Source organism: Schistocerca serialis, chromosome 10, assembly GCF_023864345.2.
Source record: "Schistocerca serialis cubense isolate TAMUIC-IGC-003099 chromosome 10, iqSchSeri2.2, whole genome shotgun sequence".
Classification (NCBI taxonomy): domain Eukaryota; kingdom Metazoa; phylum Arthropoda; class Insecta; order Orthoptera; family Acrididae; genus Schistocerca; species Schistocerca serialis.
In genome coordinates, this window is record NC_064647.1 from 2,281,998 (window position 1) to 2,570,355 (window position 288,358).

Sequence of the window (288,358 nt, forward strand, 5' to 3'; positions counted from 1 at the left end):
CCTTGTAATGACGATGGAACACTCAAATAGCGTCGAGATTCAATACATCGGCCTCCAGCCGACTTGTCTCCATGGGTCTATTGCTGCCTCGGGCACCTTATGGTCGTTCTCCTGTGAGTTTAGATTATCGAATCCGACGCAAAAAAGATAGTTAATTGTAACGTTCAGGGCCTCCTAATGCCGATGGAACACTCAAATTGCGTCGAGATTCAATACATCGGCCTCCAGCCGACTTGTCTCCATGGGTCTATTGCTGCCTCGGGCACTTTATGGTCGTTCTCTTGTAAGTCTAGATTTAGAATCCGACGCAAAAATGATAGTTAATTGTAACGTTCAGCGCCTTGTAATGACGATGGAACACTCAAATTGCGTCGAGATTCAATACATCGTCCTCCAGCCGACTTGTCTCCAAGGGTCTGTTACTGCCCCGGGCAGCTTATGGTCGTTCTCCTGTGAGTCTAGATTTTCGAATCCGACGCAAAAATGATAGTTAATTGTATCGTTCAGGGCCATGTAATGACTATGGAACACTCAAATTGCGTCGAGATTCAATACATCGGCCTCCCGCCGACTTGTCTCCAAGGGTGATGCTGCCTCGGGCACCTTAAGGTCGTTCTCCTGTGAGTCTAGATTTTCGAATCCGACGAAAAACTGATAGTTAATTGTAACATTCAGGGCCTCCTAATGACGAAGGAACACTCAAATTGCGTCGCGATCCAATACATCGTCCTCCAGCCGACTTGCCTCCAAGGATCTAATGCTGCCTCGGGCACTTTATGGTCGTTCTCTTGTAAGTCTAAATTTTCGAATCCGACGCAAAAATTATAGTTAATTGTAACGTTCAGGGCCGCCTAATGACGTTGGAACTCACAAGTTGCGTCGAGATTCAATACATCGGCCTCCAGCCGACTTGTCTCCATGGGTCTATTGCTGCCTCGGGCACCTTATGGTCGTTCTCCTGTGAGTTTAGATTATCGAATCCGACGCAAAAATGATAGTTAATTGTAACGTTCTGCGCCTCCTAATGCCGATGGAACACTCAAATTGCGTCGAGATTCAATACATCGTCCTCCAGCCGACTTGTCTCCAAGGATCTAATGCTGCCTCGGGCACTTTATGGTCGTTCTCTTGTAAGTCTAAATTTTCGAATCCGACGCAAAAATGATAGTTAATTGTAACGTTCAGGGCCGCCTAATGACGTTGGAACTCTCAAATTGCGTCGAGATTCAATACATCGTCCTCCAGCCGACTTGTCTCCAAGGGTCTATTGCTGCCTCGGGCACCTTATGGCCGTTCTCCTGTGAGTCTAGATTTTCGAACCCGACGCAAAAATGATAGTTAATTTTAACGTTCAGGGCCTCCTAACGCCGATGGAACACTCAAATTGCGTCGAGATTCAATACATCGGCCTCCAGCCGACTTGTCTCTAAGGGTCTATTGCTGCCTCGGGCACCTTATGGTCGTTCTCCTGTGAGTCTAGATTTTCGAATCCGACGCAAAAATGATAGTTAATTGTAACGTTCAGGGCCTTGTAATGACGATGGAACACTCAAATTGCGTCGAGATTCAATACATCGGCCTCCAGCCGACTTGTCTCCATGGGTCTATTGCTGCCTCGGGCACCTTATGGTCGTTCTCCTGTGAGTTTAGATTATCGAATCGGACGCAAAAATGATAGTTAATTGTAACGTTCAGGGCCTCCTACTGCCGATGGAACACTCAAATTGCGTCGAGATTCAATCCATCGGCCTCCAGCCGACTTGTCTCCAAGGGTATATTGCTGCCTCGGGCACCTTATGGTCGTTCTCCTGTGAGTCTAGATGTTCGAATCCGACTCAAAAATGATAGTTAATTGTAACGTTCAGGGCCTTGTAATGACGATGGAACACTCAAATTGCGTCGAGATTCAATACATCGGCCTCCAGCCGACTTGTCTCCATGGGTCTATTGCTGCCTCGGGCACCTTATGGGTGTTCTCCTGTGAGTTTAGATTATCGAATCCGACGCAAAAATGATAGTTAATTGTAACGTTCAGGGCCTCCTAATGCCGATGGAACACTCAAATTGCGTCGAGATTCAATACATCGGCCACCAGCCGACTTGTCTCCAAGGGTCTATTGCTGCCTCGGGCACCTTATGGTCGTTCTCCTGTGAGTCTAGATTTTCGAATCTGACGCAAAAATGATAGTTAATTGTAACGTTCAGGGCCTTGTAATGACGATGGAACACTCAAATTGCGTCGAGATTCAATACATCGGCCTCCAGCCGACTTGTCTCCATGGGTCAATTGCTGCCTCGGGCACCTTATGGTCGTTCTCCTGTGAGTTTAGATTATCGAATCCGACGCCAAAAAGATAGTTAATTGTAACGTTCAGGGCCTCCTAATGCCGATGGAACACTCAAATTGCGTCGAGATTCAATACATCGGCCTCCAGCCGACTTGTCTCCAAGGGTATATTGCTGCCTCGGGCACCTTATGGTCGTTCCCCTGTGAGTCTAGATTTTCGAATCCGACGCAAAAATGATAGTTAATTGTAACGTTCAGGGCCTTGTAATGACGATGGAACACTCAAATTGCGTCGAGATTCAATACATCGGCCTCCAGCCGACTTGTCTCCATGGGTCTATTGCTGCCTCGGGCACCTTATGGGTGTTCTCCTGAGAGTTTAGATTATCGAATCCGACGCAAAAATGATAGTTAATTGTAACGTTCAGGGCCTCCTAATGCCGATGGAACACTCAAATTGCGTCGAGATTCAATACATCGGCCACCAGCCGACTTGTCTCCAAGGGTCTATTGCTGCCTCGGGCACCTTATGGTCGTTCTCCTGTGAGTCTAGATTTTCGAATCCGACGCAAAAATGATAGTTAATTGTAACGTTCAGGGCCATGTAATGACGATGGAACACTCAAATTGCGTCGAGATTCAATACATCGGCCTCCCGCCGACTTGTCTCCAAGGGTGATGCTGCCTCGGTCACCTTATGGTCGTTCTCCTGTGAGTCTAGATTTTCGAATCCGACGAAAAACTGATAGTTAATTGTAAATTTCAGGGCCTCCTAATGACGAAGGAACACTCAAATTGCGTCGAGATTCAATACATCGGCCTCCAGCCGACTTGTCTCCAATGGTAAATTGCTGCCTCGGGCACCTTATGGTCGTTCTCCTGTGAGTCTAGATTTTCGAATCCGACGCAAAAATGATAGTTAATTGTAACGTTCAGGGCCTTGTAATGACGATGGAACACTCAAATAGCGTCGAGATTCAATACATCGGCCTCCAGCCGACTTGTCTCCATGGGTCTATTGCTGCCTCGGGCACCTTATGGTCGTTCTCCTGTGAGTTTAGATTATCGAATCCGACGCAAAAAAGATAGTTAATTGTAACGTTCAGGGCCTCCTAATGCCGATGGAACACTCAAATTGCGTCGAGATTCAATACATCGGCCTCCAGCCGACTTGTCTCCATGGGTCTATTGCTGCCTCGGGCACTTTATGGTCGTTCTCTTGTAAGTCTAGATTTAGAATCCGACGCAAAAATGATAGTTAATTGTAACGTTCAGCGCCTTGTAATGACGATGGAACACTCAAATTGCGTCGAGATTCAATACATTGTCCTCCAGCCGACTTGTCTCCAAGGGTCTGTTACTGCCCCGGGCAGCTTATGGTCGTTCTCCTGTGAGTCTAGATTTTCGAATCCGACGCAAAAATGATAGTTAATTGTATCGTTCAGGGCCATGTAATGACTATGGAACACTCAAATTGCGTCGAGATTCAATACATCGGCCTCCCGCCGACTTGTCTCCAAGGGTGATGCTGCCTCGGGCACCTTAAGGTCGTTCTCCTGTGAGTCTAGATTTTCGAATCCGACGAAAAACTGATAGTTAATTGTAACATTCAGGGCCTCCTAATGACGAAGGAACACTCAAATTGCGTCGCGATCCAATACATCGTCCTCCAGCCGACTTGCCTCCAAGGATCTAATGCTGCCTCGGGCACTTTATGGTCGTTCTCTTGTAAGTCTAAATTTTCGAATCCGACGCAAAAATTATAGTTAATTGTAACGTTCAGGGCCGCCTAATGACGTTGGAACTCACAAGTTGCGTCGAGATTCAATACATCGGCCTCCAGCCGACTTGTCTCCATGGGTCTATTGCTGCCTCGGGCACCTTATGGTCGTTCTCCTGTGAGTTTAGATTATCGAATCCGACGCAAAAATGATAGTTAATTGTAACGTTCTGCGCCTCCTAATGCCGATGGAACACTCAAATTGCGTCGAGATTCAATACATCGTCCTCCAGCCGACTTGTCTCCAAGGATCTAATGCTGCCTCGGGCACTTTATGGTCGTTCTCTTGTAAGTCTAAATTTTCGAATCCGACGCAAAAATGATAGTTAATTGTAACGTTCAGGGCCGCCTAATGACGTTGGAACTCTCAAATTGCGTCGAGATTCAATACATCGTCCTCCAGCCGACTTGTCTCCAAGGGTCTATTGCTGCCTCGGGCACCTTATGGCCGTTCTCCTGTGAGTCTAGATTTTCGAACCCGACGCAAAAATGATAGTTAATTTTAACGTTCAGGGCCTCCTAACGCCGATGGAACACTCAAATTGCGTCGAGATTCAATACATCGGCCTCCAGCCGACTTGTCTCTAAGGGTCTATTGCTGCCTCGGGCACCTTATGGTCGTTCTCCTGTGAGTCTAGATTTTCGAATCCGACGCAAAAATGATAGTTAATTGTAACGTTCAGGGCCTTGTAATGACGATGGAACACTCAAATTGCGTCGAGATTCAATACATCGGCCTCCAGCCGACTTGTCTCCATGGGTCTATTGCTGCCTCGGGCACCTTATGGTCGTTCTCCTGTGAGTTTAGATTATCGAATCGGACGCAAAAATGATAGTTAATTGTAACGTTCAGGGCCTCCTACTGCCGATGGAACACTCAAATTGCGTCGAGATTCAATCCATCGGCCTCCAGCCGACTTGTCTCCAAGGGTATATTGCTGCCTCGGGCACCTTATGGTCGTTCTCCTGTGAGTCTAGATGTTCGAATCCGACTCAAAAATGATAGTTAATTGTAACGTTCAGGGCCTTGTAATGACGATGGAACACTCAAATTGCGTCGAGATTCAATACATCGGCCTCCAGCCGACTTGTCTCCATGGGTCTATTGCTGCCTCGGGCACCTTATGGGTGTTCTCCTGTGAGTTTAGATTATCGAATCCGACGCAAAAATGATAGTTAATTGTAACGTTCAGGGCCTCCTAATGCCGATGGAACACTCAAATTGCGTCGAGATTCAATACATCGGCCACCAGCCGACTTGTCTCCAAGGGTCTATTGCTGCCTCGGGCACCTTATGGTCGTTCTCCTGTGAGTCTAGATTTTCGAATCTGACGCAAAAATGATAGTTAATTGTAACGTTCAGGGCCTTGTAATGACGATGGAACACTCAAATTGCGTCGAGATTCAATACATCGGCCTCCAGCCGACTTGTCTCCATGGGTCAATTGCTGCCTCGGGCACCTTATGGTCGTTCTCCTGTGAGTTTAGATTATCGAATCCGACGCCAAAAAGATAGTTAATTGTAACGTTCAGGGCCTCCTAATGCCGATGGAACACTCAAATTGCGTCGAGATTCAATACATCGGCCTCCAGCCGACTTGTCTCCAAGGGTATATTGCTGCCTCGGGCACCTTATGGTCGTTCCCCTGTGAGTCTAGATTTTCGAATCCGACGCAAAAATGATAGTTAATTGTAACGTTCAGGGCCTTGTAATGACGATGGAACACTCAAATTGCGTCGAGATTCAATACATCGGCCTCCAGCCGACTTGTCTCCATGGGTCTATTGCTGCCTCGGGCACCTTATGGGTGTTCTCCTGAGAGTTTAGATTATCGAATCCGACGCAAAAATGATAGTTAATTGTAACGTTCAGGGCCTCCTAATGCCGATGGAACACTCAAATTGCGTCGAGATTCAATACATCGGCCACCAGCCGACTTGTCTCCAAGGGTCTATTGCTGCCTCGGGCACCTTATGGTCGTTCTCCTGTGAGTCTAGATTTTCGAATCCGACGCAAAAATGATAGTTAATTGTAACGTTCAGGGCCATGTAATGACGATGGAACACTCAAATTGCGTCGAGATTCAATACATCGGCCTCCCGCCGACTTGTCTCCAAGGGTGATGCTGCCTCGGTCACCTTATGGTCGTTCTCCTGTGAGTCTAGATTTTCGAATCCGACGAAAAACTGATAGTTAATTGTAAATTTCAGGGCCTCCTAATGACGAAGGAACACTCAAATTGCGTCGAGATTCAATACATCGGCCTCCAGCCGACTTGTCTCCAATGGTAAATTGCTGCCTCGGGCACCTTATGGTCGTTCTCCTGTGAGTCTAGATTTTCGAATCCGACGCAAAAATGATAGTTAATTGTAACGTTCAGGGCCTTGTAATGACGATGGAACACTCAAATAGCGTCGAGATTCAATACATCGGCCTCCAGCCGACTTGTCTCCATGGGTCTATTGCTGCCTCGGGCACCTTATGGTCGTTCTCCTGTGAGTTTAGATTATCGAATCCGACGCAAAAAAGATAGTTAATTGTAACGTTCAGGGCCTCCTAATGCCGATGGAACACTCAAATTGCGTCGAGATTCAATACATCGGCCTCCAGCCGACTTGTCTCCATGGGTCTATTGCTGCCTCGGGCACTTTATGGTCGTTCTCTTGTAAGTCTAGATTTAGAATCCGACGCAAAAATGATAGTTAATTGTAACGTTCAGCGCCTTGTAATGACGATGGAACACTCAAATTGCGTCGAGATTCAATACATCGTCCTCCAGCCGACTTGTCTCCAAGGGTCTGTTACTGCCCCGGGCAGCTTATGGTCGTTCTCCTGTGAGTCTAGATTTTCGAATCCGACGCAAAAATGATAGTTAATTGTATCGTTCAGGGCCATGTAATGACTATGGAACACTCAAATTGCGTCGAGATTCAATACATCGGCCTCCCGCCGACTTGTCTCCAAGGGTGATGCTGCCTCGGGCACCTTAAGGTCGTTCTCCTGTGAGTCTAGATTTTCGAATCCGACGAAAAACTGATAGTTAATTGTAACATTCAGGGCCTCCTAATGACGAAGGAACACTCAAATTGCGTCGCGATCCAATACATCGTCCTCCAGCCGACTTGCCTCCAAGGATCTAATGCTGCCTCGGGCACTTTATGGTCGTTCTCTTGTAAGTCTAAATTTTCGAATCCGACGCAAAAATTATAGTTAATTGTAACGTTCAGGGCCGCCTAATGACGTTGGAACTCACAAGTTGCGTCGAGATTCAATACATCGGCCTCCAGCCGACTTGTCTCCATGGGTCTATTGCTGCCTCGGGCACCTTATGGTCGTTCTCCTGTGAGTTTAGATTATCGAATCCGACGCAAAAATGATAGTTAATTGTAACGTTCTGCGCCTCCTAATGCCGATGGAACACTCAAATTGCGTCGAGATTCAATACATCGTCCTCCAGCCGACTTGTCTCCAAGGATCTAATGCTGCCTCGGGCACTTTATGGTCGTTCTCTTGTAAGTCTAAATTTTCGAATCCGACGCAAAAATGATAGTTAATTGTAACGTTCAGGGCCGCCTAATGACGTTGGAACTCTCAAATTGCGTCGAGATTCAATACATCGTCCTCCAGCCGACTTGTCTCCAAGGGTCTATTGCTGCCTCGGGCACCTTATGGCCGTTCTCCTGTGAGTCTAGATTTTCGAACCCGACGCAAAAATGATAGTTAATTTTAACGTTCAGGGCCTCCTAACGCCGATGGAACACTCAAATTGCGTCGAGATTCAATACATCGGCCTCCAGCCGACTTGTCTCTAAGGGTCTATTGCTGCCTCGGGCACCTTATGGTCGTTCTCCTGTGAGTCTAGATTTTCGAATCCGACGCAAAAATGATAGTTAATTGTAACGTTCAGGGCCTTGTAATGACGATGGAACACTCAAATTGCGTCGAGATTCAATACATCGGCCTCCAGCCGACTTGTCTCCATGGGTCTATTGCTGCCTCGGGCACCTTATGGTCGTTCTCCTGTGAGTTTAGATTATCGAATCGGACGCAAAAATGATAGTTAATTGTAACGTTCAGGGCCTCCTACTGCCGATGGAACACTCAAATTGCGTCGAGATTCAATCCATCGGCCTCCAGCCGACTTGTCTCCAAGGGTATATTGCTGCCTCGGGCACCTTATGGTCGTTCTCCTGTGAGTCTAGATGTTCGAATCCGACTCAAAAATGATAGTTAATTGTAACGTTCAGGGCCTTGTAATGACGATGGAACACTCAAATTGCGTCGAGATTCAATACATCGGCCTCCAGCCGACTTGTCTCCATGGGTCTATTGCTGCCTCGGGCACCTTATGGGTGTTCTCCTGTGAGTTTAGATTATCGAATCCGACGCAAAAATGATAGTTAATTGTAACGTTCAGGGCCTCCTAATGCCGATGGAACACTCAAATTGCGTCGAGATTCAATACATCGGCCACCAGCCGACTTGTCTCCAAGGGTCTATTGCTGCCTCGGGCACCTTATGGTCGTTCTCCTGTGAGTCTAGATTTTCGAATCTGACGCAAAAATGATAGTTAATTGTAACGTTCAGGGCCTTGTAATGACGATGGAACACTCAAATTGCGTCGAGATTCAATACATCGGCCTCCAGCCGACTTGTCTCCATGGGTCAATTGCTGCCTCGGGCACCTTATGGTCGTTCTCCTGTGAGTTTAGATTATCGAATCCGACGCCAAAAAGATAGTTAATTGTAACGTTCAGGGCCTCCTAATGCCGATGGAACACTCAAATTGCGTCGAGATTCAATACATCGGCCTCCAGCCGACTTGTCTCCAAGGGTATATTGCTGCCTCGGGCACCTTATGGTCGTTCCCCTGTGAGTCTAGATTTTCGAATCCGACGCAAAAATGATAGTTAATTGTAACGTTCAGGGCCTTGTAATGACGATGGAACACTCAAATTGCGTCGAGATTCAATACATCGGCCTCCAGCCGACTTGTCTCCATGGGTCTATTGCTGCCTCGGGCACCTTATGGGTGTTCTCCTGAGAGTTTAGATTATCGAATCCGACGCAAAAATGATAGTTAATTGTAACGTTCAGGGCCTCCTAATGCCGATGGAACACTCAAATTGCGTCGAGATTCAATACATCGGCCACCAGCCGACTTGTCTCCAAGGGTCTATTGCTGCCTCGGGCACCTTATGGTCGTTCTCCTGTGAGTCTAGATTTTCGAATCCGACGCAAAAATGATAGTTAATTGTAACGTTCAGGGCCATGTAATGACGATGGAACACTCAAATTGCGTCGAGATTCAATACATCGGCCTCCCGCCGACTTGTCTCCAAGGGTGATGCTGCCTCGGTCACCTTATGGTCGTTCTCCTGTGAGTCTAGATTTTCGAATCCGACGAAAAACTGATAGTTAATTGTAAATTTCAGGGCCTCCTAATGACGAAGGAACACTCAAATTGCGTCGAGATTCAATACATCGGCCTCCAGCCGACTTGTCTCCAATGGTAAATTGCTGCCTCGGGCACCTTATGGTCGTTCTCCTGTGAGTCTAGATTTTCGAATCCGACGCAAAAATGATAGTTAATTGTAACGTTCAGGGCCTTGTAATGACGATGGAACACTCAAATAGCGTCGAGATTCAATACATCGGCCTCCAGCCGACTTGTCTCCATGGGTCTATTGCTGCCTCGGGCACCTTATGGTCGTTCTCCTGTGAGTTTAGATTATCGAATCCGACGCAAAAAAGATAGTTAATTGTAACGTTCAGGGCCTCCTAATGCCGATGGAACACTCAAATTGCGTCGAGATTCAATCCATCGGCCTCCAGCCGACTTGTCTCCATGGGTCTATTGCTGCCTCGGGCACTTTATGGTCGTTCTCTTGTAAGTCTAGATTTAGAATCCGACGCAAAAATGATAGTTAATTGTAACGTTCAGCGCCTTGTAATGACGATGGAACACTCAAATTGCGTCGAGATTCAATACATCGTCCTCCAGCCGACTTGTCTCCAAGGGTCTGTTACTGCCCCGGGCAGCTTATGGTCGTTCTCCTGTGAGTCTAGATTTTCGAATCCGACGCAAAAATGATAGTTAATTGTATCGTTCAGGGCCATGTAATGACTATGGAACACTCAAATTGCGTCGAGATTCAATACATCGGCCTCCCGCCGACTTGTCTCCAAGGGTGATGCTGCCTCGGGCACCTTAAGGTCGTTCTCCTGTGAGTCTAGATTTTCGAATCCGACGAAAAACTGATAGTTAATTGTAACATTCAGGGCCTCCTAATGACGAAGGAACACTCAAATTGCGTCGCGATCCAATACATCGTCCTCCAGCCGACTTGCCTCCAAGGATCTAATGCTGCCTCGGGCACTTTATGGTCGTTCTCTTGTAAGTCTAAATTTTCGAATCCGACGCAAAAATTATAGTTAATTGTAACGTTCAGGGCCGCCTAATGACGTTGGAACTCACAAGTTGCGTCGAGATTCAATACATCGGCCTCCAGCCGACTTGTCTCCATGGGTCTATTGCTGCCTCGGGCACCTTATGGTCGTTCTCCTGTGAGTTTAGATTATCGAATCCGACGCAAAAATGATAGTTAATTGTAACGTTCTGCGCCTCCTAATGCCGATGGAACACTCAAATTGCGTCGAGATTCAATACATCGTCCTCCAGCCGACTTGTCTCCAAGGATCTAATGCTGCCTCGGGCACTTTATGGTCGTTCTCTTGTAAGTCTAAATTTTCGAATCCGACGCAAAAATGATAGTTAATTGTAACGTTCAGGGCCGCCTAATGACGTTGGAACTCTCAAATTGCGTCGAGATTCAATACATCGTCCTCCAGCCGACTTGTCTCCAAGGGTCTATTGCTGCCTCGGGCACCTTATGGCCGTTCTCCTGTGAGTCTAGATTTTCGAACCCGACGCAAAAATGATAGTTAATTTTAACGTTCAGGGCCTCCTAACGCCGATGGAACACTCAAATTGCGTCGAGATTCAATACATCGGCCTCCAGCCGACTTGTCTCTAAGGGTCTATTGCTGCCTCGGGCACCTTATGGTCGTTCTCCTGTGAGTCTAGATTTTCGAATCCGACGCAAAAATGATAGTTAATTGTAACGTTCAGGGCCTTGTAATGACGATGGAACACTCAAATTGCGTCGAGATTCAATACATCGGCCTCCAGCCGACTTGTCTCCATGGGTCTATTGCTGCCTCGGGCACCTTATGGTCGTTCTCCTGTGAGTTTAGATTATCGAATCGGACGCAAAAATGATAGTTAATTGTAACGTTCAGGGCCTCCTACTGCCGATGGAACACTCAAATTGCGTCGAGATTCAATCCATCGGCCTCCAGCCGACTTGTCTCCAAGGGTATATTGCTGCCTCGGGCACCTTATGGTCGTTCTCCTGTGAGTCTAGATGTTCGAATCCGACTCAAAAATGATAGTTAATTGTAACGTTCAGGGCCTTGTAATGACGATGGAACACTCAAATTGCGTCGAGATTCAATACATCGGCCTCCAGCCGACTTGTCTCCATGGGTCTATTGCTGCCTCGGGCACCTTATGGGTGTTCTCCTGTGAGTTTAGATTATCGAATCCGACGCAAAAATGATAGTTAATTGTAACGTTCAGGGCCTCCTAATGCCGATGGAACACTCAAATTGCGTCGAGATTCAATACATCGGCCACCAGCCGACTTGTCTCCAAGGGTCTATTGCTGCCTCGGGCACCTTATGGTCGTTCTCCTGTGAGTCTAGATTTTCGAATCTGACGCAAAAATGATAGTTAATTGTAACGTTCAGGGCCTTGTAATGACGATGGAACACTCAAATTGCGTCGAGATTCAATACATCGGCCTCCAGCCGACTTGTCTCCATGGGTCAATTGCTGCCTCGGGCACCTTATGGTCGTTCTCCTGTGAGTTTAGATTATCGAATCCGACGCCAAAAAGATAGTTAATTGTAACGTTCAGGGCCTCCTAATGCCGATGGAACACTCAAATTGCGTCGAGATTCAATACATCGGCCTCCAGCCGACTTGTCTCCAAGGGTATATTGCTGCCTCGGGCACCTTATGGTCGTTCCCCTGTGAGTCTAGATTTTCGAATCCGACGCAAAAATGATAGTTAATTGTAACGTTCAGGGCCTTGTAATGACGATGGAACACTCAAATTGCGTCGAGATTCAATACATCGGCCTCCAGCCGACTTGTCTCCATGGGTCTATTGCTGCCTCGGGCACCTTATGGGTGTTCTCCTGAGAGTTTAGATTATCGAATCCGACGCAAAAATGATAGTTAATTGTAACGTTCAGGGCCTCCTAATGCCGATGGAACACTCAAATTGCGTCGAGATTCAATACATCGGCCACCAGCCGACTTGTCTCCAAGGGTCTATTGCTGCCTCGGGCACCTTATGGTCGTTCTCCTGTGAGTCTAGATTTTCGAATCCGACGCAAAAATGATAGTTAATTGTAACGTTCAGGGCCATGTAATGACGATGGAACACTCAAATTGCGTCGAGATTCAATACATCGGCCTCCCGCCGACTTGTCTCCAAGGGTGATGCTGCCTCGGTCACCTTATGGTCGTTCTCCTGTGAGTCTAGATTTTCGAATCCGACGAAAAACTGATAGTTAATTGTAAATTTCAGGGCCTCCTAATGACGAAGGAACACTCAAATTGCGTCGAGATTCAATACATCGGCCTCCAGCCGACTTGTCTCCAATGGTAAATTGCTGCCTCGGGCACCTTATGGTCGTTCTCCTGTGAGTCTAGATTTTCGAATCCGACGCAAAAATGATAGTTAATTGTAACGTTCAGGGCCTTGTAATGACGATGGAACACTCAAATAGCGTCGAGATTCAATACATCGGCCTCCAGCCGACTTGTCTCCATGGGTCTATTGCTGCCTCGGGCACCTTATGGTCGTTCTCCTGTGAGTTTAGATTATCGAATCCGACGCAAAAAAGATAGTTAATTGTAACGTTCAGGGCCTCCTAATGCCGATGGAACACTCAAATTGCGTCGAGATTCAATACATCGGCCTCCAGCCGACTTGTCTCCATGGGTCTATTGCTGCCTCGGGCACTTTATGGTCGTTCTCTTGTAAGTCTAGATTTAGAATCCGACGCAAAAATGATAGTTAATTGTAACGTTCAGCGCCTTGTAATGACGATGGAACACTCAAATTGCGTCGAGATTCAATACATCGTCCTCCAGCCGACTTGTCTCCAAGGGTCTGTTACTGCCCCGGGCAGCTTATGGTCGTTCTCCTGTGAGTCTAGATTTTCGAATCCGACGCAAAAATGATAGTTAATTGTATCGTTCAGGGCCATGTAATGACTATGGAACACTCAAATTGCGTCGAGATTCAATACATCGGCCTCCCGCCGACTTGTCTCCAAGGGTGATGCTGCCTCGGGCACCTTAAGGTCGTTCTCCTGTGAGTCTAGATTTTCGAATCCGACGAAAAACTGATAGTTAATTGTAACATTCAGGGCCTCCTAATGACGAAGGAACACTCAAATTGCGTCGCGATCCAATACATCGTCCTCCAGCCGACTTGCCTCCAAGGATCTAATGCTGCCTCGGGCACTTTATGGTCGTTCTCTTGTAAGTCTAAATTTTCGAATCCGACGCAAAAATTATAGTTAATTGTAACGTTCAGGGCCGCCTAATGACGTTGGAACTCACAAGTTGCGTCGAGATTCAATACATCGGCCTCCAGCCGACTTGTCTCCATGGGTCTATTGCTGCCTCGGGCACCTTATGGTCGTTATCCTGTGAGTTTAGATTATCGAATCCGACGCAAAAATGATAGTTAATTGTAACGTTCTGCGCCTCCTAATGCCGATGGAACACTCAAATTGCGTCGAGATTCAATACATCGTCCTCCAGCCGACTTGTCTCCAAGGATCTAATGCTGCCTCGGGCACTTTATGGTCGTTCTCTTGTAAGTCTAAATTTTCGAATCCGACGCAAAAATGATAGTTAATTGTAACGTTCAGGGCCGCCTAATGACGTTGGAACTCTCAAATTGCGTCGAGATTCAATACATCGTCCTCCAGCCGACTTGTCTCCAAGGGTCTATTGCTGCCTCGGGCACCTTATGGCCGTTCTCCTGTGAGTCTAGATTTTCGAACCCGACGCAAAAATGATAGTTAATTTTAACGTTCAGGGCCTCCTAACGCCGATGGAACACTCAAATTGCGTCGAGATTCAATACATCGGCCTCCAGCCGACTTGTCTCTAAGGGTCTATTGCTGCCTCGGGCACCTTATGGTCGTTCTCCTGTGAGTCTAGATTTTCGAATCCGACGCAAAAATGATAGTTAATTGTAACGTTCAGGGCCTTGTAATGACGATGGAACACTCAAATTGCGTCGAGATTCAATACATCGGCCTCCAGCCGACTTGTCTCCATGGGTCTATTGCTGCCTCGGGCACCTTATGGTCGTTCTCCTGTGAGTTTAGATTATCGAATCGGACGCAAAAATGATAGTTAATTGTAACGTTCAGGGCCTCCTACTGCCGATGGAACACTCAAATTGCGTCGAGATTCAATCCATCGGCCTCCAGCCGACTTGTCTCCAAGGGTATATTGCTGCCTCGGGCACCTTATGGTCGTTCTCCTGTGAGTCTAGATGTTCGAATCCGACTCAAAAATGATAGTTAATTGTAACGTTCAGGGCCTTGTAATGACGATGGAACACTCAAATTGCGTCGAGATTCAATACATCGGCCTCCAGCCGACTTGTCTCCATGGGTCTATTGCTGCCTCGGGCACCTTATGGGTGTTCTCCTGTGAGTTTAGATTATCGAATCCGACGCAAAAATGATAGTTAATTGTAACGTTCAGGGCCTCCTAATGCCGATGGAACACTCAAATTGCGTCGAGATTCAATACATCGGCCACCAGCCGACTTGTCTCCAAGGGTCTATTGCTGCCTCGGGCACCTTATGGTCGTTCTCCTGTGAGTCTAGATTTTCGAATCTGACGCAAAAATGATAGTTAATTGTAACGTTCAGGGCCTTGTAATGACGATGGAACACTCAAATTGCGTCGAGATTCAATACATCGGCCTCCAGCCGACTTGTCTCCATGGGTCAATTGCTGCCTCGGGCACCTTATGGTCGTTCTCCTGTGAGTTTAGATTATCGAATCCGACGCCAAAAAGATAGTTAATTGTAACGTTCAGGGCCTCCTAATGCCGATGGAACACTCAAATTGCGTCGAGATTCAATACATCGGCCTCCAGCCGACTTGTCTCCAAGGGTATATTGCTGCCTCGGGCACCTTATGGTCGTTCCCCTGTGAGTCTAGATTTTCGAATCCGACGCAAAAATGATAGTTAATTGTAACGTTCAGGGCCTTGTAATGACGATGGAACACTCAAATTGCGTCGAGATTCAATACATCGGCCTCCAGCCGACTTGTCTCCATGGGTCTATTGCTGCCTCGGGCACCTTATGGGTGTTCTCCTGAGAGTTTAGATTATCGAATCCGACGCAAAAATGATAGTTAATTGTAACGTTCAGGGCCTCCTAATGCCGATGGAACACTCAAATTGCGTCGAGATTCAATACATCGGCCACCAGCCGACTTGTCTCCAAGGGTCTATTGCTGCCTCGGGCACCTTATGGTCGTTCTCCTGTGAGTCTAGATTTTCGAATCCGACGCAAAAATGATAGTTAATTGTAACGTTCAGGGCCATGTAATGACGATGGAACACTCAAATTGCGTCGAGATTCAATACATCGGCCTCCCGCCGACTTGTCTCCAAGGGTGATGCTGCCTCGGTCACCTTATGGTCGTTCTCCTGTGAGTCTAGATTTTCGAATCCGACGAAAAACTGATAGTTAATTGTAAATTTCAGGGCCTCCTAATGACGAAGGAACACTCAAATTGCGTCGAGATTCAATACATCGGCCTCCAGCCGACTTGTCTCCAATGGTAAATTGCTGCCTCGGGCACCTTATGGTCGTTCTCCTGTGAGTCTAGATTTTCGAATCCGACGCAAAAATGATAGTTAATTGTAACGTTCAGGGCCTTGTAATGACGATGGAACACTCAAATAGCGTCGAGATTCAATACATCGGCCTCCAGCCGACTTGTCTCCATGGGTCTATTGCTGCCTCGGGCACCTTATGGTCGTTCTCCTGTGAGTTTAGATTATCGAATCCGACGCAAAAAAGATAGTTAATTGTAACGTTCAGGGCCTCCTAATGCCGATGGAACACTCAAATTGCGTCGAGATTCAATACATCGGCCTCCAGCCGACTTGTCTCCATGGGTCTATTGCTGCCTCGGGCACTTTATGGTCGTTCTCTTGTAAGTCTAGATTTAGAATCCGACGCAAAAATGATAGTTAATTGTAACGTTCAGCGCCTTGTAATGACGATGGAACACTCAAATTGCGTCGAGATTCAATACATCGTCCTCCAGCCGACTTGTCTCCAAGGGTCTGTTACTGCCCCGGGCAGCTTATGGTCGTTCTCCTGTGAGTCTAGATTTTCGAATCCGACGCAAAAATGATAGTTAATTGTATCGTTCAGGGCCATGTAATGACTATGGAACACTCAAATTGCGTCGAGATTCAATACATCGGCCTCCCGCCGACTTGTCTCCAAGGGTGATGCTGCCTCGGGCACCTTAAGGTCGTTCTCCTGTGAGTCTAGATTTTCGAATCCGACGAAAAACTGATAGTTAATTGTAACATTCAGGGCCTCCTAATGACGAAGGAACACTCAAATTGCGTCGCGATCCAATACATCGTCCTCCAGCCGACTTGCCTCCAAGGATCTAATGCTGCCTCGGGCACTTTATGGTCGTTCTCTTGTAAGTCTAAATTTTCGAATCCGACGCAAAAATTATAGTTAATTGTAACGTTCAGGGCCGCCTAATGACGTTGGAACTCACAAGTTGCGTCGAGATTCAATACATCGGCCTCCAGCCGACTTGTCTCCATGGGTCTATTGCTGCCTCGGGCACCTTATGGTCGTTCTCCTGTGAGTTTAGATTATCGAATCCGACGCAAAAATGATAGTTAATTGTAACGTTCTGCGCCTCCTAATGCCGATGGAACACTCAAATTGCGTCGAGATTCAATACATCGTCCTCCAGCCGACTTGTCTCCAAGGATCTAATGCTGCCTCGGGCACTTTATGGTCGTTCTCTTGTAAGTCTAAATTTTCGAATCCGACGCAAAAATGATAGTTAATTGTAACGTTCAGGGCCGCCTAATGACGTTGGAACTCTCAAATTGCGTCGAGATTCAATACATCGTCCTCCAGCCGACTTGTCTCCAAGGGTCTATTGCTGCCTCGGGCACCTTATGGCCGTTCTCCTGTGAGTCTAGATTTTCGAACCCGACGCAAAAATGATAGTTAATTTTAACGTTCAGGGCCTCCTAACGCCGATGGAACACTCAAATTGCGTCGAGATTCAATACATCGGCCTCCAGCCGACTTGTCTCTAAGGGTCTATTGCTGCCTCGGGCACCTTATGGTCGTTCTCCTGTGAGTCTAGATTTTCGAATCCGACGCAAAAATGATAGTTAATTGTAACGTTCAGGGCCTTGTAATGACGATGGAACACTCAAATTGCGTCGAGATTCAATACATCGGCCTCCAGCCGACTTGTCTCCATGGGTCTATTGCTGCCTCGGGCACCTTATGGTCGTTCTCCTGTGAGTTTAGATTATCGAATCGGACGCAAAAATGATAGTTAATTGTAACGTTCAGGGCCTCCTACTGCCGATGGAACACTCAAATTGCGTCGAGATTCAATCCATCGGCCTCCAGCCGACTTGTCTCCAAGGGTATATTGCTGCCTCGGGCACCTTATGGTCGTTCTCCTGTGAGTCTAGATGTTCGAATCCGACTCAAAAATGATAGTTAATTGTAACGTTCAGGGCCTTGTAATGACGATGGAACACTCAAATTGCGTCGAGATTCAATACATCGGCCTCCAGCCGACTTGTCTCCATGGGTCTATTGCTGCCTCGGGCACCTTATGGGTGTTCTCCTGTGAGTTTAGATTATCGAATCCGACGCAAAAATGATAGTTAATTGTAACGTTCAGGGCCTCCTAATGCCGATGGAACACTCAAATTGCGTCGAGATTCAATACATCGGCCACCAGCCGACTTGTCTCCAAGGGTCTATTGCTGCCTCGGGCACCTTATGGTCGTTCTCCTGTGAGTCTAGATTTTCGAATCTGACGCAAAAATGATAGTTAATTGTAACGTTCAGGGCCTTGTAATGACGATGGAACACTCAAATTGCGTCGAGATTCAATACATCGGCCTCCAGCCGACTTGTCTCCATGGGTCAATTGCTGCCTCGGGCACCTTATGGTCGTTCTCCTGTGAGTTTAGATTATCGAATCCGACGCCAAAAAGATAGTTAATTGTAACGTTCAGGGCCTCCTAATGTCGATGGAACACTCAAATTGCGTCGAGATTCAATACATCGGCCTCCAGCCGACTTGTCTCCAAGGGTATATTGCTGCCTCGGGCACCTTATGGTCGTTCCCCTGTGAGTCTAGATTTTCGAATCCGACGCAAAAATGATAGTTAATTGTAACGTTCAGGGCCTTGTAATGACGATGGAACACTCAAATTGCGTCGAGATTCAATACATCGGCCTCCAGCCGACTTGTCTCCATGGGTCTATTGCTGCCTCGGGCACCTTATGGGTGTTCTCCTGAGAGTTTAGATTATCGAATCCGACGCAAAAATGATAGTTAATTGTAACGTTCAGGGCCTCCTAATGCCGATGGAACACTCAAATTGCGTCGAGATTCAATACATCGGCCACCAGCCGACTTGTCTCCAAGGGTCTATTGCTGCCTCGGGCACCTTATGGTCGTTCTCCTGTGAGTCTAGATTTTCGAATCCGACGCAAAAATGATAGTTAATTGTAACGTTCAGGGCCATGTAATGACGATGGAACACTCAAATTGCGTCGAGATTCAATACATCGGCCTCCCGCCGACTTGTCTCCAAGGGTGATGCTGCCTCGGTCACCTTATGGTCGTTCTCCTGTGAGTCTAGATTTTCGAATCCGACGAAAAACTGATAGTTAATTGTAAATTTCAGGGCCTCCTAATGACGAAGGAACACTCAAATTGCGTCGAGATTCAATACATCGGCCTCCAGCCGACTTGTCTCCAATGGTAAATTGCTGCCTCGGGCACCTTATGGTCGTTCTCCTGTGAGTCTAGATTTTCGAATCCGACGCAAAAATGATAGTTAATTGTAACGTTCAGGGCCTTGTAATGACGATGGAACACTCAAATAGCGTCGAGATTCAATACATCGGCCTCCAGCCGACTTGTCTCCATGGGTCTATTGCTGCCTCGGGCACCTTATGGTCGTTCTCCTGTGAGTTTAGATTATCGAATCCGACGCAAAAAAGATAGTTAATTGTAACGTTCAGGGCCTCCTAATGCCGATGGAACACTCAAATTGCGTCGAGATTCAATACATCGGCCTCCAGCCGACTTGTCTCCATGGGTCTATTGCTGCCTCGGGCACTTTATGGTCGTTCTCTTGTAAGTCTAGATTTAGAATCCGACGCAAAAATGATAGTTAATTGTAACGTTCAGCGCCTTGTAATGACGATGGAACACTCAAATTGCGTCGAGATTCAATACATCGTCCTCCAGCCGACTTGTCTCCAAGGGTCTGTTACTGCCCCGGGCAGCTTATGGTCGTTCTCCTGTGAGTCTAGATTTTCGAATCCGACGCAAAAATGATAGTTAATTGTATCGTTCAGGGCCATGTAATGACTATGGAACACTCAAATTGCGTCGAGATTCAATACATCGGCCTCCCGCCGACTTGTCTCCAAGGGTGATGCTGCCTCGGGCACCTTAAGGTCGTTCTCCTGTGAGTCTAGATTTTCGAATCCGACGAAAAACTGATAGTTAATTGTAACATTCAGGGCCTCCTAATGACGAAGGAACACTCAAATTGCGTCGCGATCCAATACATCGTCCTCCAGCCGACTTGCCTCCAAGGATCTAATGCTGCCTCGGGCACTTTATGGTCGTTCTCTTGTAAGTCTAAATTTTCGAATCCGACGCAAAAATTATAGTTAATTGTAACGTTCAGGGCCGCCTAATGACGTTGGAACTCACAAGTTGCGTCGAGATTCAATACATCGGCCTCCAGCCGACTTGTCTCCATGGGTCTATTGCTGCCTCGGGCACCTTATGGTCGTTCTCCTGTGAGTTTAGATTATCGAATCCGACGCAAAAATGATAGTTAATTGTAACGTTCTGCGCCTCCTAATGCCGATGGAACACTCAAATTGCGTCGAGATTCAATACATCGTCCTCCAGCCGACTTGTCTCCAAGGATCTAATGCTGCCTCGGGCACTTTATGGTCGTTCTCTTGTAAGTCTAAATTTTCGAATCCGACGCAAAAATGATAGTTAATTGTAACGTTCAGGGCCGCCTAATGACGTTGGAACTCTCAAATTGCGTCGAGATTCAATACATCGTCCTCCAGCCGACTTGTCTCCAAGGGTCTATTGCTGCCTCGGGCACCTTATGGCCGTTCTCCTGTGAGTCTAGATTTTCGAACCCGACGCAAAAATGATAGTTAATTTTAACGTTCAGGGCCTCCTAACGCCGATGGAACACTCAAATTGCGTCGAGATTCAATACATCGGCCTCCAGCCGACTTGTCTCTAAGGGTCTATTGCTGCCTCGGGCACCTTATGGTCGTTCTCCTGTGAGTCTAGATTTTCGAATCCGACGCAAAAATGATAGTTAATTGTAACGTTCAGGGCCTTGTAATGACGATGGAACACTCAAATTGCGTCGAGATTCAATACATCGGCCTCCAGCCGACTTGTCTCCATGGGTCTATTGCTGCCTCGGGCACCTTATGGTCGTTCTCCTGTGAGTTTAGATTATCGAATCGGACGCAAAAATGATAGTTAATTGTAACGTTCAGGGCCTCCTACTGCCGATGGAACACTCAAATTGCGTCGAGATTCAATCCATCGGCCTCCAGCCGACTTGTCTCCAAGGGTATATTGCTGCCTCGGGCACCTTATGGTCGTTCTCCTGTGAGTCTAGATGTTCGAATCCGACTCAAAAATGATAGTTAATTGTAACGTTCAGGGCCTTGTAATGACGATGGAACACTCAAATTGCGTCGAGATTCAATACATCGGCCTCCAGCCGACTTGTCTCCATGGGTCTATTGCTGCCTCGGGCACCTTATGGGTGTTCTCCTGTGAGTTTAGATTATCGAATCCGACGCAAAAATGATAGTTAATTGTAACGTTCAGGGCCTCCTAATGCCGATGGAACACTCAAATTGCGTCGAGATTCAATACATCGGCCACCAGCCGACTTGTCTCCAAGGGTCTATTGCTGCCTCGGGCACCTTATGGTCGTTCTCCTGTGAGTCTAGATTTTCGAATCTGACGCAAAAATGATAGTTAATTGTAACGTTCAGGGCCTTGTAATGACGATGGAACACTCAAATTGCGTCGAGATTCAATACATCGGCCTCCAGCCGACTTGTCTCCATGGGTCAATTGCTGCCTCGGGCACCTTATGGTCGTTCTCCTGTGAGTTTAGATTATCGAATCCGACGCCAAAAAGATAGTTAATTGTAACGTTCAGGGCCTCCTAATGCCGATGGAACACTCAAATTGCGTCGAGATTCAATACATCGGCCTCCAGCCGACTTGTCTCCAAGGGTATATTGCTGCCTCGGGCACCTTATGGTCGTTCCCCTGTGAGTCTAGATTTTCGAATCCGACGCAAAAATGATAGTTAATTGTAACGTTCAGGGCCTTGTAATGACGATGGAACACTCAAATTGCGTCGAGATTCAATACATCGGCCTCCAGCCGACTTGTCTCCATGGGTCTATTGCTGCCTCGGGCACCTTATGGGTGTTCTCCTGAGAGTTTAGATTATCGAATCCGACGCAAAAATGATAGTTAATTGTAACGTTCAGGGCCTCCTAATGCCGATGGAACACTCAAATTGCGTCGAGATTCAATACATCGGCCACCAGCCGACTTGTCTCCAAGGGTCTATTGCTGCCTCGGGCACCTTATGGTCGTTCTCCTGTGAGTCTAGATTTTCGAATCCGACGCAAAAATGATAGTTAATTGTAACGTTCAGGGCCATGTAATGACGATGGAACACTCAAATTGCGTCGAGATTCAATACATCGGCCTCCCGCCGACTTGTCTCCAAGGGTGATGCTGCCTCGGTCACCTTATGGTCGTTCTCCTGTGAGTCTAGATTTTCGAATCCGACGAAAAACTGATAGTTAATTGTAAATTTCAGGGCCTCCTAATGACGAAGGAACACTCAAATTGCGTCGAGATTCAATACATCGGCCTCCAGCCGACTTGTCTCCAATGGTAAATTGCTGCCTCGGGCACCTTATGGTCGTTCTCCTGTGAGTCTAGATTTTCGAATCCGACGCAAAAATGATAGTTAATTGTAACGTTCAGGGCCTTGTAATGACGATGGAACACTCAAATAGCGTCGAGATTCAATACATCGGCCTCCAGCCGACTTGTCTCCATGGGTCTATTGCTGCCTCGGGCACCTTATGGTCGTTCTCCTGTGAGTTTAGATTATCGAATCCGACGCAAAAAAGATAGTTAATTGTAACGTTCAGGGCCTCCTAATGCCGATGGAACACTCAAATTGCGTCGAGATTCAATACATCGGCCTCCAGCCGACTTGTCTCCATGGGTCTATTGCTGCCTCGGGCACTTTATGGTCGTTCTCTTGTAAGTCTAGATTTAGAATCCGACGCAAAAATGATAGTTAATTGTAACGTTCAGCGCCTTGTAATGACGATGGAACACTCAAATTGCGTCGAGATTCAATACATCGTCCTCCAGCCGACTTGTCTCCAAGGGTCTGTTACTGCCCCGGGCAGCTTATGGTCGTTCTCCTGTGAGTCTAGATTTTCGAATCCGACGCAAAAATGATAGTTAATTGTATCGTTCAGGGCCATGTAATGACTATGGAACACTCAAATTGCGTCGAGATTCAATACATCGGCCTCCCGCCGACTTGTCTCCAAGGGTGATGCTGCCTCGGGCACCTTAAGGTCGTTCTCCTGTGAGTCTAGATTTTCGAATCCGACGAAAAACTGATAGTTAATTGTAACATTCAGGGCCTCCTAATGACGAAGGAACACTCAAATTGCGTCGCGATCCAATACATCGTCCTCCAGCCGACTTGCCTCCAAGGATCTAATGCTGCCTCGGGCACTTTATGGTCGTTCTCTTGTAAGTCTAAATTTTCGAATCCGACGCAAAAATTATAGTTAATTGTAACGTTCAGGGCCGCCTAATGACGTTGGAACTCACAAGTTGCGTCGAGATTCAATACATCGGCCTCCAGCCGACTTGTCTCCATGGGTCTATTGCTGCCTCGGGCACCTTATGGTCGTTCTCCTGTGAGTTTAGATTATCGAATCCGACGCAAAAATGATAGTTAATTGTAACGTTCTGCGCCTCCTAATGCCGATGGAACACTCAAATTGCGTCGAGATTCAATACATCGTCCTCCAGCCGACTTGTCTCCAAGGATCTAATGCTGCCTCGGGCACTTTATGGTCGTTCTCTTGTAAGTCTAAATTTTCGAATCCGACGCAAAAATGATAGTTAATTGTAACGTTCAGGGCCGCCTAATGACGTTGGAACTCTCAAATTGCGTCGAGATTCAATACATCGTCCTCCAGCCGACTTGTCTCCAAGGGTCTATTGCTGCCTCGGGCACCTTATGGCCGTTCTCCTGTGAGTCTAGATTTTCGAACCCGACGCAAAAATGATAGTTAATTTTAACGTTCAGGGCCTCCTAACGCCGATGGAACACTCAAATTGCGTCGAGATTCAATACATCGGCCTCCAGCCGACTTGTCTCTAAGGGTCTATTGCTGCCTCGGGCACCTTATGGTCGTTCTCCTGTGAGTCTAGATTTTCGAATCCGACGCAAAAATGATAGTTAATTGTAACGTTCAGGGCCTTGTAATGACGATGGAACACTCAAATTGCGTCGAGATTCAATACATCGGCCTCCAGCCGACTTGTCTCCATGGGTCTATTGCTGCCTCGGGCACCTTATGGTCGTTCTCCTGTGAGTTTAGATTATCGAATCGGACGCAAAAATGATAGTTAATTGTAACGTTCAGGGCCTCCTACTGCCGATGGAACACTCAAATTGCGTCGAGATTCAATCCATCGGCCTCCAGCCGACTTGTCTCCAAGGGTATATTGCTGCCTCGGGCACCTTATGGTCGTTCTCCTGTGAGTCTAGATGTTCGAATCCGACTCAAAAATGATAGTTAATTGTAACGTTCAGGGCCTTGTAATGACGATGGAACACTCAAATTGCGTCGAGATTCAATACATCGGCCTCCAGCCGACTTGTCTCCATGGGTCTATTGCTGCCTCGGGCACCTTATGGGTGTTCTCCTGTGAGTTTAGATTATCGAATCCGACGCAAAAATGATAGTTAATTGTAACGTTCAGGGCCTCCTAATGCCGATGGAACACTCAAATTGCGTCGAGATTCAATACATCGGCCACCAGCCGACTTGTCTCCAAGGGTCTATTGCTGCCTCGGGCACCTTATGGTCGTTCTCCTGTGAGTCTAGATTTTCGAATCTGACGCAAAAATGATAGTTAATTGTAACGTTCAGGGCCTTGTAATGACGATGGAACACTCAAATTGCGTCGAGATTCAATACATCGGCCTCCAGCCGACTTGTCTCCATGGGTCAATTGCTGCCTCGGGCACCTTATGGTCGTTCTCCTGTGAGTTTAGATTATCGAATCCGACGCCAAAAAGATAGTTAATTGTAACGTTCAGGGCCTCCTAATGCCGATGGAACACTCAAATTGCGTCGAGATTCAATACATCGGCCTCCAGCCGACTTGTCTCCAAGGGTATATTGCTGCCTCGGGCACCTTATGGTCGTTCCCCTGTGAGTCTAGATTTTCGAATCCGACGCAAAAATGATAGTTAATTGTAACGTTCAGGGCCTTGTAATGACGATGGAACACTCAAATTGCGTCGAGATTCAATACATCGGCCTCCAGCCGACTTGTCTCCATGGGTCTATTGCTGCCTCGGGCACCTTATGGGTGTTCTCCTGAGAGTTTAGATTATCGAATCCGACGCAAAAATGATAGTTAATTGTAACGTTCAGGGCCTCCTAATGCCGATGGAACACTCAAATTGCGTCGAGATTCAATACATCGGCCACCAGCCGACTTGTCTCCAAGGGTCTATTGCTGCCTCGGGCACCTTATGGTCGTTCTCCTGTGAGTCTAGATTTTCGAATCCGACGCAAAAATGATAGTTAATTGTAACGTTCAGGGCCATGTAATGACGATGGAACACTCAAATTGCGTCGAGATTCAATACATCGGCCTCCCGCCGACTTGTCTCCAAGGGTGATGCTGCCTCGGTCACCTTATGGTCGTTCTCCTGTGAGTCTAGATTTTCGAATCCGACGAAAAACTGATAGTTAATTGTAAATTTCAGGGCCTCCTAATGACGAAGGAACACTCAAATTGCGTCGAGATTCAATACATCGGCCTCCAGCCGACTTGTCTCCAATGGTAAATTGCTGCCTCGGGCACCTTATGGTCGTTCTCCTGTGAGTCTAGATTTTCGAATCCGACGCAAAAATGATAGTTAATTCTAACGTTCAGGGCCTTGTAATGACGATGGAACACTCAAATAGCGTCGAGATTCAATACATCGGCCTCCAGCCGACTTGTCTCCATGGGTCTATTGCTGCCTCGGGCACCTTATGGTCGTTCTCCTGTGAGTTTAGATTATCGAATCCGACGCAAAAAAGATAGTTAATTGTAACGTTCAGGGCCTCCTAATGCCGATGGAACACTCAAATTGCGTCGAGATTCAATACATCGGCCTCCAGCCGACTTGTCTCCATGGGTCTATTGCTGCCTCGGGCACTTTATGGTCGTTCTCTTGTAAGTCTAGATTTAGAATCCGACGCAAAAATGATAGTTAATTGTAACGTTCAGCGCCTTGTAATGACGATGGAACACTCAAATTGCGTCGAGATTCAATACATCGTCCTCCAGCCGACTTGTCTCCAAGGGTCTGTTACTGCCCCGGGCAGCTTATGGTCGTTCTCCTGTGAGTCTAGATTTTCGAATCCGACGCAAAAATGATAGTTAATTGTATCGTTCAGGGCCATGTAATGACTATGGAACACTCAAATTGCGTCGAGATTCAATACATCGGCCTCCCGCCGACTTGTCTCCAAGGGTGATGCTGCCTCGGGCACCTTAAGGTCGTTCTCCTGTGAGTCTAGATTTTCGAATCCGACGAAAAACTGATAGTTAATTGTAACATTCAGGGCCTCCTAATGACGAAGGAACACTCAAATTGCGTCGCGATCCAATACATCGTCCTCCAGCCGACTTGCCTCCAAGGATCTAATGCTGCCTCGGGCACTTTATGGTCGTTCTCTTGTAAGTCTAAATTTTCGAATCCGACGCAAAAATTATAGTTAATTGTAACGTTCAGGGCCGCCTAATGACGTTGGAACTCACAAGTTGCGTCGAGATTCAATACATCGGCCTCCAGCCGACTTGTCTCCATGGGTCTATTGCTGCCTCGGGCACCTTATGGTCGTTCTCCTGTGAGTTTAGATTATCGAATCCGACGCAAAAATGATAGTTAATTGTAACGTTCTGCGCCTCCTAATGCCGATGGAACACTCAAATTGCGTCGAGATTCAATACATCGTCCTCCAGCCGACTTGTCTCCAAGGATCTAATGCTGCCTCGGGCACTTTATGGTCGTTCTCTTGTAAGTCTAAATTTTCGAATCCGACGCAAAAATGATAGTTAATTGTAACGTTCAGGGCCGCCTAATGACGTTGGAACTCTCAAATTGCGTCGAGATTCAATACATCGTCCTCCAGCCGACTTGTCTCCAAGGGTCTATTGCTGCCTCGGGCACCTTATGGCCGTTCTCCTGTGAGTCTAGATTTTCGAACCCGACGCAAAAATGATAGTTAATTTTAACGTTCAGGGCCTCCTAACGCCGATGGAACACTCAAATTGCGTCGAGATTCAATACATCGGCCTCCAGCCGACTTGTCTCTAAGGGTCTATTGCTGCCTCGGGCACCTTATGGTCGTTCTCCTGTGAGTCTAGATTTTCGAATCCGACGCAAAAATGATAGTTAATTGTAACGTTCAGGGCCTTGTAATGACGATGGAACACTCAAATTGCGTCGAGATTCAATACATCGGCCTCCAGCCGACTTGTCTCCATGGGTCTATTGCTGCCTCGGGCACCTTATGGTCGTTCTCCTGTGAGTTTAGATTATCGAATCGGACGCAAAAATGATAGTTAATTGTAACGTTCAGGGCCTCCTACTGCCGATGGAACACTCAAATTGCGTCGAGATTCAATCCATCGGCCTCCAGCCGACTTGTCTCCAAGGGTATATTGCTGCCTCGGGCACCTTATGGTCGTTCTCCTGTGAGTCTAGATGTTCGAATCCGACTCAAAAATGATAGTTAATTGTAACGTTCAGGGCCTTGTAATGACGATGGAACACTCAAATTGCGTCGAGATTCAATACATCGGCCTCCAGCCGACTTGTCTCCATGGGTCTATTGCTGCCTCGGGCACCTTATGGGTGTTCTCCTGTGAGTTTAGATTATCGAATCCGACGCAAAAATGATAGTTAATTGTAACGTTCAGGGCCTCCTAATGCCGATGGAACACTCAAATTGCGTCGAGATTCAATACATCGGCCACCAGCCGACTTGTCTCCAAGGGTCTATTGCTGCCTCGGGCACCTTATGGTCGTTCTCCTGTGAGTCTAGATTTTCGAATCTGACGCAAAAATGATAGTTAATTGTAACGTTCAGGGCCTTGTAATGACGATGGAACACTCAAATTGCGTCGAGATTCAATACATCGGCCTCCAGCCGACTTGTCTCCATGGGTCAATTGCTGCCTCGGGCACCTTATGGTCGTTCTCCTGTGAGTTTAGATTATCGAATCCGACGCCAAAAAGATAGTTAATTGTAACGTTCAGGGCCTCCTAATGCCGATGGAACACTCAAATTGCGTCGAGATTCAATACATCGGCCTCCAGCCGACTTGTCTCCAAGGGTATATTGCTGCCTCGGGCACCTTATGGTCGTTCCCCTGTGAGTCTAGATTTTCGAATCCGACGCAAAAATGATAGTTAATTGTAACGTTCAGGGCCTTGTAATGACGATGGAACACTCAAATTGCGTCGAGATTCAATACATCGGCCTCCAGCCGACTTGTCTCCATGGGTCTATTGCTGCCTCGGGCACCTTATGGGTGTTCTCCTGAGAGTTTAGATTATCGAATCCGACGCAAAAATGATAGTTAATTGTAACGTTCAGGGCCTCCTAATGCCGATGGAACACTCAAATTGCGTCGAGATTCAATACATCGGCCACCAGCCGACTTGTCTCCAAGGGTCTATTGCTGCCTCGGGCACCTTATGGTCGTTCTCCCGTGAGTCTAGATTTTCGAATCCGACGCAAAAATGATAGTTAATTGTAACGTTCAGGGCCATGTAATGACGATGGAACACTCAAATTGCGTCGAGATTCAATACATCGGCCTCCCGCCGACTTGTCTCCAAGGGTGATGCTGCCTCGGTCACCTTATGGTCGTTCTCCTGTGAGTCTAGATTTTCGAATCCGACGAAAAACTGATAGTTAATTGTAAATTTCAGGGCCTCCTAATGACGAAGGAACACTCAAATTGCGTCGAGATTCAATACATCGGCCTCCAGCCGACTTGTCTTCAATGGTAAATTGCTGCCTCGGGCACCTTATGGTCGTTCTCCTGTGAGTCTAGATTTTCGAATCCGACGCAAAAATGATAGTTAATTGTAACGTTCAGGGCCTTGTAATGACGATGGAACACTCAAATAGCGTCGAGATTCAATACATCGGCCTCCAGCCGACTTGTCTCCATGGGTCTATTGCTGCCTCGGGCACCTTATGGTCGTTCTCCTGTGAGTTTAGATTATCGAATCCGACGCAAAAAAGATAGTTAATTGTAACGTTCAGGGCCTCCTAATGCCGATGGAACACTCAAATTGCGTCGAGATTCAATACATCGGCCTCCAGCCGACTTGTCTCCATGGGTCTATTGCTGCCTCGGGCACTTTATGGTCGTTCTCTTGTAAGTCTAGATTTAGAATCCGACGCAAAAATGATAGTTAATTGTAACGTTCAGCGCCTTGTAATGACGATGGAACACTCAAATTGCGTCGAGATTCAATACATCGTCCTCCAGCCGACTTGTCTCCAAGGGTCTGTTACTGCCCCGGGCAGCTTATGGTCGTTCTCCTGTGAGTCTAGATTTTCGAATCCGACGCAAAAATGATAGTTAATTGTATCGTTCAGGGCCATGTAATGACTATGGAACACTCAAATTGCGTCGAGATTCAATACATCGGCCTCCCGCCGACTTGTCTCCAAGGGTGATGCTGCCTCGGGCACCTTAAGGTCGTTCTCCTGTGAGTCTAGATTTTCGAATCCGACGAAAAACTGATAGTTAATTGTAACATTCAGGGCCTCCTAATGACGAAGGAACACTCAAATTGCGTCGCGATCCAATACATCGTCCTCCAGCCGACTTGCCTCCAAGGATCTAATGCTGCCTCGGGCACTTTATGGTCGTTCTCTTGTAAGTCTAAATTTTCGAATCCGACGCAAAAATTATAGTTAATTGTAACGTTCAGGGCCGCCTAATGACGTTGGAACTCACAAGTTGCGTCGAGATTCAATACATCGGCCTCCAGCCGACTTGTCTCCATGGGTCTATTGCTGCCTCGGGCACCTTATGGTCGTTCTCCTGTGAGTTTAGATTATCGAATCCGACGCAAAAATGATAGTTAATTGTAACGTTCTGCGCCTCCTAATGCCGATGGAACACTCAAATTGCGTCGAGATTCAATACATCGTCCTCCAGCCGACTTGTCTCCAAGGATCTAATGCTGCCTCGGGCACTTTATGGTCGTTCTCTTGTAAGTCTAGATTTTCGAATCCGACGCAAAAATGATAGTTAATTGTAACGTTCAGGGCCGCCTAATGACGTTGGAACTCTCAAATTGCGTCGAGATTCAATACATCGTCCTCCAGCCGACTTGTCTCCAAGGGTCTATTGCTGCCTCGGGCACCTTATGGCCGTTCTCCTGTGAGTCTAGATTTTCGAACCCGACGCAAAAATGATAGTTAATTTTAACGTTCAGGGCCTCCTAACGCCGATGGAACACTCAAATTGCGTCGAGATTCAATACATCGGCCTCCAGCCGACTTGTCTCTAAGGGTCTATTGCTGCCTCGGGCACCTTATGGTCGTTCTCCTGTGAGTCTAGATTTTCGAATCCGACGCAAAAATGATAGTTAATTGTAACGTTCAGGGCCTTGTAATGACGATGGAACACTCAAATTGCGTCGAGATTCAATACATCGGCCTCCAGCCGACTTGTCTCCATGGGTCTATTGCTGCCTCGGGCACCTTATGGTCGTTCTCCTGTGAGTTTAGATTATCGAATCGGACGCAAAAATGATAGTTAATTGTAACGTTCAGGGCCTCCTACTGCCGATGGAACACTCAAATTGCGTCGAGATTCAATCCATCGGCCTCCAGCCGACTTGTCTCCAAGGGTATATTGCTGCCTCGGGCACCTTATGGTCGTTCTCCTGTGAGTCTAGATGTTCGAATCCGACTCAAAAATGATAGTTAATTGTAACGTTCAGGGCCTTGTAATGACGATGGAACACTCAAATTGCGTCGAGATTCAATACATCGGCCTCCAGCCGACTTGTCTCCATGGGTCTATTGCTGCCTCGGGCACCTTATGGGTGTTCTCCTGTGTGTTTAGATTATCGAATCCGACGCAAAAATGATAGTTAATTGTAACGTTCAGGGCCTCCTAATGCCGATGGAACACTCAAATTGCGTCGAGATTCAATACATCGGCCACCAGCCGACTTGTCTCCAATGGTCTATTGCTGCCTCGGGCACCTTATGGTCGTTCTCCTGTGAGTCTAGATTTTCGAATCTGACGCAAAAATGATAGTTAATTGTAACGTTCAGGGCCTTGTAATGACGATGGAACACTCAAATTGCGTCGAGATTCAATACATCGGCCTCCAGCCGACTTGTCTCCATGGGTCAATTGCTGCCTCGGGCACCTTATGGTCGTTCTCCTGTGAGTTTAGATTATCGAATCCGACGCCAAAAAGATAGTTAATTTTAACGTTCAGGGCCTCCTAACGCCGATGGAACACTCAAATTGCGTCGAGATTCAATACATCGGCCTCCAGCCGACTTGTCTCTAAGGGTCTATTGCTGCCTCGGGCACCTTATGGTCGTTCTCCTGTGAGTCTAGATTTTCGAATCCGACGCAAAAATGATAGTTAATTGTAACGTTCAGGGCCTTGTAATGACGATGGAACACTCAAATTGCGTCGAGATTCAATACATCGGCCTCCAGCCGACTTGTCTCCATGGGTCTATTGCTGCCTCGGGCACCTTATGGTCGTTCTCCTGTGAGTTTAGATTATCGAATCGGACGCAAAAATGATAGTTAATTGTAACGTTCAGGGCCTCCTACTGCCGATGGAACACTCAAATTGCGTCGAGATTCAATCCATCGGCCTCCAGCCGACTTGTCTCCAAGGGTATATTGCTGCCTCGGGCACCTTATGGTCGTTCTCCTGTGAGTCTAGATGTTCGAATCCGACTCAAAAATGATAGTTAATTGTAACGTTCAGGGCCTTGTAATGACGATGGAACACTCAAATTGCGTCGAGATTCAATACATCGGCCTCCAGCCGACTTGTCTCCATGGGTCTATTGCTGCCTCGGGCACCTTATGGGTGTTCTCCTGTGAGTTTAGATTATCGAATCCGACGCAAAAATGATAGTTAATTGTAACGTTCAGGGCCTCCTAATGCCGATGGAACACTCAAATTGCGTCGAGATTCAATACATCGGCCACCAGCCGACTTGTCTCCAAGGGTCTATTGCTGCCTCGGGCACCTTATGGTCGTTCTCCTGTGAGTCTAGATTTTCGAATCTGACGCAAAAATGATAGTTAATTGTAACGTTCAGGGCCTTGTAATGACGATGGAACACTCAAATTGCGTCGAGATTCAATACATCGGCCTCCAGCCGACTTGTCTCCATGGGTCAATTGCTGCCTCGGGCACCTTATGGTCGTTCTCCTGTGAGTTTAGATTATCGAATCCGACGCCAAAAAGATAGTTAATTGTAACGTTCAGGGCCTCCTAATGCCGATGGAACACTCAAATTGCGTCGAGATTCAATACATCGGCCTCCAGCCGACTTGTCTCCAAGGGTATATTGCTGCCTCGGGCACCTTATGGTCGTTCCCCTGTGAGTCTAGATTTTCGAATCCGACGCAAAAATGATAGTTAATTGTAACGTTCAGGGCCTTGTAATGACGATGGAACACTCAAATTGCGTCGAGATTCAATACATCGGCCTCCAGCCGACTTGTCTCCATGGGTCTATTGCTGCCTCGGGCACCTTATGGGTGTTCTCCTGAGAGTTTAGATTATCGAATCCGACGCAAAAATGATAGTTAATTGTAACGTTCAGGGCCTCCTAATGCCGATGGAACACTCAAATTGCGTCGAGATTCAATACATCGGCCACCAGCCGACTTGTCTCCAAGGGTCTATTGCTGCCTCGGGCACCTTATGGTCGTTCTCCCGTGAGTCTAGATTTTCGAATCCGACGCAAAAATGATAGTTAATTGTAACGTTCAGGGCCATGTAATGACGATGGAACACTCAAATTGCGTCGAGATTCAATACATCGGCCTCCCGCCGACTTGTCTCCAAGGGTGATGCTGCCTCGGTCACCTTATGGTCGTTCTCCTGTGAGTCTAGATTTTCGAATCCGACGAAAAACTGATAGTTAATTGTAAATTTCAGGGCCTCCTAATGACGAAGGAACACTCAAATTGCGTCGAGATTCAATACATCGGCCTCCAGCCGACTTGTCTCCAATGGTAAATTGCTGCCTCGGGCACCTTATGGTCGTTCTCCTGTGAGTCTAGATTTTCGAATCCGACGCAAAAATGATAGTTAATTGTAACGTTCAGGGCCTTGTAATGACGATGGAACACTCAAATAGCGTCGAGATTCAATACATCGGCCTCCAGCCGACTTGTCTCCATGGGTCTATTGCTGCCTCGGGCACCTTATGGTCGTTCTCCTGTGAGTTTAGATTATCGAATCCGACGCAAAAAAGATAGTTAATTGTAACGTTCAGGGCCTCCTAATGCCGATGGAACACTCAAATTGCGTCGAGATTCAATACATCGGCCTCCAGCCGACTTGTCTCCATGGGTCTATTGCTGCCTCGGGCACTTTATGGTCGTTCTCTTGTAAGTCTAGATTTAGAATCCGACGCAAAAATGATAGTTAATTGTAACGTTCAGCGCCTTGTAATGACGATGGAACACTCAAATTGCGTCGAGATTCAATACATCGTCCTCCAGCCGACTTGTCTCCAAGGGTCTGTTACTGCCCCGGGCAGCTTATGGTCGTTCTCCTGTGAGTCTAGATTTTCGAATCCGACGCAAAAATGATAGTTAATTGTATCGTTCAGGGCCATGTAATGACTATGGAACACTCAAATTGCGTCGAGATTCAATACATCGGCCTCCCGCCGACTTGTCTCCAAGGGTGATGCTGCCTCGGGCACCTTAAGGTCGTTCTCCTGTGAGTCTAGATTTTCGAATCCGACGAAAAACTGATAGTTAATTGTAACATTCAGGGCCTCCTAATGACGAAGGAACACTCAAATTGCGTCGCGATCCAATACATCGTCCTCCAGCCGACTTGCCTCCAAGGATCTAATGCTGCCTCGGGCACTTTATGGTCGTTCTCTTGTAAGTCTAAATTTTCGAATCCGACGCAAAAATTATAGTTAATTGTAACGTTCAGGGCCGCCTAATGACGTTGGAACTCACAAGTTGCGTCGAGATTCAATACATCGGCCTCCAGCCGACTTGTCTCCATGGGTCTATTGCTGCCTCGGGCACCTTATGGTCGTTCTCCTGTGAGTTTAGATTATCGAATCCGACGCAAAAATGATAGTTAATTGTAACGTTCTGCGCCTCCTAATGCCGATGGAACACTCAAATTGCGTCGAGATTCAATACATCGTCCTCCAGCCGACTTGTCTCCAAGGATCTAATGCTGCCTCGGGCACTTTATGGTCGTTCTCTTGTAAGTCTAGATTTTCGAATCCGACGCAAAAATGATAGTTAATTGTAACGTTCAGGGCCGCCTAATGACGTTGGAACTCTCAAATTGCGTCGAGATTCAATACATCGTCCTCCAGCCGACTTGTCTCCAAGGGTCTATTGCTGCCTCGGGCACCTTATGGCCGTTCTCCTGTGAGTCTAGATTTTCGAACCCGACGCAAAAATGATAGTTAATTTTAACGTTCAGGGCCTCCTAACGCCGATGGAACACTCAAATTGCGTCGAGATTCAATACATCGGCCTCCAGCCGACTTGTCTCTAAGGGTCTATTGCTGCCTCGGGCACCTTATGGTCGTTCTCCTGTGAGTCTAGATTTTCGAATCCGACGCAAAAATGATAGTTAATTGTAACGTTCAGGGCCTTGTAATGACGATGGAACACTCAAATTGCGTCGAGATTCAATACATCGGCCTCCAGCCGACTTGTCTCCATGGGTCTATTGCTGCCTCGGGCACCTTATGGTCGTTCTCCTGTGAGTTTAGATTATCGAATCGGACGCAAAAATGATAGTTAATTGTAACGTTCAGGGCCTCCTACTGCCGATGGAACACTCAAATTGCGTCGAGATTCAATCCATCGGCCTCCAGCCGACTTGTCTCCAAGGGTATATTGCTGCCTCGGGCACCTTATGGTCGTTCTCCTGTGAGTCTAGATGTTCGAATCCGACTCAAAAATGATAGTTAATTGTAACGTTCAGGGCCTTGTAATGACGATGGAACACTCAAATTGCGTCGAGATTCAATACATCGGCCTCCAGCCGACTTGTCTCCATGGGTCTATTGCTGCCTCGGGCACCTTATGGGTGTTCTCCTGTGAGTTTAGATTATCGAATCCGACGCAAAAATGATAGTTAATTGTAACGTTCAGGGCCTCCTAATGCCGATGGAACACTCAAATTGCGTCGAGATTCAATACATCGGCCACCAGCCGACTTGTCTCCAATGGTCTATTGCTGCCTCGGGCACCTTATGGTCGTTCTCCTGTGAGTCTAGATTTTCGAATCTGACGCAAAAATGATAGTTAATTGTAACGTTCAGGGCCTTGTAATGACGATGGAACACTCAAATTGCGTCGAGATTCAATACATCGGCCTCCAGCCGACTTGTCTCCATGGGTCAATTGCTGCCTCGGGCACCTTATGGTCGTTCTCCTGTGAGTTTAGATTATCGAATCCGACGCCAAAAAGATAGTTAATTGTAACGTTCAGGGCCTCCTAATGCCGATGGAACACTCAAATTGCGTCGAGATTCAATACATCGGCCTCCAGCCGACTTGTCTCCAAGGGTATATTGCTGCCTCGGGCACCTTATGGTCGTTCCCCTGTGAGTCTAGATTTTCGAATCCGACGCAAAAATGATAGTTAATTGTAACGTTCAGGGCCTTGTAATGACGATGGAACACTCAAATTGCGTCGAGATTCAATACATCGGCCTCCAGCCGACTTGTCTCCATGGGTCTATTGCTGCCTCGGGCACCTTATGGGTGTTCTCCTGAGAGTTTAGATTATCGAATCCGACGCAAAAATGATAGTTAATTGTAACGTTCAGGGCCTCCTAATGCCGATGGAACACTCAAATTGCGTCGAGATTCAATACATCGGCCACCAGCCGACTTGTCTCCAAGGGTCTATTGCTGCCTCGGGCACCTTATGGTCGTTCTCCTGTGAGTCTAGATTTTCGAATCCGACGCAAAAATGATAGTTAATTGTAACGTTCAGGGCCATGTAATGACGATGGAACACTCAAATTGCGTCGAGATTCAATACATCGGCCTCCCGCCGACTTGTCTCCAAGGGTGATGCTGCCTCGGTCACCTTATGGTCGTTCTCCTGTGAGTCTAGATTTTCGAATCCGACGAAAAACTGATAGTTAATTGTAAATTTCAGGGCCTCCTAATGACGAAGGAACACTCAAATTGCGTCGAGATTCAATACATCGGCCTCCAGCCGACTTGTCTCCAATGGTAAATTGCTGCCTCGGGCACCTTATGGTCGTTCTCCTGTGAGTCTAGATTTTCGAATCCGACGCAAAAATGATAGTTAATTGTAACGTTCAGGGCCTTGTAATGACGATGGAACACTCAAATAGCGTCGAGATTCAATACATCGGCCTCCAGCCGACTTGTCTCCATGGGTCTATTGCTGCCTCGGGCACCTTATGGTCGTTCTCCTGTGAGTTTAGATTATCGAATCCGACGCAAAAAAGATAGTTAATTGTAACGTTCAGGGCCTCCTAATGCCGATGGAACACTCAAATTGCGTCGAGATTCAATACATCGGCCTCCAGCCGACTTGTCTCCATGGGTCTATTGCTGCCTCGGGCACTTTATGGTCGTTCTCTTGTAAGTCTAGATTTAGAATCCGACGCAAAAATGATAGTTAATTGTAACGTTCAGCGCCTTGTAATGACGATGGAACACTCAAATTGCGTCGAGATTCAATACATCGTCCTCCAGCCGACTTGTCTCCAAGGGTCTGTTACTGCCCCGGGCAGCTTATGGTCGTTCTCCTGTGAGTCTAGATTTTCGAATCCGACGCAAAAATGATAGTTAATTGTATCGTTCAGGGCCATGTAATGACTATGGAACACTCAAATTGCGTCGAGATTCAATACATCGGCCTCCCGCCGACTTGTCTCCAAGGGTGATGCTGCCTCGGGCACCTTAAGGTCGTTCTCCTGTGAGTCTAGATTTTCGAATCCGACGAAAAACTGATAGTTAATTGTAACATTCAGGGCCTCCTAATGACGAAGGAACACTCAAATTGCGTCGCGATCCAATACATCGTCCTCCAGCCGACTTGCCTCCAAGGATCTAATGCTGCCTCGGGCACTTTATGGTCGTTCTCTTGTAAGTCTAAATTTTCGAATCCGACGCAAAAATTATAGTTAATTGTAACGTTCAGGGCCGCCTAATGACGTTGGAACTCACAAGTTGCGTCGAGATTCAATACATCGGCCTCCAGCCGACTTGTCTCCATGGGTCTATTGCTGCCTCGGGCACCTTATGGTCGTTCTCCTGTGAGTTTAGATTATCGAATCCGACGCAAAAATGATAGTTAATTGTAACGTTCTGCGCCTCCTAATGCCGATGGAACACTCAAATTGCGTCGAGATTCAATACATCGTCCTCCAGCCGACTTGTCTCCAAGGATCTAATGCTGCCTCGGGCACTTTATGGTCGTTCTCTTGTAAGTCTAAATTTTCGAATCCGACGCAAAAATGATAGTTAATTGTAACGTTCAGGGCCGCCTAATGACGTTGGAACTCTCAAATTGCGTCGAGATTCAATACATCGTCCTCCAGCCGACTTGTCTCCAAGGGTCTATTGCTGCCTCGGGCACCTTATGGCCGTTCTCCTGTGAGTCTAGATTTTCGAACCCGACGCAAAAATGATAGTTAATTTTAACGTTCAGGGCCTCCTAACGCCGATGGAACACTCAAATTGCGTCGAGATTCAATACATCGGCCTCCAGCCGACTTGTCTCTAAGGGTCTATTGCTGCCTCGGGCACCTTATGGTCGTTCTCCTGTGAGTCTAGATTTTCGAATCCGACGCAAAAATGATAGTTAATTGTAACGTTCAGGGCCTTGTAATGACGATGGAACACTCAAATTGCGTCGAGATTCAATACATCGGCCTCCAGCCGACTTGTCTCCATGGGTCTATTGCTGCCTCGGGCACCTTATGGTCGTTCTCCTGTGAGTTTAGATTATCGAATCGGACGCAAAAATGATAGTTAATTGTAACGTTCAGGGCCTCCTACTGCCGATGGAACACTCAAATTGCGTCGAGATTCAATCCATCGGCCTCCAGCCGACTTGTCTCCAAGGGTATATTGCTGCCTCGGGCACCTTATGGTCGTTCTCCTGTGAGTCTAGATGTTCGAATCCGACTCAAAAATGATAGTTAATTGTAACGTTCAGGGCCTTGTAATGACGATGGAACACTCAAATTGCGTCGAGATTCAATACATCGGCCTCCAGCCGACTTGTCTCCATGGGTCTATTGCTGCCTCGGGCACCTTATGGGTGTTCTCCTGTGAGTTTAGATTATCGAATCCGACGCAAAAATGATAGTTAATTGTAACGTTCAGGGCCTCCTAATGCCGATGGAACACTCAAATTGCGTCGAGATTCAATACATCGGCCACCAGCCGACTTGTCTCCAAGGGTCTATTGCTGCCTCGGGCACCTTATGGTCGTTCTCCTGTGAGTCTAGATTTTCGAATCTGACGCAAAAATGATAGTTAATTGTAACGTTCAGGGCCTTGTAATGACGATGGAACACTCAAATTGCGTCGAGATTCAATACATCGGCCTCCAGCCGACTTGTCTCCATGGGTCAATTGCTGCCTCGGGCACCTTATGGTCGTTCTCCTGTGAGTTTAGATTATCGAATCCGACGCCAAAAAGATAGTTAATTGTAACGTTCAGGGCCTCCTAATGCCGATGGAACACTCAAATTGCGTCGAGATTCAATACATCGGCCTCCAGCCGACTTGTCTCCAAGGGTATATTGCTGCCTCGGGCACCTTATGGTCGTTCCCCTGTGAGTCTAGATTTTCGAATCCGACGCAAAAATGATAGTTAATTGTAACGTTCAGGGCCTTGTAATGACGATGGAACACTCAAATTGCGTCGAGATTCAATACATCGGCCTCCAGCCGACTTGTCTCCATGGGTCTATTGCTGCCTCGGGCACCTTATGGGTGTTCTCCTGAGAGTTTAGATTATCGAATCCGACGCAAAAATGATAGTTAATTGTAACGTTCAGGGCCTCCTAATGCCGATGGAACACTCAAATTGCGTCGAGATTCAATACATCGGCCACCAGCCGACTTGTCTCCAAGGGTCTATTGCTGCCTCGGGCACCTTATGGTCGTTCTCCTGTGAGTCTAGATTTTCGAATCCGACGCAAAAATGATAGTTAATTGTAACGTTCAGGGCCATGTAATGACGATGGAACACTCAAATTGCGTCGAGATTCAATACATCGGCCTCCCGCCGACTTGTCTCCAAGGGTGATGCTGCCTCGGTCACCTTATGGTCGTTCTCCTGTGAGTCTAGATTTTCGAATCCGACGAAAAACTGATAGTTAATTGTAAATTTCAGGGCCTCCTAATGACGAAGGAACACTCAAATTGCGTCGAGATTCAATACATCGGCCTCCAGCCGACTTGTCTCCAATGGTAAATTGCTGCCTCGGGCACCTTATGGTCGTTCTCCTGTGAGTCTAGATTTTCGAATCCGACGCAAAAATGATAGTTAATTGTAACGTTCAGGGCCTTGTAATGACGATGGAACACTCAAATAGCGTCGAGATTCAATACATCGGCCTCCAGCCGACTTGTCTCCATGGGTCTATTGCTGCCTCGGGCACCTTATGGTCGTTCTCCTGTGAGTTTAGATTATCGAATCCGACGCAAAAAAGATAGTTAATTGTAACGTTCAGGGCCTCCTAATGCCGATGGAACACTCAAATTGCGTCGAGATTCAATACATCGGCCTCCAGCCGACTTGTCTCCATGGGTCTATTGCTGCCTCGGGCACTTTATGGTCGTTCTCTTGTAAGTCTAGATTTAGAATCCGACGCAAAAATGATAGTTAATTGTAACGTTCAGCGCCTTGTAATGACGATGGAACACTCAAATTAAGTCGAGATTCAATACATCGTCCTCCAGCCGACTTGTCTCCAAGGGTCTGTTACTGCCCCGGGCAGCTTATGGTCGTTCTCCTGTGAGTCTAGATTTTCGAATCCGACGCAAAAATGATAGTTAATTGTATCGTTCAGGGCCATGTAATGACTATGGAACACTCAAATTGCGTCGAGATTCAATACATCGGCCTCCCGCCGACTTGTCTCCAAGGGTGATGCTGCCTCGGGCACCTTAAGGTCGTTCTCCTGTGAGTCTAGATTTTCGAATCCGACGAAAAACTGATAGTTAATTGTAACATTCAGGGCCTCCTAATGACGAAGGAACACTCAAATTGCGTCGCGATCCAATACATCGTCCTCCAGCCGACTTGCCTCCAAGGATCTAATGCTGCCTCGGGCACTTTATGGTCGTTCTCTTGTAAGTCTAAATTTTCGAATCCGACGCAAAAATTATAGTTAATTGTAACGTTCAGGGCCGCCTAATGACGTTGGAACTCACAAGTTGCGTCGAGATTCAATACATCGGCCTCCAGCCGACTTGTCTCCATGGGTCTATTGCTGCCTCGGGCACCTTATGGTCGTTCTCCTGTGAGTTTAGATTATCGAATCCGACGCAAAAATGATAGTTAATTGTAACGTTCTGCGCCTCCTAATGCCGATGGAACACTCAAATTGCGTCGAGATTCAATACATCGTCCTCCAGCCGACTTGTCTCCAAGGATCTAATGCTGCCTCGGGCACTTTATGGTCGTTCTCTTGTAAGTCTAAATTTTCGAATCCGACGCAAAAATGATAGTTAATTGTAACGTTCAGGGCCGCCTAATGACGTTGGAACTCTCAAATTGCGTCGAGATTCAATACATCGTCCTCCAGCCGACTTGTCTCCAAGGGTCTATTGCTGCCTCGGGCACCTTATGGCCGTTCTCCTGTGAGTCTAGATTTTCGAACCCGACGCAAAAATGATAGTTAATTTTAACGTTCAGGGCCTCCTAACGCCGATGGAACACTCAAATTGCGTCGAGATTCAATACATCGGCCTCCAGCCGACTTGTCTCTAAGGGTCTATTGCTGCCTCGGGCACCTTATGGTCGTTCTCCTGTGAGTCTAGATTTTCGAATCCGACGCAAAAATGATAGTTAATTGTAACGTTCAGGGCCTTGTAATGACGATGGAACACTCAAATTGCGTCGAGATTCAATACATCGGCCTCCAGCCGACTTGTCTCCATGGGTCTATTGCTGCCTCGGGCACCTTATGGTCGTTCTCCTGTGAGTTTAGATTATCGAATCGGACGCAAAAATGATAGTTAATTGTAACGTTCAGGGCCTCCTACTGCCGATGGAACACTCAAATTGCGTCGAGATTCAATCCATCGGCCTCCAGCCGACTTGTCTCCAAGGGTATATTGCTGCCTCGGGCACCTTATGGTCGTTCTCCTGTGAGTCTAGATGTTCGAATCCGACTCAAAAATGATAGTTAATTGTAACGTTCAGGGCCTTGTAATGACGATGGAACACTCAAATTGCGTCGAGATTCAATACATCGGCCTCCAGCCGACTTGTCTCCATGGGTCTATTGCTGCCTCGGGCACCTTATGGGTGTTCTCCTGTGAGTTTAGATTATCGAATCCGACGCAAAAATGATAGTTAATTGTAACGTTCAGGGCCTCCTAATGCCGATGGAACACTCAAATTGCGTCGAGATTCAATACATCGGCCACCAGCCGACTTGTCTCCAAGGGTCTATTGCTGCCTCGGGCACCTTATGGTCGTTCTCCTGTGAGTCTAGATTTTCGAATCTGACGCAAAAATGATAGTTAATTGTAACGTTCAGGGCCTTGTAATGACGATGGAACACTCAAATTGCGTCGAGATTCAATACATCGGCCTCCAGCCGACTTGTCTCCATGGGTCAATTGCTGCCTCGGGCACCTTATGGTCGTTCTCCTGTGAGTTTAGATTATCGAATCCGACGCCAAAAAGATAGTTAATTGTAACGTTCAGGGCCTCCTAATGCCGATGGAACACTCAAATTGCGTCGAGATTCAATACATCGGCCTCCAGCCGACTTGTCTCCAAGGGTATATTGCTGCCTCGGGCACCTTATGGTCGTTCCCCTGTGAGTCTAGATTTTCGAATCCGACGCAAAAATGATAGTTAATTGTAACGTTCAGGGCCTTGTAATGACGATGGAACACTCAAATTGCGTCGAGATTCAATACATCGGCCTCCAGCCGACTTGTCTCCATGGGTCTATTGCTGCCTCGGGCACCTTATGGGTGTTCTCCTGAGAGTTTAGATTATCGAATCCGACGCAAAAATGATAGTTAATTGTAACGTTCAGGGCCTCCTAATGCCGATGGAACACTCAAATTGCGTCGAGATTCAATACATCGGCCACCAGCCGACTTGTCTCCAAGGGTCTATTGCTGCCTCGGGCACCTTATGGTCGTTCTCCTGTGAGTCTAGATTTTCGAATCCGACGCAAAAATGATAGTTAATTGTAACGTTCAGGGCCATGTAATGACGATGGAACACTCAAATTGCGTCGAGATTCAATACATCGGCCTCCCGCCGACTTGTCTCCAAGGGTGATGCTGCCTCGGTCACCTTATGGTCGTTCTCCTGTGAGTCTAGATTTTCGAATCCGACGAAAAACTGATAGTTAATTGTAAATTTCAGGGCCTCCTAATGACGAAGGAACACTCAAATTGCGTCGAGATTCAATACATCGGCCTCCAGCCGACTTGTCTCCAATGGTAAATTGCTGCCTCGGGCACCTTATGGTCGTTCTCCTGTGAGTCTAGATTTTCGAATCCGACGCAAAAATGATAGTTAATTGTAACGTTCAGGGCCTTGTAATGACGATGGAACACTCAAATAGCGTCGAGATTCAATACATCGGCCTCCAGCCGACTTGTCTCCATGGGTCTATTGCTGCCTCGGGCACCTTATGGTCGTTCTCCTGTGAGTTTAGATTATCGAATCCGACGCAAAAAAGATAGTTAATTGTAACGTTCAGGGCCTCCTAATGCCGATGGAACACTCAAATTGCGTCGAGATTCAATACATCGGCCTCCAGCCGACTTGTCTCCATGGGTCTATTGCTGCCTCGGGCACTTTATGGTCGTTCTCTTGTAAGTCTAGATTTAGAATCCGACGCAAAAATGATAGTTAATTGTAACGTTCAGCGCCTTGTAATGACGATGGAACACTCAAATTGCGTCGAGATTCAATACATCGTCCTCCAGCCGACTTGTCTCCAAGGGTCTGTTACTGCCCCGGGCAGCTTATGGTCGTTCTCCTGTGAGTCTAGATTTTCGAATCCGACGCAAAAATGATAGTTAATTGTATCGTTCAGGGCCATGTAATGACTATGGAACACTCAAATTGCGTCGAGATTCAATACATCGGCCTCCCGCCGACTTGTCTCCAAGGGTGATGCTGCCTCGGGCACCTTAAGGTCGTTCTCCTGTGAATCTAGATTTTCGAATCCGACGAAAAACTGATAGTTAATTGTAACATTCAGGGCCTCCTAATGACGAAGGAACACTCAAATTGCGTCGCGATCCAATACATCGTCCTCCAGCCGACTTGCCTCCAAGGATCTAATGCTGCCTCGGGCACTTTATGGTCGTTCTCTTGTAAGTCTAAATTTTCGAATCCGACGCAAAAATTATAGTTAATTGTAACGTTCAGGGCCGCCTAATGACGTTGGAACTCACAAGTTGCGTCGAGATTCAATACATCGGCCTCCAGCCGACTTGTCTCCATGGGTCTATTGCTGCCTCGGGCACCTTATGGTCGTTCTCCTGTGAGTTTAGATTATCGAATCCGACGCAAAAATGATAGTTAATTGTAACGTTCTGCGCCTCCTAATGCCGATGGAACACTCAAATTGCGTCGAGATTCAATACATCGTCCTCCAGCCGACTTGTCTCCAAGGATCTAATGCTGCCTCGGGCACTTTATGGTCGTTCTCTTGTAAGTCTAAATTTTCGAATCCGACGCAAAAATGATAGTTAATTGTAACGTTCAGGGCCGCCTAATGACGTTGGAACTCTCAAATTGCGTCGAGATTCAATACATCGTCCTCCAGCCGACTTGTCTCCAAGGGTCTATTGCTGCCTCGGGCACCTTATGGCCGTTCTCCTGTGAGTCTAGATTTTCGAACCCGACGCAAAAATGATAGTTAATTTTAACGTTCAGGGCCTCCTAACGCCGATGGAACACTCAAATTGCGTCGAGATTCAATACATCGGCCTCCAGCCGACTTGTCTCTAAGGGTCTATTGCTGCCTCGGGCACCTTATGGTCGTTCTCCTGTGAGTCTAGATTTTCGAATCCGACGCAAAAATGATAGTTAATTGTAACGTTCAGGGCCTTGTAATGACGATGGAACACTCAAATTGCGTCGAGATTCAATACATCGGCCTCCAGCCGACTTGTCTCCATGGGTCTATTGCTGCCTCGGGCACCTTATGGTCGTTCTCCTGTGAGTTTAGATTATCGAATCGGACGCAAAAATGATAGTTAATTGTAACGTTCAGGGCCTCCTACTGCCGATGGAACACTCAAATTGCGTCGAGATTCAATCCATCGGCCTCCAGCCGACTTGTCTCCAAGGGTATATTGCTGCCTCGGGCACCTTATGGTCGTTCTCCTGTGAGTCTAGATGTTCGAATCCGACTCAAAAATGATAGTTAATTGTAACGTTCAGGGCCTTGTAATGACGATGGAACACTCAAATTGCGTCGAGATTCAATACATCGGCCTCCAGCCGACTTGTCTCCATGGGTCTATTGCTGCCTCGGGCACCTTATGGGTGTTCTCCTGTGAGTTTAGATTATCGAATCCGACGCAAAAATGATAGTTAATTGTAACGTTCAGGGCCTCCTAATGCCGATGGAACACTCAAATTGCGTCGAGATTCAATACATCGGCCACCAGCCGACTTGTCTCCAAGGGTCTATTGCTGCCTCGGGCACCTTATGGTCGTTCTCCTGTGAGTCTAGATTTTCGAATCTGACGCAAAAATGATAGTTAATTGTAACGTTCAGGGCCTTGTAATGACGATGGAACACTCAAATTGCGTCGAGATTCAATACATCGGCCTCCAGCCGACTTGTCTCCATGGGTCAATTGCTGCCTCGGGCACCTTATGGTCGTTCTCCTGTGAGTTTAGATTATCGAATCCGACGCCAAAAAGATAGTTAATTGTAACGTTCAGGGCCTCCTAATGCCGATGGAACACTCAAATTGCGTCGAGATTCAATACATCGGCCTCCAGCCGACTTGTCTCCAAGGGTATATTGCTGCCTCGGGCACCTTATGGTCGTTCCCCTGTGAGTCTAGATTTTCGAATCCGACGCAAAAATGATAGTTAATTGTAACGTTCAGGGCCTTGTAATGACGATGGAACACTCAAATTGCGTCGAGATTCAATACATCGGCCTCCAGCCGACTTGTCTCCATGGGTCTATTGCTGCCTCGGGCACCTTATGGGTGTTCTCCTGAGAGTTTAGATTATCGAATCCGACGCAAAAATGATAGTTAATTGTAACGTTCAGGGCCTCCTAATGCCGATGGAACACTCAAATTGCGTCGAGATTCAATACATCGGCCACCAGCCGACTTGTCTCCAAGGGTCTATTGCTGCCTCGGGCACCTTATGGTCGTTCTCCTGTGAGTCTAGATTTTCGAATCCGACGCAAAAATGATAGTTAATTGTAACGTTCAGGGCCATGTAATGACGATGGAACACTCAAATTGCGTCGAGATTCAATACATCGGCCTCCCGCCGACTTGTCTCCAAGGGTGATGCTGCCTCGGTCACCTTATGGTCGTTCTCCTGTGAGTCTAGATTTTCGAATCCGACGAAAAACTGATAGTTAATTGTAAATTTCAGGGCCTCCTAATGACGAAGGAACACTCAAATTGCGTCGAGATTCAATACATCGGCCTCCAGCCGACTTGTCTCCAAGGGTCTGTTACTGCCCCGGGCAGCTTATGGTCGTTCTCCTGTGAGTCTAGATTTTCGAATCCGACGCAAAAATGATAGTTAATTGTATCGTTCAGGGCCATGTAATGACTATGGAACACTCAAATTGCGTCGAGATTCAATACATCGGCCTCCCGCCGACTTGTCTCCAAGGGTGATGCTGCCTCGGGCACCTTAAGGTCGTTCTCCTGTGAGTCTAGATTTTCGAATCCGACGAAAAACTGATAGTTAATTGTAACATTCAGGGCCTCCTAATGACGAAGGAACACTCAAATTGCGTCGCGATCCAATACATCGTCCTCCAGCCGACTTGCCTCCAAGGATCTAATGCTGCCTCGGGCACTTTATGGTCGTTCTCTTGTAAGTCTAAATTTTCGAATCCGACGCAAAAATTATAGTTAATTGTAACGTTCAGGGCCGCCTAATGACGTTGGAACTCACAAGTTGCGTCGAGATTCAATACATCGGCCTCCAGCCGACTTGTCTCCATGGGTCTATTGCTGCCTCGGGCACCTTATGGTCGTTCTCCTGTGAGTTTAGATTATCGAATCCGACGCAAAAATGATAGTTAATTGTAACGTTCTGCGCCTCCTAATGCCGATGGAACACTCAAATTGCGTCGAGATTCAATACATCGTCCTCCAGCCGACTTGTCTCCAAGGATCTAATGCTGCCTCGGGCACTTTATGGTCGTTCTCTTGTAAGTCTAAATTTTCGAATCCGACGCAAAAATGATAGTTAATTGTAACGTTCAGGGCCGCCTAATGACGTTGGAACTCTCAAATTGCGTCGAGATTCAATACATCGTCCTCCAGCCGACTTGTCTCCAAGGGTCTATTGCTGCCTCGGGCACCTTATGGCCGTTCTCCTGTGAGTCTAGATTTTCGAACCCGACGCAAAAATGATAGTTAATTTTAACGTTCAGGGCCTCCTAACGCCGATGGAACACTCAAATTGCGTCGAGATTCAATACATCGGCCTCCAGCCGACTTGTCTCTAAGGGTCTATTGCTGCCTCGGGCACCTTATGGTCGTTCTCCTGTGAGTCTAGATTTTCGAATCCGACGCAAAAATGATAGTTAATTGTAACGTTCAGGGCCTTGTAATGACGATGGAACACTCAAATTGCGTCGAGATTCAATACATCGGCCTCCAGCCGACTTGTCTCCATGGGTCTATTGCTGCCTCGGGCACCTTATGGTCGTTCTCCTGTGAGTTTAGATTATCGAATCGGACGCAAAAATGATAGTTAATTGTAACGTTCAGGGCCTCCTACTGCCGATGGAACACTCAAATTGCGTCGAGATTCAATCCATCGGCCTCCAGCCGACTTGTCTCCAAGGGTATATTGCTGCCTCGGGCACCTTATGGTCGTTCTCCTGTGAGTCTAGATGTTCGAATCCGACTCAAAAATGATAGTTAATTGTAACGTTCAGGGCCTTGTAATGACGATGGAACACTCAAATTGCGTCGAGATTCAATACATCGGCCTCCAGCCGACTTGTCTCCATGGGTCTATTGCTGCCTCGGGCACCTTATGGGTGTTCTCCTGTGAGTTTAGATTATCGAATCCGACGCAAAAATGATAGTTAATTGTAACGTTCAGGGCCTCCTAATGCCGATGGAACACTCAAATTGCGTCGAGATTCAATACATCGGCCACCAGCCGACTTGTCTCCAAGGGTCTATTGCTGCCTCGGGCACCTTATGGTCGTTCTCCTGTGAGTCTAGATTTTCGAATCTGACGCAAAAATGATAGTTAATTGTAACGTTCAGGGCCTTGTAATGACGATGGAACACTCAAATTGCGTCGAGATTCAATACATCGGCCTCCAGCCGACTTGTCTCCATGGGTCAATTGCTGCCTCGGGCACCTTATGGTCGTTCTCCTGTGAGTTTAGATTATCGAATCCGACGCCAAAAAGATAGTTAATTGTAACGTTCAGGGCCTCCTAATGCCGATGGAACACTCAAATTGCGTCGAGATTCAATACATCGGCCTCCAGCCGACTTGTCTCCAAGGGTATATTGCTGCCTCGGGCACCTTATGGTCGTTCCCCTGTGAGTCTAGATTTTCGAATCCGACGCAAAAATGATAGTTAATTGTAACGTTCAGGGCCTTGTAATGACGATGGAACACTCAAATTGCGTCGAGATTCAATACATCGGCCTCCAGCCGACTTGTCTCCATGGGTCTATTGCTGCCTCGGGCACCTTATGGGTGTTCTCCTGAGAGTTTAGATTATCGAATCCGACGCAAAAATGATAGTTAATTGTAACGTTCAGGGCCTCCTAATGCCGATGGAACACTCAAATTGCGTCGAGATTCAATACATCGGCCACCAGCCGACTTGTCTCCAAGGGTCTAATGCTGCCTCGGGCACCTTATGGTCGTTCTCCTGTGAGTCTAGATTTTCGAATCCGACGCAAAAATGATAGTTAATTGTAACGTTCAGGGCCATGTAATGACGATGGAACACTCAAATTGCGTCGAGATTCAATACATCGGCCTCCCGCCGACTTGTCTCCAAGGGTGATGCTGCCTCGGTCACCTTATGGTCGTTCTCCTGTGAGTCTAGATTTTCGAATCCGACGAAAAACTGATAGTTAATTGTAAATTTCAGGGCCTCCTAAAGACGAAGGAACACTCAAATTGCGTCGAGATTCAATACATCGGCCTCCAGCCGACTTGTCTCCAATGGTAAATTGCTGCCTCGGGCACCTTATGGTCGTTCTCCTGTGAGTCTAGATTTTCGAATCCGACGCAAAAATGATAGTTAATTGTAACGTTCAGGGCCTTGTAATGACGATGGAACACTCAAATAGCGTCGAGATTCAATACATCGGCCTCCAGCCGACTTGTCTCCATGGGTCTATTGCTGCCTCGGGCACCTTATGGTCGTTCTCCTGTGAGTTTAGATTATCGAATCCGACGCAAAAAAGATAGTTAATTGTAACGTTCAGGGCCTCCTAATGCCGATGGAACACTCAAATTGCGTCGAGATTCAATACATCGGCCTCCAGCCGACTTGTCTCCATGGGTCTATTGCTGCCTCGGGCACTTTATGGTCGTTCTCTTGTAAGTCTAGATTTAGAATCCGACGCAAAAATGATAGTTAATTGTAACGTTCAGCGCCTTGTAATGACGATGGAACACTCAAATTGCGTCGAGATTCAATACATCGTCCTCCAGCCGACTTGTCTCCAAGGGTCTGTTACTGCCCCGGGCAGCTTATGGTCGTTCTCCTGTGAGTCTAGATTTTCGAATCCGACGCAAAAATGATAGTTAATTGTATCGTTCAGGGCCATGTAATGACTATGGAACACTCAAATTGCGTCGAGATTCAATACATCGGCCTCCCGCCGACTTGTCTCCAAGGGTGATGCTGCCTCGGGCACCTTAAGGTCGTTCTCCTGTGAGTCTAGATTTTCGAATCCGACGAAAAACTGATAGTTAATTGTAACATTCAGGGCCTCCTAATGACGAAGGAACACTCAAATTGCGTCGCGATCCAATACATCGTCCTCCAGCCGACTTGCCTCCAAGGATCTAATGCTGCCTCGGGCACTTTATGGTCGTTCTCTTGTAAGTCTAAATTTTCGAATCCGACGCAAAAATTATAGTTAATTGTAACGTTCAGGGCCGCCTAATGACGTTGGAACTCACAAGTTGCGTCGAGATTCAATACATCGGCCTCCAGCCGACTTGTCTCCATGGGTCTATTGCTGCCTCGGGCACCTTATGGTCGTTCTCCTGTGAGTTTAGATTATCGAATCCGACGCAAAAATGATAGTTAATTGTAACGTTCTGCGCCTCCTAATGCCGATGGAACACTCAAATTGCGTCGAGATTCAATACATCGTCCTCCAGCCGACTTGTCTCCAAGGATCTAATGCTGCCTCGGGCACTTTATGGTCGTTCTCTTGTAAGTCTAAATTTTCGAATCCGACGCAAAAATGATAGTTAATTGTAACGTTCAGGGCCGCCTAATGACGTTGGAACTCTCAAATTGCGTCGAGATTCAATACATCGTCCTCCAGCCGACTTGTCTCCAAGGGTCTATTGCTGCCTCGGGCACCTTATGGCCGTTCTCCTGTGAGTCTAGATTTTCGAACCCGACGCAAAAATGATAGTTAATTTTAACGTTCAGGGCCTCCTAACGCCGATGGAACACTCAAATTGCGTCGAGATTCAATACATCGGCCTCCAGCCGACTTGTCTCTAAGGGTCTATTGCTGCCTCGGGCACCTTATGGTCGTTCTCCTGTGAGTCTAGATTTTCGAATCCGACGCAAAAATGATAGTTAATTGTAACGTTCAGGGCCTTGTAATGACGATGGAACACTCAAATTGCGTCGAGATTCAATACATCGGCCTCCAGCCGACTTGTCTCCATGGGTCTATTGCTGCCTCGGGCACCTTATGGTCGTTCTCCTGTGAGTTTAGATTATCGAATCGGACGCAAAAATGATAGTTAATTGTAACGTTCAGGGCCTCCTACTGCCGATGGAACACTCAAATTGCGTCGAGATTCAATCCATCGGCCTCCAGCCGACTTGTCTCCAAGGGTATATTGCTGCCTCGGGCACCTTATGGTCGTTCTCCTGTGAGTCTAGATGTTCGAATCCGACTCAAAAATGATAGTTAATTGTAACGTTCAGGGCCTTGTAATGACGATGGAACACTCAAATTGCGTCGAGATTCAATACATCGGCCTCCAGCCGACTTGTCTCCATGGGTCTATTGCTGCCTCGGGCACCTTATGGGTGTTCTCCTGTGAGTTTAGATTATCGAATCCGACGCAAAAATGATAGTTAATTGTAACGTTCAGGGCCTCCTAATGCCGATGGAACACTCAAATTGCGTCGAGATTCAATACATCGGCCACCAGCCGACTTGTCTCCAAGGGTCTATTGCTGCCTCGGGCACCTTATGGTCGTTCTCCTGTGAGTCTAGATTTTCGAATCTGACGCAAAAATGATAGTTAATTGTAACGTTCAGGGCCTTGTAATGACGATGGAACACTCAAATTGCGTCGAGATTCAATACATCGGCCTCCAGCCGACTTGTCTCCATGGGTCAATTGCTGCCTCGGGCACCTTATGGTCGTTCTCCTGTGAGTTTAGATTATCGAATCCGACGCCAAAAAGATAGTTAATTGTAACGTTCAGGGCCTCCTAATGCCGATGGAACACTCAAATTGCGTCGAGATTCAATACATCGGCCTCCAGCCGACTTGTCTCCAAGGGTATATTGCTGCCTCGGGCACCTTATGGTCGTTCCCCTGTGAGTCTAGATTTTCGAATCCGACGCAAAAATGATAGTTAATTGTAACGATCAGGGCCTTGTAATGACGATGGAACACTCAAATTGCGTCGAGATTCAATACATCGGCCTCCAGCCGACTTGTCTCCATGGGTCTATTGCTGCCTCGGGCACCTTATGGGTGTTCTCCTGAGAGTTTAGATTATCGAATCCGACGCAAAAATGATAGTTAATTGTAACGTTCAGGGCCTCCTAATGCCGATGGAACACTCAAATTGCGTCGAGATTCAATACATCGGCCACCAGCCGACTTGTCTCCAAGGGTCTATTGCTGCCTCGGGCACCTTATGGTCGTTCTCCTGTGAGTCTAGATTTTCGAATCCGACGCAAAAATGATAGTTAATTGTAACGTTCAGGGCCATGTAATGACGATGGAACACTCAAATTGCGTCGAGATTCAATACATCGGCCTCCCGCCGACTTGTCTCCAAGGGTGATGCTGCCTCGGTCACCTTATGGTCGTTCTCCTGTGAGTCTAGATTTTCGAATCCGACGAAAAACTGATAGTTAATTGTAAATTTCAGGGCCTCCTAATGACGAAGGAACACTCAAATTGCGTCGAGATTCAATACATCGGCCTCCAGCCGACTTGTCTCCAATGGTAAATTGCTGCCTCGGGCACCTTATGGTCGTTCTCCTGTGAGTCTAGATTTTCGAATCCGACGCAAAAATGATAGTTAATTGTAACGTTCAGGGCCTTGTAATGACGATGGAACACTCAAATAGCGTCGAGATTCAATACATCGGCCTCCAGCCGACTTGTCTCCATGGGTCTATTGCTGCCTCGGGCACCTTATGGTCGTTCTCCTGTGAGTTTAGATTATCGAATCCGACGCAAAAAAGATAGTTAATTGTAACGTTCAGGGCCTCCTAATGCCGATGGAACACTCAAATTGCGTCGAGATTCAATACATCGGCCTCCAGCCGACTTGTCTCCATGGGTCTATTGCTGCCTCGGGCACTTTATGGTCGTTCTCTTGTAAGTCTAGATTTAGAATCCGACGCAAAAATGATAGTTAATTGTAACGTTCAGCGCCTTGTAATGACGATGGAACACTCAAATTGCGTCGAGATTCAATACATCGTCCTCCAGCCGACTTGTCTCCAAGGGTCTGTTACTGCCCCGGGCAGCTTATGGTCGTTCTCCTGTGAGTCTAGATTTTCGAATCCGACGCAAAAATGATAGTTAATTGTATCGTTCAGGGCCATGTAATGACTATGGAACACTCAAATTGCGTCGAGATTCAATACATCGGCCTCCCGCCGACTTGTCTCCAAGGGTGATGCTGCCTCGGGCACCTTAAGGTCGTTCTCCTGTGAGTCTAGATTTTCGAATCCGACGAAAAACTGATAGTTAATTGTAACATTCAGGGCCTCCTAATGACGAAGGAACACTCAAATTGCGTCGCGATCCAATACATCGTCCTCCAGCCGACTTGCCTCCAAGGATCTAATGCTGCCTCGGGCACTTTATGGTCGTTCTCTTGTAAGTCTAAATTTTCGAATCCGACGCAAAAATTATAGTTAATTGTAACGTTCAGGGCCGCCTAATGACGTTGGAACTCACAAGTTGCGTCGAGATTCAATACATCGGCCTCCAGCCGACTTGTCTCCATGGGTCTATTGCTGCCTCGGGCACCTTATGGTCGTTCTCCTGTGAGTTTAGATTATCGAATCCGACGCAAAAATGATAGTTAATTGTAACGTTCTGCGCCTCCTAATGCCGATGGAACACTCAAATTGCGTCGAGATTCAATACATCGTCCTCCAGCCGACTTGTCTCCAAGGATCTAATGCTGCCTCGGGCACTTTATGGTCGTTCTCTTGTAAGTCTAAATTTTCGAATCCGACGCAAAAATGATAGTTAATTGTAACGTTCAGGGCCGCCTAATGACGTTGGAACTCTCAAATTGCGTCGAGATTCAATACATCGTCCTCCAGCCGACTTGTCTCCAAGGGTCTATTGCTGCCTCGGGCACCTTATGGCCGTTCTCCTGTGAGTCTAGATTTTCGAACCCGACGCAAAAATGATAGTTAATTTTAACGTTCAGGGCCTCCTAACGCCGATGGAACACTCAAATTGCGTCGAGATTCAATACATCGGCCTCCAGCCGACTTGTCTCTAAGGGTCTATTGCTGCCTCGGGCACCTTATGGTCGTTCTCCTGTGAGTCTAGATTTTCGAATCCGACGCAAAAATGATAGTTAATTGTAACGTTCAGGGCCTTGTAATGACGATGGAACACTCAAATTGCGTCGAGATTCAATACATCGGCCTCCAGCCGACTTGTCTCCATGGGTCTATTGCTGCCTCGGGCACCTTATGGTCGTTCTGCTGTGAGTTTAGATTATCGAATCGGACGCAAAAATGATAGTTAATTGTAACGTTCAGGGCCTCCTACTGCCGATGGAACACTCAAATTGCGTCGAGATTCAATCCATCGGCCTCCAGCCGACTTGTCTCCAAGGGTATATTGCTGCCTCGGGCACCTTATGGTCGTTCTCCTGTGAGTCTAGATGTTCGAATCCGACTCAAAAATGATAGTTAATTGTAACGTTCAGGGCCTTGTAATGACGATGGAACACTCAAATTGCGTCGAGATTCAATACATCGGCCTCCAGCCGACTTGTCTCCATGGGTCTATTGCTGCCTCGGGCACCTTATGGGTGTTCTCCTGTGAGTTTAGATTATCGAATCCGACGCAAAAATGATAGTTAATTGTAACGTTCAGGGCCTCCTAATGCCGATGGAACACTCAAATTGCGTCGAGATTCAATACATCGGCCACCAGCCGACTTGTCTCCAAGGGTCTATTGCTGCCTCGGGCACCTTATGGTCGTTCTCCTGTGAGTCTAGATTTTCGAATCTGACGCAAAAATGATAGTTAATTGTAACGTTCAGGGCCTTGTAATGACGATGGAACACTCAAATTGCGTCGAGATTCAATACATCGGCCTCCAGCCGACTTGTCTCCATGGGTCAATTGCTGCCTCGGGCACCTTATGGTCGTTCTCCTGTGAGTTTAGATTATCGAATCCGACGCCAAAAAGATAGTTAATTGTAACGTTCAGGGCCTCCTAATGCCGATGGAACACTCAAATTGCGTCGAGATTCAATACATCGGCCTCCAGCCGACTTGTCTCCAAGGGTATATTGCTGCCTCGGGCACCTTATGGTCGTTCCCCTGTGAGTCTAGATTTTCGAATCCGACGCAAAAATGATAGTTAATTGTAACGTTCAGGGCCTTGTAATGACGATGGAACACTCAAATTGCGTCGAGATTTAATACATCGGCCTCCAGCCGACTTGTCTCCATGGGTCTATTGCTGCCTCGGGCACCTTATGGGTGTTCTCCTGAGAGTTTAGATTATCGAATCCGACGCAAAAATGATAGTTAATTGTAACGTTCAGGGCCTCCTAATGCCGATGGAACACTCAAATTGCGTCGAGATTCAATACATCGGCCACCAGCCGACTTGTCTCCAAGGGTCTATTGCTGCCTCGGGCACCTTATGGTCGTTCTCCTGTGAGTCTAGATTTTCGAATCCGACGCAAAAATGATAGTTAATTGTAACGTTCAGGGCCATGTAATGACGATGGAACACTCAAATTGCGTCGAGATTCAATACATCGGCCTCCCGCCGACTTGTCTCCAAGGGTGATGCTGCCTCGGTCACCTTATGGTCGTTCTCCTGTGAGTCTAGATTTTCGAATCCGACGAAAAACTGATAGTTAATTGTAAATTTCAGGGCCTCCTAATGACGAAGGAACACTCAAATTGCGTCGAGATTCAATACATCGGCCTCCAGCCGACTTGTCTCCAATGGTAAATTGCTGCCTCGGGCACCTTATGGTCGTTCTCCTGTGAGTCTAGATTTTCGAATCCGACGCAAAAATGATAGTTAATTGTAACGTTCAGGGCCTTGTAATGACGATGGAACACTCAAATAGCGTCGAGATTCAATACATCGGCCTCCAGCCGACTTGTCTCCATGGGTCTATTGCTGCCTCGGGCACCTTATGGTCGTTCTCCTGTGAGTTTAGATTATCGAATCCGACGCAAAAAAGATAGTTAATTGTAACGTTCAGGGCCTCCTAATGCCGATGGAACACTCAAATTGCGTCGAGATTCAATACATCGGCCTCCAGCCGACTTGTCTCCATGGGTCTATTGCTGCCTCGGGCACTTTATGGTCGTTCTCTTGTAAGTCTAGATTTAGAATCCGACGCAAAAATGATAGTTAATTGTAACGTTCAGCGCCTTGTAATGACGATGGAACACTCAAATTGCGTCGAGATTCAATACATCGTCCTCCAGCCGACTTGTCTCCAAGGGTCTGTTACTGCCCCGGGCAGCTTATGGTCGTTCTCCTGTGAGTCTAGATTTTCGAATCCGACGCAAAAATGATAGTTAATTGTATCGTTCAGGGCCATGTAATGACTATGGAACACTCAAATTGCGTCGAGATTCAATACATCGGCCTCCCGCCGACTTGTCTCCAAGGGTGATGCTGCCTCGGGCACCTTAAGGTCGTTCTCCTGTGAGTCTAGATTTTCGAATCCGACGAAAAACTGATAGTTAATTGTAACATTCAGGGCCTCCTAATGACGAAGGAACACTCAAATTGCGTCGCGATCCAATACATCGTCCTCCAGCCGACTTGCCTCCAAGGATCTAATGCTGCCTCGGGCACTTTATGGTCGTTCTCTTGTAAGTCTAAATTTTCGAATCCGACGCAAAAATTATAGTTAATTGTAACGTTCAGGGCCGCCTAATGACGTTGGAACTCACAAGTTGCGTCGAGATTCAATACATCGGCCTCCAGCCGACTTGTCTCCATGGGTCTATTGCTGCCTCGGGCACCTTATGGTCGTTCTCCTGTGAGTTTAGATTATCGAATCCGACGCAAAAATGATAGTTAATTGTAACGTTCTGCGCCTCCTAATGCCGATGGAACACTCAAATTGCGTCGAGATTCAATACATCGTCCTCCAGCCGACTTGTCTCCAAGGATCTAATGCTGCCTCGGGCACTTTATGGTCGTTCTCTTGTAAGTCTAAATTTTCGAATCCGACGCAAAAATGATAGTTAATTGTAACGTTCAGGGCCGCCTAATGACGTTGGAACTCTCAAATTGCGTCGAGATTCAATACATCGTCCTCCAGCCGACTTGTCTCCAAGGGTCTATTGCTGCCTCGGGCACCTTATGGCCGTTCTCCTGTGAGTCTAGATTTTCGAACCCGACGCAAAAATGATAGTTAATTTTAACGTTCAGGGCCTCCTAACGCCGATGGAACACTCAAATTGCGTCGAGATTCAATACATCGGCCTCCAGCCGACTTGTCTCTAAGGGTCTATTGCTGCCTCGGGCACCTTATGGTCGTTCTCCTGTGAGTCTAGATTTTCGAATCCGACGCAAAAATGATAGTTAATTGTAACGTTCAGGGCCTTGTAATGACGATGGAACACTCAAATTGCGTCGAGATTCAATACATCGGCCTCCAGCCGACTTGTCTCCATGGGTCTATTGCTGCCTCGGGCACCTTATGGTCGTTCTGCTGTGAGTTTAGATTATCGAATCGGACGCAAAAATGATAGTTAATTGTAACGTTCAGGGCCTCCTACTGCCGATGGAACACTCAAATTGCGTCGAGATTCAATCCATCGGCCTCCAGCCGACTTGTCTCCAAGGGTATATTGCTGCCTCGGGCACCTTATGGTCGTTCTCCTGTGAGTCTAGATGTTCGAATCCGACTCAAAAATGATAGTTAATTGTAACGTTCAGGGCCTTGTAATGACGATGGAACACTCAAATTGCGTCGAGATTCAATACATCGGCCTCCAGCCGACTTGTCTCCATGGGTCTATTGCTGCCTCGGGCACCTTATGGGTGTTCTCCTGTGAGTTTAGATTATCGAATCCGACGCAAAAATGATAGTTAATTGTAACGTTCAGGGCCTCCTAATGCCGATGGAACACTCAAATTGCGTCGAGATTCAATACATCGGCCACCAGCCGACTTGTCTCCAAGGGTCTATTGCTGCCTCGGGCACCTTATGGTCGTTCTCCTGTGAGTCTAGATTTTCGAATCTGACGCAAAAATGATAGTTAATTGTAACGTTCAGGGCCTTGTAATGACGATGGAACACTCAAATTGCGTCGAGATTCAATACATCGGCCTCCAGCCGACTTGTCTCCATGGGTCAATTGCTGCCTCGGGCACCTTATGGTCGTTCTCCTGTGAGTTTAGATTATCGAATCCGACGCCAAAAAGATAGTTAATTGTAACGTTCAGGGCCTCCTAATGCCGATGGAACACTCAAATTGCGTCGAGATTCAATACATCGGCCTCCAGCCGACTTGTCTCCAAGGGTATATTGCTGCCTCGGGCACCTTATGGTCGTTCCCCTGTGAGTCTAGATTTTCGAATCCGACGCAAAAATGATAGTTAATTGTAACGTTCAGGGCCTTGTAATGACGATGGAACACTCAAATTGCGTCGAGATTCAATACATCGGCCTCCAGCCGACTTGTCTCCATGGGTCTATTGCTGCCTCGGGCACCTTATGGGTGTTCTCCTGAGAGTTTAGATTATCGAATCCGACGCAAAAATGATAGTTAATTGTAACGTTCAGGGCCTCCTAATGCCGATGGAACACTCAAATTGCGTCGAGATTCAATACATCGGCCACCAGCCGACTTGTCTCCAAGGGTCTATTGCTGCCTCGGGCACCTTATGGTCGTTCTCCTGTGAGTCTAGATTTTCGAATCCGACGCAAAAATGATAGTTAATTGTAACGTTCAGGGCCATGTAATGACGATGGAACACTCAAATTGCGTCGAGATTCAATACATCGGCCTCCCGCCGACTTGTCTCCAAGGGTGATGCTGCCTCGGTCACCTTATGGTCGTTCTCCTGTGAGTCTAGATTTTCGAATCCGACGAAAAACTGATAGTTAATTGTAAATTTCAGGGCCTCCTAATGACGAAGGAACACTCAAATTGCGTCGAGATTCAATACATCGGCCTCCAGCCGACTTGTCTCCAATGGTAAATTGCTGCCTCGGGCACCTTATGGTCGTTCTCCTGTGAGTCTAGATTTTCGAATCCGACGCAAAAATGATAGTTAATTGTAACGTTCAGGGCCTTGTAATGACGATGGAACACTCAAATAGCGTCGAGATTCAATACATCGGCCTCCAGCCGACTTGTCTCCATGGGTCTATTGCTGCCTCGGGCACCTTATGGTCGTTCTCCTGTGAGTTTAGATTATCGAATCCGACGCAAAAAAGATAGTTAATTGTAACGTTCAGGGCCTCCTAATGCCGATGGAACACTCAAATTGCGTCGAGATTCAATACATCGGCCTCCAGCCGACTTGTCTCCATGGGTCTATTGCTGCCTCGGGCACTTTATGGTCGTTCTCTTGTAAGTCTAGATTCAGAATCCGACGCAAAAATGATAGTTAATTGTAACGTTCAGCGCCTTGTAATGACGATGGAACACTCAAATTGCGTCGAGATTCAATACATCGTCCTCCAGCCGACTTGTCTCCAAGGGTCTGTTACTGCCCCGGGCAGCTTATGGTCGTTCTCCTGTGAGTCTAGATTTTCGAATCCGACGCAAAAATGATAGTTAATTGTATCGTTCAGGGCCATGTAATGACTATGGAACACTCAAATTGCGTCGAGATTCAATACATCGGCCTCCCGCCGACTTGTCTCCAAGGGTGATGCTGCCTCGGGCACCTTAAGGTCGTTCTCCTGTGAGTCTAGATTTTCGAATCCGACGAAAAACTGATAGTTAATTGTAACATTCAGGGCCTCCTAATGACGAAGGAACACTCAAATTGCGTCGCGATCCAATACATCGTCCTCCAGCCGACTTGCCTCCAAGGATCTAATGCTGCCTCGGGCACTTTATGGTCGTTCTCTTGTAAGTCTAAATTTTCGAATCCGACGCAAAAATTATAGTTAATTGTAACGTTCAGGGCCGCCTAATGACGTTGGAACTCACAAGTTGCGTCGAGATTCAATACATCGGCCTCCAGCCGACTTGTCTCCATGGGTCTATTGCTGCCTCGGGCACCTTATGGTCGTTCTCCTGTGAGTTTAGATTATCGAATCCGACGCAAAAATGATAGTTAATTGTAACGTTCTGCGCCTCCTAATGCCGATGGAACACTCAAATTGCGTCGAGATTCAATACATCGTCCTCCAGCCGACTTGTCTCCAAGGATCTAATGCTGCCTCGGGCACTTTATGGTCGTTCTCTTGTAAGTCTAAATTTTCGAATCCGACGCAAAAATGATAGTTAATTGTAACGTTCAGGGCCGCCTAATGACGTTGGAACTCTCAAATTGCGTCGAGATTCAATACATCGTCCTCCAGCCGACTTGTCTCCAAGGGTCTATTGCTGCCTCGGGCACCTTATGGCCGTTCTCCTGTGAGTCTAGATTTTCGAACCCGACGCAAAAATGATAGTTAATTTTAACGTTCAGGGCCTCCTAACGCCGATGGAACACTCAAATTGCGTCGAGATTCAATACATCGGCCTCCAGCCGACTTGTCTCTAAGGGTCTATTGCTGCCTCGGGCACCTTATGGTCGTTCTCCTGTGAGTCTAGATTTTCGAATCCGACGCAAAAATGATAGTTAATTGTAACGTTCAGGGCCTTGTAATGACGATGGAACACTCAAATTGCGTCGAGATTCAATACATCGGCCTCCAGCCGACTTGTCTCCATGGGTCTATTGCTGCCTCGGGCACCTTATGGTCGTTCTCCTGTGAGTTTAGATTATCGAATCGGACGCAAAAATGATAGTTAATTGTAACGTTCAGGGCCTCCTACTGCCGATGGAACACTCAAATTGCGTCGAGATTCAATCCATCGGCCTCCAGCCGACTTGTCTCCAAGGGTATATTGCTGCCTCGGGCACCTTATGGTCGTTCTCCTGTGAGTCTAGATGTTCGAATCCGACTCAAAAATGATAGTTAATTGTAACGTTCAGGGCCTTGTAATGACGATGGAACACTCAAATTGCGTCGAGATTCAATACATCGGCCTCCAGCCGACTTGTCTCCATGGGTCTATTGCTGCCTCGGGCACCTTATGGGTGTTCTCCTGTGAGTTTAGATTATCGAATCCGACGCAAAAATGATAGTTAATTGTAACGTTCAGGGCCTCCTAATGCCGATGGAACACTCAAATTGCGTCGAGATTCAATACATCGGCCACCAGCCGACTTGTCTCCAAGGGTCTATTGCTGCCTCGGGCACCTTATGGTCGTTCTCCTGTGAGTCTAGATTTTCGAATCTGACGCAAAAATGATAGTTAATTGTAACGTTCAGGGCCTTGTAATGACGATGGAACACTCAAATTGCGTCGAGATTCAATACATCGGCCTCCAGCCGACTTGTCTCCATGGGTCAATTGCTGCCTCGGGCACCTTATGGTCGTTCTCCTGTGAGTTTAGATTATCGAATCCGACGCCAAAAAGATAGTTAATTGTAACGTTCAGGGCCTCCTAATGCCGATGGAACACTCAAATTGCGTCGAGATTCAATACATCGGCCTCCAGCCGACTTGTCTCCAAGGGTATATTGCTGCCTCGGGCACCTTATGGTCGTTCCCCTGTGAGTCTAGATTTTCGAATCCGACGCAAAAATGATAGTTAATTGTAACGTTCAGGGCCATGTAATGACGATGGAACACTCAAATTGCGTCGAGATTCAATACATCGGCCTCCCGCCGACTTGTCTCCAAGGGTGATGCTGCCTCGGTCACCTTATGGTCGTTCTCCTGTGAGTCTAGATTTTCGAATCCGACGAAAAACTGATAGTTAATTGTAAATTTCAGGGCCTCCTAATGACGAAGGAACACTCAAATTGCGTCGAGATTCAATACATCGGCCTCCAGCCGACTTGTCTCCAATGGTAAATTGCTGCCTCGGGCACCTTATGGTCGTTCTCCTGTGAGTCTAGATTTTCGAATCCGACGCAAAAATGATAGTTAATTGTAACGTTCAGGGCCTTGTAATGACGATGGAACACTCAAATAGCGTCGAGATTCAATACATCGGCCTCCAGCCGACTTGTCTCCATGGGTCTATTGCTGCCTCGGGCACCTTATGGTCGTTCTCCTGTGAGTTTAGATTATCGAATCCGACGCAAAAAAGATAGTTAATTGTAACGTTCAGGGCCTCCTAATGCCGATGGAACACTCAAATTGCGTCGAGATTCAATACATCGGCCTCCAGCCGACTTGTCTCCATGGGTCTATTGCTGCCTCGGGCACTTTATGGTCGTTCTCTTGTAAGTCTAGATTTAGAATCCGACGCAAAAATGATAGTTAATTGTAACGTTCAGCGCCTTGTAATGACGATGGAACACTCAAATTGCGTCGAGATTCAATACATCGTCCTCCAGCCGACTTGTCTCCAAGGGTCTGTTACTGCCCCGGGCAGCTTATGGTCGTTCTCCTGTGAGTTTAGATTATCGAATCCGACGCAAAAATGATAGTTAATTGTAACGTTCAGGGCCTCCTAATGCCGATGGAACACTCAAATTGCGTCGAGATTCAATACATCGGCCTCCAGCCGACTTGTCTCCAAGGGTATATTGCTGCCTCGGGCACCTTATGGTCGTTCCCCTGTGAGTCTAGATTTTCGAATCCGACGCAAAAATGATAGTTAATTGTAACGTTCAGGGCCTTGTAATGACGATGGAACACTCAAATTGCGTCGAGATTCAATACATCGGCCTCCCGCCGACTTGTCTCCAAGGGTGATGCTGCCTCGGTCACCTTATGGTCGTTCTCCTGTGAGTCTAGATTTTCGAATCCGACGAAAAACTGATAGTTAATTGTAAATTTCAGGGCCTCCTAATGACGAAGGAACACTCAAATTGCGTCGAGATTCAATACATCGGCCTCCAGCCGACTTGTCTCCAATGGTATATTGCTGCCTCGGGCACCTTATGGTCGTTCTCCTGTGAGTCTAGATTTTCGAATCCGACGCAAAATTGATAGTTAATTGTAACGTTCAGGGCCTTGTAATGACGATGGAACACTCAAATTGCGTCGAGATTCAATACATCGGCCTCCAGCCGACTTGTCTCCATGGGTCTATTGCTGCCTCGGGCACCTTATGGTCGTTCTCCTGTGAGTTTAGATTATCGAATCCGACGCAAAAAAGATAGTTAATTGTAACGTTCAGGGCCTCCTAATGCCGATGGAACACTCAAATTGCGTCGAGATTCAATACATCGGCCTCCAGCCGACTTGTCTCCATGGGTCTATTGCTGCCTCGGGCACTTTATGGTCGTTCTCTTGTAAGTCTAGATTTAGAATCCGACGCAAAAATGATAGTTAATTTTAACGTTCAGCGCCTTGTAATGACGATGGAACACTCAAATTGCGTCGAGATTCAATACATCATCCTCCAGCCGACTTGTCTCCAAGGGTCTGTTACTGCCCCGGGCAGCTTATGGTCGTTCTCCTGTGAGTCTAGATTTTCGAATCCGAAGCAAAAATGGTAGTTAATTGTAACGTTCAGGGCCTTGTAATAACGATGGAACACTCAAATTGCGTCGATATTCAATACATCGGCCTCCAGCCGACTTGTCTCCAAGGGGATATCGCTGCCTCGGGCACCACATGGTCCTTCTCCTGTGAGTCTAGATTTTCGAATCCGACGCAAAAATGATAGTGAATTGTAACGTTCAGCGCCTCCTAATGACGATAGAAGACTCAAATTGCGTCGCGATCCAATACATCGTCCTCCAGCCGACTTGTCTCCGAGGGTCTGTTGCTGCCTCGGGCAGCTTATGGTCGTTCTCCTGTGAGTCTAGATTTTCGAATCCGACGCAAAAATGATAGTTAATTGTAACGTTCAGGGCCTCCTAATGCCGATGGAACACTCAAATTGCGTCGAGATTCAATACATCGGCCTCTAGCCGACTTGTTTCCTAGGGTATATTGCTGCCTCGGGCACCTTATGGTCGTTCTCCTGTGAGTCTAGATTTTCGAATCCGACGCAAAAATGATAGTTAATTGTAACGTTCAGAGCCTTGTAATGACGATGGAACACTCAAATTGCGTCGAGATTCAATACATCGGCCTCCAACCGACTTGTCTCCATGGGTCTATTGCTGCCTCGGGCACCTTATGGTCGTTCTCCTGTGAGTCTAGATTATCGAATCCGACGCAAAAATGATAGTTAATTGTATCGTTCAGGGCCTTGTAATGACGATGGAACACTCAAATTGCGTCGAGATTCAATACATCAGCCTCCAGCCGACTTGTCTCCAAGGGTGTATTGCTGCCTCGGGCACCTTATGGTCGTTCTCCTGTGAGTCTAGATTTTCGAATCCGACGCAAAATTGATAGTTAATTGTAACGTTCAGGGCCTTGTAATGACGATGGAACACTCAAATTGCGTCGAGATTCAATACATCGGCCTCCAGCCGACTTGTCTCCAAGGGGATATCGCTGCCTCGGGCACCACATGGTCCTTCTCCTGTGAGTCTAGATTTTCGAATCCGACGCAAAACTGATAGTTAATTGTAACGTTCAGGGCCTTGTAATGACGATGGAACACTCAAATTGCGTCGAGATTCAATACATCGGCCTCCAGCCGACTTGTCTCCAAGGGGATATCGCTGCCTCGGGCACCACATGGTCCTTCTCCTGTGAGTCTAGATTATCGAATCCGACGCAAAAATGATAGTTAATTGTAACGTTCAGGGACTTGTAATGACGATGGAACACTCAAATTGCGTCGAGATTCAATACATCGGCCTCCAGCCGACTTGTCTCCAAGGGGATATCGCTGCCTCGGGCACCACATGGTCCTTTTCCTGTGAGTCTAGATTTTCGAATCCGACGCAAAAATGATAGTGAATTGTAACGTTCAGCGCCTCCTAATGACGATAGAAGACTCAAATTGCGTCGCGATCCAATACATCGTCCTCCAGCCGACTTGTCTCCGAGGGTCTGTGGCTGCCTCGGGCAGCTTATGGTCGTTCTCCTGTGAGTCTAGATTTTCGAATCCGACGCAAAAATGATAGTTAATTGTAACGTTCAGAGCCTCCTAATGCCGATGGAACACTCAAATTGCGTCGAGATTCATTACATCGGCCTCCAGCCGACTTGTTTCCTAGGGTATATTGCTGCCTCGGGCACCTTATGGTCGTTCTCCTGTGAGTCTAGATTTTCGAATCCGACGCAAAAATGATAGTTAATTGCAACGTTCAGGGCCTCCTAATGCCGATGGAACACTCAAATTGCGTCGAGATTCAATACATCGGCCTCCAGCCGACTTGTCTCCAAGGGTGTATTGCTGCCTCGGGCACCTTATGATCGTTCTCCTGTGAGTCTAGATTTTCGAATCCGACGCAAAAATGATAGTTAATTGTAACGTTCAGGGCCTTCTAATGACGATGGAACACTCAAATTGCGTCGAGATTCAATACATCGTCCTCCAGCCGACTTGTCTCCATGGGTCTATTGCTGCCTCGGGCACCTTATGGTCGTTCTCCTGTGAGTTTAGATTATCGAATCCGACGCAAAAATGATAGTTAATTGTAACGTTCAGGGCCTTGTAATGACGATGGAACACTCAAATTGCGTCGAGATTCAATACATCGGCCACCAGCCGACTTGTCTCCAAGGGTGTATTGCTGCCTCGGGCACCTTATGGTCGTTCTCCTGTGAGTCTAGATTTTCGAATCCGACGCAAAAATGATAGTTAATTGTAACGTTCAGGGCCTTGTAATGACGATGGAACACTCAAATTGCGTCGAGATTCAATACATCGGCCTCCAGCCGACTTGTCTCCATGGGTCTATTGCTGCCTCGGGCACCTTATGGTCGTTTTCCTGTGAGTTTAGATTATCGAATCCGACGCAAAAATGATAGTTAATTGTAACGTTCAGGGCCTTGTAATGACGATGGAACACTCAAATTGCGTCGAGATTCAATACATCGGCCTCCAGCCGACTTGTCTCCAAGGGGATATCGCTGCCTCGGGCACCACATGGTCCTTTTCCTGTGAGTCTAGATTTTCGAATCCGACGCAAAAATGATAGTGAATTGTAACGTTCAGCGCCTCCTAATGACGATAGAAGACTCAAATTGCGTCGCGATCCAATACATCGTCCTCCAGCCGACTTGTCTCCGAGGGTCTGTGGCTGCCTCGGGCAGCTTATGGTCGTTCTCCTGTGAGTCTAGATTTTCGAATCCGACGCAAAAATGATAGTTAATTGTAACGTTCAGAGCCTCCTAATGCCGATGGAACACTCAAATTGCGTCGAGATTCATTACATCGGCCTCCAGCCGACTTGTTTCCTAGGGTATATTGCTGCCTCGGGCACCTTATGGTCGTTCTCCTGTGAGTCTAGATTTTCGAATCCGATGCAAAAATGATAGTTAATTGCAACATTCAGGGCCCCCTAATGCCGATGGAACACTCAAATTGCGTCGAGATTCAATACATCGGCCTCCAGCCGACTTGTCTCCAAGGGTGTATTGCTGCCTCGGGCACCTTATGGTCGTTCTCCTGTGAGTCTAGATTTTCGAATCCGACGCAAAAATGATAGTTAATTGTATCGTTCAGGGCCTTGTAATGACGATGGAACACTCAAATTGCGTCGAGATTCAATACATCGGCCACCAGCCGACTTGTCTCCAAGGGTCTATTGCTGCCTCGGGCACCTTATGGTCGTTCTCCTGTGAGTCTCGATTTTCGAATCCGACGCTAAAATGATAGTTAATTGTAACGTTCAGGGCCATGTAATGACGATGGAACACTCAAATTGCGTCGAGATTCAATACATCGGCCTCCCGCCGACTTGTCTCCAAGGGTGATGCTGCCTCGGGCACCTTATGGTCGTTCTCCTGTGAGTCTAGATTTTCGAATCCGACGAAAAACTGATAGTTAATTGTAACATTCAGGGCCTCCTAATGACGAAGGAACACTCAAATTGCGTCGCGATCCAATACATCGTCCTCCAGCCGACCTGTCTCCAAGGATGTAATGCTGCCTCGGGCACTTTATGGTCATTCTCTTGTAAGTCTAGATTTTCGAATCCGACGCAAAAATGTAAGTTAATTGTAACGTTCAGGGCAGCCTAATGACGTTGGAACTCTCAAATTGCGTTGAGATTCAATACATCGTCCTCCAGCCGACTTGTCTCCAACGGTCTATTGCTGCTCGGGCACCTTATGGTCGTTCTCCTGTGAGTCTAGATTTTCGAACCCGACGCAAAAATGAAAGTTAATTGTAACGTTCAGGGCCTTGTAATGACGATGGAACACTCATATTGCGTCGAGATTCAATACATCGGCCTCCAGCCGACTTGTCTCCAAGGGTCTATTGCTGCCTCGGGCACCTTATGGTCGTTCTCTTGTGAGTTTAGATTATCGAATCCGACGCAAAAATGATAGTTAATTATAATGTTCAGGGCCTCCTAATGCCGATGGAACACTCAAATTGTGTCGAGATTCAATACATCGGCCTCCAGCCGACTTGTCTCCATGGGTCTATTGCTGCCTCGGGCACCTTATGGTCGTTCTCCTCTGAGTTTAGATTATCGAATCCGACGCAAAAATGATAGTTAATTGTAACGTTCAGGGCCATGTAATGACGATGGAACACTCAAATTGCGTCGAGATTCAATACATCGGCCTCCCGCCGACTTGTCTCCAAGGGTGATGCTGCCTCGGGCACCTTATGGTCGTTCTCCTGTGAGTCTAGATTTTCGAATCCGACGAAAAACTGATAGTTAATTGTAACATTCAGGGCCTCCTAATAACGAAGGAACACTCAAATTGCGTCGCGATCCAATACATCGTCCTCCAGCCGACCTGTCTCCAAGGATGTAATGCTGCCTCGGGCACTTTATGGTCATTCTCTTGTAAGTCTAGATTTTCGAATCCGACGCAAAAATGTAAGTTAATTGTAACGTTCAGGGCAGCCTAATGACGTTGGAACTCTCAAATTGCGTTGAGATTCAATACATCGGCCTCCAGCCGACTTGTCTCCAAGGGTCTATTGCTGCCTCGGGCACCTGATGGTCATTCTCCTGTGAGTCTAGATTTTCGAATACGACGCAAAAATGATAGTTAATTGTATCGTTCAGGGCCTTGTAATGACGATGGAACACTCAAATTGCGTCGAGATTCAATACATCAGCCTCCAGCCGACTTGTCTCCAAGGGTGTATTGCTGCCTCGGGCACCTTATGGTCGTTCTCCTGTGAGTCTAGATTTTCGAATCCGACGCAAAATTGATAGTTAATTGTAACGTTCAGGGCCTTGTAATGACGATGGAACACTCAAATTGCGTCGAGATTCAATACATCGGCCTCCAGCCGACTTGTCTCCAGGGGGATATCGCTGCCTCGGGCACCACATGGTCCTTCTCCTGTGAGTCTAGATTTTCGAATCCGACGCAAAACTGATAGTTAATTGTAACGTTCAGGGCCTTGTAATGACGATGGAACACTCAAATTGCGTCGAGATTCAATACATCGGCCTCCAGCCGACTTGTCTCCAAGGGGATATCGCTGCCTCGGGCACCACATGGTCCTTCTCCTGTGAGTCTAGATTATCGAATCCGACGCAAAAATGATAGTTAATTGTAACGTTCAGGGACTTGTAATGACGATGGAACACTCAAATTGCGTCGAGATTCAATACATCGGCCTCCAGCCGACTTGTCTCCAAGGGGATATCGCTGCCTCGGGCACCACATGGTCCTTTTCCTGTGAGTCTAGATTTTCGAATCCGACGCAAAAATGATAGTGAATTGTAACGTTCAGCGCCTCCTAATGACGATAGAAGACTCAAATTGCGTCGCGATCCAATACATCGTCCTCCAGCCGACTTGTCTCCGAGGGTCTGTGGCTGCCTCGGGCAGCTTATGGTCGTTCTCCTGTGAGTCTAGATTTTCGAATCCGACGCAAAAATGATAGTTAATTGTAACGTTCAGAGCCTCCTAATGCCGATGGAACACTCAAATTGCGTCGAGATTCATTACATCGGCCTCCAGCCGACTTGTTTCCTAGGGTATATTGCTGCCTCGGGCACCTTATGGTCGTTCTCCTGTGAGTCTAGATTTTCGAATCCGACGCAAAAATGATAGTTAATTGCAACGTTCAGGGCCTCCTAATGCCGATGGAACACTCAAATTGCGTCGAGATTCAATACATCGGCCTCCAGCCGACTTGTCTCCAAGGGTGTATTGCTGCCTCGGGCACCTTATGGTCGTTCTCCTGTGAGTCTAGATTTTCGAATCCGACGCAAAAATGATAGTTAATTGTAACGTTCAGGGCCTTCTAATGACGATGGAACACTCAAATTGCGTCGAGATTCAATACATCGTCCTCCAGCCGACTTGTCTCCATGGGTCTATTGCTGCCTCGGGCACCTTATGGTCGTTCTCCTGTGAGTTTAGATTATCGAATCCGACGCAAAAATGATAGTTAATTGTAACGTTCAGGGCCTTGTAATGACGATGGAACACTCAAATTGCGTCGAGATTCAATACATCGGCCACCAGCCGACTTGTCTCCAAGGGTCTATTGCTGCCTCGGGCACCTTATGGTCGTTCTCCTGTGAGTCTAGATTTTCGAATCCGACGCTAAAATGATAGTTAATTGTAACGTTCAGGGCCATGTAATGACGATGGAACACTCAGATTGCGTCGAGATTCAATACATCGGCCTCCCGCCGACTTGTCTCCAAGGGTGATGCTGCCTCGGGCACCTTATGGTCGTTCTCCTGTGAGTCTAGATTTTCGAATCCGACGAAAAACTGATAGTTAATTGTAACATTCAGGGCCTCCTAATGACGAAGGAACACTCAAATTGCTTCGCGATCCAATACATCGTCCTCCAGCCGACCTGTCTCCAAGGATGTAATGCTGCCTCGGGCACTTTATGGTCATTCTCTTGTAAGTCTAGATTTTCGAATCCGACGCAAAAATGTAAGTTAATTGTAACGTTCAGGGCAGCCTAATGACGTTGGAACTCTCAAATTGCGTTGAGATTCAATACATCGTCCTCCAGCCGACTTGTCTCCAACGGTCTATTGCTGCCTCGGGCACCTTATGGTCGTTCTCCTGTGAGTCTAGATTTTCGAACCCGACGCAAAAATGAAAGTTAATTGTAACGTTCAGGGCCTTGTAATGACGATGGAACACTCAAATTGCGTCGAGATTCAATACATCGGCCTCCAGCCGACTTGTCTCCAAGGGTTTATTGCTGCCTCGGGCACCTTATGGTCGTTCTCTTGTGAGTTTAGATTATCGAATCCGACGCAAAAATGATAGTTAATTATAATGTTCAGGGCCTCCTAATGCCGATGGAACACTCAAATTGTGTCGAGATTCAATACATCGGCCTCCAGCCGACTTGTCTCCATGGGTCTATTGCTGCCTCGGGCACCTTATGGTCGTTCTCCTCTGAGTTTAGATTATCGAATCCGACGCAAAAATGATAGTTAATTGTAACGTTCAGGGCCATGTAATGACGATGGAACACTCAAATTGCGTCGAGATTCAATACATCGGCCTCCCGCCGACTTGTCTCCAAGGGTGATGCTGCCTCGGGCACCTTATGGTCGTTCTCCTGTGAGTCTAGATTTTCGAATCCGACGAAAAACTGATAGTTAATTGTAACATTCAGGGCCTCCTAATAACGAAGGAACACTCAAATTGCGTCGCGATCCAATACATCGTCCTCCAGCCGACCTGTCTCCAAGGATGTAATGCTGCCTCGGGCACTTTATGGTCATTCTCTTGTAAGTCTAGATTTTCGAATCCGACGCAAAAATGTAAGTTAATTGTAACGTTCAGGGCAGCCTAATGACGTTGGAACTCTCAAATTGCGTTGAGATTCAATACATCGTCCTCCAGCCGACTTGTCTCCAACGGTCTATTGCTGCCTCGGGCACCTTATGGTCGTTCTCCTGTGAGTCTAGATTTTCGAACCCGACGCAAAAATGAAAGTTAATTGTAACGTTCAGGGCCTTGTAATGACGATGGAACACTCAAATTGCGTCGAGATTTAATACATCGGCCTCCAGCCGACTTGTCTCCAAGGGTCTATTGCTGCCTCGGGCACCTTATGGTCGTTCTCCTGTGAGTTTAGATTATCGAATCCGACGCAAAAATGATAGTTAATTATAACGTTCAGGGCCTCCTAATGCCGATGGAACACTCAAATTGTGTCGAGATTCAATACATCGGCCTCCAGCCGACTTGTCTCCAAGGGTCTATTGCTGCCTCGGGCACCTGATGGTCATTCTCCTGTGAGTCTAGATTTTCGAATCCGACGCAAAAATGATAGTTAATTTTATCGTTCAGGGCCTTGTAATGACGATGGAACACTCAAATTGCGTCGAGATTCAATACATCAGCCTCCAGCTGACTTGTCTCCAAGGGTGTATTGCTGCCTCGGGCACCTTATGGTCGTTCTCCTGTGAGTCTAGATTTTCGAATCAGACGCAAAATTGATAGTTAATTGTAACGTTCAGGGCCTTGTAATGACGATGGAACACTCAAATTGCGTCGAGATTCAATACATCGGCCTCCAGCCGACTTGTCTCCAAGGGGATATCGCTGCCTCGGGCACCACATGGTCCTTCTCCTGTGAGTCTAGATTATCGAATCCGACGCAAAAATGATAGTTAATTGTAACGTTCAGGGCCTCCTAATGCCGATGGAACACTCAAATTGCGTCGAGATTCAATACATCGGCCTCCAGCCGACTTGTCTCCAAGGGTGTATTGCTGCCTCGGGCACCTTATGGTCGTTCTCCTGTGAGTCTAGATTTTCGAATCCGACGCAAAAATGATAGTTAATTGTAAAGTTCAGGGCCTTCTAATGACGATGGAACACTCAAATTGCGTCGAGATTCAATACATCGGTTTCCAGCCGACTTGTCTCCATGGGTCTATTGCTGCCTCGGGCACCTTGTGGTCGTTCTCCTGTGAGTTTAGATTATCGAATCCGACGCAAAAATGATAGTTAATTGTAACGTTCAGGGCAGCCTAATGACGTTGGAACTCTCAAATTGCGTCGAGATTCAATACATCGGCCACCAGCCGACTTGTCTCCAAGGGTCTATTGCTGCCTCGGGCACCTTATGGTCGTTCTCCTGTGAGTCTAGATTTTCGAATCCGACGCAAAAATGATAGTTAATTGTAACGTTCAGGGCCTCCTAAAGCCGAAGGAACACTCAAATTGCGTCGAGATTCAATACATCGGCCTCCAGCCGACTTGTCTCCAGGGGTGTATTGCTGCCTCGGGCACCTTATGGTCGTTCTCCTGTGAGTCTAGATTTTCGAATCCGACGCAAAAATGATAGTTAATTGTAACGTTCAGGGCCTTGTAATGACGAAGGAACACTCAAATTGCGTCGAGATTCAATACATCGGCCTCCCGCCGACTTGTCTCCAAGGGTGATGCTGCCTCGGGCACCTTATGGTCGTTCTCCTGTGAGTCTAGATTTTCGAATCCGACGAAAAACTGATAGTTAATTGTAACATTCAGGGCCTCCTAATAACGAAGGAACACTCAAATTGCGTCGCGATCCAATACATCGTCCTCCAGCCGACCTGTCTCCAAGGATGTAATGCTGCCTCGGGCACTTTATGGTCATTCTCTTGTAAGTCTAGATTTTCGAATCCGACGCAAAAATGTAAGTTAATTGTAACGTTCAGGGCAGCCTAATGACGTTGGAACTCTCAAATTGCGTTGAGATTCAATACATCAGCCTCCAGCCGACTTGTCTCCAACGGTCTATTGCTGCCTCGGGCACCTTATGGTCGTTCTCCTGTGAGTCTAGATTTTCGAACCCGACGCAAAAATGAAAGTTAATTGTAACGTTCGGGGCCTTGTAATGCCGATGGAACACTCAAATTGCGTCGAGATTCAATACATCGGCCTCCAGCCGACTTGTCTCCAAGGGTCTATTGCTGCCTCGGGCACCTGATGGTCATTCTCCTGTGAGTCTAGATTTTCGAATCCGACGCAAAAATGATAGTTAATTGTATCGTTCAGGGCCTTGTAATGACGATGGAACACTCAAATTGCGTCGAGATTCAATACATCAGCCTCCAGCCGACTTGTCTCCAAGGGTGTATTGCTGCCTCGGGCACCTTATGGTCGTTCTCCTGTGAGTCTAGATTTTCGAATCCGACGCAAAATTGATAGTTAATTGTAACGTTCAGGGCCTTGTAATGACGATGGAACACTCAAATTGCGTCGAGATTTAATACATCGGCCTCCAGCCGACTTGTCTCCATGGGTCTATTGCTGCCTCGGGCACCTTATGGGTGTTCTCCTGAGAGTTTAGATTATCGAATCCGACGCAAAAATGATAGTTAATTGTAACGTTCAGGGCCTCCTAATGCCGATGGAACACTCAAATTGCGTCGAGATTCAATACATCGGCCACCAGCCGACTTGTCTCCAAGGGTCTATTGCTGCCTCGGGCACCTTATGGTCGTTCTCCTGTGAGTCTAGATTTTCGAATCCGACGCAAAAATGATAGTTAATTGTAACGTTCAGGGCCATGTAATGACGATGGAACACTCAAATTGCGTCGAGATTCAATACATCGGCCTCCCGCCGACTTGTCTCCAAGGGTGATGCTGCCTCGGTCACCTTATGGTCGTTCTCCTGTGAGTCTAGATTTTCGAATCCGACGAAAAACTGATAGTTAATTGTAAATTTCAGGGCCTCCTAATGACGAAGGAACACTCAAATTGCGTCGAGATTCAATACATCGGCCTCCAGCCGACTTGTCTCCAATGGTAAATTGCTGCCTCGGGCACCTTATGGTCGTTCTCCTGTGAGTCTAGATTTTCGAATCCGACGCAAAAATGATAGTTAATTGTAACGTTCAGGGCCTTCTAATGACGATGGAACACTCAAATTGCGTCGAGATTCAATACATCGTCCTCCAGCCGACTTGTCTCCATGGGTCTATTGCTGCCTCGGGCACCTTATGGTCGTTCTCCTGTGAGTTTAGATTATCGAATCCGACGCAAAAATGATAGTTAATTGTAACGTTCAGGGCCTTGTAATGACGATGGAACACTCAAATTGCGTCGAGATTCAATACATCGGCAACCAGCCGACTTGTCTCCAAGGGTCTATTGCTGCCTCGGGCACCTTATGGTCGTTCTCCTGTGAGTCTAGATTTTCGAATCCGACGCTAAAATGATAGTTAATTGTAACGTTCAGGGCCATGTAATGACGATGGAACACTCAAATTGCGTCGAGATTCAATACATCGGCCTCCCGCCGACTTGTCTCCAAGGGTGATGCTGCCTCGGGCACCTTATGGTCGTTCTCCTGTGAGTCTAGATTTTCGAATCCGACGAAAAACTGATAGTTAATTGTAACATTCAGGGCCTCCTAATGACGAAGGAACACTCAAATTGCGTCGCGATCCAATACATCGTCCTCCAGCCGACCTGTCTCCAAGGATGTAATGCTGCCTCGGGCACTTTATGGTCATTCTCTTGTAAGTCTAGATTTTCGAATCCGACGCAAAAATGTAAGTTAATTGTAACGTTCAGGGCAGCCTAATGACGTTGGAACTCTCAAATTGCGTTGAGATTCAATACATCGTCCTCCAGCCGACTTGTCTCCAACGGTCTATTGCTGCCTCGGGCACCTTATGGTCGTTCTCCTGTGAGTCTAGATTTTCGAACCCGACGCAAAAATGAAAGTTAATTGTAACGTTCAGGGCCTTGTAATGACGATGGAACACTCAAATTGCGTCGAGATTCAATACATCGGCCTCCAGCCGACTTGTCTCCAAGGGTCTATTGCTGCCTCGGGCACCTTATGGTCGTTCTCTTGTGAGTTTAGATTATCGAATCCGACGCAAAAATGATAGTTAATTATAATGTTCAGGGCCTCCTAATGCCGATGGAACACTCAAATTGTGTCGAGATTCAATACATCGGCCTCCAGCCGACTTGTCTCCATGGGTCTATTGCTGCCTCGGGCACCTTATGGTCGTTCTCCTCTGAGTTTAGATTATCGAATCCGACGCAAAAATGATAGTTAATTGTAACGTTCAGGGCCATGTAATGACGATGGAACACTCAAATTGCGTCGAGATTCAATACATCGGCCTCCCGCCGACTTGTCTCCAAGGGTGATGCTGCCTCGGGCACCTTATGGTCGTTCTCCTGTGAGTCTAGATTTTCGAATCCGACGAAAAACTGATAGTTAATTGTAACATTCAGGGCCTCCTAATAACGAAGGAACACTCAAATTGCGTCGCGATCCAATACATCGTCCTCCAGCCGACCTGTCTCCAAGGATGTAATGCTGCCTCGGGCACTTTATGGTCATTCTCTTGTAAGTCTAGATTTTCGAATCCGACGCAAAAATGTAAGTTAATTGTAACGTTCAGGGCAGCCTAATGACGTTGGAACTCTCAAATTGCGTTGAGATTCAATACATCGTCCTCCAGCCGACTTGTATCCAACGGTCTATTGCTGCCTCGGGCACCTTATGGTCGTTCTCCTGTGAGTCTAGATTTTCGAACCCGACGCAAAAATGAAAGTTAATTGTAACGTTCAGGGCCTTGTAATGACGATGGAACACTCAAATTGCGTCGAGATTCAATACATCGGCCTCCAGCCGACTTGTCTCCAAGGGTCTATTGCTGCCTCGGGCACCTGATGGTCATTCTCCTGTGAGTCTAGATTTTCGAATCCGACGCAAAAATGATAGTTAATTGTATCGTTCAGGGCCTTGTAATGACGATGGAACACTCAAATTGCGTCGAGATTCAATACATCGGCCTCCAGCCGACTTGTCTCCAAGGGGATATCGCTGCCTCGGGCACCACATGGTCCTTCTCCTGTGAGTCTAGTTTTTCGAATCCGTCGCAAAACTGATAGTTAATTGTAACGTTCAGCGCCTCCTAATGACGATAGAAGACTCAAATTGCGTCGCGATCCAATACATCGTCCTCCAGCCGACTTGTCTCCGAGGGTCTGTGGCTGCCTCGGGCAGCTTATGGTCGTTCTCCTGTGAGTCTAGATTTTCGAATCCGACGCAAAAATGATAGTTAATTGTAACGTTCAGAGCCTCCTAATGCCGATGGAACACTCAAATTGCGTCGAGATTCATTACATCGGCCTCCAGCCGACTTGTTTCCTAGGGTATATTGCTGCCTCGGGCACCTTATGGTCGTTCTCCTGTGAGTCTAGATTTTCGAATCCGACGCAAAAATGATAGTTAATTGCAACGTTCAGGGCCTCCTAATGCCGATGGAACACTCAAATTGCGTCGAGATTCAATACATCGGCCTCCAGCCGACTTGTCTCCAAGGGTGTATTGCTGCCTCGGGCACCTTATGGTCGTTCTCCTGTGAGTCTAGATTTTCGAATCCGACGCAAAAATGATAGTTAATTGTAACGTTCAGGGCCTTCTAATGACGATGGAACACTCAAATTGCGTCGAGATTCAATACATCGTCCTCCAGCCGACTTGTCTCCATGGGTCTATTGCTGCCTCGGGCACCTTATGGTCGTTCTCCTGTGAGTTTAGATTATCGAATCCGACGCAAAAATGATAGTTAATTGTAACGTTCAGGGCCTTGTAATGACGATGGAACACTCAAATTGCGTAGAGATTCAATACATCGGCCACCAGCCGACTTGTCTCCAAGGGTCTATTGCTGCCTCGGGCACCTTATGGTCGTTCTCCTGTGAGTCTAGATTTTCGAATCCGACGCTAAAATGATAGTTAATTGTAACGTTCAGGGCCATGTAATGACGATGGAACACTCAAATTGCGTCGAGATTCAATACATCGGCCTCCCGCCGACTTGTCTCCAAGGGTGATGCTGCCTCGGGCACCTTATGGTCGTTCTCCTGTGAGTCTAGATTTTCGAATCCGACGAAAAACTGATAGTTAATTGTAACATTCAGGGCCTCCTAATGACGAAGGAACACTCAAATTGCGTCGCGATCCAATACATCGTCCTCCAGCCGACCTGTCTCCAAGGATGTAATGCTGCCTCGGGCACTTTATGGTCATTCTCTTGTAAGTCTAGATTTTCGAATCCGACGCAAAAATGTAAGTTAATTGTAACGTTCAGGGCAGCCTAATGACGTTGGAACTCTCAAATTGCGTTGAGATTCAATACATCGTCCTCCAGCCGACTTGTCTCCAACGGTCTATTGCTGCCTCGGGCACCTTATGGTCGTTCTCCTGTGAGTCTAGATTTTCGAACCCGACGCAAAAATGAAAGTTAATTGTAACGTTCAGGGCCTTGTAATGACGATGGAACACTCAAATTGCGTCGAGATTCAATACATCGGCCTCCAGCCGACTTGTCTCCAAGGGTCTATTGCTGCCTCGGGCACCTTATGGTCGTTCTCTTGTGAGTTTAGATTATCGAATCCGACGCAAAAATGATAGTTAATTATAATGTTCAGGGCCTCCTAATGCCGATGGAACACTCAAATTGTGTCGAGATTCAATACATCGGCCTCCAGCCGACTTGTCTCCATGGGTCTATTGCTGCCTCGGGCACCTTATGGTCGTTCTCCTCTGAGTTTAGATTATCGAATCCGACGCAAAAATGATAGTTAATTGTAACGTTCAGGGCCATGTAATGACGATGGAACACTCAAATTGCGTCGAGATTCAATACATCGGCCTCCCGCCGACTTGTCTCCAAGGGTGATGCTGCCTCGGGCACCTTATGGTCGTTCTCCTGTGAGTCTAGATTTTCGAATCCGACGAAAAACTGATAGTTAATTGTAACATTCAGGGCCTCCTAATAACGAAGGAACACTCAAATTGCGTCGCGATCCAATACATCGTCCTCCAGCCGACCTGTCTCCAAGGATGTAATGCTGCCTCGGGCACTTTATGGTCATTCTCTTGTAAGTCTAGATTTTCGAATCCGACGCAAAAATGTAAGTTAATTGTAACGTTCAGGGCAGCCTAATGACGTTGGAACTCTCAAATTGCGTTGAGATTCAATACATCGTCCTCCAGCCGACTTGTCTCCAACGGTCTATTGCTGCCTCGGGCACCTTATGGTCGTTCTCCTGTGAGTCTAGATTTTCGAACCCGACGCAAAAATGAAAGTTAATTGTAACGTTCAGGGCCTTGTAATGACGATGGAACACTCAAATTGCGTCGAGATTCAATACATCGGCCTCCAGCCGACTTGTCTCCAAGGGTCTATTGCTGCCTCGGGCACCTTATGGTCGTTCTCCTGTGAGTTTAGATTATCGAATCCGACGCAAAAATGATAGTTAATTATAACGTTCAGGGCCTCCTAATGCCGATGGAATACTCAAATTGTGTCGAGATTCAATACATCGGCCTCCAGCCGACTTGTCTCCAAGGGTCTATTGCTGCCTCGGGCACCTGATGGTCATTCTCCTGTGAGTCTAGATTTTCGAATCCGACGCAAAAATGATAGTTAATTTTATCGTTCAGGGCCTTGTAATGACGATGGAACACTCAAATTGCGTCGAGATTCAATACATCAGCCTCCAGCCGACTTGTCTCCAAGGGTGTATTGCTGCCTCGGGCACCTTATGGTCGTTCTCCTGTGAGTCTAGATTTTCGAATCCGACGCAAAATTGATAGTTAATTGTAACGTTCAGGGCCTTGTAATGACGATGGAACACTCAAATTGCGTCGAGATTCAATACATCGGCCTCCAGCCGACTTGTCTCCAAGGGGATATCGCTGCCTCGGGCACCACATGGTCCTTCTCCTGTGAGTCTAGATTTTCGAATCCGACGCAAAACTGATAGTTAATTGTAACGTTCAGCGCCTCCTAATGACGATAGAAGACTCAAATTGCGTCGCGATCCAATACATCGTCCTCCAGCCGACTTGTCTCCGAGGGTCTGTTGCTGCCTCGGGCAGCTTATGGTCGTTCTCCTGTGAGTCTAGATTTTCGAATCCGACGCAAAAATGATAGTTAATTGTAACGTTCAGGGCCTCCTAATGCCGATGGAACACTCAAAATGCGTCGAGATTCAATACATCGGCCTCCAGCCGACTTGTTTCCTAGGGTATATTGCTGCCTCGGGCACCTTATGGTCGTTCTCCTGTGAGACTAGATTTTCGAATCCGACGCAAAAATGATAGTTAATTGTAACGTTCAGGGCCTTGTAATGACGATGGAACACTCAAATTGCGTCGAGATTCAATACATCGGCCTCCAGCCGACTTGTCTCCATGGGTCTATTGCTGCCTCGGGCACCTTATGGTCGTTCTCCTGTGAGTTTAGATTATCGAATCCGACGCAAAAATGATAGTTAATTGTAACGTTCAGGGCCTCCTAATGCCGATGGAACACTCAAATTGCGTCGAGATTCAATACATCGGCCTCCAGCCGACTTGTCTCCAAGGGTGTATTGCTGCCTCGGGCACCTTATGGTCGTTCTCCTGTGAGTCTAGATTTTCGAATCCGACGCAAAAATGATAGTTAATTGTAAAGTTCAGGGCCTTCTAATGACGATGGAACACTCAAATTGCGTCGAGATTCAATACATCGGTCTCCAGCCGACTTGTCTCCATGGGTCTATTGCTGCCTCGGGCACCTTGTGGTCGTTCTCCTGTGAGTTTAGATAATCGAATCCGACGCAAAAATGATAGTTAATTGTAACGTTCAGGGCAGCCTAATGACGTTGGAACTCTCAAATTGCGTCGAGATTCAATACATCGGCCTCCCGCCGACTTGTCTCCAAGGGTCTATTGCTGCCTCGGGCACCTTATGGTAGCGTTCTCCTGTGAGTTTAGATTATCGAATCCGACGCAAAAATGATAGTTAATTATAACGTTCAGGGCCTCCTAATGCCGATGGAACACTCAAATTGTGTCGAGATTCAATACATCGGCCTCCAGCCGACTTGTCTCCAAGGGTCTATTGCTGCCTCGGGCACCTTATGGTCATTCTCCTGTGAGTCTAGATTTTCGAATCCGACGCAAAAATGATAGTTAATTGTATCGTTCAGGGCCTTGTAATGACGATGGAACACTCAAATTGCGTCGAGATTCAATACATCAGCCTCCAGCCGACTTGTCTCCAAGGGTGTATTGCTGCCTCGGGCACCTTATGGTCGTTCTCCTGTGAGTCTAGATTTTCGAATCCGACGCAAAAATGATAGTTAATTGTAACGTTCAGGGCCTTGTAATGACGATGGAACACTCAAATTGCGTCGAGATTCAATACATCGGCCTCCAGCCGACTTGTCTCCAAGGGTCTGTTGCTGCCTCGGGCACCTTATGGTCGTTCTCCTGTGAGTTTAGATTATCGAATCCGACGCAAAAATGATAGTTAATTGTAACGTTCAGGGCCTTCTAATGACGATGGAACACTCAAATTGCGTCGAGATTCAATACATCGTCCTCCAGCCGACTTGTCTCCAAGGGTCTGTTGCTGCCTCGGGCACCGTATGGTCGTTCTCCTGTGAGTTTAGATTCTCGAATCCGACGCAAAAATGATAGTTAATTTTAACGTTCAGGGCCTCCTAATGCCGATGGAACACTCAAATTGCGTCAAGATTCAATACATCGGCCTCCAGCCGACTTGTCTCCAAGGGTCAATAGCTGCCTCGGGCACCTTATGGCCGTTCTCCTGTGAGTCTAGATTTTCAAATCCGACGCAAAAATGATAGTTAATTGTAACATTCAGGGCCTCCTAATGACGATGGAACACTCAAATTGTGTCGCGATCCAATACATCGTCCTCCAGCCGACTTGTCTCCAAGGATCTAATGCTGCCTCGGGCACTTTATGGTCGTTCTCTTGTAAGTCTAGATTTTCGAATCCGACGCAAAAATGATAGTTAATTGTAACGTTCAGCGCCTTGTAATGACGATAGAACACTCAAATTGCGTCGAGATTCAATACATCGTCCTCCAGCCGACTTGTCTCCAAGGGTCTGTTGCTGCCTCGGGCAGCTTATGGTCGTTCTCCTGTGAGTCTAGATTTTCGAATCCGACGCAAAAATGATAGTTAATTGTAACGTTCAGGGCCTCCTAATGCCGATGGAACACTCAAATTGCGTCGAGATTCAATACATCGGCCTCCAGCCGACTTGTCTCCAAGGGTATATTGCTGCCTCGGGCACCCTATGGTCGTTCTCCTGTGAGTTTAGATTTTCGAATACGACGCAAAAATGATAGTTAATTGTATCGTTCAGGGCCTTGTAATGACGATGGAACACTCAAATTGCGTCGAGATTCAATACATCGGACTCCAGCCGACTTGTCTCCAAGGGGATATCGCTGCTTCGGGCACCACATGGTCCTTCTCCTATGAGTCTAGATTTTCGAATCCGACGCAAAAATGATAGTGAATTGAAACGTTCAGCGCCTCCTAATGACGATAAAAGGCTCAAATTGCGTCGCGATCCAATTCATCGTCCTCCAGCCGACTTGTCTCCAAAGGTCTGTTGCTGCCTCGGGCAGCTTCTGGTCGTTCTCCTGTGAGTCTAGATTTTCGAATCCGACGCAAAAATGATAGTTAATTGTAACGTTCAGGGCCTCCTAATGCTGATGGAACACTCAAATTGCGTCGAGATTCAATACATCGGCCTCCAGCCGACTTGTCTCCAAGGGTATATTGCTGCCTCGGGCACCCTATGGTCGTTCTCCTGTGACTCTAGATTTTCGAATACGACGCAAAAATGATAGTTAATTGTAACGTTCAGGGCCTTGTAATGACGATGGAACACTCAAATTGCGTCGAGATTCAATACATCGGCCTCCAGCCGACTTGTCTCCAAGGGTCTATTGCTGCCTCGGGCACCTTATGGTCGTTCTCCTGTGAGTTTAGATTATCGAATCCGACGCAAAAATGATAGTTAATTATAACGTTCAGGGCCTCCTAATGCCGATGGAACACTCAAATTGTGTCGAGATTCAATACATCGGCCTCCAGCCGACTTGTCTCCAAGGGTCTATTGCTGCCTCGGGCACCTTATGGTCGTTATCCTGTGAGTCTAGATTTTCGAATCCGACGCAAAAAGGATAGTTAATTGTAAAGTTCAGGGCCTTCTAATGACGATGGAACACTCAAATTGCGTCGAGATTCAATACATCGTCCTCCAGCCGACTTGTCTCCAAGGGTCTGTTGCTGCCTCGGGCACCTTATGGTCGTTCTCCTGTGAGTTTAGATTATCGAATCCGACGCAAAAATGATAGTTAATTTTAACGTTCAGGGCCTCCTAACGCCGATGGAACACTCAAATTGCGTCGAGATTCAATACATCGGCCTCCAGCCGACTTGTCTCCAAGGGTCTATTGCTACCTCGGGCACCTTATGGTCGTTCTCCTGTGAGTCTAGATTTTCAAATCCGACGCAAAAATGATAGTTAATTGTAACATTCAGGGCATTCTAATGACGATGGAACACTCAAATTGCGTCGAGATTCACTACATCGTCCTCCAGCCGACTTGTCTCCAAGGGTCTGTTGCTGCCTCGGGCAGCTTATGGTCGTTCTCCTGTGAGTCTAGATTTTCGAATCCGACGCAAAAATGATAGTTAATTGTAACGTTCAGGGCCTCCTAATGCCGATGGAACACTCAAATTGCGTCGAGATTCAATACATCGGCCTCCAGCCGACTTGTCTCCAAGGGTATATTGCTGCCTCGGGCACCCTATGGTCGTTCTCCTGTGAGTTTAGATTTTCGAATACGACGCAAAAATGATAGTTAATTGTATCGTTCAGGGCCTTGTAATGACGATGGAACACTCAAATTGCGTCGAGATTCAATACATCGGACTCCAGCCGACTTGTCTCCAAGGGGATATCGCTGCTTCGGGCACCACATGGTCCTTCTCCTGTGAGTCTAGATTTTCGAATCCGACGCAAAAATGATAGTGAATTGAAACGTTCAGCGCCTTCTAATGACGATAAAAGACTCAAATTGCGTCGCGATCCAATACATCGTCCTCCAGCCGACTTGTCTCCAAAGGTCTGTTGCTGCCTCGGGCTGCTTCTGGTCGTTCTCCTGTGAGTCTAGATTTTCGAATCCGACGCAAAAATGATAGTTAATTGTAACGTTCAGGGCCTCCTAATGCCGATGGAACACTCAAATTGCGTCGAGATTCAATACATCGGCCTCCAGCCGACTTGTCTCCAAGGGTATATTGCTGCCTCGGGCACCCTATGGTCGTTCTCCTGTGAGTCTAGATTTTCGAATACGACGCAAAAATGATAGTTAATTGTAACGTTCAGGGCCTTGTAATGACGATGGAACACTCAAATTGCGTCGAGATTCAATACATCGGCCTCCAGCCGACTTGTCTCCAAGGGTCCTATTGCTGCCTCGGGCACCTTATGGTCGTTCTCCTGTGAGTCTAGATTTTCGAATCCGACGCAAAAAGGATAGTTAATTGTAAAGTTCAGGGCCTTCTAATGACGATGGAACACTCAAATTGCGTCGAGATTCAATACATCGTCCTCCAGCCGACTTGTCTCCAAGGGTCTGTTGCTGCCTCGGGCACCTTATGGTCGTTCTCCTGTGAGTTTAGATTATCGAATCCGACGCAAAAATGATAGTTAATTTTAACGTTCAGGGCCTCCTAACGCCGATGGAACACTCAAATTGCGTCGAGATTCAATACATCGGCCTCCAGCCGACTTGTCTCCAAGGGTCTATTGCTGCCTCGGGCACCTTATGGTCGTTCTCCTGTGAGTCTAGATTTTCAAATCCGACGCAAAAATGATAGTTAATTGTAACATTCAGGGCCTCCTAATGACGATGGAAAACTCAAATTGCGTCGCGATCCAATACATCGTCCTCCAGCCGACTTGTCTCCAAAAATCTAATGCTGCCTCGGGCACTTTATGGTCGCTCTCTTGTAAGTCTAGATTTTCGAATCCGACGCAAAAATGATAGTGAATTGAAACGTTCAGCGCCTCCTAATGACGATAAAAGACTCAAATTGCGTCGCGATCCAATACATCGGCCTCCAGCCGACTTGTCTCCAGGGGTCTATTGCTGCCTCGGGCACCTAATGGTCGTTGTCCTGTGAGTTTAGAATATCGAATCCGAGGCAAAAATGATAGTTAATTGTAACGTTCAGGGCCATGTAATGACGATGGAACACTCAAATTGCGTCGCGATCCAATACATCGTCCTCCAGCCGACTTGTCTCCAAGGATCTAATGCTGCCTCGGGCACTTTATGGTCGTTCTCTTGTAAGTCTAGATTTTCGAATCCGACGCAAAAATGATAGTTAATTGTAACGTTCAGGGCAGCCTAATGACGTTGGAACTCTCAAATTGCCTCGAGATTCAATACATCGTCCTCCAGCCGACTTGTGTCCAAGGGTCTAATGCTGCCTCGGGCACCTTATGGTCGTTCTCCTGTGAGTTTAGATTATCGAATCCGACGCAAAAATTATAGTTAATTGTAACGTTTAGGGCCTCCTAATGACGACGGAACACTCAAATTGCGTCGATATTCAATACATCGGCCTCCAGCCGACTTGTCTCCATGGGGATATCGCTGCCTCGGGCACCACATGGTCCTTCTCCTCTGAGTCTAGATTTTCGAATCCGACGCAAAAATGATAGTGAATCGTAAAGTTCAGCGCCTCCTAATGACGATAGAAGACTCAAATTGCGTCGAGATTCAATAGATCGTCCTCCAGCCGACTTGTCTCCAAGGGTCAAATGCTGCCTCGGGCACCTTATGGTCGTTCTCTTGTAAGTCTAGATTTTCGAATCCGACGCAAAAATGATAGTTAATTGCAACGTTCATGGCCTCCTAATGCCGATGGAACTCTCAAATTGCGTCGAGATTCAATACATCAGCCTCCAGCGGAATTGTATCCAAGGGGATATTGCTGTCTCGAGCACCGTATGAACTTCTCTTGTGAGTAGATTTTCGAATCCGACGCATAAATGATAGTTAATTGTAACGTTCAGGGCCTTCTAATGACGATGGGACACTCAAATTGCGTCGAGATTCAATACATCGTCCTCCAGCCGACTTGTCTCCAAAGATGCCTCGGGCACCTTATGGTCGTTCTCCTGTGAGTCTAGATTTTCGTATCCGACGCAAAAATGATAGTTAATTGCAACGTTCAGGGCCTTATAATGACGATGGAACACTCAAATTGCGTCGAGATTCAATACATCGGCCTCCAGCCGACTTGTCTCCAAGGGGATATCGCTGCCTCGGGCACCACATGGTCCTTCTCCTGTGAGTCTAGATTTTCGAATCCGACGCAAAAATGATAGTGAATCGTAAAGTTCAGCGCCTCCTAATGACGATAGAAGACTCAAATTGCGTCGCGATTCAATACATCGTCCTCTAGCCGACATGTCTCCAAGGGTCTATTGCTGAATCGGGCACCTTATGGTCGTTCTCCTGTGAGTCTAGATTTTCGAATCCGACGCAAAAATGATAGTTAATTGTAACGTTCAGGGCCTTGTAATGACGATGGAACACTCAAATTGCGTCGAGATTCAATACATCGGCCTCCAGCCGACTTGTCTCCAAGGGTCTGTTGCTGCCTCGGGCACCTTATGGTCGTTCTCCTGTGAGTTTAGATTATCGAATCCGACGCTAAAATGATAGTTAATTTTAACGTTCAGGGCCTCCTAACGCCGATGGAACACTCAAATTGCGTCGAGATTCAATACATCGGCCTCCAGCCGACTTGTCTCCAAGGGTCTATTGCTGCCTCGGGCACCTTATGGTCGTTCTCCTGTGAGTCTAGATTTTCAAATCCGACGCAAAAATGATAGTTAATTGTAACATTCAGGGCCTCCTAATGACGATGGAACACTCAAATTGCGTCGCGATCCAATACATCGTCCTCCAGCCGACTTGTCTCCAAAAATCTAATGCTGCCTCGGGCACTTTATGGTCGCTCTCTTGTAAGTCTAGATTTTCGAATCCGACGCAAAAATGATAGTGAATTGAAACGTTCAGCGCCTCCTAATGACGATAAAAGTCTCAAATTGCGTCGCGATCCAATACATCGGCCTCCAGCCGACTTGTCTCCAGGGGTCTATTGCTGCCTCGGGCACCTTATGGTCGTTCTCCTGTGAGTTTAGAATATCGAATCCGAGGCAAAAATGATAGTTAATTGTAACGTTCAGGGCCATGTAATGACGATGGAACACTCAAATTGCGTCGAGATTCAATACATCGGCCTCCCGCCGACTTGTCTCCAAGGGTGATGCTGCCTCGGGCACCTTATGTTCCTGTGAGTCTAGATTTTCGATTCCGACGAAAAACTGATAGTTAATTGTAACATTCAGGGACTCCTAATGACGAAGGAACACTCAAATTGCGTCGCGATCCAATACATCGTCCTCCAGCCGACTTGTCTCCAAGGATCTAATGCTGCCTCGGGCACTTTATGGTCGTTCTCTTGTAAGTCTAGATTTTCGAATCCGACGCAAAAATGATAGTGAATTGAAACGTTCAACGCCTCCTAATGACGATAGAAGACTCAAATTGCGTCGCGATTCAATACATCGTCCTCTAGCCGACTTGTCTCCAAGGGTCTATTGCTGATTCGGGCACCTTATGGTCGTTCTCCTGTGAGTCTAGATTTTCGAATCCGACGCAAAAATGATAGTTAATTGTAACGTTCAGGGCCTTGTAATGACGATGGAACACTCAAATTGCGTCGAGATTCAATACATCGTCCTCCAGCCGACTTGTCTCCAAGGGTCTGTTGCTGCCTCGGGCACCGTATGGTCGTTCTCCTGTGAGTTTAGATTATCGAATCCGACGCAAAAATGATAGGGCCTCCTAATGCCGATGGAACACTCAAATTGCGTCGAGATTCGATACATCGGCCTCCAGCCGACTTGTCTCCAAGGGTCTATTGCTGCCTCGGGCACCTTATGGTCGTTCTCCTGTGAGTCTAGATTTTCGAACCCGACGCAAAAATGATAGTTAATTGTAACGTTCAGGGCCTTGTAATGACGATGGAACACTCAAATTGCGTCGAGATTCAATATATCGGCCTCCAGCCGACTTGTCTCCAAGGGTCTATTGCTGCCTCGGGCACCTAATGGTCGTTCTCCTGTGAGTTTAGATTATCGAATCCGACGCAAAAATGATAGTTAATTGTAACGTTCAGGGCCTTGTAATGACGATGGAACACTCAAATTGCGTCGGGATTCAATACATCGTCCTCCAGCCGATTTGTCTCCAAGGGGTTATTGCTGCCTCGGGCACCAAATGGTTCGTCTGCTGTGAGTCTAGATTTTCGAATCCGACGAAAAACTGATAGTTAATTGTAACATTCAGGGCCTCCTAATGCCGATGGAACACTCAAATTGCGTCGAGATTCAATACATCGGCCTCCAGCCGACTTGTCTCCAAGGGTCTGTTGCTGCCTCGGGCACCTTATGGTCGTTCTCCTGTGAGTCTAGATTTTCGAATCCGACGCAAAAATGATAGTTAATTGTAACGTTCAGGGCCTTCTAATGACGATGGAACACTCAAATTGCGTCGAGATTCAATACATCGTCCTCCAGCCAACTTGTCTCCAAGGGGATATTGCTGTCTCGGGCCCAATTTGATCCTTCTCCTGTGAGTCTAGATTTTCGAATCCGACGCAAAAATGATAGTGAATTGTAACGTTCAGCGCCTCCTAATGACGATAGAAGACTCAAATTGCGTCGGGATTCAATACATCGTCCTCCAGCCGACTTGTCTCCAAGGGGAAATAGCTGTCTCGGGCACAATATAATCTTTCTCCTGTGAGTCTAGATTATCGAATCCGACGCAAAAATGATAGTGAATTGCGCCTCCTAATGACGATGGAACACTCAAATTGCGTTGAGATTCAATACATCGGCCTCCAGCCGACTTGTCACCAAATCTATTGGTGCCTTGGGCACCTTATGGTCGTTCTCTTGTGAGTCTAGATTTTCAAATCCGACGCAAAAATGAATGTTAATTGTATCGTCAGGGCCTCCTAATGCCGATGGAACACTCAAATTGCGTCGAGATTCAATACATCGGCCTCCAGCCGACTTGTCTCCAAGGGTCTAATGCTGCCTCGGGCACTTTATGGTCGTTTTCTTGTAAGTCTAGATTTACGAATCCGACGCCAAAATGATAGTTAATTGTAACGTTCAGGGCCCCCTAATGACGATGGAACTCTCAAATTGCGTCGAGATCCAATACATCGGCCTCCAGCCGACTTGTCTCCAACGGCCTATTGCTGCCTCGGGCACCTTATGTTCGTTCTCCTGTGAGTTTAATTTTCGAATCCGACGAAGAAGTGATAGTTAATTGTAACATTCAGGGCCTCCTAATGACGATGGAACACTCATTTTGCGTCGCGATCCAATACATCGTCCTCCAGCCGACTTGTCTCCAAGGGTCTAATGCTGCCTCGGGCACTTTATGGTCGTTTTCTTGTAAGTCTAGATTTACGAATCCGACGCCTAAATGATAGTTAATTATAACGTTCAGGGCCCCCTAAAGACGGTGGAACTCTCAAATTGCGTCGAGATCCAATACATCGGCCTCCAGCCGACTTGTCTCCAAGGGTCTATTGCTGCCACGGGGACCTTATTGTCGTTCTCCTGTGAGTAGATTTTCGAATCCGACGCGAGACTGATAGTTAATTGTAAGGTTCAGGGCTTTGTAATGACGATGGAACACTCAAATTGCGTCGTGATTCAATACATCGGCCTCCAGCCGACTTGTCTCCAAGGGGATATCGCTGCCTCGGGCACCACATGGTCCTTCTCCTGTGAGACTAGATTTTCGAATCCGACGCAAAAATGATAGTGAATTGTAACGTTCAGCGTCTCCTAATGACGATAGAAGTCTCAAATTGCGTCGGGATTCAATACATCGTCCTCCAGCCGATTTGTCTCCAAGGGGATATTGCTGAATCGGGCACCAAATGGTTCTTCTGCTGTGAATCTAGATTTTCGAATCCGACGAAAAAATGATAGTTAAAAGTAACGTTCAGGGCCTTCTAATGACGATGGAACACTCAAATTGCGTTGAGATTCAATACATCGGCCTCCAGCCGACTTGTCTCCAAGGGTCTGTTGCTGCCTCGGGCACCTTATGGTCGTTCTCCTGTGAGTCTAGATTTTCGAATCCGACGCAAAAATGATAGTGAATTGTAACGTTCAGCGCCTCCTAATGACGATAAAAGGCTCAAATTGCGTCGCGATCCAATACATCGTCCTCCAGCCGACTTGTCTCCAAAGGTCTGTTGCTGCCTCGGGCTGCTTCTGGTCGTTCTCCTGTGAGTCTAGATTTTCGAATCCGACGCAAAAATGATAGTTAATTGTAACGTTCAGGGCCTCCTAATGCCGATGGAACACTCAAATTGCGTCGAGATTCAATACATCGGCCTCCAGCCGACTTGTCTCCAAGGGTATATTGCTGCCTCGGGCACCCTATGGTCGTTCTCCTGTGAGTCTAGATTTTCGAATACGACGCAAAAATGATAGTTAATTGTAACGTTCAGGGCCTTGTAATGACGATGGAACACTCAAATTGCGTCGAGATTCAATACATCGGCCTCCAGCCGACTTGTCTCCAAGGGTCTATTGCTGCCTCGGGCACCTTATGGTCGTTCTCCTGTGAGTTTAGATTATCGAATCCGACGCAAAAATGATAGTTAATTATAACGTTCAGGGCCTCCTAATGCCGATGGAACACTCAAATTGTGTCGAGATTCAATACATCGGCCTCCAGCCGACTTGTCTCCAAGGGTCTATTGCTGCCTCGGGCACCTTATGGTCGTTCTCCTGTGAGTCTAGATTTTCGAATCCGACGCAAAAAGGATAGTTAATTGTAAAGTTCAGGGCCTTCTAATGACGATGGAACACTCAAATTGCGTCGAGATTCAATACATCGTCCTCCAGCCGACTTGTCTCCAAGGGTCTGTTGCTGCGTCGGGCACCTTATGGTCGTTCTCCTGTGAGTTTAGATTATCGAATCCGACGCAAAAATGATAGTTAATTTTAACGTTCAGGGCCTCCTAACGCCGATGGAACACTCAAATTGGGTCGAGATTCAATACATCGGCCTCCAGCCGACTTGTCTCCAAGGGTCTATTGCTGCCTCGGGCACCTTATGGTCGTTCTCCTGTGAGTCTAGATTTTCAAATCCGACGCAAAAATGATAGTTAATTGTAACATTCAGGGCCTCCTAATGACGATGGAACACTCAAATTGCGTCGCGATCCAATACATCGGCCTCCAGCCGACTTGTCTCCAACGGCCTATTGCTGCCTCGGGCACCTTATGTTCGTTCTCCTGTGAGTTTAATTTTCGAATCCGACGAAGAAGTGATAGTTAATTGTAACATTCAGGGCCTCCTAATGACGATGGAACACTCATTTTGCGTCGCGATCCAATACATCGTCCTCCAGCCGACTTGTCTCCAAGGGTCTAATGCTGCCTCGGGCACTTTATGGTCGTTTTCTTGTATGTCTAGATTTACGAATCCGACGCCTAAATGATAGTTAATTATAACGTTCAGGGCCCCCTAAAGACGATGGAACTCTCAAATTGCGTCGAGATCCAATACATCGGCCTCCAGCCGACTTGTCTCCAAGGGTCTATTGCTGCCACGGGGACCTTATTGTCGTTCTCCTGTGAGTAGATTTTCGAATCCGACGCGAAACTGATAGTTAATTGTAAGGTTCAGGGCTTTGTAATGACGATGGAACACTCAAATTGCGTCGTGATTCAATACATCGGCCTCCAGCCGACTTGTCTCCAAGGGGATATCGCTGCCTCGGGCACCACATGGTCCTTCTCCTGTGAGACTAGATTTTCGAATCCGACGCAAAAATGATAGTGAATTGTAACGTTCAGCGTCTCCTAATGACGATAGAAGTCTCAAATTGCGTCGGGATTCAATACATCGTCCTCCAGCCGATTTGTCTCCAAGGGGATATTGCTGAATCGGGCACCAAATGGTTCTTCTGCTGTGAATCTAGATTTTCGAATCCGACGAAAAAATGATAGTTAAAAGTAACGTTCAGGGCCTTCTAATGACGATGGAACACTCAAATTGCGTTGAGATTCAATACATCGGCCTCCAGCCGACTTGTCTCCAAGGGTCTGTTGCTGCCTCGGGCACCTTATGGTCGTTCTCCTGTGAGTCTAGATTTTCGAATCCGACGCAAAAATGATAGTGAATTGTAACGTTCAGCGCCTCCTAATGACGATAGAAGACTCATATTGCGTCGGGATTCAATACATCGTCCTCCAGCCGATTTGTCTCCAAGGGGATATTGCTGCCTCGGGTACCAAATGGTTCGTCTGCTGTGAGTCTAGATTTTCGAATCCGACGAAAAACTGATAGTTAATTGTAACATTCAGGGCCTCCTAATGACGATGGAACACTCAAATTGCGTCGCGATCCAATACATCGTCCGCCAGCCGACTTGTCTCCAAGGGTCTAATGCTGCCTCGGGCACTTTATGGTCGTTTTCTTGTAAGTCTAGATTTACGAATCCGACGCCAAAATGATAGTTAATTGTAACGTTCAGGGCCCCCTAATGACGATGGAACTCTCAAATTGCGTCGAGATTCAATACATCGGCCTCCAGCCGACTTGTCTCCAAGGGTCAAATGCTGTCTCGGGCACAATATGATCTTTCTCCTGTGAGTCTAGATTTTCGAATCCGACGCAAAAATGATAGTGAATTGTAACGTTCAGCGCCTCCTAATGACGATAGAAGACTCAAATTGTGTCGCGATCCAATACATCGTTCTCCAGCCGACTTGTCTCCAAGGGTCTATTGCTGCCTCGGGCACCTTATGGTCGTTCTCCTGTGAGTCTAGATTTTCGAATCCGACGCAAAAAGGATAGTTAATTGTAACGTTCAGGGCCTTCTAATGACGATGGAACACTCAAATTGCGTCGAGATTCAATACATCGTCCTCCAGCCGACTTGTCTCCAAGGGTCTGTTGCTGCCTCGGGCACCGTATGGTCGTTCTCCTGTGAGTTTAGATTATCGAATCCGACGCAAAAATGATAGTTAATTTTAACGTTCAGGGCCTCCTAATGCCGATGGAACACTCAAATTGCGTCGAGATTCAATACATCGGCCTCCAGCCGACTTGTCTCCAAGGGTCAATAGCTGCCTCGGGCACCTTATGGCCGTTCTCCTGTGAGTCTAGATTTTCAAATCCGACGCAAAAATGATAGTTAATTGTAACATTCAGGTCCTCCCAATGACGATGGAACACTCAAATTGCGTCGCGATCCAATACATCGTCCTCCAGCCGACTTGTCTCCAAGGATCTAATGCTGCCTCGGGCTCTTTATGGTCGTTCTCTTGTAAGTCTAGATTTTCGAATCCGACGCAAAAATGATAGTTAATTGTAACGTTCAGCGCCTTGTAATGACGATAGAACACTCAAATTGCGTCGAGATTCAATACATCGTCCTCCAGCCGACTTGTCTCCAAGGGTCTGTTGCTGCCTCGGGCAGCTTATGGTCGTTCTCCTGTGAGTCTAGATTTTCGAATCCGACGCAAAAATGATAGTTAATTGTAACGTCCAGGGCCTCCTAATGCCGATGGAACACTCAAATTGCGTCGAGATTCAATACATCGGCCTCCAGCCGACTTGTCTCCAAGGGTATATTGCTGCCTCGGGCACCATATGGTCGTTCTCCTGTGAGTTTAGATTTTCGAATACGACGCAAAAATGATAGTTAATTGTATCGTTCAGGGCCTTGTAATGACGATGGGACACTCAAATTGCGTCGAGATTCAACACATCGGACTCCAGCCGACTTGTCTCCAAGGGGATATCGCTGCTTCGGGCACCACATGGTCCTTCTCCTGTGAGTCTAGATTTTCGAATCCGACGCAAAAATGATAGTGAATTGAAACGTTCAGCGCCTCCTAATGACGATAAAAGGCTCAAATTGCGTCGCGATCCAATACATCGTCCTCCAGCCGACTTGTCTCCAAAGGTCTGTTGCTGCCTCGGGCTGCTTCTGGTCGTTCTCCTGTGAGTCTAGATTTTCGAATCCGACGCAAAAATGATAGTTACTTAGTCTACATTTTTATACTAAAAAGTTGAAGCCAATGAAAATAAGATAAAGATTTCTGAGTGTGATAGATGCATATTCAGAGGTTTTCTCTGTGCGCGAAGGTCGTGGAAGCAATTCATCTGCATACTACTGAAGTTCATGTAGGAAACACCGCAAAAATGATAGTTAATTGTAACGTTCAGGGCCTTGTAATGACGATGGAACACTCAAATTGCGTCGAGATTCAATACATCGGCCTCCAGCCGACTTGTCTCCAAGGGTCTATTGCTGCCTCGGGCACCTTATGGTCGTTCTCCTGTGAGTTTAGATTATCGAATCCGACGCAAAAATGATAGTTAATTATAACGTTCAGGGCCTCCTAATGCCGATGGAACACTCAAATTGTGTCGAGATTCAATACATCGGCCTCCAGCCGACTTGTCTCCAAGGGTCTATTGCTGCCTCGGGCACCTTATGGTCGTTCTCTTGTGAGTCTAGATTTTCGAATCCGACGCAAAAAGGATAGTTAATTGTAAAGTTCAGGGCCTTCTAATGACGATGGAACACTCAAATTGCGTCGAGATTCAATACATCGTCCTCCAGCCGACTTGTCTCCAAGGGTCTGTTGCTGCCTCGGGCACCTTATGGTCGTTCTCCTGTGAGTTTAGATTATCGAATCCGACGCAAAAATGATAGTTAATTTTAATGTTCAGGGCCTCCTAACGCCGATGGAACACTCAAATTGCGTCGAGATTCAATACATCGGCCTCCAGCCGACTTGTCTCCAAGGGTCTATTGCTGCCTCGGGCACCTTATGGTCGTTCTCCTGTGAGTCTAGATTTTCAAATCCGACGCAAAAATGATAGTTAATTGTAACATTCAGGGCCTCCTAATGACGATGGAACACTCAAATTGCGTCGCGATCCAATACATCGTCCTCCAGCCGACTTGTCTCCAAAAATCTAATGCTGCCTCGGGCACTTTATGGTCGCTCTCTTGTAAGTCTAGATTTTCGAATCCGACGCAAAAATGATAGTGAATTGAAACGTTCAGCGCTTCCTAATGACGATAAAAGACTCAAATTGCGTCGCGATCCAATACATCGGCCTCCAGCCGACTTGTCTCCAGGGGTCTATTGCTGCCTCGGGCACCTTATGGTCGTTCTCCTGTGAGTTTAGAATATCGAATCCGAGGCAAAAATGATAGTTAATTGTAACGTTCAGGGCCATGTAATGCCGATGGAACACTCAAATTGCGTCGAGATTCAATACATCGGCCTCCCGCCGACTTGTCTCCAAGGGTGATGCTGCCTCGGGCACCTTATGTTCGTTCTCCTGTGAGTCTAGATTTTCGAATCCGACGAAAAACTGATAGTTAATTGTAACGTTCAGGGCAGCCTAATGACGTTGGAACTCTCAAATTGCCTCGAGATTCAATACATCGTCCTCCAGCCGACTTGTCTCCAAGGGTCTAATGCTGCCTCGGGCACCTTATGGTCGTTCTCCTGTGAGTTTAGATTATCGAATCCGACGCAAAAATTATAGTTAATTGTAACGTTTAGGGCCTCCTAATGACGACGGAACACTCAAATTGCGTCGAATTCAATACATCGGCCTCCAGCCGACTTATCTCCATGGGTTCTGTTGCTGCCTCGGGCACCATATGATCCTTCTCCTGTGAGTCTACATTTTCGAATCCGACCGCAAAAATGATAGTGAATAGTAACGTTCAGCGCCTCCTGATGACGATAGAACTCTCAAATTGCGTCGAGATTCAATACATCGTCCTCAGCCGACTTGTCTCCAAGGGTCTAATGCTGCCTCGGGCACCTTATGGTCGTTCTCTTGTAAGACTAGATTTTCGAATCCGACGCAAAAATGATAGTTAATTGCAACGTTCATGGCCTCCTAATGCCGATGGAACGCTCAAATTGCGTCTAGATTCAATACATCAGCCTCCAGCGGAATTGTATCCAAGGGGATATTGCTGTCACGAGCACCGTATGAACTTCTCCTGTGAGTAGATTTTCGAATCCGACGCATAAATGATAGTTAATTGTAACGTTCAGGGCCTTCTAATGACGATGGGACACTCAAATTGCGTCGAGATTCAATACATCGTCCTCCAGCCGACTTGTCTCCAAAGGTCCATTGCTGCCTCGGGCACCTTATGGTCGTTCTCCTGTGAGTCTAGATTTTCGTATCCGACGCAAAAATGATAGTTAATTGCAACGTTCAGGGCCTTCTAATGACGATGGAACACTCAAATTGCGTCGAGATTCAATACATCGGCCTCCAGCCGACTTGTCTCCAAGGGGATATCGCTGCCTTGGGCACCACATGGTCCTTCTCCTGTGAGTCTAGATTTTCGAATCCGACGCAAAAATGATAGTGAATCGTAAAGTTCAGCGCCTCCTAATGACGATAGAAGACTCAAATTGCGTCGCGATTCAATACATCGTCCTCTAGCCGACTTGTCTCCAAGGGTCTATTGCTGAATCGGGCACCTTATGGTCGTTCTCCTGTGAGTCTAGATTTTCGAATCCGACGCAAAAATGATCGTTAATTGTAACGTTCAGGGCCTTGTAATGACGATGGAACACTCAAATTGCGTCGAGATTCAATACATCGTCCTCCAGCCGACTTGTCTCCAAGGGTCTGTTGCTGCCTCGGGCACCGTATGGTCGTTCTCCTGTGAGTTTAGATTATCGAATCCGACGCAAAAATGATAGTTAATTTTAACGTTCAGGGCCTCCTAATGCCGATGGAACACTCAAATTGCGTCGAGATTCAATACATCGGCCTCCAGCCGACTTGTCACCAAATCTATTGCTGCCTTGGGCACCTTACGGTCATTCTCCTGTGAGTCTAGATTTTCAAATCCGACGCAAAAATGAATGTTAATTGTATCGTTCAGGGCCTCCTAATGCCGATGGAACACTCAAATTGCGTCCAGATTCAATACGTCGGCCTCCAGCCGACTTGTCTCCAAGGGTCTGTTGCTGCCTCGGGCACCTTATGGTCGTTCTCCTGTGAGTTTAGATTATCGAATCCGACGCAAGAATGATAGTTAATTTTAACGTTCAGGGCCTCCTAATGCCGATGGAACACTCAAATTGCGTCGAGATTCAATACATCGGCCTCCAGCCGACTTGTCTCCAAGGGTCTATTGCTGCCTCGGGCACCTTATGGTCGTTCTCCTGTGAGTCTAGATTTTCGAATCCGACGCAAAAATGATAGTGAATTGTAACGTTCAGCGCCTCCTAATGACGATAGAAGACTCATATTTCGTCGGGATTCAATACATCGTCCTCCAACCGATTTGTCTCCAAGGGGATATTGCTGCCTCGGGTACCAAATGTTTCGTCTGCTGTGAGTCTAGATTTTCGAATCCGACGAAAGACTGATAGTTAATTGTAACATTCAGGGCCTCCTAATGACGATGGAACACTCAAATTGCGTCGCGATCCAATACTTCGTCCTCCAGCCGACTTGTCTCCAAGGGTCTAATGCTGCCTCGGGCACTTTATGGTCGTTTTCTTGTAAGTCTAGATTTACGAATCCGACGCCAAAATGATAGTTAATTGTAACGTTCAGGGCCCCCTAATGACGATGGAACTCTCAAATTGCGTCGAGATCCAATACATCGGCCTCCAGCCGACTTGTCTCCAAGGGTCTATTGCTGCCACGGGGACCTTATTGTCGTTCTCCTGTGTGTCTAGATTTTCGTATCCGACGCAAAAATGATAGTTAATTGTAACGTTCAGGGCCTTCTAATGACGATGGAAGACTCAAATTGCGTCGAGATTCAATACATCGGCCTCCAGCCGACTTGTCTCCAAGGGGATATCGCTGCCTCGGGCACCACATGGTCGTTCTCCTGCGAGTCTAGATTTTCGAATCCGACGCAAAAATGATAGTTAATTGTAACGTTCAGGGCCTTCTAATGACGATGGAACACTCAAATTGCGTCGAGATTCAATACATCGGCCTCCAGCCGACTTGTCTCCAAGGAGATATCGCTGCATCGGGAACCACATGGTCGTTCTCCAGTGAGTCTAGATTTTCGAATCCGACGCAAAAATCATAGTTAATTGTAACGTTCAGGGCCTTCTAATGACGATGGAACACTCAAATTGCGTCGAGATTCAATACATCGTCCTCCAGCCGATTCGTCTCCCAGGGGTATATTGCTGTCTCGAGCACCGTATGAACTTCTCCTGTGAGTAGATTTTCGAATCCGACGCGAAACTGATAGTTAATTGTAGGGTTCAGGGCCTTGTAATGACGATGGAACACTCAAATTGCGTCGAGATCCAATACATCGGCCTCCAGCCGACTTGTCTCCAAGGGTCTAATGCTGTCTCGGGCACAATATGATCTTTCTCCTGTGAGTCTAGATTTTCGAATCCGACGCAAAAATGATAGTGAATTGTAACGTTCAGCGCCTCCTAATGACGATAGAAGGCTCAAATTGCGTCGAGATTCAATTCATCGTCCTCCAGCCGATTTGTCTCCAAGGGGTATATTGCTGTCTCGAGCACCGTATGAACTTCTCCTGTGAGTAGATTTTCGAATCCGACGCGAAACTGATAGTTAATTGTAAGGTTCAGGGCCTTGTAATGACGATGGAACACTCAAATTGCGTCGAGATTCAATACATCGGCCTCCAGCCGACTTGTCTCCATCGGCCTATTGCTGCCTCGGGCACCTTATGTTCGTTCTCCTGTGAGTTTGATTCTCGAATCCGACGAAGAACTGATAGTTAATTGTAACATTCAGGGCCTCCTAATGACGATGGAACACTCATTTTGCGTCGCGATCCAATACATCGTCCTCCAACCGACTTGTCTCCAAGGGTCAATAGCTGCCTCGGGCACCGTATGGTTGTTCCCCTGTGAGTCTAGATTTTCGAATCCGACGCAAAAATCATAGTTAATTGTAACGTTCAGGGCCTTCTAATGATGATGGAACATTCAATTGCGTCGAGATTCGATACATCGTCCTCCAGCCGACTTGTCTCCAAGGGGATATTGCTGTCACGGGCACAATATGATCTTCCTCCTGTGAGTCTAGATTTTCGAATCCGACGCAAAAATGATAGTGAATTGTAACGTTCAGCGCCTCCTAATGACGATAGAAGTCTCAAATTGCGTCGGGATTCAATACATCGTCCTCCAGCCGATTTGTCTCCAAGGGGATATTGGTGCCTCGGGCACCAAATGGTTCTTCTGCTGTGAATCTAGATTTTCGAATCCGACGAAAAAAAGATAGTTAATAGTAACGTTCAGGGCCTTCTAATGACGATGGAACACTCAAATTGCGTTGAGATTCAATACATCGGCCTCCAGCCGACTTGTCTCCAAGGGTCTGTTGCTGCCTCGGGCACCTTATGGTCGTTCTGCTGTGAGTCTAGATTTTCGAATCCGACGCAAAAATGATAGTGAATTGTAACGTTCAGCGCCTCCAAATGACGATAGAAGACTCAAATTGCGTCGAGATTCAATACATCGTCCTCCAGCCGATTCGTCTCCAAGGGGTATATTGCTGTCTCGAGCACCGTATGAACTTCTCCTGTGAGTAGATTTACGAATCCGACGCGAAACTGATAGTTAATTGTAAGGTTCAGGGCCTCCTAATGACGATGGAACACTCATTTTGCGACGCGATCCAATACATCGTCCTCCAGCCGACTTGTCTCCAAGGGTCTAATGCTGCCTCGGGCACTTTATGGTCGTTCTCTTGTAAATCTAGATTTACGAATCCGACGCCAAAATGATAGATAATTGTAACGTTCAGGGCCGCCTAATGACGATGGAACTCTCAAATTGCGTCGAGATTCAATACATCGTCCTCCAGCCGACTTGTCTCCAAGGGTCTATAGCTGCCTCGGGCACCTTATGGTCGTTCTCCTGTAAGTCTAGATTTTCGTATCCGACGCAAAAATGATAGTTAATTGTAACGTTCAGGGCCTTCTAATGACGATGGAACACTCAAATTGCGTCGAGATTCGATACATCGGCCTCCAGCCGACTTGTCTCCAAGGGGATATCGCTGCCTCGGGCACCACATGGTCCTTCTCCTGTGACTCTAGATTTTCGAATCCGACGCTAAAATGATAGTGAATTGCGCCTCCTAATGACGATGGAACACTCAAATTGCGTCGAGATTCAATACATCGGCCTCCAGCCGACTTGTCTCCAAGGGTCTGTTGCTGCCTCGGGCACCTTATGGTCGTTCTCCTGTGAGCTTAGATTATCGAATCCGACGCTAGAATGATAGTTAATTTTAACGTTCAGGGCCTCCTAATGCCGATGGAACACTCAAATTGCGTCGAGATTCAATAAATCGGCCTCCAGCCGACTTGTCTCCAAGGGTCTATTGCTGCCTCGGGCACCTTATGGTCGTTCTCCTGTGAGTCTAGATTTTCGAATCCGACGCAAAAATGATAGTTAATTGTAACGTTCAGGGCCTTCTAATGACGATGGAACACTCAAATTGCGTCGAGATTCAATACATCGGCCTCCAGCCGACTTGTCTCCAAAGGGATATCGCTGCCTCGGGCACCACATGGTCCTTCTCCTGTGAGTCTAGATTTTCGAATCCGCCGCAAAAATGATAGTGAATTGTAACGTTCAGCGCCTCCTAATGACGATAGAAGACTCAAATTGCGTCGCGATCCAATACATCGTCCTCCAGCCGACTTGTCGCCAAGGGTCTATTGCTGCCTCGGGCACCTTATGGTCGTTCTCCTGTGAGTCTAGATTTTCGAATCCGACGCAAAAATGATAGTTAATTGTAACGTTCAGGGCCTTCTAATGACGATGGAACACTCAAATTGCGTCGAGATTCAATACATCGTCCTCCAGCCGACTTGTCTCCAAGGGGATATTGCTGTCTCGGGCACAATATGATCCTTCTCCTGTGAGTCTAGATTTTCGAATCCGACGCAAAAATGATTGTGAATTGTAACGTTCAGCGCCTCCTAATGACGATAGAAGACTCAAATTGCGTCGGGATTCAATACATCGTCCTCCAGCCGATTTGTCTCCAAGGGGATGTTGCTGCCTCGGGCACCAAATGGTTCGTCTGCTGTGAGTCTAGATTTTCGAATCCGACGTAAAACTGATAGTTAATTGTAACGTTCAGGGCCTTCTAATGACGATGGAACTCTCAAATTGCGTCGCGATCCAATACATCGTCCTCCAGCCGACTTGTCTCCAAGGGTCTAATGCTGCCTCGGGCACTTTATGGTCGTTCTCTTGTAAGTCTAGATTTACGAATCCGACGTCAAAATGATAGTTAATTGTAACGTTCAGGGCCGCCTAATGACGATGGACCTCTCAAATTGCGTCGAGATTCAATACATCGTCCTCCAGCCGACTTGTCTCCAAGGGTCTATTGCTGCCTCGGGCACCTTATGGTCGTTCTCCTGTGAGTCTAGATTTTCGTATCCGACGCAAAAATGATAGTTAATTGTAACGTTCAGGGCCTTCTAATGACGATGGAACACTCAAATTGCGTCGAGATTCAATACATTGGCCTCCAGCCGACTTGTCACCAAGGGTCTATTGGTGCCTCGGGCACCTTATGGTCGTTCTCCTGTGAGTCTAGATTTTCGAATCCGACGCAAAAATCATAGTTAATTGTAACGTTCAGGGCCTTCTAATGATGATGGAACATTCAAATTGCGTCGAGATTCAATACATCGTCCTCCAGCCGACTTGTCTCCAAGGGGATATTGCTGTCTCGGGCACAATATGATCTTCCTCCTCTGAGTCTAGATTTTCGAATCCGACGCAAAAATGATAGTGAATTGTAACGTTCAGCGCCTCCTAATGACGATAGAAGTCTCAAATTGCGTCGGGATTCAATACATCGTACTCCAGCCGATTTGTCTCCAAGGGGATATTGCTGCCTCGGGCACCAAATGGTTCTTCTGCTGTGAATCTAGATTTTCGAATCCGACGAAAAAATGATAGTTAATAGTAACGTTCAGGGACTTCTAATGACGATGGAACACTCAAATTGCGTTGAGATTCAATACATCGGCCTCCAGCCGATTTGTCTCCAAGGGGATATTGCTGCCTCGGGCACCAAATGGTTCATCTGCTGTGAGTCTAGATTTTCGAATCCGACGAAAAACTGATAGTTAATTGTAACATTCAGGGCCTCCTAATGACGATGGAACACTCAAATTGCGTCGCGATCCAATACATCGTCCTCCAGCCGACTTGTCTCCAAGGGTCTAATGCTGCCTCGGGCACTTTATGGTCGTTCTCTTGTAAGTCTAGATTTACGAATCCGACGCCAAAATGATAGTTAATTGTAACGTTCAGGGCCGTCTAATGACGATGGAACTCTCAAATTGCGTCGAGATTCAATACATCGTCCTCCAGCCGACTTGTCTCCAAGGGTCTATTGCTGCCTCGGGCACCTTATGGTCGTTCTCCTGTGAGTCTAGATTTTCGTATCCGACGCAAAAATGATAGTTAATTGTAACGTTAAGGGCCTTCTAATGACGATGGAACACTCAAATTGCGTCGATATTCAATACATTGGCCTCCAGCCGACTTGTCACCAAGGGTCTATTGCTGCCTCGGGCACCTTATGGTCGTTCTCCTGTGAGTCTAGATTTTCGAATCCGACGCAAAAATGATAGTTAATTGTTACTTTCAGGGCCTTCTAATGACGATGGAACACTCAAATTGCCTCGAGATTCAATACATCGGCCTCCAGCCGACTTGTCTCCAAGGAGATATCGCTGCCTCGGGCACCACATGGTCCTTCTCCTGTGAGTCTAGATTTTCGAATCCGACGCAAAAATGATAGTGAATTGTAACGTTCAGCGCCTCCTAATGACCTAATGACCACATGGTCCTTCTCCTGTGAGTCTAGATTTTCGAATCCGACGCAAAAATGATAGTTAATTGTAACATTCAGGGCCTCCTAATGACGATGGAACACTCAAATTGCGTCGCGATCCAATACATCGTCCTCCAGCCGACTTGTCTCCAAGGGTCTAATGCTGTCGCGGGCACTTTATGGTCGTTCTCTTGTAAGTCTAGATTTACGAATCCGACGCCAAAATGATAGTTAATTGTAACGTTCAGGGCCGCCTAATGATGATGGAACTCTCAAATTGCGTCGAGATTCAATACATCGTCCTCCAGCCGACTTGTCTCCTAGGGTCTATTGCTGCCTCGAGCACCTTATGGTCGTTCTCCTGTGAGTCTAGATTTTCGTATCCGACGCAAAAATGATAGTTAATTGTGACGTTCAGGGCCTTGTAATGACGATGGAACACTCAAATTGCGTCGAGATTCAATACATCGGCCTCCAGCCGACTTGTCTCCAAGGGGATATCGCTGCCTCGGGCACCACATGGTCCTTCTCCTGTGAGTCTAGATTTTCGAATCCGACGCAACAATGATAGTGAATTATAACGTTCAGCGCCTCCTAATGACGATAGAAGACTCAAATTGCGTCGCGATCCAATACATCGTCCTCCAGCCGACTTGTCTCCAAGGGTCTGTTGCTGCCTCGGGCACCTTATGGTCGTTCTCCTGTGAGTCTAGATTTTCGAATCCGACGGAAAAATGATAGTTAATTGTAACGTTCAGGGCCGCTTAATGACGATGGAACTGTCAAATTGCGTCGAGATTCAATACATCGTCCTCCAGCCGACTTGTCTCCAAGGGTCTATTGCTGCCTCGGGCACCTTATGGTCGTTCTCCTGTGAGTCTAGATTTTCGAATCCGACGCAAAAATGATAGTGAATTGTAACGTTCAGCGCCTCCTAATGACGATAGAAGTCTCAAATTGCGTCGGTATTCAATACGTCGTCCTCCAGCCGATTTGTCTCCAAGGGGATATTGCTGCCTCGGGAACCAAATGGTTCTTCTGCTGTGAATCTAGATTTTCGAATCGGACGAAAAAATGATAATTAATAGTAACGTTCAGGGCCTTCTAATGACGATGGAACACTCAAATTGCGTCGAGATTCAATACATCGGCCTCCAGCCGACTTGTCTCCAAGGGTCTATTGCTGCCTCGGGCACCTTATGGTCGTTCTCCTGTGAGTTTAGATTATCGAATCCGACGCAAGAATGATAGTTAATTTTAACGTTCAGGGCCTCCTAATGCGGATGGAACACTCAAATTGCGTCGAGATTCAATACATCGGCCTCCAGCCGACTTGTCTCCAAGGGGATATCGCTGCCTCGGGCACCACATGGTCCTTCTCCTGTGAGTCTAGATTTTCGAATCCGACGCAAAAATGATAGTGAATTATAACGTTCAGCGCCTCCTAATGACGATAGAAGACTCAAATTGCGTCGCGATCCAATACATCGTCCTCCAGCCGACTTGTCTCCAAGGATCTATTGCTGCCTCGGGCACCTTATGGTCGTTCTCCTGTGAGTCTAGATTTTCGAATCCGACGGAAAAATGATAGTTAATTGTAACGTTCAGGGCCTTCTAATGACGATGGAACACTCAAATTGCGTCGAGATTCAATACATCGTCCTCCAGCCGACTTGTCTCCAAGCGTCTATTGCTGCCTCGGGCACCTTATGGTCGTTCTCCTGTGAGTCTAGATTTTCGAATCCGACGCAAAAATGATAGTTAATTGTAACGTTCAGGGCCTTCCAATGAAGATGGAACACTCAAATTGCGTCGAGATTCAATACATCGTCCTCCAGCCGACTTGTCTCCAAGGGGATATTGCTGTCTCGGGCACAATATGATCCTTCTCCTATGAGTCTAGATTTTCGAATCCGACGCAAAAATGATAGTGAATTGTAACGTTCAGCGCCTCCTAATGACGATAGAAGACTCAAATTGCGTCGGGATTCAATACATCGTCCTCCAGCCGATTTGTCTCCAAGGGGATATTGCAGCCTCTGGCACCAAATGGTTCGTCTGCTGTGAGTCTAGATTTTCGAATCCGACGAAAAACTGATAGTTAATTGTAACGTTCAGGGCCTTCTAATGACGATGGAACACTCAAATTGCGTTGAGATTCAATACATCGTCCTCCAGCAAACTTGTCTCCAAGGGGATATTGCTGTCTCGGGCACAATATGATCCTTCTCCTGTGAGTCTAGATTTTCGAATCCGACGCAAAAATGATAGTGAATTGTAACGTTCAGCGCCTCCTAATGACGATAGAAGACTCAAATTGCGTCGGCATTCAATACATCGGCCTCCAGCCGACTTGTCTCCAAGGGGATATCGCTGCCTCGGGCACCACATGGTCCTTCTCCTGTGAGTCTAGATTTTCGAATCCGACGCAAAAATGATAGTGAATTGTAACGTTCAGCGCCTCCTAATGACCTAATGACCACATGGTCCTTCTCCTGTGAGTCTAGATTTTCGAATCCGACGCAAAAATGATAGTGAATTGTAACGTTCAGCGCCTCCTAATGACGATAGAAGACTCAAATTGCGTCGCGATCCAATACATCGTCCTCCAGCCGACTTGTCTCCAAGGGTCTAATGCTGCCTCGGGCACTTTATGGTCGTTCTCTTGTAAGTCTAGATTTACGAATCCGACGCCATAATGATAGTTAATTGTAACGTTCAGGGCCGCCTAATGACGATGGAACTCTCAAATTGCGTCGAGATTCAATACATCGTCCTCCAGCCGACTTGTCTCCAAGGGTCTATTGCTGCCTCGGGCACCTTATGGTCGTTTTCCTGTGAGTCTAAATTTTCGTATCCGACGCAAAAACGATAGTTAATTGTAACTTTCAGGGCCTTCTAATGACGATGGAACACTCAAATTGCGTCGAGATTCAATACATCGGCCTCCAGCCGACTTGGCTCCAAGGGGATATCGCTGCCTCGGGCACCACATGGTCCTTCTCCTGTGAGTCTAGATTTTCGAATCCGACGCAAAAATGATAGTGAATTGTAACGTTCAGCGCCTCCTAATGACCTAATGACCACATGGTCCTTCTCCTGTGAGTCTAGATTTTCGAATCCGACGCAAAAATGATAGTTAATTGTAACATTCAGGGCCTCCTAATGACGATGGAACACTCAAATTGCGTCGCGATCCAATACATCGTCCTCCAGCCGACTTGTCTCCAAGGGTCTAATGCTGTCGCGGGCACTTTATGGTCGTTCTCTTGTAAGTCTAGTTTTACGAATCCGACGCCAAAATGATACTTAATTGTAACGTTCAGGGCCGCCTAATGATGATGGAACTCTCAAATTGCGTCCAGATTCAATACATCGTCCTCCAGCCGACTTGTCTCCAAGGGTCTATTGCTGCCTCGAGCACCTTATGGTCGTTCTCCTGTGAGTCTAGATTTTCGTATCGGACGCAAAAATGATAGTTAATTGTAACGTTCAGGGCCTTGTAATGACGATGGAACACTCAAATTGCGTCGAGATTCAATACATCGGCCTCCAGCCGACTTGTCTCCAAGGGTCTATTGCTGCCTCGGGCACCTTATGGTCGTTCTCCTGTGAGTTTAGATTATCGAATCCGACGCAAAAATGATAGTTAATTGTAACGTTCAGGGCCTCCTAATGCCGATGGAACACTCAAATTGCGTCGAGATTCAATACATCGGCCTCCAGCCGACTTGTCTCCAACGGTCTGTTGCTGCCTCGGCCACCTTATGGTCATTCTCCTGTGAGTTTAGATTATCGAATCCGACGCAAGAATGATAGTTAATTTTAACGTTCAGGGCCTCCTAATGCCGATGGAACACTCAAATTGCGTCGAGATTCAATACATCGGCCTCCAGCCGACTTGTCTCCAAGGGGATATCGCTGCCTCGGGCACCACATGGTCCTTCTCCTGTGAGTCTAGATTTTCGAATCCGACGCAAAAATGATAGTGAATTATAACGTTCAGCGCCTCCTAATGACGATAGAAGACTCAAATTGCGTCGCGATCCAATACATCGTCCTCCAGCCGACTTGTCTCCAAGGATCTATTGCTGCCTCGGGCACCTTATGGTCGTTCTCCTGTGAGTCTAGATTTTCGAATCCGACGGAAAAATGATAGTTAATTGTAACGTTCAGGGCCTTCTAAAGACGATGGAACACTCAAATTGCGTCGAGATTCAATACATCGTCCTCCAGCCGACTTGTCTCCAAGCGTCTATTGCTGCCTCGGGCACCTTATGGTCGTTCTCCTGTGAGTCTAGATTTTCGAATCCGACGCAAAAATGATAGTTAATTGTAACGTTCAGGGCCTTCCAATGAAGATGGAACACTCAAATTGCGTCGAGATTCAATACATCGTCCTCCAGCCGACTTGTCTCCAAGGGGATATTGCTGTCTCGGGCACAATATGATCCTTCTCCTATGAGTCTAGATTTTCGAATCCGACGCAAAAATGATAGTGAATTGTAACGTTCAGCGCCTCCTAATGACGATAGAAGACTCAAATTGCGTCGGGATTCAATACATCGTCCCCCAGCCGATTTGTCTCCAAGGGGATATTGCAGCCTCGGGCACCAAATGGTTCGTCTGCTGTGAGTCTAGATTTTCGAATCCGACGAAAAACTGATAGTTAATTGTAACGTTCAGGGCCTTCTAATGACGATGGAACACTCAAATTGCGTTGAGATTCAATACATCGTCCTCCAGCCAACTTGTCTCCAAGGGGATATTGCTGTCTCGGGCACAATATGATCCTTCTCCTGTGAGTCTAGATTTTCGAATCCGACGCAAAAATGATAGTGAATTGTAACGTTCAGCGCCTCCTAATGACGATAGAAGCCTCAAATTGCGTCGGCATTCAATACATCGGCCTCCAGCCGACTTGTCTCCAAGGGGATATCGCTGCCTCGGGCACCACATGGTCCTTCTCCTGTGAGTCTAGATTTTCGAATCCGACGCAAAAATGATAGTGAATTGTAACGTTCAGCGCCTCCTAATGACCTAATGACCACATGGTCCTTCTCCTGTGAGTCTAGATTTTCGAATCCGACGCAAAAATGATAGTTAATTGTAACATTCAGGGCCTCCTAATGACGATGGAACACTCAAATTGCGTCGCGGTCCAATACATCGTCCTCCAGCCGACTTGTCTCCAAGGGTCTAATGCTGCCGCGGGCACTTTATGGTCGTTCTCTTGTAAGTCTAGATTTACGAATCCGACGCAAAAGTGATAGTTAATTGTAACGTTCAGGGCCGCCTAATGATGATGGAACTCTCAAATTGCGTCGAGATTCAATACATCGTCCTCCAGCCGACTTGTCTCCAAGGGTCTATTGCTGCCTCGAGCACCTTATGGTCGTTCTCCTGTGAGTCTAGATTTTTCGTATCCGACGCAAAAATGATAGTTAATTGTAACGTTCAGGGCCTCCTAATGCCGATGGAACACTCAAATTGCGTCGAGATTCAATACATCGGCCTCCAGCCGACTTGTCTCCAACGGTCTGTTGCTGCCTCGGGCACCTTATGGTCGTTCTCCTGTGAGTTTAGATTATCGAATCCGACGCAAGAATGATAGTTAATTTTAACGTTCAGGGCCTCCTAATGCCGATGGAACACTCAAATTGCGTCGAGATTCAATACATCGGCCTCCAGCCGACTTGTCTCCAAGGGGATATCGCTGCCTCGGGCACCACATTGTCCTTCTCCTGTGAGTCTAGATTTTCGAATCCGACGCAAAAATGATATAGAATTATAACGTTCAGCGCCTCCTAATGACGATTGAAGACTCAAATTGCGTCGCGATCCAATACATCGTCCTCCAGCCGACTTGTCTCCAAGTGTCTATTGCTGCCTCGGGCACCTTATGGTCGTTCTCCTGTGAGTCTAGATTTTCGTATCCGACGCAAATATGATAGTTAATTGTAACGTTCAGGGCCTTGTAATGACGATGGAACACTCAAATTGCGTCGAGATTCAATTCATCGTCCTCCAGCCAACTTGTCTACAAGGGTCTATTGCTGCATCGGGCACCATATGGTCGTTCTCCTGAGAGTTTAGATTATCGAATCCGACGCAAAAATGATAGTTAATTTTACCGTTCAGGGCCTCCTAATGCCGATGGAACACTCAAATTGCGTCGTGATTCAATACATCGGCCTCCAGCCGACTGGTCTCCAAGGGTCTATTGCTGCCTCGGGCACCTTATGGTCGTTCTCCTGTGAGTCTAGATTTTCGAATCCGACGGAAAATTATAGTTAATTGTAACGTTCAGGGCCTTCTAAAGACGATGGAACACTCAAATTGCATCGAGATTCAATACATCGTCCTCCAGCCGACTTGTCTCCAAGGGGATATTGCTGTCTCGGGCACAATATGATCCTTCTCCTGTGAGTCTAGATTTTCGAATCCGACGCAAAAATGATAGTGAATTGTAACGTTCAGCGCCTCCTAATGACGATAGAAGACTCAAATTGCGTCGGCATTCAATACATCGTCCTCCAGCCGATTTGTCTCCAAGGGGATATTGCTGCCTCGGGCACCAAATGGTTCGTCTGCTGTGAGTCTAGATTTTCAAATCCGACGAAAAACGGATAGTTAATTGTAACATTCAGGGCCTCCTAATGACGATGGAACACTCAAATTGCGTCGCGATCCAATACATCGTCCTCCAGCCGACTTGTCTCCAAGGGTGTATTGCTGCCTCGGGCACCTTATGGTCGTTCTCCTGTGAGTCTAGATTTTCGTATCCGACGCAAAAATTATAGTTAATTGTAAGGTTCAGGGCCTTCTAATGACGATGGAACACTCAAATTCCGTCGAGATCCAATACATCGGCCTCCAGCCAACTTGTCTCCAACGGTCTATTGCTGCCTCGGGCACCTTATGGTCGTTCTCCTGTGAGTTTAGATTTTCGAATCCGACGAAAAACTCATACTTAATTGTAACATTCAGGGCCTCCTAATGACGATGGAACACTCATTTTGCGTCGCGATCCAATACGTCGTCCTCCAACCGACTTGTCTCCAAGGGTCAATAGCTGCCTCGGGCACCGTATGGTTGTTCCCCTGTGAGTTTAGATTATCGAATCCGACGCCAAAATGATAGTTAATTGTAACGTTCAGGGCCTTCTAATGACGATGGAACATTCAAATTGCGTCGAGATTCAATACATCGGCCTCCAGCCGACTTGTCACCAGGGGTGTATTGCTGCCTCGGGCACCTTATGGTCGTTCCCCTGTGAGTCTAGATTTTCTAATCCGACGCAAAAATGATAGTTAATTGTAACGTTCAGGGCCTCCTAATGCCGATGGAACACTCAAATTGCGTCGAGATTCAATACATCGGCCTCCAGCCGACTTGTCTCCAAGGGTCTATTGCTGCCTCGGGCACCTTATGGTCGTTCTCCTGTGAGTCTAGATTTTCGAATCCGACGCAAAAATGATAGTGAATTTTAACGTTCAGCGCCTCCTAATGACGATAGAAGACTTAAAATGCGTCGGGATTCAATACATCGTCCTCCAGCCGATTTGTCTCCAAGGGGATATTGCTGCCTCGGGCACCAAATGGTTCGTCTGCTGTGAGTCTAGATTTTCGAATCCGACGAAAAACTGATAGTTAATTGTAACATTCAGGGCCCCCTAATGACAATGGAACACTCAAATTGCGTCGCGATCCAATATATCGTCCTCCAGCCGACTTGTCGCCAAGGGTCTAATGCTGCCTCGGGCACTTTATGGTCGTTCTCTTGTAAGTCTAGATTTACGAATCCGACGCCAAAATGATAGTTAATTGCAACGTCCAGGGCCGCCTAATGACGATAGAACTCTCACATTGCGTCGAGATTCAATACATCGTCCTCCAGCCGACTTGTCTCCAAAGGTCTATTGCTGCCTCGGGCACCTTATGGTCGCTCTCCTGTGAGACTAGATTTTCGAATCCGACGCAAAAATGATAGTGAATTGTAACGTTCAGCGGTCGGGATTCAATACATCGTCCTCCAGCCGACTTGTCTCCAAGGGTCTATTGCTGCCTCGAGCACCTTATGGTCGTTCTCCTGTGAGTCTAGATTTTCGTATCCGACGCAAAAATGATAGTTAATTGTAACGTTCAGGGCCTTCTAATGACGATGGAACACTCAAATTGCGTCGAGATTCAATACATCGGCCTCCAGCCGACTTGTCACCAGGGGTCTATTGCTGCCTCGGGCACCTTATGGTCGTTCTCCTCTGAGTCTAGATTTTCGAATCCGACGCAAAAATGATAGTTAATTGTAACGTTCAGGGCCTTCTAATGGCGATGGAACACTCAAATTGCGTCGAGATTCAATACATCGGCCTCCAGCCGACTTGTCTCCAAGGGTCTATTGCTGCCTCGGGCTCCTTATGGTCGTTCTCCTGTGAGTTTAGATTATCGAATCCGACGCAAAAATGATAGTTAATTGTAACGTTCAGTGCCTCCTAATGCCGATGGAACACTCAAATTGCGTCGAGATTCAATACATCGGCCTCCAGCCGACTTGTCTCCAAGGGTCTATTGCTGCCTCGGGCACCTTATGGTCGTTCTCAAGTGAGGTTAGATTATCGAATCCGACGCAAGAATGATAGTTAATTTTAACGTTCAGGGCCTCCTAATGCCGATGGAACACTCAAATTGCGTCGAGATTCAATACATCGGCCTCCAGCCGACTTGTCTCCAAGGGGATATCGCTGCCTCGGGGACCACATGGTCCTTCTCCTGTGAGTCTAGATTTTCGAATCCGACGCAAAAATGATAGTGAATTATAACGTTCAGCGCCTCCTAATGACGATGGAACACTCAAATTGCGTCGAGATTCAATACATCGGCCTCCAGCCGACTTGTCACCTGGGTCTATTGCTACCTCGGGCACCTTATGGTTGTTCTCCTGTGAGTCTAGATTTTCGAATCCGACGCAAAAATGATAGTTAATTGTAACGTTCAGCGCCTCCTAATGACGATAGAAGACTCAAATTGCGTCGCGATCCAATACATCGTCCTCCAGCCGACTTGTCGCCAAGGATCTAATGCTGCCTCGGGCACTTTATGGTCGTTCTCTTGTAAGTCTAGATTTACGAATCCGACGCCAAAATGATAGTTAATTGTAACGTCCAGGGCCGCCTAATGACGATGGAACTCTCAAATTGCGTCGAGATTCAATACATCGTCCTCCAGCCGACTTGTCTCCAAGGGTCTATTGCTGCCTCGGGCACCTTATGGTCGTTCTCCTGTGAGTCTAGATTTTCGAATCCGATGCAAAAATGATAGTGAGTTGTAACGTTCAGCGCCTCCTAATGACGATAGAAGACTCGAATTGCGTCGGGATTCAATACATCGTCCTCCAGCCGACTTGTCTCCAAGGGTCTATTGCTGCCTCGAGCACCTTATGGTCGTTCTCCTGTGAGTCTAGATTTTCGAATCCGACGCAAAAATGATAGTTAATTGTAACGTTCAGGGCCTTCTAATGACGATGGAACACTCAAATTGCGTCGAGATTCAATACATCGGCCTCCAGCCGACTTGTCTCCAAGGGTCTATTGCTGCCTCGGGCTCCCTATGGTCGTTCTCCTGTGAGTTTAGATTATCGAATCCGACGCAAAAATGATAGTTAATTGTAACGTTCAGGGCCTCCTAATGCCGATGGAACACTCAAATTGCGTCGAGATTCAATACATCGGCCTCCAGCCGACTTGTCTCCAAGGGTCTGTTGCTGCCTCGGGCACTTTATGGTCGTTCTCCTGTGAGGTTAAATTATCGAATCCGACGCAAAAATGATAGTTAATTTTAACGTTCAGGGCCTCCTAATGCCGATGGAACACTCAAATTGCGTCGAGATTCAATACATCGGCCTCCAGCCGACTTGTCTCCAAGGGGATATCGCTGCCTCGGGCACCACATGGTCCTTCTCCTGTGAATCTAGATTTTCGAATCCGACGCAAAAATGATAGTGAATTATAACGTTCAGCGCCTCCTAATGACGCTAGAAGACTCAAATTGCGTCGCGATCCAATACATCGTCCTCCAGCCGACTTGTCTCCAAGGGTCTATTGCTGCCTCGGGCACCTTATGGTCGTTCTCCTGTGAGTCTAGATTTTCGAATCCGACGCAAAAATGATAGTTAATTGTAACGTTCAGGGCCATCTAATGACGATGGAACACTCAAATTGCGTCGAGATTCAATACATCGTCCTCCAGCCGACTTGTCTCCAAGGGTCTAATGCTGCCTCGGGCACTTTATGGTCGTTCTCTTGTAAGTCTAGATTTACGAATCCGACGCCAAAATGATAGTTAATTGTAACGTTCAGGGCCGCCTAATGATGATGGAACTCTCAAATTGCGTCGAGATTCAATACATCGGCCTCCAGCCGACTTGTCTCCAAGGGTCTATTTGCTGCCTCGGGCACCTTATGTTCGTTCTCCTGTGAGTTTAGATTATCGAATCCGACGCAAAAATGATAGTTAATTGTAACGTTCAGGGCCTCCTAATGCCGATGGAACACTCAAATTGCGTCGAGATTCAATACATCGGCCTCCAGCCGACTTGTCTCCAAGGGTCTGTTGCTGCCTCGGGCACCTTATGGTCGTTCTCCTTTGAGTTTAGATTATCGAATCCGACGCAAGAATGATAGTTAATTTTTACGTTCAGGGCCTCCTAATGCCGATGGAACACTCAAATTGCGTCGAGATTCAATACATCGGCCTCCAGCCGACTTGTCTCCAAGGCGATATCGCTGCCTCGGGCACCACATGGTCCTTCTCCTGTGAGTCTAGATTTACGAATCCGACGCAAAAATGATAGTGAATTATAACGTTCAGCGCCTCCTAATGACGATAGAAGACTCAAATTGCGTCGCGATCCAATACATCGTCCTCCAGCCGACTTGTCTCCAAGGGTCTATTGCTGCCTCGGGCACCTTATGGTCGTTCTCCTGTGAGTCTAGATTTTCGAATCCGACGCAAAAATGATTGTTAATTGTAACGTTCAGGGCCTTCTAATGACGATGGAACACTCAAATTGCGTCGAGATTCAATACATCGGCCTCCAGCCGAATTGTCACCAGGGGTCTATTGCTGCCTCGGGCACCTTATGGTCGTTCTCCTGTGAGTCTAGATTTTCGAATCCGACGCAAAAATGATAGTTAATTGTAACGTTCAGGGCCTTCTAATGACGATGGAACACTCAAATTGCGTCGAGATTCAATACATCGTCCTCCAGCCGACTTGTCTCCAAGTGTCTAATGCTGCCTCGGGCACTTTATGGTCGTTCTCTTGTAAGTCTAGATTTACGAATCCGACGCCAAAATGATAGTTAATTGTAACGTTCAGGGCCGCCTAATGATGATGGAACTCTCAAATTGCGTCGAGATTCAATACATCGGCCTCCAGCCGACTTGTCTCCAAGGGTCTATTGCTGCCTCGGGCACCTTATGTTCGTTCTCCTGTGAGTTTAGATTATCGAATCCGACGCAAAAATGATAGTTAATTGTAACGTTCAGGGCCTCCTAATGCCGATGGAACACTCAAATTGCGTCGAGATTCAATACATCTGCCTCCAGCCGACTTGTCTCCAAGGGTCTGTTGCTGCCTCGGGCACCTAATGGTCCTTCTCCTGTGAGTCTAGATTATCGAATCCGACGCAAGAATGATAGTTAATTTTAACGTTCAGGGCCTCCTAATGCCGATGGAACACTCAAATTGCGTAGAGATTCAATACATCGGCCTCCAGCCGACTTGTCTCCAAGGGGATATCGCTGCCTCGGGCACCACATGGTCCTTCTCCTGTGAGTCTAGATTTTCGAATCCGACGCAAAAATGATAGTGAATTATAACGTTCAGCGCCTCCTAATGACGACAGAAGACTCAAATTGCGTCTTGATCCAATACATCGTCCTCCAGCCGACTTGTCTCCAAGGGTCTATTGCTGCCTCGAGCACCTTATGGTCGTTCTCCTGTGAGTCTAGATTTTCGTATCCGACGCAAAAATTATAGTTAATTGTAACGTTCAGGGCCTTCTAATGACGATGGAACACTCAAATTGCGTCGAGATTCAATACATCGGCCTCCAGCCGACTTGTCACCAGGGGTCTATTGCTGCCTCGGGCACCTTATGGTCGTTCTCCTGTGAGTCTAGATTTCGAATCCGACGCAAAAATGATAGTTAATTGTAACGTTCAGGGCCTCCTAATGCCGATGGAACACTCAAATTGCGTCGAGATTCAATACATCAGCTTCCAGCCGACTTGTCTCCAAGGGTCTGTTGCTGCCTCGGGCACCTTATGGTCGTTCTCCTGTGAGGTTAGATTATCGAATCCGACGCAAGAATGATAGTTAATTTCAACGTTCAGGGCCTCCTAATGCCGATGAAACACTCAAATTGCGTCGAGATTCAATACATCGGCCTCCAGCCGACTTGTCTCCAAGGGGATATCGCTGCCTCGGGCACCTCATGGTCCTTCTCCTGTGAATCTAGATTTTCGAATCCGACGCAATAATGATAGTGAATTATAACGTTCAGCGCCTCCTAATGACGATAGAAGACTCAAATTGCGTCGCGATCCAATACATCGTCCTCCAGCTGACTTGTCGCCAAGGGTCTATTGCTGCCTCGGGCACCTTATGGTCGTTCTCCTGTGAGTCTAGATTTTCGAATCCGACGCAAAAATAATAGTTAATTGTAATGTTCAGGGCCTTCTAATGACGATGGAACACTCAAATGGCGTCGAGATTCAATACGTCGTCCTCCAGCCGACTTGTCTCCAAGGGGATATTGCTGTCTCGGGCACAATATGATCCTTCTCCTGTGAGTCTAGGTTTTCGAAACCGACGCAAAAATGATAGTGAATTGTAACGTTCAGCGCCTCCTAATGACGATAGAAGACTCAAATTGCGTCGGGATTCAATACATCGTCCTCCAGCCGATTTGTCTCCAAGGGGATATTGCTGCCTCAGGCACCAACTGGTTCGTCTGCTGTGAGTCTAGATTTTCGAATCCGACGAAAAACTGATAGTTTATTGTAACATTCAGGGCCTCATAATGACGATGGAACACTCAAATTGCGTCGCGATCCAATACATCGTCCTCCAGCCGACTTGTCTCCAAGGGTCTAATGCTGCCTCGGGCACTTTATGGTCGTTCTCTTGTAAGTCTAGATTCACGAATCCGACGCCAAAATGATAGTTAATTGTAACGTTCAGGGCCGCCTAATGACGATGGAACTCTCAAATTGCGTCGGGATTCAATACATCGTCCTCCAGCCGACTTGTCTCCAAGGGTCTATTGCTGCCTCGGGCACCTTATGGTCGTTTTCCTGTGAGTCTAAATTTTCGTATCCGACGCAAAAATGATAGTTAATGGTAACTTTCAGGGCCTTCTAATGACCATGGAACACTCAAATTGCGTCGAGATTCAATACATCGGCCTCCAGACGACTTGTCTCCAAGGGGATATCGCTGCCTCGGGCACCACATGGTCCTTCTCCTGTGAGTCTAGATTTTCGAATCCGACGCAAAAATGATAGTGAATTGTAACGTTCAGCGCCTCCTAATGACCTAATGACCACATAGTCCTTCTCCTGTGAGTCTAGATTTTCGAATCCGACGCAAAAATGATAGTTTATTGTAACATTCAGGGCCTCATAATGACGATGGAACACTCAAATTGCGTCGCGATCCAATACATCGTCCTCCAGCCGACTTGTCTCCAAGGGTCTAATGCTGCCGCGGGCACTTTATGGTCGTTCTCCTGTGAGTCTAGATTTTCGTATCCGACGCAAAAATGATAGTTAATTGTAACGTTCAGGGCCTTGTAATGACGATGGAACACTCTAATTGCGTCGAGATTCAATACATCGGCCTCCAGCCGACTTGTCTCCAAGGGTCTATTGCTGCCTCGGGCACCTTATGGTCGTTCTCCTGTGAGTTTAGATTATCGAATCCGACGCAAGAATGATAGTTAATTTTAACGTTCAGGGCCTCCTAATGCCGATGGAACACTCAAATTGCGTCGAGATTCAATACATCGGCCTCCAGCCGACTTGTCTCCAATGGGATATCGCTGCCTCGGGCACCACATGGTCCTTCTCCTGTGAGTATAGATTTTCGAATCCGACGCAAAAATGATAGTGAATTATAACGTTCAGCGCCTCCTAATGACGATAGAAGACTCAAATTGCGTCGCGATCCAATACATCGTCCTCCAGCCGACTTGTCTCCAAGGGTCTATTGCTGCCTCGGGCACCAAATGGTTCGTCTGCTGTGAGTCTAGATTTTCAAATCCGACGAAAAACGGATAGTTAATTGTAACATTCAGGGCCTCCTAATGACGATGGAGCACTCAAATTGCGTCGCGATCCAATACATCGTCCTCCAGCCGACTTGTCTCCAAGGGTCTAATGCTGCCTCGGGCACTTTATGGTCGTTCTCTTGTAAATCTAGATTTACGAATCCGACGCCAAAATGATAGTTAATTGTAACATTCAGGGCCGCCTAATGACGATGGAACTCTCAAATTGCGTCGAGATTCAATACATCGTCCTCCAGCCGACTTGTCTCCAAGGGTCTATTGCTGCCTCGGGCACCTTATGGTCGTTCTCCTGTGAGTCTAGATTTTCGTATCCGACGCAAAAATTATAGTTAATTGTAACGTTCAGGGCCTTCTAATGACGATGGAACACTCAAATTGCGTCGAGATTCAATACATCGGCCTCCAGCCGACTTGTCTCCAACGGTCTATTGCTGCCTCGGGCACCTTATGGTCGTTCTCCTGTGAGTTTAGATTTTCGAATCCGACGAAAAACTGATACTTAATTGTAACATTCAGGGCCTCCTAATGACGATGGAACACTCATTTTGCGTCGCGATCCAATACGTCGTCCTCCAACCGACTTGTCTCCAAGGGTCAATAGCTGCCTCGGGCACCGTATGGTTGTTCCCCTGTGAGTTTAGATTATCGAATCCGACGCCAAAATGATAGTTAATTGTAACGTTCAGGGCCTTCTAATGACGATGGAACATTCAAATTGCGTCGAGATTCAATACATCGGCCTCCAGCCGACTTGTCACCAGGGGTGTATTGCTGCCTCGGGCACCTTATGGTCGTTCTCCTGTGAGACTAGATTTTCTAATCCGACGCAAAAATGATAGTTAATTGTAACGTTCAGGGCCTCCTAATGCCGATGGAACACTCAAATTGCGTCGAGATTCAATACATCGGCCTCCAGCCGACTTGTCTCCAAGGGTCTATTGCTGCCTCGGGCACCTTATGGTCGTTCTCCTGTGAGTCTAGATTTTCGAATCCGACGCAAAAATGATAGTGAATTGTAACGTTCAGCGCTTCCTAATGACGATAGAAGACTCAAATTGCGTCGGGATTCAATACATCGTCCTCCAGCCGATTTGTCTCCAAGGGGATATTGCTGCCTCGGGCACCAAATGGTTCGTCTGCTGTGAGTCTAGATTTTCGAATCCGACGAAAAACTGATAGTTAATTGTAACGTTCAGGGCCTCCTAATGACGATGGAACACTCAAATTGCGTCGCGATCCAATATATCGTCCTCCAGCCGACTTGTCTCCAAGGGTCTATTGCTGCCTCGGGCACCTTATGGTCGTTCTCCTGTGAGTCTAGGTTTTCGAATCCGACGCAAAAATAATAGTGAATTATAACGTTCAGCGCCTCCTAATGACGATAGAAGACTCAAATTGCGTCGCGATCCAATACATCGTCCTCCAGCCCACTTGTCTCCAAGGGTCTATTGCTGCCTCGGGCACCATATGTTCGTTCTCCTGTGAGTTTAGATTATCGAATCCGACGCAAAAATGATAGTTAATTGTAACGTTCAGGGCCTCCTAATGCCGATGGAACACTCAAATTGCGTCGAGATTCAATACATCGGCCTCCAGCCGACTTGTCTCCAAGGGTCTGTTGCTGCCTCGGGCACCTTATGGCCGTTCTCCTGTGAGTTTAGATTATCGAATCCGACGCAAGAATGATAGTTAATTTTAACGTTCAGGGCCTCCTAATGCCGATGGAACACTCAAATTGCGTCGAGATTCAATACATCGGCCTCCAGCCGACGTCTCCATGGGGATATCGCTGCCTCGGGCACCACATGGTCCTTCTCCTGTGAGTATAGATTTTCGAATCCGACGCAAAAATGATAGTGAATTATAACGTTCAGCGCCTCCTAATGACGATAGAAGACCCAAATTGCGTCGCGATCCAATACATCGTCCTCCAGCCGACTTATCTCCAAGGGTCTATTGCTGCCTCGGGCACCATATGGTCGTTCTCCTGAGAGTTTAGATTATCGAATCCGACGCAAAAATGATAGTGAATTGTAACGTTCAGCGCCTCCTAATGACGATAGGAGACTCAAATTGCGTCGGCATTCAATACATCGTCCTCCAGCCGATTTGTCTCCAAGGGGATATTGCTGCCTCGGGCTCCTTATGGTCGTTCTCCTGTGAGTTTAGATTATCGAATCCGACGCAAGAATGATAGTTAATTTTTACGTTCAGGGCCTCCTAATGCCGATGGAACATTCAAATTGCGTCGAGATTCAATACATCGGCCTCCAGCCGACTTGTCTCCAAGGGGATATCGCTGCCTCGGGCACCACATGGTCCTTCTCCTGTGAGTCTAGATTTTCGAATCCGACGCAAAAATGATAGTGAATTATAACGTTCAGCGCCTCCTAATGACGATAGAAGACTCAAATTGCGACGCGATCCAATACATCGTCCTCCAGCCGACTTGTCTCCAAGGGTCTATTGCTGCCTCGGGCACCTTATGGTCGTTCTCCTGTGAGTCTAGATTTTCGAATCCGACGCAAAAATGATTGTTAATTGTAACGTTCAGGGCCTTCTAATGACGATGGAACACTCAAATTGCGTCGAGATTCAATACATCGGCCTCCAGCCGACTTGTCACCAGGGGTCTATAGCTGCCTCGGGCACCTTATGGTCGTTCTCCTGTGAGTCTAGATTTTCGAATCCGACGCAAAAATGATAGTTAATTGTAACGTTCAGGGCCTTGTAATGACGATGGAACACTCTAATTGCGTCGAGATTCAATACATCGGCCTCCAGCCGACTTGTCTCCAAGGGTCTATTGCTGCCTCGGGCACCTTATGGTCGTTCTCCTGTGAGTTTAGATTATCGAATCCGACGCAAGAATGATAGTTAATTTTAACGTTCAGGGCCTCCTAATGCCGATGGAACACTCAAATTGCGTCGAGATTCAATACATCGGCCTCCAGCCGACTTGTCTCCAATGGGATATCGCTGCCTCGGGCACCACATGGTCCTTCTCCTGTGAGTATAGATTTTCGAATCCGACGCAAAAATGATAGTGAATTATAACGTTCAGCGCCTCCTAATGACGATAGAAGACTCAAATTGCGTCGCGATCCAATACATCGTCCTCCAGCCGACTTGTCTCCAAGGGTCTATTGCTGCCTCGGGCACCAAATGGTTCGTCTGCTGTGAGTCTAGATTTTCAAATCCGACGAAAAACGGATAGTTAATTGTAACATTCAGGGCCTCCTAATGACGATGGAGCACTCAAATTGCGTCGCGATCCAATACATCGTCCTCCAGCCGACTTGTCTCCAAGGGTCTAATGCTGCCTCGGGCACTTTATGGTCGTTCTCTTGTAAATCTAGATTTACGAATCCGACGCAAAAATTATAGTTAATTGTAACGTTCAGGGCCTTCTAATGACGATGGAACACTCAAATTGCGTCGAGATTCAATACATCGGCCTCCAGCCGACTTGTCTCCAACGGTCTATTGCTGCCTCGGGCACCTTATGGTCGTTCTCCTGTGAGTTTAGATTTTCGAATCCGACGAAAAACTGATACTTAATTGTAACATTCAGGGCCTCCTAATGACGATGGAACACTCATTTTGCGTCGCGATCCAATACGTCGTCCTCCAACCGACTTGTCTCCAAGGGTCAATAGCTGCCTCGGGCACCGTATGGTTGTTCCCCTGTGAGTTTAGATTATCGAATCCGACGCCAAAATGATAGTTAATTGTAACGTTCAGGGCCTTCTAATGACGATGGAACATTCAAATTGCGTCGAGATTCAATACATCGGCCTCCAGCCGACTTGTCACCAGGGGTGTATTGCTGCCTCGGGCACCTTATGGTCGTTCTCCTGTGAGACTAGATTTTCTAATCCGACGCAAAAATGATAGTTAATTGTAACGTTCAGGGCCTCCTAATGCCGATGGAACACTCAAATTGCGTCGAGATTCAATACATCGGCCTCCAGCCGACTTGTCTCCAAGGGTCTATTGCTGCCTCGGGCACCTTATGGTCGTTCTCCTGTGAGTCTAGATTTTCGAATCCGACGCAAAAATGATAGTGAATTGTAACGTTCAGCGCTTCCTAATGACGATAGAAGACTCAAATTGCGTCGGGATTCAATACATCGTCCTCCAGCCGATTTGTCTCCAAGGGGATATTGCTGCCTCGGGCACCAAATGGTTCGTCTGCTGTGAGTCTAGATTTTCGAATCCGACGAAAAACTGATAGTTAATTGTAACGTTCAGGGCCTCCTAATGACGATGGAACACTCAAATTGCGTCGCGATCCAATATATCGTCCTCCAGCCGACTTGTCTCCAAGGGTCTATTGCTGCCTCGGGCACCTTATGGTCGTTCTCCTGTGAGTCTAGGTTTTCGAATCCGACGCAAAAATAATAGTGAATTATAACGTTCAGCGCCTCCTAATGACGATAGAAGACTCAAATTGCGTCGCGATCCAATACATCGTCCTCCAGCCCACTTGTCTCCAAGGGTCTATTGCTGCCTCGGGCACCATATGTTCGTTCTCCTGTGAGTTTAGATTATCGAATCCGACGCAAAAATGATAGTTAATTGTAACGTTCAGGGCCTCCTAATGCCGATGGAACACTCAAATTGCGTCGAGATTCAATACATCGGCCTCCAGCCGACTTGTCTCCAAGGGTCTGTTGCTGCCTCGGGCACCTTATGGCCGTTCTCCTGTGAGTTTAGATTATCGAATCCGACGCAAGAATGATAGTTAATTTTAACGTTCAGGGCCTCCTAATGCCGATGGAACACTCAAATTGCGTCGAGATTCAATACATCGGCCTCCAGCCGACGTCTCCATGGGGATATCGCTGCCTCGGGCACCACATGGTCCTTCTCCTGTGAGTATAGATTTTCGAATCCGACGCAAAAATGATAGTGAATTATAACGTTCAGCGCCTCCTAATGACGATAGAAGACCCAAATTGCGTCGCGATCCAATACATCGTCCTCCAGCCGACTTATCTCCAAGGGTCTATTGCTGCCTCGGGCACCATATGGTCGTTCTCCTGAGAGTTTAGATTATCGAATCCGACGCAAAAATGATAGTGAATTGTAACGTTCAGCGCCTCCTAATGACGATAGGAGACTCAAATTGCGTCGGCATTCAATACATCGTCCTCCAGCCGATTTGTCTCCAAGGGGATATTGCTGCCTCGGGCTCCTTATGGTCGTTCTCCTGTGAGTTTAGATTATCGAATCCGACGCAAGAATGATAGTTAATTTTTACGTTCAGGGCCTCCTAATGCCGATGGAACATTCAAATTGCGTCGAGATTCAATACATCGGCCTCCAGCCGACTTGTCTCCAAGGGGATATCGCTGCCTCGGGCACCACATGGTCCTTCTCCTGTGAGTCTAGATTTTCGAATCCGACGCAAAAATGATAGTGAATTATAACGTTCAGCGCCTCCTAATGACGATAGAAGACTCAAATTGCGACGCGATCCAATACATCGTCCTCCAGCCGACTTGTCTCCAAGGGTCTATTGCTGCCTCGGGCACCTTATGGTCGTTCTCCTGTGAGTCTAGATTTTCGAATCCGACGCAAAAATGATTGTTAATTGTAACGTTCAGGGCCTTCTAATGACGATGGAACACTCAAATTGCGTCGAGATTCAATACATCGGCCTCCAGCCGACTTGTCACCAGGGGTCTATAGCTGCCTCGGGCACCTTATGGTCGTTCTCCTGTGAGTCTAGATTTTCGAATCCGACGCAAAAATGATAGTTAATTGTAACGTTCAGGGCCTTCTAATGACGATGGAACACTCAAATTGCGTCGAGATTCAATACATCGGCCTCCAGCCGACTTGTCTCCAAGGGTCTGTTGCTGCCTCGGGCACCTTATGTTCGTTCTCCTGTGAGTTTAGATTATCGAATCCGACGCAAAAATGATAGTTAACTGTAACGTTCAGGGCCTCCTAATGCCGATGGAACACTCAAATTGCGTCGAGATTCAATACATCGGCCTCCAGCCGACTTGTCTCCAAGGGGATATCGCTGCCTCGGGCACCACATGGTCCTTCTCCTGTGAGTCTAGATTTTAGAATCCGACGCAAAAATGATAGTGAATTATGACGTTAAGCGCCTCCTAATGACGATAGAAGACTCAAATTGCGTCGCGATACAATACATCGTCCTCCAGCCGACTTGTCGCCAAGGGTCTAATGCTGCCTCGGGCACTTTATGGTCGTTCTCTTGTAAGTCTAGATTTACGAATCCGACGCCAAAATGATAGTTAATTGTAACGTCCAGGGCCGCCTAATGACGATGGAACTCTCAAATTGCGTCGAGATTCAATACATCGTCCTCCAGCCGACTTGTCTCCAAAGGGTATTGCTGCCTCGGGCACCTTATGGTCGTTCTCCTGTGAGTCTAGATTTTCGAATCCGACGCAAAAATGATAGTGAATTGTAACGTTCAGCGCCTCCTAATGACGATAGAAGACTCAAATTGCGTCGGGATTCAATACATCGTCCTCCAGCCGACTTGTCTCCGAGGGTCTATTGCTGCCTCGAGCACCTTATGGTCGTTCTCCTGTGAGTCTAGATTTTCGTATCCTACGCAAAAATGATAGTTAATTGTAACGTTCAGGGCCTTCTAATGACGATGGAACACTCAAATTGCGTCGAGATTCAATACATCGGCCTCCAGCCGACTTGTCACCAGGGGTCTATTGCTGCCTCGGGCACCTTATGGTCGTTCTCCTGTGAGTCTAGATTTTCGAATCCGACGCAAAAATGATAGTTAATTGTAACGTTCAGGGCCTTCTAATGACGATGGAACACTCAAATTGCGTCGAGATTCAATACATCGGCCTCCAGCCGACTTGTCTCCAAGGGTCTATTGCTGCCTCGGGCTCCTTATGGTCGTTCTCCTGTGAGTTTAGATTATCGAATCCGACGCAAAAATGATAGTTAATTGTAACGTTCAGGGCCTCCTAATGCCGATGGAACACTCAAATTGCGTCGAGATTCAATACATCGGCCTCCAGCCGACTTGTCTCCAAGGGTCTGTTGCTGCCTCGGGCACCTTATGGTCGTTCTCCTGTGAGGTTAGATTATCGAATCCGACGCAAGAATGATAGTTAATTTTAACGTTCAGGGCCTCCTAATGCCGATGGAACACTCAAATTGCGTCGAGATTCAATACATCGGCCTCCAGCCGACTTGTCTCCAAGGGGATATCGCTGCCTCGGGCACCACATGGTCCTTCTCCTGTGAGTCTAGATTTTCGAATCCGACGCAAAAATGATTGTTAATTGTAACGTTCAGGGCCTTCTAATGACGATGGAACACTCAAATTGCGTCGAGATTCAATACATCGGCCTCTAGCCGACTTGTCACCAGGGGTCTATTGCTGCCTCGGGCACCTTATGGTCGTTCTCCTGTGAGTCTAGATTTTCGAAACCGACGCAAAAATGATAGTTAATTGTAACGTTCAGGGCCTTCTAATGACGATGGAACACTCAAATTGCGTCGAGATTCAATACATCGTCCTCCAGCCGACTTGTCTCCAAGGGTCTAATGCTGCCTCGGGCACTTTATGGTCGTTCTCTTGTAAGTCTAGATTTACGAATCCGACGCCAAAATGATAGTTAATTGTAACGTTCACGGCCGCCTAATGATGATGAAACTCTCAAATTGCGTCGAGATTCAATACATCGGAATCCAGCCGACTTGTCTCCAAGGGTCTATTGCTGCCTCGGGCACCTTATGTTCGTTCTCCTGTGAGTTTAGATTATCGAATCCGACGCAAAAATGATAGTTAATTGTAACGTTCAGGGCCTCCTAATGCCGATGGAACACTCAAATTGCGTCGAGATTCAATACATCGGCCTCCAGCCGACTTGTCTCCAAGGGTCTGTTGCTGCCTCGGGCACCTTATGGTCGTTCTCCTGTGAGGTTAGATTATCGAATCCGACGCAAGAATGATAGTTAATTTTAACGTTCAGGGCCTCCTAATGCCGATGGAACACTCAAATTGCGTAGAGATTCAATACATCGGCCTCCAGCCGACTTGTCTCCAAGGGGATATCGCTGCCTATGGCACCACATGGTCCTTCTCCTGTGAGTCTAGATTATCGAATCCGACGCAAAAATGATAGTTAATTGTAACGTTCAGGGCCTCCTAATGCCGATGGAACACTCAAATTGCGTCGAGATTCAATACATCGGCCTCCAGCCGACTTGTCTCCAAGGGTCTGTTGCTGCCTCGGGCACCTTATGGTCGTTCTCCTGTGAGGTTAGATTATCGAATCCGACGCAAGAATGATAGTTAATTTTAACGTTCAGGGCCTCCTAATGCCGATGGAACACTCAAATTGCGTCGAGATTCAATACATCGGCCTCCAGCCGACTTGTCTCCAAGGGGATATTGCTGCCTCGGGCACCACATGGTCCTTCTCCTGTGAATCTAGATTTTCGAATCCGACGCAAAAATGATAGTGAATTATAACGTTCAGCGCCTCCTAATGACGATAGAAGACTCAAATTGCGTCGCGATCCAATACATCGTCCTCCAGCCGACTTGTCTCCAAGGGTCTATTGCTGCCTCGGGCACCTTATGGTCGTTCTCCTGTGAGTCTAGATTTTCGAATCCGACGCAAAATTGATAGTTAATTGTAACGTTCAGGGCCTTCTAATGACGATGGAACACTCAAATTGCGTCGAGATTTAGTACATCGTCCTCCAGCCGACTTGTCTCCAAGGGTCTAATGCTGCCTCGGGCTCTTTATGGTCGTTCTCTTGTAAGTCTAGATTTACGAATCCGACGCCAAAATGATAGTTAATTGTAACGTTCAGGGCCGCCTAATGATGATGGAACTCTCAAATTGCGTCGAGATTCAATACATCGGCCTCCAGCCGACTTGTCTCCAAGGGTCTATTTGCTGCCTCGGGCACCTTATGTTCGTTCTCCTGTGAGTTTTGATTATCGAATCCGACGCAAAAATGATAGTTAATTGTAACGTTCAGGGCCCCCTAATGCCGATGGAACACTCAAATTGCGTCGAGATTCAATACATCGGCCTCCAGCCGACTTGTCTCCAAGGGTCTGTTGCTTCCTCGGGCACCTTATGGTCGTTCTCCTGTGAGTTTAGATTATCGAATCCGACGCAAGAATGATAGTTAATTTTTACGTTCAGGGCCTACTAATGCCGATGGAACACTCAAATTGCGTCGAGATTCAATACATCGGCCTCCAGCCGACTTGTCTCCAAGGGGATATCGCTGCCTCGGGCACCACATGGTCCTTCTCCTGTGAGTCTAGATTTTCGAATCCGACGCAAAAATGATAGTGAATTATAACGTTCAGCGCCTCCTAATGACGATAGAAGACTCAAATTGCGTCGCGATCCAATACATCGTCCTCCAGCCGACTTGTCTCCAAGGGTCTATTGCTGCCTCGGGCACCTTATGGTTGTTCTCCTGTGAGTCTAGATTTTCGAATCCGACGCAAAAATGATAGTTAATTGTAACGTTCAGGGCCTTCTAATGACGATGGATCACTCAAATTGCGTCAAGATTCAATACATCGTCCTCCAGCCGACTTGTCTCCAAGGATCTAATGCTGCCTCGGGCACTTTATGGTCGTTCTCTTGTAAGTCTAGATTTACGAATCCGACGCCAAAATGATAGTTAATTGTAACGTTCAGGGCCGCCTAATAACGATGGAACTCTCAAATTGCGTCGAGATTCAATACATCCTCCTCCAGCCGACTTGTCTACAAGGGTCTGTTGCTGCCTCGGGCACCGTATGGTCGTTCTCCTGTCAGTTTAGATTATCGAATCCGACGCAAAAATGATAGTTAATTTTAACGTTCAGGGCCTCCTAATGCCGATGGAACACTCAAATTGCGTCGAGATTCAATACATCGGCCTCCAGCCGACTTGTCTCCAAGGGTCTATTGCTGCCTCGGGCACATTATGGTCGTTCTCCTGTGAGTCTAGAATTTCGAATCCGACGCAAAAATGATAGTTAATTGTAACGTTCAGGGCCTTCTAATGACGATGGAACACTCAAATTGCGTCGAGATTCAATACATCGTCCTCCAGCCGACTTGTCTCCAAGGGGATATTGCTGTCTCGGGCACAATATGATCCTTCTCCTGTGAGTCTAGATTTTCGAATCCGACGCAAAAATGATAGTGAATTGTAACGTTCAGCGCCTCCTAATGACGATAGAAGACTCAAATTGCGTCGGCATTCAATACATCGTCCTCCAGCCGATTTGTCTCCAAGGGGATATTGCTGCCTCGGGCACCAAATGGTTCGTCTGCTGTGAGTCTAAATTTTCGAATCCGACGAAAAACTGATAGTTAATTGTAACATTCAGGGCCTCCTACAGACGATGGAACACTCAAATTGCGTCGCCATCCAATACATCGTCCTCCAGCCGACTTGTCTCCAAGGGTCTAATGCTGCCTCGGGCACCTTATGGTCGTTCTCTTGTAAGTCTAGATTTATGAATCCGACGCCAAAATGATAGTTAATTGTAACGTCCAGGGCCGCCTAATGACGATGGAACTCTCAAATTGCGTCGAGATTCAATACATCGTCCTCCAGCCGACTTGTCTCCAAGGGTCCATTGCTGCCTCGGGCATGTTATGGTCGTTCTCCTGTGAGTCTAGATTTTCGTATCCGACGCAAAAATGATAGTTAATTGTAACTTTCAGGGCCTTCTAATGACGATGGAACACTGAAATTGCGTCGAGATCCAATACATCGGCCTCCAGCCGACTTGTCTCCAAGGGTCTATTGCTGCCTCGGGCACCTTATGGTCGTTCTCCTGTGAGTCTAGATTTTCGAATCCGACGCAAAAATCATAGTTAATTGTAACGTTCAGGGCCTTCTAATGACGATGGAACACTCAAATTGCGTCGAGATTCAATACATCGACCTCCAGCCGACTTGTCTCCAAGGTGATATTGCTGTCTCGGGCACAATATGATCAATCTCCTGTGAGTCTAGATTTTCGAATCCGACGCAAAAATGATAGTGAATTGTAACGTTCAGCGCCTCCTAATGACGATAGAAGACTCAAATTGCGTCGAGATTCAATACATCGTCCTCCAGCCGATTTGTCTCCAAGGGTCTCGAGCACCGTATGAACTTCTCCTGTGAGTAGATTTTCGAATCCGACGCGAAACAGATAGTTAATTGTAAGGTTCAGGGCCTTGTAAAGACGATGGAACACTCAAATTGCGTCGAGATTCAATACATCGGCCTCCAGCCGACTTGTCTCCAACGGTCTATTGCTCCCTCGGGCACCTTATGGTCGTTCTCCTGTGAGTTTAGATTTTCGAATCCGACGAAAAACTGATACTTAATTGTAACATTCAGGGCCTCCTAATGACGATGGAACACTCATTTTGCGTCGCGATCCAATAAGTCGTCCTCCAACCGACTTGTCTCCAAGGGTCAATAGCTGCCTCGGGCACCGTATGGTTGTTCCCCTGTGAGTTTAGATTATCGAATCCGACGCCAAAATGATAGTTAATTGTAACTTTCAGGGCCTTCTAATGACGATGGAACACTCAAATTGCGTCGAGATTCAATACATCGTCCTCCAGCCGACTTGTCTCCAAGGGTCCAATGCTGCCTCGGGCACTTTATGGTCGTTCTCTTGTAAGTCTAGATTTACGAATCCGACGCCAAAATGATAGTTAATTGTAACGTTCAGGGCCGCCTAATGATGATGGAACCCTCAAATTGCGTCGAGATTCAATACATCGGCCTCCAGCCGACTTGTCTCCAAGGGTCTATTTGCTGCCTCGGGCACCTTATGTTCGTTCTCCTGTGAGTTTAGATTATCGAATCCGACGCAAAAATGATAGTTAATTGTAACGTTCAGGGCCTCCTAATGCCGATGGAACACTCAAATTGCGTCGAGATTCAATACATCGGCCTCCAGCCGACTTGTCTCCAAGGGTCTGTTGCTGCCTCGGGCACCTTATGGTCGTTCTCCTGTGAGTTTAGATTATCGAATCCGACGCAAAAATGATAGTTAATTGTAACGTTCAGGGCCGCCTAATGATGATGGAACCCTCAAATTGCGTCGAGATTCAATACATCGTCCTCCAGCCGACTTGTCTCCAAGGGTCTATTGCTGCCTCGGGCACCTTATGGTCGTTCTCCTGTGAGTCTAGATTTTCGAATCCGACGCAAAAATGATAGTTAATTGTAACGTTCAGGGCCTTCTAATGACGATGGAACACTCAAATTGCGTCGAGATTCAAAACATCGTCCTCCAGCCGACTTGTCTCCAAGGGTCTAATGCTGCCTCGGGCACTTTATGGTCGTTCTCTTGTAAGTCTAGATTTACGAATCCGACGCCAAAATGATAGTTAATTGTAACGTTCAGGGCCGCCTAATGACGATGGAACTCTCAAATTGCGTCGAGATTCAATACATCGTCCTCCAGCCGACTTGTCTTCAAGGGTCTATTGCTGCCTCGGGCACCTTATGGTCGTTCTCCTGTGAGTCTAGATTTTCGTATCCGACGCAAATATGATAGTTAATTGTAACGTTCAGGGCCTTGTAATGACGACGGAACACTCAAATTGCGTCGAGATTCAATACATCGTCCTCCAGCCGACTTGTCTCCAAGGGTCTAATGCTGCCTCGGGCACTTTATGGTCGTTCTCTTGTAAGTCTAGATTTACGAATCCGACGCCAAAATGATAGTTAATTGTAACGTTCAGGGCCTTCTAATGACGATGGAACACTCAAATTGCGTCGAGATTCAATACATCGTCCTCAAGCCGACTTGTCTCCAAGGGGATATTGCTGTCTCGGGCACAATATGATCCTTCTCCTGTGAGTCTAGATTTTCGAATCCGACGCAAAAATGATAGTGAATTGTAACGTTCAGCGCCTCATAATGACGATAGAAGACTCAAATTGCGTCGGTATTCAATACATCGTCCTCCAGCCGATTTGTCTCCAAGGGGATATTGCTGCCGCGGGCACCAAATGGTTCGTCTACTGTGAGTCTAAATTTTCGAATCCGACGAAAAACTGATAGTTAATTGTAACATTCAGGGCCTCCTAATGACGATGGAACACTCAAATTGCGTCGCGATCCAATACATCGTCCTCCAGCCGACTTGTCTCCAAGGGTCTAATGCTGCCTCGGGCACTTTATGGTCGTTCTCTTGTAAGTCTAGATTTACGAATCCGACGCCAAAATGATAGTTAATTGTAACGTCCAGGGCCGCCTAATGACGATGGAACTCTCAAATTGCGTCGAGATTCAATACATCGTCCTCCAGCCGACTTGTCTCCAAGGGTCCATTGCTGCCTCGGGCATCTTATGGTTGTTCTCCTGTGAGTCTAGATTTTCGTATCCGACGCAAAAATGATAGTTAATTGTAACTTTCAGGGCCTTCTAATGACGATGGAACACTCAAATTGCGTCGAGAACCAATACATCGGCCTCCAGCCGACTTGTCTCCAAGGGTCTATTGCTGCCTCGGGCACCTTATGGTCGTTCTCCTGTGAGTCTAGATTTTCGAATCCGACGCAAAAATCATAGTTAATTGTAACGTTCAGAGCCTTCTAATGACGATGGAACACTCAAATTGCGTCGAGATTCAATACATCGACCTCCAGCCGACTTGTCTCCAAGGTGATATTGCTGTCTCGGGCACAATATGATCTTTCTCCTGTGAGTCTAGATTTTCGAATCCGACGCAAAAATGATAGTGAATTGTAACGTTCAGCGCCTCCTAATGACGATAGAAAACTCAAATTGCGTCGAGATTCAATACATCGTCCTCCAGCCGATTTGTCTCCAAGGGTCTCGAGCACCGTATGAACTTCTCCTGTGAGTAGATTTTCGAATCCGACGCGAAACAGATAGTTAATTGTAAGGTTCAGGGCCTTGTAAAGACGATGGAACACTCAAATTGCGTCGAGATTCAATACATCGGCCTCCAGCCGACTTGTCTCCAACGGTCTATTGCTGCCTCGGGCACCTTATGGTCGTTCTCCTGTGAGTTTAGATTTTCGAATCCGACGAAAAACTGATACTTAATTGTAACATTCAGGGCCTCCTAATGACGATGGAACACTCATTTTGCGTCGCGATCCAATACGTCGTCCTCCAACCGACTTGTCTCCAAGGGTCAATAGCTGCCTCGGGCACCGTATGGTTGTTCCCCTGTGAGTTTAGATTATCGAATCCGACGCCAAAATGATAGTTAATTGTAACGTTCAGGGCCTTCTAATGACGATGGAACACTCAAATTGCGTCGAGATTCAATACATCGTCCTCCAGCCGACTTGTCTCCAAGGGTCTAATGCTGCCTCGGGTACTTTATGGTCGTTCTCTTGTAAGTCTAGATTTACGAATCCGACGCCAAAATGATAGTTAATTGTAACGTTCAGGGCCGCCTAATGATGATGGAACCCTCAAATTGCGTCGAGATTCAATACATCGGCCTCCAGCCGACTTGTCTCCAAGGGTCTATTTGCTGCCTCGGGCACCTTATGTTCGTTCTCCTGTGAGTTTAGATTATCGAATCCGACGCAAAAATGATAGTTAATTGTAACGTTCAGGGCCTCCTAATGCCGATGGAACACTCAAATTGCGTCGAGATTCAATACATCGGCCTCCTGCCGACTTGTCTCCAAGGGTCTGTTGCTGCCTCGGGCACCTTATGGTCGTTCTCCTGTGAGTTTAGATTATCGAATCCGACGCAAGAATGATAGTTAATTTTTACGTTCAGGGCCTCCTAATGCCGATGGAACACTCAAATTGCGTCGAGATTCAATACATCGGCCTCCAGCCGACTTGTCTCCAAGGGGATATCGCTGCCTCGGGCACCACATGGTCCTTCTCCTGTGAGTCTAGATTTTCGTATCCGACGCAAAAATGATAGTGAATTGTAACGTTCAGCGCCTCCTAATGACGATAGAAAACTCAAATTGCGTCGAGATTCAATACATCGTCCTCCAGCCGATTTGTCTCCAAGGGGTATATTGCTGTCTCGAGCACCGTATGAACTTCTCCTGTGAGTAGATTTTCGAATCCGACGCGAAACAGATAGTTAATTGTAAGGTTCAGGGCCTTGTAAAGACGATGGAACACTCAAATTGCGTCGAGATTCAATACATCGGCCTCCAGCCGACTTGTCTCCAACGGTCTATTGCTGCCTCGGGCACCTTATGGTCGTTCTCCTGTGAATTTAGATTTTCGAATCCGAAGAAAAACTGATACTTAATTGTAACATTCAGGGCCTCCTAATGACGATGGAACACTCATTTTGCGTCGCGATCCAATACGTCGTCCTCCAACCGACTTGTCTCCAAGGGTCAATAGCTGCCTCGGGCATCGTATGGTTGTTCCCCTGTGAGTTTAGATTATCGAATCCGACGCCAAAATGATAGTGAATTATAACGTTCAGCGCCTCCTAATGACGATAGAAGACTCAAATTGCGTCGCGATCCAATACATCATCCTCCAGCCGACTTGTCTCCAAGGGTCTATTGCTGCCTCGGGCACCTTTTGGTCGTTCTCATGTGAGTCTAGATTTTCGAATCCGACACAAAAATGATAGTTAATTGTAACGTTCAGGGCCTTCTAATGACGATGGAACACTCTAATTGCGTCGAGATTCAATACATCGTCCTCCAGCCGACTTGTCTCCAAGGGTCAAATGCTGCCTCGGGCACTTTATGGTCGTTCTCTTGTAAGTCTAGATTTACGAATCCGACGCCAAAATGATAGTTAATTGTAACGTTCAGGGCCGCCTAATGACGATGGAACTCTCAAATTGCGTCGAGATTCAATACTTCGTCCTCCAGCCGACTTGTCTGCAAGGGTCTATTGCTGCCTCGGGCACCTTATGGTCGTTCTCCTGTGAGTCTAGATTTTCGAATCCGACGCAAAAATGATAGTGAATTGTAACGTTCAGCGCCTCCTAATGACGATAGAAGACTCAAATTGCGTCGGCATTCAATACATCGTCCTCCAGCCGATTTGTCTCCAAGGGGATATTGCTGCCTCGGGCACCAAATGGTTCGTCTGCTGTGAGTCTAAATTTTCGAATCCGACGAAAAACTGATAGTTAATTGTAACATTCAGGGCCTCCTAATGACGATTGAACACTCAAATTGCGTCGCGATCCAATACATCGTCCTCCAGCCGACTTGTCTCCAAGGGTCTAATGCTGCCTCAGGCACTTTATAGTCGTTCTGTTGTAAGTCTAGATTTACGAATCCGACGCCAAAATGATAGTTAATTGTAACGTCCAGGGCCTCCTAATGACGATGGAACTCTCGAATTGCGTCGAGATTCAATACATCGTCCTCCAGCCGACTTGTCTCCAAGGGTCTATTGCTGCCTCGGGCATCTTATGGTCGTTCTCCTGTGAGTCTAGATTTTTGTATCCGACGCAAAAATGATAGTTAATTGTAACTTTCAGGGCCTTCTAATGACGATGGAACACTCAAATTGCGTCGAGATCCAATACATCGGCCTCCAGCCGACTTGTCTCCAAGGGTCTATTGCTGCCTCGGGCACCTTATGGTCGTTCTCCTGTGAGTCTAGATTTTCGAATCCGACGCAAAAATCATAGTTAATTGTAACGTTCAGGGCCTTCTAATGACGATGGAACACTCAAATTGCGTCGAGATTCAATACATCGTCCTCCAGCCGATTTGTCTCCAAGGGGATATTGCTGTTTCGGGCACAATATGATCTTTCTCCTGTGAGTCTAGATTTTCGAATCTGACGCAAAAATGATAGTGAATTGTAACGTTCAGCGCCTCATAATGACGATAGAAAGCTCAAATTGCGTCGAGATTCAATACATCGTCCTCCAGCCGATTTGTCTCCAAGGGGTATATTGCTGTCTCGAGCGCCATATGAACTTCTCCTGTGAGTAGATTTTCGAATCCGACGCGAAACAGATAGTTAATTGTAACATTCAGGGCCTCCTAATGACGATGGAACACTCATTTTGCGTCGCGATCCAATACGTCGTCCTCCAACCGACTTGTCTCCAAGGGTCAATAGCTGCCTCGGGCACCGTATGATTGTTCCCCTGTGAGTTTAGATTTTCTAATCCGACGCAAAAATGATAGTTAATTGTAACGTTCAGGGCCTCCTAATGCCGATGGAACACTCAAATTGCGTCGAGATTCAATACATCGGCCTCCAGCCGACTTGTCTCCAAGGGTCTATTGCTGCCTCGGGCACCTTATGGTCGTTCTCCTGTGAGTCTAGATTTTCGAATCCGACGCAAAAATGATAGTGAATTGTAACGTTCAGCGCCTCCTAATGACGATAGAAGACTCAAATTGCGTCGGGATTCAATACATCGTCCTCCAGCCGATTTGTCTCCAAGGGGATATTGCTGCCTCGGGCACCAAATGGTTCGTCTGCTGTGAGTCTAGATTTTCGTATCCGACGAAAAACTGATAGTTAATTGTAACATTCAGGGCCTCCTAATGACGATGGAACACTCAAATTGCGTCGCGATCCAATACATCGTCCTCCAGCCGACTTGTCTCCAAGGGTCTAATGCTGCCTCGGGCACTTTATGGTCGTTCTCTTGTAAGTCTAGATTTACGACTCCGATGCCAAAGTGATAGTTCATTGTAACGTTCAGGGCCGCCTAATGATGATGGAACTCTCAAATAGAGTCGAGATTCAATACATCGTCCTCCAGCCGACTTGTCTCCAAGGGTCTATTGCTGCCTCGAGCACCTTATGGTCGTTCTCCTGTGAGTCTAGATTTTCGAATCCGACGCAAAAATGATAGTTAATTGTAACGTTCAGGGCCTTCTAATGACGATGGAACACTCAAATTGCGTCGAGATTCAATACATCGGCCTCCAGCCGTCTTGTCTCCAAGGGTCTATTGCTGCCTCGGGCTCCTTATGGTCGTCTCCTGTGAGTTTAGATTATCGAATCCGACGCAAAAATGATAGTTAATTGTAACGTTCAGGGCCTCCTAATGCCGATGGAACACTCAAATTGCGTCGAGATTCAATACATCGGCCTCCAGCCCACTTGTCTCCAAGGGTCTGTTGCTGCCTCGGGCACCTTATGGTCGTTCTCCTGTGAGTTTAGATTATCGAATCCGACGCAAGAATGATAGTTAATTTTAACGTTCAGGGCCTCCTAATGCCGATGGAACACTCAAATTGCGTCGAGATTCAATACATCGGCCTCCAGCCGACTTGTCTCCAAGGGTCTATTGCTGCCTCGGGCACCTTGTGGTCGTTCTCCTGTGAGTCTAGATTTTCGAATCCGACGCAAAAATGATAGTTAATTGTAACGTTCAGGGCCTTCTAATGACGATGGAACACTCAAATTGCTTCGAGATTCAATACATCGTCCTCCAGCCGACTTGTCTCCAAGGGTCTAATGCTGCCTCGGGCACTTTATGGTCGTTCTCTTGTAAGTCTAGATTTACGAATCCGACGCCAAAATGATAGTTAATTGTAACGTTCAGGGCCGCCTAATGACGATGGAACTCTCAAATTGCGTCGAGATTCAATACATCGTCCTCCAGCCGACTTGTCTCCAAGGGTCTATTGCTGCCTCGGGCACCTTATGGTCGTTCTCCTGTGAGTCTAGACTTTCGTATCCGACGCTAATATGATAGTTAATTGTAACGTTCAGGGCCTTGTAATGCCGATGGAACACTCAAATTGCGTCGAGATTCAATACATCGTCCTCCAGCCGACTTGTCTCCAAGGGTCTAATGCTGCCTCGGGCACTTTATGGTCGTTCTCTTGTAAGTGTAGATTTACGAATCCGACGCCAAAATGATAGTTAATTGTAACGTTCAGGGCCGCCTAATGACGATGGAACACTCAAATTGCGTCGAGATTCAATACATCGTCCTCCAGCCGACTTGTCTACAAGGGTCTGTTGCTGCCTCGGTGCACCGTATGGTCGTTCTCCTGTGAGTTTAGATTATCGAATCCGATGCAAAAATGATAGTTAATTTTAACGTTCAGGGCCTCCTAATGACGATAGAAGACTCAAATTGCGTCGGCATTCAATACATCGTCCTCCAGCCGATTTGTCTCCAAGGGGATATTGCTGCCTCGGGCACCAAATTGTTCGTCTGCTGTGAGTCTATATTTTCGAATCCGACGAAAAACTGATAGTTAATTGTAACGTTCAGGGCCTTCTAATGACGATGGAACACTCAAATTGCGTCGAGATTCAATACATCGTCCTCCAGCCGACTTGTCTCCAAGGGGATATACTGTCTCGGGCACAATATGATCCTTCACCTGTGAGTCTAGATTTTCGAATCCGACGCAAAAATGATAGTGAATTGTAACGTTCAGCGCCTCCTAATGACGATAGAAGACTCAAATTGCGTCGGCATTCAATACATCGTCCTCCAGCCGATTTGTCTCCAAGGGGATATTGCTGCCTCGGGCACCAAATTGTTCGTCTGCTGTGAGTCTAGACTTTCGAATCCGACGAAAAACTGATAGTTAATTGTAACATTCAGGGCCTTCTTATGACGATGGAACACTCATTTTGCGTCGCGATCCAATACGTCGTCCTCCAACCGACTTGTCTCCAAGGGTCTATTGCTGCCTCGGGCACCGTATGGTTGTTCCCCTGTGAGTTTAGATTATCGAATCCGACGCCAAAATGATAGTTAATTGTAACGTTCAGGGCCTTCTAATGACGATGGAACACTCAAATTGCGTCGAGATTCAATACATCGGCCTCCAGCCGACTTGTCACCAGGTGTGTATTGCTGCCTCGGGCACCTTATGGTCGTTCTCCTGTGAGTCTAGATTTTCTAATCCGACCCAAAAATCATAGTTAATTGTAACGTTCAGGGCCTCCTAATGCCGATGGAACACTCAAATTGCGTCGAGATTCAATACATCGGCCTCAAGCCGACTTGTCTCCAAGGGTCTATTGCTGCCTCGGGCACCTTATGGTCGTTCTCCTGTGAGTCTAGATTTTCGAATCCGACGCAAAAATGATAGTGAATTGTAACGTTCAGCGCCTCCTAATGACGATAGAAGAGTCACATTGCGTCGGGATTCAATACATCGTCCTCCAGCCGATTTGTCTCCAAGGGGATATTGCTGCCGCGGGCACCATATGGTTCGTCTGCTGTGAGTCTAGATTTTCGAATCCGACGAAAAACTGATAGTTAATTGTAACATTCAGGGCCTCCTAATGACTATGGAACACTCAAATTGCGTCGCGATCCAATACATCGTCCTCCAGCCGACTTGTCTCCAACGGTCTAATGCTGCCTCGGGCACTTTATGGTCGTTCTCTTGTAAGTCTAGATTTACGAATCCGACGCCAAAATGATAGTTAATTGTAACGTTCAGGTCCGCCTAATGACGATGGAACTCTCAAATTGCGTCGAGATTCAATACATCGTCCTCCAGCCGACTTGTCTCCAAGGGTCTATTGCTGCTCGGGCACCTTATGGTCGTTCTCCTGTGTGTTTAGATTTTCGTATCCGACGCAAAAATGATAGTTAATTGTAACGTTCAGGGCCTTCTAATGACGATGGAACACTCAAATTGCGTCGAGATTCAATACATCGGCCTCCAGCCGACTTGTCTCCAAGGGGATATCGCTGCCTCGGGCACCACATGGTCCTTCTCTTGTGAGTCTAGATTTTCGAATCCGACGCAAAAATGATAGTGAATTGTAACGTTCAGCGCCTCCTAATGACGATAGAAGACTCAAATTGCGTCGCGATCCAATACATCGTCCTCCAGCCGACTTGTCTCCAAGGGTCTATTGCTGCCTCAGGCACCTTATGGTCGTTCTCCTGTGAGTCTAGATTTTCGAATCCGACGCAAAAATTATAGTTAATTGTAACGTTCAGGGCCTTCTAATGACGATGGAACACTCAAATTGCGTCGAGATTCAATACATCGTCCTCCAGCCGACTTGTCTCCAAGGGGATATTGCTGTCTCGGGCACAATATGATCCTTCTCCTGTGAGTCTAGATTTTCGAATCCGACGCAAAAATGATAGTGAATTGTAACGTTCAGCGCCTCCTAATGACGATGGAACACTGAAATTGCGTCGCGATCCAATACATCGTCCTGCAGCCGACTTGTCTCCAAGGGTCTAATGCTGCCTCGGGCACTTTATGGTCGTTCTCTTGTAAGTCTAGATTTACGAATCAGACGCAAAAAAGATACTTAATTGTAACGTTCAGGGCCTTGTAATGTCGATGGAACACTCAAATTGCGTCGAGATTCAATACATCGTCCTCCAGTTGACTTGTCTCCAAGGGTCTGTTGCTGCCTTGGGCACCGTATGGTCGTTCTCCTGTGAGTTTAGATTATCGAATCCGACGCAAAAATGATAGTTAATTTTAACGTTCAGGGCCTCCTAATGCCGATGGAACACTCAAATTGCGTCGAGATTCAATACATCGGCCTCCAGCCGACTTGTCTCCAAGGGTCTATTGCTGCCTCGGGCACCTTATGGTCGTTCTCCTGTGAGTCTAGATTTTCGAATCCGACGCAAAAATGATAGTTAATTGCAACGTTCAGGGCCTTCTAATGACGATGGAACACTCAAATTGCGTCGAGATTCTATACATCGTCCTCCAGCCGACTTGTCTCCAAGGGTCTATTGCTGTCTCGGGCACAATATGATCCTTCTCCTGTGAGTCTAGATTTTCGAATCCGACGCAAAAATGATAGTGAATTGTAAACGTTCAGCGCCTCCTAATGACGATAGAAGACTCAAATTGCGTCGGCATTCAATCCATCGTCCTCCAGCCGATTTGTCTCCAAGGGGATATTGCTGCCTCGGGCACCTAATGGTTCGTCTGCTGTGAGTCAAGATTTTCGAATCCGACGAAAAACTGATAGTTAATTGTAACATTCAGGGCCTCCTAATGACGATGGAACTCTCAAATTGCGTCGAGATTCAATACATCGTCCTCCAGCCGACTTGTCTCCAAGGGGATATTGCTGTCTCGGGCACAATATGATCTTTCTCCTGTGAGTCTAGATTTTCGAATCCGACGCAAAAATGATAGTGAATTGTAACGTTCAGCGCTTCCTAATGACGATAGAAGACTCAAATTGCGTCGAGATTCAATACATCGTCCTCCAGCCGATTTGTCTCCAAGGGGTATATTGCTGTCTCTGCACCCTATGAACTTCTCCTGTGAGTAGATTTTCGAATCCGACGCGAAACTGATCGTTAATTGTAAGGTTCAGGGCATTGTAATGACGATGGAACACTCAAATTGCGTCGAGATTCAATACATCGGCCTCCAGCCGACTTGTCTCCAAGGGTCTATTGCTGCCTCGGGCACCTTGTGGTCGTTCTCCTGTGAGTCTAGATTTTCGAATCCGACGCAAAAATGATAGTTAATTGTAACGTTCAGGGCCTTCTAATGACGATGGAACACTCAAATTGCTTCGAGATTCAATACATCGTCCTCCAGCCGACTTGTCTCCAAGGGGATATTGCTGTCTCGGGCACAATATGATCCTTCTCCTGTGAGTCTAGATTTTCGAATCCGACGCAAAAATGATAGTGAATTGTAACGTTCAGCGCCTCCTAATGACGATAGAAGACTCAATTTGCGTCGGCATTCAATCCATCGTCCTCCAGCCGATTTGTCTCCAAGGGTCTATTGCTGCCTCGGGCACGTTATGGTCGTTCTCCTGTGAGTCTAGATTTACGTATCCGACGCAAATATGATAGTTAATTGTAACGTTCAGGGCCTTGTAATGACGATCGAACACTCAAATTGCGTCGAGATTCAATACATCGTCCTCCAGCCGACTTGTCTACAAGGGTCTGTTGCTGCCTCGGTGCACCGTATGGTCGTTCTCCTGTGAGTTTAGATTATCGAATCCGACGCAAAAATGATAGTTAATTTTAACGTTCAGGGCCTCCTAATGACGATAGAAGACTCAAATTGCGTCGGCATTCAATACATCGTCCTCCAGCCGACTTGTCTCCAAGGGTCTATTGCTGCCTCAGGCACCTTATGGTCGTTCTCCTGTGAGTCTAGATTTTCGAATCCGACGCAAAAATTATAGTTAATTGTAACTTTCAGGGCCTTCTAATGACGATGGAACACTCAAATTGCGTCGAGATTCAATACATCGTCCTCCAGCCGACTTGTCTCCAAGGGGATATTGCTGTCTCGGGCACAATATGATCGTTCTCCTGTGAGTCTAGATTTTCGAATCCGACGCAAAAATGATAGTGAATTGTAAAGTTCAGCGCCTCCTAATGACGATGGAACACTGAAATTGCGTCGCGATCCAATACATCGTCCTGCAGCCGACTTGTCTCCAAGGGTCTAATGCTGCCTCGGGCACTTTATGGTCGTTCTCTTGTAAGTCTAGATTTACGAATCAGACGCAAAAAAGATACTTAATTGTAACGTTCAGGGCCTTGTAATGTCGATGGAACACTCAAATTGCGTCGAGATTCAATACATCGTCCTCCAGTTGACTTGTCTCCAAGGGTCTGTTGCTGCCTTGGGCACCGTATGGTCGTTCTCCTGTGAGTTTAGATTATCGAATCCGACGCAAAAATGATAGTTAATTTTAACGTTCAGGGCCTCCTAATGCCGATGGAACACTCAAATTGCGTCGAGATTCAATACATCGGCCTCCAGCCGACTTGTCTCCAAGGGTCTATTGCTGCCTCGGGCACCTTATGGTCGTTCTCCTGTGAGTCTAGATTTTCGAATCCGACGCAAAAATGATAGTTAATTGCAACGTTCAGGGCCTTCTAATGACGATGGAACACTCAAATTGCGTCGAGATTCAATACATCGTCCTCCAGCCGACTTGTCTCCAAGGGGATATTGCTGTCTCGGGCACAATATGATCCTTCTCCTGTGAGTCTAGATTTTCGAATCCGACGCAAAAATGATAGTGAATTGTAACGTTCAGCGCCTCCTAATGACGATAGAAGACTCAAATTGCGTCGGCATTCAATCCATCGTCCTCCAGCCGATTTGTCTCCAAGGGGATATTGCTGCCTCGGGCACCTAATGGTTCGTCTGCTGTGAGTCAAGATTTTCGAATCCGACGAAAAACTGATAGTTAATTGTAACATTCAGGGCCTCCTAATGACGATGGAACTCTCAAATTGCGTCGAGATTCAATACATCGTCCTCCAGCCGACTTGTCTCCAAGGGGATATTGCTGTCTCGGGCACAATATGATCTTTCTCCTGTGAGTCTAGATTTTCGAATCCGACGCAAAAATGATAGTGAATTGTAACGTTCAGCGCTTCCTAATGACGATAGAAGACTCAAATTGCGTCGAGATTCAATACATCGTCCTCCAGCCGATTTGTCTCCAAGGGGTATATTGCTGTCTCAGCACCCTATGAACTTCTCCTGTGAGTAGATTTTCGAATCCGACGCGAAACTGATCGTTAATTGTAAGGTTCAGGGCATTGTAATGACGATGGAACACTCAAATTGCGTCGAGATTCAATACATCGGCCTCCAGCCGACTTGTCTCCAAGGGTCTATTGCTGCCTCGGGCACCTTGTGGTCGTTCTCCTGTGAGTCTAGATTTTCGAATCCGACGCAAAAATGATAGTTAATTGTAACGTTCAGGGCCTTCTAATGACGATGGAACACTCAAATTGCTTCGAGATTCAATACATCGTCCTCCAGCCGACTTGTCTCCAAGGGGATATTGCTGTCTCGGGCACAATATGATCCTTCTCCTGTGAGTCTAGATTTTCGAATCCGACGCAAAAATGATAGTTAATTTTAACGTTCAGGGCCTCCTAATGACGATAGAAGACTCAAATTGCGTCGGCATTCAATACATCGTCCTCCAGCCGATTTGTCTCCAAGGTCTATTGCTGCCTCGGGCACCTTATGGTCGTTCTCCTGTGTGTCTAGATTTTCGAATCCGACGCAAAAAAGATACTTAATTGTAACGTTCAGGGCCTTGTAATGACGATGGAACACTCAAATTGCGTCGAGATTCAATACATCGTCCTCCAGTTGACTTGTCTCCAAGGGTCTGTTGCTGCCTTGGCACCGTATGGTCGTTCTCCCGTGAGTTTAGATTATCGAATCCGACGCAAAAATGATAGTTAATTTTAACGTTCTGGGCCTCCTAATGCCGATGGAACACTCAAATTGCGTCGAGATTCAATACATCGGCCTCCAGCCGACTTGTCTCCAAGGGTCTAATGCTGCCTCGGGCACTTTATGGTCGTTCTCTTGTAAGTCTAGATTTACGAATCCGACGCCAAAATGATAGTTAATTGTAACGTTCAGGTCCGCCTAATGACGATGGAACTCTCAAATTGCGTCGAGATTCAATACATCGTCCTCCAGCCGACTTGTCTCCAAGGGTCTATTGCTGCTCGGGCACCTTATGGTCGTTCTCCTGTGTGTTTAGATTTTCGTATCCGACGCAAAAATGATAGTTAATTGTAACGTTCAGGGCCTTCTAATGACGATGGAACACTCAAATTGCGTCGAGATTCAATACATCGGCCTCCAGCCGACTTGTCTCCAAGGGGATATCGCTGCCTCGGGCACCACATGGTCCTTCTCTTGTGAGTCTAGATTTTCGAATCCGACGCAAAAATGATAGTGAATTGTAACGTTCAGCGCCTCCTAATGACGATAGAAGACTCAAATTGCGTCGCGATCCAATACATCGTCCTCCAGCCGACTTGTCTCCAAGGGTCTATTGCTGCCTCAGGCACCTTATGGTCGTTCTCCTGTGAGTCTAGATTTTCGAATCCGACGAAAAAATGATAGTTAATTGTAACGTTCAGGGCCTTCTAATGACGATGGAACACTCAAATTGCGTCGAGATTCAATACATCGTCCTCCAGCCGACTTGTCTCCAAGGGGATATTGCTGTCTCGGGCACAATATGATCCTTCTCCTGTGAGTCTAGATTTTCGAATCCGACGCAAAAATGATAGTGAATTGTAACGTTCAGCGCCTCCTAATGACGATGGAACACTGAAATTGCGTCGCGATCCAATACATCGTCGTCCAGCCGACTTGTCTCCAAGGGTCTAATGCTGCCTCGGGCACTTTATGGTCGTTCTCTTGTAAGTCTAGATTTACGAATCCGACGCCAAAATGATAGTTAATTGTAACGTTCAGGGCCGCCTAATGACGATGGAACTCTCAAATTGCGTCGAGATTCAATACATCGTCCTCCAGCCGACTTGTCTCCAAGGGTCTATTGCTGCCTCGGGCACCTTATGGTCGTTCTCCTGTGAGTCTAGATTTTCGTATCCGACGCAAAAATGATAGTTAATTGTAACGTTCAGGGCCTTCTAATGACGATGGAACACTCAATTTGCGTCGAGATTCAATACATCGGCCTCCAGCCGACTTGTCACCAAGGGGATATCGCTGCCTCGGGCACCACATGGTCCTTTTCCTGTGAGTCTAGTTTTTCGAATCCGACGCAAAAATGATAGTGAATTGTAACGTTCAGCGCCTCCTAATGACGATAGAAGACTCAAATTACGTCGCGATCCAATACATCGTCCTCCAGCCGACTTGTCTCCAAGGGTGTATTGCTGCCTCGGGCACCTTATGGTCGTTCTCCTGTGAGTCTAGATTTACGTATCCGACGCAAATATGATAGTTAATTGTAACGTTCAGGGCCTTGTAATGACGATGGAACACTCAAATTGCGTCGAGATTCAATACATCGTCCTCCAGCCGACTTGTCTACAAGGGTCTGTTGCTGCCTCGGTGCACCGTATGGTCGTTCTCCTGTGAGTTTAGATTATCGAATCCGACGCAAAAATGATAGTTAATTTTAACGTTCAGGGCCTCCTAATGACGATAGAAGACTCAAATTGCGTCGGCATTCAATACATCGTCCTCCAGCCGATTTGTCTCCAAGGGGATATTGCTGCCTCGGGCACCAAATGGTTCGTCTGCTGTGAGTCAAGATTTTCGAATCCGACGAAAAACTGATAGTTAATTGTAAAATTCAGGGCCTCCTAATGACGATGGAACACTCAAATTGCGTCGCGATCCAATACATCGTCCTCCAGCCGACTTGTCTCCAAGGGTCTAATGCTGCCTCGGGCACTTTATGGTCGTTCTCTTGTAAGTCTAGATTTACGAATCCGACGCAAAAGTGATAGTTAATTGTAACGTTCAGGGCCGCCTAATGACGATGGAACTCTCAAATTGCGTCGAGATTCAATACATCGTCCTCCAGCCGACTTGTCTCCAAGGGGATATTGCTGTCTCGGGCACAATATGATCTTTCTCCTGTGAGTCTAGATTTTCGAATCCGACGCAAAAATGATAGTGAATTGTAACGTTCAGCGCCTCCTAATGACGATAGAAGACTCAAATTGCGTCGAGATTCAATACATCGTCCTCCAGCCGATTTGCCTCCAAGGGACTATTGCTGCCTCGGGCACCTTATGGTCGATCTCCTGTGAGTCTAGATTTTCGTATCCGACGCAAAAATGATAGTTAATTGTAACGTTCAGGGCCTTCTAATGACGATGGAACACTCAAATTGCGTCGAGATTCAATACATCGGCCTCCAGCCGACTTGTCTCCAAGGGTCTATTGCTGCCTCGGGCACCTTATGGTCGTTCTCCTGTGAGTCTAGATTTTCGTATCCGACGCATAAATGATAGTTAATTGTAACGTTCAGCGCCTTCTAATAACGATGGAACACTCAAATTGCGTCGTGATTCAATACATCGGCCTTCAGCCGACTTGTCACCAGGGGTCTATTGCTGCCTCGGTCACCTTATGGTCGTTCTCCTGTGAGTCTAGATTTTCGAATCCGACGCAAAAATGATAGTTAATAGTAACGTTCAGGGCCTTATATTGATGATGGAACACTCAAATTGCGTCGAGATTCAATACATCGGCCTCCAGCCGACTTGTCTCCAAGGGTCTATTGCTGCCTCTGGCACCTTATGTTCGTTCTCCTGTGAGTTTAGATTATCGAATCCGACGCAAAAATGATAGTTAATTGTAACGTTCAGGGCCTCCTAATGCCGATGGAACACTCAAATTGCGTCGAGATTCAATACATCGGCCTCCAGCCGACTTGCCTCCAAGGGTCTGCTGCTGCCTCGGGCACCTTATGGTCGTTCTCCTGTGAGTTTAGATTATCGAATCCGACGCAAGAATGATAGTTAATTTTAACGTTCAGGGCCTCCTAATGCCGATGGAACACTCAAATTGCGTCGAGATTCAATACATCGGCCTCCAGCCGACTTGTCTCCAAGGGTCTATTGCTGCCTCGGGCACCTTATGGTCGTTCTCCTGTGAGTCTAGATTTTCGAATCCGACGCAAAAATGATAGTGAATTGTAACGTTCAGCGCCTCCTAATGACGATAGAAGACTCAAATTGCGTCGGGATTCAATACATCGTCCTCCAGCCGATTTGTCTCCAAGGGGATATTGCTGCCTCGGGCACCAAATGGTTCGTCTGCTGTGAGTCTAGATTTTCGAATCCGACGAAAAACTGTTAGTTAATTGTAACGTTCAGTGCCTCCTAATGACGATGGAACACTCAAATTGCGTCGCGATCCAATACATCGTCCTCCAGCCGACTTGTCTCCAAGGGTCTAATGCTGCCTCGGGCACTTTATGGTCGTTCTCTTGTAAGTCTAGATTTACGAATCCGACGCAAAAATGATAGTTAATTGTAACGTTCAGGGCCGCCTAATGACGATGGAACTCTCAAATTGCGTCGAGATTCAATACATCGTCCTCCAGCCGACTTGTCTCCAAGGGGATATTGCTGTCTCGGCCACAATATGATCTTTCTCCTGTGAGTCTAGATTTTCGAATCCGACGCAAAAATGATAGTGAATTGTAACGTTCAGCGCCTCCTAATGACGATAGAAGACTCAAATTGCGTCGGGATTCAATACATCGTCCTCCAGCCGATTTGTCTCCAAGGGTCTATTGCTGCCTCGGGCACCTTATGGTCGTTCTCCTGTGAGTCTAGATTTTCGTATCCGACGCAAAAATGATAGTGAATTGTAACGTTCAGGGCCTTCTAATGACGATGGAACACTCATATTGCGTCGAGATTCAATACATCGGCCTCCAGCCGACTTGTCTCCAAGGGTCTATTGCTGCCTCGGGCACCTTATGGTCGGTCTCCTGTGAGTCTAGATTTTCGTATCCGACGCAAAAATGATAGTTAATTGTAACGTTCAGCGCCTTCTAATGACGATGGAACACTCAAATTGCGTCGAGATTCAATACATCGGCCTTCAGCCGACTTGTCACCTGGGGTCTATTGCTGCCTCGGGCACCTTATGGTCGTTCTCCTGTGAGTCTAGATTTTCGAATCCGACGCAAAAATGATAGTTAATTGTAACGTTCAGGGCCTTATATTGATGATGGAACACTCAAATTGCGTCGAGATTCAATACATCGGCCTCCAGCCGACTTGTCTCCAAGGGTCTATTGCTGCCTCGGGCACCTTATGTTCGTTCTCCTGTGAGTTTAGATTATCGAATCCGACGCAAAAATGATAGTTAATTGTAACGTTCAGGGCCTCCTAATGCCGATGGAACACTCAAATTGCGTCGAGATTCAATACATCGGCCTCCAGCCGACTTGTCTCCAAGGGTCTGCTGCTGCCTCGGGCACCTTATGGTCGTTCTCCTGTGAGTTTAGATTATCGAATCCGACGCAAGAATGATAGTTAATTTTAACGTTCAGGGCCTCCTAATGCCGATGGAACACTCAAATTGCGTCGAGATTCAATACATCGGCCTCCAGCCGACTTGTCTCCAAGGGTCTATTGCTGCCTCGGGCACCTTATGGTCGTTCTCCTGTGAGTCTAGATTTTCGAATTTGACGCAAAAATGATAGTGAATTGTAACGTTCAGCGCCTCCTAATGACGATAGAAGACTCAAATTGTGTCGGGATTCAATACATCGTCCTCCAGCCGATTTGTCTCCAAGGGGATATTGCTGCCTCGGGCACCAAATGGTTCGTCTGCTGTGAGTCAAGATTTTCGAATCCGACGAAAAACTGATAGTTAATTGTAACATTCAGGGCCACCTAATGACGATGGAACACTCAAATTGCGTCGCGATCCAATACATCGTCCTCCAGCCGACTTGTCTCCAAGGGTCTAATGCTGCCTCGGGCACTTTATGGTCGTTCTCTTGTAAGTCTAGATTTACGAATCCGACGCAAAAATGATAGTTAATTGTAACGTTCAGGGCCGCCTAATGACGATGGAACTCTCAAATTGCGTCGAGATTCAATACATCGTCCTCCAGCCGACTTGTCTCCAAGGGGATATTGCTGTCTCGGGCACAATATGATCTTTCTCCTGTGAGTCTAGATTTTCGAATCCGACGCAAAAATGATAGTGAATTGTAACGTTCAGCGCCTCCTAATGACGATAGAAGACTCAAATTGCGTCGGGATTCAATACATCGTCCTCCAGCCGATTTGTCTCCAAGGGTCTATTGCTGCCTCGGGCACCTTATGGTCGTTCTCCTGTGAGTCTAGATTTTCGTATCCGACGCAAAAATGATAGTGAATTGTAACGTTCAGGGCATTCTAATGACGATGGAACACTCATATTGCGTCGAGATTCAATACATCGGCCTCCAGCCGACTTGTCTCCAAGGGTCTATTGCTGCCTCGGGCACCTTATGGTCGGTCTCCTGTGAGTCTAGATTTTCGTATCCGACGCAAAAATGATAGTTAATTGTAACGTTCAGCGCCTTCTAATGACGATGGAACACTCAAATTGCGTCGAGATTCAATACATCGGCCTTCAGCCGACTTGTTACCTGGGGTCTATTGCTGCCTCGGGCACCTTATGGTCGTTCTCCTGTGAGTCTAGATTTTCGAATCCGACGCAAAAATGATAGTTAATTGTAACGTTCAGGGCCTTATATTGATGATGGAACACTCAAATTGCGTCGAGATTCAATACATCGGCCTCCAGCCGACTTGTCTCCAAGGGTCTATTGCTGCCTCGGGCACCTTATGGTCGTTCTCCTGTGAGTCTAGATTTTCGTATCCGACGCAAAAATGATAGTGAATTGTAACGTTCAGGGCCTTCTAATGACGATGGAACACTCATATTGCGTCGAGATTCAATACATCGGCCTCCAGCCGACTTGTCTCCAAGGGTCTATTGCTGCCTCGGGCACCTTATGGTCGGTCTCCTGTGAGTCTAGATTTTCGTATCCGACGCAAAAATGATAGTTAATTGTAACGTTCAGCGCCTTCTAATGACGATGGAACACTCAAATTGCGTCGAGATTCAATACATCGGCCTTCAGCCGACTTGTCACCTGGGGTCTATTGCTGCCTCGGGCACCTTATGGTCGTTCTCCTGTGAGTCTAGATTTTCGAATCCGACGCAAAAATGATAGTTAATTGTAACGTTCAGGGCCTTATATTGATGGTGGAACACTCAAATTGCGTCGAGATTCAATACATCGGCCTCCAGCCGTCTTGTCTCCAAGGGTCTATTGCTGCCTCGGGCACCTTATGTTCGTTCTCCTGTGAGTTTAGATTATCGAATCCGACGCAAAAATGATAGTTAATTGTAACGTTCAGGGCCTCCTAATGCCGATGGAACACTCAAATTGCGTCGAGATTCAATACATCGGCCTCCAGCCGACTTGTCTCCAAGGGTCTGCTGCTGCCTCGGGCACCTTATGGTCGTTCTCCTGTGAGTTTAGATTATCGAATCCGACGCAAAAATGATAGTGAATTGTAACGTTCAGCGCCTCCTAATGACGATAGAAGACTCAAATTGCGTCGGGATTCAATACATCGTCCTCCAGCCGATTTGTCTCCAAGGGGATATTGCTGCCTCGGGCACCAAATGGTTCGTCTGCTGTGAGTCTACATTTTTGAATCCGACGAAAAACTGATAGTTAATTGTAACATTCAGGGCCTCCTAATGACGATGGAACACTCAAATTGCGTCGCGATCCAATACATCGTCCTCCAGCCGACTTGTCTCCAAGGGTCTAATGCTGCCTCAGGCACTTTATGGTCGTTCTCTTGTAAGTCTAGATTTACGAATCCGAAGCCAAAATGATAGTTAATTGTAACGTTCAGGGCCGCCTAATGACGATGGAACTCTCAAATTGCGTCGAGATTCAATACATCGTCCTCCAGCCGACTTGTCTCCAAGGGTCTATTGCTGCCTCGGGCACCTTATGGTCGTTCTCCTGTGAGTCTAGATTTACGTATCCGACGCAAATATGATAGTTAATTGTAACGTTCAGGGCCTTGTAATGACGATGGAACACTCAAATTGCGTCGAGATTCAATACATCGTCCTCCAGCCGACTTGTCTACAAGGGTCTGTTGCTGCCTCGGTGCACCGTATGGTCGTTCTCCTGTGAGCTTAGATTATCGAATTCGACGCAAAAATGATAGTTAATTTTAACGTTCAGGGTCTCCTAATGACGATAGAAGACTCAAATTGCGTCGGCATTCAATACATCGTCCTCCAGCCGATTTGTCTCCAAGGGGATATTGCTGCCTCGGGCACCAAATTGTTCGTCTGCTGTGAGTCTAGATTTTCGAATCCGACGAAAAACTGTTAGTTAATTGTAACGTTCAGTGCCTCCTAATGACGATGGAACACTCAAATTGCGTCGCGATCCAATACATCGTCCTCCAGCCGACTTGTCTCCAAGGGTCTAATGCTGCCTCGGGCACTTTATGGTCGTTCTCTTGTAAGTCTAGATTTACGAATCCGACGCAAAAATGATAGTTAATTGTAACGTTCAGGGCCGCCTAATGACGATGGAACTCTCAAATTGCGTCGAGATTCAATACATCGTCCTCCAGCCGACTTGTCTCCAAGGGGATATTGCTGTCTCGGGCACAATATGATCTTTCTCCTGTGAGTCTAGATTTTCGAATCCGACGCAAAAATGATAGTGAATTGTAACGTTCAGCGCCTCCTAATGACGATAGAAGACTCAAATTGCGTCGGGATTCAATACATCGTCCTCCAGCCGATTTGTCTCCAAGGGTCTATTGCTGCGTCGGGCACCTTATGGTCGTTCTCCTGTGAGTCTAGATTTTCGTATCCGACGCAAAAATGATAGTGAATTGTAACGTTCAGGGCCTTCTAATGACGATGGAACACTCATATTGCGTCGAGATTCAATACATCGGCCTCCAGCCGACTTGTCTCCAAGGGTCTATTGCTGCCTCGGGCACCTTATGGTCGGTCTCCTGTGAGTCTAGATTTTCGTATCCGACGCAAAAATGATAGTTAATTGTAACGTTCAGCGCCTTCTAATGACGATGGAACACTCAAATTGCGTCGAGATTCAATACATCGGCCTTCAGCCGACTTGTCACCTGGGGTCTATTGCTGCCTCGGGCACCTTATGGTCGTTCTCCTGTGAGTCTAGATTTTCGAATCCGACGCAAAAATGATAGTTAATTGTAACGTTCAGGGCCTTATATTGATGATGGAACACTCAAATTGCGTCGAGATTCAATACATCGGCCTCCAGCCGACTTGTCTCCAAGGGTCTATTGCTGCCTCGGGCACCTTATGTTCGTTCTCCTGTGAGTTTAGATTATCGAATCCGACGCAAAAATGATAGTTAATTGTAACGTTCAGGGCCTCCTAAAGCCGATGGAACACTCAAATTGCGTCGAGATTCAATACATCGGCCTCCAGCCGACTTGTCTCCAAGGGTCTGCTCCTGCCTCGGGCACCTTATGGTCGTTCTCCTGTGAGTTTAGATTATCGAATCCGACGCAAGAATGATAGTTAATTTTAACGTTCAGGGCCTCCTAATGCCGATGGAACACTCAAATTGCGTCGAGATTCAATACATCGGCCTCCAGCCGACTTGTCTCCAAGGGTCTATTGCTGCCTCGGGCACCTTATGGTCGTTCTCCTGTGAGTCTAGATTTTCGAATTTGACGCAAAAATGATAGTGAATTGTAACGTTCAGCGCCTCCTAATGACGATAGAAGACTCAAATTGTGTCGGGATTCAATACATCGTCCTCCAGCCGATTTGTCTCCAAGGGGATATTGCTGCCTCGGGCACCAAATGGTTCGTCTGCTGTGTCATGATTTTCGAATCCGACGAAAAACTGATAGTTAATTGTAACATTCAGGGCCACCTAATGACGATGGAACACTCAAATTGCGTCGCGATCCAATACATCGTCCTCCAGCCGACTTGTCTCCAAGGGTCTAATGCTGCCTCGGGCACTTTATGGTCGTTCTCTTGTAAGTCTAGATTTACGAATCCGACGCAAAAATGATAGTTAATTGTAACGTTCAGGGTCGCCTAATGACGATGGAACTCTCAAATTGCGTCGAGATTCAATACATCGTCCTCCAGCCGACTTGTCTCCAAGGGGATATTGCTGTCTCGGGCACAATATGATCTTTCTCCTGTGAGTCTAGATTTTCGAATCCGACGCAAAAATGATAGTGAATTGTAACGTTCAGCGCCTCCTAATGACGATAGAAGACTCAAATTGCGTCGGGATTCAATACATCGTCCTCCAGCCGATTTGTCTCCAAGGGTCTATTGCTGCCTCGGGCACCTTATGGTCGTTCTCCTGTGAGTCTAGATTTTCGTATCCGACGCAAAAATGATAGTGAATTGTAACGTTCAGGGCCTTCTAATGACGATGGAACACTCATATTGCGTCGAGATTCAATACATCGGCCTCCAGCCGACTTGCCTCCAAGGGTCTATTGCTGCCTCGGGCACCTTATGGTCGGTCTCCTGTGAGTCTAGATTTTCGTATCCGACGCAAAAATGATAGTTAATTGTAACGTTCAGCGCCTTCTAATGACGATGGAACACTCAAATTGCGTCGAGATTCAATACATCGGCCTTCAGCCGACTAGTCACCTGGGGTCTATTGCTGCCTCGGGCACCTTATGGTCGTTCTCCTGTGAGTCTAGATTTTCGAATCCGACGCAAAAATGATAGTTAATTGTAACGTTCAGGGCCTTATATTGATGATGGAACACTCAAATTGCGTCGAGATTCAATACATCGGCCTCCAGCCGACTTGTCTCCAAGGGTCTATTGCTGCCTCGGGCACCTTATGGTCGTTCTCCTGTGAGTCTAGATTTTCGTATCCGACGCAAAAATGATAGTGAATTGTAACGTTCAGGGCCTTCTAATGACGATGGAACACTCATATTGCGTCGAGATTCAATACATCGGCCTCCAGCCGACTTGTCTCCAAGGGTCTATTGCTGCCTCGGGCACCTTATCGTCGGTCTCCTGTGAGTCTAGATTTTCGTATCCGACGCAAAAATGATAGTTAATTGTAACGTTCAGCGCCTTCTAATGACGATGGAACACTCAAATTGCGTCGAGATTCAATACATCGGCCTTCAGCCGACTTGTCACCTGGGGTCTATTGCTGCCTCGGGCACCTTATGGTCGTTCTCCTGTGAGTCTAGATTTTCGAATCCGACGCAAAAATGATAGTTAATTGTAACGTTCAGGGCCTTATATTGATGATGGAACACTCAAATTGCGTCGAGATTCAATACATCGGCCTCCAGCCGACTTGTCTCCAAGGGTCTATTGCTGCCTCGGGCACCTTATGTTCGTTCTCCTGTGAGTTTAGATTATCGAATCCGACGCAAAAATGATAGTTAATTGTAACGTTCAGGGCCTCCTAATGCCGATGGAACACTCAAATTGCGTCGAGATTCAATACATCGGCCTCCAGCCGACTTGTCTCCAAGGGTCTGCTGCTGCCTCGGGCACCTTATGGTCGTTCTCCTGTGAGTTTAGATTATCGAATCCGACGCAAAAATGATAGTGAATTGTAACGTTCAGCGCCTCCTAATGACGATAGAAGACTCAAATTGCGTCGGGATTCAATACATCGTCCTCCAGCCGATTTGTCTCCAAGGGGATATTGCTGCCTCGGGCACCAAATGGTTCGTCTGCTGTGAGTCTAGATTTTCGAATCCGACGAAAAACTGATAGTTAATTGTAACATTCAGGGCCTCCTAATGACGATGGAACACTCAAATTGCGTCGCGATCCAATACATCGTCCTCCAGCCGACTTGTCTCCAAGGGTCTAATGCTGCCTCAGGCACTTTATGGTCGTTCTCTTGTAAGTCTAGATTTACGAATCCGAAGCCAAAATGATAGTTAATTGTAACGTTCAGGGCCGCCTAATGACGATGGAACTCTCAAATTGCGTCGAGATTCAATACATCGTCCTCCAGCCGACTTGTCTCCAAGGGTCTATTGCTGCCTCGGGCACCTTGTGGTCGTTCTCCTGTGAGTCTAGATTTTCGAATCCGACGCAAAAATGATAGTTAATTGTAACGTTCAGGGCCTTCTAATGACGATGGAACACTCAAATTGCTTCGAGATTCAATACATCGTCGTCCAGCCGACTTGTCTCCAAGGGTCTAATGCTGCCTCGGGCACTTTATGGTCGTTCTCTTGTAAGTCTAGATTTACGAATCCGACGCCAAAATGATAGTTAATTGTAACGTTCAGGGCCGCCTAATGACGATGGAACTCTCAAATTGCGTCGAGATTCAATACATCGTCCTCCAGCCGACTTGTCTCCAAGGGTCTATTGCTGCCTCGGGCACCTTATGGTCGTTCTCCTGTGAGTCTAGATTTACGTATCCGACGCAAATATGATAGTTAATTGTAACGTTCAGGGCCTTGTAATGACGATGGAACACTCAAATTGCGTCGAGATTCAATACATCGTCCTCCAGCCGACTTGTCTACAAGGGTCTGTTGCTGCCTCGGTGCACCGTATGGTCGTTCTCCTGTGAGTTTAGATTATCGAATTCGACGCAAAAATGATAGTTAATTTTAACGTTCAGGGTCTCCTAATGACGATAGAAGACTCAAATTGCGTCGGCATTCAATACATCGTCCTCCAGCCGATTTGTCTCCAAGGGGATATTGCTGCCTCGGGCACCAAATTGTTCGTCTGCTGTGAGTCTAGATTTTCGAATCCGACGAAAAACTGTTAGTTAATTGTAACGTTCAGTGCCTCCTAATGACGATGGAACACTCAAATTGCGTCGCGATCCAATACATCGTCCTCCAGCCGACTTGTCTCCAAGGGTCTAATGCTGCCTCGGGCACTTTATGGTCGTTCTCTTGTAAGTCTAGATTTACGAATCCGACGCAAAAATGATAGTTAATTGTAACGTTCAGGGCCGCCTAATGACGATGGAACTCTCAAATTGCGTCGAGATTCAATACATCGTCCTCCAGCCGACTTGTCTCCAAGGGGATATTGCTGTCCCGGGCACAATATGATCTTTCTCCTGTGAGTCTAGATTTTCGAATCCGACGCAAAAATGATAGTGAATTGTAACGTTCAGCGCCTCCTAATGACGATAGAAGACTCAAATTGCGTCGGGATTCAATACATCGTCCTCCAGCCGATTTGTCTCCAAGGGTCTATTGCTGCCTCGGGCACCTTATGGTCGTTCTCCTGTGAGTCTAGATTTTCGTATCCGACGCAAAAATGATAGTGAATTGTAACGTTCAGGGCCTTCTAATGACGATGGAACACTCATATTGCGTCGAGATTCAATACATCGGCCTCCAGCCGACTTGTCTCCAAGGGTCTATTGCTGCCTCGGGCACCTTATGGTCGGTCTCCTGTGAGTCTAGATTTTCGTATCCGACGCAAAAATGATAGTTAATTGTAACGTTCAGCGCCTTCTAATGACGATGGAACACTCAAATTGCGTCGAGATTCAATACATCGGCCTTCAGCCGACTTGTCACCTGGGGTCTATTGCTGCCTCGGGCACCTTATGGTCGTTCTCCTGTGAGTCTAGATTTTCGAATCCGACGCAAAAATGATAGTTAATTCTAACGTTCAGGGCCTTATATTGATGATGGAACACTCAAATTGCGTCGAGATTCAATACATCGGCCTCCAGCCGACTTGTCTCCAAGGGTCTATTGCTGCCTCGGGCACCTTATGTTCGTTCTCCTGTGAGTTTAGATTATCGAATCCGACGCAAAAATGATAGTTAATTGTAACGTTCAGGGCCTCCTAATGCCGATGAAACACTCAAATTGCGTCGAGATTCAATACATCGGCCTCCAGCCGACTTGTCTCCAAGGGTCTGCTGCTGCCTCGGGCACCTTATGGTCGTTCTCCTGTGAGTTTAGATTATCGAATCCGACGCAAGAATGATAGTTAATTTTAACGTTCAGGGCCTCCTAATGCCGATGGAACACTCCAATTGCGTCGAGATTCAATACATCGGCCTCCAGCCGACTTGTCTCCAAGGGTCTATTGCTGCCTCGGGCACCTTATGGTCGTTCTCCTGTGAGTCTAGATTTTCGAATTTGACGCAAAAATGATAGTGAATTGTAACGTTCTGCGCCTCCTAATGACGATAGAAGACTCAAATTGTGTCGGGATTCAATACATCGTCCTCCAGCCGATTTGTCTCCAAGGGGATATTGCTGCCTCGGGCACCAAATGGTTCGTCTGCTGTGAGTCTAGATTTTCGAATCCGACGAAAAACTGATAGTTAATTGTAACATTCAGGGCCACCTAATGACGATGGAACACTCAAATTGCGTCGCGATCCAATACATCGTCCTCCAGCCGACTTGTCTCCAAGGGTCTAATGCTGCCTCGGGCACTTTATGGTCGTTCTCTTGTAAGTCTAGATTTACGAATCCGACGCCAAAATGATAGTGAATTGCAACGTTCAGCGCCTCCTAATGACGATAGAAGACTCAAATTGCGTCGAGATTCAATACATCGTCCTCCAGCCGACTTGTCTCCAAGGGGATATTGCTGCCTCGGGCACCAAATGGTTCGTCTGCTGTGAGTCAAGATTTTCGAATCCGACGAAAAACTGATAGTTAATTGTAACATTCAGGGCCTCCTAATGACTATGGAACACTCAAATTGCGTCGCGATCCAATACATCGTCCTCCAGCCGACTTGTCTCCAAGGGTCTAATGCTGCCTCGGGCACTTTATGGTCGTTCTCTTGTAAGTCTAGATTTACGAATCCGACGCAAAAATGATAGTTAATTGTAACGTTCAGGGCCGCCTAATGACGATGGAACTCTCAAATTGCGTCGAGATTCAATACATCGTCCTCCAGCCGATTTGTCTCCAAGGGGTATATTGCTGTCTCGAGCACCGTATGAACTTCTCCTGTGAGTACATTTTCGAATCCGACGCGAAACTGATAGTTAATTGTAAGGTTCAGGGCATTGTAATGACGATGGAACACTCAAATTGCGTCGAGATTCAATACATCGGCCTCCTGCCGACTTGTCTCCAAGGGTCTATTGCTGCCTCGGGCACCTTATGGTCGTTCTCCTGTGAGTCTAGATTTTCGTATCCGACACAAAAATGATAGTTAATTGTAACGTTCAGCGCCTTCTAATGACGATGGAACACTCAAATTGCGTCGAGATTCATTAAATCGGCCTCCAGCCGACTTGTCACCTGGGGTCTATTGCTGCCTCGGGCACCTTATGGTCGTTCTCCTGTGAGTCTAGATTTTCGAATCCGACGCAAAAATGATAGTTAATTGTAACGTTCAGGGCCTTATATTGATGATGGAACACTCAAATTGCGTCGAGATTCAATACATCGGCCTCCAGCCGACTTGTCTCCAAGGGTCTATTGCTGCCTCGGGCACCTTATGTTCGTTCTCCTGTGAGTTTAGATTATCGAATCCGACGCAAAAATGATAGTTAATTGTAACGTTCAGGGCCTCCTAAAGCCGATGGAACACTCAAATTGCGTCGAGATTCAATACATCGGCCTCCAGCCGACTTGTCTCCAAGGGTCTGCTGCTGCCTCGGGCACCTTATGGTCGTTCTCCTGTGAGTTTAGATTATCGAATCCGACGCAAGAATGATAGTTAATTTTAACGTTCAGGGCCTCCTAATGCCGATGGAACACTCAAATTGCGTCGAGATTCAATACATCGGCCTCCAGCCGACTTGTCTCCAAGGGTCTATTGCTGCCTCGGGCACCTTATGGTCGTTCTCCTGTGAGTCTAGATTTTCGAATTTGACGCAAAAATGATAGTGAATTGTAACGTTCAGCGCCTCCTAATGACGATAGAAGACTCAAATTGTGTCGGGATTCAATACATCGTCCTCCAGCCGATTTGTCTCCAAGGGGATATTGCTGCCTCGGGCACCAAATGGTTCGTCTGCTGTGAGTCATGATTTTCGAATCCGACGAAAAACTGATAGTTAATTGTAACATTCAGGGCCACCTAATGACGATGGAACACTCAAATTGCGTCGCGATCCAATACATCGTCCTCCAGCCGACTTGTCTCCAAGGGTCTAATGCTGCCTCGGGCACTTTATGGTCGTTCTCTTGTAAGTCTAGATTTACGAATCCGACGCAAAAATGATAGTTAATTGTAACGTTCAGGGTCGCCTAATGACGATGGAACTCTCAAATTGCGTCGAGATTCAATACATCGTCCTCCAGCCGACTTGTCTCCAAGGGGATATTGCTGTCTCGGGCACAATATGATCTTTCTCCTGTGAGTCTAGATTTTCGAATCCGACGCAAAAATGATAGTGAATTGTAACGTTCAGCGCCTCCTAATGACGATAGAAGACTCAAATTGCGTCGGGATTCAATACATCGTCCTCCAGCCGATTTGTCTCCAAGGGTCTATTGCTGCCTCGGGCATCTTATGGTCGTTCTCCTGTGAGTCTAGATTTTCGTATCCGACGCAAAAATGATAGTGAATTGTAACGTTCAGGGCCTTCTAATGACGATGGAACACTCATATTGCGTCGAGATTCAATACATCGGCCTCCAGCCGACTTGCCTCCAAGGGTCTATTGCTGCCTCGGGCACCTTATGGTCGGTCTCCTGTGAGTCTAGATTTTCGTATCCGACGCAAAAATGATAGTTAATTGTAACGTTCAGCGCCTTCTAATGACGATGGAACACTCAAATTGCGTCGAGATTCAATACATCGGCCATCAGCCGACTAGTCACCTGGGGTCTATTGCTGCCTCGGGCACCTTATGGTCGTTCTCCTGTGAGTCTAGATTTTCGAATCCGACGCAAAAATGATAGTTAATTGTAACGTTCAGGGCCTTATATTGATGATGGAACACTCAAATTGCGTCGAGATTCAATACATCGGCCTCCAGCCGACTTGTCTCCAAGGGTCTATTGCTGCCTCGGGCACCTTATGGTCGTTCTCCTGTGAGTCTAGATTTTCGTATCCGACGCAAAAATGATAGTGAATTGTAACGTTCAGGGCCTTCTAATGACGATGGAACACTCATATTGCGTCGAGATTCAATACATCGGCCTCCAGCCGACTTGTCTCCAAGGGTCTATTGCTGCCTCGGGCACCTTATCGTCGGTCTCCTGTGAGTCTAGATTTTCGTATCCGACGCAAAAATGATAGTTAATTGTAACGTTCAGCGCCTTCTAATGACGATGGAACACTCAAATTGCGTCGAGATTCAATACATCGGCCTTCAGCCGACTTGTCACCTGGGGTCTATTGCTGCCTCGGGCACCTTATGGTCGTTCTCCTGTGAGTCTAGATTTTCGAATCCGACGCAAAAATGATAGTTAATTGTAACGTTCAGGGCCTTATATTGATGATGGAACACTCAAATTGCGTCGAGATTCAATACATCGGCCTCCAGCCGACTTCTCTCCAAGGGTCTATTGCTGCCTCGGGCACCTTATGTTCGTTCTCCTGTGAGTTTAGATTATCGAATCCGACGCAAAAATGATAGTTAATTGTAACGTTCAGGGCCTCCTAATGCCGATGGAACACTCAAATTGCGTCGAGATTCAATACATCGGCCTCCAGCCGACTTGTCTCCAAGGGTCTGCTGCTGCCTCGGGCACCTTATGGTCGTTCTCCTGTGAGTTTAGATTATCGAATCCGACGCAAAAATGATAGTGAATTGTAACGTTCAGCGCCTCCTAATGACGATAGAAGACTCAAATTGCGTCGGGATTCAATACATCGTCCTCCAGCCGATTTGTCTCCAAGGGGATATTGCTGCCTCGGGCACCAAATGGTTCGTCTGCTGTGAGTCTAGATTTTCGAATCCGACGAAAAACTGATAGTTAATTGTAACATTCAGGGCCTCCTAATGACGATGGAACACTCAAATTGCGTCGCGATCCAATACATCGTCCTCCAGCCGACTTGTCTCCAAGGGTCTAATGCTGCCTCAGGCACTTTATGGTCGTTCTCTTGTAAGTCTAGATTTACGAATCCGAAGCCAAAATGATAGTTAATTGTAACGTTCAGGGCCGCCTAATGACGATGGAACTCTCAAATTGCGTCGAGATTCAATACATCGTCCTCCAGCCGACTTGTCTCCAAGGGTCTATTGCTGCCTCGGGCACCTTGTGGTCGTTCTCCTGTGAGTCTAGATTTTCGAATCCGACGCAAAAATGATAGTTAATTGTAACGTTCAGGGCCTTCTAATGACGATGGAACACTCAAATTGCTTCGAGATTCAATACATCGTCGTCCAGCCGACTTGTCTCCAAGGGTCTAATGCTGCCTCGGGCACTTTATGGTCGTTCTCTTGTAAGTCTAGATTTACGAATCCGACGCCAAAATGATAGTTAATTGTAACGTTCAGGGCCGCCTAATGACGATGGAACTCTCAAATTGCGTCGAGATTCAATACATCGTCCTCCAGCCGACTTGTCTCCAAGGGTCTATTGCTGCCTCGGGCACCTTATGGTCGTTCTCCTGTGAGTCTAGATTTACGTATCCGACGCAAATATGATAGTTAATTGTAACGTTCAGGGCCTTGTAATGACGATGGAACACTCAAATTGCGTCGAGATTCAATACATCGTCCTCCAGCCGACTTGTCTACAAGGGTCTGTTGCTGCCTCGGTGCACCGTATGGTCGTTCTCCTGTGAGTTTAGATTATCGAATTCGACGCAAAAATGATAGTTAATTTTAACGTTCAGGGTCTCCTAATGACGATAGAAGACTCAAATTGCGTCGGCATTCAATACATCGTCCTCCAGCCGATTTGTCTCCAAGGGGATATTGCTGCCTCGGGCACCAAATTGTTCGTCTGCTGTGAGTCTAGATTTTCGAATCCGACGAAAAACTGTTAGTTAATTGTAACGTTCAGTGCCTCCTAATGACGATGGAACACTCAAATTGCGTCGCGATCCAATACATCGTCCTCCAGCCGACTTGTCTCCAAGGGTCTAATGCTGCCTCGGGCACTTTATGGTCGTTCTCTTGTAAGTCTAGATTTACGAATCCGACGCAAAAATGATAGTTAATTGTAACGTTCAGGGCCGCCTAATGACGATGGAGCTCTCAAATTGCGTCGAGATTCAATACATCGTCCTCCAGCCGACTTGTCTCCAAGGGGATATTGCTGTCTCGGGCACAATATGATCTTTCTCCTGTGAGTCTAGATTTTCGAATCCGACGCAAAAATGATAGTGAATTGTAACGTTCAGCGCCTCCTAATGACGATAGAAGACTCAAATTGCGTCGGGATTCAATACGTCGTCCTCCAGCCGATTTGTCTCCAAGGGTCTATTGCTGCCTCGGGCACCTTATGGTCGTTCTCCTGTGAGTCTAGATTTTCGTATCCGACGCAAAAATGATAGTGAATTGTAACGTTCAGGGCCTTCTAATGACGATGGAACACTCATATTGCGTCGAGATTCAATACATCGGCCTCCAGCCGACTTGTCTCCAAGGGTCTATTGCTGCCTCGGGCACCTTATGGTCGGTCTCCTGTGAGTCTAGATTTTCGTATCCGACGCAAAAATGATAGTTAATTGTAACGTTCAGCGCCTTCTAATGACGATGGAACACTCAAATTGCGTCGAGATTCAATACATCGGCCTTCAGCCGACTTGTCACCTGGGGTCTATTGCTGCCTCGGGCACCTTATGGTCGTTCTCCTGTGAGTCTAGATTTTCGAATCCGACGCAAAAATGATAGTTAATTGTAACGTTCAGGGCCTTATATTGATGATGGAACACTCAAATTGCGTCGAGATTCAATACATCGGCCTCCAGCCGACTTGTCTCCAAGGGTCTATTGCTGCCTCGGGCACCTTATGTTCGTTCTCCTGTGAGTTTAGATTATCGAATCCGACGCAAAAATGATAGTTAATTGTAACGTTCAGGGCCTCCTAATGCCGATGAAACACTCAAATTGCGTCGAGATTCAATACATCGGCCTCCAGCCGACTTGTCTCCAAGGGTCTGCTGCTGCCTCGGGCACCTTATGGTCGTTCTCCTGTGAGTTTAGATTATCGAATCCGACGCAAGAATGATAGTTAATTTTAACGTTCAGGGCCTCCTAATGCCGATGGAACACTCCAATTGCGTCGAGATTCAATACATCGGCCTCCAGCCGACTTGTCTCCAAGGGTCTATTGCTGCCTCGGGCACCTTATGGTCGTTCTCCTGTGAGTCTAGATTTTCGAATTTGACGCAAAAATGATAGTGAATTGTAACGTTCTGCGCCTCCTAATGACGATAGAAGACTCAAATTGTGTCGGGATTCAATACATCGTCCTCCAGCCGATTTGTCTCCAAGGGGATATTGCTGCCTCGGGCACCAAATGGTTCGTCTGCTGTGAGTCTAGATTTTCGAATCCGACGAAAAACTGATAGTTAATTGTAACATTCAGGGCCACCTAATGACGATGGAACACTCAAATTGCGTCGCGATCCAATACATCGTCCTCCAGCCGACTTGTCTCCAAGGGTCTAATGCTGCCTCGGGCACTTTATGGTCGTTCTCTTGTAAGTCTAGATTTACGAATCCGACGCCAAAATGATAGTGAATTGTAACGTTCAGCGCCTCCTAATGACGATAGAAGACTCAAATTGCGTCGAGATTCAATACATCGTCCTCCAGCCGACTTGTCTCCAAGGGGATATTGCTGCCTCGGGCACCAAATGGTTCGTCTGCTGTGAGTCAAGATTTTCGAATCCGACGAAAAACTGATAGTTAATTGTAACATTCAGGGCCTCCTAATGACTATGGAACACTCAAATTGCGTCGCGATCCAATACATCGTCCTCCAGCCGACTTGTCTCCAAGGGTTTAATGCTGCCTCGGGCACTTTATGGTCGTTCTCTTGTAAGTCTAGATTTACGAATCCGACGCAAAAATGATAGTTAATTGTAACGTTCAGGGCCGCCTAATGACGATGGAACTCTCAAATTGCGTCGAGATACAATACATCGTCCTCCAGCCGACTTGTCTCCAAGGGGATATTGCTGTCTCGGGCACAATATGATCTTTCTCCTGTGAGTCTAGATTTTCGAATCCGACGCAAAAATGATAGTGAATTGTAACGTTCAGCGCCTCCGAATGACGATAGAACACTCAAATTGCGTCGAGATTCAATACATCGTCCTCCAGCCGATTTGTCTCCAAGGGGTATATTGCTGTCTCGAGCACCGTATGAACTTCTCCTGTGAGTACATTTTCGAATCCGACGCGAAACTGATAGTTAATTGTAAGGTTCAGGGCATTGTAATGACGATGGAACACTCAAATTGCGTCGAGATTCAATACATCGGCCTCCTGCCGACTTGTCTCCAAGGGTCTATTGCTGCCTCGGGCACCTTATGGTCGTTCTCCTGTGAGTCTAGATTTTCGTATCCGACACAAAAATGATAGTTAATTGTAACGTTCAGGGCCTTCTAATGACGATGGAACACTCAAATTGCGTCGAGATTCATTAAATCGGCCTCCAGCCGACTTGTCACCAGGGGTCTATTGCTGCCTCGGGCACCTTATGGTCGTCCTCCTGTGAGTCTAGATTTTCGAATCCGACGCGAAAATGATAGTTAATTGTAACGTTCAGGGCCTTCTAATGATGATGGAACACTCAAATTGCGTCGAGATTCAATACATCGGCCTCCAGCCGACTTGTCTCCAAGGGTCTGTTATTGCCTCGGGCACCTTATGGTCGTTCTCCTGTAAGTTTAGATTATCGAATCCGACGCAAGAATGATAGTTAATTTTAACGTTCAGGGCCTCCTAATGCCGATGGAACACTCAAATTGCGTCGAGATTCAATACATCGGCCTCCAGCCGACTTGTCTCCAAGGGTCTATTGCTGCCTCGGGCACCTTATGGTCGTTCTCCTGTGAGTCTAGATTTTCGAATCCGACGCAAAAATGATAGTGAATTGTAACGTTCAGCGCCTCCTAATGACTATAGAAGACTCAAATTGCGTCGGGATTCAATACATCGTCCTCCAGCCGATTTGTCTCCAAGGGGATTTGGCTGCCTCGGGCACCAAATGGTTCGTCTGCTGTGAGTCTAGATTTTCGAAACCGACGCAAAAATGATAGTTAATTGTAACATTCAGGGCCTCCTAATGACGATGGAACACTCATTTTGCGTCGCGATCCAATCGTCCTCCAACCGACTTGTCTCCAAGGGTCAATAGCTGCCTCGGGCACCGTATGGTTGTTCCCCTGTGAGTCTAGATTTTCGAATCCGACGCGAATCTGATAGTTAATTGTAAGGTTCAGGGCTTTGTAATGACAATGGAACACTCAAATTGTGTCGAGATTCAATACATCGGCCTCCAGCCGACTTGTCTCCAAGCGGATATCGCTGCCTCGGGCACCACATGGTCCTTCTCCTGTGAGTCTAGATTTTCGAATCCGACGCAAAAATGATAGTGAATTGTAACGTTCAGCGCCTCCTAATGACGATAGAAGACTCAAATTGCGTCGCGATCCAATACATCGTCCTCCAGCCGACTTGTCTCCAAGGGTCTATTGCTGCCTCGGGCACCTTATGGTCGTTCTCCTGTGAGTCTAGATTTTCGAATCCGACGCAAAAATGATAGTTAATTGTAACGTTCAGGGCCTTCTAATGACGATGGAACACTCAAATTGCGTCGAGATTCAATACATCTTTTTCCAGCCGACTTGTCTCCAAGGGTCTGTTGCTGCCTCGGGCACCGTATGGTTGTTCTCCTGTGAGTTTAGATTATCAAATCCGACGGAAAAATGATAGTTAATTTTAACGTTCAGGGCCTCCTAATGCCGATGGAACACTCAAATTGCGTCGAGATTCAATACATCGGACTCCAGCCGACTTGTCTCCTAGGGTCTATTGCTGCCTCGGGCACCTTATGGTCGTTCTCCTGTGAGTCTAGATTTTCGAATCCGACGCAAAAATCATAGTTAATTGTAACGTACAGGGCCTTCTAATGACGATGGAACACTCAAATTGCGTCGAGATTCAATACATCGTCCTCCAGCCGACTTGTCTCCAAGGGGATATTGCTGTCTCGGGCACAATATGATCTTTCTCCTGTGAGTCTAGATTTTCGAATCCGACGCAAAAACGATAGTGAATTGTAACGTTCAGCACCTCCTAATGACGATAGAAGACTCAAATTGCGTCGAGATTCAATACATCGTCCTCCAGCCGATTTGTCTCCAAGGGGTATATTGCTGTCTCGAGCACCGTATGAACTTCTCCTGTGAGTAGATTTTCGAATCCGACGTGAAACTGATAGTTAATTGTAAGGTTCAGGGCCTTGTAATGACGATGGAACACTCAAATTGCGTCGAGATTCAATACATCGTCCTCCAGCCGACTTGTCTCCAAGAGTCTGTTGCTGCCTCGGGCACCGTATGGTCGTTCTCCTGTGAGTTTAGATTATCGAATCCGACGGAAAAATGATAGTTAATTTTAACGTTCAGGGCATCCTAATGCCGATGGAACACTCAAATTGCGTCGAGATTCAATACATCGGCCTGCAGCCGACTTGTCTCCAAGGGTCTATTGCTGCCTCGGGCACCTTATGGTCGTTCTCCTGTGAGTCTAGATTTTCGAATCCGACGCAAAAATGATAGTTAATTGTAACGTTCAGGGCCTTCTAATGACGATGGAACACTCAAATTGCGTCGAGATTCAATACATCGTCCTCCAGCCGACTTGTCTCCAAGGGGATATTGCTGTCTCGGGCACAATATGATCCTTCTCCTGTGAGTCTAGATTTTCGAATCCGACGCAAAAATGATAGTGAATTGTAACGTTCAGCGCCTCCTAATGACGATAGAAGACTCAAAATGCGTCGGCATTCAATACATCGTCCTCCTGTCGATTTGTCTCCAAGGGGATATTGCTGTCTCGGGCACAATTTGATCCTTCTGCTGTGAGTCTAGATTTTCGAATCCGACGAAAAACTGATAGTTAATTGTAACATTCAGGGCCTCCTAATGACGATGGAACACTCAAATTGCGTCGCGATCCAATACATCGTCCTCCAGCCGACTTGTCTCCAAGGGTCTAATGCTGCCTCGGGCACTATATGGTCGTTCTCTTGTAAGTCTAGATTTACGAATCCGACGCCAAAATGATAGTTAATTGTAACGTTCAGGGCCACCTAATGACGATGGAACTCTCAAATTGCGTCGAGATTCAATACATCGTCCTCCAGCCGACTTGTCTCCAAGGGTCTATTGCTGCCTCGGGCACCTTATGGTCGTTCTCCTGTGAGTCTAGATTTTCGTATCCGACGCAAAAATGATAGTTAATTGTAACGTTCAGGCCTTCTAATGACGATGGAGCACTCAAATTGCGTCGAGATTCAATACATCGGCCTCCAGCCGACTTGTCACCAAGGGTCTATTGCTGCCTCGGGCACCTTATGGTCGTTCTCCTGTGAGTCTAGATTTTCGAATCCGACGCCAAAATGATAGTTAATTGTAACGTTCAGGGCCTTCTAATGACGATGGAACACTCAAATTGCGTCGAGATCCAATACATCGGCCTCCAGCCGACTTGTCTCCAAGGGTCTCTTGCTGCCTCGGGCACCTTATGGTCGTTCTCCTGTAAGTCTAGATTTTCGAATCCGACGCAAAAATGATAGTGAATTGTAACGTTCAGCGCCTCCTAATGACTATAGAAGACTCAAATTGCGTCGGGATTCAATACATCGTCCTCCAGCCGATTTGTCTCCAAGGGGATTTGGCTGCCTCGGGCACCAAATGGTTCGTCTGCTGTGAGTCTAGATTTTCGAAACCGACGCAAAAATGATAGTTAATTGTAACATTCAGGGCCTCCTAATGACGATGGAACACTCATTTTGCGTCGCGATCCAATCGTCCTCCAACCGACTTGTCTCCAAGGGTCAATAGCTGCCTCGGGCACCGTATGGTTGTTCCCCTGTGAGTCTAGATTTTCGAATCCGACGCGAATCTGATAGTTAATTGTAAGGTTCAGGGCTTTGTAATGACAATGGAACACTCAAATTGTGTCGAGATTCAATACATCGGCCTCCAGCCGACTTGTCTCCAAGCGGATATCGCTGCCTCGGGCACCACATGGTCCTTCTCCTGTGAGTCTAGATTTTCGAATCCGACGCAAAAATGATAGTGAATTGTAACGTTCAGCGCCTCCTAATGACGATAGAAGACTCAAATTGCGTCGCGATCCAATACATCGTCCTCCAGCCGACTTGTCTCCAAGGGTCTATTGCTGCCTCGGGCACCTTATGGTCGTTCTCCTGTGAGTCTAGATTTTCGAATCCGACGCAAAAATGATAGTTAATTGTAACGTTCAGGGCCTTCTAATGACGATGGAACACTCAAATTGCGTCGAGATTCAATACATCGTTTTCCAGCCGACTTGTCTCCAAGGGTCTGTTGCTGCCTCGGGCACCGTATGGTTGTTCTCCTGTGAGTTTAGATTATCAAATCCGACGGAAAAATGATAGTTAATTTTAACGTTCAGGGCCTCCTAATGCCGATGGAACACTCAAATTGCGTCGAGATTCAATACATCGGACTCCAGCCGACTTGTCTCCTAGGGTCTATTGCTGCCTCGGGCACCTTATGGTCGTTCTCCTGTGAGTCTAGATTTTCGAATCCGACGCAAAAATCATAGTTAATTGTAACGTTCAGGGCCTTCTAATGACGATGGAACACTCAAATTGCGTCGAGATTCAATACATCGTCCTCCAGCCGACTTGTCTCCAAGGGGATATTGCTGTCTCGGGCACAATGTGATCTTTCTCCTGTGAGTCTAGATTTTCGAATCCGACGCAAAAACGATAGTGAATTGTAACGTTCAGCACCTCCTAATGACGATAGAAGACTCAAATTGCGTCGAGATTCAATACATCGTCCTCCAGCCGATTTGTCTCCAAGGGGTATATTGCTGTCTCGAGCACCGTATGAACTTCTCCTGTGAGTAGATTTTCGAATCCGACGTGAAACTGATAGTTAATTGTAAGGTTCAGGGCCTTGTAATGACGATGGAACACTCAAATTGCGTCGAGATTCAATAGATCGTCCTCCAGCCGACTTGTCTCCAAGAGTCTGTTGCTGCCTCGGGCACCGTATGGTCGTTCTCCTGTGAGTTTAGATTATCGAATCCGACGGAAAAATGATAGTTAATTTTAACGTTCAGGGCATCCTAATGCCGATGGAACACTCAAATTGCGTCGAGATTCAATACATCGGCCTGCAGCCGACTTGTCTCCAAGGGTCTATTGCTGCCTCGGGCACCTTATGGTCGTTCTCCTGTGAGTCTAGATTTTCGAATCCGACGCAAAAATGATAGTTAATTGTAACGTTCAGGGCCTTCTAATGACGATGGAACACTCAAATTGCGTCGAGATTCAATACATCGTCCTCCAGCCGATTTCTCTCCAAGGGGTATATTGCTGTCTCGAGCACCCTATGAACTTCTCCTGTAAGTAGATTTTGGAATCCGACGCGAAACTGATAGTTAATTGTAAGGCTCAGGGCTTTGTAATGACAATGGAACACTCAAATTGCGTCGAGATTGAATACATCGTCCTCCAGCCGATTTGTCTCCAAGGGGATATTGCTGTCTCGGGCACAATTTGATCCTTCTCCTGTGAGTCTAGATTTTCGATTCCGACGAAAAACTGATAGTTAATTGTAACATTCAGGGCCTCCTAATGACGATGGAACACTCAAATTGCGTCGCGATCCAATACATCGTCCTCCAGTCGACTTGTCTCCAAGGGTCTAATGCTGCCTCGGGCACTATATGGTCGTTATCCTGTAAGTCTAGATTTACGAATCCGACGCCAAAATGATAGTTAATTGAAACGTTCGGGGCCACCTAATGACGATGGAACTCTCAAATTGCGTCGAGATTCAATACATCGTCCTCCAGCCGACTTGTCTCCAAGGGTCTATTGCTGCCTCGGGCACCTTATGGTCGTTCTCCTGTGAGTCTAGATTTTCGTATCCGACGCAAAAATGATAGTTAATTGTAACGTTCAGGCCTTCTAATGACGATGGAGCACTCAAATTGCGTCGAGATTCAATACATCGGCCTCCAGCCGACTTGTCACCAAGGGTCTATTGCTGCCTCGGGCACCTTTTGGTCGTTCTCCTGTGGGTCTAGATTTTCGAATCCGACGCCAAAATGATAGTTAATTGTAACGTTCAGGGCCTTCTAATGACGATGGAACACTCAAATTGCGTCGAGATCCAATACATCGGCCTCCAGCCGACTTGTCTCCAAGGGTCTATTGCTGCCTCGGGCACCTTATGGTCGTTCTCCTGTGAGTCTAGATTTCCGAATCCGACGCAAAAATCATAGTTAATTGTAACGTTCAGGGCCTTCTAATGACGATGGAACACTCAAATTGCGTCGAGATTCAATACATCGTCCTCCAGCCGACTTGTCTCCTAGGGGATATTGCTGTCTCGGGCACAATATGATCTTTCTCCTGTGAGTCTAGATTTTCGAATCCGACGCAAAAACGATAGTGAATTGTAACGTTCAGCACCTCCTAATGACGATAGAAGACTCAAATTGCGTCGAGATTCAATACATCGTCCTCCAGCCGATTTGTCTCCATGGGGTATATTGCTGTCTCGAGCACCGTATGAACTTCTCCTGTGAGTAGATTTTCGAATCCGACGTGAAACTGATAGTTAATTGTAAGGTTCAGGGCCTTGTAATGACGATGGAACACTCATATTGCGTCGAGATTCAATACATCGTCCTCCAGCCGACTTGTCTCCAAGGGTCTGTTGCTGCCTCGGGCACCGTATGGTCGTTCTCCTGTGAGTTTAGATTATCGAATCCGACGGAAAAATGATAGTTAATTTTAACGTTCAGGGCCTCCTAATGCCGATGGAACACTCAAATTGCGTCGAGATTCAATACATCGGCCTGCAGCCGACTTGTCTCCAAGGGTCTATTGCTGCCTCGGGCACCTTATGGTCGATCTCCTGTGAGTCTAGATTTTCGAATCCGACGCAAAAATGATAGTTAAGTGTAACGTTCAGGGCCTTCTAATGACGATGGAACACTCAAATTGCGTCGAGATTCAATACATCGTCCTCCAGCCGATTTCTCTCCAAGGGGTATATTGCTGTCTCGAGCACCCTATGAACTTCTCCTGTAAGTAGATTTTGGAATCCGACGCGAAACTGATAGTTAATTGTAAGGCTCAGGGCTTTGTAATGACAATGGAACACTCAAATTGCGTCGAGATTGAATACATCGGCCTCCAGCCGACTTGTCTCCAAGGGTCTGTTGCTGCCTCGGGCACCGTATGGTCGTTCTCCTGTGAGTTTAGATTATCGAATCCGACGGAAAAATGATAGTTAATTTTAACGTTCAGGGCCTCCTAATGCCGATGGAACACTCAAATTGCGTCGAGATTCAATACATCGGCCTGCAGCCGACTTGTCTCCAAGGGTCTATTGCTGCCTCGGGCACCTTATGGTCGATCTCCTGTGAGTCTAGATTTTCGAATCCGACGCAAAAATGATAGTTAATTGTAACGTTCAGGGCCTTCTAATGACGATGGAACACTCAAATTGCGTCGAGATTCAATACATCGTCCTCCAGCCGATTTCTCTCCAAGGGGTATATTGCTGTCTCGAGCACCCTATGAACTTCTCCTGTAAGTAGATTTTGGAATCCGACGCGAAACTGATAGTTAATTGTAAGGCTCAGGGCTTTGTAATGACAATGGAACACTCAAATTGCGTCGAGATTGAATACATCGGCCTCCAGCCGACTTGTCTCCAAGGGTCTATTGCTGCCTCGGGCACCTTATGGTCGTTCTTCTGTGAGTCTAGATTTTCGAATCCGACGCAAAAATGAAAGTTAATTGTAACGTTCAGGGCCTTGTAATGACGATGGAACACTCAAATTGCGTCGAGATTCAATACATCGTCCTCCAGCCGACTTGTCTCCAAGGGTCTGTTGCTGCCACGGGCACCGTATGGTCGTTCTCCTGTGAGTTTAGATTATCGAATCCGACGGAAAAATGATAGTTAATTTTAACGTTCAGGGCCTCCTAATGCCGATGGAACACTCAAATTGCGTCGAGATTCAATACATCGGCCTGCAGCCGACTTGTCTCCAAGGGTCTATTGCTGCCTCGGGCACCTTATGGTCGATCTCCTGTGAGTCTAGATTTTCGAATCCGACGCAAAAATGATAGTTAATTGTAACGTTCAGGGCCTTCTAATGACGATGGAACACTCAAATTGCGTCGAGATTCAATACATCGTCCTCCAGCCGACTTGTCTCCTAGGGGATATTGCTGTCTCGGGCACAATATGATCTTTCTCCTGTGAGTCTAGATTTTCGAATCCGACGCAAAAACGATAGTGAATTGTAACGTTCAGCACCTCCTAATGACGATAGAAGACTCAAATTGCGTCGAGATTCAATACATCGTCCTCCAGCCGATTTGTCTCCAAGGGGTATATTGCTGTCTCGAGCACCGTATGAACTTCTCCTGTGAGTAGATTTTCGAATCCGACGTGAAACTGATAGTTAATTGTAAGGTTCAGGGCCTCTAAATGCCGATGGAACACTCAAATTGCGTCGAGATTCAATACATCGGCCTGCAGCCGACTTGTCTCCAAGGGTCTATTGCTGCCTCGGGCACCTTATGGTCGTTCTCCTGTGAGTCTACATTTTCGAATCCGACGCAAAAATGATAGTTAATTGTAACGTTCAGGGCCTTCTAATGACGATGGAACACTCAAATTGCGTCGAGATTCAATACATCGTCCTCCAGCCGACTTGTCTCCAAGGGGATATTGCTGTCTCGGGCACAATATGATCCTTCTCCTGTGAGTCTAGATTTTCGAATCCGACGCAAAAATGATAGTGAATTGTAACGTTCAGCGCCTCCTAATGACGATAGAAGACTCAAAATGCGTCGGCATTCAATACATCGTCCTCCTGTCGATTTGTCTCCAAGGGGATATTGCTGTCTCGGGCACAATTTGATCCTTCTGCTGTGAGTCTAGATTTTCGAATCCGACGAAAAACTGATAGTTAATTGTAACATTCAGGGCCTCCTAATGACGATGGAACACTCAAATTGCGTCGCGATCCAATACATCGTCCTCCAGCCGACTTGTCTCCAAGGGTCTAATGCTGCCTCGGGCACTATATGGTCGTTCTCTTGTAAGTCTAGATTTACGAATCCGACGCCAAAATGATAGTTAATTGTAACGTTCAGGGCCACCTAATGACGATGGAACTCTCAAATTGCGTCGAGATTCAATACATCGTCCTCCAGCCGACTTGTCTCCAAGGGTCTATTGCTGCCTCGGGCACCTTATGGTCGTTCTCCTGTGAGTCTAGATTTTCGTATCCGACGCAAAAATGATAGTTAATTGTAACGTTCAGGCCTTCTAATGACGATGGAGCACTCAAATTGCGTCGAGATTCAATACATCGGCCTCCAGCCGACTTGTCACCAAGGGTCTATTGCTGCCTCGGGCACCTTATGGTCGTTCTCCTGTGAGTCTAGATTTTCGAATCCGACGCAAAAATCATAGTTAATTGTAACGTTCAGGGCCTTCTAATGACGATGGAACACTCAAATTGCGTCGAGATTCAATACATCGTCCTCCAGCCGACTTGTCTCCAAGGGGATATTGCTGTCTCGGGCACAATATGATCTTTCTCCTGTGACTCTAGATTTTCGAATCCGACGCAAAAACAATAGTGAATTGTAACGTTCAGCACCTCCTAATGACGATAGAAGACTCAAATTGCGTCGAGATTCAATACATCGTCCTCCAGCCGATTTGTCTCCAAGGGGTATATTGCTGTCTCGAGCACCGTATGAACTTCTCCTGTGAGTAGATTTTCGAATCCGACGTGAAACTGATAGTTAATTGTAAGGTTCAGGGCCTTGTAATGACGATGGAACACTCAAATTGCGTCGAGATTCAATACATCGTCCTCCAGCCGACTTGTCTCCAAGGGTCTGTTGCTGCCTCGGGCTGCGTATGGTCGTTCTCCTGTGAGTTTAGATTATCGAATCCGACGGAAAAATGATAGTTAATTTTAACGTTCAGGGCCTCCTAATGCCGATGGAACACTCAAATTGCGTCGAGATTCAATACATCGGCCTGCAGCCGACTTGTCTCCAAGGGTCTATTGCTGCCTCGGGCACTTAATGGTCGTTCTCCTGTGAGTCTAGATTTTCGAATCCGACGCAAAAATGATAGTTAATTGTAACGTTCAGGGCCTTCTAATGACGATGGAACACTCAAATTGCGTCGAGATTCAATACATCGTCCTCCAGCCGATTTCTCTCCAAGGGGTATATTGCCGTCTCGAGCACCCTATGAACTTCTCCTGTGAGTAGATTTTGGAATCCGACGTGAAACTGATAGTTAATTGTAAGGCTCAGGGCTTTGTAATGACAATGGAACACTCAAATTGCGTCGAGATTCAATACATCGGCCTCCAGCCGACTTGTCTCCAAGGGGATATCGCTGCCTTGGGCACCACATGGTCCTTCTCCTGTGAGTCTAGATTTTCGAATCCGACGCAAAAATAATAGTGAATTGTAACGTTCAGCGCCTCCTAATGACGATAGAAGACTCAAACTGCGTCGCGATCCAATTCATCGTCCTCCAGCCGACTTGTCTCCAAGGGTCTATTGCTGCCTCGGGCACCGTATGGTCGCTCTCCTGTGAGTTTAGATTATCGAATCCGACGGAAAAATGATAGTTAATTTTAACGTTCAGGGCCTCCTAATGCCGATGGAACACTCAAATTGCGTCGAGATTCAATACATCGGCCTGCAGCCGACTTGTCTCTAAGGGTCTATTGCTGCCTCGGGCACCTTATGGTCGTTCTCCTGTGAGTCTAGATTTTCGAATCCGACGCCAAAATGATAGTTAATTGTAACGTTCAGGGCCACCTAATGACGATGGAACTCTCAAATTGCGTCGAGATTCAATACATCGTCCTCCAGCCGACTTGTCTCCAAGGGTCTATTGCTGCCTCGGGCACCTTATGGTCGTTCTCCTGTGAGTCTAGATTTTCGTATCCGACGCAAAAATGATAGTTAATTGTAACGTTCAGGCCTTCTAATGACGATGGAGCACTCAAATTGCGTCGAGATTCAATACATCGGCCTCCAGCCGACTTGTCACCAAGGGTCTATTGCTGCCTCGGGCACCTTATGGTCGTTCTCCTGTGAGTCTAGATTTTCGAATCCGACGCCAAAATGATAGTTAATTGTAACGTTCAGGGCCTTCTAATGACGATGGAACACTCAAATTGCGTCGAGATCCAATACATCGGCCTCCAGCCGACTTGTCTCCAAGGGTCTCTTGCTGCCTCGGGCACCTTATGGTCATTCTCCTGTGAGTCTAGATTTTCGAATCCGACGCAAAAATCATAGTTAATTGTAACGTTCAGGGCCTTCTAATGACGATGGAACACTCAAATTGCGTCGAGATTCAATACATCGTCCTCCAGCCGACTTGTCTCCAAGGGGATATTGCTGTCTCGGGCACAATATGATCTTTCTCCTGTGAGTCTAGATTTTCGAATCCGACGCAAAAACAATAGTGAATTGTAACGTTCAGCACCTCCTAATGACGATAGAAGACTCAAATTGCGTCGAGATTCAATACATCGTCCTCCAGCCGATTTGTCTCCAAGGGGTATATTGCTGTCTCGAGCACCGTATGAACTTCTCCTGTGAGTAGATTTTCGAATCCGACGTGAAACTGATAGTTAATTGTAAGGTTCAGGGCCTTGTAATGACGATGGAACACTCAAATTGCGTCGAGATTCAATACATCGTCCTCCAGCCGACTTGTCTCCAAGGGTCTGTTGCTGCCTCGGGCTGCGTATGGTCGTTCTCCTGTGAGTTTAGATTATCGAATCCGACGGAAAAATGATAGTTAATTTTAACGTTCAGGGCCTCCTAATGCCGATGGAACACTCAAATTGCGTCGAGATTCAATACATCGGCCTGCAGCCGACTTGTCTCCAAGGGTCTATTGCTGCCTCGGGCACTTAATGGTCGTTCTCCTGTGAGTCTAGATTTTCGAATCCGACGCAAAAATGATAGTTAATTGTAACGTTCAGGGCCTTCTAATGACGATGGAACACTCAAATTGCGTCGAGATTCAATACATCGTCCTCCAGCCGATTTCTCTCCAAGGGGTATATTGCCGTCTCGAGCACCCTATGAACTTCTCCTGTGAGTAGATTTTGGAATCCGACGTGAAACTGATAGTTAATTGTAAGGCTCAGGGCTTTGTAATGACAATGGAACACTCAAATTGCGTCGAGATTCAATACATCGGCCTCCAGCCGACTTGTCTCCAAGGGGATATCGCTGCCTCGGGCACCACATGGTCCTTCTCCTGTGAGTCTAGATTTTCGAATCCGACGCAAAAATAATAGTGAATTGTAACGTTCAGCGCCTCCTAATGACGATAGAAGACTCAAACTGCGTCGCGATCCAATTCATCGTCCTCCAGCCGACTTGTCTCCAAGGGTCTATTGCTGCCTCGGGCACCGTATGGTCGCTCACCTGTGAGTTTAGATTATCGAATCCGACGGAAAAATGATAGTTAATTTTAACGTTCAGGGCCTCCTAATGCCGATGGAACACTCAAATTGCGTCGAGATTCAATACATCGGCCTGCAGCCGACTTGTCTCCAAGGGTCTATTGCTGCCTCGGGCACCTTATGGTCGTTCTCCTGTGAGTCTAGATTTTCGAATCCGACGCCAAAATGATAGTTAATTGTAACGTTCAGGGCCACCTAATGACGATGGAACTCTCAAATTGCGTCGAGATTCAATACATCGTCCTCCAGCCGACTTGTCTCCAAGGGTCTATTGCTGCCTCGGGCACCTTATGGTCGTTCTCCTGTGAGTCTAGATTTTCGTATCCGACGCAAAAATGATAGTTAATTGTAACGTTCAGGCCTTCTAATGACGATGGAGCACTCAAATTGCGTCGAGATTCAATACATCGGCCTCCAGCCGACTTGTCACCAAGGGTCTATTGCTGCCTCGGGCACCTTATGGTCGTTCTCCTGTGAGTCTAGATTTTCGAATCCGACGCCAAAATGGTAGTTAATTGTAACGTTCAGGGCCTTCTAATGACGATGGAACACTCAAATTGCGTCGAGATCCAATACATCGGCCTCCAGCCGACTTGTCTCCAAGGGTCTCTTGCTGCCTCGGGCACCTTATGGTCGTTCTCCTGTGAGTCTAGATTTTCGAATCCGACGCAAAAATCATAGTTAATTGTAACGTTCAGGGCCTTCTAATGACGATGGAACACTCAAATTGCGTCGAGATTCAATACATCGTCCTCCAGACGACTTGTCTCCAAGGGGATATTGCTGTCTCGGGCACAATATGATCTTTCTCCTGTGAGTCTAGATTTTCGAATCCGACGCAAAAACAATAGTGAATTGTAACGTTCAGCACCTCCTAATGACGATAGAAGACTCAAATTGCGTCGAGATTCAATACATCGTCCTCCAGCCGATTTGTCTCCAAGGGGTATATTGCTGTCTCGAGCACCGTATGAACTTCTCCTGTGAGTAGATTTTCGAATCCGACGTGAAACTGATAGTTAATTGTAAGGTTCAGAGCCTTGTAATGACGATGGAACACTCAAATTGCGTCGAGATTCAATACATCGTCCTCCAGCCGACTTGTCTCCAAGGGTCTGTTGCTGCCTCGGGCTGCGTATGGTCGTTCTCCTGTGAGTTTAGATTATCGAATCCGACGGAAAAATGATAGTTAATTTTAACGTTCAGGGCCTCCTAATGCCGATGGACCACTCAAATTGCGTCGAGATTCAATACATCGGCCTGCAGCCGACTTGTCTCCAAGGGTCTATTGCTGCCTCGGGCACTTAATGGTCGTTCTCCTGTGAGTCTAGATTTTCGAATCCGACGCAAAAATGATAGTTAATTGTAACGTTCAGGGCCTTCTAATGACGATGGAACACTCAAATTGCGACGAGATTCAATACATCGTCCTCCAGCCGATTTCTCTCCAAGGGGTATATTGCCGTCTCGAGCACCCTATGAACTTCTCCTGTGAGTAGATTTTGGAATCCGACGTGAAACTGATAGTTAATTGTAAGGCTCAGGGCTTTGTAATGACAATGGAACACTCAAATTGCGTCGAGATTCAATACATCGGCCTCCAGCCGACTTGTCTCCAAGGGGATATCGCTGCCTCGGGCACCACATGGTCCTTCTCCTGTGAGTCTAGATTTTCGAATCCGACGCAAAAATAATAGTGAATTGTAACGTTCAGCGCCTCCTAATGACGATAGAAGACTCAAATTGCGTCGCGATCCAATTCATCGTCCTCCAGCCGACTTGTCTCCAAGGGTCTATTGCTGCCTCGGGCACCTTATGGTCGTTCTCCTGTGAGTCTAGATTTTCGAATCCGACGCAAAAATGATAGTTAATTGTAACGTTCAGGGCCTTCTAATGACGATGGAACACTCAAATTGCGTCGAGATTCAATACATCGTCCTCCAGCCGACTTGTCTCCAAGGGGATATTGCTGTCTCGGGCACAATATGATCCTTCTCCTGTGAGTCTAGATTTTCGAATCCGACGCAAAAATGATAGTGAATTGTAACGTTCAGCGCCTCCTAATGACGATAGAAGACTCAAAATGCGTCGGCATTCAATACATCGTCCTCCAGCCGATTTGTCTCCAAGGGGATATTGCTGCCTCGGGCACCAAATGGTTCGTCTGCTGTGAGTCTAGATTTTCGAATCCGACGAAAAACTGATAGTTAATTGTAACATTCAGGGCCTCCTAATGACGATGGAACACTCAAATTGCGTCGCGATCCAATACATCGTCCTCCAGCCGACTTGTCTCCAAGGGTCTAATGCTGCCTCAGGCACTATATGGTCGTTCTCTTGTAAGTCTAGATTTACGAATCCGACGCCAAAATGATAGTTAATTGTAACGTTCAGGGCCACCTAATGACGATGGAACTCTCAAATTGCGTCGAGATTCAATACATCGTCCTCCAGCCGACTTGTCTCCAAGGGTCTATTGCTGCCTCGGGCACCTTATGGTCGTTCTCCTGTGAGTCTAGATTTTCGTATCCGACGCAAAAATGATAGTTAATTGTAACGTTCAGGTATTCTAATGACGATGGAACACTCACATTGCGTCGAGATTCAATACATCGGCCTCCAGCCGACTTGTCACCAAGGGTCTATTGCTGCCTCGGGCACCTTATGGTCGTTCTCCTGTGAGTCTAGATTTTCGAATCCGACGCCAAAATGATAGTTAATTGTAACGTTCAGGGCCTTCTAATGACGATGGAACACTCAAATTGCGTCGAGATCCAATACATCGGCCTCCAGCCGACTTGTCTCCAAGGGTCTATTGCTGCCTCGGGCACCTTATGGTCGTTCTCCTGTGAGTCTAGATTTTCGAATCCGACGCAAAAATCATAGTTAATTGTAACGTTCAGGGCCTTCTAATGACGATGGAACACTCAAATTGCGTCGAGATTCTATACATCGTCCTCCAGCCGACTTGTCTCCAAGGGGATATTGCTGTCTCGGGCACAATATGATCTTTCTCCTGTGAGTCTAGATTTTCGAATCCGACGCAAAAACGATAGTGAATTGTAACGTTCAGCACCTCCTAATGACGATAGAAGACTCAAATTGCGTCGAGATTCAATACATCGTCCTCCAGCCGATTTGTCTCCAAGGGGTATATTGCTGTCTCGAGCACCGTATGAACGTCTCCTGTGAGTAGATTTTCGAATCCGACGTGAAACTGATAGTTAATTGTAAGGTTCAGGGCCTTGTAATGACGATGGAACACTCAAATTGCGTCGAGATTCAATACATCGTCCTCCAGCCGACTTGTCTCCAAGGGTCTGTTGCTGCCTCGGGCACCGTATGGTCGTTCTCCTGTGAGTTTAGATTATCGAATCCGACGGAAAAATGATAGTTAATTTTAACGTTCAGGGCCTCCTAATGCCGATGGAACACTCAAATTGCGTCGAGATTCAATACATCGGCCTGCAGCCGACTTGTCTCCAAGGGTCTATTGCTGCCTCGGGCACCTTATGGTCGTTCTCCTGTGAGTCTAGATTTTCGAATCCGACGCAAAAATCATAGTTAATTGTAACGTTCAGGGCCTTCTAATGACGATGGAACACTCAAATTGCGTCGAGATTCAATACATCGTCCTCCAGCCGACTTGTCTCCAAGGGGATATTGCTGTCTCGGGCACAATATGATCTTTCTCCTGTGAGTCTAGATTTTCGCATCCGACGCAAAAACGATAGTGAATTGTAACGTTCAGCACCTCCTAATGACGATAGAAGACTCAAATTGCGTCGGGATTCAATACATCGTCCTCCAGCCGATTTGTCTCCAAGGGGTATATTGCTGTCTCGAGCACCGTATGAACTTCACCTGTGAGTAGATTTTCGAATCCGACGTGAAACTGATAGTTAATTGTAAGGTTCAGGGCCTTGTAATGACGATGGAACACTCAAATTGCGTCGAGATTCAATACATCGTCCTCCAGCCGACTTGTCTCCAAGGGTCTATTGCTGCCTCGGGCACCGTATGGTCGTTCTCCTGTGAGTTTAGATTATCGAATCCGACGGAAAAATCATAGTTAATTGTAACGTTCAGGGCCTTCTAATGACGATGGAACACTCAAATTGCGTCGAGATTCAATACATCGTCCTCCAGCCGATTTCTCTCCAAGGGGTATATTGCTGTCTCGAGCACCCTATGAACTTCTCCTGTAAGTAGATTTTGGAATCCGACGCGAAACTGATAGTTAATTGTAAGGCTCAGAGCTTTGTAATGACAATGGAACACTCAAATTGCGTCGAGATTCAATACATCGGCCTCCAGCCGACTTGTCTCCAAGGGTTTATTGCTGCCTCGGGCACCTTATGGTCGTTCTCCTGTGAGTCTAGATTTTCGAATCCGACGCAAAAATGAAAGTTAATTGTAACGTTCAGGGCCTTGTAATGACGATGGAACACTCAAATTGCGTCGAGATTCAATACATCGTCCTCCAGCCGACTTGTCTCCAAGGGTCTGTTGCTGCCACGGGCACCGTATGGTCGTTCTCCTGTGAGTTTAGATTATCGAATCCGACGGAAAAATGATAGTTAATTTTAACGTTCAGGGCCTCCAAATGCCGATGGAACACTCAAATTGCGTCGAGATTCAATACATCGGCCTGCAGCCGACTTGTCTCCAAGGGTCTATTGCTGCCTCGGGCACCTTAAGGTCGTTCTCCTGTGAGTCTAGATTTTCGAATCCGACGCAAAAATGATGGTTAATTGTAACGTTCAGGGCCTTCTAATGACGATGGAACACTCAAATTGCGTCGAGATTCAATACATCGTCCTCCAGCCGACTTGTCTCCAAGGGGATATTGCTGTCTCGGGCACAATATGATCCTTCTCCTGTGAGTCTAGATTTTCGAATCCGACGCAAAAATGATAGTGAATTGTAACGTTCAGCGCCTCCTAATGACGATAGAAGACTCAAAATGCGTCGGCATTCAATACATCGTCCTCCAGCCGATTTGTCACCAAGGGGATATTGCTGTCTCGGGCACAATTTGATCCTTCTCCTGTGAGTCTAGATTTTCGAATCCGACGATAACTGATAGTTAATTGTAACATTCAGGGCCTCCTAATGACGATGGAACACTCAAATTGCGTCGCGATCCAATACATCGTCCTCCAGCCGACTTGTCTCCAAGGGTCTAATGCTGCCTCGGGCACTATATGGTCGTTCTCTTGTAAGTCTAGATTTACGAATCCGACGCCAAAATGATAGTTAATTGTAACGTTCAGGGCCACCTAATGACGATGGAACTCTCAAATTGCGTCGAGATTCAATACATCGTCCTCCAGCCGACTTGTCTCCAAGGGTCTATTGCTGCCTCGGGCACCTTATGGTCGTTCTCCTGTGAGTCTAGATTTTCGAATCCGACGCCAAAATGATAGTTAATTGTAACGTTCAGGGCCTTCTAATGACGATGGAACACTCAAATTGCGTCGAGATTCAATACATCGTCCTCCAGCCGACTTGTCTCCAAGGGGATATTGCTGTCTCGGGCACAATATGATCTTTCTCCTGTGAGTCTAGATTTTCGAATCCGACGCAAAAACGATAGTGAATTGTAACATTCAGCACCTCCTAATGACGATAGAAGACTCAAATAGCGTCGAGATTCAATACATCGTCCTCCAGCCGATTTGTCTCCAAGGGGTATATTGCTGTCTCGAGCACCGTATGAACTTCTCCTGTGAGTAGATTTTCGAATCCGACGTGAAACTGATAGTTAATTGTAAGGTTCAGGGCCTTGTAATGACGATGGAACACTCAAATTGCGTCGAGATTCAATACATCGTCCTCCAGCCGACTTGTCTCCAAGGGTCTGTTGCTGCCTCGGGCTGCGTATGGTCGTTCTCCTGTGAGTTTAGATTATCGAATCCGACGGAAAAATGATAGTTAATTTTAACGTTCAGGGCCTCCTAATGCCGATGGAACACTGAAATTGCGTCGAGATTCAATACATCGGCCTGCAGCCGACTTGTCTCCAAGGGTCTATTGCTGCCTCGGGCACTTTATGGTCGTTCTCCTGTGAGTCTAGATTTTCGAATCCGACGCAAAAATGATAGTTAATTGTAACGTTCAGGGCCTTCTAATGACGATGGAACACTCAAATTGCGTCGAGATTCAATACATCGTCCTCCAGCCGACTTGTCTCCAAGGGGATATTGCTGTCTCGGGCACAATATGATCCTTCTCCTGTGAGTCTAGATTTTCGAATCCGACGCAAAAATGATAGTGAATTGTAACGTTCAGCGCCTCCTAATGACGATAGAAGACTCAAAATGCGTCGGCATTCAATACATCGTCCTCCTGTCGATTTGTCTCCAAGGGGATATTGCTGTCTCGGGCACAATTTGATCCTTCTGCTGTGAGTCTAGATTTTCGAATCCGACGAAAAACTGATAGTTAATTGTAACATTCAGGGCCTCCTAATGACGATGGAACACTCAAATTGCGTCGCGATCCAATACATCGTCCTCCAGCCGACTTGTCTCCAAGGGTCTAATGCTGCCTCGGGCACTATATGGTCGTTCTCTTGTAAGTCTAGATTTACGAATCCGACGCCAAAATGATAGTTAATTGTAACGTTCAGGGCCACCTAATGACGATGGAACTCTCAAATTGCGTCGAGATTCAATACATCGTCCTCCAGCCGACTTGTCTCCAAGGGTCTATTGCTGCCTCGGGCACCTTATGGTCGTTCTCCTGTGAGTCTAGATTTTCGTATCCGACGCAAAAATGATAGTTAATTGTAACGTTCAGGCCTTCTAATGACGATGGAACACTCAAATTGCGTCGAGATTCAATACATCGGCCTCCAGCCGACTTGTCACTAAGGGTCTATTGCTGCCTCGGGCACCTTATGGTCGTTCTCCTGTGAGTCTAGATTTTCGAATCCGACGCCAAAATGATAGTTAATTGTAACGTTCAGGGCCTTCTAATGACGATGGAACACTCAAATTGCGTCGAGATCCAATACATCGGCCTCCAGCCGACTTGTCTCCAAGGGTCTATTGCTGCCTCGGGCACCTTATGGTCGTTCTCCTGTGAGTCTAGATTTTCGAATCCGACGCAAAAATCATAGTTAATTGTAACGTTCAGGGCCTTCTAATGACGATGGAACACTCAAATTGCGTCGAGATTCAATACATCGTCCTCCAGCCGACTTGTCTCCAAGGGGATATTGCTGTCTCGGGCACAATATGATCTTTCTCCTGTGAGTCTAGATTTTCGAATCCGACGCAAAAATGATAGTGAATTGTTACGTTCAGCGCCTCCTAATGACGATAGAAGACTCAAATTGCGTCGCGATCCAATACATCGTCCTCCAGCCGATTTGTCTCCAAGGGGTATATTGCTGTCTCGAGCACCGTATGAACTTCTCCTGTGAGTAGATTTTCGAATCCGACGTGAAACTGATAGTTAATTGTAAGGTTCAGGGCCTTGTAATGACTATGGAACACTCAAATTGCGTCGAGATTCAATACATCGTCCACCAGCCGACTTGTCTCCAAGGGTCTGTTGCTGCCTCGGGCACCGTATGGTCGTTCTCCTGTGAGTTTAGATTATCGAATCCGACGGAAAAATGATAGTTAATTTTAACGTTCAGGGCCTCCTAATGCCGATGGAACACCCAAATTGCGTCGAGATTCAATACATCGGCCTGCAGCCGACTTGTCTCCAAGGGTCTATTGCTGCCTCGGGCACTTTATGGTCGTTCTCCTGTGAGTCTAGATTTTCGAATCCGACGCAAAAATGATAGTAATTGTAACGTTCAGGGCCTTCTAATGACGATGGAACACTCAAATTGCGTCGAGATTCAATACATCGTCCTCCAGCCGATTTCTCTCCAAGGGGTATATTGCTGTCTCGAGCACCCTATGAACTTCTCCTGTGAGTAGATTTTGGAATCCGACGTGAAACTGATAGTTAATTGTAAGGTTCAGGGCTTTGTAATGACAATGGAACACTCAAATTGCGTCGAGATTCAATACATCGGCCTCCAGCCGACTTGTCTCCAAGGGGATATCGCTGCCTCGGGCACCACATGGTCCTTCTCCTGTTAGTCTAGATTTTCGAATCCGACGCAAAAATGATAGTGAATTGTAACGTTCAGCGCCTCCTAATGACGATAGAAGACTCAAAATGCGTCGGCATTCAATACATCGTCCTCCAGCCGATTTGTCTCCAAGGGGATATTGCTGCCTCGGGCACCAAATGGTTCGTCTGCTGTGAGTCTAGATTTTCGAATCCGACGAAAAACTGATAGTTAATTGTAACATTCAGGGCCTCCTAATGACGATGGAACACTCAAATTACGTCGCGATCCAATACATCGTCCTCCAGCCGACTTGTCTCCAAGGGTCTAATGCTGCCTCGGGCACTATATGGTCGTTCTCTTGTAAGTCTAGATTTACGAATCCGACGCCAAAATGATAGTTAATTGTAACGTTCTGGGCCACCTAATGACGATGGAACTCTCAAATTGCGTCGAGATTCAATACATCGTCCTCCAGCCGACTTGTCTCCAAGTTTCTATTGCTGCCTCGGGCACCTTATGGTCGTTCTCCTGTGAGTCTAGATTTTCGTATCCGACGCAAAAATGATAGTTAATTGTAACGTTCAGGCCTTCTAATGACGATGGAACACTCAAATTGCGTCGAGATTCAATACATCGTCCTCCAGCCGACTTGTCTCCAAGGGGATATTGCTGTTTCGGGCTCAATATGATCCTTCTCCTGTGAGTCTAGATTTTCGAATCCGACGCAAAAATGATAGTGAATTGTAACGTTCAGCGCCTCCTAATGACGATAGAAGACTCAAAATGGGTCGGCATTCAATACATCGTCCTCCAGCCGATTTGTCTCCAAGGGGATATTGCTGCCTCGGGCACCAAATGGTTCGTCTGCTGTGAGTCTAGATTTTCGAATCCGACGAAAAACTGATAGTTAATTGTAACATTCAGGGCCTCCTAATGACGATGGAACACTCAAATTGCGTCGCGATCCAATACATCGTCCTCCAGCCGACTTGTCTCCAAGGGTCTAATACTGCCTCGGGCACTTTATGGTCGTTAAGATGTAATTCTAGATTTACGAATCCGACGCCAAAATGATAGTTAATTGTAACGTTCAGGGCCACCTAATGACGATGGATCTCTCAAATTGCGTCGAGATTCAATACATCGTCCTCCAGCCGACTTGTCTCCAAGGGTCTATTGCTGCCTCGGGCACCTTATGGTCGTTCTCCTGTGAGTCTAGATTTTCGTATCCGACGCAAAAATGATAGTTAATTGTAACGTTCAGGCCTTCTAATGACGATGGAAAACTCAAATTGCGACGAGATTCAATACATCGGCCTCCAGCCGACTTGTCACCAAGGGTCTATTGCTGCCTCGGGCACCTTATGGTCGTTCTCCTGTGAGTCTAGATTTTCGAATCCGACGCCAAAATGATAGTTAATTGCAACGTTCAGGGCCTTCTAATGACGATGGAACACTCAAATTGCGTCGAGATCCAATACATCGGCCTCCAGCCGACTTGTCTCCAAGGGTCTATTGCTGCCTCGGGCACCTTATGGTCGTTCTCCTGTGAGTCTAGATTTTCGAATCCGACGCGAAACTGATAGTTAATTGTGAGGTTCAGGGCCTTGTAATGACGATGGAACACTCAAATTGCATCGAGATTCAATACATCGTCCTCCAGCCGACTTGTCTCCAAGGGTCTGTTGCTGCCTCGGGCACCGTATGGTCGTTCTCCTGTGAGTTTAGATTATCGAATCCGACGGAAAAATGATAGTAATTGTAACGTTCAGGGCCTTCTAATGACGATGGAACACTCAAATTGCGTCGAGATTCAATACATCGGCCTCCAGCCGACTTGTCACCAAGGGTCTATTGCTGCCTCGGGTACCTTATGGTCGTTCTTCAGTGAGTCTAGATTTTCGAATCCGACGCCAAAATGATAGTAATTGTATCGTTCAGGGCCTTCTAATGACGATGGAACACTCAAATTGCGTCGAGATCCAATACATCGGCCTCCAGCCGACTTGTCTCCAAGGGTCTATTGCTGCCTCGGGCACCGTATGAACTTCTCCTGTGAGTAGATTTTCGAATCCGACGCGAAACTGATAGTTAATTGTAAGGTTCAGGGCCTTGTAATGACGATGGAACACTCAAATTGCGTCGAGATTCAATACATCGTCCTCCAGCCGACTTGTCTCCAAGGGTCTGTTGCTGCCTCGGGAACAGTATGGTCCTGTGAGTTTAGATTATCGAATCCGACGGAAAAATGATAGTAATTGTAACGTTCAGGGCCTCCTAATGCCGATGGAACACTCAAATTGCGTCGAGATTCAATACATCGGCCTGCAGCCGACTTGTCTCCAAGGGGATATTGCTGTCTCGGGCACAATATGATCCTTCTCCTGTGAGTCTAGATTTTCGAATCCGACGCAAAAATGATAGTGAATTGTAACGTTCAGCGACTCCTAATGACGATAGAAGACTCAAAATGCGTCGGCATTCAATACATCGTCCTCCAGCCGATTTGTCTCCAAGGGGATATTGCTGCCTCGGGCACCAAATGGTTCGTCTGTTGTGAGTCTAGATTTTCGAATCCGACGAAAAACTGATAGTTAATTGTAACATTCAGGGCCTCCTAATGACGATAGAAGACTCAAATTGCGGCGAGATTCAATACATCGTCCTCCAGCCGATTTGTCTCCAAGGGGTATATTGCTGTCTCGAGCACCGTATGAACTTCTCCTGTGGGTAGATTTTCGAATCCGACGCGAAACTAATAGTTAATTGTAAGGTTCAGGGCCTTGTAATGACGATGGAACACTCAAATTGCGTCGAGATTCAATACATCGTCCTCCAGCCGACTTGTCTCCAAGGGGATATTGCTGTCTCGGGCACAATATGATCTTTCTCCTGTGTGTCTAGATTTTCGAATCCGACCCAACAGTGATAGTGATTTGTAACGTTCAGCGCCTCCTAATGACGATAGAAGACTCAAATTGCGTCGCGATCCAATACATCGTCCTCCAGCCGACTTGTCTCCAAGGGTCTATTGCTGCCTCGGGCACCTTATGGTCGTTCTCCTGTGAGTCTAGTTTTTCGAATCCGACGCAAAAATGATAGTTAATTGTAACGTTCAGGGCCTTCTAATGACGATGGAACACTCAAATTGCGTCGAGATTCAATACATCGTCCTCCAGCCGACTTGTCTCCAAGGGGATATTGCTGTCTCGGGCACAATATGATCCTTCTCCTGTGAGTCTAGATTTTCGAATCCGACGCAAAAATGATAGTGAATTGTTACGTTCAGCGCCTCCTCATGACGATAGATGACTCAAATTGCGTCGGGATTCAATACATCGTCCTCCAGCCGATTTGTCTCCAAGGGGATATTTCTGCCTCGGGCACCAAATGGTTCGTCTGCTGTGAGTCTAGATTTTCGAATCCGACGCAAAAATGATAGTTAATTGTAACGTTCAGGGCCTTCTAATGACGATGGAACACTCAAATTGCGTCGAGATCCTATACATCAGCCTCCAGCCGACTTGTCTCCAAGGGTCTATTGCTGCCTCGGGCACCTTATGGTCGTTCTCCTTTGAGTCTAGATTTTCGAATCCGACGCAAAAATCATAATTAATTGTAACGTTCAGCGCCTCCTAATGACGATAGAAGACTCAAATTGCGTCGAGATTCAATACAACGTCCTCCAGCCGATTTGTCTCCAAGGGGTTTATTGCTGTCTCGAGCACCGTATGAACTTCTCCTGTGAGTAGATTTTCGAATCCGACGCGAAACTGATAGTTAATTGCAAGGTTCAGGGCCTTGTAATGACGATGGAACACTCAAATTGCGTCGAGATTCAATACATCGGCCTCCAGCCGACTTGTCTCCAACGGTCTATTGCTGCCTCGGGCACCTTATGGCCGCTCTCCTGTGAGTTTAGATTTTCGAATCCGACTAAAAACTGATAGTTAATTGTAACAATCAGGGCCTCCTAATGACGATGGAACACTCATTTTGCGTCGCGATCCAATACATCGTCCTCCAACCGACTTGTCTCCAAGGGGATATTGCTGTCTCGGGCACAATATGATCTTTCTCCTGTGAGTCTAGATTTTAATCTGACGCAAAAATGATAGTGAATTGTAACGTTCAGCGCCTCCTAATGACGATAGAAGACTCAAAATGCGTCGGCATTCAATACACCGTCCTCCAGCCGATTTGTCTCCAAGGGGATATTGCTGCCTCGGGCACCAAATGGTTCGTCTGCTGTGAGTCTAGATTTTCGAATCCGACGCAAAAATCAAAGTTAATTGTAACGTTCAGGGCCTTGTAATGACGATGGAACACTCAAATTGCGTCGAGATTCAATACATCGTCCTCCAGCCGACTTGTCTCCAAGGGGATATTGCTGTCTCGGGCACAATATGATCTTTCTCCTGTGAGTCTAGATTTTCGAATCCGACGCAAAAATGATAGTGAATTGTAACGTTCAGCGCCTCCTAATGACGATAGAAGACTCAAATTGCGGCGAGATTCAATACATCGTCCTCCAGCCGATTTGTCTCGAGCACCGTATGAACTTCTCCTGTGAGTAGATTTTCGAATCCGACGCGAAACTAATAGTTAATTGTATGGTTCAGGGCCTTGTAATGACGATGGAACTCTCAAATTGCGTCGAGATTCAATACATCGTCCTCCAGCCGACTTGTCTCCAACGGTCTATTGCTGCCTCGGGCACCTTATGGTCGTTCTCCTGTGAGTCTAGATTTTCGTATCCGACGCAAAAATGATAGTTAACTGTAACGTTCAGGGCCTTCTAATTACGATGGAACACTCAAATTGCGTCGAGATTCAATACATCGGCCTCCAGCCGACTTGTCACCAAGGGTCTATTGCTGCCTCGGGCACCTTATGGTCGTTCTCCTGTGAGTCTAGATTTTCGAATCCGACGCAAAAATGATAGTTAATTGTAACGTTCAGGGCCTTCTAATGACGATGGAACACTCAAATTGCGTCGAGATCCAATACATCGGCCTCCAGCCGATTTGTCTCAAAAGGTATATTGCTGCCTCGGGCACCTTATGGTCGTTCTCCTGTGAGTCTAGATTTTCGAATCCGACGCAAAAATGATAGTTAATTGTAACGTTCAGGGCCTTCTAATGACGATGGAACACTCAAATTGCGACGAGATTCAATACATCGTCCTCCATCCGACTTGTCTCCAAGGGGATATTGCTGTCTCGGGCACAATATGATCTTTCTCCTGTGGGTCTAGATTTTCGAATCCGACGCAAAAATGATAGTGAATTGTAACGTTCAGCGCCTCCTAATGACGATAGAAGACTCAAATTGCGTCGAGATTCAATACATCGTCCTCCAGCCGATTTGTCTCCAAGGGGTTTATTGCTGTCTCGAGCACCGTATGAACTTCTCCTGTGAGTAGATTTTCGAATCCGACGCGAAACTGATAGTTAATTGCAAGGTTCAGGGCCTTGTAATGACGATGGAACACTCAAATTGCGTCGAGATTCAATACATCGTCCTCCAGCCGACTTGTCACCAACGGTCTATCGCTGCCTCGGGCACCTTATGGTCGCTCTCCTGTGAGTTTAGATTTTCGAATCCGACGAAAAACTGATAGTTAATTGTAACATTCAGGGCCTCCTAATGACGATGGAACACTCATTTTGCGTCGCGATCCAATACATCGTCCTCCAACCGACTTGTCTCCAAGGGTCAATAGCTGCCTCGGGAACCGTATGGTTGTTCCCCTGTGAGTCTAGATTTTCGAATCCGACGCTAAAATCATAGTTAATTGTAACGTTCAGGGCCTTCTAATGACGATGGAGCACTCAAATTGCGTCGAGATTCAATACATCGTCCTCCAGCTGACTTGTCTCCAAGGGGATATTGCTGTCTAGGGCACAATTTGATCTTTCTCCTGTGAGTCTAGATTTTCGAATCTGACGCAAAAATGATAGTGAATTGTAACGTTCAGCGCCTCATAATGACGATAGAAGACTCAAATTGCGTCGAGATTCCACACATCGGCCTCCAGCCGACTTGTCTCCAATGACGATGGAACACTCAAATTGCGTCGAGATTCAATACATCGTCCTCCAGCCGACTTGTCTCCAAGGGGATATTGCTGTCTCGGGCACAATATGATCTACTCCTGTGAGTCTAGATTTTCGAATCCGACGCAAAAATGATAGTGAATTGTAACGTTCAGCACCTCCTAATGACGATAGAAGACTCAAATTGCGTCGAGATTCAATACATCGTCCTCCAGCCGACTTGTCTCCAAGGGTCTATTGCTGCCTCGGGCACCTTATGGTCGTTTTCCTGTGAGTCTAGATTTTCGTATCCGACGCAAAAATGATAGTTAATTGTAACGTTCAGGCCTTCTAATGACGATGGAACACTCAAATTGCGTCGAGATTCAATACATCGGCCTCCAGCCGACTTGTCACCAAGGGGATATTGCTGTCTCGGGCACAATATGATCTTTCTCCTGTGAGTCTAGATTTTCGAATCCGACGCAAAAATGATAGTGAATTGTAACGTTCAGCACCTCCTAATGACGATAGAAGACTCAAATTGCGTCGAGATTCAATACATCGTCCTCCAGCCGATTTGTCTCCAAGGGGTATATTGCTGTCTCGAGCACCGTATGAACTTCTCCTGTGAGTAGATTTTCGAATCCGACGTGAAACTGATAGTTAATTGTAAGGTTCAGGGCCTTGTAATGACGATGGAACACTCAAATTGCGTCGAGATTCAATACATCGTCCTCCAGCCGACTTCTCTCCAAGGGTCTGTTGCTGCCTCGGGCACCGTATGGTCGTTCTCCTGTGAGTGTAGATTATCGAATCCGACGGAAAAATGATAGTTAATTTTAACGTTCAGGGCCTCCTAATGCCGATGGAACACTCAAATTGCGTCGAGATTCAAAACATCGGCCTGCAGCCGACTTGTCTCCAAGGGTCTATTGCTGCCTCGGGCACCTTATGGTCGTTCTCCTGTGAGTCTAGATTTTCGAATCCGACCAAAAAATGATAGTTAATTGTAACGTTCAGGGCCTTCTAATGACGATGGAACACTCAAATTGCGTCGAGATTCAATACATCGTCCTCCAGCCGATTTCTCTCCAAGGGGTATATTGCTGTCTCGAGCACCCTATGAACTTCTCCTGTGAGTAGATTTTGGAATCCGACGCGAAACTGATAGTTAATTGTAAGGCTCAAGGCTTTGTAATGACAATTGAACACTCAAATTGCGTCGAGATTCAATACATCGGCCTCCAGCCGACTTGTCTCCAAGGGGATATCGCTGCCTCGGGCACCACATGGTCCTTCTCCTGTGAGTCTAGATTTTCGAATCCGACGCAAAAATGATAGTGAATTGTAACGTTCAGCGCCTCCTAATGACGATAGAAGACTCAAATTGCGTCGCGATCCAATACATCGTCCTCCAGCCGACTTTTCTCCAAGGGTCTATTGCTGCCTCGGGCACCATATGGTCGTTCTCCTGTGAGTCTAGATTTTCGAATCCGACGCAAAAATGATAGTTAATTGTAACGTTCAGGGCCTTGTAATGACGATGGAACACTCAAATTGCGTCGAGATTCAATACATCGGCCTGCAGCCGACTTGTCTCCAAGGGTCTATTGCTGCCTCGGGCACCTTATGGTCGTTCTCCTGTGAGTCTAGATTTTCGAATCCGACGCAAAAATGATAGTTAATTGTAACGTTCAGGGCCTTCTAATGACGATGGAACACTCAAATTGCGTCGAGATTCAATACATCGTCCTCCAGCCGACTTGTCTCCAGGGGGGATATTGCTGTCTCGGGCACAATATGATCCTTCTCCTGTGAGTCTAGATTTTCGAATCCGACGCAAAAATGATAGTGAATTGTAACGTTCAGCGCCTCCTAATGACGATAGAAGACTCAAAATGCGTCGGCATTCAATACATCGTCCTCCAGCCGATTTGTCTCCAAGGGGATATTGCTGCCTTGGGCACCAAATGGTTCGTCTGCTGTGAGTCTAGATTTTCGAATCCGACGAAAAACTGATAGTTAATTGTAACATTCAGGGCCTCCTAATGACGATGGAACACTCAAATTGCGTCGCGAACCAATACATGTCCTCCAGCCGACTTGTCTCCAAGGGTCTAATGCTGCCTCGGGCACTATATGGTCGTTCTCTTGTAAGTCTAGATTTACGAATCCGACGCCAAAATGATAGTTAATTGTAACGTTCAGGGCCACCTAATGACGATGGAACTCTCAAAGTGCGTCGAGATTCAATACATCGGCCTCCAGCCGACTTGTCACCAAGGGTCTATTGCTGCCTCGGGCACCTTATGGTCGTTGTCCTGTGAGTCGAGATTTTCGAATCCGACGCCAAAATGATAGTTAATTGTAACGTTCAGGGCCTTCTAATGACGATGGAACACTCAAATTGCGTCGAGATCCAATACATCGGCCTCCAGCCGACTTGTCTCCAAGGGTCTATTGCTGCCTCGGGCACCTTATGGTCGTTCTCCTGTGAGTCTAGATTTTCGAATCCGACGCGAAACTGATAGTTAATTGTAACGTTCAGGGCCTTCTAATGACGATGGTACACTCAAATTGCGTCGAGATCCAATACATCGTCCTCCAGCCGACTTGTCTCCAAGGGGATTTTGCTGTCTCGGCACAATATGATCTTTCTCCTGTGAGTCTAGATTTTCGAATCCGACGCAAAAATGATAGTGAATTATAACGTTCAGAGCCTCCTAATGACGATAGAAGACTCAAATTGCGTCGAGATTCAATACATCGTCCTCCAGCCGATTTGTCTGAAAGGAGTATATTGCTGTCTCGAGCACCGTATGAACTTCTCCTGTGAGTAGATTTTCGAATCCGACGCGAAACTGATAATTAATTGAAGGTTCAGGGCTTTGTAATGACGATGGAACACTCAAATTGCGTCGAGATTCAATACATTGGCCCCCAGCCGACTTGTCTCCAAGGGCCTAGTGCTGCCTCGGGCACTGTATGGTCGTTCTCTTGTAAGTCTAGATTTACGAATCCGACGCCAAAATGATAGTTAATTGTAACGTTCAGGGCCACCTAATGACGATGGAACTCTCAAATTGCGTCGAGATTCAATACATCGTCCTCCAGCCGACTTGTCTCCAAGGGTCTATTGCTGCCTCGGGCACCTTATGGTCGTTCTCCTGTGAGTCTAGATTTTCGTATCCGACGCAAAAATGATAGTTAATTGTAACGTTCAGGCCTTCTAATGACGATGGAACACTCAAATTGCGTCGAGATTCAGTACATCGGCCTCCAGCCGACTTGTCACCAAGGGTCTATTGCTGCCTCGGGCACCTTATGGTCGTTCTCCTGTGAGTCTAGATTTTCGAATCCGACGCCAAAATGATAGTTGTAACGTTCAGGGCCTTTTAATAACGATGGAACACTCAAATTGCGTCGCGATCCAATACATCGTCCTCCAGCCGACTTGTCTCCAAGGGTCTATTGCTGCCTCGGGCACCTTATGGTCGTTCTCCTGTGAGTCTAGATTTTCGTATCCGACGCCAAAATGATAGTTAATTGTAACGTTCAGGCCTTCTAATGACGATGGAACACTCAAATTGCGTCGAGATTCAATACATCGGCCTCCAGCCGACTTGTCACCAAGGGACTATTGCTTGCCTCGGCCACCTTATGGTCGTTCTCCTGTGAGTCTAGATTTTCGAATCCGACGCAAAAATGATAGTTAATTTTAACGTTCAGGGCCTCCTAATGCCGATGGAACACTCAAATTGCGTCGAGATTCAATACATCGTCCTCCGGGCGATTTGTCTCCAAGGGGTATATTGCTGTCTCGAGCACCGTATGAACTTCTCTTGTGAGTAGATTTTCGAATCCGACGCGAAACAGATAATTAATTGAAGGTTCAGGGCTCTGTAATGACGATGGAACACTCAAATTGCGTCGAGATTCAATACATCGTCCTCCAGCCGACTTGTCTCCAAGGGTCTAATGCTGCCTCGGGCACTTTATGGTCGTTCTCTTGTAAGTCTAGATTTACGAATCCGACGCCAAAATAATAGTTAATTGTAACGTTCAGGGCCACCTAATGACGATGGAACTCTCAAATTGCGTCGAGATTCAATACATCGTCCTCCAGCCGACTTGTCTCCAAGGGTCTAATGCTGCCTCGGGCACTTTGTGGTCGTTCTCTTGTAAGTCTAGATTTACGAATCCGACGCCAAAATGATAGTTAATTGTAACGTTCAGGGCCACCTAATGACGATGGAACTCTCAAATTGCGTCGAGATTCAATACATCGTCCTCCAGCCGACTTGTCTCCAAGGGTCTATTGCTGCCTCGGGCACCTTATGGTCGTTCACCTGTGAGTCTAGATTTTCGTATCCGACGCAAAAATGATAGTTAATTGTAACGTTCAGGCCTTCTAATGCCGATGGAACACTAAAATTGCGTCGAGATTCAATACATCGGCCTCCAGCCGACTTGTCACCAAGGGTCTATTGCTGCCTCGGGCACCTTATGGTCGTTCTCCTGTGAGTCTAGATTTTCGAATCCGACGCAAAAATGATAGTTAATTGTAACGTTCAGGGCCTTCTAATGACGATGGAACACTCAAATTGCGTCGAGATCCAATACATCGGCCTCCAGCCGACTTGTCTCCAAGGGTCTATTGCTGCCTCGGGTACCTTATGGTCGTTCTCCTGTGAGTCTAGATTTTCGAATCCGACGCAAAATTCATAGTTAATTGTAACGTTCAGGGCCTTCTAATGACGATGGAACACTCAAATTGCGTCGAGATTCAATACATCGTCCTCCAGCCGATTTGTCTCCAAGGGGTATATTGCTGTCTCGAGCACCGTATGAACTTCTCCTGTGAGTAGATTTTCGAATCCGACGCGAAACTGATAGTTAATTGTAAGGTTCAGGGCCTTGTAATGACGATGGAACACTCAAATTGCGTCGAGATTCAATACATCGGCCTCCAGCCGACTTGTCTCCAAGGGTCTATTGCTGCCTCGGGTACCTTATGGTCGTTCTCCTGTGAGTCTAGATTTTCGAATCCGACGCAAAAATCATAGTTAATTGTAACGTTCAGGGCCATCTAATGACGATGGAACACTCAAATTGCGTCGAGATTCAATACATCGTCCTCCAGCCGATTTGTCTCCAAGGGGTATATTGCTGTCTCGAGCACCGTATGAACTTCTCCTGTGAGTAGATTTTCGAATCCGACGCGAAACTGATAGTTAATTGTAAGGTTCAGGGCCTTGTAATGACGATGGAACACTCAAATTGCGTCGAGATTCAATACATCGTCCTCCAGCCGACTTGTCTCCAAGGGTCTGTTGCTGCCTGGGGCACAGTATGGTCGTTCTCCTGTGAGTTTAGATAATCGAATCCGACGGAAAAATGATAGTTAATTTTAACGTTCAGGGCCTCCTAATGCCGATGGAACACTCAAATTGCGTCGAGATTTAATACATCGGCCTGCAGCCGACTTGTCTCGAAGGGTCTATTGCTGCCTCGGGCACCTTATGGTCGTTCTCCTGTGAGTCTAGATTTTCGAATCCGACGCAAAAATGATAGTTAATTGTGACGTTCAGGGCCTTCTAATGACGATGGAACACTCAAATTGCGTCGAGATTCAATACATCGTCCTCCAGCCGACTTGTCTCTAAGGGGATATTGCTGTCTCGGGCACAATATGATCCTTCTCCTGTGAGTCTAGACTTTCGAATCCGACGCAAAAATGATAGTGAATTGTAACGTTCAGCGCCTCCTAATGACGATAGAAGACTCAAAATGCGTCGGCATTCAATACATCGTCCTCCAGCCGATTTGTCTCCAAGGGGATATTGCTGCCTCGGGCACCAAATGGTTCGTCTGCTGTGAGTCTAGATTTTCGAATCCGACGAAAAACTGATAGTTAATTGTAACATTCAGGGCCTCCTAATGACGATGGAACACTCAAATTGCGTCGCGATCCAATACATCGTCCTCCAGCCGACTTGTCTCCAAGGGTCTAATGCTGCCTCGGGCACTTTATGGTCGTTCTCTTGTAAGTCTAGATTTACGAATGCGACGCCAAAATGATAGTTAATTGTAACGTTCAGGGCCACCTAATGACGATGGATCTCTCTAATTGCGTCGAGATTCAATACATCGTCCTCCAGCCGACTTGTCTCCAAGGGTCTATTGCTGCCTCGGGCACCTTATGGTCGTTCTCCTGTGAGTCTAGATTTTCGTATCCGACGCAAAAATGATAGTTAATTGTAACGTTCAGGGCCTTCTAATGACAATGGAACACTCAAATTGCGTCGAGATTCAATACATCGGCCTCCAGCCGACTTGTCACCAAGGGTCTATTGCTGCCTCGGGCACCTTATGGTCGTTCTCCTGTGAGTCTAGATTTTCGAATCCAACGCAAAAATGATAGTTAATTGTAACGTTCAGGGCCTTCTAATGATGATGGAACACTCAAATTGCGTCGAGATTCAATACATCGTCCTCCAGCCAACTTGTCTCCAAGGGGATATTGCTGTCTCGGGCACAATATGATCTTTCTCCTGTGAGTCTAGATTTTCGAATCCGACGCAAAAATGATATTGAATTGTAACGTTCAGCGCCTCCTAATGACGATAGAAGACTCAAATTGCGTCGAGATTCAATACATCGTCCTCCAGCCTATTTGTCTCCAAGGAGTATATTGCTGTCTCGAGCACCGTATGAACTTCTCCTGTGAGTAGATTTTCGAATCCGACGCAAAACTGGTAGTTACTTGTAAGGTTCAGGCCCTTGTAATGACGATGGAACATTCAAATTGCGTCGAGATTCAATACATCGTCCTCCAGCCGACTTGTCTCCAAGGGGATATCGCTGCCGCGGGCACCAAATGGTCCTTCTCCTGTGAGTCTAGATTTTCGAATCCGACGCAAAAATGATAGTGAATTGTAACGTTCAGCGCCTCCTAATGACGATAGAAGACTCAAATTGCGTCGCGATTTAATACATCGTCCTCCAGCCGACTTGTCTCCAAGGGTCTATTGCTGCCTCGGGCACCTTATGGTCGTTCTCCTGTGAGTCTAGATTTTCGAATCCGACGCAAAAATGATAGTGAATTGTAACGTTCAGCGCCTCCTAATGACGATAGAAGACTCAAATTGCGTCGCGATTTAATACATCGTCCTCCAGCCGACTTGTCTCCAAGGGTCTATTGCTGCCTCGGGCACCTTATGGTCGTTCTCCTGTGAGTCTAGATTTTCGAATCCGACGCATAAATGATAGTGAATTGTAACGTTCAGCGTCTCCTAAAGACGACAGAAGACTCAAAATGCGTCGGCATTCAATACATCGTCCTCCAGCCGATTTGTCTCCAAGGGGATATTGCTGCCTCGTGCACCAAATGGTTCGTCTGCTTTGAGTCTAGATTTTCGAATCCGACGAAAAACTGATAGTTAATTGCAACATTCAGGGCCTCCTAATGACGATGGAACACTCAAATTGCGTCGCGATCCAATACATCGTCCTCCAGCCGACTTGTCTCCAAGGGTCTAATGCTGCCTCGGGCACTTTATGGTCGTTCTCTTGTAAGTCTAGATTTACGAATCCGACGCCAAAATGATAGTTACTTGTAACGTTCAGGGCCGCCTAACGACGATGTAACTCTCAAATTCCGTCGAGATTCAATACATCGTCCTCCAGCCGACTTGTCTCCAATGGTCTATTGCTGCCTCGGGCACCTTATGGTCGTTCTCCTGTGAGTCTAGATTTTCGTATCCGACGCAAAAATGATAGTTAATTGTAACGTTCAGGGCCTTCTAATGACGATGGAACACTCAAATTGCGTCGAGATTCAATACATCGGCCTCCAGCTGACTTGTCACCAAGGGTCTATTGCTGCGTCGGGCACCTTATGGTCGTTCTCCTGTGAGTCTAGATTTTCGAATCCGACGCAAAAATGATAGTTAATTGTAACGTACAGGGCCTTCTAATGATGATGGAACACTCAAATTGCGTCGAGATCCAAGACATCGGCCTCCAGCCGACTTGTCTCCAAGGGGATATTGCTGTCTCGGGCACAATATGATCTTTCTCCTGTGAGTCTAGATTTTCGAATCCGACGCAAAAATGATAGTGAATTGTAACGTTCAGCGCCTCCTAATGACGATAGAAGACTCAAATTGCGTCGAGATTCATTACATCGTCCTCCAGCCGATTTGTCTCCAAGGGGTATATTCCTGTCTCGAGCACCGTATGAACTTTTCCTGTGAGTAGATTTTCGAATCCGACGCGAAACTGATAGTTAATTGTAAGGTTCAGGGCCTTGTAATGACAATGGAACACTCAAATTGCGTCGAGATTCAATACATCGGCCTCCAGCCGACTTGTCTCCAAGGATCTATTGCTGCCTCGGGCACCTTATGGTCGTTCTCCTGTGAGTCTAGATTTTCGAATCCGACGCAAAAATGATAGTTAATTGTAACGCTCAGGGCCTTGTAATGACGATGGAACACTCAAATTGCGTCGAGATCCAATACATCGGCCTCCAGCCGACTTGTCTCCAAGGGTCTATTGCTGCCTCGGGCACCTTATGGTCGTTCTCCTGTGAGTCTAGATTTTCGAATCCGACGCAAAAATCATAGTTAATTGTAACGTTCAGGGCCTTCTAATGACGATGGAACACTCAAATTGCGTCGAGATTCAATACATCGTCCTCCAGCCGATTTGTCTCCAAGGGGTATATTGCTGTCTCGAGCACCGTATGGACTTCTCCTGTGAGTAGATTTTCGAATCCGACGCGAAACTGATAGTTAATTGTAAGGTTCAGGGCTTTGTAATGACGATGGAACACTCAAATTGCGTCGAGATTCAATACATCGTCCTCCAGCCGACTTGTCTCCAAGGGTCTATTGCTGCCTCGGGCACCTTATGGTCGTTCTCCTGTGAGTCTAGATTTTCGTATCCGACGCAAAAATGATAGTTAATTGTAACGTTCAGGGCCTTCTAATGACGATGGAACACTCAAATTGCGTCGAGATTCAGTACATCGGCCTCCAACCGACTTGTCACCAAGGGTCTTTGCTGCCTCGGGCACCTTATGGTCGTTCTCCTGTGAGTCTAGATTTTCGAATCCGACGCAAAAATGATAGTTAGTTGTAACGTTCAGGGCCTTCTAATGACGATGGAACACTCAAATTGCGTCGAGATCCAATACATCGGCCTCCAGCCGACTTGTCTCCCAGGGTCTATTGCTGCCTCGGGCACCTTATGGTCGTTCTCCTGTGAGTCTAGATTTTCGAATCCGACGCAAAAATGATAGTGAATTGTAACGTTCAGCGTCTCCTAAAGACGACAGAAGACTCAAAATGCGTCGGCATTCAATACATCGTCCTCCAGCCGGTTTGTCTCCAAGGGTCTATTGCTGCCTCGGGCACCTTATGGTCGTTCTCCTGTGAGTCTAGATTTTCGAATCCGACGCAAAAATGATAGTTAATTGTAACGTTCAGTGCCTTGTAATGACGATGGAACATTCAAATTGCGTCGAGATTCAATACATCGTCCTCCAGCCGACTTTTCTCCAAGGGTCTATTGCTGCCTCGGGCACCTTATGGTCGTTCTCCTGTGAGTCTAGATTTTCGTATCCGACGCAAAAATGATAGTTAATTGTAACGTTCAGGGCCTTCTAATGACGATGGAACACTCAAATTGCGTCGAGATTCAGTACATCGGCCTCCAACCGACTTGTCACCAAGGGTCTTTGCTGCCTCGGGCACCTTATGGTCGTTCTCCTGTGAGTCTAGATTTTCGAATCCGACGCAAAAATCATAGTTAATTGTAACGTTCAGGGCCTTCTAATGACGATGGAACACTCAAATTGCGTCGAGATTCAATACATCGTCCTCCAGCCGACTTGTCTCCAAGGGGATATTGCTGTCTCGGGCACAATATGATCTTTCTCCTGTGAGTCTAGATTTTCGAATCCGACGCAAAAATGATAGTGAATTGTAACGTTCAGCGCCTCCTAATGACGATAGAAGACTCAAATTGCGTCGAGATTCATTACATCGTCCTCCAGCCGATTTGTCTCCAAGGGGTATATTGCTGTCTCGAGCACCGTATGAACTTCTCCTGTGAGTAGATTTTCGAATCCGACGCGAAACTGATAGTTAATTGTAAGGTTCAGGGCCTTGTAATGACGATGGAACACTCAAATTGCGTCGAGATTCAATACATCGGCCTCCAGCCGACTTGTCTCCAAGGATCTATTGCTGCCTCGGGCACCTTATGGTCGTTCTCCTGTGAGTTTGGATTATCGAATCCGACGGAAAAATGATAGTTAATTTTAACGTTCAGGGCCTCCTAATGCCGATGGAACACTCTAATTGCGTCGAGATTCAATACATCAGCCTCCAGCCGACTTGTCTCCAAGGGTCTATTGCTGCCTCGGGCACCTTATGGTCGTTCTCCTGTGAGTCTAGATTTTCGAATCCAACGCAAAAATGATAGTTAATTGTAACGTTCAGGGCCTTCTAATGATGATGGAACACTCAAATTGCGTCGAGATCCAATACATCGGCCTCCAGCCGACTTGTCTCCAAGGGTCTATTGCTGCCTCGGGCACCTTATGGTCGTTCTCCTGTGAGTCTAGATTTTCGAATCCGACGCAAAAATCATAGTTAATTGTAACGTTCAGGGCCTTCTAATGACGATGGAACACTGAAATTGCGTCGAGATTCAATACATCGTCCTCCAGCCAACTTGTCTCCAAGGGGATATTGCTGTCTCGGGAACAATATGATCTTTCTCCTGTGAGTCTAGATTTTCGAATCCGACGCAAAAATGATATTGAATTGTAACGTTCAGCGCCTCCTAATGACGATAGAAGACTCAAATTGCGTCGAGATTCAATACATCGTCCTCCAGCCTATTTGTCTCCAAGGAGTATATTGCTGTCTCGAGCACCGTATGAACTTCTCCTGTGAGTAGATTTTCGAATCCGACGCAAAACTGGTAGTTACTTGTAAGGGTCAGGCCCTTGTAATGACGATGGAACACTGAAATTGCGTCGAGATTCAATACATCGTCCTCCAGCCGACTTTTCTCCAAGGGGATATCGCTGCCGCGGGCACCAAATGGTCCTTCTCCTGTGAGTCTAGATTTTCGAATCCGACGCAAAAATGATAGTGAATTGTAACGTTCAGCGCCTCCTAATGACGATAGAAGACTCAAATTGCGTCGCGATTTAATACATCGTCCTCCAGCCGACTTGTCTCCAAGGGTCTATTGCTGCCTCGGGCACCTTATGGTCGTTCTCCTGTGAGTCTAGATTTTCGAATCCGACGCAAAAATCATAGTTAATTGTAACGTTCAGGGCCTTCTAATGACGATGGAACACTCAAATTGCGTCGAGATCCAATACATCGGCCTCCAGCCGACTTGTCTCCAAGGGTCTATTGCTGCCTCGGGCACCTTATGGTCGTTCTCCTGTGAGTCTAGATTTTCGAATCCGACGCAAAAATCATAGTTAATTGTAACGTTCAGGGCCTTCTAATGACGATGGAACACTCAAATTGCGTCGAGATTCAATACATCGTCCTCCAGCCGATTTGTCTCCAAGGGGTATATTGCTGTCTCGAGCACCGTATGGACTTCTCCTGTGAGTAGATTTTCGAATCCGACGCGAAACTGATAGTAAATTGTAAGGTTCAGGGCTTTGTAATGACGATGGAACACTCAAATTGCGTCGAGATTCAATACATCGTCCTCCAGCCGACTTGTCTCCAAGGGTCTATTGCTGCCTCGGGCACCTTATGGTCGTTCTCCTGTGAGTCTAGATTTTCGAATCCGACGCAAAAATGATAGTTAATTGTAACGTTCAGGGCCTTGTAATGACGATGGAACACTCAAATTGCGTCGAGATTCAATACATCGTCCTCCAGCCGACTTGTCTCCAAGGGTCTATTGCTGCCTCGGGCACCTTATGGTCGTTCTCCTGTGAGTCTAGATTTTCGTATCCGACGCAAAAATGATAGTTAATTGTAACGTTCAGGGCCTTCTAATGACGATGGAACACTCAAATTGCGTCGAGATTCAGTACATCGGCCTCCAACCGACTTGTCACCAAGGGTCTATTGCTGCCTCGGGCACCTTATGGTCGTTCTCCTGTGAGTCTAGATTTTCGAATCCGACGCAAAAATGATAGTTAGTTGTAACGTTCAGGGCCTTCTAATGACGATGGAACACTCAAATTGCGTCGAGATCCAATACATCGGCCTCCAGCCGACTTGTCTCCCAGGGTCTATTGCTGCCTCGGGCACCTTATGGTCGTTCTCCTGTGAGTCTAGATTTTCGAATCCGACGCAAAAATCATAGTGAATTGTAACGTTCAGCGTCTCCTAAAGACGACAGAAGACTCAAAATGCGTCGGCATTCAATACATCGTCCTCCAGCCGATTTGTCTCCAAGGGGATATTGCTGCCTCGGGCACCAAATGGTTCGTCTGCTGTGAGTCTAGATTTTCGAATCCGACGAAAAACTGGTAGTTAATTGTAACATTCAGGGCCTCCTAATGACGATGGAACACTCAAATTGCGTCGCGATCCAATACATCGTCCTCCAGCCGACTTGTCTCCAAGGGTCTAATGCTGCCTCGGGCACTTTATGGTCGTTCTCTTGTAAGTCTAGATTTACGAATCCGACGCCAAAATGATAGTTAATTGTAACGTTCAGGGCCGCCTAATGACGATGTAACTCTCAAATTCCGTCGAGATTCAATACATCGTCCTCCAGGCGACTTGTCTCCAATGGTCTATTGCTGCCTCGGGCACCTTATGGTCGTTCTCCTGTCAGTCTAGATTTTCGTATCCGACGCAAAAATGATGGTTAATTGTAACGTTCAGGGCCTTGTAATGACGATGGAACACTCAAATTGCGTCGAGATTCAATACATCGGCCTCCAGCCGACTTGTCACCAAGGGTCTATTGCTGCCTCGGGCACCTTATGGTCGTTCTCCTGTGAGTCTAGATTTTCGAATCCGACGCAAAAATGATAGTTAATTGTAACGTTCAGGGCCTTCTAATGATGATGGAACACTCAAATTGCGTCGAGATCCAAGACATCGGCCTCCAGCCGACTTGTCTCCAAGGGGATATTGCTGTCTCGGGCACAATATGATCTTTCTCCTGTGAGTCTAGATTTTCGAATCCGACGCAAAAATGATAGTGAATTGTAACGTTCAGCGCCTCCTAATGACGATAGAAGACTCAAATTGCGTCGAGATTCATTACATCGTCCTCCAGCCGATTTGTCTCCAAGGGGTATATTGCTGTCTCGAGCACCGTATGAACTTCTCCTGTGAGTAGATTTTCGAATCCGACGCGAAACTGATAGTTAATTGTAAGGTTCAGGGCCTTGTAATGACGATGGAACACTCAAATTGCGTCGAGATTCAATACATCGGCCTCCAGCCGACTTGTCTCCAAGGATCTATTGCTGCCTCGGGCACCTTATGGTCGTTCTCCTGTGAGTCTAGATTTTCGAATCCGACGCAAAAATGATAGTTAATTGTAATGCTCAGGGCCTTGTAATGACGATGGAACACTCAAATTGCGTCGAGATCCAATACATCGGCCTCCAGCCGACTTGTCTCCAAGGGTCTATTGCTGCCTCGGGCACCTTATGGTCGTTCTCCTGTGAGTCTAGATTTTCGAATCCGACGCAAAAATCATAGTTAATTGTAACGTTCAGGGCCTTCTAATGACGATGGAACACTCAAATTGCGTCGAGATTCAATACATCGTCCTCCAGCCGATTTGTCTCCAAGGGGTATATTGCTGTCTCGAGCACCGTATGGACTTCTCCTGTGAGTAGATTTTCGAATCCGACGCGAAACTGATAGTTAATTGTAAGGTTCAGGGCTTTGTAATGACGATGGAACACTCAAATTGCGTCGAGATTCAATACATCGTCCTCCAGCCGACTTGTCTCCAAGGTTCTATTGCTGCCTCGGGCACCTTATGGTCGTTCTCCTGTGAGTCTAGATTTTCGAATCCGACGCAAAAATGATAGTTAATTGTAACGTTCAGGGCCTTGTAATGACGATGGAACACTCAAATTGCGTCGAGATTCAATACATCGTCCTCCAGCCGACTTGTCTCCAAGGGTCTATTGCTGCCTCGGGCACCTTATGGTCGTTCTCCTGTGAGTCTAGATTTTCGTATCCGACGCAAAAATGATAGTTAATTGTAACGTTCAGGGCCTTCTAATGACGATGGAACACTCAAATTGCGTCGAGATTCAGTACATCGGCCTCCAACCGACTTGTCACCAAGGGTCTTTGCTGCCTCGGGCACCTTATGGTCGTTCTCCTGTGAGTCTAGATTTTCGAATCCGACGCAAAAATGATAGTTAGTTGTAACGTTCAGGGCCTTCTAATGACGATGGAACACTCAAATTGCGTCGAGATCCAATACATCGGCCTCCAGCCGACTTGTCTCCCAGGGTCTATTGCTGCCTCGGGCACCTTATGGTCGTTCTCCTGTGAGTCTAGATTTTCGAATCCGACGCAAAAATGATAGTGAATTGTAACGTTCAGCGTCTCCTAAAGACGACAGAAGACTCAAAATGCGTCGGCATTCAATACATCGTCCTCCAGCCGATTTGTCTCCAAGGGGATATTGCTGCCTCGGGCACCAAATGGTTCGTCTGCTGTGAGTCTAGATTTTCGAATCCGACGAAAAACTGATAGTTAATTGTAACATTCAGGGCCTCCTAATGACGATGGAACACTCAAATTGCGTCGCGATCCAATACATCGTCCTCCAGCCGACTTGTCTCCAAGGGTCTAATGCTGCCTCGGGCACTTTATGGTCGTTCTCTTGTAAGTCTAGATTAACGAATCCGACGCCAAAATGATAGTTAATTGTAACGTTCAGGGCCGCCTAATGACGATGTAACTCTCAAATTCCGTCGAGATTCAATACATCGTCCTCCAGCCGACTTGTCTCCAATGGTCTATTGCTGCCTCGGGCACCTTATGGTCGTTCTCCTGTGAGTCTAGATTTTCGTATCCGACGCAAAAATGATAGTTAATTGTAACGTTCAGGGCCTTCTAATGACGATGGAACACTCAAATTGCGTCGAGATTCAATACATCGGCCTCCAGCCGACTTGTCACCAAGGGTCTATTGCTGCCTCGGGCACCTTATGGTCGTTCTCCTGTGAGTCTAGATTTTCGAATCCGACGCAAAAATGATAGTTAATTGTAACGTTCAGGGCCTTCTAATGATGATGGAACACTCAAATTGCGTCGAGATCCAAGACATCGGCCTCCAGCCGACTTGTCTCCAAGGGTCTATTGCTGCCTCGGGCACCTTATGGTCGTTCTCCTGTGAGTCTAGATTTTCGATTCCGACGCAAAAATCATAGTTAATTGTAACGTTCAGGGCCTTCTAATGACGATGGAACACTCAAATTGCGTCGAGATTCAATACATCGTCCTCCAGCCGACTTGTCTCCAAGGGGATATTGCTGTCTCGGGCACAATATGATCTTTCTCCTGTGAGTCTAGATTTTCGAATCCGACGCAAAAATGATAGTGAATTGTAACGTTCAGCGCCTCCTAATGACGATAGAAGACTCAAATTGCGTCGAGATTCATTACATCGTCCTCCAGCCGATTTGTGTCCAAGGGGTATATTGCTGTCTCGAGCACCGTATGAACTTCTCCTGTGAGTAGATTTTCGAATCCGACGCGAAACTGATAGTTAATTGTAAGGTTCAGGGCCTTGTAATGACGATGGAACACTCAAATTGCGTCGAGATTCAATACATCGGCCTCCAGCCGACTTGTCTCCAAGGATCTATTGCTGCCTCGGGCACCTTATGGTCGTTCTCCTGTGAGTCTAGATTTTCGAATCCGACGCAAAAATGATAGTTAATTGTAACGCTCAGGGCCTTGTAATGACGATGGAACACTCAAATTGCGTCGAGACTCAATACATCGTCCTCCAGCCGACTTGTCTCCAAGGGTCTGTTGCTGCCTGGGGCACCGTATGGTCGTTCTCCTGTGAGTTTGGATTATCGAATCCGACGGAAAAATGATAGTTAATTTTAACGTTCAGGGCCTCCTAATGCCGATGGAACACTCTAATTGCGTCGAGATTCAATACATCAGCCTCCAGCCGACTTGTCTCCAAGGGTCTATTGCTGCCTCGGGCACCTTATGGTCGTTCTCCTGTGAGTCTAGATTTTCGAATCCGACGCAAAAATATAGTTAATTGTAACGTTCAGGGCCTTCTAATGACGATGGAACACTCAAATTGCGTCGAGATTCAATACATCGTCCTCCAGCCAACTTGGCTCCAAGGGGATATTGCTGTCTCGGGCACAATATGATCCTTCTCCTGTGAGTCTAGATTTTCGAATCCGACGCAAAAATGATAGTGAATTGTAACGTTCAGCGCCTCCTAATGACGATAGAAGACTCAAAATGCGTCGGCATTCAATACATCGTCCTCAGCCGATTTGTCTCCAAGGGGATATTGCTGCCTCGGGCAACAAATGGTTCGTCTGCTGTGAGTCTAGATTTTCGAATCCGACGAAAAACTGATAGTTAATTGTTACATTCAGGGCCTCCTAATGACGATGGAACACTCAAATTGCGTCGCGATCCAATACATCGTCATCCAGCCGACTTGTCTCCAAGGGTCTAATGCTGCCTCGGGCACTTTATGGTCGTTCTCTTGTAAGTCTAGATTTACGAATCCGACGCCAAAATGATAGTTAATTGTAACGTTCAGGGCCGCCTAATGACGATGTAACTCTCAAATTCCGTCGAGATTCAATACATCGTCCTCCAGCCGACTTGTCTCCAAGGGTCTATTGCTGCCTCGGGCACCTTATGGTCGTTCTCCTGTGAGTCTAGATTTTCGAATCCGACGCAAAAATCATAGTTAATTGTAACGTTCAGCGCCTCCTAATGACGATAGAAGACTCAAATTGCGTCGAGATTCATTACATCGTCCTCCAGCCGATTTGTCTCCAAGGGGTATATTGCTGTCTCGAGCACCGTATGAACTTCTCCTGTGAGTAGATTTTCGAATCCGACGCGAAACTGATAGTTAATTGTAAGGTTCAGGGCCTTGTAATGACGATGGAACACTCAAATTGCGTCGAGATTCATTACATCGGCCTCCAGCCGACTTGTCTCCAAGGATCTATTGCTGCCTCGGGCACCTTATGGTCGTTCTCCTGTGAGTCTAGATTTTCGAATCCGACGCAAAAATCATAGTTAATTGTAACGCTCAGGGCCTTGTAATGACGATGGAACACTCAAATTGCGTCGAGATTCAATACATCGTCCTCCAGCCGACTTGTCTCCAAGGGTCTGTTGCTGCCTCGGGCACCGTATGGTCGTTTTCCTGTGAGTTTGGATTATCGAATCCGACGGAAAAATGATAGTTAATTTTAACGTTCAGGGCCTCCTAATGCCGATGGAACACTCTAATTGCGTCGAGATTCAATACATCAGCCTCCAGCCGACTTGTCTCCAAGGGTCTATTGCTGCCTCGGGCACCTTATGGTCGTTCTCCTGTGAGTCTAGATTTTCGAATCCGACGCAAAAATATAGTTAATTGTAACGTTCAGGGCCTTCTAATGACGATGGAACACTCAAATTGCGTCGAGATTCAATACATCGTCCTCCAGCCAACTTGTCTCCAAGGGGATATTGCTGTCTCGGGCACAATATGATCCTTCTCCTGTGAGTCTAGATTTTCGAATCCGACGCAAAAATGATAGTGAATTGTAACGTTCAGCGCCTCCTAATGACGATAGAAGACTCAAAATGCGTCGGCATTCAATACATCGTCCTCAGCCGATTTGTCTCCAAGGGGATATTGCTGCCTCGGGCAACAAATGGTTCGTCTGATGTGAGTCTAGATTTTCGAATCCGACGAAAAACTGATAGTTAATGGTAACATTCAGGGCCTTCTAATGACGATGGAACACTCAAATTGCGTCGCGATCCAATACATCGTCCTCCAGCCGACTTGTCTCCAAGGGTCTAATGCTGCCTCGGCACTTTATGGTCGTTCTCTTGTAAGTCTAGATTTACGAGTCCAACGCCAAAATGATAGTTATTTGTAACGTTCAGGGCCGCCTAATGACGATGGAACTCTCAAATTGCGTCGAGATTCAATACATCGTCCTCCAGCCTACTTGTCTCCAAGGGTCTATTGCTGCCTCGGTCACCTTATGGTCGTTCTCCTGTGAGTCTAGATTTTCGAATCCGACGCAAAAATGATAGTTAATTGTAACGTTCAGCGCCTCCTAATGACGATAGAAGACTCAAATTGCGTCGCGATCCAATACATCGTCCTCCAGCCGACTTGTCTCCAAGGGTCTATTGCTGCCTCAGGCACCTTATGGTCGTTCACCTGTGAGTCTAGATTTTCGAATCCGACGCAAAAATGATAGTTAATTGTAACGTTCAGGGCCTTGTAATGACGATCGAACACTCAAATTGCGTCGAGATTCAATACATTGTCCTCCAGCCGACTTGTCTCCAAGGATCTAATGCTGCCTCAGGCACTTTATGGTCGTTCTCTTGTAAGTCTAGATTTTCGAATCCGAAGCAAAAATGATAGTTAATTGTAACGTTCAGGGCCGCCTAATGACGATGGAACTCTCAAATTGCGTCGATATTCAATACATCGTCCTCCAGCCGACTTGTCTCCAAGGCTCTATTGCTGCCTCGGGCACCTTATGGTCGTTCTCCTGTGAGTCTAGATTTTCGAACCCGACGCAAAAGTGATAGTTAATTGTAACGTTCAGGGCCTCCTAATGCCGATGGAACACTCAAATTGCGTCGAGATTCAATACATCGGCCTCCAGCCGACTTGTCTCCAAGGGTCTATTGCTGCCTCGGGCACCTTATGGTCGTTCTCCTGTGAGTCTAGATTCTCGTATCCGACGCAAAAATGATAGTTAATAGTAACGTTCAGGGCCTTGTAATGACGATGGAACACTCAAATTGCGTCGAGATTCAATACATCGGCCTCCAGCCGACTTGTCTCCAAGGGTCTATTGCTGCCTCGGGCACCTTATGGTCGTTCTCCTGTGAGTTTAGATTATCGAATGCGACGCAAAAATGATAGTTAATTATAACATTCAGGGCCTCTTAATGACGATGGAACACTCATTTTGCGTCGCGATCCAATACATCGTCCTCCAACCGACTTGTCTCCAAGGGTCAATAGCTGCCTCGGGCACCGTATGGTCGTTCCCCTGTGAGTTTAGATTATCGAATCCGACGCAAAAATGAGAGTTAATTGTAACGTTTAGGGCCTCCTAATGACGATCGGACACTAAAATTGCGTCGCGATCCAATACATTGTCCTCCAGCCGACTTGTCTCCAAGGATCTAATGCTGCCTCAGGCACTTTATGGTCGTTCTCTTGTAAGTCTAGATTTTCGAATCCGACGCAAAAATGATAGTGAATTGTAACGTTCAGCGCCTCCTAATGACGATAGAAGACTCACATTGCGTCGGGATTCAATACATCGTCCTCCAGCCGATTTGTCTCCAAGGGGATATTGCTGCCTCGGGCACCAAATGGTTCGTCTGCTGTGAGTCTAGATTTTCGAATCCGACGAAAAACTGATAGTTAATTGTAACATTCAGGGCCTCCTAATGACGATGGAACACTCAAATTGCGTCGCGATCCATTACATCGTCCTCCAGCCGACTTGTCTCCAAGGGTCTATTGCTGCCTTTGGCACCTGATGGTCGTTCTCCTGTGAGTCTAGATTTTTGTATCCGACGCAAAAATGATAGTTAATTGTAACGTTCAGGGCCTTCTAATGACGATGGAACACTCAAATTGCGGCGAGATTCAATACATCGGTCTCCAGCCGACTTGTCTCCAAGGGGATATCGCTGCCTCGGGCACCACATGGTCCTTCTCCTGTGAGTCTAGATTTTCGAATCCGACGCAAAAATTATAGTGAATTGTAACGTTCAGCGCCTCCTAATGACGATAGAAGACTCAAAATGCGTCGGCATTCAATACATCGTCCTCCAGCCGATTTGTCTCCAAGGGGATATTGCTGCCTCGGGCACCAAATGGTTCGTCTGCTGTGAGTTTAGATTTTCGAATCCGACGAAAAACTGATAGTTAATTGTAACATTCAGGGCCTCCTAATGACGATGGAACACTCAAATTGCGTCGCGATCCAATACATCGTCCTCCAGCCGACTTGTCTCCAAAGGTCTAATGCTGCCTCGGGCACTTTATGGTCGTTCACTTGTAAGTCTAGATTTACGAATCCGACGCCAAAATGATAGTTAATTGTAACGTTCAAGGCCGCCTAATGACGGTGGAACTCTCTAATTGCGTCGAGATTCAATACATCGTCCTCCAGCCGACTTGTCTCCAAGGGTCTATTGCTGCCTCGGGCACCTTATGGTCGTTCTCCTGTGAGTCTAGATTATCGTATCCGACGCAAAAATTATAGTTAATTGTAACGTTCAGGGCCCTCTAATGACGATGGAACACTCAAATTGCGTCGAGATTCAATACATCGGCCTCCAGCCGACGTGTCACTAAGGGTCTATTGGTGCCTCGGGCACCTTATGGCCGTTCTCCTGTGAGTCTAGATTTTCGAATCCGACGCAAAAATGATAGTTAATTGTAACGTTCAGGGCCTTCTAATGACGATGGAACACTCAAATTGCGTCGAGAATCAATACATCGGCCTCCAGCCGACTTGTCCCCAAGGGTCTATTGCTGCCTCGGCCACCTTATGGTCTTTCTCCTGTGAGTGTAGATTATCGAATCCGACGCAAAAATGATAGTTAATTGTAACGTTCAGGGCCTCCTAATGCCGATGGAACACTCAAATTGCGTCGAGATTCAATACATCGTCCTCCAGCCGACTTGTCTCCAAGGGTCTGTTGCTGCCTCGGGCACCTTATGGTCGTTCTCCTGTGAGTTTAGATTATCGAATCCGACGAAAAACTGATAGTTAATTGTAACATTCAGGGCCTCCTAATGACGATGGAACACTCATTTTGCGTGGCGATCCAATACATCGTCCTCCAACCGACTTGTCTCCAAGGGTCAATAGCTGCCTCGGGCACCGTATGGTCGTTCCCATGTGAGTTTAGATTATCGAATCCGACGCAAAAATGATAGTTAATTGTAACGTTTAGGGCCTTGTAATGACGATGGAACACTCAAATTGTGTCGAGATTCAGTACATCGTCCTCCAGCCGACTTGTCTCCAAGGGGATATTGCTGTCTCGGGCACAATATGATCCTTCTTCTGTGAGTGTAGATTTTCGAATCCGACGCTAAAATGATAGTTAATTGTAACGTTCAGGGCCTTCTAATGACGATGGAACACTCAAATTGCGTCGAGATTCAATACATCGTCCTTCAGCCGATTTGTCTCCAAGGGGTATATTGCTGTCTCGAGCACCGTATGAACTTCTCCTGTGAGTAGATTTTCGAATCCGACGCGAAACTGATAGTTAATTGTAAGGTTCAGGGCCTTGTAATGACGATGGAACACTCAAATTGGGTTGAGATTCAATACATCGGCCTCCAGCCGACTTGTCTCCAAGGGTCTGTTGCTGCCTCGGGTACCTTATGGTCGTTCTCCTGTGAGTTTAGATTATCGAATCCGACGCAAAAATGTTAGTTAATTGTAACGTTTAGGGCCTCCTAATGACGATGGGACACTCAAATTGCGTCGAGATTCAATACATCGTCCTCCAGCCGATTTGTCTCCAAGGGGTATATCGCTGTCTCGAGCACCGTATGAACTTCTCCTGTGAGTAGATTTTCGAATCCGACGCGAAACTGATAGTTAATTGTAAGTTCAGGGCCTTGTAATGACGATGGAACACTCAAATTGCGTCGAGATTCAATACATCGGCCTCCAGCCGACTTGTCTCCAACGGTCTATTGCTGCCTCGGGCACCTTATGGTCGTTCTCCTGTGAGTTTAGATTTTCGAATCCGACGAAAAACTGATAGTTAATTGTAACATTCAGGGCCTCCTAATGACGATGAACACTCATTTTGCGTCGCGATCCAATACATCGTCCTCCAACCGACTTGTCTCCAAGGGTCAATAGCTGCCTCGGGCACCGTATGATCGTTCCCCTGTGAGTTTAGATTTTCGAATCCGACGCAAAAATGATAGTTAATTGTAGCGTTTAGGGCCTCCTAATGACGATGGGACACTCAAATTGCGTCGAGATTCAATACATCGTCCTCCAGCCGACTTGTCTCCAGGGGGATATTGCTGTCTCGGGCACAATATGATCCTTCTCCTGTGAGTCTAGAATTTCGAATCCGACGCTAAAATGATAGTGAATTGTAACGTTCAGCGCCTCCTAATGACGATGGAAGACTCAAATTGCGTCGCGATCCAATACATCGTCCTCCAGCCGACTTGTCTCCAAGGGCCTGTTGCTGCCTCGGTCACCTTATGGTCGTTCTCCTGTGAGTTTAGATTATCGAATCCGACGCAAAAATGATAGTTAATTGTAACGTTCAGGGTCTCCTAATGCCGATGGAACACTCAAATTGCGTCGAGATTTAACACATCGGCCTCCAGCCGAGTTGTCTCCAAGGGTCTAATGCTGCCTCGGGCACCTTATGGTCGTTCTCCTGTGAGTCTAGATTTTCGAATCCGACGCAAAAATGATAGTTAATTGTACCGTTTAGGGCCTTGTAATGACGATGGAACACTCAAATTGCGTCGAGATTCAATACATCGGCCTTCAGCCGACTTGTCTCCAAGGGTCTATTGCTGCCTCGGGCACCTTATGGTCGTTCTCCTGTTAGTTTAGATTATCGAATCCGACGCAAAAATGATAGTTAATTGTAACGTTCAGGGCCTCCTAATGCCGATGGAACACTCAAATTGCGTCGAGATTCAATACATCGGCCTCCAGCTGACTTGTCTCCAAGGGTCTATTGCTGCCTCGGGCACCTTATGGTCGTTCTCCTGTGAGTCTAGATTTTCGAATCCGACGCAAAAATGATAGTTAATTGTAACGTTCAGGGCCTTGTAATGACGATGGAACACTCAAATTGCGTCGAGATTCAATACATCCTCCTCCAGCCGACTTGTCTCCAAGGGTCTAATGCTGCCTCGGGCACCTTACGGTCGTTCTCCTGTGAGTTTAGATTATCGAATCCGACGCAAAAATGATAGTTAATTGTAACGTTTAGGGCCCTCTAATAACGATGGAACACTCAGATTGCGTCTATATTCAATACATCGGCCTCCAGCCGACTTGTCTCCAAGGGTCTGTTGCTGCCTCGGGCACCATATGATCCTTCTCCTGTGTGTCTAGATTTTCGAATCCGACGCAAAAATGATAGTGAATAGTAAGGTTCAGCGCCTCCTGATGACGATAGAACTCTCCAATTGCGTCGAGATTCAATACATCGTCCTCCAGCCGACTTGTCTCCAAGGGTCTAATGCTGCCTCGGGCACCTTATGGTCGTTCTCTTGTAAGTCTAGATTTTCGAATCCGACGCAAAAATGATAGTTAATTGTAACGTTCAGGGCCTTGTAATGACGATGGAACACTCAAATTGCGTCGAGATTCAATACATCGGCCTCCAGCCGACTTGTCTCCAAGGGTCTATTGCTGCCTCGGGCACGTTATGGTCGTTCTCCTGTTAGTTTAGATTATCGAATCCGACGCAAAAATGATAGTTAATTGTAACGTTCAGGGCCTCCTAATGCCGATGGAACACTCAAATTGCGTCGAGATTCAATACATCGGCCTCCAGCTGACTTGTCTCCAAGGGTCTATTGCTGCCTCGGGCACCTTATGGTCGTTCTCCTGTGAGTCTAGATTTTCGAATCCGACGCAAAAATGATAGTTAATTGTAACGTTCAGGGCCTTGTAATGACGATGGAACACTCAAATTGCGTCGAGATTCAATACATCCTCCTCCAGCCGACTTGTCTCCAAGGGTCTAATGCTGCCTCGGGCACCTTACGGTCGTTCTCCTGTGAGTTTAGATTATCGAATCCGACGCAAAAATGATAGTTAATTGTAACGTTTAGGGCCCTCTAATAACGATGGAACACTCAGATTGCGTCTATATTCAATACATCGGCCTCCAGCCAACTTGTCTCCAAGGGTCTGTTGCTGCCTCGGGCACCATATGATCCTTCTCCTGTGTGTCTAGATTTTCGAATCCGACGCAAAAATGATAGTGAATAGTAAGGTTCAGCGCCTCCTGATGACGATAGAACTCTCCAATTGCGTCGAGATTCAATACATCGTCCTCCAGCCGACTTGTCTCCAAGGGTCTAATGCTGCCTCGGGCACCTTATGGTCGTTCTCTTGTATGTCTAGATTTTCGAATCCGACGCAAAAATGATAGTTAATTGTAACGTTCAGGGCCTCCTAATAACGATGGAACTCTCAAATTGCGTCGAGATTCAATACATCGGCCTCCAGCGGACTTGTCTCCAAGGGGATATTGTTGTCTCGAGCACCGTATGAACTTCTCCTGTGAGTAGATTTTCGAATCCGACGCATAAATGATAGTGAATTGTAACGTTCAGGGCCTTGTAATGACGATGGAACACTCAAATTGCGTCGAGATTCAATACATCGTCCTCCAGCCGACTTGTCTCCAAGGGTCTATTGCTGCCTCGGACACCTTATGGTCGTTCTCCTGTGAGTCTAGATTTTCGAATCCGACGCAAAAATGTAAGTTAATTGTAACGTTCAGGGCCTTCTAATGACGATGGAACACTCAAATTGCGTCGAGAATCAATACATCGGCCTCCAGCCGACTTGGCTGCAAGGGGATATCGCTGCCTCGGGCACCACATGGTCCTGTGAGTCTAGATTTTCGAATCCGTCGCAAAAAGGATAGTGAATTGTAACTTTCAGCGCCTCCTAATGACGACAGAAGACTCAAATTGCGTCGCGATCCAATACATCGTCCTCCAGCCGACTTGTCTCCAAGGTTCTATTGCTGCCTCGGGCACCTTATGGACGTTCTCCTGTGAGTCTAGATTTTCGAATCCGACGCAAAAATCATAGTTAATTGTAACGTTCAGGGCCTTGTAATGACGATGGAACACTCAAATTGCGTCGAGATTCAATACATCGTCCTCCAGCCGACTTGTCTCCAAAGGTCTGTTGCTGCCTCGGGCAGCTTATGGTCGTTCTCCTGTGAGTTTAGATTATCGAATCCGACGCAAAAATGATAGTTAATTTTAACGTTCAGGGCCTCCTAATGACGATGGAACACTCAAATTGCGTCGAGATTCAATACATCGGCCTCCAGCCGACATGTCTCCAAGGGGATATCGCTGCCTCGGGCACCACATGGTCCTTCTCCTGTGAGTCTAGATTTTCGAATCCGACTCAAAAATGATAGTGAATTGTAACGTTCAGCGCCTCCTAATGACGATAGAAGACTCAAAATGCGTCGGCATTAAATACATCGTCCTCCAGCCGATTTGTCTCCAAGGGGATATTGCTGCCTCGGGCACCAAATGGTTCGTCTGCTGTGAGTCTAGATTTTCGAATCCGACGAAAAACTGATAGTTAATTGTAACATTCAGGGCCTCCTAATGACGATGGAACACTCAAATTGCGTCGCGATCCAATACATCGTCCTCCAGCCGACTTGTCTCCAAAGGTCTAATGCTGTCTCGGGCACTTTATGGTCGTTCACTTGTAAGTCTAGAATTACGAATCCGACGCCAAAATGATAGTTAATTGTAACGTTCAAGGCCGCCTAATGACGGTGGAACTCTCTAATTGCGTCGAGATTCAATACATCGTCCTCCAGCCGACTTGTCTCCAAGGGTCTATTGCTGCCTCGGGCACTTTTTGGTCGTTCTCCTGTGAGTCTACATTTTCGTATCCGACGCAAAAATTATAGTTAATTGTAACGGTCAGGGCCCTCTAATGACGATGGAACACTCAAATTGCGTCGAGATTCAATACATCGGCCTCCAGCCGACTTGTCACCAAGGGTCTATTGCTGCCTCGGGCACCTTATGGCCGTTCTCCTGTGAGTCTAGATTTTCGAATCCGACGCAAAAATGATAGTTAATTGTAACGTTCAGGGCCTTCTAATGACGATGGAACACTCAATTTGCGTCGAGATTCAATACATCGGCCTCCAGCCGACTTGTCTTCACGGGTCTATTGCTGCCTCGGGCACCTTATTGTCTTTCTCCTGTGAGTTTAGATTATCGAATCCGACGCAAAAATGATAGTTAATTCTAACGTTCAGGGCCTCCTAATGCCGATGGAACACTCAAATTGCGTCGAGATTCAATACATCGGCCTCCAGCCGACTTGTCTCCAAGGGTCTATTGCTGCCTCGGGCACCTTATGGTCGTTCTCCTGTGAGTTTAGATTTTCGAATACGACGAAAAACTGATGGTTAATTGTAACATTCAGGGCCTCCTAATGACGATGGATCACTCATTTTGCGTCGCGATCCAATACATCGTCCTCCAACCGACTAGTCTCCAAGGGTCAATAGCTGCCTCTGGCACCGTATGGTCGTTCGCCTGTGAGTTTAGATTTTCGAATCCGACGCAAAAATGGTAGTTAATTGTAACGTTTAGGGCCTCCTAATGACGATGGGACACCCAAATTGCGTCGAGATTCAATACATCGTCCTCCAGCCGACTTGTCTCCAAGGGGACATTGCTGTATCGGGCACAATATGATCCTTCTCCTGTGAGTGTAGATTTTCGAATCCGACGCTAAAATGATAGTGAATTGTAACTTTCAGGGCCTTCTAATGACGATGGAACACTCAAATTGCGTCGAGATTCAATACATCGTCCTCAAGCCGATTTGTCTCCAAGGGGTATATTGCTGTCTCGAGCACCGTATGAACTTCTCCTGTGAGTAGATTTTCGAATCCGACGCGAAACTGATAGTTAATTGTAAGGTTCAGGGCCTTGTAATGACGATGGAACACTCAAATTGCGTCGAGATTCAATACATCGGCCTCCAGCCGACTTGTCTCCAACGGTCTATTGCTGCCTCGGGCACCTTATGGTCGTTCTCCTGTGAGTTTAGATTATCGAATCCGACGAAAAACTGATAGTTAATTGTAACGTTCAGGGTCTCCTAATGCCGATGGAACACTCAAATTGCGTCGAGATTCAACACATCGGCCTCCAGCCGACTTGTCTCCAAGGGTCTAATGCTGCCTCGGGCACCTTATGGTCGTTCTCCTGTGAGTTTAGATTATCGAATCCGACGAAAAACTGATAGTTAATTGTAACATTCAGGGCCTCCTAATGACGATGGAACACTCATTTTGCGTGGCGATCCAATACATCGTCCTCCAACCGACTTGTCTCCAAGGGTCAATAGCTGCCTCGGGCACCGTATGGTCGTTCCCATGTGAGTTTAGATTATCGAATCCGACGCAAAAATGATAGTTAATTGTAACGTTTAGGGCCTTGTAATGACGATGGAACACTCAAATTGTGTCGAGATTCAGTACATCGTCCTCCAGCCGACTTGTCTCCAAGGGGATATTGCTGTCTCGAGCACCGCATGAACTTCTCCTGTGAGTAGATTTTCGAATCCGACGCGAAACTGATAGTTAATTGTAAGGTTCAGGGCCTTGTAATGACGATGGAACACTCAAATTGTGTCGAGATTCAATACATCGGCCTCCAGCCGACTTGTCTCCAACGGTCTATTGCTGCCTCGGGCACCTTATGGTCGTTCTCCTGTGAGTTTAGATTTTCGAATACGACGAAAAACTGATAGTTAATAGTAACATTCAGGGCCTCCTAATGACGATGGATCACTCATTTTGCGTCGCGATCCAATACATCGTCCTCCAACCGACTAGTCTCCAAGGGTCAATAGCTGCCTCTGGCACCGTATGGTCGTTCGCCTGTGAGTGTAGATTTTCGAATCCGACGCTAAAATGATAGTGAATTGTAACTTTCAGGGCCTTCTAATGACGATGGAACACTCAAATTGCGTCGAGATTCAATACATCGTCCTCCAGCCGATTTGTCTCCAAGGGGTATATTGCTGTCTCGAGCACCGTATGAACTTCTCCTGTGAGTAGATTTTCGAATCCGACGCGAAACTGATAGTTAATTGTAAGGTTCAGGGCCTTGTAATGACGATGGAACACTCAAATTGCGTCGAGATTCAATACATCGGCCTCCAGCCGACTTGTCTCCAACGGTCTATTGCTGCCTCGGGCACCTTATGGTCGTTCTCCTGTGAGTTTAGATTTTCGAATCCGACGAAAAACTGATGGTTAATTGTAACATTCAGGGCCTCCTAATGACGATGAACACTCATTTTGCGTCGCGATCCAATACATCGTTCTCCAACCGACTTGTCTCCAAGGGTCAATAGCTGCCTCGGGCACCGTATGGTCGTTCCCCTGTGAGTTTAGATTTTCGAATCCGACGCAAAAATGATAGTTAATTGTAACGTTTAGGGCCTCCTAATGACGATGGGACACTCAAATTGCGTCGAGATTCAATACATCGTCCTCCAGCCGACTTGTCTCTAGGGGGATATTGCTGTCTCGGGCACAATATGATACCTCTCCTGTGAGTCTAGATTTTCGAATCCGACGCTAAAATGATAGTGAATTGTAACGTTCAGGGACTTCTAATGACGATGGAACACTCAAATTGCGTCGAGATTCAATACATCGGCCTCCAGCCGACTTGTCACCAAGGGGATATTGCTGCCTCGGGCACCACATGGTCCTTCTCCTGTGAGTCTAGATTTTCGAATCCGACGCAAAAATGATAGTGAATTGTAACGTTCAGCGCCTCCTAATGACGATGGAAGACTCAAATTGCGTCGCGATCCAATACATCGTCCTCCAGCCGACTTGTCTCCAAGGGTCTGTTGCTGCCTCGGGCACCTTATGGTCGTTCTCCTGTGAGTTTAGATTATCGAATCCGACGCAAAAATGATAGTTAATTGTAACGTCCAGGGTCTCCTAATGCCGATGGAACACTCAAATTGCGTCGAGATTCAACACATCGGCCTCCAGCCGACTTGTCTCCAAGGGTCTGTTGCTGCCTCGGGCACCTTATGGTCGTTCTCCTGTGAGTCTAGATTTTCGAATCCGACGCAAATATGATAGTTAATTGTAACGTTCAGGGCTTTGTAATGACGATGGAACACTCAAATTGCGTCGAGATTCGATACATCGGCCTCCAGCCGACTTTTCTCCAAGGGTCTGTTGCTGCCTCGGGCACCTTATGGTCGTTCTCCTGTGAGTTTAGATTATCGAATCCGACGCAAAAATGATAGTTAATTGTAACGTTCAGGGCCTCCTAATGCCGATGGAACACTCAAATTGCGTTGAGATTCAATACATCGGCCTCCAGCTGACTTGTCTCCAAGGGTCTATTGCTGCCTCGGGCACCTTATGGTCGTTCTCCTGTGAGTCTAGATTTTCGAATCCGACGCAAAAATGATAGTTAATTGTAAAGTTCAGTGCCTTGTAATGACGATGGAACACTCAAATTGCGTCGAGATTCAATACATCCTCCTCCAGCCGACTTGTCTCCAAGGGGCTAATGCTGCCTCGGGCACCTTATGGTCGTTCTCCTGTGAGTTTAGATTATCGAATCCGACGCAAAAATGATAGTTAATTGTAACGTTTAGGGCCTCCTAATGACGATGGAACACTCTGATTGCGTCGATATTCAATACATCGGCCTCCAGCCGACTTGTCTCCAAGGGTCTGTTGCTGCCTCGGGCACCATATGATCCTTCTCCTGTGAGTCTAGATTTTCGAATCCGACGCAAAAATGATAGTGAATAGTAACGTTCAGCGCCTCCTGATGACAATAGAACTCTCCAATTGCGTCGAGATTCAATACATCGTCCTCCAGCCGACTTGTCTCCAAGGGTTTAATGCTGCCTCGGGCACCTTATGGTCGTTCTCTTGTAAGTCTAGATTTTCGAATCCGACGCAAAAATGATAGTGAATTGTAACGTTCAGGGCCTCCTAATAACGATGGAACTCTCAAATTGCGTCGAGATTCAATACATCAGCCTCCAGCGGACTTGTCTCCAAGGGGATATTGCTTTCTCGAGCACCGTATGAACTTCTCCTGTGAGTAGATTTTCGAATCCGACGCATAAATGATAGTTCATTGTAACGTTCAGGGCCTTCTAATGACGATGGGACACTCAAATTGCGTCGAGATTCAATTTATCGGCCTCCAGCCGACTTGGCTGCAAGGGGATATCGCTGAATCGGGTACCACATGGTCCTGTGAGTCTAGATTTTCGAATCCGTCGCAAAAATGATAGTGAATTGTAACGTTCAGCGCCTCCTAATGACGATAGAAGACTCAAATTGCGTCGCGATCCAATACATCGTCCACCAGCCGACTTGTCTCCAAGGTTCTATTGCTGCCTCGGGCACCTTATGGTCGTTCTCCTGTGAGTCTAGATTTTCGAATCCGACGCAAAAATGATAGTTAATTGTAACGTTCAGGGCCTTGTAATGACGATGGAACACTCAAATTGCGTCGAGATTCAATACATCGTCCTCCAGCCGACTTGTCTCCAAGGGTCTGTTGCTGCCTCGGGCAGCTTATGGTCGTTCTCCTGTGAGTTTAGATTATCGAATCCGACGCAAAAATGATAGTTAATTGTAACGTTCATGGCCTCCTAATGCCGATGGAACACTCAAATTGCGTCGAGATTCAATACATCGGCCTGCAGCCGACTTGTCTCCAAGGGTCTATTGCTGCCTCGGGCACCTTATGGTCGTTCCCCTGTGAGTCTAGATTTTCGAATCCGACGCAAAATTGATAGTTAATTTTAACGTTCAGGGCCTTGTAATGACGATGGAACGCTCAAATTGCATCGATATTCAATACATCGGCCTCCAGCCGACTTGTCTCCACGGGTCTATTGCTGCCTCGGGCACCATATGGTCGTTCTCCTGTGAGTTTAGATTATCGAATCCGACGCAAAAATGATAGTTAATTGTAACGTTCAGGGCCTCCTAATGCCGATGGAACACTCAAATTGCGTCGAGATTCAATACATCAGCCTCCAGCCGACTTGTCTCCAAGGGTCAATTGCTGCCTCGGACACCTTATGGTCGTTCCCCTGTGAGTCTAGATTTTCGAATCCTACGCAAATATGATAGTTAATTTTAACGTTCAGGGCCTTGTAATGACGATGGAACGCTCAAATTGCATCGATATTCAATACATCGGCCTCCAGCCGACTTGTCTCCACGGGTCTATTGCTGCCTCGGGCACCATATGGTCGTTCTCCTGTGAGTTTAGATTATCGAATCCGACGCAAAAATGATAGCTTAATTGTAACGTTTAGGGCCTCCTAATGACGATGGGACACTCAAATTGCGTCGAGATTCAATACATCGGCCTCCAGCCGACTTGTCACCAAGGGGATATTGCTGCCTCGGGCACCACATGGTCCTTCTCCTGTGAGTCTAGATTTTCGAATCCGACGCAAAAATGATAGTGAATTGTAACGTTCAGCGCCTCCTAATGACGATGGAAGACTCAAATTGCGTCGCGATCCAATACATCGTCCTCCAGCCGACTTGTCTCCAAGGGTGTGTTGCTGCCTCGGGCACCTTATGGTCGTTCTCCTGTGAGTTTAGATAATCGAATCCGACGCAAAAATGATAGTTAATTGTAACGTTCAGGGTCTCCTAATGCCGATGGAACACTCAAATTGCGTCGAGATTCAACACATCGGCCTCCAGCCACTTGTCTCCAAGGGTCTAATGCTGCCTCGGGCACCTTATGGTCGTTCTCCTGTGAGTCTAGATTTTCGAATCCGACGCAAAAATTATAGTTAATTGTAACGTTCAGGGCCTTGTAATGACGATGGAACGCTCAAATTGCATCGATATTCAATACATCGGCCTCCAGCCGACTTGTCTCCACGGGTCTATTGCTGCCTCGGGCACCATATGGTCGTTCTCCTGTGAGTTTAGATTATCGAATCCGACGCAAAAATGATAGTTAATTGTAACGTTCAGGGCCTCCTAATGCCGATGGAACACTCAAATTGCGTCGAGATTCAATACATCAGCCTCCAGCCGACTTGTCTCCAAGGGTCAATTGCTGCCTCGGACACCTTATGGTCGTTCCCCTGTGAGTCTAGATTTTCGAATCCTACGCAAATATGATAGTTAATTTTAACGTTCAGGGCCTTGTAATGACGATGGAACGCTCAAATTGCATCGATATTCAATACATCGGCCTCCAGCCGACTTGTCTCCACGGGTCTATTGCTGCCTCGGGCACCATATGGTCGTTCTCCTGTGAGTTTAGATTATCGAATCCGACGCAAAAATGATAGCTTAATTGTAACGTTTAGGGCCTCCTAATGACGATGGGACACTCAAATTGCGTCGAGATTCAATACATCGGCCTCCAGCCGACTTGTCACCAAGGGGATATTGCTGCCTCGGGCACCACATGGTCCTTCTCCTGTGAGTCTAGATTTTCGAATCCGACGCAAAAATGATAGTGAATTGTAACGTTCAGCGCCTCCTAATGACGATGGAAGACTCAAATTGCGTCGCGATCCAATACATCGTCCTCCAGCCGACTTGTCTCCAAGGGTGTGTTGCTGCCTCGGGCACCTTATGGTCGTTCTCCTGTGAGTTTAGATAATCGAATCCGACGCAAAAATGATAGTTAATTGTAACGTTCAGGGTCTCCTAATGCCGATGGAACACTCAAATTGCGTCGAGATTCAACACATCGGCCTCCAGCCACTTGTCTCCAAGGGTCTAATGCTGCCTCGGGCACCTTATGGTCGTTCTCCTGTGAGTCTAGATTTTCGAATCCGACGCAAAAATTATAGTTAATTGTAACGTTCAGGGCCTTGTAATGACGATGGAACACTCAAATTGCGTCGAGATTCAATACATCCTCCTCCAGCCGACTTGTCTCCAAGGGTCTAATGCTGCCTTATCTTCGTTCTCCTGTGAGTTTAGGTTATCGAATCCCACGCAAAAATGATAGTTAATTGTAACGTTTAGGGCCTCCTAATGAGGATGGAACACTCAGATTGCGTCGATATTCAATACATCGGCCTCCAGCCGACTTGTCTCCAAGGGTCTGTTGCTGCCTCGGGCACCATATGATCCTTCTCCTGTGAGTCTAGATTTTCGAATCCGACGCAAAAATGATAGTTAATTGTAACGTTCAGCGCCTCCTGATGACGATAGAACTCTCCAATTGCGTCGAGATTCAATACATCGTCCTCCAGCCGACTTGTCTCCAAGGGTCTAATGCTGCCTCGGGCACCTTATGGTCGTTCTCTTGTAAGTCTAGATTTTCGAATCCGACGCCAAAATGATAGTTAATTGTAACGTTCAGGGCCTCCTAATAACGATGGAACTCTCAAATTGCGTCGAGATTCAATACATCGGCCTCCAGCCGACTGGTCTCCAACGGTCTATTGCTGCCTCGGGCACCTTATGGTCGTTCAACTGTGAGTTTAGATTTTCGAACCGACGAAAAACTGATAGTTAATTGTAACATTCAGGGCCTCCTAATGACGATGGAACACTCATTTTGCGTGGCGATCCAATACATCGTCCTCCAACCGACTTGTCTCCAAGGGTCAATAGCTGCCTCGGGCACCGTATGGTCGTTCCCCTGTGAATTTAGATTATCGAATCCGACGCAAAAATGATAGTTAATTGTAACGTTTAGGGCCTCCTAATGACGATGGGACACTCATATTGCGTCGAGATTCAATACATCGTCCTCCAGCCGACTTGTCTCCAAGGGGATATTGCTGTCTCGGGCACAATATGATCCTTCTCCTGTGAGTCTAGATTTTCGAATCCGACGCAAAAATGATAGTGAATTGTAACGTTCAGCGCCTCCTAATGACGATAGAAGACTCAAATTGCGTCGAGATTCAATACATCGTCCTCCCGCCGATTTGTCTCCAAGGGGATATTGCTGCCTCGGGCACCAAATGGTTCGTCTGCTGTGAGTCTAGATTCTCGAATCCGACGAAAAACTGATAGTTAATTGTAACATTCAGGGCCTCCTAATGACGATGGAACACTCAAATTGCGTCGCGATCCATTACATCATCCTCCAGCCGACTTGTCTCCAAGGGTCTAATGATGCCTCGGGCACTTTATGGTCGTTCCCTTGTAAGTCTAGATTTTCGAATCCGACGCAAAAATGATAGTTAATTGTAACGTTCAGGGCCGCCTAATGACGATGGAACTCTCGAATTGCGTCGAGATTCAATACATCGTCCTCCAACCGACTTGTCTCCAAGGGTCTATTGCTGCCTCGGACACCTTATGGTCGTTCTCCTGTGAGTCTAGATTATCGAATCCGACGCAAAAATGAAAGTTAATTGTAACGTTCAGGGCCTTCTAATGACGATGGAACACTCAAATTGCGTCGAGATTCAATACATCGGCCTCCAGCCGACTTGGCTGCAAGGGGATATCGCTGCCTCGGGCACCACATGGTCCTGTGAGTCTAGATTTTCGAATCCGTCGCAAAAATGATAGTGAATTGTAACGTTCAGCGCCTCCTAATGCCGATGGAACACTCAAATTGCGTCGAGATTCAATACATCGGCCTGCAGCCGACTTGTCTCCAAGGGTCTATTGCTGCCTCGGGCACATTATGGTCGTTCCCCTGTGAGTCTAGATTTTCGAATCCGACGCAAAAATGAAAGTTAATTGTAACGTTCAGGGCCTTGTAATGACGATGGAACGCTCAAATTGCATCGATATTCAATACATCGGCCTCCAGCCGACTTGTCTCCACGGGTCTATTGCTGCCTCGGGCACCATATGGTCGTTCTCCTGTGAGTTTAGATTATCGAATCCGACGCAAAAATGATAGCTTAATTGTAACGTTTAGGGCCTCCTAATGACGATGGGACACTCAAATTGCGTCGAGATTCAATACATCGTCCTCCAGCCGACTTGTCTCCAAGGGGATATTGCTGTCTCGGGCACAATATGATCCTTCTCCTGTGAGTCTAGATTTTCGAATCCGACGCAAAAATGATAGTGAATTGTAACGTTCAGCGCCTCCTAATGACGATAGAAGACTCAAATTGCGTCGAGATTCAATACATCGTCCTCCCGCCGATTTGTCTCCAAGGGGATATTGCTGCCTCGGGCACCAAATGGTTCGTCTGCTGTGAGTCTAGATTCTCGAATCCGACGAAAAACTGATAGTTAATTGTAACATTCAGGGCCTCCTAATGACGATGGTACACTCAAATTGCGTCGCGATCCATTACATCATCCTCCAGCCGACTTGTCTCCAAGGGTGTAATGCTGCCTCGGGCACTTTATGGTCGTTCTCTTGTAAGTCTAGATTTTCGAATCCGACGCAAAAATGATAGTTAATTGTAATGATGGAACTCTCGAATTGCGTCGAGATTCAATACATCGTCCTCCAGCCGACTTGTCTCCAAGGGGATATTGCTGTCTCGGGCACAATATGATCCTTCTCCTGTGAATCTAGATTTTCGAATCCGACGCAAAAATGATAGTGAATTGTAACGTTCAGCGCCTCCTAATGACGATAGAAGACTCAAATTGCGTCGCGATCCAATACATCGTCCTCCAGCCGACTTGTCTCCAAGGTTCTATTGCTGCCTCGGGCACCTTATGGTCGTTCTCCTGTGAGTCTAGATTTTCGAATCCGACGCAAAAATGATAGTTAATTGTAACGTTCAGGGCCTTGTAATGACGATGGAACACTCAAATTGCGTCGAGATTCAATACATCGTCCTCCAGCCGACTTGTCTCCAAGGGTCTGTTGCTGCCTCGGGCAGCTTATGGTCGTTCTCCTGTGAGTTTAGATTATCGAATCCGACGCAAAAATGATAGTTAATTGTAACGTTCAGGGCCTCCTAATGCCGATGGAACACTCAAATTGCGTCGAGATTCAATACATCGGCCTGCAGCCGACTTGTCTCCAAGGGTCTATTGCTGCCTCGGGCACCTTATGGTCGTTCCCCTGTGAGTCTAGATTTTCGATTCCGACGCAAAAATGATAGTGAATTGTAACGTTCAGCGCCTCCTAATGACGATAGAAGACTCAAATTGCGTCGAGATTCAATACATCGTCCTCCAGCCGATTTGTCTGCAAGATGATATTGCTGCCTCGGGCACCCAATGATTCGTCTGCTGAGAGTCTTCGACGAAAAACTGAGAGTTAATTGTAACATTCAGGGCCTCCTAATGACGATGGAACACTCAAATTGCGTCGCGATCCAATACATCATCCTCCAGCCGACTTGTCTCCAAGAGTCTAATGCTGCCTCGGGCACTTTATGGTCGTTCTCTTGTAAGTCTAGATTTACGAATCCGACGCAAAAATGATGGTTAATTGTAACGTTCAGGGCCGCCTAATGACGATGGAACTCTCAAATTGCGTCGAGATTCAATACATCGCCCTCCAGCCGACTTGTCTCCAAGGGTCTATTGCTGCCTCGGGCACCTTATGGTCGTTCTCCTGTGAGTCTAGATTTTCGAATCCGACGCAAAAATGATAGTTAATTGTAACGTTCAGGGCCTTGTAATGACGATGGAACACTCAAATTGAGTCGAGATTCAATACATCGACCTACAGCCGACTTGTCTCCACGGGTCTATTGCTGCCTCGGGCACCTTATGGTCGTTCTCCTGTGAGTTTAGACTATCGAATCCGACGCAAAAATGATAGTTAATTGTAACGTTTAGGGCCTCCTAATGCCGATGGAACACTCAAATTGCTTCGAGATTCAATTACATCGGCCTCCAGCCGACTCGTCTCCAAGGGTCTATTGCTGCCTCGGGCACCTTATGGTCGTTCTCCTGTGAGTCTAGATTTTCGAATCCGACGCAAAAATGATAGTTAATTGTAACGTTCAGGGCCTTGTAATGACGATGGAACACTCAAATTGCGTCGAGATTCAATACATCCTCCTCCAGCCGACTTGTCTCCAAGGGTCTAATGCTGCCTCGGGCACTTTATGGTCGTTCTCCTGTGAGTTTAGATTATCGAATCCGACGCAAAAATGATAGTTAATTGTAACGTTTAGGGCCCCCTAATGACGATGGAACCCTCAGATTGCGTCGATATTCAATACATCGGCCTCCAGCCGACTTGTCTCCAAGGGTCTGTTGCTGCCTCGGGCACCATATGATCCTTCTCCTGTGAGTCTAGATTTTCGAATCCGACGCAAAAATGATAGTGAACAGTAACGTTCAGCGCCTCCTGATGACGATAGAACTCTCCAATTGCGTCGAGATTCAATACATCGTCCTCCAGCCGACTTGTCTCCAAGGGTCTAATGCTGCCTCGGGCACCTTATGGTCGTTCTCTTGTAAGTCTAGATTTTCGAATCCGACGCAAAAATGATAGTTAATTGTAACGTTCAGGGCCTCCTAATAACGATGGAACTATCAAATTGCGTCGAGATTCAATACATCGGCCTCCAGCGGACTTGTCTCCAAGGGGATATTGCTGTCTCGAGCACCGTATGAACTTCTCTTGTGAGTAGATTTTCGAATCCGACGCATAAATGATAGTTCATTGTAACGTTCAGGGCCTTCTAATGACGATAGAAGACTCAAATTGCGTCGAGATTCAATACATCGTCCTCCAGCCGATTTGTCTCCAAGGGGATATTGCTGCCTCGGGCACCAAATGGTTCGTCTGCTGTGAGTCTAGATTCTCGAATCCGACGAAAAACTGATAGTTAATTGTAACATTCAGGGCCTCCTAATGACGATGGAACACTCAAATTGCGTCGCGAGCCAATACATCATCCTCCAGCCGACTTGTCTCCAAGGGTCTAATGCTGCCTCGGGCACTTTATGGTCGTTCTCTTGTAAGTCTAGATTTTCGAATCCGACGCAAAAATTATAGTTAATTGTAACGTTCAGGGCCGCCTAATGACGATGGAACTCTCGAATTGCGTCGAGATTCAATACATCGTCCTCCAACCGACTTGTCTCCAAGGGTCTATTGCTGCCTCGGACACCTAATGGTCGTTCTCCTGTGAGTCTAGATTTTCGAATCCGACGCAAAAATGAAAGTTAATTGTAACGTTCAGGGCCTTCTAATGACGATGGAACACTCAAATTGCGTCGAGATTCAATACATCGGCCTCCAGCCGACTTGGCTGCAAGGGGATATCGCTGCCTCGGGCACCACATGGTCCTGTGAGTCTAGATTTTCGAATCCATCGCAAAAATGATAGTGAATTGTAACGTGCAGCGCCTCCTAATGACGATAGAAGACTCAAATTGCGTCGCGATCCAATACATCGTCCTCCAGCCGACTTGTCTCCAAGGTTCTATTGCTGCCTCGGGCACCTTATGGTCGTTCTCCTGTGAGTCTAGATTTTCGGATCCGACGCAAAAATGATAGTTAATTGTAACGTTCAGGGCCTTGTAATGACGATGGAACACTCAAATTGAGTCGAGATTCAATACATCGTCCTCCAGCCGACTTGTCTCCAAGGGTCTGTTGCTGCCTCGGGCAGCTTATGGTCGTTCAACTGTGAGTTTAGATTTTCGAACCGACGAAAAACTGATAGTTAATTGTAACATTCAGGGCCTCCTAATGACGATGGAACACTCATTTTGCGTGGCGATCCAATACATCGTCCTCCAACCGACTTGTCTCCAAGGGTCAATAGCTGCCTCGGGCACCGTATGGTCGTTCCCCTGTGAATTTAGATTATCGAATCCGACGCAAAAATGATAGTTAATTGTAACGTTTAGGGCCTCCTAATGACGAAGGGACACTCATATTGCGTCGAGATTCAATAAATCGTCCTCTAGCCGACTTGTCTCCAAGGGGATATTGCTGTCTCGGGCACAATATGATCCTTCTCCTGTGAGTCTAGATTTTCGAATCCGACGCAAAAATGATAGTGAATTGTAACGTTCAGCGCCTCCTAATGACGATAGAAGACTCAAATTGCGTCGAGATTCAATACATCGTCCTCCCGCCGATTTGTCTCCAAGGGGATATTGCTGCCTCGGGCACCAAATGGTTCGTCTGCTGTGAGTCTAGATTCTCGAATCCGACGAAAAACTGATAGTTAATTGTAACATTCAGGGCCTCCTAATGACGATGGAACACTCAAATTGCGTCGCGATCCATTACATCATCCTCCAGCCGACTTGTCTCCAAGGGTCTAATGCTGCCTCGGGCACTTTATGGTCGTTCTCTTGTAAGTCTAGATTTTCGAATCCGACGCAAAAATGATAGTTAATTGTAACGTTCAGGGCCGCCTAATGACGATGGAACTCTCGAATTGCGTCGAGATTCAATACATCGTCCTCCAACCGACTTGTCTCCAAGGGTCTATTGCTGCCTCGGACACCTTATGGTCGTTCTCCTGTGAGTCTAGATTTTCGAATCCGACGCAAAAATGAAAGTTAATTGTAACGTTCAGGGCCTTCTAATGACGATGGAACACTCAAATTGCGTCGAGATTCAATACATCGGCCTCCAGCCGACTTGGCTGCAAGGGGATATCGCTGCCTCGGGCACCACATGGTCCTGTGAGTCTAGATTTTCGAATCCGTCGCAAAAATGATAGTGAATTGTAACGTTCAGCGCCTCCTAATGCCGATGGAACACTCAAATTGCGTCGAGATTCAATACATCGGCCTGCAGCCGACTTGTCTCCAAGGGTCTATTGCTGCCTCGGGCACCTTATGGTCGTTCCCCTGTGAGTCTAGATATTCGAATCCGACGCAAAAATGATAGTTAATTTTAACGTTCAGGGCCTTGTAATGACGATGGAACGCTCAAATTGCATCGATATTCAATACATCGGCCTCCAGCCGACTGGTCTCCAAGGGTCTATTGCTGCCTCGGGAACCTTATGGTCGTTCTCCTGTGAGTCTAGATTTTCGAATCCGACGCAAAAATGATAGTTAATTGTAACGTTCAGGGCCATGTAATGACGATGGAACACTCAAATTGCGTCGAGATTCAATACATCGGCCTCCCGCCGACTTGTCTCCAAGGGGATATTGCTGTCTCGGGCACAATATGATCCTTCTCCTGTGAGTCTAGATTTTCGAATCCAACGCAAAAATGATAGTGAATTGTAACGTTCAGCGCCTCCTAATGACGATAGAAGACTCAAATTGCGTCGCGATCCAATACATCGTCGTCCAGCCGACTTGTCTCCAAGGTTCTATTGCTGCCTCGGGCACCTTATGGTCGTTCTCCTGTGAGTTTAGATTATCGAATCCGACGCAAAAATGATAGTTAATTGTAACGTTCAGGGCCATGTAATGACGATGGAACACTCAAATTGCGTCGAGATTCAATACATCGTCCTCCAGCCGACTTGTCTCCAAGGGTCTGTTGCTGCCTCGGGCAGCTTATGGTCGTTCTCCTGTGAGTTTAGATTATCGAATCCGACGCAAAAATGATAGCTTAATTGTAACGTTTAGGGCCTCCTAATGACGATGGGACACTCAAATTGCGTCGAGATTCAATACATCGTCCTCCAGCCGACTTGTCTCCAAGGGGATATTGCTGTCTCGGGCACAATATGATCCTTCTCCTGTGAATCTAGATTTTCGAATCCGACGCAAAAATGATAGTGAATTGTAACGTTCAGCGCCTCCTAATGACGATAGAAGCCTCAAATTGCGTCGAGATTCAATACATCGTCCTCCAGCCGATTTGTCTCCAAGATGATATTGCTGCCTCGGGCACCAAATGGTTCGTCTGCTGAGAGTCTAGATTTTCGAATTCGACGAAAAACTGAGAGTTAATTGTAACATTCAGGGCCTCCTAATGACGATGGAACACTCAAATTGCGTCGCGATCCAATACATCATCCTCCAGCCGACTTGTCTCCAAGAGTCTAATGCTGCCTCGGGCACTTTATGGTCGTTCTCTTGTAAGTCTAGATTTACGAATCCGACGCAAAAATGATGGTTAATTGTAACGTTCAGGGCCGCCTAATGACGATGGAACACTCAAATTGCGTCGAGATTCAATACATCGACCTACAGCCGACTTGTCTCCACGGGTCTATTGCTGCCTCGGGCACCTTATGGTCGTTCTCCTGTGAGTTTAGATTATCGAATCCGACGCAAAATGATAGTTAATTGTAACGTTTAGGGCCTCCTAATGCCAATGGAACACTCAAATAGCTTCGAGATTCAATACATCGGCCTCCAGCCGACTCGTCTCCAAAGGTCTATTGCTGCCTCGGGCACCTTATGGTCGTTCTCCTGTGAGTCTAGATTTTCGAATCCGACGCAAAAATGATAGTTAATTGTAACGTTCAGGGCCTTGTAATGACGATGGAACACTCAAATTGCGTCGAGATTCAATACATCCTCCTCCAGCCGACCTTATGGTCGTTCTCCTGTGAGTTTAGATTATCGAATCCGACGCAAAAATGATAGTTAATTGTAACGTTTAGGGCCCCCTAATGACGATGGAACACTCAGATTGCGTCGATATTCAATACATCGACCTCCAGCCGACTTGTCTCCAAGGGTCTGTTGCTGCCTCGGGCACCAAATGATCCTTCTCCTGTGAGTCTAGATTTTCGAATCCGACGCAAAAATGATAGTGAATAGTAACGTTCAGCGCCTCCTGATGACGATAGAACTCTCCAATTGCGTCGAGATTCAATACATCGTCCTCCAGCCGACTTGTCTCCAAGGGTCTAATGCTGCCTCGGGCACCTTATGGTCGTTCTCTTGTAAGTCTAGATTTTCGAATCCGACGCAAAAATGATAGTTAATTGTAACGTTCAGGGCCTCCTAATAACGATGGAACTCTCAAATTGCGTCGAGATTCAATACATCGGCCTCCAGCGGACTTGTCTCCAAGGGGATATTGCTGTCTCGAGCACCGTATGAACTTCTCCTGTGAGTAGATTTTCGAATCCGACGCATAAATGATAGTTCATTGTAACGTTCAGGGCCTTCTAATGACGATGGGACACTCAAATTGCGTCGAGATTCAATACATCGGCCTCCAGCCGACTTGTCTCCAACGGTCTATTGCTGCCTCGGGAACCTTATGGTCGTTCTCCTGTGAGTTTAGATTTTCGAACCGACGAAAAACTGATAGTTAATTGTAACATTCAGGGCCTCCTAATGACGATGGAACACTCATTTTGCGTAGCGATCCAATACATCGTCCTCCAACCGACTTGTCTCCAAGGGTCAATAGCTGCCTGGGGCACCGTATGGTCGTTCCCCTGTGAATTTAGATTATCGAATCCGACGCAAAAATGATAGTTAATTGTAACGTTTATGGCCTCCTAATGACGATGGAACACTCATATTGCGTCGAGATTCAATACATCGTCCTCCAGCCGACTTGTCTCCAAGGGGATATTGCTGTCTCGGGCACAATATGATCCTTCTCCTGTGAGTCTAGATTTTCGAATCCGACGCAAAAATGTTAGTGAATTGTAACGTTCAGCGCCTCCTAATGACGATAGAAGACTCAAATTGCGTCGAGATTCAATACATCGTCCTCCAGCCGATTTGTCTCCAAGGGGATATTGCTGCCTCGGGCACCAAATGGTTCGTCTGCTGTGAGTCTAGATTCTCGAATCCGACGAAACACTGATAGTTAATTGTAACATTCAGGGCCTCCTAATGACGATGGAACACTCAAATTGCGTCGCTATCCAATACATCATCCTCCAGCCGACTTGTCTCCAAGGGTCTAATGCTGCCTCGGGCACTTTATGGTCGTTCTCTTGTAAGTCTAGATTTTCGAATCCGACGCAAAATTGATACTTAATTGTAACGTTCAGGGCCGCCTAATGACGATGGAACTCTCGAATTGCGTCGAGATTCAATACATCGTCCTCCAACCGACTTGTCTCCAAGGGTCTATTGCTGCCTCGGACACCTTATGGTCGTTCTCCTGTGAGTCTAGATTTTCGAATCCGACGCAAAAATGAAAGTTAATTGTAACGTTCAGGGCCTTCTAATGACGATGGAACACTCAAATTGCGTCGAGATTCAATACATCGGCCTCCAGCAGACTTGGCTGCAAGGGGATATCGCTGCCTCGGGCACCACATGGTCCTGTGAGTCTAGATTTTCGAATCCGTCGCAAAAATGATAGTGAATTGTAACCTTCAGCGCCTCCTAATGACGATAGAAGACTCAAATTGCGTCGCGATCCAATACATCGTCCTCCAGCCGACTTGTCTCCAAGGTTCTATTGCTGCCTCGGGCACCTTATGGTCGTTCTCTTGTAAGTCTAGATTTTCGAATCCGACGCAAAAATGATGGTTAATTGTAACGTTCAGGGCCTTGTAATGACGATGGAACGCTCAAATTGCATCGATATTCAATACATCGTCCTCCAGCCGACTTGTCTCCAAGGGGATATTGCTGTCTCGGGCACAATATGATCCTTCTTCTGTGAGTCTAGATTTTCGAATCCGACGCAAAAATGATAGTGAATTGTAACGTTCAGCGCCTCCTAATGACGATAGAAGACTCAAATTGCGTCGAGATTCAATACATCGTCCTCCAGCCGATTTGTCTCCAAGATGATATTGCTGCCTCGGGCACCAAATGGTTCGTCTGCTAGAGTCTAGATTTTCGAATTCGACGAAAAACTGAGAGTTAATTGTAACATTCAGGGCCTCCTAATGACGATGGAACACTCAAATTGCGTCGCGATCCAATACATCATCCTCCAGCCGACTTGTCTCCAAGAGTCTAATGCTGCCTCGGGCACTTTATGGTCGTTCTCTTGTAAGTCTAGATTTTCGAATCCGACGCAAAAATGATGGTTAATTGTAACGTTCAGGGCCGCCTAATGACGATGGAACTCTCAAATTGCGTCGAGATTCAATACATCGCCCTCCAGCCGACTTGTCTCCAAGGGTCTACTGCTGCCTCGGGCACCTTATGGTCGTTCTCCTGTGAGTCTAGATTTTCGAATCCGACGCAAAAATGATAGTTAATTGTAACGTTCAGGGCCTTGTAATGACGATGGAACACTCAAATTGCGTCGAGATTCAATACATCCTCCTCCAGCCGACTTGTCTCCAAGGGTCTAATGCTGCCTCGGGCACCATATGGTCGTTCTCCTGTAAGTTTAGATTATCGAATCCGACGCAAAAATGATAGTTAATTGTAACGTTTAGGGCCTCCTAATGACGATGGAACACTCAGATTGCGTCGATATTCTATACATCGGCCTCCAGCCGACTTGTCTCCAAGGGTCTGTTGCTGCCTCGGGCACCATATGATCCTTCTCCTGTGAGTCTAGATTTTCGAATCCGACGCAAAAATGATAGTTAATTGTAACGTTCAGGGCCTTGTAATGACGATGGAACACTCAAATTGCGTCGAGATTCAATACATCTTCCTCCAGCCGACTTGTCTCCAAGGGTCTAATGCTGCCTCGGGCACCTTATGGTCGTTCTCCTGTGAGTTTAGATTATCGAATCCGACGCAAAAATGATAGTTAATTGTAACGTTCAGGGCCTCCTAATAACGATGGAACTCTCAAATTGCGTCGAGATTCAATACATCGGCCTCCAGCGGACTTGTCTCCAAGGGGATATTGCTGTCTCGAGCACCGTATGAACTTCTCCTGTGAGTAGATTTTCGAATCCGACGCATAAATGATAGTTCATTGTAACGTTCAGGGCCTTCTAATGACGATGGGACACTCAAATTGCGTCGAGATTCAATACATCGGCCTCCAGCCGACTTGTCTCCAACGGTCTATTGCTGCCTCGGGCACCTTATGGTCGTTCTCCTGTGAGTTTAGATTTTCGAACCGACGAAAAACTTATAGTTAATTGTAACATTCAGGGCCTCCTAATGACGATGGAACACTCATTTTGCGTGGCGATCCAATACATCGTCCTCCAACCGACTTGTCTCCAAGGGTAATAGCTGCCTGGGGCACCGTATGGTCGTTCCCCTGTGAATTTAGATTATCGAATCCGACGCAAAAATGATAGTTAATTGTAACGTTTAGGGCCTCCTAATGACGATGGGACACTCATATTGCGTCGAGATTCAATACATCGTCCTCCAGCCGACTTGTCTCCAAGGGGATATTGCTGTCTCGGGCACAATATGATCCTTCTCCTGTGAGTCTAGATTTTCGAATCCGACGCAAAAATGATAGTGAATTGTAACGTTCAGCGCCTCCTAATGACGATAGAAGACTCAAATTGCGTCGAGATTCAATACATCGTCCTCCAGCCGATTTGTCTCCAAGGGGATATTGCTGCCTCGGGCACCAAATGGTTCGTGTGCTGTGAGTCTAGATTCACGAATCCGACGATAAACTGATAGTTAATTGTAACATTCAGGGCCTCCTAATGACGATGGAACACTCAAATTGCGTCGCGATCCAATACATCATCCTCCAGCCGACTTTTCTCCATGGGTCTAATGCTGCCTCGGGCACATTATGGTCGTTCTCTTGTAAGTCTAGATTTTCGAATCCGACGCAAAAATGATAGTTAATTGTAACGTTCAGGGCCGCCTGATGACGATGGAACTCTCGAATTGCGTCGAGATTCAATACATCGTCCTCCAACCGACTTGTCTCCAAGGGTCTATTGCTGCCTCGGACACCTTATGGTCGTTCTCCTGTGAGTCTAGATTTTCGAATCCGACGCAAAAATTAAAGTTAATTGTAACGTTCAGGGCCTTCTAATGACGATGGAACACTCAAATTGCGTCGAGATTCAATACATCGGCCTCCAGCCGACTTGGCTGCAAGGGGATATCGCTGCCTCGGGCACCACATGGTCCTGTGAGTCTAGATTTTCGAATCCGTCGCAAAAATGATAGTGAATTGTAACGTTCAGCGCCTCCTAATGACGATAGAAGACTCAAATTGCTTCGCGATCCAATTCATCGTCCTCCAGCCGACTTGTCTCCAAGGTTCTATTGCTGCCTCGGGCACCTTATGGTCGTTCTCCTGTGAGTCTAGATTTCGAATCCGACGCAAAAATGATAGTTAATTGTAACGTTCAGGGCCTTGTAATGACGATGGAACACTCAAATTGCGTCGAGATTCAATACATCGTCCTCCAGCCGACTTGTCTCCAAGGGTCTGTTGCTGCCTCGGGCAGCTTATGGTCGTTCTCCTGTGAGTTTAGATTATCGAATCCGACGCAAAAATGATAGTTAGTTGTAACGTTCAGGGCCTCCTAATGCCGATGGAACACTCAAATTGCGTCGAGATTCAACACATCGGTCTGCAGCCGACTTGTCTCCAAGGGTCTATTGCTGCCTCGGGCACCGTATGGTCGTTCCCCTGTGAGTCTAGATTTTCGAATCCGACGCAAAAATGATAGTTAATTTTAACGTTCAGGGCCTTGTAATGACGATGGAACGCTCAAATTGCATTGATATTCAATACATCGGCCTCCAGCCGACTTGTCACCACGGGTCTATTGCTGCCTCGGGCACCATATGGTCGTTCTCCTGTGAGTTTAGATTATCGAATCCGACGCAAAAATGATAGCTTAATTGTAACGTTTAGGGCCTCCTAATGACGATGGGACACTCAAATTGCGTCGAGATTCAATACATCGTCCTCCAGCCGACTTGTCTCCAAGGGGATATTGCTGTCTCGGGCACAATATGATCCTTCTCCTGTGAGTCTAGATTTTCGAATCCGACGCAAAAATGATAGTGAATTGTAACGTTCAGCGCCTCCTAATGACGATAGAAGACTCAAATTGCGTCGAGATTCAATACATCGTCCTCCAGCCGATTTGTCTCCAAGATGATATTGCTGCCTCGGGCACCAAATGGTTCGTCTGCTGAGAGTCTAGTTTTTCGAATTCGACGAAAAACTGAGAGTTAATTGTAACATTCAGGGCCTCCTAATGACGATGGAACACTCAAATTGCGTAGCGATCCAATACATCATCCTCCAGCCGACTTGTCTCCAAGAGTCTAATGCTGCCTCGGGCACTTTATGGTCGTTCTCTTGTAAGTCTAGATTTTCGAATCCGACGCAAAAATGATGGTTAATTGTAACGTTCAGGGCCGCCTAATGACGATGGAACTCTCAAATTGCGTCGAGATTCAATACATCGCCCTCCAGCCGACTTGTCTCCAAGGGTCTATTGCTGCCTCGGGCACCTTATGGTCGTTCTCCTGTGAGTCTAGATTTTCGAATCCGACGCAAAAATGATAGTTAATTGTAACGTTCAGGGCCTTCTAATGACGATGGAACACTCAAATTGCGTCGAGATTCAATACATCGACCTCCAGCCGACTTGTCTCCACGGGTCTATTGCTGCCTCGGGCACCTTATGGTCATTCTCCTGTGAGTTTAGATTATCGAATCCGACGCAAAAATGATAGTTAATTGTAACGTTTAGGGCCTCCTAATGCCGATGGAACACTCAAATTGCTTCGAGATTCAATACATCGGCCTCTAGCCGACTCGTCTCCAAGGGTCTATTGCTGCCTCGGGCACCTTATGGTCGTTCTCCTGTGAGTCTAGATTTTCGAATCCGACGCAAAAATGATAGTTAATTGTAACGTTCAGGGCCTTGTAATGACGGTGGAACACTCAAATTGCGTCGAGATTCAATACATCCTCCTCCAGCCGACTTGTCTCCAAGGGTCTAATGCTGCCTCGGACACCTTAAGGTTGTTCTCCTGTGAGTTTAGATTATCGAATCCGACGCAAAAATGATAGTTAATTGTAACGTTTAGGGCCTCCTAATGACGATGGAACACTCAGATTGCGTCGATATTCAATACATCGGCCTCCAGCCGACTTGTCTCCAAGGGTCTGTTGCTGCCTCGGGCACCATATGATCCTTCTCCTGTGAGTCTAGATTTTCGAATCCGACGCAAAAATGATAGTTAATTGTAACGTTCAGGGCCTCCTAATAACGATGGAACTCTCAAATTGCGTCGAGATTCAATACATCGGCCTCTAGCGGACTTGTCTCCAATTGGATATTGCTGTCTCGAGCACCGTATGAACTTCTCCTGTGAGTAGATTTTCGAATCCGACGCATAAGTGATAGTTCATTGTAACGTTCAGGGCCTTCTAATGACGATGGGACACTCAAATTGCGTCGAGATTCAATACATCGGCCTCCAGCCGACTTGTCTCCAACGGTCTATTGCTGCCTCGGGCACCTAATGGTCGTTCTCCTGTGAGTTTAGATTTTCGAATCCGACGAAAAACTGATAGTTAATTGTAACATTCAGGGCCTCCTAATGACGATGGAACACTCATTTTGCGTGGCGATCCAATACATCGTCCTCCAACCGACTTGTCTCCAAGGGTCAATAGCTGCCTCGGGCACCGTATGGTCGTTCCCCTGTGAATTTAGATTATCGAATCCGACGCAAAAATGATAGTTAATTGTAACGTTCAGGGCCTTGTAATGACGATGGAACACTCAAATTGCGTCGAGATTCAATACATCGTCCTCCAGCCGACTTGTCTCCAAGGGTCTGTTGCTGCCTCGGGCAGCTTATGGTCGTTCTCCTGTGAGTTTAGATTATCGAATCCGACGCAAAAATGATAGTTAGTTGTAACGTTCAGGGCCTCCTAATGCCGATGGAACACTCAAATTGCGTCGAGATTCAACACATCGGTCTGCAGCCGACTTGTCTCCAAGGGTCTATTGCTGCCTCGGGCACCGTATGGTCGTTCCCCTGTGAGTCTAGATTTTCGAATCCGACGCAAAAATGATAGTTAATTTTAACGTTCAGGGCCTTGTAATGACGATGGAACGCTCAAATTGCATTGATATTCAATACATCGGCCTCCAGCCGACTTGTCACCACGGGTCTATTGCTGCCTCGGGCACCATATGGTCGTTCTCCTGTGAGTTTAGATTATCGAATCCGACGCAAAAATGATAGCTTAATTGTAACGTTTAGGGCCTCCTAATGACGATGGGACACTCAAATTGCGTCGAGATTCAATACATCGTCCTCCAGCCGACTTGTCTCCAAGGGGATATTGCTGTCTCGGGCACAATATGATCCTTCTCCTGTGAGTCTAGATTTTCGAATCCGACGCAAAAATGATAGTGATTTGTAACGTTCAGCGCCTCCTAATGACGATAGAAGACTCAAATTGCGTCGAGATTCAATACATCGTCCTCCAGCCGATTTGTCTCCAAGATGATATTGCTGCCTCGGGCACCAAATGGTTCGTCTGCTGAGAGTCTAGTTTTTCGAATTCGACGAAAAACTGAGAGTTAATTGTAACATTCAGGGCCTCCTAATGACGATGGAACACTCAAATTGCGTAGCGATCCAATACATCATCCTCCAGCCGACTTGTCTCCAAGAGTCTAATGCTGCCTCGGGCACTTTATGGTCGTTCTCTTGTAAGTCTAGATTTTCGAATCCGACGCAAAAATGATGGTTAATTGTAACGTTCAGGGCCGCCTAATGACGATGGAACTCTCAAATTGCGTCGAGATTCAATACATCGCCCTCCAGCCGACTTGTCTCCAAGGGTCTATTGCTGCCTCGGGCACCTTATGGTCGTTCTCCTGTGAGTCTAGATTTTCGAATCCGACGCAAAAATGATAGTTAATTGTAACGTTCAGGGCCTTCTAATGACGATGGAACACTCAAATTGCGTCGAGATTCAATACATCGACCTCCAGCCGACTTGTCTCCACGGGTCTATTGCTGCCTCGGGCACCTTATGGTCATTCTCCTGTGAGTTTAGATTATCGAATCCGACGCAAAAATGATAGTTAATTGTAACGTTTAGGGCCTCCTAATGCCGATGGAACACTCAAATTGCTTCGAGATTCAATACATCGGCCTCTAGCCGACTCGTCTCCAAGGGTCTATTGCTGCCTCGGGCACCTTATGGTCGTTCTCCTGTGAGTCTAGATTTTCGAATCCGACGCAAAAATGATAGTTAATTGTAACGTTCAGGGCCTTGTAATGACGGTGGAACACTCAAATTGCGTCGAGATTCAATACATCCTCCTCCAGCCGACTTGTCTCCAAGGGTCTAATGCTGCCTCGGACACCTTAAGGTTGTTCTCCTGTGAGTTTAGATTATCGAATCCGACGCAAAAATGATAGTTAATTGTAACGTTTAGAGCCTCCTAATGACGATGGAACACTCAGATTGCGTCGATATTCAATACATCGGCCTCCAGCCGACTTGTCTCCAAGGGTCTGTTGCTGCCTCGGGCACCATATGATCCTTCTCCTGTGAGTCTAGATTTTCGAATCCGACGCAAAAATGATAGTTAATTGTAACGTTCAGGGCCTTGTAATGACGATGGAACACTCAAATTGCGTCGAGATTCAATACATCCTCCTCCAGCCGACTTGTCTCCAAGGGTCTAATGCTGCCTCGGACACCTTAAGGTTGTTCTCCTGTGAGTTTAGATTATCGAATCCGACGCAAAAATGATAGTTAATTGTAACGTTTAGGGCCTCCTAATGACGATGGGACACTCATATTGCGTCAAGATTCAATACATCGTCTTCCAGCCGACTTGTCTCCAAGGGGATATTGCTGTCTCGGGCACAATATGATCCTTCTCCTGTGGGTCTAGATTTTCGAATCCGACGCAAAAATGATAGTGAATTGTAACGTTCAGCGCCTCCTAATGACGATAGAAGACTCAAATTGCGTCGAGATTCAATACATCGTCCTCCAGCCCATTTGTCTCCAAGGGGATATTGCTGCATCGGGCACCAAATGGTTCGTCTGCTGTGAGTCTAGATTCCCGAATCCGACGAAAAACTGATAGTTAATTGTAACATTCAGGGCCTCCTAATGACGATGGAACACTCAAATTGCGTCGCGATCCAATACATCATCCTCCAGCCGACTTGTCTCCAAGGGTCTAATGCTGCCTGGGGCACATTATGGTCGTTCTCTTGTAAGTCTAGATTTTCGAATCCGACGCTAAAATGATAGTTAATTGTAACGTTCAGGGCCGCCTAATGACGATGGAACTCTTGAATTGCGTCGAGATTCAATACATCGTCCTCCAACCGACTTGTCTCCAAGGGTCTATTGCTGCCTCGGACACCTTATGGTCGTTCTCCTGTGAGTCTAGATTTTCGAATCCGACGCAAAAATGAAAGTTAATTGTAACGTTCAGGGCCTTCTAATGACGATGGAACACTCAAATTGCGTCGAGATTCAATACATCGGCCTCCAGCCGACTTGGCTGCAAGGGGATATCGCTGCCTCGGGCACCACATGGTCCTGTGAGTCTAGATTTTCGAATCCGTCGCAAAAATGATAGTGAATTGTAACGTTCAGCGCCTCCTAATGACGATAGAAGACTCAAATTGCGTCGCAATCCAATTCATCGTCCTCCAGCCGACTTGTCTCCAAGGTTCTATTGCTGCCTCGGGCACCTTATGGTCGTTCTCCTGTGAGTCTAGATTTTCGAATGCGACGCAAAAATGATAGTTAATTGTAACGTTCAGGGCCTTGTAATGACGATGGAACACTCAAATTGCGTCGAGATTCAATACATCGTCCTCCAGCCGACTTGTCTCCAAGGGTCTGTTGCTGCCTCCGGCAGCTTATGGTCGTTGTCCTGTGAGTTTAGATTATCGAATCCGACGCAAAAATGATAGTTAATTGTAACGTTCAGGGCCTCCTAATGCCGATGGAACACTCAAATTGCGTCGAGATTCAATACATCGGCCAGCAGCCGACTTGTCTCCAAGGGTCTATTGCTGCCTCGGGCACCTTATGGTCGTTCCCCTGTGAGTCTAGATTCTCGAATCCGACGCAAAAATGATAGTTAATTTTAACGTTCAGGGCCTTGTAATGACGATGGAACGCTCAAATTGCATCGATATTCAATACATCAGCCTCCATCCGACTTGTCACCACGGGTCTATTGCTGCCTCGGGCACCATATGGTCGTTCTCTTGTGAGTTTAGATTATCGAATCCGACGCAAAAATGATAGCTTAATTGTAACGTTTAGGGCCTCCTAATGACGATGGGACACTCAAATTACGTCGAGATTCAATACATCGTCCTCCAGCCGACTTGTCTCCACGGGGATTATGCTGTCTCGGGCACAATATGATCCTTCTCCTGTGAGTCTAGATTTTCGAATCCGACGCAAAAATGATAGTGAATTGTAACGTTCAGCGCCTCCTAATGACGATAGAAGACTCAAATTGCGTCGAGATTCAATACATCGTCCTCCAGCCGATTTGTCTCCAAGATGATATTGCTGCCTCGGGCACCAAATGGTTCGTCTGCTGAGAGTCTAGATTTTCGAATTCGACGAAAAACTGAGAGTTAATTGTAACATTCAGGGCCTCCTAATGACGATGGGACACTCAAATTGCGTCGAGATTCAATACATCGCCCTCCAGCCGACTTGTCTCCAAGGGTCTATTGCTGCCTCGGGCACCTTATGGTCGTTCTCCTGTGAGTCTAGATTTTCGAATCCGACGCAAAAATGATAGTTAATTGTAACGTTCAGGGCCTTGTAATGACGATGGAATACTCAAATTGCGTCGAGATTCAATACATCGACCTCCAGCCGACTTGTCTCCACGGGTCTATTGCTGCCTCGGGCACCTTATGGTCGTTCTCCTGTGAGTTTAGATTATCGAATCCGACTCAAAAATGATAGTTAATTGTAACGTTTAGGGCCTCCTAATGCCGATGGAACACTCAAATTGCTTCGAGATTCAATACATCGGCCTCCAGCCGACAAGTCTCCAAGGGTCTATTGCTGCCTCGGGCACCTTATGGTCGTTCTCCTGTGAGTCTAGATTTTCGAATCCGACGCAAAAATGATAGTTAATTGTAACGTTCAGGGCCTTGTAATGACGATGGAACACTCAAATTGCGTCGAGATTCAATACATCCTCCTCCAGCCGACTTGTCTCCAAGGGTGTAATGCTGCCTCGGGCACCTTATGGTTGTTCTCCTGTGAGTTTAGATTATCGAATCCGACGCAAAAATGACAGTTAATTGTAACGTTTAGGGCCTCCTAATGACGATGGGACACTCATATTGCGTCGAGATTCAATACATCGTCCCCCAGCCGACTTGTCTCCAAGGGGATATTGCTGTCTCGGGCACAATATGATCCTTCTCCTGTGAGTCTAGATTTTCGAATCCGACGCAAAAATGATAGTGAATTGTAACGTTCAGCGCCTCCTAATGACGATAGAAGACTCAAATTGCGTCGAGATTCAATACATCGTCCTCCAGCCGATTTGTCTCCAAGGGGATATTGCTGCCTCGGGCACCAAATGGTTCGTCTGCTGTGAGTCTAGATTCTCGAATCCGACGAAAAACTGATAGTTAATTGTAACATTCAGGGCCTCCTAATGACGATGGAACACTCAAATTGCGTCGCGATCCAATACGTCATCCTCCAACCGACTTGTCTCCAAGGGTCTAATGCTGCCTCGGGCACTTTATGGTCGTTCTCTTGTAAGTCTAGATTTTCGAATCCGACGCAAAAATGATAGTTAATTGTTACGTTCAGGGCCGCCTAATGACGATGGAACTCTCGAATTGCGTCGAGATTCAATACATCGTCCTCCAACCGACTTGTCTCCAAGGGTCTATTGCTGCCTCGGACACCTTATGGTCCTTCTCCTGTGAGTCTAGATTTTCGAATCCGTCGCAAAAATGATAGTGAATTGTAACGTTCAGCGCCTCCTAATGACGATAGAAGACTTAAAAGTGCGTCGCGATCCAATACATCGTCCTCCAGCCGACTTGTCTCCAAGGTTCTATTGCTGCCTCGGGCACCTTATGGTCGTTCTCCTGTGAGTCTAGATTTTCGAATCCGACGCAAAAATGATAGTTAATTGCAACGTTCAGGGCCTTGTAATGACGATGGAACACTCAAATTGCGTCGAGATTCAATACATCGTCCTCCAGCCGACTTGTCTCCAAGGGGATATTGCTGTCTCGGGCACAATATGATCCTTCTCCTGTGAGTCTAGATTTTCGAATCCGACGCAAAAATGATAGTGAATTGTAACGTTCAGCGCCTCCTAATGACGATAGAAGACTCAAATTGCGTCGAGATTCAATACATCGTCCTCCAGCCGATTTGTCTCCAAGATGATATTGCTGCCTCGGGCACCAAATGGTTCGTCTGCTGAGAGTCTAGATTTTCGAATTCGACGAAAAACTGAGAGTTAATTGTAACATTCAGGGCCTCCTAATGACGATGGAACACTCAAATTGTGTCGCGATCCAATACATCATCCTCCAGCCGACTTGTCTCCAAGAGTCTAATGCTGCCTCGGGCACTTTATGGTCGTTCTCTTGTAAGTCTAGATTTTCGAATCCGACGCAAAAATGATGGTTAATTGTAACGTTCAGGGCCGCCTAATGACGATGGAACTCTCAAATTGCGTCGAGATTCAATACATCGCCCTCCAGCCGACTTGTCTCCAAGGGTCTATTGCTGCCTCGGGCACCTTATGGTCGTTCTCCTGTGAGTCTAGATTTTCGAATCCGACGCAAAAATGATAGTTAATTGTAACGTTCAGGGCCTTGTAATGACGATGGAACACTCAAATTGCGTCGAGATTCAATACATCGACCTCCAGCCGACTTGTCTCCACGGGTCTATTGCTGCCTCGGGCACCTTATGATCGTTCTCCTGTGAGTTTAGTTTATCGAATCCGACTCAAAAATGATAGTTAATTGTAACGTTTCGGGCCTCCTAATGCCGATGGAACACTCAAATTGCTTCGAGATTCAATACATCGGCCTCCAGCCGACTCGTCTCCAAGGGTCTATTGCTGCCTCGGGCACCTTATGGACGTTCTCCTGTGAGTCTAGATTTTCGAATCCGACGCAAAAATGATAGTTAATTGTAACGTTCAGGGCCTTGTAATGACGATGGAACACTCAAATTGCGTCGAGATTCAATACATCCTCCACCTTCCGACTTGTCTCCAAGGGTCTAATGCTGCCTCGGGCACCTTATGGTTGTTCTCCTGTGAGTTTAGATTATCGAATCCGACGCAAAAATGATAGTTAATTGTAACGTTTAGGGCCTCCTAATGGCGATGGAACACTCAGATTGCGTCGATATTCAATACATCGGCCTCCAGCCGACTTGTCTCCAAGGGTCTGTTGCTGCCTCGGGCACCATATGATCCTTCTCCTGTGAGTCTAGATTTTCGAATCCGACGCAAAAATGATAGTGAATAGTAACGTTCAGCGCCTCCTGATGACGATAGAACTCTCCAATTGCGTCGAGATTCAATACATCGTCTTCCAGCCGACTTGTCTCCAAGGGTCTAATGCTGCCTCGGGCACCTTATGGTCGTTCTCTTGTAAGTCTAGATTTTCGAATCCGACGCAAAAATGATAGTTAACTGTAACGTTCAGGGCCTCCTAATAACGATGGAACTCTCAAATTGCGTCGATATTCAATACATCGCCCTCCAGCCGACTTGTCTCCAAGGGTCTATTGCTGCCCCGGGCACCTTATGGTCGTTCTCCTGTGAGTCTAGATTTTCGAATCCGACGCAAAAATGATAGTTAATTGTAACGTTCAGGGCCTTCTAATGACGATGGATCACTCAAATTTCGTCGAGATTCAATACATCGGCCTCCAGCCGACTTGTCTCCAAGGGGATATCGCTGCCGCGGGCACCACATGGTCTTTCTCCTGTGAGTCTAGATTTTCGAATCCGACGCAAAAATGATAGTTAATTTTAACGTTCACGGCCTTGTAATGACGATGGAACACTCAAATTGCGTCGAGATTCAATACATCGGCCTCCAGCCGACTTGTCTCCACGGGTCTATTGCTGCCTCGGGCACCTTATGGTCGTTCTCCTGTGAGTTTAGATTATCGAATCCGACGCAGAAATGATAGTTAATTGTAACGCTCAGGGCCTCCTAATGCCGATGGAACACTCAAATTGCTTCGAGATTCAATACATCGGCCTCCAGCCGACTCGTCTCCAAGGGTCTATTGCTGCCTCGGACCCTTATGGTCGTTCTCCTGTGAGTCTAGATTTTCGAATCCGACGGAAAAATGATAGTTAATTGTAACGATCAGGGCCTTGTAATGACGATGGAACACTCAAATTGCGTCGAGATTCAATACATCGGCCTCCCGCCGACTTGTGTCCAAGGGTCTGTTGCTGCCTCGGGCCCCTTGTGGTCGTTCTCCTGTGAGTTTAGATTATCGAATCCCACGCAAAAATGATAGTTAATTGTAACGTTTAGGGCCTTGTAATGACGATGGGACACTCAAATTGCGTCGAGATTCAATACATCGTCCTCCAGCCGACTTGTCTCCAAGGGTCTAATGCTGTCTCGGGCACCTTATGGTCGTTCTCTTGTAAGTCTAGATTTTCGAATCCGACGCAAAAATGATAGTTAATTGTAACGTTCATGGCCTCCTAATGCCGATGGAACTCTCAAATTGCGTCGCGATCCAATACATCGTCCTCCAACCGACTTGTCTACAAGGGTCAATAGCTGCCTCGGTCACCGTATGGTCGTTCCCCTGTGAGTTTAGATTATCGAATCCGACGCAAAAATGATAGTTAATTGTAACGTTTAGGGCCTCCTAATGACGATGGAACACTCAAATTGCGTCGCGATCCAATACATCATCCTCCAGCCGACTTGTCTCCAAGAGTCTAATGCTGCCTCGGGCACTTTATGGTCGTTCTCTTGTAAGTCTAGATTTTCGAATCCGACGCAAAAATGATAGTTAATTGTTACGTTCAGGGCCGCCTAATGACGATGGAACTCTCAAATTGCGTCGCGATTCAATACATCGTCCTCCAGCCGACTTGTCTCCAAGGGTCTATTGCTGCCTCGGTCACCTTATGGTCGTTCTCCTGTGAGTCTAGATTTTCGAATCCGACGCAAAAATGATAGTTAATTGTAACGTTCAGGGTCTTCTAATGGCGATGGAACACTCAAATTGCGTCGAGATTCAATACATCGGCCTCCAGCCGACTTGTCTCCAAGGGGATATCGCTGCCTCGGGCACCACATGGTCCTTCTCCTGTGAGTCTAGACTTTCGAATCCGACGCAAAAATGATAGTGAATTGTAACGTTCAGGGCCTTGTAATGACGATGGAACACTCAAATTGCGTCGAGATTCAATACATCGGCCTCCAGCCGACTTGTCTCTACGGGTCTATTGCTGCCTCGGGCACCTTATGGTCGTTCTCCTGTGAGTTTAGATTATCGAATTCGACGCAAAAATGATAGTTAATTGTAACGTTCAGGGCCTTGTAATGCCGATGGAACACTCAAATTGCGCCGAGATTAAATACATCGGCCTCCAGCCGACTTGTCTCCAAGGGTCTATTGCTGCCTCGGGCACCATATGGTCGTTCTCCTGTGAGTTTAGATTATCGAATCCGACGCAAACATGATAGCTTAATTGTAACGTTTAGGGCCTCCTAATGCCGATGGAACACTCAAATTGCGTCGAGATTCAATACATCGGCCTCCAGCCGACTTGTCTCCAAGGGTCTATTGCTGCCTCGGGCACCTTGTGGTCGTTCTCCTGTGAGTCTAGATTTTCGAATCCGACGCAAAAATGATAGTTAATTGTAACGTTCAGGGCCTTGGAATGACGATGGAACACTCAAATTGCGTCGAGATTCAATACATCGTCCTCCAGCCGACTTGTCTCCAAGGGGATATTGCTGTCTCGGGCACAATATGATCTTTCTCCTGTGAGTCTAGATTTTCGAATCCGATGCAAAAATGATAGTGAATTGTAACGTTCAGCGCCTCCTGATGACGATAGAAGATTGAATTTGCGTCGAGATTCAATACATCGTCCTCCAGCCGATTTGTCTCCAAGGGGTATATTGCTGTCTCGAGCACCATATGAACTTCTCCTGTGAGTAGATTTTCGAATCCGACGCGAAACTGATAGTTAATTGTAAGGTTCAGGGCCTTGTAATGACGATGGAACACTCAAATTGCGTCGAGATTCGATACATCGGCCTCCAGCCGACTTGTCACCAGGGGTCTATTGCTGTCTCGGGCACCTTATGGTCGTTCTCCTGTGAGTCTAGATTTTCGAATCCGACCCAAAAATGATAGTTAATTGTAACGTTCAGGGCCTTCTAATGACGATGGAACACTCAAATTGCATCGAGATTCGATACATCGGCCTCCAGCCGACTTGTCTCCAAGGGTCTATTGCTGCCTCGGGCACCTTATTGTCGATCTCCTGTGAGTCTAGATTTTCGAATCCGACGCAAAAATGATAGTGAATTGTAACGTTCAGCGCCTCCTAATGACGATAGAAGACTCATATTGCGTCGCGATCCAATACATCGTCCTCCAGCCGACTTGTCTCCAAGGGTCTATTGCTGCCTCGGGCACCTTATGGTCTTTCTCCTGTGAGTCTAGATTTTCGAATCCGACGCAAAAATGATAGTTAATTGTAACGTTCAGGGCCTTGATATGACGATGGAACACTCAAATTGCGTCGAGATTCAATACATCGGCCACCAGCCGACTTGTCTCCAAGGGTCTATTGCTGCCTCGGGCACCTTATGGTCGTTCTCCTGTGAGTCTAGATTTTCGAATCCGACGCAAAAATGATAGTTAATTGTAACGTTCAGGGCCATGTAATGACGATGGAACACTCAAATTGCGTCGAGATTCAATACATCGGCCTCCCGCCGACTTGTGTCCAAGGGTGTTGCTGCCTCGGGAACCTTATGGTCGTTCTCCTGTGAGTTTAGATTATCGAATCCGACGCAAAAATGATAGTTAATTGTAACGTTCAGGGCCTTGTAATGACGATAGGACACTAAAATTGCGTCGAGATTCAATACATCGTCCTCCAGCCGACTTGTCTCCAAGGGTCTAATGCTGCCTCGGGCAGCTTATGGTTGTTCTCCTGTGAGTTTAGATTATCGAATCCGACGCAAAAATGATAGTTAATTGTAACGTTTAGGGCCTTCTAATGACGATGGAACACTCAAATTGCGTCGAGATTCAATACATCGTCCTCCAGCCGACTTGTCTCCATGGGTCTATTGCTGCCTCGGGCACCTTATGGTCGTTCTCCTGTGAGTTTAGATTATCGAATCCGACGCAAAAATGATAGTTAATTGTAACGTTCAGGGCCTTGTAATGACGATGGAACACTCAAATTGCGTAGAGATTCAATACATCGGCCACCAGCCGACTTGTCTCCAAGGGTCTATTGCTGCCTCGGGCACCTTATGGTCGTTCTCCTGTGAGTCTAGATTTTCGAATCCGACGCTAAAATGATAGTTAATTGTAACGTTCAGGGCCATGTAATGACGATGGAACACTCAAATTGCGTCGAGATTCAATACATCGGCCTCCCGCCGACTTGTCTCCAAGGGTGATGCTGCCTCGGGCACCTTATGGTCGTTCTCCTGTGAGTCTAGATTTTCGAATCCGACGCAAAAATGATAGTGAATAGTAACGTTCATCGCCTCCTGATGACGATAGAACTCTCAAATTGCGTCGAGATTCAATACATCGCCCTCCAGCCGACTTGTCTCCAAGGGTCTAACGCTGCCTCGGGCACCTTATGGTCGTTCTCTTGTAAGTCTAGATTTTCGAATCCGACGCAAAAATGATAGTTAATTGTAACGTTCATGGCCTCCTAATGCCGATGGAACTCTCAAATTGCGTCGAGATTCAATACATCGGCCTCCAGCGGACTTGTCTCCAAGGGGATATTGCTGTCTCGAGCACCGTATGAACTTCTCCTGTGGGTAGATTTTCGAATCCGACGCATAAATGATAGTTAATTGTAACGTTCAGGGCCTTCTAATGACGATAGGACACTCAAATTGCGTCGAGATTCAATACATCGTCCTCCAGCCGACTTGTCTCCAAGGGGATATTGCTGTCTCGGGCACAATATGATCCTTCTCCTGTGAGTCTAGATTTTCGAATCCGACGCAAAAATGATAGTGAATTGTAACGTTCAGCGCCTCCTAATTACGATAGAAGACTCAAATTGCGCCGAGATTCAATACATCGTCCTCCAGCCGATTTGTCTCCAAGGGGTATATTGCTGTCTCGAGCACCGTATGAACTTCTCCTGTGAGTAGATTTTTGAATCCGACGCGAAACTGATAGTTAATTGTAACGTTCAGGGCCTTGTAATGACGATGGAACACTCAAATTGCGTCGAGATCAATACATCGGCCTCCAGCCGACTTGTCTCCAACGGTCAATTGCTGCCTCGGGCACCGTATGGTCGTTCCCCTGTGAGTTTAGATTATCGAATCCGACGCAAAAATGATAGTTAATTGTAACGTTTATGGCCTCCTAATGACGATGGGACACTCAAATTGCGTCGAGATTCAATACATCGTCCTCCAGCCGACTTGTCTCCAAGGGGATATTGCTGTCTCGGGCACAATATGATCCTTCTCCTGTGAGTCTAGATTTTCGAATCCGACGCAAAAATGATAGTGAATTGTAACGTTCAGCGCCTCCTAATGACGATAGAAGACTCAAATTGCGTCGGGATTCAATACATCGTCCTCCAGCCGATTTGTCTCCAAAGGGATTTTGCTGCCTCGGGCACCAAATGGTTCGTCTGCTGTGAGTCTAGATTTTCGAATCCGACGAAAAACTGATAGTTAATTGTAACATTCAGGGCCTCCTAATGACGATGGAACACTCAAATCGCGTCGCGATCCATTACATCGTCCTCCAGCCGACTTGTCTCCAAGCATCTAATGCTGCCTCGGGCACTTTATGGTCGTTCTCTTGTAAGTCTAGATTTTCGAATCCGACGCAAAAATGATAGTTAATTGTCACGTTCAGGGCCTTGTAATGGCGATGGAACACTCAAATTGCGTCGAGATTCAATACATCGTCCTCCAGCCGACTTGTCTACAAGGGTCTGTTGCTGCCTCGGGCAGCTTATGGTCGTTCTCCTGTGAGTTTAGATTATCGAATCCGACGCAAAAATGATAGTTAATTGTAACGTTAAGGGCCTCCTAATGCCGATGGAACACTCAAATTGCGTCGAGATTCAATACATCGGCCACCAGCCGACTTGTCACCAAGGATCTATTGCTGCCTCGGGCACCTTACGGTCGTTCTCCTGTGAGTCTAGATTTTCGAATCCGACGCAAAAATGATAGTTAATTGTAACGTTCAGGGCCATGTAATGACGATGGAACACTCAAATTGCGTCGAGATTCAATACATTGGCCTCCCGCCGACTTGTCTCCAAGGGTGATGCTGCCTCGGGCACCTTATGGTCGTTCTCCTGTGAGTTTAGATTATCGAATCCGACGCAAAAATGATAGTTAATTGTAACGTTTAGGGCCTCCTAATGACGATGGAACACTCAAAATGCGTCGAGATTCAATACATCGTCCTCCAGCCGACTTGTCTCCAAGGGTCTATTGCTGCCTCGGGCACCTAATGGTCGTTCTCCTGTGAGTCTAGATTTTCGTATCCGACGCAAAAATGATAGTTAATTGTAACGTTCAGGGCCTTCTAATGACGATGGAACACTCAAATTGCGTCGAGATTCAATACATCGGCCTCCAGCCGACTTGTCACCAGGGGTCTATTGCTGCCTGGGGCACCTTACGGTCGTTCTCCTGTGAGTCTAGATTTTCGAATCCGACGCAAAAATGATAGTTAATTGTAACGTTCAGGGCCTTCTAAAGACGATGGAACACTCAAATTGCGTCGAGATTCAATACATCGGCCTCCAGCCGACTTGTCTCCAAGGGTCTGATGCTGCCTCGGGCACCATATGGTCGTTCTCCTGAGAGTTTAGATTATCGAATCCGACGCAAAAATGATAGTTAATTTTAACGTTCAGGGCCTCCTAATGCCGATGGACCACTCAAATTGCGTCGAGATTCAATACATCGGCCTCCAGCCGACTTGTCTCCAAGGGTCTATTGCTGCCTCGGGCACCTTATGGTCGTTCTCCTGTGAGTCTAGATTTTCGAATCCGACGCAAAAATGATAGTGAATTGTAACGTTCAGCGCCTCCTAATGACGATAGAAGACTCAAATTGCGTCGGGATTCAATACATCGTCCTCCAGCCGATTTGTCTCCAAGGGGATATTGCTGCCTCGGGCACCAAATGGTTCGTCTGCTGTGAGTCTAGATTTTCGAATCCGACGAAAAACTGATAGTTAATTGTAACATTCAGGGCCTCCTAATGACGATGGAACACTCAAATTGCGTCGCGATCCAATACATCGTTCTCCAGCCGACTTGTCTCCAAGGGTTATATTGCTAGCTCGAGCACCGTATGAACTTCTCCTGTGAGTAGATTTTCGAATCCGACGAAAAACTGATAGTTAATTGTAACATTCAGGGCCTCGTAATGACGATGGAACACTCATTTTGCGTCGCGATCCAATACATCGTCCTCCAACCGACTTGTCTCCAAGGGTCGGCACCGTATGCACGTTCCCCTGTGAGTTTAGATTATCGAATCCGACGCAAAAATGATAGTTAATTGTAACGTTTAGGGCCTCCTAATGACGATGGGACACTCAAATTGCGTCGAGATTCAATACATCGTCCTCCAGCCGACTTGTCTCCAAGGGAATATTGCTGTCTCGGGCACAATATGATCCTTCTCCTGTGAGTCTACATTTTTGAATCCGACGCAAAAATGATAGTGAATTGTAACGTTCAGCGCCTCCTAATGACGATAGAAGACTCAAATTGCGTCGGGATTCAATACATCGTCCTCCAGCCGATTTGTCTCCAAGGGGATATTGCTGCCTCGGGCACCAAATGGTTCGTCTGCTGTGAGTCTAGATTTTCGAATCCGACGAAAAACTGATAGTTAATTGTAACATTCAGGGCCTCCTAATGACGATGGAACACTCAAATTGCGTCGATATTCAACACATCGGACTCCAGCCGACTTGTCTCCAAGGGTCTGTTGCTGCCTCGGGCACCATATGATCCTTCTCCTGTGAGTCTACATTTTTGAATCCGACGCAAAAATGATAGTGAATTGTAACGTTCAGCGCCTCCTAATGACGATAGAAGACTCATATTGCGTCGCGATCCAATACATCGTCCTCCAGCCGACTTGTCTCCAAGGGTCTATTGCTGCCTCGGGCACCTTATGGTCTTTCTCCTGTGAGTCTAGATTTTCGAATCCGACGCAAAAATGATGGTTAATTGTAACGTTCAGGGCCTTGAAATGACGATGGAACACTCAAATTGCGTCGAGATTCAATACATCGGCCACCAGCCGACTTGTCTCCAAGGGTCTATTGCTGCCTCGGGCACCTTATGGTCGTTTTCCTGTGAGTCTAGATTTTCGAATCCGACGCAAAAATGATAGTTAATTGTAACGTTCACGGCCATGTAATGACGATGGAACACTCAAATTGCGTCGAGATTCAATACATTGGCCTCCCGCCGACTTGTCTCCAAGGGTGATGCTGCCTCGGGCACCTTATGGTCGTTCTCCTGTGAGTTTAGATTATCGAATCCGACGCAAAAATGATAGTTAATTGTAACGTTTAGGGCCTCCTAATGACGATGGAACACTCAAAATGCGTCGAGATTCAATACATCGTCCTCCAGCCGACTTGTCTCCAAGGGTCTATTGCTGCCTCGGGCACCTAATGGTCGTTCTCCTGTGAGTCTAGATTTTCGTATCCGACGCAAAAATGAAAGTTAATTGTAACGTTCAGGGCCTTCTAATGACGATGGAACACTCAAATTGCGTCGAGATTCAATACATCGGCCTCCAGCCGACTTGTCACCAGGGGTCTATTGCTGCCTGGGGCACCTTACGGTCGTTCTCCTGTGAGTCTAGATTTTCGAATCCGACGCAAAAATGATAGTTAATTGTAACGTTCAGGGCCTTCTAAAGACGATGGAACACTCAAATTGCGTCGAGATTCAATACATCGGCCTCCAGCCGACTTGTCTCCAAGGGTCTGATGCTGCCTCGGGCACCATATGGTCGTTCTCCTGAGAGTTTAGATTATCGAATCCGACGCAAAAATGATAGTTAATTTTAACGTTCAGGGCCTCCTAATGCCGATGGACCACTCAAATTGCGTCGAGATTCAATACATCGGCCTCCAGCCGACTTGTCTCCAAGGGTCTATTGCTGCCTCGGGCACCTTATGGTCGTTCTCCTGTGAGTCTAGATTTTCGAATCCGACGCAAAAATGATAGTGAATTGTAACGTTCAGCGCCTCCTAATGACGATAGAAGACTCAAATTGCGTCGGGATTCAATACATCGTCCTCCAGCCGATTTGTCTCCAAGGGGATATTGCTGCCTCGGGCACCAAATGGTTCGTCTGCTGTGAGTCTAGATTTTCGAATCCGACGAAAAACTGATAGTTAATTGTAACATTCAGGTCCTCCTAATGACGATGGAACACTCAAATTGCGTCGCGATCCAATACATCGTTCTCCAGCCGACTTGTCTCCAAGGGGTATATTGCTAGCTCGAGCACCGTATGAACTTCTCCTGTGAGTAGATTTTCGAATCCGACGAAAAACTGATAGTTAATTGTAACATTCAGGGCCTCGTAATGACGATGGAACACTCATTTTGCGTCGCGATCCAATACATCGTCCTCCAACCGACTTGTCTCCAAGGGTCGGCACCGTATGCACGTTCCCCTGTGAGTTTAGATTATCGAATCCGACGCAAAAATGATAGTTAATTGTAACGTTTAGGGCCTCCTAATGACGATGGGACACTCAAATTGCGTCGAGATTCAATACATCGTCCTCCAGCCGACTTGTCTCCAAGGGAATATTGCTGTCTCGGGCACAATATGATCCTTCTCCTGTGAGTCTACATTTTTGAATCCGACGCAAAAATGATAGTGAATTGTAACGTTCAGCGCCTCCTAATGACGATAGAAGACTCAAATTGCGTCGGGATTCAATACATCGTCCTCCAGCCGATTTGTCTCCAAGGGGATATTGCTGCCTCGGGCACCAAATGGTTCGTCTGCTGTGAGTCTAGATTTTCGAATCCGACGAAAAACTGATAGTTAATTGTAACATTCAGGGCCTCCTAATGACGATGGAACACTCAAATTGCGTCGATATTCAACACATCGGACTCCAGCCGACTTGTCTCCAAGGGTCTGTTGCTGCCTCGGGCACCATATGATCCTTCTCCTGTGAGTCTACATTTTTGAATCCGACGCAAAAATGATAGTGAATTGTAACGTTCAGCGCCTCCTAATGACGATAGAAGACTCATATTGCGTCGCGATCCAATACATCGTCCTCCAGCCGACTTGTCTCCAAGGGTCTATTGCTGCCTCGGGCACCTTATGGTCTTTCTCCTGTGAGTCTAGATTTTCGAATCCGACGCAAAAATGATGGTTAATTGTAACGTTCAGGGCCTTGAAATGACGATGGAACACTCAAATTGCGTCGAGATTCAATACATCGGCCACCAGCCGACTTGTCTCCAAGGGTCTATTGCTGCCTCGGGCACCTTATGGTCGTTTTCCTGTGAGTCTAGATTTTCGAATCCGACGCAAAAATGATAGTTAATTGTAACGTTCACGGCCATGTAATGACGATGGAACACTCAAATTGCGTCGAGATTCAATACATCGGCCTCCCGCCGACTTGTGTCCAAGGGTGTTGCTGCCTCGGGAACCTTATGGTCGTTCTCCTGTGAGTTTAGATTATCGAATCCGACGCAAAAATGATAGTTAATTGTAACGTTTAGGGCCTTGTAATGACGATAGGACACTCAAATTGCGTCGAGTTTCAATACATCGTCCTCCAGCCGACTTGTCTCCAAGGGTCTAATGCTGCCTCGGGCAGCTTATGGTCGTTCTCCTGTGAGTTTAGATTATCGAATCCGACGCAAAAATGATAGTTAATTGTAACGTTTAGGGCCTCCTAATGACGATGGAACACTCAAATTGCGTCGATATTCAACACATCGGACTCCAGCCGACTTGTCTCCAAGGGTCTGTTGCTGCCTCGGGCACCATATGATCCTTCTCCTGTGAGTCTAGATTTTCGAATCCGACGCAAAAATGATAGTGAATAGTAACGTTCATCGCCTCCTGATGACGATAGAACTCTCAAATTGCGTCGAGATTCAATACATCGCCCTCCAGCCAACTTGTCTCCAAGGGTCTAACGCTGCCTCGGGCACCTTATGGTCGTTCTCTTGTAAGTCTAGATTTTCGAATCCGACGCAAAAATGATAGTTAATTGTAACGTTCATGGCCTCCTAATGCCGATGGAACTCTCAAATTGCGTCGAGATTCAATACATCGGCCTCCAGCGGACTTGTCTCCAAGGGGATATTGCTGTCTCGAGCACCGTATGAACTTCTCCTGTGAGTAGATTTTCGAATCCGACGCATAAATGATAGTTAATTGTAACGTTCAGGGCCTTCTAATGACGATAGGACACTCAAATTGCGTCGAGATTCAATACATCGTCCTCCAGCCGACTTGTCTCCAAGGGGATATTGCTGTCTCGGGCACAATATGATCCTTCTCCTGTGAGTCTAGATTTTCGAATCCGACGCTAAAATGATTGTGAATTGTTACGTTCAGCGCCTCCTAATTACGATAGAAGACTCAAATTGCGCCGAGATTCAATACATCGTCCTCCAGCCGATTTGTCTCCAAGGGGTATATTGCTGTCTCGAGCACCGTATGAACTTCTCCTGTGAGTAGATTTTTGAATCCGACGCGAAACTGATAGTTAATTGTAACGTTCAGGGCCTTGTAATGACGATGGAACACTCAAATTGCGTCGAGATCAATACATCGGCCTCCAGCCGACTTGTCTCCAACGGTCAATTGCTGCCTCGGGCACCGTATGGTCGTTCCCCTGTGAGTTTAGATTATCGAATCCGACGCAAAAATGATAGTTAATTGTAACGTTTATGGCCTCCTAATGACGATGGGACACTCAAATTGCGTCGAGATTCAATACATCGTCCTCCAGCCGACTTGTCTCCAAGGGTCTAACGCTGCCTCGGGCACCTTATGGTCGTTCTCTTGTAAGTCTAGATTTTCGAATCCGACGCAAAAATGATAGTTAATTGTAACGTTCATGGCCTCCTAATGCCGATGGAACACTCAAATTGCGTCGAGATTCAATACATCGGCCTCCAGCGGACTTGTCTCCAAGGGGATATTGCTGTCTCGAGCACCGTTTGAACTTCTGCTGTGAGTAGATTTTCGAATCCGACGCATAAACGATAGTTAATTGTAACGTTCAGGGCCTTCTAATGACGATAGGACACTCAAATTGCGTCGAGATTCAATACATCGGCCTCCAGCCGACTTGTCTCCAACGGTCAATTGCTGCCTCGGGCACCGTATGGTCGTTCCCCTGTGAGTTTAGATTATCGAATCCGACGCAAAAATGATAGTTAATTGTAACGTTTATGGCCTCCTAATGACGATGGGACATTCAAATTGCGTCGAGATTCAATACATCGTCCTCCAGCCGACTTGTCTCCAAGGGTCTAACGCTGCCTCGGGCACCTTATGGTCGTTCTCTTGTAAGTCTAGATTTTCGAATCCGACGCAAAAATGATAGTTAATTGTAACGTTCATGGCCTCCTAATGCCGATGGAACTCTCAAATTGCGTCGAGATTCAATACATCGGCCTCCAGCGGACTTGTCTGCAAGGGGAAATTGCTGTCTCGAGCACCGTATGAACTTCTCCTGTGAGTAGATTTTCGAATCCGACGCATAAATGATAGTTAATTGTATCGTTCAGGGCCTTCTAATGACGATAGGACACTCAAATTGCGTCGAGATTCAATACATCGTCCTCCAGCCGACTTGTCTCCAAGGGGATATTGCTGTCTCGGGCACAATATGATCCTTCTCCTGTGAGTCTAGATTTTCGAATCCGACGCAAAAATGATAGTGAATTGTAACGTTCAGCGCCTCCTAATGACGATAGAAGACTCAAATTGCGTCGGGATTCAATACATCGTCCTCCAGCCGATTTGTCTCCAAGGGGATATTGCTGCCTCGGGCACCAAATGGTTCGTCTGCTGTGAGTCTAGATTTTCGAATCCGACGAAAAACTGATAGTTAATTGTAACATTCAGGGCCTCCTAATGACGATGGAACACTCAAATTGCGTCGCGATCCAATACATCGTTCTCCAGCCGACTTGTCTCCAAGGGGTATATTGCTAGCTCGAGCACCGTATGAACTTCTCCTGTGAGTAGATTTTCGAATCCGACGAAAAACTGATAGTTAATTGTAACATTCAGGGCCTCGTAATGACGATGGAACACTCATTTTGCGTCGCGATCCAATACATCGTCCTCCAACCGACTTGTCTCCAAGGGTCGGCACCGTATGCACGTTCCCCTGTGAGTTTAGATTATCGAATCCGACGCAAAAATGATAGTTAATTGTAACGTTTAGGGCCTCCTAATGACGATGGGACACTCAAATTGCGTCGAGATTCAATACATCGTCCTCCAGCCGACTTGTCTCCAAGGGAATATTGCTGTCTCGGGCACAATATGATCCTTCTCCTGTGAGTCTACATTTTTGAATCCGACGCAAAAATGATAGTGAATTGTAACGTTCAGCGCCTCCTAATGACGATAGAAGACTCAAATTGCGTCGGGATTCAATACATCGTCCTCCAGCCGATTTGTCTCCAAGGGGATATTGCTGCCTCGGGCACCAAATGGTTCGTCTGCTGTGAGTCTAGATTTTCGAATCCGACGAAAAACTGATAGTTAATTGTAACATTCAGGGCCTCCTAATGACGATGGAACACTCAAATTGCGTCGATATTCAACACATCGGACTCCAGCCGACTTGTCTCCAAGGGTCTGTTGCTGCCTCGGGCACCATATGATCCTTCTCCTGTGAGTCTACATTTTTGAATCCGACGCAAAAATGATAGTGAATTGTAACGTTCAGCGCCTCCTAATGACGATAGAAGACTCATATTGCGTCGCGATCCAATACATCGTCCTCCAGCCGACTTGTCTCCAAGGGTCTATTGCTGCCTCGGGCACCTTATGGTCTTTCTCCTGTGAGTCTAGATTTTCGAATCCGACGCAAAAATGATGGTTAATTGTAACGTTCAGGGCCTTGAAATGACGATGGAACACTCAAATTGCGTCGAGATTCAATACATCGGCCACCAGCCGACTTGTCTCCAAGGGTCTATTGCTGCCTCGGGCACCTTATGGTCGTTTTCCTGTGAGTCTAGATTTTCGAATCCGACGCAAAAATGATAGTTAATTGTAACGTTCACGGCCATGTAATGACGATGGAACACTCAAATTGCGTCGAGATTCAATACATTGGCCTCCCGCCGACTTGTCTCCAAGGGTGATGCTGCCTCGGGCACCTTATGGTCGTTCTCCTGTGAGTTTAGATTATCGAATCCGACGCAAAAATGATAGTTAATTGTAACGTTTAGGGCCTCCTAATGACGATGGAACACTCAAAATGCGTCGAGATTCAATACATCGTCCTCCAGCCGACTTGTCTCCAAGGGTCTATTGCTGCCTCGGGCACCTAATGGTCGTTCTCCTGTGAGTCTAGATTTTCGTATCCGACGCAAAAATGAAAGTTAATTGTAACGTTCAGGGCCTTCTAATGACGATGGAACATTCAAATTGCGTCGAGATTCAATACATCGGCCTCCAGCCGACTTGTCACCAGGGGTCTATTGCTGCCTGGGGCACCTTACGGTCGTTCTCCTGTGAGTCTAGATTTTCGAATCCGACGCAAAAATGATAGTTAATTGTAACGTTCAGGGCCTTCTAAAGACGATGGAACACTCAAATTGCGTCGAGATTCAATACATCGGCCTCCAGCCGACTTGTCTCCAAGGGTCTGATGCTGCCTCGGGCACCATATGGTCGTTCTCCTGAGAGTTTAGATTATCGAATCCGACGCAAAAATGATAGTTAATTTTAACGTTCAGGGCCTCCTAATGCCGATGGACCACTCAAATTGCGTCGAGATTCAATACATCGGCCTCCAGCCGACTTGTCTCCAAGGGTCTATTGCTGCCTCGGGCACCTTATGGTCGTTCTCCTGTGAGTCTAGATTTTCGAATCCGACGCAAAAATGATAGTGAATTGTAACGTTCAGCGCCTCCTAATGACGATAGAAGACTCAAATTGCGTCGGGATTCAATACATCGTCCTCCAGCCGATTTGTCTCCAAGGGGATATTGCTGCCTCGGGCACCAAATGGTTCGTCTGCTGTGAGTCTAGATTTTCGAATCCGACGAAAAACTGATAGTTAATTGTAACATTCAGGGCCTCCTAATGACGATGGAACACTCAAATTGCGTCGCGATCCAATACATCGTTCTCCAGCCGACTTGTCTCCAAGGGGTATATTGCTAGCTCGAGCACCGTATGAACTTCTCCTGTGAGTAGATTTTCGAATCCGACGAAAAACTGATAGTTAATTGTAACATTCAGGGCCTCGTAATGACGATGGAACACTCATTTTGCGTCGCGATCCAATACATCGTCCTCCAACCGACTTGTCTCCAAGGGTCGGCACCGTATGCACGTTCCCCTGTGAGTTTAGATTATCGAATCCGACGCAAAAATGATAGTTAATTGTAACGTTTAGGGCCTCCTAATGACGATGGGACACTCAAATTGCGTCGAGATTCAATACATCGTCCTCCAGCCGACTTGTCTCCAAGGGAATATTGCTGTCTCGGGCACAATATGATCCTTCTCCTGTGAGTCTACATTTTTGAATCCGACGCAAAAATGATAGTGAATTGTAACGTTCAGCGCCTCCTAATGACGATAGAAGACTCAAATTGCGTCGGGATTCAATACATCGTCCTCCAGCCGATTTGTCTCCAAGGGGATATTGCTGCCTCGGGCACCAAATGGTTCGTCTGCTGTGAGTCTAGATTTTCGAATCCGACGAAAAACTGATAGTTAATTGTAACATTCAGGGCCTCCTAATGACGATGGAACACTCAAATTGCGTCGATATTCAACACATCGGACTCCAGCCGACTTGTCTCCAAGGGTCTGTTGCTGCCTCGGGCACCATATGATCCTTCTCCTGTGAGTCTACATTTTTGAATCCGACGCAAAAATGATAGTGAATTGTAACGTTCAGCGCCTCCTAATGACGATAGAAGACTCATATTGCGTCGCGATCCAATACATCGTCCTCCAGCCGACTTGTCTCCAAGGGTCTATTGCTGCCTCGGGCACCTTATGGTCTTTCTCCTGTGAGTCTAGATTTTCGAATCCGACGCAAAAATGATGGTTAATTGTAACGTTCAGGGCCTTGAAATGACGATGGAACACTCAAATTGCGTCGAGATTCAATACATCGGCCACCAGCCGACTTGTCTCCAAGGGTCTATTGCTGCCTCGGGCACCTTATGGTCGTTTTCCTGTGAGTCTAGATTTTCGAATCCGACGCAAAAATGATAGTTAATTGTAACGTTCACGGCCATGTAATGACGATGGAACACTCAAATTGCGTCGAGATTCAATACATCGGCCTCCCGCCGACTTGTGTCCAAGGGTGTTGCTGCCTCGGGAACCTTATGGTCGTTCTCCTGTGAGTTTAGATTATCGAATCCGACGCAAAAATGATAGTTAATTGTAACGTTTAGGGCCTTGTAATGACGATAGGACACTCAAATTGCGTCGAGTTTCAATACATCGTCCTCCAGCCGACTTGTCTCCAAGGGTCTAATGCTGCCTCGGGCAGCTTATGGTCGTTCTCCTGTGAGTTTAGATTATCGAATCCGACGCAAAAATGATAGTTAATTGTAACGTTTAGGGCCTCCTAATGACGATGGAACACTCAAATTGCGTCGATATTCAACACATCGGACTCCAGCCGACTTGTCTCCAAGGGTCTGTTGCTGCCTCGGGCACCATATGATCCTTCTCCTGTGAGTCTAGATTTTCGAATCCGACGCAAAAATGATAGTGAATAGTAACGTTCATCGCCTCCTGATGACGATAGAACTCTCAAATTGCGTCGAGATTCAATACATCGCCCTCCAGCCGACTTGTCTCCAAGGGTCTAACGCTGCCTCGGGCACCTTATGGTCGTTCTCTTGTAAGTCTAGATTTTCGAATCCGACGCAAAAATGATAGTTAATTGTAACGTTCATGGCCTCCTAATGCCGATGGAACTCTCAAATTGCGTCGAGATTCAATACATCGGCCTCCAGCGGACTTGTCTCCAAGGGGATATTGCTGTCTCGAGCACCGTATGAACTTCTCCTGTGAGTAGATTTTCGAATCCGACGCATAAATGATAGTTAATTGTAACGTTCAGGGCCTTCTAATGACGATAGGACACTCAAATTGCGTCGAGATTCAATACATCGTCCTCCAGCCGACTTGTCTCCAAGGGGATATTGCTGTCTCGGGCACAATATGATCCTTCTCCTGTGAGTCTAGATTTTCGAATCCGACGCAAAAATGATAGTGAATTGTAACGTTCAGCGCCTCCTAATTACGATAGAAGACTCAAATTGCGCCGAGATTCAATACATCGTCCTCCAGCCGATTTGTCTCCAAGGGGTATATTGCTGTCTCGAGCACCGTATGAACTTCTCCTGTGAGTAGATTTTTGAATCCGACGCGAAACTGATAGTTAATTGTAACGTTCAGGGCCTTGTAATGACGATGGAACACTCAAATTGCGTCGAGATCAATACATCGGCCTCCAGCCGACTTGTCTCCAACGGTCAATTGCTGCCTCGGGCACCGTATGGTCGTTCCCCTGTGAGTTTAGATTATCGAATCCGACGCAAAAATGATAGTTAATTGTAACGTTTATGGCCTCCTAATGACGATGGGACACTCAAATTGCGTCGAGATTCAATACATCGTCCTCCAGCCGACTTGTCTCCAAGGGTCTAACGCTGCCTCGGGCACCTTATGGTCGTTCTCTTGTAAGTCTAGATTTTCGAATCCGACGCAAAAATGATAGTTAATTGTAACGTTCATGGCCTCCTAATGCCGATGGAACACTCAAATTGCGTCGAGATTCAATACATCGGCCTCCAGCGGACTTGTCTCCAAGGGGATATTGCTGTCTCGAGCACCGTATGAACTTCTCCTGTGAGTAGATTTTCGAATCCGACGCATAAACGATAGTTAATTGTAACGTTCTGGGCCTTCTAATGACGATAGGACACTCAAATTGCGTCGAGATTCAATACATCGGCCTCCAGCCGACTTGTCTCCAACGGTCAATTGCTGCCTCGGGCACCGTATGGTCGTTCCCCTGTGAGTTTAGATTATCGAATCCGACGCAAAAATGATAGTTAATTGTAACGTTTATGGCCTCCTAATGACGATGGGACATTCAAATTGCGTCGAGATTCAATACATCGTCCTCCAGCCGACTTGTCTCCAAGGGTCTAACGCTGCCTCGGGCACCTTATGGTCGTTCTCTTGTAAGTCTAGATTTTCGAATCCGACGCAAAAATGATAGTTAATTGTAACGTTCATGGCCTCCTAATGCCGATGGAACTCTCAAATTGCGTCGAGATTCAATACATCGGCCTCCAGCGGACTTGTCTGCAAGGGGAAATTGCTGTCTCGAGCACCGTATGAACTTCTCCTGTGAGTAGATTTTCGAATCCGACGCATAAATGATAGTTAATTGTATCGTTCAGGGCCTTCTAATGACGATAGGACACTCAAATTGCGTCGAGATTCAATACATCGTCCTCCAGCCGACTTGTCTCCAAGGGGATATTGCTGTCTCGGGCACAATATGATCCTTCTCCTGTGAGTCTAGATTTTCGAATCCGACGCAAAAATGATAGTGAATTGTAACGTTCAGCGCCTCCTAATGACGATAGAAGACTCAAATTGCGTCGGGATTCAATACATCGTCCTCCAGCCGATTTGTCTCCAAGGGGATATTGCTGCCTCGGGCACCAAATGGTTCGTCTGCTGTGAGTCTAGATTTTCGAATCCGACGAAAAACTGATAGTTAATTGTAACATTCAGGGCCTCCTAATGACGATGGAACACTCAAATTGCGTCGCGATCCAATACATCGTTCTCCAGCCGACTTGTCTCCAAGGGGTATATTGCTAGCTCGAGCACCGTATGAACTTCTCCTGTGAGTAGATTTTCGAATCCGACGAAAAACTGATAGTTAATTGTAACATTCAGGGCCTCGTAATGACGATGGAACACTCATTTTGCGTCGCGATCCAATACATCGTCCTCCAACCGACTTGTCTCCAAGGGTCGGCACCGTATGCACGTTCCCCTGTGAGTTTAGATTATCGAATCCGACGCAATAATGATAGTTAATTGTAACGTTTAGGGCCTCCTAATGACGATGGGACACTCAAATTGCGTCGAGATTCAATACATCGTCCTCCAGCCGACTTGTCTCCAAGGGAATATTGCTGTCTCGGGCACAATATGATCCTTCTCCTGTGAGTCTACATTTTTGAATCCTACGCAAAAATGATAGTGAATTGTAACGTTCAGCGCCTCCTAATGACGATAGAAGACTCAAATTGCGTCGGGATTCAATACATCGTCCTCCAGCCGATTTGTCTCCAAGGGGATATTGCTGCCTCGGGCACCAAATGGTTCGTCTGCTGTGAGTCTAGATTTTCGAATCCGACGAAAAACTGATAGTTAATTGTAACATTCAGGGCCTCCTAATGACGATGGAACACTCAAATTGCGTCGATATTCAACACATCGGACTTCAGCCGACTTGTCTCCAAGGGTCTGTTGCTGCCTCGGGCACCATATGATCCTTCTCCTGTGAGTCTACATTTTTGAATCCGACGCAAAAATGATAGTGAATTGTAACGTTCAGCGCCTCCTAATGACGATAGAAGACTCATATTGCGTCGCGATCCAATACATCGTCCTCCAGCCGACTTGTCTCCAAGGGTCTATTGCTGCCTCGGGCACCTTATGGTCTTTCTCCTGTGAGTCTAGATTTTCGAATCCGACGCAAAAATGATGGTTAATTGTAACGTTCAGGGCCTTGAAATGACGATGGAACACTCAAATTGCGTCGAGATTCAATACATCGGCCACCAGCCGACTTGTCTCCAAGGGTCTATTGCTGCCTCGGGCACCTTATGGTCGTTTTCCTGTGAGTCTAGATTTTCGAATCCGACGCAAAAATGATAGTTAATTGTAACGTTCACGGCCAAGTAATGACGATGGAACACTCAAATTGCGTCGAGATTCAATACATCGGCCTCCCGCCGACTTGTGTCCAAGGGTGTTGCTGCCTCGGGAACCTTATGGTCGTTCTCCTGTGAGTTTAGATTATCGAATCCGACGCAAAAATGATAGTTAATTGTAACGTTTAGGGCCTTGTAATGACGATAGGACACTCAAATTGCGTCGAGTTTCAATACATCGTCCTCCAGCCGACTTGTCTCCAAGGGTCTAATGCTGCCTCGGGCAGCTTATGGTCGTTCTCCTGTGAGTTTAGATTATCGAATCCGACGCAAAAATGATAGTTAATTGTAACGTTTAGGGCCTCCTAATGACGATGGAACACTCAAATTGCGTCGATATTCAACACATCGGACTCCAGCCGACTTGTCCCTAAGGGTCTGTTGCTGCCTCGGGCACCATATGATCCTTCTCCTGTGAGTCTAGATTTTCGAATCCGACGCAAAAATGATAGTGAATAGTAACGTTCATCGCCTCCTGATGACGATAGAACTCTCAAATTGCGTCGAGATTCAATACATCGCCCTCCAGCCGACTTGTCTCCAAGGGTCTAACGCTGCCTCGGGCACCTTATGGTCGTTCTCTTGTAAGTCTAGATTTTCGAATCCGACGCAAAAATGATAGTTAATTGTAACGTTCATGGCCTCCTAATGCCGATGGAACTCTCAAATTGCGTCGAGATTCAATACATCGGCCTCCAGCGGACTTGTCTCCAAGGGGATATTGCTGTCTCGAGCACCGTATGAACTTCTCCTGTGAGTAGATTTTCGAATCCGACGCATAAATGATAGTTAATTGTAACGTTCAGGGCCTTCTAATGACGATAGGACACTCAAATTGCGTCGAGATTCAATACATCGTCCTCCAGCCGACTTGTCTCCAAGGGGATATTGCTGTCTCGGGCACAATATGATCCTTCTCCTGTGAGTCTAGATTTTCGAATCCGACGCAAAAATGATAGTGAATTGTAACGTTCAGCGCCTCCTAATTACGATAGAAGACTCAAATTGCGCCGAGATTCAATACATCGTCCTCCAGCCGATTTGTCTCCAAGGGGTATATTGCTGTCTCGAGCACCGTATGAACTTCTCCTGTGAGTAGATTTTTGAATCCGACGCGAAACTGATAGTTAATTGTAACGTTCAGGGCCTTGTAATGACGATGGAACACTCAAATTGCGTCGAGATCAATACATCGGCCTCCAGCCGACTTGTCTCCAACGGTCAATTGCTGCCTCGGGCACCGTATGGTCGTTCCCCTGTGAGTTTAGATTATCGAATCCGACGCAAAAATGATAGTTAATTGTAACGTTTATGGCCTCCTAATGACGATGGGACACTCAAATTGCGTCGAGATTCAATACATCGTCCTCCAGCCGACTTGTCTCCAAGGGTCTAACGCTGCCTCGGGCACCTTATGGTCGTTCTCTTGTAAGTCTAGATTTTCGAATCCGACGCAAAAATGATAGTTAATTGTAACGTTCATGGCCTCCTAATGCCGATGGAACTCTCAAATTGCGTCGAGATTCAATACATCGGCCTCCAGCGGACTTGTCTCCAAGGGGATATTGCTGTCTCGAGCACCGTATGAACTTCTCCTGTGAGTAGATTTTCGAATTCGACGCATAAACGATAGTTAATTGTAACGTTCAGGGCCTTCTAATGACGATAGGACACTCAAATTGCGTCGAGATTCAATACATCGGCCTCCAGCCGACTTGTCTCCAACGGTCAATTGCTGCCTCGGGCACCGTATGGTCGTTCCCCTGTGAGTTTAGATTATCGAATCCGACGCAAAAATGATAGTTAATTGTAACGTTTATAGCCTCCTAATGACGATGGGACACTCAAATTGCGTCGAGATTCAATACATCGTCCTCCAGCCGACTTGTCTCCAAGGGTCTAACGCTGCCTCGGGCACCTTATGGTCGTTCTCTTGTAAGTCTAGATTTTCGAATCCGACGCAAAAATGATAGTTAATTGTAACGTTCATGGCCTCCTAATGCCGATGGAACTCTCAAATTGCGTCGAGATTCAATACATCGGCCTCCAGCGGACTTGTCTGCAAGGGGAAATTGCTGTCTCGAGCACCGTATGAACTTCTCCTGTGAGTAGATTTTCGAATCCGACGCATAAATGATAGTTAATTGTATCGTTCAGGGCCTTCTAATGACGATAGGACACTCAAATTGCGTCGAGATTCAATACATCGTCCTCCAGCCGACTTGTCTCCAAGGGGATATTGCTGTCTCGGGCACAATATGATCCTTCTCCTGTGAGTCTAGATTTTCGAATCCGACGCAAAAATGATAGTGAATTGTAACGTTCAGCGCCTCCTAATGACGATAGAAGACTCAAATTGCGTCGGGATTCAATACATCGTCCTCCAGCCGATTTGTCTCCAAGGGGTATATTGCTGTCTCGAGCACCGTATGAACTTCTCCTGTGAGTAGATTTTTGAATCCGACGCGAAACTGATAGTTAATTGTAACGTTCAGGGCCTTGTAATGACGATGGAACACTCAAATTGCGTCGAGATCAATACATCGGCCTCCAGCCGACTTGTCTCCAACGGTCAATTGCTGCCTCGGGCACCGTATGGTCGTTCCCCTGTGAGTTTAGATTATCGAATCCGACGCAAAAATGATAGTTAATTGTAACGTTTATGGCCTCCTAATGACGATGGGACACTCAAATTGCGTCGAGATTCAATACATCGTCCTCCAGCCGACTTGTCTCCAAGGGTCTAACGCTGCCTCGGGCACCTTATGGTCGTTCTCTTGTAAGTCTAGATTTTCGAATCCGACGCAAAAATGATAGTTAATTGTAACGTTCATGGCCTCCTAATGCCGATGGAACTCTCAAATTGCGTCGAGATTCAATACATCGGCCTCCAGCGGACTTGTCTCCAAGGGGATATTGCTGTCTCGAGCACCGTATGAACTTCTCCTGTGAGTAGATTTTCGAATCCGACGCATAAACGATAGTTAATTGTAACGTTCAGGGCCTTCTAATGACGATAGGACACTCAAATTGCGTCGAGATTCAATACATCGGCCTCCAGCCGACTTGTCTCCAACGGTCAATTGCTGCCTCGGGCACCGTATGGTCGTTCCCCTGTGAGTTTAGATTATCGAATCCGACGCAAAAATGATAGTTAATTGTAACGTTTATGGCCTCCTAATGACGATGGGACACTCAAATTGCGTCGAGATTCAATACATCGTCCTCCAGCCGACTTGTCTCCAAGGGTCTAACGCTGCCTCGGGCACCTTATGGTCGTTCTCTTGTAAGTCTAGATTTTCGAATCCGACGCAAAAATGATAGTTAATTGTAACGTTCATGGCCTCCTAATGCCGATGGAACTCTCAAATTGCGTCGAGATTCAATACATCGGCCTCCAGCGGACTTGTCTGCAAGGGGAAATTGCTGTCTCGAGCACCGTATGAACTTCTCCTGTGAGTAGATTTTCGAATCCGACGCATAAATGATAGTTAATTGTATCGTTCAGGGCCTTCTAATGACGATAGGACACTCAAATTGCGTCGAGATTCAATACATCGTCCTCCAGCCGACTTGTCTCCAAGGGGATATAGCTGTCTCGGGCACAATATGATCCTTCTCCTGTGAGTCTAGATTTTCGAATCCGACGCAAAAATGATAGTGAATTGTAACGTTCAGCGCCTCCTAATGACGATAGAAGACTCAAATTGCGTCGGGATTCAATACATCGTCCTCCAGCCGATTTGTCTCCAAAGGGATTTTGCTGCCTCGGGCACCAAATGGTTCGTCTGCTGTGAGTCTAGATTTTCGAATCCGACGAAAAACTGATAGTTAATTGTAACATTCAGGGCCTCCTAATGACGATGGAACACTCAAATCGCGTCGCGATCCATTACATCGTCCTCCAGCCGACTTGTCTCCAAGCATCTAATGCTGCCTCGGGCACTTTATGGTCGTTCTCTTGTAAGTCTAGATTTTTTAATCCGACGCAAAAATGATAGTTAATTGTCACGTTCAGGGCCTTGTAATGGCGATGGAACACTCAAATTGCGTCGAGATTCAATACATCGTCCTCCAGCCGACTTGTCTACAAGGGTCTGTTGCTGCCTCGGGCAGCTTATGGTCGTTCTCCTGTGAGTTTAGATTATCGAATCCGACGCAAAAATGATAGTTAATTGTAACGTTAAGGGCCTCCTAATGCCGATGGAACACTCAAATTGCGTCGAGATTCAATACATCGGCCACCAGCCGACTTGTCTCCAAGGATCTATTGCTGCCTCGGGCACCTTACGGTCGTTCTCCTGTGAGTCTAGATTTTCGAATCCGACGCAAAAATGATAGTTAATTGTTACGTTCAGGGCCATGTAATGACGATGGAACACTCAAATTGCGTCGAGATTCAATACATTGGCCTCCCGCCGACTTGTCTCCAAGGGTGATGCTGCCTCGGGCACCTTATGGTCGTTCTCCTGTGAGTTTAGATTATCGAATCCGACGCAAAAATGATAGTTAATTGTAACGTTTAGGGCCTCCTAATGACGATGGAACACTCAAAATGCGTCGAGATTCAATACATCGTCCTCCAGCCGACTTGTCTCCAAGGGTCTATTGCTGCCTCGGGCACCTAATGGTCGTTCTCCTGTGAGTCTAGATTTTCGTATCCGACGCAAAAATGATAGTTAATTGTAACGTTCAGGGCCTTCTAATGACGATGGAACACTCAAATTGCGTCGAGATTCAATACATCGGCCTCCAGCCGACTTGTCACCAGGGGTCTATTGCTGCCTGGGGCACCTTACGGTCGTTCTCCTGTGAGTCTAGATTTTCGAATCCGACGCAAAAATGATAGTTAATTGTAACGTTCAGGGCCTTCTAAAGACGATGGAACACTCAAATTGCGTCGAGATTCAATACATCGGCCTCCAGCCGACTTGTCTCCAAGGGTCTGATGCTGCCTCGGGCACCATATGGTCGTTCTCCTGAGAGTTTAGATTATCGAATCCGACGCAAAAATGATAGTTAATTGTAACGTTTAGGGCCTCCTAATGACGATGGAACACTCAAAATGCGTCGAGATTCAATACATCGTCCTCCAGCCGACTTGTCTCCAAGGGTCTATTGCTGCCTCGGGCACCTAATGGTCGTTCTCCTGTGAGTCTAGATTTTCGTATCCGACGCAAAAATGATAGTTAATTGTAACGTTCAGGGCCTTCTAATGACGATGGAACACTCAAATTGCGTCGAGATTCAATACATCGGCCTCCAGCCGACTTGTCACCAGGGGTCTATTGCTGCCTGGGGCACCTTACGGTCGTTCTCCTGTGAGTCTAGATTTTCGAATCCGACGCAAAAATGATAGTTAATTGTAACGTTCAGGGCCTTCTAAAGACGATGGAACACTCAAATTGCGTCGAGATTCAATACATCGGCCTCCAGCCGACTTGTCTCCAAGGGTCTATTGCTGCCTCGGGCACCTTATGGTCGTTTTCCTGTGAGTCTAGATTTTCGAATCCGACGTAAAAATGATAGTTAATTGTAACGTTCACGGCCATGTAATGACGATGGAACACTCAAATTGCGTCGAGATTCAATACATCGGCCTCCCGCCGACTTGTGTCCAAGGGTGTTGCTGCCTCGGGAACCTTATGGTCGTTCTCCTGTGAGTTTAGATTATCGAATCCGACGCAAAAATGATAGTTAATTGTAACGTTTAGGGCCTTGTAATGACGATAGGACACTCAAATTGCGTCGAGTTTCAATACATCGTCCTCCAGCCGACTTGTCTCCAAGGGTCTAATGCTGCCTCGGGCAGCTTATGGTCGTTCTCCTGTGAGTTTAGATTATCGAATCCGACGCAAAAATGATAGTTAATTGTAACGTTTAGGGCCTCCTAATGACGATGGAACACTCAAATTGCGTCGATATTCAACACATCGGACTCCAGCCGACTTGTCCCTAAGGGTCTGTTGCTGCCTCGGGCACCATATGATCCTTCTCCTGTGAGTCTAGATTTTCGAATCCGACGCAAAAATGATAGTGAATAGTAACGTTCATCGCCTCCTGATGACGATAGAACTCTCAAATTGCGTCGAGATTCAATACATCGCCCTCCAGCCGACTTGTCTCCAAGGGTCTAACGCTGCCTCGGGCACCTTATGGTCGTTCTCTTGTAAGTCTAGATTTTCGAATCCGACGCAAAAATGATAGTTAATTGTAACGTTCATGGCCTCCTAATGCCGATGGAACTCTCAAATTGCGTCGAGATTCAATACATCGGCCTCCAGCGGACTTGTCTCCAAGGGGATATTGCTGTCTCGAGCACCGTATGTACTTCTCCTGTGAGTAGATTTTCGAATCCGACGCATAAATGATAGTTAATTGTAACGTTCAGGGCCTTCTAATGACGATAGGACACTCAAATTGCGTCGAGATTCAATACATCGTCCTCCAGCCGACTTGTCTCCAAGGGGATATTGCTGTCTCGGGCACAATATGATCCTTCTCCTGTGAGTCTAGATTTTCGAATCCGACGCAAAAATGATAGTGAATTGTAACGTTCAGCGCCTCCTAATTACGATAGAAGACTCAAATTGCGCCGAGATTCAATACATCGTCCTCCAGCCGATTTGTCTCCAAGGGGTATATTGCTGTCTCGAGCACCGTATGAACTTCTCCTGTGAGTAGATTTTTGAATCCGACGCGAAACTGATAGTTAATTGTAACGTTCAGGGCCTTGTAATGACGATGGAACACTCAAATTGCGTCGAGATCAATACATCGGCCTCCAGCCGACTTGTCTCCAACGGTCAATTGCTGCCTCGGGCACCGTATGGTCGTTCCCCTGTGAGTTTAGATTATCGAATCCGACGCAAAAATGATAGTTAATTGTAACGTTTATGGCCTCCTAATGACGATGGGACACTCAAATTGCGTCGAGATTCAATACATCGTCCTCCAGCCGACTTGTCTCCAAGGGTCTAACGCTGCCTCGGGCACCTTATGGTCGTTCTCTTGTAAGTCTAGATTTTCGAATCCGACGCAAAAATGATAGTTAATTGTAACGTTCATGGCCTCCTAATGCCGATGGAACTCTCAAATTGCGTCGAGATTCAATACATCGGCCTCCAGCGGACTTGTCTCCAAGGGGATATTGCTGTCTCGAGCACCGTATGAACTTCTCCTGTGAGTAGATTTTCGAATTCGACGCATAAACGATAGTTAATTGTAACGTTCAGGGCCTTCTAATGACGATAGGACACTCAAATTGCGTCGAGATTCAATACATCGGCCTCCAGCCGACTTGTCTCCAACGGTCAATTGCTGCCTCGGGCACCGTATGGTCGTTCCCCTGTGAGTTTAGATTATCGAATCCGACGCAAAAATGATAGTTAATTGTAACGTTTATAGCCTCCTAATGACGATGGGACACTCAAATTGCGTCGAGATTCAATACATCGTCCTCCAGCCGACTTGTCTCCAAGGGTCTAACGCTGCCTCGGGCACCTTATGGTCGTTCTCTTGTAAGTCTAGATTTTCGAATCCGACGCAAAAATGATAGTTAATTGTAACGTTCATGGCCTCCTAATGCCGATGGAACTCTCAAATTGCGTCGAGATTCAATACATCGGCCTCCAGCGGACTTGTCTGCAAGGGGAAATTGCTGTCTCGAGCACCGTATGAACTTCTCCTGTGAGTAGATTTTCGAATCCGACGCATAAATGATAGTTAATTGTATCGTTCAGGGCCTTCTAATGACGATAGGACACTCAAATTGCGTCGAGATTCAATACATCGTCCTCCAGCCGACTTGTCTCCAAGGGGATATTGCTGTCTCGGGCACAATATGATCCTTCTCCTGTGAGTCTAGATTTTCGAATCCGACGCAAAAATGATAGTGAATTGTAACGTTCAGCGCCTCCTAATTACGATAGAAGACTCAAATTGCGCCGAGATTCAATACATCGTCCTCCAGCCGATTTGTCTCCAAGGGGTATATTGCTGTCTCGAGCACCGTATGAACTTCTCCTGTGAGTAGATTTTTGAATCCGACGCGAAACTGATAGTTAATTGTAACGTTCAGGGCCTTGTAATGACGATGGAACACTCAAATTGCGTCGAGATCAATACATCGGCCTCCAGCCGACTTGTCTCCAACGGTCAATTGCTGCCTCGGGCACCGTATGGTCGTTCCCCTGTGAGTTTAGATTATCGAATCCGACGCAAAAATGATAGTTAATTGTAACGTTTATGGCCTCCTAATGACGATGGGACACTCAAATTGCGTCGAGATTCAATACATCGTCCTCCAGCCGACTTGTCTCCAAGGGTCTAACGCTGCCTCGGGCACCTTATGGTCGTTCTCTTGTAAGTCTAGATTTTCGAATCCGACGCAAAAATGATAGTTAATTGTAACGTTCATGGCCTCCTAATGCCGATGGAACTCTCAAATTGCGTCGAGATTCAATACATCGGCCTCCAGCGGACTTGTCTCCAAGGGGATATTGCTGTCTCGAGCACCGTATGAACTTCTCCTGTGAGTAGATTTTCGAATCCGACGCATAAACGATAGTTAATTGTAACGTTCAGGGCCTTCTAATGACGATAGGACACTCAAATTGCGTCGAGATTCAATACATCGGCCTCCAGCCGACTTGTCTCCAACGGTCAATTGCTGCCTCGGGCACCGTATGGTCGTTCCCCTGTGAGTTTAGATTATCGAATCCGACGCAAAAATGATAGTTAATTGTAACGTTTATGGCCTCCTAATGACGATGGGACACTCAAATTGCGTCGAGATTCAATACATCGTCCTCCAGCCGACTTGTCTCCAAGGGTCTAACGCTGCCTCGGGCACCTTATGGTCGTTCTCTTGTAAGTCTAGATTTTCGAATCCGACGCAAAAATGATAGTTAATTGTAACGTTCATGGCCTCCTAATGCCGATGGAACTCTCAAATTGCGTCGAGATTCAATACATCGGCCTCCAGCGGACTTGTCTGCAAGGGGAAATTGCTGTCTCGAGCACCGTATGAACTTCTCCTGTGAGTAGATTTTCGAATCCGACGCATAAATGATAGTTAATTGTATCGTTCAGGGCCTTCTAATGACGATAGGACACTCAAATTGCGTCGAGATTCAATACATCGTCCTCCAGCCGACTTGTCTCCAAGGGGATATTGCTATCTCGGGCACAATATGATCCTTCTCCTGTGAGTCTAGATTTTCGAATCCGACGCAAAAATGATAGTGAATTGTAACGTTCAGCGCCTCCTAATGACGATAGAAGACTCAAATTGCGTCGGGATTCAATACATCGTCCTCCAGCCGATTTGTCTCCAAGGGGATATTGCTGCCTCGGGCACCAAATGGTTCGTCTGCTGTGAGTCTAGATTTTCGAATCCGACGAAAAACTGATAGTTAATTGTAACATTCAGGGCCTCCTAATGACGATGGAAGACTCAAATTGCGTCGCGATCCAATACATCGTTCTCCAGCCGACTTGTCTCCAAGGGGTATATTGCTAGCTCGAGCACCGTATGAACTTCTCCTGTGAGTAGATTTTCGAATCCGACGAAAAACTGATAGTTAATTGTAACATTCAGGGCCTCGTAATGACGATGGAACACTCATTTTGCGTCGCGATCCAATACATCGTCCTCCAACCGACTTGTCTCCAAGGGTCGGCACCGTATGCACGTTCCCCTGTGAGTTTAGATTATCGAATCCGACGCAAAAATGATAGTTAATTGTAACGTTTAGGGCCTCCTAATGACGATGGGACACTCAAATTGCGTCGAGATTCAATACATCGTCCTCCAGCCGACTTGTCTCCAAGGGAATATTGCTGTCTCGGGCACAATATGATCCTTCTCCTGTGAGTCTACATTTTTGAATCCGACGCAAAAATGATCATGAATTGTAACGTTCAGCGCCTCCTAATGACGATAGAAGACTCAAATTGCGTCGGGATTCAATACATCGTCCTCCAGCCGATTTGTCTCCAAGGGGATATTGCTGCCTCGGGCACCAAATGGTTCGTCTGCTGTGAGTCTAGATTTTCGAATCCGACGAAAAACTGATAGTTAATTGTAACATTCAGGGCCTCCTAATGACGATGGAACACTCAAATTGCGTCGATATTCAACACATCGGACTCCAGCCGACTTGTCTCCAAGGGTCTGTTGCTGCCTCGGGCACCATATGATCCTTCTCCTGTGAGTCTACATTTTTGAATCCGACGCAAAAATGATAGTGAATTGTAACGTTCAGCGCCTCCTAATGACGATAGAAGACTCATATTGCGTCGAGATTCAATAAATCGGCCACCAGCCGACTTGTCTCCAAGGGTCTATTGCTGCCTCGGGCACCTTATGGTCGTTTTCCTGTGAGTCTAGATTTTCGAATCCGACGCAAAAATGATAGTTAATTGTAACGTTCACGGCCATGTAATGACGATGGAACACTCAAATTGCGTCGAGATTCAATACATCAGCCTCCCGCCGACTTGTGTCCAAGGGTGTTGCTGCCTCGGGAACCTTATGGTCGTTCTCCTGTGAGTTTAGATTATCGAATCCGACGCAAAAATGATAGTTAATTGTAACGTTTAGGGCCTTGTAATGACGATAGGACACTCAAATTGCGTCGAGATTCAATACATCGTCCTCCAGCCGACTTGTCTCCAAGGGTCTAATGCTGCCTCGGGCAGTTTATGGTCGTTCTCCTGTGAGTTTAGATTATCGAATCCGACGCAAAAATGATAGTTAATTGTAACGTTTAGGGCCTCCTAATGACGATGGAACACTCAAATTGCGTCGATATTCAACACATCGGACTCCAGCCGACTTGTCTCCAAGGGTCTGTTGCTGCCTCGGGCACCATATGATCCTTCTCCTGTGAGTCTAGATTTTCGAATCCGACGCAAAAATGATATTTGAATAGTAACGTTCATCGCCTCCTGATGACGATAGAACTCTCAAATTGCGTCGAGATTCAATACATCGCCCTCCAGCCGACTTGTCTCCAAGGGTCTAACGCTGCCTCGGGCACCTTATGGTCGTTCTCTTGTAAGTCTAGATTTTCGAATCCGACGCAAAAATGATAGTTAATTGTAACGTTCATGGCCTCCTAATGCCGATGGAACTCTCAAATTGCGTCGAGATTCAATACATCGGCCTCCAGCGGACTAGTCTCCAAGGGGATATTGCTGTCTCGAGCACCGTATGAACTTCTCCTGTGAGTAGATTTTCGAATCCGACGCATAAATGATAGTTAATTGTAACGTTCAGGGCCTTCTAATGACGATAGGACACTCAAATTGCGTCGAGATTCAATACATCGTCCTCCAGCCGACTTGTCTCCAAGGGGATATTGCTGTCTCGAGCACCGTATGAACTTCTCCTGTGAGTAGATTTTTGAATCCGACGCGAAACTGATAGTTAATTGTAACGTTCAGGGCCTTGTAATGACGATGGAACACTCAAATTGCGTCGAGATCAATACATCGGCCTCCAGGCGACTTGTCTCCAACGGTCAATTGCTGCCTCGGGCACCGTATGGTCGTTCCCCTGTGAGTTTAGATTATCGAATCCGACGCAAAAATGATAGTTAATTGTAACGTTTATGGCCTCCTAATGACGATGGGACACTCAAATTGCGTCGAGATTCAATACATCGTCCTCCAGCCGACTTGTCTCCAAGGGGATGTTGCTGTCTCGGGCACAATATGATCCTTCTCCTGTGAGTCTAGATTTTCGAATCCGACGCAAAAATGATAGTGAATTGTAACGTTCAGCGCCTCCTAATGACGATAGAAGACTCAAATTGCGTCGGGATTCAATACATCGTCCTCCAGCCGATTTGTCTCCAAAGGGATTTTGCTGCCTCGGGCACCAAATGGTTCGTCTGCTGTGAGTCTAGATTTTCGAATCCGACGAAAAACTGATAGTTAATTGTAACATTCAGGGCCTCCTAATGACGATGGAACACTCAAATCGCGTCGCGATCCATTACATCGTCCTCCAGCCGACTTGTCTCCAAGCATCTAATGCTGCCTCGGGCACTTTATGGTCGTTCTCTTGTAAGTCTAGATTTTCGAATCCGACGCAAAAATGATAGTTAATTGTAACGTTCAGGGCCTTCTAATGACGATGGAACACTCAAATTGCGTCGAGATTCAATACATCGGCCTCCAGCCGACTTGTCTCCAAGGGGATATCGCTGCCTCGGGCACCACATGGTCCTTCTCCTGTGAGTCTAGATTTTCAAATCCGACGCAAAAATGATAGTGAATTGTAACGTTCAGCGCCTCCTAATGACGATAGAAGACTCAAATTGCGTCGCGATCCAATATATCGTCCTCCAGCCGACTTGTCTCCAAGGGACTATTGCTGCCTCGGGCACCTTATGGTCGTTCTCCCGTGAGTCTAGATTTTCGAATCCGACGCAAAAATGATAGTTAATTGTCACGTTCAGGGCCTTGTAATGGCGATGGAACACTCAAATTGCGTCGAGATTCAATACATCGTCCTCCAGCCGACTTGTCTACAAGGGTCTGTTGCTGCCTCGGGCAGCTTATGGTCGTTCTCCTGTGAGTTTAGATTATCGAATCCGACGCAAAAATGATAGTTAATTGTAACGTTAAGGGCCTCCTAATGCCGATGGAACACTCAAATTGCGTCGAGATTCAATACATCGGCCACCAGCCGACTTGTCTCCAAGGGTCTATTGCTGCCTCGGGCACCTTACGGTCGTTCTCCTGTGAGTCTAGATTTTCGAATCCGACGCAAAAATGATAGTTAATTGTAACGTTCAGGGCCATGTAATGACGATGGAACACTCAAATTGCGTCGAGATTCAATACATTGGCCTCCCGCCGACTTGTCTCCAAGGGTGATGCTGCCTCGGGCACCTTATGGTCGTTCTCCTGTGAGTTTAGATTATCGAATCCGACGCAAAAATGATAGTTAATTGTAACGTTTAGGGCCTCCTAATGACGATGGAACACTCAAAATGCGTCGAGATTCAATACATCGTCCTCCAGCCGACTTGTCTCCAAGGGTCTATTGCTGCCTCGGGCACCTAATGGTCGTTCTCCTGTGAGTCTAGATTTTCGTATCCGACGCAAAAATGATAGTTAATTGTAACGTTCAGGGCCTTCTAATGACGATGGAACACTCAAATTGCGTCGAGATTCAATACATCGGCCTCCAGCCGACTTGTCACCAGGGGTCTATTGCTGCCTGGGGCACCTTACGGTCGTTCTCCTGTGAGTCTAGATTTTCGAATCCGACGCAAAAATGATAGTTAATTGTAACGTTCAGGGCCTTCTAAAGACGATGGAACACTCAAATTGCGTCGAGATTCAATACATCGGCCTCCAGCCGACTTGTCTCCAAGGGTCTGATGCTGCCTCGGGCACCATATGGTCGTTCTCCTGAGAGTTTAGATTATCGAATCCGACGCAAAAATGATAGTTAATTGTAACGTTTAGGGCCTCCTAATGACGATGGGACACTCAAATTGCGTCGAGATTCAATGCATCGTCCTCCAGCCGACTTGTCTCCAAGGGAATATTGCTGTCTCGGGCACAATATGATCCTTCTCCTGTGAGTCTAGATTTTCGAATCCGACGCAAAAATGATAGTGAATTGTAACGTTCAGCGCCTCCTAATGACGATAGAAGACTCAAATTGCGTCGGGATTCAATACATCGTCCTCCAGCCGATTTGTCTCCAAAGGGATTTTGCTGCCTCGGGCACCAAATGGTTCGTCTGCTGTGAGTCTAGATTTTCGAATCCGACGAAAAACTGATAGTTAATTGTAACATTCAGGGCCTCCTAATGACGATGGAACACTCAAATCGCGTCGCGATCCATTACATCGTCCTCCAGCCGACTTGTCTCCAAGCATCTAATGCTGCCTCGGGCACTTTATGGTCGTTCTCTTGTAAGTCTAGATTTTCGAATCCGACGCAAAAATGATAGTTAATTGTAACGTTCAGGGCCTTCTAATGACGATGGAACACTCAAATTGCGTCGAGATTCAATACATCGGCCTCCAGCCGACTTGTCTCCAAGGGGATATCGCTGCCTCGGGCACCACATGGTCCTTCTCCTGTGAGTCTAGATTTTCAAATCCGACGCAAAAATGATAGTGAATTGTAACGTTCAGCGCCTCCTAATGACGATAGAAGACTCAAATTGCGTCGCGATCCAATATATCGTCCTCCAGCCGACTTGTCTCCAAGGGTCTATTGCTGCCTCGGGCACCTTATGGTCGTTCTCCCGTGAGTCTAGATTTTCGAATCCGACGCAAAAATGATAGTTAATTGTCACGTTCAGGGCCTTGTAATGGCGATGGAACACTCAAATTGCGTCGAGATTCAATACATCGTCCTCCAGCCGACTTGTCTACAAGGGTCTGTTGCTGCCTCGGGCAGCTTATGGTCGTTCTCCTGTGAGTTTAGATTATCGAATCCGACGCAAAAATGATAGTTAATTGTAACGTTAAGGGCCTCCTAATGCCGATGGAACACTCAAATTGCGTCGAGATTCAATACATCGGCCACCAGCCGACTTGTCTCCAAGGGTCTATTGCTGCCTCGGGCACCTTACGGTCGTTCTCCTGTGAGTCTAGATTTTCGAATCCGACGCAAAAATGATAGTTAATTGTAACGTTCAGGGCCATGTAATGACGATGGAACACTCAAATTGCGTCGAGATTCAATACATTGGCCTCCCGCCGACTTGTCTCCAAGGGTGATGTTGCCTCGGGCACCTTATGGTCGTTCTCCTGTGAGTTTAGATTATCGAATCCGACGCAAAAATGATAGTTAATTGTAACGTTTAGGGCCTCCTAATGACGATGGAACACTCAAAATGCGTCGAGATTCAATACATCGTCCTCCAGCCGACTTGTCTCCAAGGGTCTATTGCTGCCTCGGGCACCTAATGGTCGTTCTCCTGTGAGTCTAGATTTTCGTATCCGACGCAAAAATGATAGTTAATTGTAACGTTCAGGGCCTTCTAATGACGATGGAACACTCAAATTGCGTCGAGATTCAATACATCGGCCTCCAGCCGACTTGTCACCAGGGGTCTATTGCTGCCTGGGGCACCTTACGGTCGTTCTCCTGTGAGTCTAGATTTTCGAATCCGACGCAAAAATGATAGTTAATTGTAACGTTCAGGGCCTTCTAAAGACGATGGAACACTCAAATTGCGTCGAGATTCAATACATCGGCCTCCAGCCGACTTGTCTCCAAGGGTCTGATGCTGCCTCGGGCACCATATGGTCGTTCTCCTGAGAGTTTAGATTATCGAATCCGACGCAAAAATGATAGTTAATTGTAACGTTTAGGGCCTCCTAATGACGATGGGACACTCAAATTGCGTCGAGATTCAATGCATCGTCCTCCAGCCGACTTGTCTCCAAGGGAATATTGCTGTCTCGGGCACAATATGATCCTTCTCCTGTGAGTCTAGATTTTCGAATCCGACGCAAAAATGATAGTGAATTGTAACGTTCAGCGCCTCCTAATGACGATAGAAGACTCAAATTGCGTCGGGATTCAATACATCGTCCTCCAGCCGATTTGTCTCCAAAGGGATTTTGCTGCCTCGGGCACCAAATGGTTCGTCTGCTGTGAGTCTAGATTTTCGAATCCGACGAAAAACTGATAGTTAATTGTAACATTCAGGGCCTCCTAATGACGATGGAACACTCAAATCGCGTTGCGATCCATTACATCGTCCTCCAGCCGACTTGTCTCCAAGCATCTAATGCTGCCTCGGGCACTTTATGGTCGTTCTCTTGTAAGTCTAGATTTTCGAATCCGACGCAAAAATGATAGTTAATTGTAACGTTCAGGGCCTTCTAATGACGATGGAACACTCAAATTGCGTCGAGATTCAATACATCGGCCTCCAGCCGACTTGTCTCCAAGGGGATATCGCTGCCTCGGGCACCACATGGTCCTTCTCCTGTGAGTCTAGATTTTCAAATCCGACGCAAAAATGATAGTGAATTGTAACGTTCAGCGCCTCCTAATGACGATAGAAGACTCAAATTGCGTCGCGATCCAATATATCGTCCTCCAGCCGACTTGTCTCCAAGGGTCTATTGCTGCCTCGGGCACCTTATGGTCGTTCTCCCGTGAGTGTAGATTTTCGAATCCGACGCAAAAATGATAGTTAATTGTCACGTTCAGGGCCTTGTAATGGCGATGGAACACTCAAATTGCGTCGAGATTCAATACATCGTCCTCCAGCCGACTTGTCTACAAGGGTCTGTTGCTGCCTCGGGCAGCTTATGGTCGTTCTCCTGTGAGTTTAGATTATCGAATCCGACGCAAAAATGATAGTTAATTGTAACGTTAAGGGCCTCCTAATGCCGATGGAACACTCAAATTGCGTCGAGATTCAATACATCGGCCACCAGCCGACTTGTCTCCAAGGGTCTATTGCTGCCTCGGGCACCTTACGGTCGTTCTCCTGTGAGTCTAGATTTTCGAATCCGACGCAAAAATGATAGTTAATTGTAACGTTCAGGGCCATGTAATGACGATGGAACACTCAAATTGCGTCGAGATTCAATACATTGGCCTCCCGCCGACTTGTCTCCAAGGGTGATGCTGCCTCGGGCACCTTATGGTCGTTCTCCTGTGAGTTTAGATTATCGAATCCGACGCAAAAATGATAGTTAATTGTAACGTTTAGGGCCTCCTAATGACGATGGAACACTCAAAATGCGTCGAGATTCAATACATCGTCCTCCAGCCGACTTGTCTCCAAGGGTCTATTGCTGCCTCGGGCACCTAATGGTCGTTCTCCTGTGAGTCTAGATTTTCGTATCCGACGCAAAAATGATAGTTAATTGTAACGTTCAGGGCCTTCTAATGACGATGGAACACTCAAATTGCGTCGAGATTCAATACATCGGCCTCCAGCCGACTTGTCACCAGGGGTCTATTGCTGCCTGGGGCACCTTACGGTCGTTCTCCTGTGAGTCTGGATTTTCGAATCCGACGCAAAAATGATAGTTAATTGTAACGTTCAGGGCCTTCTAAAGACGATGGAACACTCAAAATGCGTCGAGATTCAATACATCGGCCTCCAGCCGACTTGTCTCCAAGGGTCTATTGCTGCCTCGGGCACCTAATGGTCGTTCTCCTGTGAGTCTAGATTTTCGTATCCGACGCAAAAATGATAGTTAATTGTAACGTTCAGGGCCTTCTAAAGACGATGGAACACTCAAATTGCGTCGAGATTCAATACATCGGCCTCCAGCCGACTTGTCTCCAAGGGTCTGATGCTGCCTCGGGCACCATATGGTCGTTCTCCTGAGAGTTTAGATTATCGAATCCGACGCAAAAATGATAGTTAATTGTAACGTTTAGGGCCTCCTAATGACGATGGGACACTCAAATTGCGTCGAGATTCAATGCATCGTCCTCCAGCCGACTTGTCTCCAAGGGAATATTGCTGTCTCGGGCACAATATGATCCTTCTCCTGTGAGTCTAGATTTTCGAATCCGACGCAAAAATGATAGTGAATTGTAACGTTCAGCGCCTCCTAATGACGATAGAAGACTCAAATTGCGTCGGGATTCAATACATCGTCCTCCAGCCGATTTGTCTCCAAAGGGATTTTGCTGCCTCGGGCACCAAATGGTTCGTCTGCTGTGAGTCTAGATTTTCGAATCCGACGAAAAACTGATAGTTAATTGTAACATTCAGGGCCTCCTAATGACGATGGAACACTCAAATCGCGTTGCGATCCATTACATCGTCCTCCAGCCGACTTGTCTCCAAGCATCTAATGCTGCCTCGGGCACTTTATGGTCGTTCTCTTGTAAGTCTAGATTTTCGAATCCGACGCAAAAATGATAGTTAATTGTAACGTTCAGGGCCTTCTAATGACGATGGAACACTCAAATTGCGTCGAGATTCAATACATCGGCCTCCAGCCGACTTGTCTCCAAGGGGATATCGCTGCCTCGGGCACCACATGGTCCTTCTCCTGTGAGTCTAGATTTTCAAATCCGACGCAAAAATGATAGTGAATTGTAACGTTCAGCGCCTCCTAATGACGATAGAAGACTCAAATTGCGTCGCGATCCAATATATCGTCCTCCAGCCGACTTGTCTCCAAGGGTCTATTGCTGCCTCGGGCACCTTATGGTCGTTCTCCCGTGAGTGTAGATTTTCGAATCCGACGCAAAAATGATAGTTAATTGTCACGTTCAGGGCCTTGTAATGGCGATGGAACACTCAAATTGCGTCGAGATTCAATACATCGTCCTCCAGCCGACTTGTCTACAAGGGTCTGTTGCTGCCTCGGGCAGCTTATGGTCGTTCTCCTGTGAGTTTAGATTATCGAATCCGACGCAAAAATGATAGTTAATTGTAACGTTAAGGGCCTCCTAATGCCGATGGAACACTCAAATTGCGTCGAGATTCAATACATCGGCCACCAGCCGACTTGTCTCCAAGGGTCTATTGCTGCCTCGGGCACCTTACGGTCGTTCTCCTGTGAGTCTAGATTTTCGAATCCGACGCAAAAATGATAGTTAATTGTAACGTTCAGGGCCATGTAATGACGATGGAACACTCAAATTGCGTCGAGATTCAATACATTGGCCTCCCGCCGACTTGTCTCCAAGGGTGATGCTGCCTCGGGCACCTTATGGTCGTTCTCCTGTGAGTTTAGATTATCGAATCCGACGCAAAAATGATAGTTAATTGTAACGTTTAGGGCCTCCTAATGACGATGGAACACTCAAAATGCGTCGAGATTCAATACATCGTCCTCCAGCCGACTTGTCTCCAAGGGTCTATTGCTGCCTCGGGCACCATATGGTCGTTCTCCTGAGAGTTTAGATTATCGAATCCGACGCAAAAATGATAGTTAATTGTAACGTTTAGGGCCTCCTAATGACGATGGGACACTCAAATTGCGTCGAGATTCAATGCATCGTCCTCCAGCCGACTTGTCTCCAAGGGAATATTGCTGTCTCGGGCACAATATGATCCTTCTCCTGTGAGTCTACATTTTTGAATCCGACGCAAAAATGATAGTGTATTGTAACGTTCAGCGCCTCCTAATGACGATAGAAGACTCAAATTGCGTCGTGATTCAATACATCGTCCTCCAGCCGATTTGTCTCCAAGGGGATATTGCTGCCTCGGGCACCAAATGGTTCGTCTGCTGTGAGTCTAGATTTTCGAATCCGACGAAAAACTGATAGTTAATTGTAACTTTCAGGGCCTCCTAATGACGATGGAACACTCAAATTGCGTCGCGATCCAATACATCGTCCTCCAGCCGACTTCTCTCCAAGGGTCTAATGCTGCCTCGAGCACTTTATGGTCGTTCTCTTGTAAGTCTAGATTTTCGAATCCGACGCAAAAATGATAGTTAATTGTAACGTTCAGGGCCGCCTAATGACGATGGAACTCTCAAATTGCGTCGAGATTCAATACATCGTCCTCCAGCCGACTTGTCTCCAAGGGTCTATTGCTGCCTCGGGCAACTTATGGTCGTTCTCCTGTGAGTTTAGATTATCGAATCCGACGCAAAAATGATAGTTAATTGCAACGTTCAGGGCCTCCTAATGCCGATGGAACACTCAAATTGCGTCGAGATTCAATACATCGGCCACCAGCCGACTTGTCTCCAAGGGTATATTGCTGCCTCGGGCACCTTACGGTTGTTCTCCTGTGAGTCTAGATTTTCGAATCCGACGCAAAAATGATAGTTAATTGTAACGTTCAGGGCCATGTAATGACGATGGAACACTCAAATTGCGTCGAGATTCAATACATCGGCCTCCCGCCGACTTGTCTCCAAGGGTGATGCTGCCTCGGGCACCTTATGGTCGTTCTCCTGTGAGTTTAGATTATCGAATCCGACGCAAAAAAGGTAGTTAATTGTAACGTTTAGTGCCTCCTAATGACGATGGAACACTCAGTTTGCGTCGCGATCCAATACATCGTCCTCCAACCGACTTGTCTCCAAGGGTCGGCACCGTATGCACGTTCCCCTGTGAGTTTAGATTATCGAATCCGACGCAAAAATGATAGTTAATTGTAACGTTTAGGGCCTCCTAATGACGATGGGACACTCAAATTGCGTCGAGATTCAATACATCGTCCTCCAGCCGACTTGTCTCCAAGGGAATATTGCTGTCTCGGGCACAATATGATCCTTCTCCTGTGAGTCTACATTTTCGAATCCGACGCAAAAATGATAGTGAATTGTAACGTTCAGCGCCTCCTAATGACGATAGAAGACTCAAATTGCGTCGGGATTCAATACATCGTCCTCCAGCCAATTTGTCTCCAAGGGGATATTGCTGCCTCGGGCACCAAATGGTTCGTCTGCTGTGAGTCTAGATTTTCGAATCCGACGAAAAAATGATAGTTAATTGTAACGTTCAGGGCCGCCTAATGACGATGGAACTCTCAAATTGCGTCGAGATTCAATACATCGTCCTCCAGCCGACTTGTCTCCAAGGGTCTATTGCTGCCTCGGGCACCTTATGGTCGTTCTCCTGTGAGTCTAGATTTTCGAATCCGACGCAAAAATGATAGTTAATTGTAACGTTCAGGGCCTTGTAATGACGATGGAACACTCAAATTGCGTCGAGATTCAATACATCGGCCTCCAGCCGACTCGTCTCCAAGGGTCTATTGCTGCCTCGGGCACCTAATGGTCGTTCTCCAGTGAGTCTAGATTTTCGAATCCGACGCTAAAATGATAGTTAATTGTAACGTTCAGGGCCTTGTAATGACGATGGAACCCTCAAATTGCGTCGAGATTCAATACATCGGCCTCCAGCCGACTTGTCTCCATGGGTCTATTGCTGCCTCGGGCACCTTATTGTCGTTCTCCTGAGAGTTTAGATTAACGAATCCGACGCAAAAATGATAGTTAATTGTAACGTTCATCGCCTCCTGATGACGATAGAACTCTGAAATTGCGTCGAGATTCAATACATCGTCCTCCAGCCGACTTGTCTCCAAGGGTCTAATGCTGCCTCGGGCACCTTATGGTCGTTCTCTTGTAAGTCTAGATTTTCGAATCCGACGCAAAAATGATAGTTAATTGTAACGTTCAGGGCCTTGTAATGGCGATGGAACACTCAAATTGCGTCGAGATTCAATACATCGTCCTCCAGCCGACTTGTCTCCAAAGGTCTGTTGCTGCCTCGGGCAGCTTATGGTCGTTCTCCCGTGAGATTAGATTATCGAATCCGACGCAAAAATGATAGTTAATTGTAACGTTCAGGGCCTCCTAATGCCGATGGAACACTCAAATTGCGTCGAGATTCAATACATCGGCCTCCAGCGAACTTGTCTCCAAGGGGATATTGCTGTCTCGAGCACCGTATGAACTTCTCCTGTGAGTAGATTTTAGAATCCGACGCATAAATGATAGTTAATTGTAACGTTCAGCGCCTCCTAATGACGATAGAAGACTCAAATTGCGCCGAGATTCAATACATCGTCCTCCAGCCGATTTGTCTCCAAGGGGTAAATTGCTGTCTCGAGCACCGTATGAACTTCTCCTGTGAGTAGATTTTTGAATCCGACGCGAAACTTATAGTTAATTGTAACGTTCAGGGCCTTGTAATGACGATGGAACACTCAAATTGCGTCGAGATCAATACATCGGCCTCCAGCCGACTTGTCTCCAACGGTCAATTGCTGCCTCGGGCACCTTACGGTCGTTCTCCTGTGAGTCTAGATTTTCGAATCCGACGCAATAATGATAGTTAATTTTAACGTTCAGGGCCATGTAATGACGATGGAATACTCAAATTGCGTCGAGATTCAATACATTGGCCTCCCGCCGACTTGTCTCCAAGGGTGATGCTGCCTCGGGCACCTTATGGTCGTTCTCCTGTGAGTTTAGATTATCGAATCCGACGCAAAAATGATAGTTAATTCTAACGTTTAGGGCCTCCTAATGACGATGGAACACTCAAAATGCGTCGAGACTCAATACATCGTCCTGCAGCCGACTTGTCTCCAAGGGTCTATTGCTGCCTCGGGCACCTAATGGTCGTTCTCCTGTGAGTCTAGATTTTCGTATCCGACGCAAAAATGATAGTTAATTGTAACGTTCAGGGCCTTCTAATGACGATGGAACACTCAAATTGCGTCGAGATTCAATACATCGGCCTCCAGCCGACATGTCACCAGGGGTCTATTGCTGCCTGGGGCACCTTACGGTCGTTCTCCTGTGAGTCTAGATTTTCGAATCCGACGCAAAAATGATAGTGAATTGTAACGTTCAGCGCCTCCTAATGACGATAGAAGACTCAAATTGCGTCGGGATTCAATACATCGTCCTCCAGCCGATTTGTCTCCAAGGGGATATTGCTGCCTCGGGCACCAAATGGTTCGTCTGCTGTGAGTCTAGATTTTCGAATCCGACGAAAAACTGATAGTTAATTGTAACATTCAGGGCCTCCTAATGACGATGGAACACTCAAATTGCGTCGCGATCCAATACATCGTCCTCCAGCCGACTTGTCTCCAAGGGGTATATTTGCTGTCTCGTGCACCGTATGAACTTCTCCTGTGAGTAGATTTTCGAATCCGACGAAAAACTGATAGTTAATTGTAACATTCAGGGCCTCCTAATGACGATGGAACACTCATTTTGCGTCGCGATCCAATACATCGTCCTCCAACCTACTTGGATCCAAGGGTCGCACCGTATGCACGTTCCCCTGTGAGTTTAGGTTATCGAATCCGACGCAGAAATGATAGTTAATTGTAACGTTTAGGGCCTCCTAATGACGATGGGACACTCAAATTGCGTCGAGATTCAATACATCGTCCTCCAGCCGACTTGTCTCCAAGGGAATATTGCTGTCTCGGGCACAATATGATCCTTCTCCTGTGAGTCTACATTTTTGAATCCGACGCAAAAATGATAGTGAATTGTAACGTTCAGCGCCTCCTAATGACGATAGAAGACTCAAATTGCGTCGGGATTCAATACATCGTCCTCCAGCCGATTTGTCTCCAAGGGGATATTGCTGCCTCGGGCACCAAATGGTTCGTCTGCTGTGAGTCTAGATTTTCGAATCCGACGAAAAACTGATAGTTAATTCTAACATTCAGGGCCTCCTAATGACGATGGAACACTCAAATTTCGTCGCGATCCAATACATCGTCCTCCAGCCGACTTCTCTCCAAGGGTCTAATGCTGCCTCGGGCACTTTATGGTCGTTCTCTTGTAAGTCTAGATTTTCGAATCCGACGCAAAAATGATAGTTAATTGTAACGTTCAGGGCCTTGTAATGACGATGGAACACGCAAATTGCGTCGAGATTCAATACATCGTCCTCCAGCCGACTTGTCTCCAAGGGGATATTGCTGTCTCGGGCACAATATGATCTTTCTCCTGTGAGTCTAGATTTTCGAATCCGACGCAAAAATGATAGTGAAATGTAACGTTCAGCGGCTCCTAATGACCTAATGACCACATGGTCCTTCTCCTGTGAGTCTAGATTTTCGAATCCGACGCAAAAATGATAGTTAATTGTAACGTTCAGGGCTTTGTAATGACGATGGAACACTCAAATTGCGTCGAGATTCAATACATCGCCCTCCAGCCGACTTGTCTCCAAAGGGATATTGCTGTCTCGGGCACAATATGATCTTTCTCCTGTGAGTCTAGATTTTCGAATGCGACGCAAAAAAGATAGTGAATTGTAACGTTCAGCGCCCCTAATGACGATAGAAGATTCAATTTGCGTCGAGATTCAATACATCGTCCTCCAGCCGATTTGTCTCCAAGGGGTATATTGCTGTCTCGAGCACCGTATGAACTTCTCCTGTGAGTAGATTTTCGAATCCGACGAGAAACTGATAGTTAATTGTAAGGTTCAGGGCCTTGTAATGACGATGGAACACTGAAATTGCGTCGAGATTCGATACATCGGCGTCCAGCCGACTTGTCACCAGGGGTCTATTGCTGCCTCGGGCACCTTATGGTCGTTCTCCTGTGAGTCTAGATTATCGAATCCGACGCAAAAATGATAGTTAATTTTAACGTTCAGGGCCACCTAATGACGATAGAAGACTCAAATTGCGTCGCGATCCAATACATCGTCCTCCAGCTGACTTGTCTCCAACGGTCTATTGCTGCCTCGGGTACCTTATGGTCGTTCTCCTGTGAGTTTAGAATTTCGAATCCGACGAAAAACTGATAGTTAATTGTAACATTCAGGGCCTCCTAATGACGGTGGAACACTCACTTTGCGTCGCGATCCAATACATCGTCCTCCAGCCGACTTGTCACCAAGGGTCTATTGCTGCCTCGGGCACCTTATGGTCGTTCTCCTGTGAGTCTAGATTTTCGAATCAGACGCAAAAATGATAGTTAATTGTAACGTTCAGGGCCTTCTAATGACGATGGAACACTCAATTTGCGTCGAGATCCAATACATCGTCCTCCAGCCTACTTGTCTCCAAGGGGATATTGCTGTCTCGGGCACAATATGATCCTTCTCCTGTGAGTCTAGATTTTCGAATCCGACGCAAAAATGATAGTGAATTGTAACGTTCAGCGCCTTCTAATGACGATAGAAGATTCAAATTGCGTCGAGATTCAATACATCGTCCTCCAGCCGATTTGTCTCCAAGGGGTATATTGCTGTCTCGAGCACCGTATGAACTTCTCCTGTGAGTAGATTTTCGAATCCGACGCGAAACTGATAGTTAATTGTAAGGTTCAGGGCCTTGTAATGACGATGGAACACTCAAATTGCGTCGAGATTCAATACATCGGCCTCCAGCCGACTTGTCTCCAACGGTCTATTGCTGCCTCGGGCACCTTATAGTCGTTCTCCTGTGAGTTTAGATTTTCGAATCCGACGAAAACCTGATAGTTAATTGTGACATTCAGGGCCTCCTAATGACGATGGAACACTCATTTTGCGTCGCGATCCAATACATCGTCCTCCAACCGACTTGACTCCAAGGGTCAATAGCTGCCTCGGGCACCGTATGGTCGTTCCCCTGTGAGTTTAGATTATCGAATCCGACGCAAAAATGATAGTTAATTGTAACGTTTAGGGCCTCCCAATGACGATGGGACACTCAAATTGCGTCGAGATTCAATACATCGTCCTCCAGCCGACTTGTCTCCAAGGGTCTATTGCTGCCTCGGGCACCTTATGGTCCTTCTCCTGTGAGTCTAGATTTTCGAATCCGACGCAAATATGATAGTGAATTGTAACGTTCAGCGAATCCTAATGACGATGGAACACTCAAATTGCGTCGAGATTCAATACATCGGCCTGCAGCCGACTTGTCTCCAAGGGTCTATTGCTGCCTCGGGCACCTTGTGGTCGTTCTCCTGTGAGTCTAGATTTTCGAATCCGACGCAAAAATGATAGTTAATTGTAACGTTCAGGGCCTTGGAATGACGATGGAACACACAAATTGCGTCGAGATTCAATACATCGGCCTCCAGC